At 48.0% G+C, this 288358-nt stretch overlaps 1 protein-coding gene and 1 long non-coding RNA gene across 2 annotated transcripts; one reads left to right on the top strand and one right to left on the bottom strand.

Annotated features, from left to right (window-relative positions):
- The first annotated feature begins 34030 nt into the window (after positions 1 to 34030).
- LOC136291866 (uncharacterized) lies at positions 34031 to 34965 on the top strand. Its single transcript, XR_010721789.1, has 3 exons — positions 34031 to 34116; positions 34343 to 34369; positions 34476 to 34965. It is a non-coding gene; the product is annotated as an uncharacterized lncRNA (long non-coding RNA).
- A 27504-nt stretch (positions 34966 to 62469) lies between these two features.
- On the bottom strand, positions 62470 to 280325 carry MDGA2 (MAM domain containing glycosylphosphatidylinositol anchor 2). Its single transcript, XM_066189190.1, has 17 exons — positions 280205 to 280325; positions 217518 to 217657; positions 198796 to 198970; positions 184277 to 184473; positions 179708 to 179840; positions 162299 to 162568; positions 147052 to 147381; positions 138830 to 139123; positions 117015 to 117284; positions 101892 to 102040; positions 89912 to 90089; positions 84630 to 84650; positions 78359 to 78514; positions 75918 to 76076; positions 71890 to 72020; positions 65139 to 65244; positions 62470 to 64667 (listed from the first exon to the last, which is right to left on the bottom strand). The coding sequence occupies exons 1-17, from the start codon at positions 280275 to 280277 to the stop codon at positions 64579 to 64581; spliced, it is 2871 nt and encodes a 956-aa protein (XP_066045287.1). The 5' UTR covers positions 280278 to 280325; the 3' UTR covers positions 62470 to 64578.
- Between the last annotated feature and the right edge of the window lie 8033 nt (positions 280326 to 288358).

The raw sequence follows: 288358 nt of genomic DNA, 5'->3' as shown, positions 1-288358 counted from the left end.
GGAAAAGGAATTCATATTTTCCACCTGTTTTTCCTGCCTTGGGAGGAAGAACCTGCAGCCAGTTTTTTTCCAGCAGAATCGTTTCCACACAATTAACTGGGAAGGTTCCCCTCTCAAAGAGCAGAGTTTTGTGTCAGTGTAATTTTTTTGGTCAATAATGAGTTGTTGGAAAGGTCAGGCTGTCCAACACCTGCAGTGCCACGGAATTTGAGGAGGGTTGCAAAGATTAAAAGCAAAATCCTTGGAAAAAGCAGTAGAAAAAAAATTCTTGTGGATGGGCGGCTTGGAGTCGAGGATGGGATCAAACATTTAGTTTTCCTTGGTTCTTCCAGCATTGCTTTGGAAGCTTTGTAGAATTTTTTGCGAAATCAGGATGAGTTTCCCACCAAGGATCAAGAATATAAAATATAATATGCAAAATACAAAATACAAAAAAAAAAAAAAGAAGAGTAAAATATAAAGTATAAAATATAAAATATAAAGCATAGAGTATAAAATAGAATATATATAAAATTTAAATAAAAATAAATAAAAAATATAAAATAATAAGATGAAGATGCTTCTGGCTGTCTCTTTGAGCAGTTTTACCCCCAGAGGTCTCTTCCAGCTGAAATGGTTCCATCATTTGGAGATCCCCACTTTCCAAGCACGGCAGGTTAAATATCCTCTTGGCAGGAAAAAGCTGCTGGAGGGTCATAAATGAATTTATGTCCTTGTCAGAGCTCGTATCAACAGAGTTGTTGTCATTTTTTATATGTTGAGTTATTTCACGTGTCTTGGAACAAGATATGGACATATCCAGGGAGAGGGAAACATTCCAGAGGCATATCGATGCATTCCTGTGCCGTGTGCTCTGAGATGGCCCAGATGGCCCAGAACCATCCCACTGCTCCCACATCCTTCTCCAGGTTGTTTCCCTCAGAGGGAGCATTATCCCGTTTTTTTCACCTCTGTGGGATAAAACTCCTCATGATCCGACCATCGGATGGTGAAATTTCCCTCGGTGCTTCCCTCGTGGTGATTACTGAGCTTGGATTTGTTCTCCTCTTCCCTTCTCCTTCCACGGGCTCCACCATATTCCCTGAAATCCTTTGGATCCCTGTAGCCCTGGTTCCATGCCTGAGGTGTTTCGGTTTTCTGAAATTCCTTTCCCAGGGAATTTTCTGTAAAGAGGAGAAATGTTTTTGTAGCTGTACCTTTGTTTTTCATTCCTTTTCCCCAGGAGGGATTTCTCCTTGCTGTCCCTCTGCTCTGACCAATGTGAGTGAAGAGGTTTGTCTGTGTGTCACCAATCGAATCGGTCTGTGTGAAATAGAATAAAAGGGAGACACATCCCAAAAATAGAGGAGTCATTTCCAGCCTTCTGGATCTCAGAGTCTGTGTCGTTGTGGTGTGAAACAGCGTCAGATCCCATCAGTGGTGGATTGTTTTTGGAAGCTCAGGAAATCAATCCTTCCGAAGCACGTGGATCAGAGGAAACAGCCTCAAGCTGCACCAGGGGAAGTTCAGGTTGGATATTAGGGAAAATTTTTCTCCGTGGAGAGGTTTCTCGAGCTGTGGAGTGGACTTCCCATGGAAGTGGTGGAGTTAAATCCCTGGAAGCGTTCAAAAACCGCGTGGATGTGGCACTTGGGGATATGGGCTGGTGGTCGGACCCGAGGGATTTGCAAATTTAAAGATTCCATAAATGTCATTTTCACCATGCAAATGTTAAACGAATTGTGAGTTCCTGCAGTTTGGGGTGTCACTCTGTGCGGGGAATGTTTGCGGCAGGGAAAAAGCGCAGGCTGAGCAACAATTCCCACAAGGAATTGGGACAGAAGAATTCCTTGGGAATTCCCAAGGAATTGGGGCGGAAGAGTCCTACTGTGGAGCCTGGGAGTGTAAATGTGCCCTGAGCAGGGAGAAGAGTTCAGGAGCTGTGGAGCACCAGGGGAAAAACAGAACAACGGATAAGAGAAGAGTGTAAATTCCCTGTTTTTACCTTCGGATAACTTTGTTTTACTTCCCAGAATAAATAACACGGAGCCTTTGCTGGAGGGGAGGGAGCCACGGGAGATATTGCAGATAAATCAACATTTGCTTCCTTGAGTTGCGGCGAGGATTTCGTGGCCCCGAGGCCCAGGGAACAAATAGATGGGAAGGAGCACCAAGGGGCTGGAGAGGGGTTTTAGAAACCTTTTAATGTCTCTGTTCCCCACTCCAGGAGGGAGGATTGGGATGTTCCACAAGGGGAATTTTCTCTGATTGTTCCTGGGTTTAATTCTCGGCGTGGGGAATAACCTCGGTTGTGGTTGAGGGAGGCTCGTGACAAATCAGATCCAGCGCTGGTGAATCCTTTCATGGATGTTTTTACGTCCAGATATTTCAGGATACTGAGTGAGGATGCAGGCTGGATAACCTGAAAGAGGAGAGATTTAGATGGGATGTTGGGAATTAGGAATTCCTGGCTGGGCTGGAATTCCTAGATTTGCTGTGGCTGCTCCTGGATCCCTGGAAGTGTCCAAGGCCAGGTTGGACACTGGGGCTTGGAACAGCCTGGGACAGTGGGAGGTGTCCCTGTCCACTGGATAATCCCTAAAATCCCTTCCAACCCAAACCACTCCATGATTCTTTGATAATTCTCTAATGGGTTTCCTTCGGAATTCAACTTATTTTATACAAACTGCATAACATAAAATGAAATTTAAATCATAGCCCTCCTCAACTTCTCTATACCTCAACGCCCAATGAATAATTAAATCAGTAAAACTAAATAAATGAAGAATTTCAAACCTTAAAAAAAAAAGAAATTAAGGACTGACACAGGACAAACTGGGACAGTGGAAGGTACCGCTGCTGTGGCAGGGGTGGAATGAGGTGAATTTTAAGATCCTTTCCCACCGAAAACATTCCATGATTCCATGATTAACCAACAGAACCAGTAAATAAATTCTGCTTGTAAATAAACTTGTAAAGACTGATCCTTTTGCCCAAAGGTCAATCCCACATTTTGTCAAAACCACAAAATTTTAGAGAATTCCAGTGTGGGAATCCAGGAACTTGTAGGATTTTGTGCAGGATTCTGTGTTCCAGAGCTTTGCCCAGAGGTTTCTTGTCAAAACCACAAAATTTTGGAGAATTCCAGTGTGAGAATCCAGCTACTTCCTTTGCAATGATTTTCAAAATACAGGAAGTGAAGTGCAATTTCTCTATTAAAGTTTTGTCCGTTCCAGAGAAGCATGACTCACATAATGGGAAATTAATGAGAGAGATGGATTAGGGCATTATTTTTCCCTTGACAAATTAATGGATAATACAATGGATTTCGAGCAGGCATCGTTAGCAAATGGAAAAAATTGCTCCAATTAAAAACGAACCCCGAGGCTCAGCCATCAAAACTCTATTGTCAAAGTGGAAATATTTCCCATGGAGTGTTTTAGAAAGAGGAGGAGGAGGAGAAGGATATTCCAGGCGATTGCAAAAATTCGGCACTGCAGTAGCAGAAGGATGAAAAATTCATCTAATTTCGGGCGTGACATCTGGGTGGTTCTGAGAGGGGACTGGGAAGAGACTTCCAAGGTCGACGAAACCAGACTTTGAGTGGAATAAAGAGAAGGAAGTTCCTGTTTTCCCACATCAGCATCAGCTCCAGAATCTGAGCCTGACCCTGCAGAATCCCAGATTTGTTTTTCCCGGGAATGATGCTCCTCTTGGCTCCTGCTTTATGCTCCTCCTCCAGCTGGAATGGCTGGATCCCAGCAGGAATTTTATGTTTTTCCACCCGATTTGGGGTGAGCTGGAGGAGCCTTGGCCTGGCAGCGTTTGACTGACCACGATCCCAGCCGGAATTGTGAGGGCTGTGGAGCAGGTTGGGATGCGTGAGGGGGTTTTCTGTCCAGTGGTGGTGTCCTCTGGAGAAAAAAAAGGCGGAATTATGGAATCCTCATGGAACCTAAATTATTTTGACTTTTAACCCAATAACCAACCACCCCTGGCCCGCAATGTGGGTTTTTCTACCCAATTACAAAACCCCACCCAGACCATGGGGAGGAAGGTGAAAAAGAAGGACTCGGCCAATGCCCTGAATCCTCCATCTTGCTTTACATATATTACTGTATTCTAAACCCTTAAACTCTGAGTTTTCCCCCCTGTGACACCACACCCTTCTATCCAAACCCCACACCCACAATCCCAGCGCTGTCACTCAATTTTGGGAGCCTTTTCCACGGCCTCAGGTCAATGCAGTGTTTGCCTGGGGGTCAGTGCCTGTCAGCACAGAGAGTCTGGAATTCTCAGTGGCCAGGGTTCCAGCAGTGTAGGACTTTCCTGCCCTCAGAATTCCACAGAAACACCCGGCAGCCCCGTGAGTGCAATCCCAGATTACTCCCTGAATTTTTGGCATTTGGAAGAGGCCTGAGAGGGATACTGCCACTCTGGAGCTCATTCCAGGCACTTCAGTCGGAGTTCCACACCTCCGCTCCTTAAATCCTGGTGCCATTCATTCATCAGGAAAAGCAGGAAAAGCAGGAAAAAGCAACCTTGCTTGAAACGTGTAAAAACCCTCGCGTGTGGCGCGGGAGCGCGAACATTCCGAATTCCGCCTTTTAAACCCTGCAGGTGAAATCCCGCTCTCATTGAAACCAACGCTCAAAGCTCCCGTGGACAAACACGGGGTGGGATTTCAAAGGAAGGATGGAAAAAAGTGTTGTTTTCCCTGTGGTGCTGGTGGCTGCTCCGAACTGCCAGGATTTCCTGAGGCGCTGCTCCCACGGTGTGCGATGGGGCTGACCCCGCACACCCCTGGCGCCCCTAAAGCTTCCCCAAAGCTGTCCCGAAGGAAAAGGAAGAACAAAAAGCTGGGAAAAGAGCAGGCAAAAAGCTGGGAAAAAAGCAGACAAAGCTGGAAAAAAAAGCAAACAAAACGGGAACACAAAAATCCCTGCAAAGACCCCGTTCCTTTTCATGAAGGCAGATGTTGGGTAACTGTGTTCCAGAAAGGAAAATAACAGGATTTCCCTGGAGGAAAATCAGTGTTGGAGCCTCCTGAAACAGCTCCTGTTTTTCCCAAAGCCTTGACTCGGGAATTCTGTGCCAGGTGGGGCCCTGTCAGCGTTGTCACCTTGTCCCCAGCCGCGTTTTCTGTCCCCTCTCCCCCTTCTCCTGCAGGGCTGGAGCTGAGGATGGAGGGGCTGCAGGAAATGCTCCCCCCTGCACATCCAAGGATGCTGAACATCCCTGGAGTGACCATGGCTTTTCCATGGATTTTCCAGGCCCCAGGCATCCATTTAGCTGGTATTTTAACCGGTATTTAACAATAACTGGTCTTTTAGGAATAAAAAGGGAATTGCCAAGGGCAGGAGGGGATTTGCTGTCCCTGGGCCGGGGGCAGAGGCCACACTTTGGCTTTCCCACTTTTTCAGTGGGTGTTCCTCTCCAATATCCCAGGATTCTGCCTCATGGAAGCACAGCTGTCGGCAGGGCTGGGTGTGGAGCTGGGAAAGGTTTGGGAAAGATGTGGGGCCAGAGAGGTGAGGGAGGGAGAGGGAAAGAACCGAAAGGGGCTCCAGGAGAGCTGGAGAGGAAATGGGGACAAGGGATGGAGGGACAGCACACAGGGAATGGCTTCAAATTGGGAAAGGGGAGATTTGGGTGGGAGATTGGGAATTGGGAATTCCTGGCTGGGCTGGAATTCCCAGAGCAGCTGTGGCTGCCCCTGGATCCCTGGCAGTGCCCAAGGCCAGGTTGGACATTGGGCTTGGAGCAGCCTGGGACAGTGGGAGGTGTCCCTGCCATGGCAGGGGTGGGAATGGGTGGGATTTGAGGTCCCCAGCCAAACCAGTCTGGAATTCCACCTGTGAAAATCAGGCGCTGAGGCTTTCCACCAGTCCAGGAGATTCCAGGACTCCTTCTCCAGAGCTCCTGTGGATGTTCTTGTGCTCAGGGAATGGAGGTGGTTTGCTGAGGATGGATTTGTGGGATCACAGAACAGCTGGGAAAGCCTAAATCAAACTGGAAGTCGTGAATTAATCCCAGTGTCAGGGCTATGGAGTTGGCTGGGTTAGGTCCTGGTTTCTCATGTATGGAATGGCTGGGGTTGGAAAGGCCCTGAGAGATCATCTAATTCCAGCCTCCCCTTCCAAGAACCCGAGTTTCAGGAAACCCCCTTCTCCTGCGTTTGAATTTAAAGAAATCTCCTTCTCCTGGGTTGCTGTTCAGCTTTTCCTCTTTTGACTGAAGATCCCAAAATTACAAAGGAAATGAAGGGATGGTCAAATCCTGGTGGATTTACAGGAAAAGGTGCAGAAACCATGGATGTGTGGGAATGCTGAAGTGCTGCTGGAGCTCCTTTTGTTCCGTAATGACAGAGGACTCTGCCAGGCTGGGCTCTGCTGCGAGCCTCGCTCAGTAATTAAAAATCAATTAGGATGTTTAGCAATTACCTAATTAACTTCCTGAAGCTATCGTGTCAGATTCGTATCCAAACATGCCTCAAAATCGTGTGTGCTCGCAATAATGCAAATTATTGGATTGAAGCATTTATTGCTCTCATGGAAGTTGGAATTAAGGGAAGTACGAGGCGTTTTTTGTTAATTCGGACCGTTCCTAATTAACTGGGCTTGGGATCTTCCAATAATTCCTAATTACCTGGGCTTGGGATCTTCCAGTAACCGAGTGGGAGCATCCAAACTTCTCGGGAACACCACGGTGGAAGTTCTCCATAGGTTGGACTTGCTCCCAGCAGCTCAGGAATGAGGAAGAGTGGGAAGTTGTCAGGAGATGGGAGCACTTGGAGACACCTTGAAATATGATTTATTTCCTCGGTCTCCAGAAGAGTGGGAATGTCTTCACTGCACCCACCAGGAGCTCGTGGTCAGCGGCCACAGGAGCACAGGTTACAGGGGTTTTAAAGGTTAATTAGCCAATAATCTGCTGCCACACTGATTGTTTTCACTTTCACGCCAATCCCTAATTAAACCGTATCACCCATCCTGTGCTCGGGGAATGGAGGTGGTTTCCAGAGGAGGGATGTGTGGGATCACAGGACAGCTGGGAAAAACTAAAAATCAAAGTGGAAATTGTGACTTAATCCCAGTGTCAGACCTGTGGAGTTGGGTGGGTTAGGTCCTGGATTTGCATTTATGGAATGGTTGGGTTTGGAAAGGCCCTGAAAGATCATCTAATTCCAACCTCCCCTTCCAAGAACCCGAGTTCAAGGATTCCAATCATGTAATGACCCACAAAACTTACTTGCTGCAGCTTAAAACCTTTTTCTATTTCTGTAACTACTCCTAGATCCAAACTCTAAAGCCTTAAAACTTTCCAGTACCTGGATTAATATGTTTTATCTAAACTACAAACCCACATCCTTGCTTATGGTCTCTAAATTTGGAAGCCTTTTCCAAGGTCTCAGGTGGAACGCTGAATTCATTTCTGTGTTTATGCCTGCATGAAAAAGATTTTGAGAATTTTCTGTGCCTGGAATTCCCACGGGAAGTGATCCCAAAATCAGCGTTGTTTCCTGGGAGAGCTCCATCAGTTTGGGTGGCTTTGGGGTGGTTTGGGGTGAGTTGGTGACACCAAGGACCCAACCCCAGCTTTGGCTTGGTGTAGCCACAACCCCCAGGCTTGGAGGGATCCGTCACTTCCCACTGCTGTCGCCAGGAGCTGGGACACATCCAGGCAAGGACATGGAGGGGCTGGAGTGTGTCCAGGGAAGGGAAGGGAGCTGGGAAGGGGCTGGAGAATTCCTGAGGGAGCTGGGCAAGGGGCTGAGCCTGGAGAAAAGGAGGCTCAGGGGGGACCTGGTGGCTCTGCACAAGTCCCTGCCAGGAGGGGACAGCCGGGGGGGTCGGGCTCTGCTCCCAGGGAACAGGGACAGGAGGAGAGGGAACGGCCTCGGGCTGGGCCAGGGGAGGCTCAGGGTTGATATTAGGAAAATTCCTTCATGGAAAGGAAGGAGTCCTCCTGATGGAGGACTGGACCCCATCCCATCCCTGGAGGGGATTTTTTTCTGTTTTGTTTCTGTTTCTGTTTTAGTTTTTCAAAAACAACAGAATTGTTTCCAATTTCCAACAGAATTCTGCTTTCTTGAGATGTTCATGAATCTTAATTTGAATGTATTTAATCTAAAAAAAAAAAATTTAAAAAAAAACAATTAAAAATTTGTTACAGCTGCCAGAAACAGGGATGGGAAAGGTTCTGGGAGTCACGGAATCCCAGACTGGTTTGGGTTGGAGGGAAAATAAAGCTCATCCCATTCCATGGGCAGAAACATCTCGCACTGTCCCAGGCTGCTCCAAGCCCAATGTCCAACCTGGCCTTGGGCACTGCCAGGGATCCAGGGGCAGCCACAGCAAATCTGGGAATTCCAGCTCAGCCAGGAATTCCTTCCCAATATTCCACCCAAATCACCCCTTTCCCAATTTGAAGCCATTCCCTGTGTCCTGTCCCTCCATCCCTTGTCCCCATTTCCTCTCCAGCTCTCCTGGAGCCCCTTTAGGTAACCTCACCTCTCCCTGGAGCTTCTCCTCTCCAGGTGAACATTCCCCGCTCTCCCAGCCTGGCTCCAGAGCAGGGGGGCTCCAGCCATAAATGGATTCCCATTAATGGAAATACCCATATCCCATTTTATGGAAAATTCATCCATTCTGGCACTGTAAAGCGACATCAAGGACTGTCCAAACAGGAATTCTTTTCACCACCAATTACAGGACCCCCAAATCATGAGCAAAGTCTTCCAATCAAACGGAGATTTCTGCATAATTCCACTTTATCCACAGTATCTCATCCTACAGATAATTATTCCATTCAGATCCCTGTATCTTAAGGGATATTTAACATTATAATTGAGATTTAGAGGGAACCCAGAGGTTTCTCCAATATTTCTGACCTCCTGCAGCGCTCCCAGCTTTGGGAGCCCACAGCAGCCACTGGAAAAGGGGGAATTTTTTTTTCCCTCCTCCACATCCTGCACACAAAATGCCCTTTTGTGCGTTTGGGGTTTGGTTGCTGCCCTAACTGATTTGTTAATTCACTTTACAGGGGGCACAAAAGTCTCTCAGGAGCAGGAGCTCCCTGATTGCCTTCCTGCTCTGCCACCGGAGTAGACAACGCACCAAGGGCTGGGGAAATTTTCCATTATTTTCTTTGGCGTTGTTATAAAACCAGCTGGAGCTGCGGAATTGGGTCAGAATTCTGGAATTTCGACGTTGTCTCCAAGAGGTGTACAGTTACCGAGTTTGTGTCTGCAGGGTTTGGAGAACAAAATTTTTAAAGTATAAAAATTTTTAAACTTTTGAAACACCTAAAAATATTCCTCAGTTTTTAGACCATGGCTACAGCAGGATTTCCCTTTTCCTCTTCCTCTAGACACTGTGTGGTCTCTTCCCTTTGGGAATATTGCGCCTGGGTGAATTTTTCCTCAGGTTTGATGGGAAATCCTGGTGTCTCCAGGAATTCCGTGACTCTTTGAGCACCTTGGTGGCGTTATTGGGGCACAATCCCTAAATAAGGTGTCCCCAGTGCTTCCCTGTGCTCCAGTTCTTGGAACTGTGGAATGGTTTGGGTTGGAAGGGACCTTAAATCCCGTCCAGTCCCATCCCATCCCATCCCATGGATCCCATGGATGCCATGTGTCTCATGGATCCCATCCCATCCCATGGATCCCATCCCGTCCCATCCCATTCCATGGATCCCATGGATCTCATGGATCCCATCCCATCCCATCCCATGGATCCCATGGATCCCATCCTATTTCATGGATCCCGTCCCATCCCATCCCATGGATCCCATCCCACCCCTGCCACGGCAGGGACACCTCCCACTGTCCCAGGCTGCTCCAAGTCCCAAAGTCCAACCTGGCTTTGGGCACTGCCAGGGATCCAGGGGCAGCCACAGCAAATCTGGGAATTCCAGCCCAGCCAGGAATTCCCAATTCGCAATCTCCCATCCAGCCCTGCAGTGAGTTTATATCCCACTATCCCAATATCCCAAATCCACTGTGCGGCAACAAATCCACGCTTTGGAATTCTCAGGCTTGCAGAGATCTGCACAGTCATTATCCCTTGCCGGGGGTAGCAAAAATGTGGGAATTTTCCATTTCTCTCCCCTCAGGGATGTGGAGGAGGGTGAGAATTCCTGGAGCTGCCTTTTCCCAGGCTCTGTGGCTCTGGTCAATACCTTGGCATTGGTTTTCTTACTGGAAACAAAAGAGCTGATCCCTAAATCCCTGATCCCATCTGGTGGTTTGCATCAAACTTGAAATCCCGTGGAAATTTCCAGTCCAGGGAATGGAGTGGAAAGGCTCTGGAGCCATCCAGGAAGAGGTGTCAGAGGTAATATTCAAAAATATTGGATTTTGGAGAAGAAAGAGGAGGTTCCCAGCTCGGATCCCGAGCCCCAGGATAAAGTGGCTGGGAAAAGGAAGGCAGAAGGTAAATTCCAAGCCTGACCATGGAATACAGAGGTCACAAGCTGGAGGAAGGTTGTGGAGGAATAAAAAGTGCAGAAAATGGAAAAAAAACCTCCCCCGAGAACAACCCTCAAAACCCAAGGGAATAACACAGCCATGACCTTCGGTAAGGCCAAATCCAATAAAGCCAGAACTGCGAGGGAAGATCCTTCGGGAAATGAGCCCAAATGAAAGAAAAGGAGTTCAGGGAAGTTGGCAGCTCCTTGAAAAAGCGCAGGAAAAAATCCATCCCCGTGCCGAGGAGCTGCGGGAAGGGTGGGGAGGGATCACAGCGGCTGAATCCAGGGCTCTTCATTGCCTCGGAGCAGAGGGAATTGCACGGGGAGCAAAAAGGGGCTCAGCTGGAGGTGAAACAGAGGCTGGGAGATGCTGAGGGACAGGGGGGAAAAGGAAAAGCAGGAAGGGAAAAGCAGGAAAGGAAAAGTGGGAAGGGAAAAGCAGGAACGGAAAAGCGGGAAGGGAAAAGCAGGAATGGAAAAGCAGGAAGGGAAAAGCAGAAAGGGAAAATTAGGAAGGGGAAATGAGGAAGGGAGAAGCAGGAAGAGAAAAGCTGGAAGGGAAAAGCAGGAAAGGAAAAGCAGGAAGGGAAAAGTAGGAAGGAAAAAAGAGAAAAGAAAAAGCAGAAGGGGAAAAGCAGGAAGGCAAAAGTTGGAAGGGAAAAGTGGAAAGGGAAAAGCAGGGAGGGAGAAGCAGGAAGGGAAAAGCAGACAGGAAAAAGCAGAAGGGGAAAAGCAGGAAGGCCCGAGGAAATTTCTGAGTCACCTCCGGGTGAGTGCAGAGGGGACTCCCCGCTGATCCTGCAGGGATCCTGCAGTGCTCCCCTTCCCGCTGGGAACAGCCACAGAAAGAGGGAAAAGGTCTGAACGGATTATCTCCCTAAGGTGTCTGTTGCTGGATCAGGGTGGTTTGATGGAATCACGGAAGCCTGGAGGCTGGAAAAGCCCTCTGAGGTCACTGAGTTGCCAAGCACTGCCAGGGCCACCACTGCCCCATGTCCCCAAAGTGCCACATCCACGGGGCTTTACATCCCCCCAGGAATGGGGATTCCAGCCCTGGCTGTTCCTGGCATTCCAGGGAGGGATGGAGCTGGGAGCAAACAGGGGCTGAGTCCTGCACTGAGCGTTGCTCTCCCTGTCCCTGGTGTCACAGAGCAGGGCACGTTCACTGGGGGATGGCTGGATCTCCTGGTTGCCAGCTCCAGGAGCAGCTCAGTCCAGAGCAGGAATTCATGTGCAGCACATTTCCATGGAATCATGGAATGTCCTGAGCAGGGAGGGACCCACAGGGATCATCCCAACCCCTGTCCCTGCCCAGAGCCCCAACAATCCCACCCTGGGCACCCCTGGCAGCGCTGTCCAAAGGCTCCTGGAGCTCTGGCAGCCTCGGGGCCGTGCCCATTCCCTGGGGAGCTTTTCCAGGGCTTATCCCACCCTCTGGGGGAAGAACCTTTCCCTGATATTTATTCCCTGCCTACAAATCTAAGATATTTGAGTAATGCCAGGGATGGTTCCAGTCCAGTTTTTCCATTGCATTGTTGATCCTGGGAAGGGAATTAGATCAAGAAGATCCTCTCTGGTTTAAGATCCCCTCCAACCCAAACCAGAGGAGTTTTTATAACTCAGAGTGAGGAGATGTTGGGGTTCAGATCCCCCTGGGCACCATTCACACAGGCCCAGGAGTGTCTAAAGTTCCCATTCCCTTTCCTTTTCGTGATCCCAGCACCACACCCACAGCTCCAGCGCCTTCCACCTGTGGCAGCAACACCTCCGAGCACTTTTCCCTCCAGAAATTCCTCCTCCTGTGTAGTTTTGGTTCCTGTTTGGGATGTTTTGGTTTTCTGAAATTCTTTTTTCAGGGAATTTTCTGCAAACAAGAAAAATGTTTTTTTAACTGTATTATGTTTACATTTTTTTTTTCCCTAGGAGGGGCTTTTCTTGATGTCCCTCTGCTCTGACCAATGTAATTTTAAAAAGTTTGCTTCACCAATTGAATTGGTCTGTGTAGAACAGTATAAAAGGGAGACACATCCCAAAAATAAAAGAATCATTTTCAACCTTCGGAAGTCGGAGTCTTATGTCGTCGTAGTGTACAGCATCATCACTTGTCGCAAGAGGACTCGAAAAGAACCACACTCACCCATCAGGATGGGAGATGAAAAGGAAAAGGGAAGTTTATTTAGGAATTTCAACTTACGCCGTTTTTGGGATCTGGTCGGGGATTTGGGGGGACGAGAGGAACACCCCTCTGACCCCAGTGGTCCACTCCGAAGTCCATCAATTCCTCCTTCCCCCTGGAAAGAATGCGTCGCTCACAAAAGATCAGTCTTTGTTTTCGCCACAAGCGTAGAGAAAGCTCCGGCAGAAGGAGAAACAATCAGAAGGGCGCCTGAAAAACCGGGGCGACAATCGCTCCTGCTGCCCCGAGAGCCCCAGGAAACGCCGAGGATGACGAGGGAACCCCCGTGACCCAGGCAGCGCCTCGCTTTTCCTCGGGAAGAACATCCCCGTGCCAACACCCCTGATTTTATTCCCCGCTGCCGCGGCGCCGTTACGAATAGGAAATTAAATCAGGGGCTGATGTAAACCTGCCGAGGAGAACGGGCAGCTGTTACGGTTCTTTATTGCTTTTTTCATCTGCTGTTGCGTTTTTGGTTTTGTTTTGCTTTTTTTTTTTCTTTTGCCGTCGTCTGGTGCTCAGCGAAGGGTGTGATTTATTCATAGCGGGCTCCGGCACGGCCGGGGGGTTGTACAATAAACCCCTGACAAGGCCCGTGCCAAAAGCCATTAGGAGGAGAGAACAATAATGGAGACACAAAGTGTTTACAGAGCGAGTTGGCTTTAATTTAAAATCCTTTACCGAGGCTTGATGATAATTACATCACGCCGCTGACAGGCCCCCCGCGCTTCGCACCGCGGCGCTAAAAAATGGGAGAGGATTGAAACCTCCCTGGGAAGCTGCAAGAAATTCCCGGGATTTTGAGGCCATTGAGGCACCTGGGAATTGCTGCCAAGAGCCAGGTTTTGCCTGAACCAGTGCCAGGCTGGCAGAGGGGCTGGAAGGACAGGGATGTGTTCGTTGGGATGGATCCTGATCCAGGGTTTTGCTTTCTCCTCTTCCTTCTCCTTGTCTCGGCCTCCCCATCCAGAGGTGTTTATACGTAGGTTTAAAATATCTGTGGTTTATATATAAAAGGGTTTTGCCTCCTCCTGAAGCCCCTGGCAGGGCCTGAAGGGGCTCCAGGAGAGCTGGAGAGGAAATGGGGACAAGGGATGGAGGGACAGGACACGGGGAATGGCTTCAAATTAACAGAAAGGAGGATTGAATCGGATACTGGGAAAGAATTCCTGACTGGGCTGGAATTCCCAGATTTGCTGTGACTGCCTCTGGATCCCTGGCAGTGCCCAAGGCCAGATTGGACATTGGGCTTGGAGCAACCTGGGATAATGGGAGGTGTCCCTGCCCGTGGAGGGGTGGGATGGGATTTAGGATCCCTTCCACCCCAAACCATCCTGGGATTCTGTGGGGATCAGAAGAGCAGCCGTGTCATCCCACAAGGCTGGAAATCGGCCATTCCATTTCTCCCTCCGCTTCCCAAAGCTGTGATTCCTCCCTTGACCTATCCTTGGGGGGGAAAAAGCCACCACTCACCGAGGCAGGAAAAGCAGATTTCCTTCCCACAAAACCCTGGCCTTACACAGGAGCAGCGCCTAAAGGGTTAAAGCCAGCAGATATCCCAAACCTGCTCCCTCCCAACATCCATTCCACGTGGTTTCCCAGCCCATTTTTTGGATGGGAATGGAGGGGAAATCCCAGGAATCCCCGAGGTGAATGCAGTTGCAAGGCTCCGACGAGGGAGAGCAGCAGATCCATGCTCAGCTCCCGGGAGCCTCCGTCCCCACAACTCCAGCTCCACTTCCCTGGAATCTCAGAGCTGTAAGGAATTGCTGAAGACTCCGGAAAACACGTTTGGCAGCGGGAGATGTTTGTAAATCCAGCAAAGGAAAAAAAAAAAAATAAAAGCCTTTAATTAGCAGCCAGCCTAATGAACGGAATCCTTCTGGAAGCAAAATCCATCTCCAGGCTTCCCAGCGGGGAATTTTGTGTTTATTGGCCCTCCTTGAAAGGCTTGAGGATCGTTTTGTGGGAAATCACAACTCTCATCTCCAAAGGGAAGCTCCTGGCCTTTACACGGGATTTGTGGTCGTATCCGGCGGATTTTTGTCTCGCTGCCTGCTCAGATCTCCAAGCTGGGAATGCTCCAGGAGAGGAATTCATCCTGGATGAACCTTTGGTCTGACCCAGTACTGTCATTTTTTTATGTTTTAATAGAAAATTTAATATTAAAATATTAATATTCGGTCAATATTTCCGATGGGTTTTCATCGGCTTCTCGTAATTTAATCCTTTTCATAGAACATTTCCTAGGATTTTCCAGCAGCTGACCTGGAGATGGAAACAGCTGGATAACCTTGCTCGGTCTCCCAGGATTGGAAAAGATGTTGAGGGTGGTTGTTTCATAATTAACAAATTAATTTGGATGCCAGGAATTCCCACTCTTCCCTGTCAAAGGGAAGATTAAAAAAAAAAAAAAAAAAGTGTGGTTGGGTGTTTAGGCACAAAAATTCCTGGAAATTCAGGAGGATGCTCCTGATCGGAGATCCAAAATCTTTTTTTGAGTAGAAAATCCATTTGGATCTTTTATTGAATGTCGGTTTTCTTAAAACAAAACAAACCAAACAAACAAACAAGAAAACCAAAGAGAAATCTCCAGCTCCTCATGAACTCTGAAATGGTGGAGGGGGGGAGAGGATTTTCCAGGAATTTACTCAGCCAGAGTTCTCCTGGTGCTCCCTTCTTAAATAAATCAGAGAATTCCAGGCTGGTTTGGCTTGGAGGAGACCAATCCCACCCTGTCCAAACGCTCCTGGAGACGTGGAAACCTCGGGAATTCCCTGGGGAGCCTGGTCAGCGCCCACCACCCTCGGGGGGAAGAACTTTTCCCTGAAATTCGACCCAAAAGCCTCGAAAATTCCCCACAGCTGACCTGGAATCGCACAAGGAGAGGGATGAAGCTTCCAAAAGAAAAGGACCATCGCCTAAATTCCATGAAAATCCCGAATTTTCCAACCCTGGACGCTGAAATCTCCCTCCATGCTGGAAACGTTTGGGATTTAATTCCTGGTGTGATGCTGGAAATGTTCGGGATTTCATTCCTTCCTTGCCGTAATGAACGGGAGAGGAGGAGGAAAAGTGGCTCTGAAAAAAGCGGGAGGGATTTTGGCAGGAAGGATAAAATTCCTGCCTGCTTTGGGAGTGCTGATGGGAGCAATTAGCACTTGGAAAAGGAGGTGGGGGACAAATAAAAGCCACTCCTGAGATGTCCTGAGCAAATCCCTCAGGGATGGAAACTTCTCCAAGGAACATCTTAGCAAAGAGTTTTTATAGGAACCATCTGAAGGATCGGGATAAAAAAACCCACCAAACTGAAACCCTGGGAGGGTTGAAATAACCCTCGGCCAATTTTTGTGGAAATCTCAATTATTTTTCCCTTTGTAGCTTAAAAACTCAGCCCGGGGGCTGCTCCGAGGCCTGGAAAAGGCGATGGGAGATTTTCCGGAGCTCTCCAGAGAGCTGGATCAGTGTTTGGGACTCGGCTGCAAAGCCTTGGCGCTTTGTTGGTTTTGAGATGTGCCCAAATAAGATTTCAGTATTGGGAAATTTGTACCTGGGAGTTAAAACTCGGGGCTCGTTTTGATAAGGTTTTGGTAAGATTTGGATAAGATTTTTTGGGCTGGTTTTGAGGAAACACCCAATCAAATCTAAACATATTTCAGTAATGCCGGGGAGGGTTTCGCTCCAGTTTTTTCCGTTGCGTTGTTGATGCTGGGAAGTGATTTAGGACAAAAAATTCCTCTCTGGAAGCGGGTTCTCCTGTGTTATTTAGTGACTGCCAATCCCAAATTCTGGGAATGAATTGTTGGATTTTTTTTTTTTTTTTCATCCAGAAGAGAGGGTGAGATCTGAGTTCTGTCTTTGTATTGAGGGATTGCAGGATATTTTCAGAGGGAATTTTTTATGGGAAAAAAAAAACCCCAAAAACGACAGGGGCTGCCCAGGGAGGTTTGGAGTGCCCATCCCTGGAGGTGTCCAAGGAATTCCTGGAGGTGGCACTCAGAGCTCTGGGCTGGGGACAGGGTGGGCACAGCTTGGACCCTGATCTTGGAGCATTTTCCAACCTCAGGTGTCCCGGGATTCTGGGATTTTCGCCTTTAATGAAGTTATTTGCTTTATTCATTCAATGATTGCCTTAGGGTGGAGTTTAGAGGGTTTTTATCCAGTTTAGGGCTTCGGGGGTGGTGGGAAACATCTGAACCCCCCGGGAGTCAGTCCCTGACCTAAGGAGGTGTGGGAGGAAGGACCCGGATTTTTGGGATCACTTGGATCAGCACAGATTTCACAGGGAATAAAGATACGGGGTTGCTTTTGCCAGCTTTGTACCAGGAGGTCCAAAAACTCTTTGTTTTTTTTTCTATAAAACCAGAGGATTTTATAGAATCCCAGAATCCCAGACTGATTTGGATTGGGAGGGACCTTAAATCCCATCCAGGACACCTCCCACTGTCCCAGGCTGCTCCAAACCCAATGTCCAACCTGGCCGTGGGCACTGCCAGGGATCCAGGGACAGCCACAGCTGCTCTGAGAATTCCAGCCCTGCCAGGAATTCCTAATTCCCAATATTCCATCCATCCCTGACCTGTGGCAGTGGAAGCCATTCCCTGTGTCCTGTCTTGGAGAGCTTTTCCAAGCTCGGTGATTCCGTGATTCTCTAATTCTGCTGGGAGCTTTGAGCTCAGAATTCCTTCCCCACCCTCCCAGCCAAGAATTCCCAATTCCCAATATCCCGCCCATCCCTGCTCTCCTTCAGCTTCAGGCCATTCCCTCTTGCTGTGCCCTTGTGAAAATGTGGGATTTTATGCCCTGCTCACGGATGGCTCCTCCTGGTCAGCCCTAAAACCGTTCCCATGCCTGGTTTTTCCTTTGCCTTCTCCATTTTTAAGTCATGCACTCCACTAAAAAAATCTGCAGGAACCAGGAGAAAAACAAACAGGGAAAACCCACCACGGCATTTAATGACTTGTTTGAAAAATAATATGAAGTGAACGATTTGAAAGGCTGAATATTTATACAATAAACAACAACTATTAATGCAGGGGGGAAAAAAAATCCATTAAAATGACATTTTCCCTGACATTTTTCCTATACCTGCCTGAAGAAAACTCTTGTTCCCAGAGGGAACAGCACTCCCATTGTTTGATTTCCACCTCAAAGGAATCTCTACATCAAAGGTCAAACTCGTCGATAGTTAAGCAAAGTAATTAATTAGCTCTTAGGATCACTGCTAGCGCACAATTTTAACATAATTTTTCTTTCATTCCCCTCGTGTCCAGCAGCTCGAGCAACTTTCTTTCTTTTTTTTTCTTTTTTTTTTTTTTTACAAGTTCTGTGTCCCAGAAATTTAATTGCACTTTTATTGTTGTGTTCGGAGTTAATTATACAGCAAAGCAGGTTTATCTCTTCGATATTAAATCAAGCAAGTGCTCTTGGAACAATCAATTGATATTTAATTACAACAGAGAAGCTGCCCTATTAAATCTAAATTAAATGCTCATTGAAGACTATTAAAGTGTTACCAGACCATCAAACAGCAAATGCAATCCAATGCGGCCCAAAGCCTTCTGTTCTTGGCTTTCTTTGGAATCCTGAGCGGGAAAACTGACCTCAGATGACATTTCTCTGAAATTTTCCGTGCATTCCGAAAGAAAATTTCCTTCTCCAAGTTTGTTTTACTGAATGGAAGGGAGCAATAATACTGAGGCTTGTTTTGTGGCTGTCAGGGTTGTTGTAAGAGTTTGGAGGGGAAGGATTTGGGAGAAGCTCAAAGTGGAGAATGGAAAAGGCAGGAGACGCCTCACCAGGGATAATCATGGAATGGTTTGGGTGGGAAGGACCTTAAATCCCACCCAGTGCCACCCCTGCCATGGCAGGGACACCTCCCACTGTCCCAGGCTGCTCCAACCCCAATGTCCAATGTGGCCTTGGGCACTTCCAGGGATCCAGGGGCAGCCACAGCAAATCTGGGAATTCCAGCCCAGACAGGAATTCCCAGTTCCCAAGATCCCACCCAAATCTCCCCTTTTCCAGTTTGAAGCCATTCCCTGTGTGCTGCCCCTCCATCCCTTGTCCCCAGTCCCTCTCCAGCTCTCCTGGAGCCCCTTCAGGCCCTGCCAGGGGCTCTGAGCTCTCCCTGGAGCCTCCTCCTCTCCAGGGGAACATTCCCAGCTCTTCCAGCCTGGCTCCAGAGTAAATCCTCCTGTTCTCTGGACTTGCTCCATCAGCTCCACATCCTTCTAGTTTGAATCCATTCTTGTCAATTTCAAATTCAATCGCTAATTGGGTTTTTACCACCCGTGTTAAACCAACACACCTGGGATCCAAGAGCAGGAGGCTTGATCCCATCATTCCTTCCTAATTTCTGGATCCACAAGATCCCAGAGCATCCAGCTCACCAGGGCAATGTGGAATGAACCTTCCAACATCCCAGCTCCCATGGCTGAGCCCATTCTCCATCTCCACCCCTGTGAGGGGATCCGGATTTATTTCCAACCTTTCTCCTGGTTAAGGGAATGGGATTCCTTCTCCCACCCTGGGGGAATTCCTGCTGAGCCCTGACAGAGCCATGACAGCACAGCCAAAGGTGATCCAAGGAAATTGAGGGTGCAGGGTTGATTTTGACTAACGGGGCACCACGTTTAAACCAGGAAGAGGAGATTTCTTTTTAATGTTTTTTTTTTTTTTAATCCTAAAGCAAACAGTGCTCAAGTTAAATTGCCCAGAGGTTTTCGTGCAGGGTGACGTGGAAGGCGTTTAAGTGACAAATGTTTCATCCGGAAAGAGAAACTCCATTAGTCAGTGTGAGCCATTACTTGTGATGAGTTACGGGTCATCCATCAGTCAATTCCATAATGGATCATCCATATTCATGCCCGGCCCTGCTTACAGCAGGGTTGTTAATTTTGCTTTCCTTGACTTGTTTTCAATCCTCATTTGCCTCAGCTCCTGATCTGGAGCGAGTGGAGATCCCTGTTTGATCATTTTTACAGGATCAATTCGGAGTGGATGGAGCCGCAAACCCTCGGGAATGTCTGGATGTCTCTGGGAAGATTTTTCCCTCTCAGCAAAGCTGGGATTGGGGTCGGGCAGTTCCCAAGAGCACTGATAGAGCCTATCCCAGAGATAAGAGATGGGAACTTCCAGTTTGAGGTGTATTTCCACTCAAAATGCTTCTGATTCCAGCAGGATCTTCTGCAGATCCGGCTGCAGGTGTAACATGGACGAGTTGTAGGAATATGAAAAGGAAATGAAGAGTTTCCAGATTTTCCCCTTTCGTTTCCTGCTCCGAGGTCAGGTTGTTGTTTCATCCCTCAAGCTGTGCCAGGGGAGGCTCAGGTTGGCCACCAGGAGCAATTCCTTCCTGGAAAGGGTGGTCGGGCCTTGGAAGGGGTCATCCATCAGTCAGTTCCCAAATGGATCATACACATTCATGCTCATCCCTTCTTACAGCTGGGATGTTAATTTTGGTTTTCCATCTTCATTTCCCTGAGCTCCCGATCCGAAGCGAGTGGAGATCCCTGTTTGCTCATTTTTATTTGGATCAATTCGGAGTGGGTGGAGCTGCAGACCCTCAGGAACATCCAGAGGGCTCTGGGAAGGTTTTCCCTTTTAGCAAAGCTGGGATTGGGATCAGGCCTATCCCAGAGACAAGAGATGGAAAAATACAGGGAATGAGCGGCTGAGCCCAACACTAAGACTCCTGTGCTAATCCCTCTCCTAAACCAAATCTGAAATGGCAGATCAGGGAGTTTGTTGAGTTCATTGCTTTGGCTTTCTAGAAAAAAATAAATTCTTACCTGAGGCTGTCCTTACCTGCCCCAACCCCTGCCCCTCCAGGCCTTTCCAGATCTCCCAGGAGAAAATTCCCAGCTCCTTGCAATTGTTATCTTGGAGGGATGGTGGTTTCTCCACTCAGGTGTGCAATAACCTCCAAGGTTTTTGTTTTTTTTTTTAATCAAAAATGGAACTTTTCCTTCTACCACCGTCATTTTTAAGTGCCCTGGAATTTGTTTAATGGAAACTGAGCGTGGTAATGAGGAGCTGAGTGGGAAATGAACCCACTTGGGTGAAACAGAAACGGTTTCAGTCTTGGGTTCTCCTTTAAGATCTTCTGAAATAAAAAGGGAAGGCAATTGACAGCAGCTTCTACCATGAGGAACAGGTGTTCATGTGTCCGCTAATAATTCATGGGATGGAAAATCAGGCACATCCATTGAAAGGGAGGGTGAAGGAACGGACTCCCGCTCACCCCAAGAGTTCACACCGTGCTGAACGCGTTTCCCTCCGAGCCTCTGTGTGTGCATAAACCTGATTTTTAAAACTGCAGTCACCCGAGGTTTGATGTCTCTGTGTCACATTCCCCTGTCCACAGCAGATGAGAATCTCCCCCCCAGCCGTTGCCACCAACTCAGCTCGTTAATATTCATCATCACCTTTTGCATTCTGCCTTGCAATTAATTTCCAGCCCGCATGAAAGCGCTTCTGTCTAAGCCCATTTAATTGGTTCTCAAGGTAGACATTCCCTGAGACATTTCTGCCACTTCCCTCCAAAAATAATTCAGATTCCTTGAGTTTGCCCTGATAAATCTATTGGAAGAACAATCAGGTTGGATAGCAAGGTATCCTTCGGATAAATTCTCCTGTCAATGCTTTGCTGAGCCGCTTAAGAATGAAAATAACTCAATTATTCTGGGCGTGGAAGGAAAAAAAAAACCTGGTTTGGTGGAAAAACGTCCTGGCTGCACTGTCACCCACAGCGCAAGAAGGTTAAATGTTGTCTGAGCCATGGATTTCCCATTAAAAATTCATCTTAGATCCCAATCTGTGTCTGGAAAGAGAGCAGGAGGAAGGGAAGGGTTTGGGAGAAGCTCAAAGCGGAGCATGGAAAAGGCAGGAGACGCCTCATCAGGGATAATCATGGAATCATGGAATAGTTTGGGCTGGAAGGGACCTGAAATCCCACCCAGTGCCACCCTTTCCATGGGCAGGGACACCTCCCACTGTCCCAGGCTGCTCCAAGCCCAATGTCCAACCTGGCCTTGGGCACTGCCAGGGATCCAGGGGCAGCCACAGCAAATCTGGGAATCCCAGCCCAGCCAGGAATTCCTTCCCAAATCCCAATCTAAACCTACTCTGTTATTGAAGCCATTCCCTGTATCCTGCCTGTCCATGCCTTGGAAATACTCCCTTCATCTCTCCTGCGGCTCCTTCAGGCCCTGCTAACACACTCTCTTCATCTCCCCGTTATTGGCTTCCAGAAGTGACAGGAAAGAGTGGAGACAAACACTGTGCCAGGAATCTGAAAGAATCCTGAAAGAAAAGAATCTGATCCAGGTGTCAGCTCCAGGGAGTTTGTCTGGAAAATTCGTCTTTCACATTCCCTCTCCAGACATTCCTTTGGGATGGCCCTCCCTGGAACAGGTCCTGTAATTCCCTCCCTGGTTTGTTTTTTATCGACACTTCATCCCTCCCTACAAATGTGAGGTTTCCCAGAGAAGCTGTGGCTGCCTCTGCATCCCTGGAATTGTCCGAGGCCAGGTTTGGAGCAACCTGGGATGGTGGAAGGTGTCCCTGCTTGAACTGGATGATCCTTAAAATCCCTTCCTGCCCGAATCATCCTGGAGTTCTGGGATCAGGCCTTTGCCATGCCAGGTGTGCGTGAGCAACCACAATGTGACAACCCCACAAAAATAGGAGTTTTTGGGGGCTTGAGGTGGCTCATAAAGTTTGGAGAGTAAACAAAATTGAAAATTTTTTACAGATTTCCTTTGTCCTTTTTTATTTCCTTTCCAAGGGTGGTTTATTCCAAGTTACGACTTCTTTACTGAGCCCAGTGTGAATAAACTTTACAACGAATTCAAAGCCTGTGCCCTTCCCCAGGGAGCCCAGCCTGGGCATTTGCTGAATTTTTGGGATTATTGGGAAAAATCTGATCCGGATTTGGCTGGAAACGCAGCAAAGGTTCCTGGAGCTCGCTGAGTGGTTGCTGCAAAAAAAATAATCCAGGTGGGGCATTCTGCTGAAGTGTTTGTTTGCTCCTAATTGTCCTGCCCTTCTTCAGCTGGGTTTGATGAGATTTCTCAGCATAATTAAAAAGCCCTCAAGGAGAAGGAAAATGAAATAGTCAGCAAATTAATCTGTAGGACAAGGAAACGCTGATCTTTCCTCGCACCTTAATTCGTTTAAAATTCACTTTTCTTTAAGGTTTTCCCTTCATCGCCGTGAGCTAATTAGAAACCTTTATTTAGTCTGGTCTTAATGCACACAGGCTTTTTAGCCCCACCCTGAATTTCTTTATGTTTTAAGGAAATCTCTGTTTTGCTCTGGTTTTGGGAGTGGAAAGTGTTTTATTTTCTCTGTGGGAAGCCTTGTAAGCCACTAAAGGTGCAAGAAATCCCTGGCACGCTGTTAATGGGTGGTCAGGGAATGAAAAAGCTGCTAAAAAATGGGAAGATCCAAGGGAAGAAATGACTCCTGTCAGGATTTGGGATCTGCTGAGGAGCACTGAGGTGAGCTCATCCCTCTGAACGAAGGCGAAGCGCTGGGCCCATCTCAAATCCGAAATGCTGCTAAAATCCGAGCCAGGCTTTCCTCTCTGGAAATCCCCATCCCACGAGCTCAAGAGTTCTCCAAACAAGCCCAGGATGTTTCCCAAGGCGTTAACGAGAGAATTAAAGGAGATGAACATTAAAAAGGGCAGCGACCAAGGGCCGAGCGCCCACAAAACCCAGAACAAGATTCGCATCTCCTCAGAGCTCTTCCCCGCCACGACCTCGACATTTGAGACGGGTCAATAGATGTAAAATCCCATCGATTTGCTCTTTTTCTTTTTTTTTTTTTAAGCAAACTTTGCAGCGTTTCGAAGGCAGAGGCGTCGTTAGAAAGGTTAATTGTTTGTTTCAAGGCTCTGGCTGGGATCGATAGGACCGGGGAGCTCCGAGGATTTTTTTGTGGAGAAGCAGCTGATGGCTGCAGCTCTCCCTCCCAGCTGGGGTTTTGTTCCTCAGGAAAACAAAGCAGGCGCTGTCCAGGGATTTGGAGCTTGGGAAGGCTGGATCAAGCTCCTTGGCACAGGCGTGGAAAACAAAGGTGATGTTAATTTTGCAAGAGCCAGAGGAGGTTGAAGGAGTCTCTGTTTACACGTGTAACACGCAGGGCTGCTGGAAAAGCTGCCGGTGGAGGTGACAGGGACAATCCCTCGGGAAACGAGGGGCAGATTAAGGGATTTCAGCTGCTCCTCCTGAGGGATGGGAACTGTGGCTCAGCAGGTGAGGTCACCGCACCTCCCTCCTCACTGAGGGCCCTGGGAGGGAACAGAAGCAGCAGAACTCACTCAGTGCAGAACCAGGGAATTGTTTGGGCTGGAAAAGCCCTCTGGATCATCAAATCCAACCATTCCCCAGCACGGCCAAGGCACCACTGCCCCATGTCCACAAGTGTCACATCCACAGGGATTTTAAATTCCCCCAGGGATGGGGGCTCTGCTCCTGCCCTGGGCAGCTGTGCCAGGGCTGGACAGCCCTTTCCAGGAAGGAATTCATTCTAACATCGAATTTAAATTTCCCCTGGCCCAGCCCGAGGCCGTTCCTTCTCCTCCTGTCCCTGTTCCCTGGGAGCAGAGCCCGACCCCCCCGGCTGTCCCCTCCTGGCAGGGACTTGTGCAGAGCCACCAGGTCCCCCCTGAGCCTCCTTTTCTCCAGGCTCAGCCCCTTGCCCAGCTCCCTCAGGAATTCTCCACACCCTTCCCAGCTCCCTTCCCTTCCCTGGACACGCTCCAGCCCCTCCGTGTCCTCCTTGTCATGGGGGGCAAAGACCCTCGATGTACCTCAGCCTTTTCCCCGCCCTTTGCCACATCCAACAGGGGCTGGAGATTCTCCTCATCCCTCCCTTTGTCGCTGGAATATTCACAGGGATATTTTTAAGGTCCTTTATGGCAGTATCCGGATTAAATTCCAGCTGGGCTTTGCCCTTCAGATTTCCCCCTGCTTCACCTCCGGACATCCTTGTCCTCCTGACTTACCTGCCCCTTCTTCCAGAGGTTAAAAAAACTCCGTATTTTGAATATTTTGTGCTGTTTACAGAGCCCATGGCCTCAGCGTTCATGAGAAATCCATCCTGGCTCTGGGTGGAAAACGGGACACAATTTCCTGGAGCTCAGAGGAGCGCTGGCTGCAGGATGAAAGTCACTCGTAAATGAGGAAACTCTGAAGGGACAAAAGCAACATTTTTTTCTCCACATTGCACATGAAGAGATGGAGACTCAAAGAGATCCCAGGAAACGCATTCCCTGATTTTGGGTGCGGTTTTCGGGATGCTCTGGATTAGTTTCCGTGCTCAGGGCTCAGCTCCTGCTGGTCCCTTCCTCTCCCTCAGTGCCAGCTCCAGGAGAAAAATGTGACGGCAGCTTTGGGAATTCTGAGATCTCAGAGCTAAACCACGACAGGAGTTCTGTTCAGAACACAAGTGCGACTCTCTGAAAAGATGAAAGTTAATTAATTACGAAATTAATGCCAGCAAAGCAGGAAGAGGAGATTCTGAGAGACCCCAAAGCAGCTTCATGGAACTGTTCCTTTGTCACCTTCCCACCACGGGGCCATCGTCTGAGTGATCCCAAAACTTTTCATCCCAGGAATTCCTCTCTGAGGACTCAGATCTCCCCCGTTCCCACACGGATCTCCTCGAGCCGGAATGATACAAAAGCTCCATTTGCCTGAGCTAATCTAAATAATCAGAATTATTTAACACCGTTTTTCTCTCTGGGCTGAGCACATCCAGCACATTTTTATCCCCAGGTATCTCCCAAGGACGCCCGATGAAAGCTCCTGGACGCCAGGCTGAATTCCAATCATTGCTAATGCCCACTGAAACCTCAAATAGGAGATTTAATTAGATATTGCTGATTAGAACCAGTCCTGGTGTCCCCGGCTTTATCCCTTTTCCCTTGGGATTTAACAGTAATTTGTATTTTAATAGCCCAATATTGTCCTGCTTTACAGCTCTACAAACTCTGCCCGGATTTTATCCGTCCCCCTTGGACGGCAGGAAAAATCCCCCAGGGTTGTCACCATTCAGATATTCCCTGGATTTCAGTAGTTTTCCAGGACCTCCAGCTGCCCCAGGAATGCTCTGGGTGAGGATGGAGCCTTCCCAGTAATCCCAGTTGTTCTCTGTAGGAGTGATCATGGAATCATGGAATTAGGGAATAATAGAACCATGGAATTGCGGAATCATGGAACCGTGGAACCATGAAATAATGGAATCATGGAATCATGGAATAATGGAACCATGGAATCATGGAATTATGGAACCATGGAATTGTGTAACCATGGAACCATGGAATCATAGAACCATGGAATCATGGAACCATGCAGTCATGGAATTATGGAACCATGGAATCATGGAATTATGGACTAATGGAATCATGGAACCATGGAACCATGGAAGCATGTAACCATAGAATTATGGAACCATGGAATCATGGAATCCCAGAATAATCTGGTTTGGAAGGTATTTTAAGGATCACCCAGTGCCACCCCTGCCATGGCAGGGACACCTCCCACTGTCCCAGGCTGCTCCAAGCCCAACGTCCAACCTGGCCTTGGGCACTGCCAGGGATCCAGGGGCAGCCACAGCAAATCTGGGAATTCCAGCCCAGCCAGGAATTCCTAATTCCCAATATCCCATCCATCCCTGCCCTCTGGCAGTGAGAAGCCATTCTCTCTTGATCCTTTGGGTTTTCCTCACTTCTCTCCTTTGTGTTGTCCCTATCTTTTTTTCTCTGGACAATTTCCACGGATAACTCCGGGTGCTGTCACTGCCAGAACAGACCTGCCCCATTCCTGGCTCTTTTCCCTCTCTCATTAGCTCCCATATTTCCCTTCCCTCTTCCTGGTCCCCTGGTTCATGCACCTCCGATGTGGACTGTTTTATTTTCTCTCTGTTTCCAGCTCTCTCCTGGTGCAGCCTCTCTCTGTTGGCTTCCAGCCCACTCTGCATTCCCCTCCTGCCTCCCAGGCAGGAACAGAAAGCTGGGAATTTGCTCTGGGAGTGTTTTAGGGGCTTCTCTGGGGCTAAAGCAAACACCTAAAGTGGGGACCAGCATCTTCCCACTGCCTCAGGCTGGTGTTGGGACAAACATATCCAGGAATAATCCAGTCCCCCAAGACTAGGATGCTGTCTTTGGGAATTCCCAGCTCCGGGATGGCCTGGAAACCTCATTTTTTGGGTGTCACCGTGCATGGAAGGTGAATTATTCCCTTCAGTGCACACCTGAGCCGAGCAGCAGCTCTGCAGGAGTTTGGGAGCGGGTGGGGGTGGGAGCAGCGGGATTTTTAGGAGCTGCCTCAGGCAATGTCACCGGGAAGTGACTGCGGCTGAAAGTGGAGCAGAAAACACGATGGGACTTGGCCACTGCACACGTCTGGGATCATCTTTTCTCCTGGCACTCGCAGCCTGCACCTTGTCCACGTTTTCCTTCCAGTTCATTAAAGGAACACCTGAGCTCTGTCCTTGTCCAAATCCGCGTTATCCATCCAAAAATCCACGGCTGCGCCAGAGGTGGGGGTTTCCCCTCCCTAATTCCAGTTTAATAAGCAACTTCCATTGAGTTCCTACTGCGATTCTATGGATTTAGACAATCTTAATTATGTTCAGGAAGGAAAAAAATCGCTAATTTGTGGTTTGGCCACAGCCTTTAATCAGTTTGTACCAATTAATTCCCAGTGTTACCACTATAATTACACATTTTTTAAAAAGCCAGGTAATTTTATGTTTGAATATATATTCCCAGACCTGCCATTCCTGGTAAAACAAAGGAATATATTTATATATTCCCCAGCCAGGCTGAGGTGTCTCCAAGTGAGGAATATGAGTTTATAACTGTCTGCAGTGAAATTCCTTTGGGAAATGGCTCGGAGAGAAGTGTGGAATCATCAGCTGCCTTCGAGGCTTGTAAATGTGTCACCTTGTTTTCCAAAGCTTGTCTTACTGATACAGGAACAAAGCAGCAGCTGGGAGAATGGAATATTTCACTCCCGCATGGATATTTCTTTGGAAAATTGGGATTTCACCAGTGATGCCGTGTTACCCAACATTTAGCACTGGTCAGGGTGGGATCGTTGCTGAAGGATTGGTTGAAAAAGTTACTTTTTGCTACCAATATTCAACGTGGCAAAGTAGGCACAAGAAGATTTCTTTTTTATTTTTTTGGCCAAAAAGCCTGGAAAAAAATGGATTTTTTCCATGATGAGCTGTCTCCAAAGTGATTCCCTGCTGGCTAATTCGTGGAGATTCCAGGTAAATTGGTGAGTGAGGAGGAAGGAGCTGCAAACTGAGAGTAGGGTTTGATTAAATGGGATATTGGGAATTCCTGGCTGGGAGGGTGGGGAGGTGCTGGGCTGGAATTCCCAGAGCAGCTGTGGCTGCCCATGGATCCCTGGAATGTCCAAGGTTGGACACTGGGGCTTGGAGCAGCCTGGGACAGTGGGAGGTGTCCCTGCCCATCCAGGAGTGGGATGGCATGATCCTTAAAATCCCTTCCAACCAAAATAATTTTGGGATTCCATGATTGCATGGTTCCATGATTCCATGGTTCCATAGTTCCATGATTCCGTAGTTCCATGGTTCCATGATTCCATAATTCCATGATTCCATGATTCCATGGTTCCATGGTTCCATGAGTCCATAATTCCATGGCAGGGGCAGCTCTGGGTGGGATTTAAGATCTCCTTAATCCAAACTATTCTCGGATTCTCTGCTGATCTCTGCTGTCGCCATGGCAGAGCTGCTCCTTTGGATTTATGTTGAGTCCATGGCACCTTCAGGTCTCCAGAAAATACCAGGGAAGAGACTCAAAACCAAGGAACCCCCCGATCGCAGGAACAATTTCTGGAGGACCACCCAGGTTTCCTTTGCTTCATTTATTTCCATTATTTCCTTTTTTTTATAATTTTTTTTTAGGTCACCTCTGCCTTCGCCTGGGTGTGGATGAGCCCAGCACAAAGCAAATGTGACCGAGGCCTGAAAGACTAAAATGCTACAAATTGTTAAAAATGGTACGAAAATGGTTTTTAAATTATTTTAAATGGTACAAATTATTAAAAAACAACCTTTTGTCCTGGTTTAGGGAAAACCCAGGGCACAACCTTTACAAAAACTACAACTTTTCCCCTCAGAGACAGCAAGTCTGTCATTTCTGTCCTTGTTTTTCTGCGTGTGCTTCAGGAATACTTTAAACCTTCCCTGAATTCCCTCTGATCCGGCGGTTTCTGCGGGAGGCAGGCTGTGGGTGCAGCACCTCAGCGATGAGAGATAAACGCTGCGTTTTGGGCTGAATTCCAGCAGGTTTGTCACGGCTTGATCCGAGCGGGAAACGCATCCAGAGCTGTGCTCGGGGGGATGTTTTATTCACGAGGCCTCTGCTGCTCCCAGGCACAGCAAAGGTCCCTCCGCACCACTGATAAACACATCCTGCCTCCTCTGAAAGCTTTGTTGGGAGCTCTGTTCTCTCCTTGTCTTCCCTAAAGGTCTCTCATCCGACCTCTTTCCCCGGGAGGTGCCCCAATCCCAGGTTTCAGCTGAGGCAGCAGAAAATTCCAGCTTTTCTCGCGGCATTTGCAGGACTCCAGGTCCGTTGCTGGAGGGGCCTGCAGGGGATTTCACCACGTTCTCCACCACAGTCTTCCCGCCTCATGGAAGACTGTTTGTTCAACATTCCACCGTCGCAGTAGGACACGAAACAAAGACGCTTGACTCCAGTCAGGAGGCAGTAGAAACCAGAAGGTTTTATTTACAATTTATTCAGCTAAAAAGTCACGTTATTGGTCCGTAGGGCTGACACCTCTCCCATTGGCTCAGTCACAGGAACAGCAAACAACTCCTGTTGTCATGGGAAAGGAATATTGTCTACACAAGGCTGCTTTGGGAAAAAGGAAAACTGTTGAAAAGTTTCCCTCGGGAAGAGCTCAGCAGTTCTCGGGCTCAGAAAATATCGGGCCCACGTTCCACTTCACCCAGAAGACGCCCCGTGATTTGCGTTTTCAATTCCAACTATCGACAGGAGCCGCCGAGGAGACACCACTGGGTTGTTTCACCCCAAGACATAAAAAACTCCCCAACCATCCGCCAATGGTTTGTGGCTCCAGCTCAACTGAAGCACCCACAAGCAAAGATTCTGAATTTTATTGACAATTTGATTATTGCAGCACACACTCAGAACGAAGCAAAAGTTCCTTCTTCACCACGTGCTTTGCTTCCAGCCTGGAATAGCGAGCGATTCCCGAGCTCTGGGGCTGGATCCTCTGCAATCAGCAGAGATAACAACAGGAACATGCATGAGAGGTTATAAACGAGAAAATGACCTGAGCTGGGAGAGCTGCCAGGAGTTTGCTGGGATCCAGGCTGGAATAAGTGGGATGAGCCCCACCATGAAGGCATTCAAAGGCAGCCGGAAACGTCCAGCTCCCAGAGGCCTCTGCAAGGCAGGAGCTCCAGGAGCGCTTTGGAGAGGAGAGGGGAAGGCGTTTGTGGAATCGTGGAATATCCTGAGTGGGAAGGGAGCACGAGGGTCATCCAGCCCAGCTCCTGGCCCTGCACAGACACCCCAACAATCCCGCCTGTTCCTGGAGTGTTCTCCAAACCTCCTGGAGCTCTGGCAGGTTCGTGGATTAAGCTCTTCCCCTTGTCTCCTCATTGATTTGGGTCCTTGTGGATTTCCCTGCGTCATCCTGCTCTCTCCTTCCTCATTCCCTCTCCTACCTGGTTCCTCCACCCTGACTTGGAGGAGCATCTCCTTTTGGAACCATCTGATGGGTCAGCAGCTGTTTTTTTTCCCTGTTCACAGAATCCCAGAATTATTTTGTTTGGAAACTCCCTCCCAGCCCATCCAGATGTGCCCGATCCCCACCTTGTCCCCAAGTGCCACCTCCAGGAATTCCTTGGACACCTCCAGGGATGGGCACTCCAAACCTCCCTGGCCACTTCCAAGGCCTCAGCACCCTTTCCATGGGGAAATTCCTGCTGCTGCCCACCCTGAGCCTCCCCTGGCCCAGCCTGAGGTTTAATGGATTGATGCCCAATTCTCTGGACTCACTAAAATCCCTTTGCCAGACAGAAGCATGACAGACGTTTTGTGGGATAAACCATATCCTTCCTCATCTGTGCCAGAGAAATGGGATCTGCACAAAGAGAATGGCAGGAAAAGTAGAAATAATAGGATTATTAAAATTCCAAGGTGAAAAATTGCATCTTTTTTTTTTCCCTGTTAAAAAAACAAAACAAAGCAAAACAAAAACATTGGGATATTGTGAGATCACAGAATTAATGGAGAAAATCCTTATTAAATGAAGGAATTTATGGAAGACCACAGCATTGAGCACAAATTAAAACACATCCCGAGCTAATCACGGAGCTGTGTGGAGGGCATGGAATTAATCGGGAGCTTGGACTGGGAAACGCCGCAAAGGGAAGCAAGGAAAAGGGAAATCCTGGCTGCTCCCTGGGCTGCCTGGAGCTGAAATGGTGCCCAGGGAGTCCTGGAACAGGAGTCAGCAGGAGGAGTGACCTTCATTAGCCCAGTGCTGACTGGGCATTCCCGGGGCTGCTCTCCAACGACTCGCGGAGAGAAATGTCAGGGAAAAGCTCTGCTTGGAATAAACAGCGATTCCCAGCCTGTGGGAATGGGCTGGGATCAGGGGAGGGTCCTGGCAGCCTCTAAATGACAGAATTTGCACTTTACTGCTGACTCCCTGACACGTTATTGACTCCATTTAACCCCCAGGCCTCAAAGGGGAAAATGGGTGGAATAATTCTCTTTTTATTCCCAGATTCTGTGCTGTCCATTGGGCTTGACAGGATTTCAGTGCAGCAACAAATGGTTTTTCCTTTTTTTTCCCTTGTACCGGAGAAATTCCTTGTCTCGGGTAATAAATAATGGTCAGGTTTGTTTTTTCCTTGCCTGGCCGTTGACGTGGGGTCATTTTAGGGTGACGGAAATGGCCCTGCACCACACAGAGCTCCCTGGGATGCAGAGGTTCTGTCGGGAATCTCTCTGGGATAAATCCCCTGGAATTAGACCATGGATCAACATGTTCGTTGAGGTGGCAATGCAATTATCGCTGATAGGGAAGGAAATTTGATTCAGGATTTATTCCAGCTGAGCTGCACAATCTAAGGAAAAGGGAAGGGGAGATGCTCGAGGAGAATTGCTGCAGGTGAGTCCCAAAAAATGGTATCAGGGCTCTCTGTCAGGATGAGGGAATGGAAGTGGAAACCTCCTGGAAGGGAGCTGCCTAAAGAAATGCTGGAATCTCCCAGGATATTGGGGGTTGTGTCCAGATCACTGCCTGGAAAAACGGGAATCACTCCACAGGTTTGTGTTGTCCATTTGATTCCTCACTTCCCGTGGAGACGAGGAGCACAAGGCCCTTTTTATGGAATTCTTTCACCCCTTGAAGGCTGCAAAGGCTTCTCTGACTTCCCTATTCCCAGTGAGGAGGTCACTGGTGGTGGCAAATCTTGGACAAATCAGGGAATCATGGAATGGTTTGGGATGGAAGGGACCTTAAATTTATCTCATCCCACCCTTTTCCATGGGCAGGGACACTTTCCTCAATCCCAGGTTGCTCCAAGCCCCATTTAGAGACAAGCAACGTTCCTAAACCCCTCCCCAAGTATAAACCCAAATCGCCGCTGAGTTTCAAAGCTTTTTTATCCAAAAATATGAATCAGTAATTTAAAGCTGTACCTTTGCTCCTTTTATTTCTTCCACAGAAAGTGGAATTTTAGGAACGACAGAAAAATGAAAGGTGAGGAAAGCAGAGCTCCGTGGATGATAAGTATCCCTGGATTTCCAGGAACTCTTCATTGGATTGGGTTTTCTGGCACTGGCTCCTCCCCAGGATGCACATTAGAGACAGAATGATGGGAGTATAAAGATGCGGGTGAATCATGGAATTATTAAGGTTGGAAAAGCCCCCCATGATCGAGTCCAACGCTTCCCCAGCACTGCCAAGGCCACCACTGACTGTGTCCCCAAAGTGCCGCATCCACAGGGATTTAAATCCCTCCAGGGATGAGCGCTCCACCCCTGTCCTGGGCAGCTGTGCCAGGGCTGGACAAAATTTTCCATGAAGAAATCCCTCATAACATCCAAATTAAACTGATGCCTTGGGCAGGCTGAGCTGGAACAGAGACTGGACAGAGCTGGAGAATAAAGGAGAGATTTATTAAAAGGCCTTTAAGGACACACCTTGGGCAGGACAAGAGCCTGGACAGGGCTGCACCCAAGGTGGACCCAAAATGGTCACAAAATGGTCACAAAATGGTCACAAAATGGACACAAAATGGTCACAAAATGGACACAAAATGGACACAAAATGGACACAAAATGGACACAAAATGGTCACAAAATGGACAAACGGTCACCAGGTCTCACACTTTTCCAAGTTCTGGTCCATTTGCACATTGGGGTTGAATTGTCCAGTCCCAGCTGCAGGTGATGCAGTCCCATCCTTCTTGTTCTCTCCCTCCAGCCCACCCTTGTTTGTGCCTTTGGGCCTGAACACTTGTCCCAGCTGTCCTTGGTGTGCAGCAGGAGAAGGATTTGTTTTGTGTCCCTGCTGTGTGCAGAGCTGAGTGACACTGACTGTGAGCTCAGAGCTGCGCCCCTGCGCACCGCAGAACATGAAATACACGGGAGATAAAACTTCACACATCAAAACTTCCCCTGGGCCAGCCTGAGGCCGTTCCCTCTCCTCCTGTCCCTGTTCCCTGGGAGCAGAGCCCAACCCCCCCAGCTGTCCCCTCCCGTCAGGGAATTGGAGCATTTCCTATTCCCATTTTTCCAACCTCCCTGTTTCTCGAGCAGATCCCATCTGATGATCTCCGAGACCTTCTAGAACCAACAGCTCTGTTCCCTGAACACTTTTAGCCTGATACAAGCACCGGGCTGCCTTTCATCATGGAAAATGTCTCATCTCTCCCTGCTGAGTGCCACTTTTATCTCCCTGAATGTTTTATTTTGCAGCCCGGGCTGCTGCATCCGATGGTGGAACAGCTGCTCAATTATTTCCCGCTGTCAGCAGCGAGATGAAGGGATTCAGGAACTGGACATAAAACAAAACCTGGACAATGCAGGACTTGGCTCGTCGGTGTGGAGCACGCTAAAAATGAGCCCCAGCTGCACTGAGTTGTTAATTTAAGTTATTTTAATGAGGACAGGGAGGAAAGGAGCTCAGGTGCAACATTAATGTGGGGAAAAAAAACCTCTTCCAGGTGATGCCAATGTTTGGTGGCCTCAGAACTTCCACCTGGAGCTTCCTGAGGCCTCAGATGGCTCTGATTTGGCAATTTTGTTTGGCTTTAGGCTTGTTCCTTTCCAAATCCCACAGAAATCCCTCTGAAACGGCCAAGCGGGACAGGTTGGGAATTGGGACAAGAGCTGGGTTGGCTGTGTTGGGATCAGGACCAGCTTTTTGTCACCTCTGCAATATCAGGTTTGCTCTGTTGGTGCTTCTGCACTTTTTTCCATGTTTTTTCCCAGTGTGTTCTCACCAGTCAGGAGCTAAAAAGCCTGTTAGGAATATTATGTTCCATAGTTTTCCTCACAGAAATTGTCAGGAGCTTGGGAAAAAAAAAAAAAAAAAAAAAAAAAAACCAACTCCTGAGCAAGGAAAATTTTTTAAAAAATAATGATTCTGATGTGCTGCTTGTGTTTTTCAGCTGCTCTGAACATAAAGATCCTCCCAGGTGGGTTTAAAAACGAAGCTGCCTAAAAATGCTGTTTAAAAAAAGAAAAAACCCCAACCATTAAATCAATTTTCATTTCTTTTTTTTTTTTTTTTTTTTTTTGCAGTTTCCATCCACAGAAGTTTAACTGCAGATCAATGGGGTTTAATTGGCTCCTGCTCACCTCGGAGCTTCCCTTCCAGGCAGGCAGAAGGATTTGAAAAAACTCCAGGAGGTTCTCCAAGGTGGAGCCTGTTCCTGATTCCTCTGGAGAGGCTGGTGGGTGGTGAGAGGTGAAAAAGGAGGAATTTGGTTGTGTTTCGATGCTGTGGCATCCATAAACCAGGAATTTTCGGGACAAACATCTGCCTTAATGCAGGACGTGCCCCAGATTCTTCTGCAGGAAAGCAGAGAGCACTGGCTGGACTAGGAGCAGGGATTTAAACATCAGAGGAGGAAGAAAGTTCTTTACTCAGAAGGTGGGGAGGGGCTGGGCTGGAATTCCAGGATTTGCTGTGGCTGCCCCTGGATCCCTGGCAGTGCCCAAGGCCAGGCTGGACATTGGGGCTTGGAGCAGCCTGGGACAGTGGGAGGTGTCCCTGCCATGGCAGGGGTGGCTCTGGGTGGGATTTCAAGTCCCTTCCCAACCCAAACCATTCTGGGATTCTGTGATACCAAATCCAGGATCAGCTCAGCAGCTCCTGATTATCTCTTTTGACCTGGAAATCCCATAATTTTTCCTTAATGGGAAGTGACGCCATTTATGGGGGGCCAGACTGTTACATGCCCCTCGCAGGTGCCCCAGATCCTGAGGGATGCCCTCAGCCTCAGCCATGTCTTAAAAAAAAGGGTGAGACGGCTGATTGGAGGTGTTTTGGAAAATCAAAAAGGTTTTAATTAAAGAAGAAAAGAACAAACTGTACAGAACAAAAAGAATAAAAGCCGTGCAAGGCGCAGGGAGGTGGCTGCACTTGCCAAGACACCCCGGAAATTCCCCCCAAAAAATCTCTGTGCCCTCCTTTAAGTATTCAATGATCCAGGAGGGATTTTTGGCTTGCTGCTCTGTAGAAACAGCTGCAGTTCTTGAGGAACAGCTCAAACCATCCCACAGGTGTCTTTGTGCTTGACCTTGGCCAATTATGGTGAGAAGAGCACGGAAGTTTCTGGTTCTTTGGCTTCTAAGTAAAACGAGGGGTGAAACTCAAACCGTTTCGTGATACGGCAGCACCCGATGAGGTTGGGGGGTGCACTGCTGCAGGGAGGATTTCAGGAATGATGGATTCCACCTTTTCTCCCCTGCTCCTTTTTAGGGATGGTTCCGTGCAGAGCTCGATAGTCCCTGAGGGTCTTTCCAACTCAGATTCTGGGATTTCGAACAGAAATCAGGGATTTTGGGAATGCAAGGAAGGCCGTGCAGGGGCAGAGGTGGGATTTGGGGCTTCCTCTCACGGCTTGGCCCCACCCCAGGAGCTGCTCAGGCTTAAATTCTGGGATTTAGTGGAATCTCAGAGCAGAAAACTATGAAAAAGTCTGGATTCCGAGTCCAAACCAGAATCCCAAAGATTTTCTTGGGGAGAAGCTGTTTTGGTTGCTCTAAATTTACCCTCAGTCCCCAGAGGCGCCCTGAATTTTAATTTTGCTCCCCAAAAAAACCCCCAAAGCTTCACCAGATGAAGATTTGTTGCTCTTGGCTCATGTTCCCGCCAAGAAATGCAGGATGGATGGGAATCTCTGCATCCCACAGCCCCTCAGGAACATTTTGTGCCCCAGGAATTTCCATGACACCCCTCATCTCTCTCCATGAAGAAAAAATATTTCCACCCTGGAACATTAAAAATTAAAATTCATTAGCTCAGGCACCCATTAAATTATCAATGTTTTCTCTGCCTGAATTACTGATCATTAGGATTTTTACGGGGAACCAGGAGCTTTTCAATTCCCCACTTCCCAGAATTCCCTGTCCATTCCGATCCGTTTTTTGTGCCCCATTTGTCACCATGGGAACAGCTCTGAGATCCCACACCTGGGCCGTGGCATTAATGAATAAATAAGGTGAAAAGAGCACTGATGACAAGAAAAAAAAAAAAAAAGCATTCAAAAGGCTCTGCAATCAGCAGAGATAACAACAGAAAAATGCATGACAGGTAATAATAAAAGAGAAAATTCTCCTCTGGAAAACTCCGCTCGGGTTCCTGCGCACGAATCCAAGAGGAATTTTCGTGAGGAGAAAAATAGCTGCTGATCAGATCTTCATTTAAAGGCCGAATCCTCATAACGTTTACCCGATATCAGCTTCCAGAATTTCCCAAAGGAAAACACAAACCTGGACATGGCCACCGACAGAAATATTTTCCTGTCCCCCGCTGCGCTTTCTCCAGACTCAGTTTTGGTTTTATTATGATCTGATGAGGTGAAAAGGAGCCAAGGAGGAGCCTCGGGCTAAAATGGTTCCTTACCTCAAAGAAGTTTTAATGGGATCAGATTTCTCCTGCTTGGGAATGTGCCCCTGATTATGGCAGGGGTGGGGAACTGGGTGGGCTTTAAGGCCCTTTCCAACCTATTTGGGATTTTTAGGATTTCCTGCTCTCCCTCCAGCCTAGACCTCTTCCTTCTGCCTGTTATTCCAAAGTCCAGCATCCAGACTGGGCACGTGTGGGGCTCACCACAGGGAATCAGCCGCTTTTCCCAGCTCTTTTTTAGGGATAAAGGCTTGAAATCAAAATTTGAACCCAGAATTTGGGCGGGGTAAACCATGAGCTGAAATATTTGGCTGTCGTGGCAAACTCCAAACGACGTCCCTTGAGATTTCAGGACCAGGGATTTCAGGAAAACACGGATGTCGGCAATTCTGAAACTCAGAGAGGCCAAAGAAGAGAACAGGAGAGCAAAAGCAGCTTTCAAGGTTCTGGAATAAGCAGGGAGAGCATGATGGAATTCTGTCTTCCCTGCGCTTCATTAACAGCTCATTAGCAGTTGGTGTTGATGAGAATCAGGTGTCCAGGAGCTCCTGCTCCCACTGAGCTCCAACCTGGCCTTGGGCACTGCCAGGGACCCAGGGGCAGCCACAGCAAATCTGGGAATTCCAGCCCAGCCAGGAATTCCCAATTCCCAATATCCCACCCAAATCTCCTCTTTTCCAGCTCAAAGCCATTCCCTGTGTGCTGTCCCTCCATCCCTTGTCCCCAGTCCCTCTCCAGCTCTCCTGGAGCCCCTTCAGGCCCTGCCAGGGGCTCTGAGCTCTCCCTGGATTTTCTCCTCTCCAACATCTGGAATATTTCTCCATCAATATTGCAGAGAAGCAGTGACCTCTCATGGATTTTTTAACTTTTCCATGCTTTTTTTTTTGAATGGAGAAAGGAACAGGAGTGACCTTCAGCTCTCGCAGGGAAAAGCTCTTCCCTCAAATATTGAAACGCCGAGCGGATGTTGAATTATCAGCGCTGGACAGAGGGAATTGTGCAATCCACAGGCAATTATATCAATCAAATATGCAAATATCCATATTTTATGCTTCCCTTTAAAGAATCCAGCCTTGGATCCTCCTGGGAATCCTATCACTGAGAGAAGAAATGGGACTTTGGTCCCTCTTACTTTACACTTGATTTCCTTTCAAAACCTCTGAGTTTTTCCTCCTGAGGGTTCATTGTTCTTGGATTTCTTGTGGATTTTTTTTTTCCCCAGCTTCCACTGAGACTCTGTTCTCTGCCAAAGCCTCATTCTGAGCTCCCCTGACAAGTGCCTTTGTATAAAGGAATTTGGGATTTTAACTGGAAAGGCAAATCAAAAATTCTTTTTTTTTTTTCTCTTCCTAACTCCTTCCTCACCCTTCAATTAATTAATTTCCCCCTACTTATCAAGAGGTCCCCCAGAAATCCAGGAATTTTTAATCGCTAGGATTTTAAAATGACTCCAATTTGGCATAAACATCTGTCGATGGTGTAAGTGAAGGTTTGGAATTTTCAGGGATTTGGGGTGAGAGGAGCATTCCCATCTCTCAAACATCCTGACGTAGATCTTGGAAAGGTTCCACTCCCAAAATTCCCTGGAAGGGACCAGCTGAGACCTTTTGTCCAGGAACTTCGAGGGCAGAACCTGGCTCATCCCAATTTTTTTTTTTCAGGAAAAACATGTCAATTTCATCCCTATTTTAATTTCATAGCGTATTTTTTTTTCAAGGAGTCATTTTTCCTTACACTTCTAAATTATCTTTTTGGCATTAATTTTTTGCAGCTCCAGTACATCAGGAATCAAAACTTTCCACTCTTCGCAACAGCAAATTCATGTATATTAAATTTATGTGAAGAAAAAAAAAAAAGAAATTATTCTGATGGAAATAATAGACTTTAAGTAGAAACCTTGATGCCAAAGATATTTTAGGTTGCAAAACGATTTCTTTTCATTATTTACAGCTGAGCCATGAGTTTGAGTTGCATAAATTTCCCCCAAATACGAGTTTATAGAACATCCATCACAGCAGAAAAGATAAAATCAACTCATTTGACCATTATTAAAATGTGAATTATAAGTAGTCCCCTCTCCCTTTTTATTGCGGTTCTTTTGTGTTTCTGAAGCCACACGGAATTTAATAAATCTCTGCAGGACTTAATAAAGAGCAGGAGATTTATGCAGGTGCTGAGATATTCATTGAGTCCTCACCGCCCCGTGGAATTGATTTCCATGGATTCCTCACCATTTTCTGTATTCATGGAATTCTCCCATTGCTTCCCAGAGCTTGTCCGGGGAATGTTCTGGTTGTGCTGGTGTGGCATCCATCGGGTAAATCATGGAATTATGGAATTGTTTGGGATGGAGGGACCTTAAATCCCAACCAGTCCCACCCCAGGTTGCTCCAAGCCCCAGTGTCCAACCTGGCCTTGGACGCTTCCAGGGATCCAGGGGCAGCCACATCAAATCTGGGAATTTCAGCCCAGCCAGGAATTCCTAATTCCCAATCTCCCATCCAGCCCTGCCCTCTGGCAGTCTGAAGCCATTTCCTGTGTCCTGTCCCTCCAGGCCTTGGAAATCCTCTCTCTCTGTCTTTCCTGTGATCCCTTGGACAGGCTGAGCTGGAACAGAGACTGGGCAGAGCTGGAGAATAAACCAGGTATTTATTAAAAGGCCTTTAAGGACACACCTTGGGCAGGACAAGAGCCTGGACAGGGCTACACACAAGGTGGACCCAAAATGGACACAAAACGGTCACAAAATGGTCACAAAATGGACACAAAATGGACACAAAATGGTCACAAAATGGACACAAAATGGTCACAAAATGGACAAACGGTCACCAGGTCTCACACTTTTCCAAGTTCTGGTCCATTTGCACATTGGGGTTGAATTGTCCAGTCCCAGCTGCAGGTGATGCAGTCCCATCCTTCTTGTTCTCTCCCTCCAGCCCACCCTTGTTTGTGCCTTTGGGCCTGAACACTTGTCCCAGCTGTCCTTGGTGTGCAGCAGGAGAAGGATTTGTTTTGTGTCCCTGCTGTGTGCAGAGCTGAGTGACACTGACTGTGAGCTCAGAGCTGCCCCCTGGGCACCGCAGAACCTCAAATACATGGGAGATAAAAATTAAGGCACCACCTGTGGCTCCTTCAGGTCCTGGAAGGCCACACTGAGCTCACCCCAAAGCTTTTCCTGTCCAGGCTGAACATTCCCAGCTCTCTGAGCCTTTCCTCCAAGCAGAGCTGCTCCATCCCTTGGATCATTCTGATGCCTCTGGATTCATTCCAGCAACTCCGGTTTCTTCCTGTGCTGGGATCCCAGGGCTGGACCCAAACCGGGCTCTCAGCTGAGACATTTGAGTTCCAGCAATTGAGGGGTTTGTGTTCCAGTCCCTGTTCTCCATTGTGAGCCAGTTCCTGGAATGTGTCTTTACTTCCCTTTTTTTTTTCTTTATTTTTCTTTCCAGGAGGAGCCTCATTATTTCCAAGAATAACCATGAATTTCCTAAACTGAAATTGCCGAAATTTCAGCGAGGTTCAAGAGTTGCTTTTATATAACAAAAGTGATTTGTGATGATTCACCCCCAGGTTGTCATCCCTCAATTCCTCTACTATTCCAATGGGAATGTTTGTCCCAAAAGGAAAGAGTTTCTGACTAAAACCACTTCCAGCAGTGCTGCTGGCTGGGGTGATCCCAACCCGCCCCATTCCTAGGACCTCTGGGAACTATCCAGGGAATTACCAGGAAGGAAATCCATGTTGCTGGTGGCTGGAAAAATCCGGTTTTATTTGTAGGAACTGCAGCTCCGTTGAACCCATGGAATTCCACACCTGTCCAAGCTTTCCTAAAGCAGTTCCCGCTCCTCAAAGGAGGATTGCAACTTCCCTCCCTTCCCTGAAATAAAACAAACACATCCCAGAGAATGGGATTAGAGTAGCCCAGATGGAGATTGTCAAAATAGAAATCTTTGGAAGGAACTGATCAAAGTTTCAGGAAAAAAAAAAAATAAAGGAGGAACAAGCGGCTCATGGAGGGCACTGCTAATGAATCCAAATTTTTCTGATGCTGGGAATGACCCGGGCATGGATACCTGGTGAAATTAAATTATAGGGAAGCAGAGCTGGAGCAGATGGGGCTTGTCAGGATTTTAACGTGTTGCAGAAATGGAAACAGGACCAATTGTTTTGTCAAGTTTAGGTTGGAACTCTGTTTGATACATCCCAGGATTCCAGGTTTTCCTTGCCACGCGCATCAGAGATCTCCCAGTCAGCTGGAGACTCCTTCCAATGGCATTTTTTTTATTTATTTTTCGGTTTCATGGAATGTTTTGGGGTGCAAGGGCCCTCGAATCCCATCTGGTTCCAACCCAACACCTTCCACTATCCCAGGCTGCTCCAAGACCCAGTGCCCAACCTGGCCTTGGACATTCCAGGGGTGAGGAATTCCCAACCTCTCTGCCAGAGCCTCCCCACCATCCCAGGCAGAAGATTGTTCATAAGTATATCCTGGACTAAAAATTTTATTCCAAGAAGCTGGACCAGCTTCCAGTGGAGAATTCCCTTGGGAATACACAAAATGATTCTGCTGGCAGCCAGGAGCTCAGAAGTGACACCACACTCGATCCAAGTGCCATTAACCAGTTTTAAAAGGAAATACCCCATTTTCTCCATCTTTTTTTCCAAGGAAATGCCAACAACACCCTCCAAGATCCCCTGTCCCTCGGGATCTGTGGTTTGCTGTCAATATTTTCCTGGGACTGGGTGTGAGTTCAAGGTAAGAACCTGTAAATGCCGTTTTTTGGGGATGCCAAAGTGTGGGATGGTGACTTCCCTTCAATAACCTGGAAAAGGGAAAAAATCCCAGCCAAAGGTGCAGAAGAGCAATTTTTTTGCTAGGGAAAAATCATCATTTTGGAATAATGTTTTTGGTAGATGCGTGTCCCTCCAGGATTCTTTTTGTCCTATTTTTATTGATGGTCTTGGAGTGCAGGAAAACAACCATTTAGAGGGGAAGGAATATCCAGAGGAATTGCTGAACTCGGGTTGTTTTTATGGATCCTCATCCATGGCCACATCTCTGCTTTATGAACCGTTCCATTTCAGCCTCTCCCCTCTCCACAGAGCCCAGAAAAATCATGGAAATTACTTTATTTATTATATTTTATTTTTATACATAATATTTTATGTATTTTATATATATATAACTTATCTCTTTCCCTTCCCCATCTCGTAATTAAATCCTGCTTTTCCATTAAAAAAAATCCAAGCCATAATCACCACAGCCTGCACCTCAATTATTACAGGACTCTTCCCTATTATTTCCATTCCCAGCTTTAAAGGTGAAAGGAAAAGTGGGATTGAGAAGAAGGATCCACAAGGTCATTTTTCACCTGGCCTAATTAGTTTGTTCTCCATCTTAACACCTGAAGAACCATTAAAAATAGTTTTGAAATCCGCTTTGTTAAGTAAAATATGAGCTGTAGGGGGGTAAAAGCCACCAAAGAGTGAGGAAAATTTCCCTTTTCATCCCTGCAGCCTTCTTCCTTTGAAAAGACTCGGGGGGAAAAAAATGCACAGGGAACTACAAAAAAATAGGAATTTTAAAATTAGGCTGACAGGAGAGCAGGCTGGGCATTTGATCCGCTCCTAAAATTCAGCTCCCTCCTGATTCCCTGCTTGTGGCAGCTACAAAGGATCAGCTTTTTTGAGGTAATGGAGTTATTCTATTTTTTTTTTTCCCAGGCATTTAATTCCAGCCGAATGAAAAATTGTTTCTCCAGCACTGAAATGATCTCTGGGAATTTCACCCTTCTCCAAATATCAAAGATGAGCTTATTGAGATATTTCCGTTCAGGTCACTGAGAGCTGAAGTGGAAGATTTTGGTTTTTATTTTTCAGCCCAGTCATGGGCTCTGCACCATTTCTGCTCCAGGTGACCCCCGAAGTCCCACCAAATTCCCAGGCACATTTTTTTCCCTGTTTTCCTTGCAGCAGAGCCCATTTTCTCACCAGTTCCCTGCCCTGCTGAGGGCAGCTGGGGAGGGATTTCTCTGTCTTGGGCTGCCATATGTAACCAAAATTGTATATTCTCTTTGCCCTCTGTTGAAACCAGTTGGGGAGGTTTTTTTTTTTTTTCCTTATTTCCTGTAGGACCCATTCCTCATAACTTCAGGGGGGGCGGGGTGGGTGCCTTCTGTTAATGGGCAGCTGTTAAACCAGGTGGTTTTAACACTGGTGGAATCCTAGAAACTTAGAGTTTGGGGGTTTAGTGTATAGTAATACGAATGGGTCAAGATGGAGGATTTTGGGTGTTGTCTTTGTCCTCCTTCTTCACCTTCTTCTCCGTGGGTTTGGGTGGTTTTCTGTAATTGGGTGAAAATGTCCACATTGCAGACCTTGGGTGGTCATTACTGGGTCAGAAATATCAATAACACAGGTGTCACCTCGTTATTGGGTAATTACCACTTAAATCACCTTGGAAAGAGTTAGAGGCTCTCCATTTTACCTCGTTTCCCTGGCTTGCTATGTAAGCTCACGGCTTGTGAGCCTGTAAATACTGTAAATAGATAAGAGAAAATAAACATTCCAAGTCCGGACTCGAGCTTGGCATTTCCCGAGTATTATTCATCCTGACTTTGCAGAGAAGAAAAGAAGCCAAAACCATCACAGTGTTCTTTATCCCTTCCAGGACCCATCCTCCCTCCAGGGGATATCTGCTGTCCATGGGCCATCCAGGCTCACTGCAGGGCTGATACAATCCCATCATCCCACGGGGAGAGGCTCCACCCAGGGGGAGGAGCCCAGCATTCCCGCCTGGATCAAAGCTGGCATTCAGAACAGCAGCACGGCCTGTGTGCACTGGATTCCCAGAGGGAGAGCGGACCCATGTCAGCACCACTGGAGCCTTCTCCAGGATCATCTCTGCTCCAGCAGAACCACATCTGTCACTGCAGGAGGACTGGACTGGGCTGACACCAACACCCTGACCAACAGGGGTCAGCTCCTGTCCTGACTTTGGCAGGGTTTGCTTTTTTGTTGTGTTGTTTTTTGCACTAATACATTTTTATTCTTTTAAAATTCCTAGTAAAGAACTGTTATCCCTGTTTCCATATCCTTGCCTGGAGCCCCTTAATTTCAAAATTATATTAATTGAGGGGGAGGGGGTTTCCATTCTCCATTCCAAGGGGAGTTCCAGCTTTCCCTGGCAGACACCTGTCTTTCCAAACCAAGACACCCGCCTACCTGGAATGCTGATCCCATCCTCATGGGGGTTGGTTCATATGTGAAAAACTATCTATTTCTGAAGTCAACTCCACCAAACCCCTCGCTCGGCGCCTGAGATGAGGGAGTAGAACGTGGGGCCGACTCCTGTCTTGACTGAGGTTCCTAAGAACTGGCAATTCCCACCAATTTTCCAAGCTCTTGATCTGATCCTTGGCCATGTGGAGGTTTAGGCTGGCCTGGATTCGCTGCTCAGCTTCCAGCACAGGCCAGGATGCCTTTAGGTGCTGGTGGTTGCTGAGTTCATCAGGAAAATGTGTTTTCATTAGAAATAAGTTGGGTTTAAATACCTGCTCATTCAAACCAAGAAAATAAAACCACCAGCACCACCAAAACGACTTGAAAACCTGTTGGTACCTAAATTATGAAAGTCGTTAATTAAAGTAATTTGGATTAGTTCGGAAAATAGAGTCCAATTAACTTGGTTTTCTTCTTTAATTAGCTTAATTCAATTATCTTCTACACAAAAAATTTTAAAAAGAGGTACAACAACAGAAAGAGTCTTTGCAAAGACCAGCAAAAAAATGGTACAAAGACGGAAATTATTAAAAATCATCATTTTCTCTGATTTAATTTTAGACTCGGTCTAAGGTTGAACAAGAAAGTTTAGTCCGCTGTATCCAGAATTACCAACTGGAGTTGGGCTGGGGTGTCCTTGTGGTTTAATTCCAATGAAACCTCTTCCCATTTTCCCAAGGTCTGTAGCTGTCCCAGCACAGCAGCACCGGAATAATTCCTCATTTTTCCCTAGCAGTGGGAATTACTCTGAAATCAAAATAATCTTCAGCTGGTTCCCATGCTCCTGCTGTTTCCAAGATGGAAACGCCCAGGGAAGCGATTTCCAGTGGCAGAACACTTTTTAATTAAAATAAAAATATTGGGTTTGGATGCCTGGGGCGTTCAGCTGAGTTTTGAAACTCGGAGAGGGAAATCTTGGGTTTGGGTTTAGTGGCATCTCCAGTGTGGCACAATACGGTGAAAATATCCCAGAGATCCACCAGGAATCAGGAATTCTCCACTCAATTAGAACCAGCTCATTCAAGGCAGAGCATAATCAGGCTTTTCAAACATATATTTCCACATTTTAGACTTTAAAAAAAAAATTTATATCAAAATTGTCAAACTTTCAAAGCTCCGTTTTCTTTACTTTTGGGATTTTCCCCCCCAGACTTCCTGAGATTTTTTTTTTTCCTGCAGCTACAGAAGTCTCAGTTCGGTCTTTTCCCAACATTTTGTAGCTTCTCAGATGTTGTCCCATCCCTGGCACTGTCCAAGGTCAGGTTGGACATTGGGCTTGGATCAGCCTGGGACAGTGGGAGGTGTCCCTGCCATGGCAGGGGTGGAATGGGATGAACTTCAAGGTTTTTCCAACCCAATCCAGTCTGGAATTCCGTGACATGCAGTTAAACAGGGAAATAAAGTAACTGAAGGAATTCAGTGTATTGAAATGTGATTTTTCTGTCTATTGGAACAGATTCATGATGGATTCTCTTTAACAGCTTTGCCTGGGGTTTATTCCAGACCAGGCAGTTTGTAAATTCCAGGATTTTCTTGGGAAGCACAGTTCCTACCCTGGGCTCCTTAGGCTGAGTCCAGCTGCTTTTCCAGGGCCTGCTTCCTTTCTAAATAAATACCATGACTACAAATAATAATAATAATAATAAAAAATTAAACCACATTTTTTTTACTGAAATGTTCCCAGCTTTAGCTTTGTGGAAAAATTCCGTGCTCAGGCTGGAAATTTGGATGTTGGGCCACTCCCAGGGATCTGAGGGAACACAATTAATCCAAGAGCTGAGGGGGAGTCCTGGCAGCTCCCAAGGATCGATAACTTTTATTTCCAAGCGTTTAGAGAACATCATTTGCATTTGGGGAGGTAATGAACAAACTATTGAATTTTAATTAGCATTTTTGGGCTCCTGGGGGGAGAAAATCCACGGATGCTTCCAGGGGATCTCAGGCAACATCGGAGGCAAAATTCTGACTCGTTTTTGATTTTTCTGCCATTCCTGAAACCACCTCCAAAGCAGAGATTTCCATAAACTTCCCACCGCCAGGAGTTGTTCCAGCAGCCCATTGTACTGGGAATTGTTTTGTCATTTTTCATTCCTGGGAACCGCTGGGAAGGAAAATGGAATAAATAAAAAGCCCAATTTTCTCGGATCAAGCCACAGCTTCAGCTGGGAAAATTAATATTTTTTTTTTTTTTCCTGCACATAATAATGTTTGGATAAACGGAGCAGCGTTTTCTCTGGAATAAATAATTGTGCTAAATGTAAATGTTTGAGGTGGGAAAATGCACCATGGGAGATAATAAATACTGGGAGTCAGAGTGCTCACAGAATGCGAGATTTCTGTTCATTCTCTGGAAACGACTTCTCAGGGAAAAAACCGAGGCAAAATAATTTATTTTATACGTAAATTATAAAAAATATACAACAAATATAATAAATATTTATATTTTTAAAATATAATAAAATAAAATCTATTTTACCACAAGTATAAACCCTCAGCCAGGTGTTTGTGTCGGCGGAAAATTGGAATGGCTCCATTCAATGGGATGATGGGAATGTTTATCCAGGGTTGAGACATCCAGGTTCCTTAACTGGGGCTTTCCCTCTTTTAATCCTGTTTTATCTTCGTTTCCTGGTTTTGGCCTCCTTGCCCTTGGAAATTGTCCCTTTCCATGTTTCCTGTAGTGTAGCCCTGGTCCTATGCCTGAGGTGTTTTGGTTTTCTGAAATTCTTTTTCCAGAGAATTTTCTGTAAACAGGAGAAATGTTTTTGTAACTGTAACTACGTTACCCATCCCTTGTCCCCAGTCCCTCTCCAGCTCTCCTGGAGCCCCTTTAGGCCCTGGAAGCAAACTGGAACTTTGGGAATCTCGCCCCTTTTATCCCTAATTTAGGACAGAAGTCACTCTAATTTTCCCAGGACAGAATCCACCAGGATATTTTTAATCTTAATTCCACTCCCTGAATTTTTTTATTTTTCCTCACTAAACCCCCATAGACTCAATTTTGAGCAGTGATGACATCACAGTGATGTCATAATCTCCATATTCATGAAACAATCCCTGTTGGATTCTGTAGGAGCCCTGGCCTCACACCCTGGGACCTGGAAAAGGCCATTCCCAGGATTTTTTTGTTAGGATTGACTTGGCTATTTCATGGTTCTGTTTTCTCTGTGCCACCGAGCAGAATCCCACCAGAAACCACTTTTCCAAGTTTGAAATAAATTCCTGAAAAGCCAGTATGGTTCCCATAGTTCCCTTTGGAATATTCTCCTCCGATTTTCTTACACAAATACCTTGGAATTTAGGATCCAAAATCTTGGAAAATTAAAATCTGAGATTTTTTTTTTCCTCTTGCCCATCATTTGTAATGTCAGAGATAGGAATTCGATCCTGGTCCCTACAATTCCTGACAGGAAGTTGGAGCCAGGTGGGAATTCTGTTCTCCCAGGACGAAGCCCCAGCCTTTAACCATCCAATTATCCCTTAAATCGTTTTCCTTGGATCTTTTAATTCCCTTGTCTGAGAAGCTTCGAACTCAGAGCTTGTCCCGGGCAGGGACAAAATCATTCCTTGGATGTTTTTATGCTGAGGGAGGGATTTAAATTCCACAGGAGGGCAGAAACGCTGGGAATTGTGTCATTCTGAGGGAATATTTGGTCCTTTATTTATGGGACAATTTATGGGATGCTGTGAAGTGGAGAAATACGTGTTGCTTCAGGCAGCACAGGAAATAGCAGGAATTGTCCATCATTTTCTATTTATTTCTTCCAAGTCCAATCTGGAGTGATAAGGAAAAAGCCAGGAATTCCGATCGCACCATCCTGGCTTTAGGAATCCTAAAAAAAACTCGAGGAATTTCACAAATACACGGAGGAAAAAGCTCATTTTATCTTCTTGTTTCTCATTTTAATTCCCCCTGCTGAAATCATCACCAGGCTGAATTAATGGATGCTTTTATCCCTCTCCTTTTGATTTAAAAACTGAATCCCTGGTAAGTGAAAAAAAAAAAAAAGGAAAAAAAAATTATCTATTTTTAAATAAAAACCCCATTTAGTCCTGTCTTATTGATGAGCCCTGCAATTCCTGCTGATCCATGGCGCTGTCTCCAGCCCCAGCCTCTTCAGCAGAAATAAAAGTGGGAATCCGTCATTAAAATGTTTTGCTGAGTCCCGCTGAAAGTTGGCTGGAAAATCTTTCCCCTCGCAGGGGATTTTCCTTCGGGAATCAGCAGCAGGCAAGGGAAATGCTGAAATGGCTGCTCCAAGCCCAATGTCCCACCTGGCCTTGGACACTGCCAGGGATCCAGGGGCAGCCACAGCAAATCTGGGAATTCCAGCCCAGCCACGAATTCCCAATTCGCAATCTCCCACCCAAATCTCCCTTTTTCCATCTAAAAGCCATTCCCTGTGTCCTGTCCCTCCATCCCTTGTCCCCAGTCCCTCTCCAGCTCTCCTGGAGCCCCTTCAGGCCCTGCCAGGGGCTCTGAGCTCTCCCTGGGAGCTTCTCCTCTCCAGGGGAACATTCCCAGCTCTCTCAACCTTTCCTCCCAGCAGAGCCATTCCCTCTTTTTCTGTAAAAAAAAAAAAATCCACCCAGAAAAGCCCTCCATAGTCAGGGCCTCATGTCAGAGGTTTATTATATCCTCATTCCCGTTGGGAATGCATTGCACGTTCCCTGACAAAATTCCCGCCTTTATCCACCACAAATAGAAATTCCCTGCCTGGTGCGTGAAAAATAAACTTCTGCTTGGAGGTGTCTGCTCTGAGGAGAAATCCCCATTAAGTGCAGATTAAACTCTCCGATCACCTGGATCATAACGGGAATGTCACAGCCCATTAAACCACACTGGAAATCCCGGTTTCCGCTCTCCTGGCGGGAAGGCCACGGAAATCTTTCATTCTTTGCTGGAGAGGCTGTTCCGTGCCACGGGAGACCAAGAGGCCGTGGCTGCCTGGGCAGGAGTCGAGGAGCTGCCCCGTTCCAGGCTGGCCCAGACAATCCCAGATTAGTTCCACCTGGCCAGGAATTCCTGCCTGACCTGCCAATCTGCCAAAGCACCCGGAAAATGGGAACAAGAAGGGCTGGCAGGAATCCCGGAGGAGCAGCAGCAAGGACAGCCTGCACAGCCTTCCCCATCCGGAAGGAAATTCCTGCTGCTTCAGCTTTTCCCAGGAAAACACAGGAGTTCAGGCAGCTGTGAATGGAGGGGAATTCCTTCCTGGCACCTGCAAGCAATTCCCTGGAGCCAGGAGCCAGGAGATTGGATCCTAATTGATGCTGTTTCACACTACAAGGACACAGACTCTGAGATTCAGGAAATGACTCCTCTATTTTTGGGATGTGTCTCCCTTTTATACTATTTCACACAGACCGATTCGATTGGTGACACACAGACAAACCTCTTCACTCACGTTGGTCAGAGCAGAGGGACAGCAAGGAGAAATCCCTCCTGGGGAAAGGAATGAATAACAAAGGTACAGTTACAAAAACATTTCTCCTGTTTACAGAAAATTCCCTGGGAAAAGAATTCCAGAAAACCAAAACACCTCAGGCACGGAACCAGGGCTGCATCCTAATCACAGATTCCACATGTTCAGGGAGTTTTAGGGCAAGGGAGGCTTTGATCTCCTGCCCTGACCGTGAAGAGTGGGTGGGAGGCCACAGAGAGGATAAATCCCAAGTCAAGGAGGATCATGGAATGGGATGGATTTCTACAGAATCACAGCAGGATCTGGGATGTGACACCTACACCGTGCACCTCAAGCATGTGGATGGATCATGGAATGGTTTGGATGGAATGGAGCTTAAAATTCCAGCCCTGCTATGGCAGGGACACCTCCCTGCTCCAAGCCCCAACGTCCAGCCTGGCCTTGGGCACTGCCAGGGATCCAGAGGCATCCACAGCTGCTCTGGGAATTCCAGCCCAGCCAGGAATTCCCAATTCCCAATATCCCATCCAACCCTGCCCCCTGCCCACATTCCCTGTGTCCTGTCCCTCCATCCCTTGGAAATCCTCTCTCTCCATCTTTCGTGTGGCTCCTTCAGGCACTGCAAGATTTGGGTGACCCCAAAGCTTCTCCTCTCCAGGTGACCATTCCCAGCTCTCCCAGCGGAGCTGCTCCATCCCTGGCATCATCCTGGGGCCTTCCCAGCAGCTCCAGGTCCTTCCTGTGCTGGGCCAGGATTCCAGGTGGGATCACCCCTCAGCAGGGGCACAGGGGCACAATCCCAATCCCCATCCAGCCCTCACCACCAGCACCCCCAAACCCTTTCCCAGGCCTGCTCCAGCTGCTCATCCCAGCCTGGGTTGATCCCAGGAATTGTCCCAGCCCAGGTTCAGCACCAGGACATGGATTGGGACATTCACTCTTAGGAACCCCCTCAGGAGCTCCCTCAGGCAGAGGAACTTGTGGTGACAACTGTGGGGTTGTACCTTGTTCCTCTGGATATTGTCAACATTCCTTCCCTTGGGAATTGCCACTGATGGTCTTTTGCACCTTCCCCTCATTTTCTCAGCCTTGGAGAGACCCTTCCAAGGGGCTGATAATGTCCCTTCCAAGGATTAAAAATGTCCCTCACAGGGATTAAAACGATCCTTCCAGGGGCTGATAATGTCCCTTCCAAGGGGTCAATAATGTCCCTTCCAAGGGGTTAAAAATGTCCTTTCAAGGGGTTTAAAATATCCTTCCAAGGGGTTAAAAATGTCCCTTCAAGTGATTACTGATATGCCTTCCATGGGTTAATAATGTCCCTTCCAAAGGGATCCACAATGTCCCTTCCAGGAATTAATAATGTCCCTTCCAGGGGACCAAAATTGTCCCTTCCAAGGGTTAAAAATGTCCCTTACGGGAGTTAAAAATGTCCCTTCCAAAGGTGAATTATATATCTTCCAGGAATTTATAATGTCCCTTCCAAGACTTAATAATGTGCCTTCCAGGGGACCAAAATTGTCACTTCCAAGAGTTAAAAATGTCCCTTCCAGGGGTTAATAATGTCCTTTCCAAGGGTGAATAATGCCCCTTCCAGGGGGGTTAAAAATGTCCCTTCAATTAATGAATAATGTGCCTTCCAAGGGTTAATAATGTCCCTTCCAAAGGGATCTACAATGTCCCTTCAAGTAATTAATAATATTCCTTCCAAGGGTCATTAATGTCCCTTCCAACAGGTTGATAATGTCCTTCCAAGGGGTGAATAATGTCCCTTCAAGTAATTAATAATGTGCCTTCCAAGGGTTAATGAAGTCCCTTCCAAAGGGATCCACATCGGAATTAAGGATGTCCCTTCCAGGGGTTAAAGATGTCCCCTCCAAGGGTTAATAATGTCCCCTCAGAGGGGTTAGAAATGTCCCTTTCAGGGGTCAATAATGTCCCTTTCAGGGGTTAGAAATGTCCCTTCCAAGGGGTAAAAAATATCCCTTCCAGGAATTAATAATGTCCTTCCAAGGGTCATTAATGTCCCTTCCAACAGGTTGATAATGTCCTTCCAAGGGGTGAATAATGTCCCTTCAAAGCGTTAAAAATGTCCTTTCAAGGGGCCAAAAATGTCCCTTCAAGTAATTAATAATGTGCCTTCCAAGGGTTAATGAAGTCCCTTCCAAAGGGATCCACAACGGAATTAAGAATGTCCCTTCCAGGGGTTCAAGATGTCCCTTCCAGGGGTTAAAGATGTCCCCTCTGAGGAGTTAGAAATGTCCCTTTCAGGGGTCAATAATGTCCCTTCCAGGGATCAATAATGTCCCTTCCAGGGGTCCATAATATCCCTTCCAAGGTGTCAACAACATCCTGAGCCTTCTTCCTCCTCCCAGAAAATGGGGAATGAAACAACCCCAAATCCCGTTTGGGTTTTTTTGGGGGGTTTTTTAGGGTTTTTTGGGGGTTTTTTTGGGTTTTTTTGTTTTTGTTTTGTTTTTTGTTGTTTGTTGTTTTTTTTTTTCCTTTGATGTGTTTTTTGTTGTTGTTGTTGGGTTTTTTTTTTGGTTTTGGTTTTAGTTTTTTTTGGTTTTTTTTTTTTTTTTGTTCAGTGGAGAAAATATTCCAAACCTACTCCTAAATCACCCTCCTTGCTAATGGGTGCTGAGGGCAGGCACGGAGAGAGCCCAGCCGAGGCCTAAAGAGCCTCCAAAGCTCTTCCTAATTGGAATTACGGCTCCTGCTGCTCAGCCAGCTGAGAGGCTTCTCCCTGCTGATCCCATTCCCTGCCGGCTGGGAACACACGGGAATACTGATGGAGAGCTAAAGCTGAGGGGATTGACCACTCCAGAGATAAGGAAGTCTTTGATTTGACTGAAAAAAAAAGGAAATCAAGAGCCGGTTTTAATTAAGGAGATTTATTTATCAGGACGCCTGATGGAAAGAGCAGCCTGGAATTTTTTTTTTTTTTTTTCAGTCCGGGGAACATCTGGGACGGCGCCGTGTGGGGGAACGTGGATCCCGGGGAGTCTCCTCAATGTTGGGAATAACGAGGCTGCCCGGGAGGAGTTTGGGATGCAAATTTGGGAACAACAGCGCTGTGGGAATGATGGTGAAGCTCAGCGGGACACTGGGGGAGGTGGCAGCTCCCGGCAGGATCTTCCGCTCTGGATAATGAAGCCTTTCAGAAATTAAAGAGAAGTGGGAGGGTTTTTGAGGGTTTTGCCTTTTTTCTGCACAGTGGGGCTGTCTCTGTGGGCTGGGGGTGGCTGCAGGACTCCGGGTGTCCCAAAGGCACGTGGGAGCAACATTCCCTGCAAAAAGGGCTTTGGATGCTCAAGGAGCTCCTGCAGGTGTTGACCTTGGAAGGGTTTGGCTGCATCACGGAGCTGAAAAATCCCATCTGGAGCAAGTCCAGAGGCACCGGGATGATCCAAGGGATGGAGCAGCTCTGCTGGGAGGAAAGGCTGGGAGAGCTGGGAATGTTCAGCCTGGAGAAGAGAAGATTTGGGGTGAGCTCATTGTGAACTGGAGGAGCTCCAGGAGAGCTGGAGAGGGATTTGGGACAAGGGATGGAGGGACAGGATGCAGGGAATGGCTTCAAGTTGGAAAAAGGAGAGATTTGGGTGGGATCTTGGGAAGGAATTCCTGGCTGGGCTGGAATTCCCAGATTTGCTGTGGCTGCCCCTGGATCCCTGGCAGTGCCCAAGGCCAGGCTGGACACTGGGGCTTGGAGAGTCCTGGGACACTGGAAGGTGTCCCTGCCATGGAACTGGATGGGATTTAAGGTCCCTTCCAGCCCAAACCATTCCATAATTCAATTCTATTCCAGTGCATTCCATATTTTATGCAAGAAGGTGTCTGCCGGTGGGGTTTTCTAGGAAATAAGTCAGGAAAAGCAGCCAGACAACACAGAAGTTTGGGGCTGTGGTTTGTGCTGCCCATTGAGGCAAACCTGGGAACAAAAGTTATTCTGCAGCTGAGGCATTCCTTCTGTATTGTGGGAAACATGGATAATCATTCCCACGCCTTTTCCAGCCCCTCCCAGGTTTCCCAGACCCCTCTCAGTTCCTTTTCTGCAGCCCTGAGTTTGTTCCTCCCTGTGCAAAATCTCTTCGGATCCTTCCCCCATCCCTTCCTGCCCTGTCTCCGTGCAGAGCCAAAGGCAGAAAATCTCTGGAGCAGGAGCCCAACCAGGATTCCAGAGCATAGAATGGCTTTGGAGTCATTAAGGTGCCTGATTAGCACCTCATTAGCGGTGTAATTAGCAGAGCCTGGCCCTCAGCTAATCCTCAGCTCCTGATGGATGCTGGCCGCTGCTTCAAGGAGGTTGGTGGCAAAAAATAAAAAATGGGGGAAGAAATAGTGATAATGATGATAATAAAATTCCAAGGGTTTCTCACCTTTCCATGTCCATTGTTCCTTAATATCCCTTAATTTAGGTATCGAAGGATTGGAGCGTTTGGAATTTTCAGGGCATTCCATAGAATTCCAGACTGGTTTGGGATCAAAGGGACCTTAAATCCCATCCCATCCCATCCCATCCCATCCCATCCCATCCCATCCCATCCCATCCCATCCCATCCCATCCCATCCCATCCCTCCCACTATCCCAAACCCTGGCCTTGGACACTTCAGAGAGATCCAGGGGCAAATCCTGAACCATGAGCTCCCTCTCCAACCATTTTTCCTGACTGGATTTTTGGTGACCACTAAAAATCCTCCCCACTCAGGAAATATTCCCTACAAACTCACATTCCCCAGGGAGCAGGGAAAAAAAAAAAAATCCCTTATCCAGTGCCTCATACCCAAAAAAAGACCCGCACCCCACCTCCAAATCGTTCTTGTGATCCCAACCGCCCTACGAGCCCCTTGGAAATGGGACATGCATTCCAAGATCGATTAAAATGAAAGGCCTGAGATCCTGCAAAAAATCGATTCCCAGGAGGTTGTGTAATCCTTGTTCCCCAAGGAATCAGGTTGGAAATGTCAAGGATTACTGAACACAGCGAAACGAGCGAGTTTTTTGCTGCGTCCCGAAGAAATTGGGATTTAGATCCCTCCTCGAAATGTCATTTTTACAGCTATTTTTTAAAATTAATTTTCACCGCATAATTAAGCAATGTGAGAGAGGCATTGTGTCCTGGCGGGATTAGTGGGAATAATGGGGATTAGGAAAGGCCTGGAGCCAATCCAGTAATACTTTAATCCTTGCAAATACACCCCTGGCCTCCTGGCAGAAAAAAAAAAAAAAAAAAAAAGGCAATGTGCCAAAAAATGGGAATAAAAAAATATTCCCTAGGGAGACAAATCTGACAGTCCTGGCAGTGTTACATGAAGAGAGCAGGAATATATTTTAACTCCACAAAAATAACCAATGGATTCGGAGCAGGAATTGATTTATCTGTGCTTTTTACAGGCCAGGCTCAACCCCGGCTCATTTTATCCCAAACTGGTCCTGTTTCCGCAGATAAAGATTCCAAAAATCTGTTAAAAACCAAAGACAGATTGGATAATTCTGGTTGGGCTTGGAATTTTTAAGGGAAGCAAGGCCAAAACCAAACTTTTTTTTTTTGCTGAGACGTTCGTGTGACCCAGCTTCCACAAATCTTTATGGAATTGGGTGGGATGGGGACAGAGAGGTTCAAAACTTGGAGGGTAAATCCAGTTTTTTTCTGTTGTTGTAATTCCAAGGGGAGCGTGGACAGGGCTTGGAGCAGCCTGGGATAGTGGAAGGGGTCACTGCCCATGGGCAAGCTGAGCGTTAAGGTCTTTTCCAAAACCCAAACCCTCGGGGATTCTGAGATTCCAGGAGAAATGTGGAGAACACAGGCTGTGTTCACATCCATGGGATGTGCCCTGGGGTCTCAATGTGGAACTAAAAATCCAATTTCCTTGAGAGAAGGTGGAGCAGATCAATGGGATGAAGGAAGTTCTCCAGCCCTGAATATCCCAGGGATGGGATGATGGCCTGTGGAATGACATCAGGTTGTGAGATCCAATGGGATCATGGGATATTTTAGGCTGAAGAACAGGAGATGGGAAAAGTTCCTCTTTTTTAAGGCGTGAATTCCGGTGTGTTGCTGTTTGTCACCACCTGCGGAGAGCACGACTCCTCTGGGAACTCCGAGTTTTCCCTCAGGAATCCACTGGGATAAGTGGTCACACTGACAGGTGTTTTCCTGTGTCTCCTGTTTTCCCTGTCCTTTTCCATCACGGAAACATCCCCCACGATTTCCCGCCATGGAAAATGCCACCATCATTTTGCTGATTGGATCAGTGACATCCTGTGGAAAATCACGGAAGCCATTTCCGTGATGGAAAAGAGCAGGGAAAGCAGGGAAACACCACAAGGAAACAGAGTGTGTTTTCATTTCCATGGTCTCGTTTCATCCATGGGAAGAGTCCTGAGGGGCTCCAGGAGGGTTTGTCCCCACACAGACCAACAGGGACAGCGGCACCCAGGCTGTGCCAGCGCTGGCGGGGCAGCAGGACTGGAATCCCCAGGTACAGGACAAGGAGGGGCTGGAGCATATCCAGGGATGGGAATGGAGCTGGGAAGGGGCTGGAGAATTCCTGAGGGAGCTGGGCAAGGGGCTGAGCCTGGAGAAAAGGAGGCTCAGGGGGGACCTGGTGGCTCTGCACAAGTCCCTGCCAGGAGGGGACAGCCGGGGGGGTCGGGCTCTGCTCCCAGGGAACAGGGACAGGAGGAGAGGGAACGGCCTCAGGCTGGGCCAGGGGAGGCTCAGGGTGGGCAGCAGCAGGAATTTCCCCATGGAAAGGGTGCTCAGGCCTTGGAAGTGGCCGGGGAGGTTTGGAGTGCCCATCCCTGGAGGTGTCCCAGGAATTCCTGGAGGTGGCACTCAGAGCTCTGGGCTGGGGACAGGGTGGGCATCGGGAACAGGTTGGTCTTGGTGACAATGGGAAAGTTTAATTTGGCTGTTATGGGAAATTTCTTCATGGAAAGGGTGCTCAGGCCCTGGAACTGCCCAGGGCAGTGCTGGAGTGCCCATCCCTGCAGGGATTTAAATCCCTGTGCATGTGGCACTTGGGGACACAGGGCAGTGGTGGCCTTGACAGTGCTGGGGAAGGGTTGGACTCCATGACCCTAGAGGGCTTTTCCAAAATCAACAATTCCATGATTCTGAGATTTAGTCCCAGCAGAAGAGCTGGATGAGAGCAGGAATACCCAGGCCACGCCTGCAGCAGAGAATGGATGTCAACCCTAAAAGTCCTGACGGACACCCTCCACCCTGGACCACGGGTCCAACAACCACGAGAAATTTGGGGATCTGGGGGCGCTGTGAGAGCTCCATGTGCCCATCCCTCTATTCCCACATGGCGCAGGAGGAGTTCTTGGGAACACCCATCCTCATTTTTTGTCTCTTCTCAGGGATTAAATGGGAATTATGGAAAGCCAAAGAAAGGGATTTTGACCCTCAACTGTCCATGAAGCCGGAAAAACTCTGCTGGGACCAGAGAAGGACTGGCCTCCCTAGGGAAGAGGGTGGCCCAGCCTCTTCGTGCTCTAATTAAGACCTTTCCATCCTTAACTGGAAGTGGAGTGATAGGGAAACACATTCCTAAATTTTCACCCCTCCCAGGAAGGCTGGGCCACATGGAACAGGGAACATCCCCCACCAAACCCCACCCCTCCCCTTCATCCCGGCGGATCCGGGGGCACAAAACGCTGGAGAAGACAGAAAATACTGCTGGCAATGGACAAGGTACCCAAAAATCCGGAGCGGTTTCTTTTTTTCTTTATAAAATGTACATAAAGAACATGAAACCCTTGAGGTAAAAGTGAGAGCGGTTTGGAACTCAACCAGATACAGACCCGGCAACGACCCGAAATCAATCTACAGCGGGGGGCGTAGGAAAAAATAAAAGAGCAGGTCGGGGTTCTGTACAACAGTGGGGATGGTTGAAACGTCCTCGTTGTCCCTATTTACATTAAATACATCCAATTACAGGTATTTATAGGGTATTTACAGACACAAACACCACCCCTGTCCCCTTTGCAGCAGGTCTGAGCGTTCCTGAGAAGGTGCTGAGGCTCTCCACTCTGAATCCCAAAAATCTGAGGTCTCTTCAACCTCTTTTTGTGGTCGTATCCATCCAAAATATTCCTCAGGCGTGGTTGTTGCAGTGATCCGGTTTTTCCTTCCCACCTGTGGAAGGTGAAAGTTGCCTGCAAAAGTCCTGGATCCCGAGGGATTGGCGGGAATATTTCCCCAGTTGCAGCCATGACCTTGGCGGTGAGCAAAGCTCGAGGTTCACTTGTCCAAGCACTCAACATTCCAGTCTCTTCCTCAATGGGAAAAGGAAAAAAAAAAAAAATCTCACGGAGGCTGGAAAAGGAAAGAATTGGGTTTGTGAATCACCTGTCACAGGTCCTGTAAGGTGACGTCCAATAGGATGCGGAACCACCAGGCAGGAGAGGCCACGTCAGGATGCACAGATCCATCCATCCCATGCATCCCATCCCATCCATCCCATCCATCCAGAGGGAACACAAATGATCCTATTTAAGTTTCAGTTTTTCATCAGGAATCTGAAGTGGATTTTTTTTTTATCATTGTCAGGTGTTGGAACAACTGCCCAGGACAGTGGGGAATTCCCATCCCTGGAGGGATTTCAGAGCCCTGTGGATGTGGCACTTGGGGACATGGATCTGTGGTGGCCTTGGCTGCGCTGGGGCGTGGTTGGAGTCAACCTAAATGATCCCATGATTATGGCGCTCCCAGTGGGAAATGACTGGTGGATCATGGCTGAACTGGGATGCTTTAGGGAATTTGAAGAGGGAAGAGGGAATTTCTCCTCACACCCGCGGGGTCCATCGTGTTGTCTGGTGACTCCCTCAGTCTGGTCTCACCTGGGTTTTAATGTCACACAAAATACCCAAGGCCACGTTGGATGGGCTTGGAGAAACTGGAACAGTGGAGGGATCCCAGCCCATGGAAAAGGTGGGACCGGATGGGATTTAAGGCCCCTTCCAACCCAAACCAGTCTGGGATTCTGGGATGTGTTGAATACAAGCTCCCCAGTCTGACAGATCCAAAAGAAAACTAAATAATATTTTAATAAGGGACAGCAGGATGAATCCCAAATTCCCTGTTTGGGCTAATGATCACTCCTATATTTTATCATACAGAGCACAATTCCCCACCAACACCAACAATCCCATAGGATCTGGGGGTGACACAGTCAGGGATTTTAGGACAGATGGCAGCAAACCTCTGAGCACTGTAAATCCCATGAATGTGGGATGGCGGGAGCTGCAGGTCCCTAAATTCCTTTGCACGAGGGATAATCCAATGGTTTCATTCCTTGTGTTCTGCTTGTCACAGAATCGTGGTGGAGCACATAAAAAGGGGGGAAACATTCCTGCAGTGCTGCTTGCTTTCCATTAAAAAAAAAAATTAAAAACAATTGGAAATGTAAAACCAACACTTTTTATGGGTTTTGATCGTTTTATGGGAAAATCCAAGAATTATTCCAGATGGCTCCCAATCTCTTTATTAGCGTGGAGAGGCAGGGAGTGCTTGTAACTCCAAACTGGAGTGGTTTTTTAATGGAAATGCTCCAAAAAAAAAATCCATATTCTTCATGTATCACACTCTTCTGGTGAAGGAAGAGTGTTTCAATTACCCTTCGATATATGAAAAAAAACATTCCCAGCAGGTAAAATCTCCCAAAATAAAACCGGGAAAGCCTCTTCCACTCAGCATGAAAAAAAAAAACAACAGATCCTTCTTCCTGAACTGCTCCCTGCAAAGGGAATTCACTGCCCTGACGAGGCAGGAAAAGAGAAAATGCACAAGAAGGTGATGATTGACTTCATTGTGAAGTTTGGGGGTCCCAATCACCCCAAAACTGATTATTCCATCCCCATGGTGGGTGCAGCGGGAATTCCATGTCAAGGAAAGCTCTGGGATCGGCGGAGGTTGGGACTTGCAGATATTTGGGGGCTGGAAGATGCAGCTCCATCACTTTTGGGGGAACCAGCAGTTCCTGTCCCAAATTAAAAGGAAATTTCACATTCCCAGGCATTTGTGGCCTTCAAATCCTAATACTGTGCATCCGTGATGTCATTGGGATGGGTTTACTCCCTTCTAATCCATGTTTTTTTGTCCCTCCTCGTGTCCCATCCAGGATCCAGGCCAGGCTGGAGAAGAGGTGGGTTGGTAGCATGGTGATATCCAAGTGTTCCATGATTTTATGGGGGATTCAAGTTGTCCAGAGAAGCTGTCCCTGGATCCCTGGCAGTGTCCAAGGCCAGGTTGGACACTGGGCTTGGAGCAGCCTGGGACAGTGGGAGGTGTCCCTGCGGTGGCAGGGGTGGCACTGGATGGGATTTAAGGTCCATTCCAACCCAAACTACTCCATAATTCTGTAATTCCATGATTTCCCTTTGTGAAAGAAAAAGGGAAGTTCTTCAAAGCCATCCTTATCCTCCCAGCCTGAGAAAGAACTGATGAAAAAACCTGGAAAACTTCTCCTGTGCTCCACCCTCCTCTGCTTTGGGAACACCCAGGCAATTCCTGCAGCCATCCCATCAAACCCAGACACTTTTCCCAACATCCTGGGACTTCAGTTGCTGCACAGTTCAGTATTTGATGTTCCATCAGGGACATTTCAAGCTCGGATACGCCAGAACTGAATCAGAGGGGCTTCAGATTCCAGGGAACTGCCTGGAAATTCAATTCAAATGCCTTCAAATTCCAGTTCCAGCTGCCTTTGATCACTGATCCAACTTTTTCACATCCATTTTCAGTCCAAAGTGTAAAATGAAATAAAAACCGCGAGTAGGAAATCTGTATCTCAATTTATTCTTCTTATTCATGGCCTGTAGTAAAATCCCATTTTCTTTTTCACTGCTGTATTTTGGGAATGTAAAAGAAGATAAAACTACTCCTACGGTCAACATCAGGAAGAGAAATCCTGTTTTTCTTAGCACCTCCTGCACACCAGAGTAAAACGGGAACGGGCATGGGAATACATTTCCTTTCCCACAAAAAACCTGGGATTTTCAGGACACACAGATTATTCTGCCGTGAAAAAAAAAAAAGACATCCGTGGTCTTTGCCCGTTGAAATTCTTTATGAAATATTTCATGGGAGTGAGGGAAAGGAAAATCCGAATGGAAAGAGGAAACACGGATTTCAGCCCGCAGTTTAACTTGGGATCTAAACCGTGGAGCAGGATCTCCTGTTCCTTATCATCCAACTCCTTTATCACAGGGAGGAATCACAGGGCACTTCCCAAATCCTGACTTCCCACAGGGTTCCCACCACACCATCACCACCAGCCCTGAGGCCAGAACTCTGCCCAGAGCCTGGAAAAATCACCTCCAATGGGCACCTAAGGTTCAGTTTGGATCTTCGAGGGAAATCCGAGGGAAAAAACAGGGAAGTTTTTTCCTCGAATGCTTCCTGTTTTCCTTCAGCCTGGTCTGTGGAGGGTGTCCCTGCCTGTGGGGTTGGAATAGGATGAGATTTAAAGTCTCTTCCAATCAAAACCTTCTGGGATTCTGTGGAAATGACTGATTGACAGAGATCCACTCTGGCTCCCAGCAGATCCAGCCCCTTCCAAGGAGAGTCCTGTCAAAACCACCCATGGAGAAGCCCCTTGGATCACCCCTCAGTTCTCTCAGGAGACATCCATGGGAAGATGCACGGCCAGGTTTGGATCCTGAGTTCTGAAACACACCAACCTGCACAGGAAAATCTGCCTCAGGGTCTCATCAGGCCTGTCACCTGACCTGCTCCTCCATCCATCCATCCATCCATCCATCCAACCATCCATCCATCCATCCATCCATCCACAGGTAAAATCCAGAGCTTCCCAGGAGAAACCTGGTGATTTGTGTCAAGGGTGTCAAACACCTCCGTCCATCTGCACTCAAGAGTTTCAGATCCCACAGGCCACCAGACTCAGAATTCCCACCATCTTCCAAATCCCATGGTCCATCCAGACTTGGAGTTCCCACCACTTTCCAGACCCCACAGTTCATCAGGCTCTGAGTTCCCATTGTCATCTAAGCCCCACAGACCATCCAGACTTGGAGCTCCCACTTTCTTCCAAACACCCCAGTCCATCAGGCTCAGAATTCCCACCGTCTTCCAAACCAGAGTCCATCCAGATTTGGAGCTTCCACCATCTTCCAAACCCCACAGGCCACCAGACTCAGAGTTGCCACCATCTTCCAAACTTCATTGTCCATCAGAGTAAGAGCCACCGTTTTCCAAACCCCACAGTCCATCCAGATTTGGAGCTTTCCACTTTGTTTCAAACCCTGTGGTCCATCCATGCTCAGAACTCCCATTGTTTTCCAAACCCCTTTTTCCATCCAGACTTTGAGCTCCCACTGTCCTCCAAACCCCGCAGTCCATCCAGACTTGGAGCTCCCACCATCTTCAAAACCTCACAGTCCATCCAGACTTGGAGCTCCCACCATCTTCAAAACCTCACAGTCCATCCAGACTTGGAGCTCCCACCATCTTCCAAACCTCACAGTCCATCCAGACTTGGAACTTCCATTGTCTTCCAAACCCAACGTTCCATCCAGATTTGGAGTTCCCACTTCCAAACAGAGCGAGGTCCTTATAACCCCAATGTTGTGGGGTCGATCCCCGTATGGACCATCATTCCAGATTTGGACTCGACGATCCTTTCAGGTCCCTTCCACCCCAGAATATTCCATGATTGCAGGGGTGAGTTTTAAGGTCCCTTCCACCCAAACCATCCTGGGATTCTCCTGGAAATGTCCTGACTTGGAGCTCCCGCCGTTTTCCGGGCACAGGAACTTAAAGACACCAAAACTGCCTAAAAAACCACAGGGAGCCAAGAGTATCCTGGGAATGCTCCAGCCCCCGAGCACCACCAGTATGGACCAGTACAGCTCCAGCTGGCACCAGTGGACCGAGGAAAACCCTGCCAGGGCCTCAACAAACACACGCACCACGGGGCTGCCTTACCTGGAAAGAGGCTTTATTGAACAGAGCTGGAAAATTATCTCTTCAGTGGAATTACTGAATTTGCACAAACATTTCTCTACAGAATAAAAAAAAAAAAATCAAGCCTTGTCATTGTTTTACTGCATCTCGTTGTGCTTTTTTTTTATACTCATATTTGCAATTGTTATACTCATCTTTTGTTTGTTTTCACGTTTTGTACTCCAATTATTTGCATATCAGGTGTTTTGTTTTTAATCCTAGGGTGTCGAGAGAACACAGAATAATAATAATAATTATAATAATTATAATAATAATACTCTTCTTTAGACAAAAGTCTTTTTTTTTTTTTAAATGAAGTTAAAAGCTGAGATAATTTAAGGAAAAAGGTCTTCAAATTTCATAACCAACTGGAAGGGAACTTTACAATGCAGTGGAAAACCGGCACGTGTTCGGGTAGCTCGAACCCATTTTTGTACAGCTTTAATTTTTTTTTTTCCTTGTAAAAGTGGATTATTTTTAAATTTTTTTAAATTTTTTTTTGTTTGTTTGTTTGTTTGTTTTGAATTTCGCTACAATAACAAAATAATCTTTCGCCCTCTGCACCGAGTCTGGCTCCGGGGCAGAGGCAGAACCCCCTCGGGGCGTCCGGAGCTCCGGATGTCGGGAGCCATCCCAACGGAGGGGGAGAGGAAGAAAATCCTCCCGTGTTTCACCACCTTCTGCACCAAGTGTGTGTCTGAACCACCTTTTTGTTCCTCTGGTTGACCCACTGGAGAACCTGAAACGACGACGACGATGACGGGAAGTGCTGCTCCCACCGGGCAGCACCCACAGGAGCTGTTCCCAATGGATAAGAAGCTGAAAGGCCATGGCTGTCTGGAAGGTCACACCACACGGATCTCATCCCAAAGGCTTTCCACAGCACCTTTAGGTCCATCCACCCTTCTCCAGAAGCGGCTCCGTCTCCTTGCCTGCGCACCCAGGCTCCAGAGTTTTTTTAGAAAAGAGTTTGCACAACCCACATTTTTGTTTTGTTTTGTTTTTTTTTTTAGCGGTGCAAAGCTTCCGTGTTGAAATCATCGTTATTACATTTATTATAATTCCTTTTTTTTTTAATATATATATATTTATATATATATATAGTTCTTTTTGTTTTTTGTTTTTTTTTTTTTTTTTTGTTTTTGTTTTTTTGTTTTTTTGAAATCAGGCTTGTTTCATTGAAGGCACTTGGTTTCCATGGCAATTTATAAAAGACGGTGGTTTGGTTTCTTCACTTCCGTAGAGCTGATGACTCCGGTGGGGAGGGGAGAGGGATCTTCCGGCGGCCGCGAGCAAACTCCCAGTGAAGCCTCGTGAAGACAAATGTGAGCCCAGGTGGCACGTCCTGGATCGGGAATGCATGCAAAAAGGAGACAGCACACAGTCACCAAGCAGAGCCGTGAGGAATGGGACGGGAATGTCTGCCAACAGCTCCCATCCCGGGGTTGTCCTCCGGGGGAGGTGACAGCCGGAGTGGAAAGGGCCGACATTTGTTTAACTCTACGCTAAAAAACCTTCGGGAAGGGAAAATGAACGCCAGCTCTTCACGTACCCTGTTTACAGTGAGGTGTTTCTCTCTCTCTCTCTGTGTTTGTATTTCTCTCTCTCTCTCTCTCTCTCCTTCCTCTTTTATTTTTTTTTTTTTGGCAGGCCATTCGGTTTCCATGGTAACAAGCAAACGATTCATTTGAAACAAAACCAGCCATGACTTTGTGCTTTGACAAGGGTTTCTAGAGCTCTTTGCCGAGAGTCCAACCAGGTGATGCTGAATTCATCAGTGACCACGAAAAGCACCTGAAAGTCTCTTCCTTACTTAGGCCAGGTCTCGGTCTCAAGCTTGGTTCTTAGTGAGTTCCACTCCCGTGATGCCTTTTCAAGTCCCCAGTGCTTTCTCAATCGGTTTCATTTTTTTTATTTTTTTTAAATTTTTTTTTATTTTTAATTATTTATTTACGTTATTTATTTAACTTTCGAGTCAGTCAGTGGAGGAATCTTTGGTAGTTTTGTTTGGAAATGTCCATTTTACAAAGACTCTTTCTTCATGCCAGTGCCTGGTGAATCTTTTTGTAGCCTCTGCCAGGATAAGGTCACCTCTGATGACTTAAGACAGACATGAGGATGAGGAGTGGGAGAAGTCGTATATGTGCTAATGGCCCAACAGCACCTGATCGTAGATCTACAGAAAGGGGAGAAAAATGGAATTAAAGAGGTGCCCGCTCCCCCTCGGCATTGCTGCCGCCTCCCACCACCAGGGGACAAGGACGACCCTCACCAATTGGACAGAGCAGGAACTGGGATGAAAATCCACCTGGCTGCGTAGTTTTAATGCACACACGGGGTGGAGGGAAAAGACAGAGCCCTCAGGGAATCCCAGCAGTGATTTTCCATGGATTTCACATTGTTTGGGGCCCCCTGGATATTGTCTTGATGTTGTTTTATCTGCCTGAGTATCTCAAATCCAGCCTGGCCTCGCCCTCCACTCTCACCTCCGCCTCACACCCATCCAGCACCTTCCCATCTCCCGAGGACAACATTCCACTTTCCACCTCCCAGCTGAACCAAAGCAGGGGTTGTTCCGCTGGAGAAGATCCATTTGGGAAGCAGAAGGACGAGGAAGAAACTGGTGGGGAAGGGAAGAGCCACTTACTGTTGGCCGGTTGGTCTGATTTCATACACTCTCCTTCCACAATGGACACGTCGTCGATAGCGATGTCCCCTTCGATTCCAGGGCCACGGATCCCTTCAAAGATGAGCTGGGAAAAAGAAGATCCAGAGGGTGATAAATATCAATTTATCAATTATCAAGGTGATAAATAAATAAATAAATAAACAAAAAACATCCAGCAAGAGCAGAGGGGGATAAATAAAAAATGTCTGGATGATCGGAGTGGGATAAATATAAGAAAAGTTCTGTTGTGTTTGGCTTGGCCGGAGGGATGGGCTTGGAATGTTCTACAGACACTTTTGGGGTGGGAAAAAGCAATTCAGTGGGATCGGAATGTCCTACAGGCACTTCCTGGGGTGGGAAAAGCAATTCAGTGGGTTTGGAATGCTCTACAGACACTTTTGGGGTGGAGAAACCAATTAAACGGGTTTGGAATGTTCTACAGACACTTTTTAAGTGGAGAAACCAATTAAACGGGTTTGGAATGTTCTACAGACACTTCCTGGGGTGGAAAAACCAATTAGGTGGGTTTGGAGTGTTCTACAGACACGTTTGGGGAGGGAAAATAATTTCAGCCATATTCTCATCAACGTGAGGGTGGATGAGGAGGGGGTGTGAGCTCTGAGGGCTTTTCCTGTTTGGAATGAGCTGGAAATCATCCTCAGTTGTCATCTGAGGTGTGTCCAGAGCAGCCCCACCACTGGGTGCTGTGGTTGTGTGAAGACAACATTCCTGGAGCGTGGTGCACGGATTCAATGGAATTAAAGCTTTAAGGAGATTGTTTTTCCCAGAAATCCCTGCCACCTGAAGAGGCACAAGCATGAGGAATGTGTTGAAGGACTGAGCATCCACTTAAATTCAGACTCCATGAAAACACACAAAGGAGCCAGAGAAATTCCATGGAAAACTGAGCTTGCTGGCAAAGAGCAGGATTCATCAGAATTAAAGCTTTAGGGAAATTGTTTTTCCTAGAAATTCCTGTCACCTGAAGAGGCAGAAGTGTGAGGAATGTGTTGAAGGATTGAGCATCCACTCAAATTCAGACTCCATTCAGACTCAGGAGCCAGAGAAATTCCAGGGAAGACTGAGATTTCTGGCAAAGTGCAGGATTCAGTGGAATTAAAGCTTTAAGGAGAATGTTTTTCCCAGAAATTCCTGCTGCCTGACGAGCACAACTTGAGGAATGTGTTGAAGGATTGAGTGTCCACTCAAATTCAGACTCCATTCAGACTCAGGAGTCAGAGAAATTCTATGGAAAAACTGAGGTTTCTGGCAAAGAGAAGGATTCAACAGAATTAAAGCTTTAAGGAGATTTTTCCTGGAAATTCCTGCCGCCTGAAGTGAATAGAAGATGCAGCTCCATCAGTTTTGGGGGAACCTGCAGTTCCTGTCCCAAGTTACAAGGAAATTTCACATTCCCAGGCATTTGTGGCCTTCAAATCCTAATTGTGCATCCATGATGTCGTTGGAATGGGTTTACTCCCTTCTAATCCATGTTTTCATCCCTCCTCATGTCCCATCCAGGATCGAAGCAGAGACACAGCTTGAGAAATGTGTCAGAGGACTGGAAGAATCCGCTCAAGTTCAGATTCCATGGAAACACAGAGGAGGCAGAGAAACTCCATGGAAAATGGAGATTTCTGGCAAAGAGCAAGATTCAAGGAAGTTAAAGAGATTTACAGATATTTTTCCTGGAAATTCCTGCCACCTGAAGAGCACAGCTTGAGGAATGTTTTGGAGGACTGAGCATCCACTCCAGTTCAGATTCCATGAAAACACACACAGGAGCCAGAGAAATTCCATGGAAAACCGGGATTTCTGGCTCTTGGAGGCGACCCAACCAGCTCCTTCCATCCCATGGCCTGCCCTGGAGAACCTCATCTGCACGTGGTGGACAGGACAGGATCTGTCCTCTGCATCCTCCTCCAATTCCAAAGCTTGGGAGAAACCTCCCAGGATCCAGGCTGGCGTCTCTGCACATCCATAACACAAAGTTATCTTTATCTCGAGGGCTCAGGGTGGGAATTCCTTTTGTTCCGATACCCCAGGGATCTCCTGGGTGGATTTTAACTTCCCACATCTCTGGCTGGGGCAGGAATTGGTGGCAGGGACAGCCCCACTTCCCTCCTGCCCTTTTTAAAACACAAACCAGCACAAAAAGAAAGGACTTTTCTTCGAATTAAGACACATGCAAGTACCTGATTTCAGACTGTGGAAGTAACTTCCACGCTAGGATCGATTTTTTTTCCAAAAATGTGGGTTCTCATAAGGTTTAGGAGCTTTGATTCCATCTAGGAATGGTTTTTTAGAGGAATTGGGATGGGTTTTATCACAGCGAGGGACACGGTAGAGATTTTATTCCAATTTAAGAGGAACTTTAACCTCTGCCGAGTGGATGACTGGGATTTTCAAGTCCTGTTGATAATTTTCTCTCCAACATTCCCCGCCCGAGACCAAACTGCTGGAAGAGGAAACCGCGCCTGGATCTCGAGAGGAAAACAATCTCCTCCCCCAAAATCCAGCCCCTGGATTTCTGCTGGATTTTGTTCCTCCTTGGCAGCAGGAACAACACCGATCAGCGGAGTTGAAAGTCCAATTTTTTCCCCGACAATGGAAAACAATTTCCAGCCTAAAGGGCCGTGTCCAAACACAACAGGCAGCGTTTAATTAAAAGCTGCATTTGGCAGCGGTTTCGGTGGCCCTCAGAGAGGGGCTGCTCCACACTCAGACACTCAGAACAAATCAGGGCACACAGGAGCTGGCAGGGCACGGAGCAAATCCCAGCCTGCAGCTCCCAGGGATGGCCAGGAGGAGCAGAATTCCCTATCAGTATCCCCAAAAAAAACCCCCAAAAACCTCATTACGGTTTTGGAAAGCTGTTGTTGAAAATACTGCATCAAGCTGGAGAATAGGGGGTACAGGAAAAGTCACTCTGCTCTCAATGGAATGATCTTAAAAGCCAGTCCTGAGTGTTTCGGGAGAGATTCAGCTTCTGCCTCATCCCTGGAAATGTCCAAGGCCAGGTTGGACAGAGCTTGGAGCAGCCTGGGATGTGGAAGGTGGCCCATGGCAGGGGTGGAGTGAGTTGATTTTTAATCCCTCCCATCCCAAACCAGTCTGGGATTCTCTGATTCTTCCACAAGATTTCGGGCAGATTTTTATCCTCCCCCGGGTGCCCCCCTCGCCCTGTCCCAGGACAATCCCACCAGGTGTGGGGTGCAGGAGGGGTTTCAGGGTGACATTAACATCCCCAAAAGTGAGGAGCTGAGAGGTTTCACTTTGCTGCACATCAACCTGAAAAAGGGGTTTAAAATGCTGCTGGAGACTGGGACAAACTGGGACAGACTGGGATAAACTGGGATAAACTGGTCTCCTGATGTCCCCCTGTCAGGGACACCTCCAGCCTGAAAATTGGGAATGTTCCTTCTTGGATGGGTGAGTGGAAGCACAAAGATCATCCAAACACGGAGATAAATCCCAAAGCAGCTTCACAATGATTTTGTGATTTGGGATTGGGAATCCTGCAGGGCCCAGGGCTGCAAACCCGGATGTTCCCAGCCCATCCTGCTGGCTTTGGAATTTTTTGGATGCGAAGTGACCAAATCTGGGTGTGCTGAGCCCCACCTGGAACTCAGAGAGCCAGGGGGTGGCACTGACCCAACAGGAGGGACCAGGACGTGCTGATCCCAATCCTTTGTGATAAATCCTGGCGTTTTTGTTTGGACACTGCAATATGTAGATCCTAAATTAGCAATAAATCCAATCCCAATCCTCCAGACCATCACCATGTCCCACTGCTCAAACCTGAACTAAAATTGACATTTCCCGGGTGACAGAACCAACGTGTCCCTCCCTTTTTTGGGGCTCTCCATTTTGGGGGTGTTCATTCTTTAAAAATACTAATTACCTGAATATCTGAGCTCGATTTATGCAATTGTTTGAGATTTAAAGCACTGCAGTCCTCCCAGTCCCCCGTGACAAAGGCTTTGTTCTATATCACAGCGACTGACAAGGTATAAAATCCTTTACCCCTGTAAATTACCCTATAAAAAAGTTTTAATTTCCGTGTCACTGCAGTGTTTTACTGCCAAGATTCACTTCCATTCCCTCTCCTTAAATTTAACTGGGGGCTTTATATTCCTTCCCACTTACACTCCTGGATGGAAAATAAAATTTGCTTCGATGCAAGAGATGCTAAAAAAATAAAAAATACTAATTTAAGGCTCCGGGAGCTCTGACATTGATTTGTTATATTTGGTCAGAGCTTTATGTTTGTTTTATGCTGGAACCTTTAAACACAACAATGTAAAAGGTGAAAAACAGCCAAGGAGAGGAGCTTCCCTTTGGAATCTCCCTCCTCCACCCCTCTGGATTGCTGCTGCCGAGTCCTTTGTGTTTCCCTGCCCCAGGGTCTGATTCTTCCCTGATTTTCCAAAGCCCTTCTCAGGTCTCCAAAATCCCCTCAGAACCCTGAAATCCATCTCTTCCTTCCCTTTCCCAGGGAATTTTTAATGTCCAGAAATTAAATCACTTCTCTCTTCTTCACTCTTCAGAATTCTTGGATTTATCCCGGCTTCGCCAATGGAAAACTCAACCACTCCGATCCTTCTGTGCCTGGTCTGGTCTCTGAGAGTTCCTGAATTCTGTCCTGAACTCTGCAATTCCTCTTTTTCCCATTCCTGATGCTTTGTTCCCATCAAGCATCCCAGAATCCCAGCCTGGAACACCTCCCGCCATCCCAGAATGCTCCAAGCCCAATGTCCAACCTGGCCTTGGACACTGCTAGGGATCCAGGGGCAGCCACAGCAAATCTGGGAATTCCAGCCCAGCCACGAATTCCCAATATCCCACCCAAATCTCCCCTTTTCCATCTTAAAGCCATTCCCTGTGTCCTGTCCCTCCATCCCTTGTCCCCAGTCCCTCTCCAGCTCTCCTGGAGCCCCTTCAGGCCCTGCCAGGGGCTCAGGGCTCTCCCTGGAGCTTCTCCTCTCCAGGGGAACATTCCCAGCTCACTCATGTCCCACTGTACCTCACATATCCCTATCCCTCAATTTTCCTCTAATTCCCATCCTTGGAATTGCTCTGCAATCCCATGGACCAAACCATTTCTCTCCTGTCAATGCCTCTCACGCATGGAAACAAAGAGTGAGGCCCAGGAATTCCCTGAAAAGAAAGGAAATGAAACCCAGTGTGGATTTTTAGAAGAGCAGTTTGGATTTGCACTGAAGGAATATTCCAAGGCCAGATTGGACATTGGAGCTTGGAGCAGTCTGGGATAGGGGGACGTGTCCCTGCCATGGCAGGGCTGGGAATGGGATGGGATTGAATGGGATGGTTATTCCTTAAATTTCATCTCCCATGTATTTGAGGTTCTGTGGTGCCCAGGGGCGCAGCTCTGAGCTCACAGTCAGTGTCACTCAGCTCTGCACACAGCAGGGACACAAAACAAATCCTTCTCCTGCTGCACACCAAGGACAGCTGGGACAAGTGTTCAGGCCCAAAGGCACAAACAAGGGTGGGCTGGAGGGAGAGAACAAGAAGGATGGGACGGCATCACCTGCAGCTGGGACTGGACAATTCAACCCCAGTGTGCAAATGGACCAGAACTTGGAAAAGTGTGAGACCTCCTGACCGTTTGTCCATTTTGTGACCATTTTGTGTCCATTTTGTGACCATTTTGTGACCATTTTGTGTCCATTTTGTGACCATTTTGTGTCCATTTTGTGTCCATTTTGTGACCATTTTGTGTCCATTTTGTGTCCATTTTGTGACCATTTTGTGACCATTTTGTGACCATTTTGTGACCATTTTGTGTCCATTTTGTGACCATTTTGTGACCATTTTGTGACCATTTTGTGACCATTTTGTGTCCATTTTGTGTCCACCTTGGGTGCAGCCCTGTCCAGGCTCTTGTCCTGCCCAAGGCGTGTCCTTAAAGGCCTTTTAATAAATCTCTCCTTTATTCTCTTATTTCTGCCCAGTCTCTGTTCCAGCTCAGCCTGCCCAAGGCACCAGTGGGATTGAATGTCATGGGATTGAATGGGATGGGATTGAATGGGATGGGATTGAATGGGATGGGATTCAAGGTCACTTCAAACCCAGACCAGTCCGTGGCTTTTTCCCGACAAATACATTTTCTCCCCTCAGAGCCCTGGAGGTGACCGAGAGGGCTCAGAGGAGAACCCTGCACTCAGGGCATGGCTTGTGACTCCCACGTTCCACGAGGACATTCCCAGCCTCCCCCACAGCAGGACCTGCTGCCAGCAGCGGCTTTTTTTGGGAATATTCCAGCTCCAAACAGCTCTCAGCGTGCCTGGGAACTGCCCCCAAAGCTCCATCAGCACCTCCCTGTCAACCCTAGCAGTAAACGTGTGAAAAAACCTGTCACAACCCCTCCTGTCTCCCGCTCCTGGTGAACACTCCCAGATCATTCCTTTTCCCGCAGAAAATCCACTTATTTCCAAAAAACCTTTTAACACTGGGGCCCTAAGTCATTTCTCCCAGCGAATAATTCAATATTCCACTTGCTAATCCGAAATCAAAACCCGCTGGAATCGCTCCCAGCATCTTTGGGAAGCTGGGAAGCGTTTTGAGCTCAAGCATTATTCGGCTCCGTGGTGCTCAAGGGGAAGCAATTATGTGCACCCTAGCTGGGAATTCCCAAAAAAAAAAAAGCTCGACGTTCCCAAATCAATCCCGAATTCCTGGCTCCTGGAGGAGGTGGCAGCCTTACCTGGAATGAGGTGGGGGGGTTGATGTTCACCCGGGCTTGGTTCCAGTGCTGCCCCTTGTTCCCGCTCGAGGACCACAGGGGGTTTTCTATGGCAGTCTGACCCTTGAGCCGCAGGTAAACGTTCAGACTTCCTGGAAAACAGCGGGACAACTGGAGTTTGGGACAGGCTCTGCCTGGAGCACGGGATGGCTGCAGCACACCCCCCTCAGCCCTTTTCCGTGGGTCTGAGGTGTGGGAGGTTTCTTGGCAGAAATTTAAATTTAAACCTTTCAACTCAGGAACGCTGGGAAGTGGCGATGGGAGCTCCCGGGAGAGCGGAACTGAGCACCCATCCTGCAGCTCAGGCATGGGGATTCCCGGGAAAACAGGCAAAAAAAAAGAGGAATTTTCTGTGGTTTAGAGTAAAAAATTGGCATTAAACCTCCTTATCCAGGGCATATTTGGTTGCTTTATGCTGAATTTTTGCTTTTTAAAACTGCCCAGTTTTCCTCTGCCCGTTGCTGAAATTCTGGAATTCCCCAGAGCCCGACAGATCCATCAGGGAGAGAGGTGATGCCTTTGGGAATATTTCTGTAGGACAACAACATCCTCTGACTTCCAATAACCTCCAAAATCCCTCCTTGTGCAGGAAAAACCCCCCGGAGCTGCACCTTTGCCCACCAGTAAGTCACAGATATTTTTGTGACACCCAGGGTCACCTGCAGGAACGAACAGAATACCAAAAAAACCATCCCAAATTTTATTTATCTGGGTTCCCTAATTCACAGGATTTGGGGGGTTTTTGGTCTTTTTTGCCACCGTGGCTGCCTGCAGGCGTTTGGGGCGGTGGGGCCGCTTAGTGTTCTGTAAATTCAGTGTATTTCTCTTAATCTGAGGCATCCACACAGCCAAATTCCAACAGCAGGAGCGTTTTTTGGGGTGCCCGGCACAGCAGATCCCAAACAAATTCCAAGGAAAGCTCCCAGATCTGAGGAAAATGCACCTGCTGAGTTCTTATTTCCAGCCAAAAGCCAAACTTGGAGCCTTGGGAAACGTCAGGCTGGAGATTTAATGGAGCAGGAAATATTCCCCCGATGGCCTTTTCAGCAGGGTGAGGGAATGGGGCTGGAATGGGATCATCCATCATCCCTGAAGGGGCTGGGAAGGGAGAATTGGGGCAGGAATTCAGGGAATGGGCACAAAGGAAACGGGATCTGGTGAGAAAAGTCCGGCTCTGCCTCGACAAAAAGCAGGGAAAAACCTAAACCTAAAGGATCTAAAAAGACCTAAAAATAAAGGATCACAATGATATCGAGCAAATTGGAATTTTGGGAACTCGTGCCCACTTTTCCAGGAATAAATCCAGTGGAATTGCGGTCAGGGATCATCACTGTCACCTGGGGTCGGATCCTTCCTTGCCAAAATTCAGGGATTTCCACAGTGAAGGGGGGATCCCAGAAAAAAACCCCAAAACCTAAGGACACACACTCGCTGAAGCGGAAATCCAGGGGAAAAAAAAAGGCCACATCCCACTGATTTTGGACAAACCTCAGTGCCTGTTTTCTTTACAGTATCCCAAATAACTCCACCCTCCAAATATCCACCAGGAATTCCAGGAACACTCTTGAACCCTTTTACATTTGCAATTTGTTCTTCACAAATAAACGACCAGAAAACGACCAGGGATTGCGAATTTTTTTATATTTTCCTCTCAGCACGGGGTGGCTGAATCCTTTCCTACCAATAAAAAAAACCAAAAAAAAACAAACAAAAAAAAACCCAAAAAAACCAGGACAGAGCCAGAAGAATTCCAAGCTGGAGCTGCATCCACCTTCCTGCAGCGCAGAGACAGCGGGGAAATAAAACCTGAGTGCACTTGTCTGCTCCGCTTAAAATCTGAGCTCTGCCTGGGGGCAGGGGGAGCTGGGACAACGCAAGGCCCAGAACTCTCTGGGAGGGTGACTTTGCCCTTGAAGAAGAGACAAAAATACATCCAACCAGGTCGCTTTGACACCGGAAAACCTCTTGGCACGCTGGGGGCACCGAGGGACCCGCAAAGGGCTTCCAGAAATTGGATTTCTGGTGGTTGGGCTTTTATGTTTTCCCAATTTTTGGTTGGTTTTTTTTGTTTGTTTGGTTTGGTTTGGGGTTTTGGGGGTTTTTTTGGGGGGTTTTTTTGTGGGGGTTTTTTTGTTTGTTTGTTTTTTGTTTTGTTTTTTTTTTTTTGTTTTTGTTTTTTGGGGTTTTTTTGTGTGGGTTTTTTTTTGTTTTTTGGGGATTTTTTGGTGTTCTCTTTTGTTTTGTTTCGTTTTTGGTTTTGTTTTTGTCTGTTTTTTTTTAATTTTTTTTGTTTTGGTTTTTTTTGGGTTTTTTGGGGGTTTTTTTGTTTGTTTGTTTTTTTTGTTGTTGTTTTGTTTTGTTTTGTTTTGTTTTTGGGTTTTATTTTTTTTATTTTTTTATTTTTTTATTTTTTTTTTTTTCCCTGAAAAAGAAATTAAAACCTGAGTGTTGAAAGAGCCGGGATTAAAAACAGACTGGCAGACACCCTTTGAAAATCCATATTCCTGCGTTGTGTGAGCAAATTCTCCATGACTTTTCCCACGAGAAATACATGAGGAATGCTGATGCTCCCTGCTTGATCCTGAATTTACTCAGGAGTATCTAAAACACTCACAGATATCCTTTGAAAATCCATATTCCTGCAATGTGTGAGCAAATTCTCCATGACTTTTCCCACAAGAAATACATGAGGAATGCAGCTGCTCCCTGACTAATCCTGAATCCAGTTAGGAATACTTAAAACACTCACAGATACTCCTTGAAAATCCACATTCCTTCAGCTTTTTAGCAAATTTTCTATGGCTTTTCCAAAGGAAACTTGTGAGGAATGCTGCTGCTCCCTGCCTGATCCTGAATTTAGTCAGGAATATCTACAACACTCACAGATATCCTTTGAAAATCCATATTCCTGCAGCTTTTGTGCAATTTTCCCATGACTTTTCTATAGGAAATACATGAGGAATGGTGTTCTGCACGGCCTGATCCTGGATCCATCAGGAATGCCTAAAACATTCACAGATAGTCCTTGAAAATCCATATTCCTGCAGTGTTTTAGCATTTTTCCCATGACTTTTCCATAGGAAATACCTAAGGAATGCTGCTGCTGCCTGCCTGATCCTGACTTTAGCCAGGAATGCCTAAAACACTCACAGGTAGCCTTTGAAAATCCATATTCCTGCAGCTTTTGAACAAACAGCAAAATTTCCAAGATTTTTCCAAAGGAAACACCTGAGGAATGCTGTTGTTCCCTGCCTGATCCTGAATTTACTCAGGAGTATCTAAAACACTCACAGATATCCTTCGAAAATCCGTATTCCTGCAGTGTGTGAGCAAATTCTCCATGACTTTTCCCACAAGAAATGGGTGAGGAATGCAGGTGCTCCCTGCCTGATCCTGAATCCAGTTAGGAATACTTAAAACATTCACAGATACTCCTTGAAAATCCACATTCCCTCAGCTTTTTAGCGAATTGTCCATGGCTTTTCCAAAGGAATTGCATGAGGAATGCTGCTGCTCCCTAAGCTGTCCTGAATTTACCAGGAATGCCTAAAACCCTCCAAGATGCGCTCTGAAAAATCCGTATTCCTGAAGTGTTTGAGCACTTTTTCCAAGACTTTACCACAAGAAACAGCTGAGGAATGCTGCTGCTCCCTGCCTGATCCTGATTCTACTCAGGAACGCCTAAAACACTGTGTTAGAATCAGGAAAAATCCTTGTTAAAATCATCCTTCCCCTTTCCAGGCCCTAAAATTCCCGTTCAAATCCATGGGATTCCCGTGCAATTCCCTGCCCAAAATCCCACTCATGCTGTAAAAAAGGGAAATTCCTCCTTCCTACAAATTCCCGATTAGCGGGAAAACAGAATGCTGCCACAATTTTGATGCTCTCCAGCATTTCCCTGGGTGCTGGCGCTCTTCCCGTGCCTTTCCTTGGAACAAGAGGGAGTTTTCCCAGCTATTTTTTTCCCAAAGGAATTGGCTTTCTCTCACCTATGTGCTGTCCATACATGTGATAGTAGAAGCTGAAGCAATAGGCCGTGTTGGTGGCTCCGTAGGGATTTTTGGGAGCGACGCTGAAAACGGGGCTGACGAGTCTGGCCTTCTCCCCCTCCAGCCGCGGCCGGGACGTCTCGATGTACATGTAAAAACCTGGAAAAATCCAAAGGGACACCTTTGGGATGAGGCCTTCAACACCTGAGGATGTGTAAAAACCTGGAAAAATCCAAAGGGACACCCTTTAGGATGAGGCCTTCAACACCTGACTACACAGGAAAACCTGGAAAAATCCAAAGGGAAATCATTGGGATGAGGCCTTCAACACCTGAGGTGTCTCAATGTACATGTGAAAACCTGGAAAAATCCAAAGGGAGATCATTGGGATGAGACCTTCAACACCTGAGTACAAGTTAAAACTTGGGAAAATGCAGAGGGAAATTGTTAGGATGAGGCCTTCAACACCTGAGTACATGTAAAAACCCGGAAAAATCCAAAGGGAAATCATTGGGATGAGGTTAACACCTGGGACATCACGATGTATGTGGAAAAACCTGGAAAAATCCAAAGGGAAATCCTTAGGATGAGGTCTTCAACACCCAGGACATCTCGATGTACCTGGAAAAACCTGGAAAAATCCAAAAAGAATTAATTGGGATGAGCCCTTCAGCACCCAGCACAGATGGAGATCCTTGGGATGAGGCCCTCAACACCTGGAATGTCTCAATGTATATGAGAAAACCTGGAAAAATCCAAGGGCAAATCCTTGGGATGAGTCCCTCAGCACCCAACCGGGACAAATGCAGGAACGCCTCGGAATTATCAAGCATCCTGATAAATTTTTTACTTCCATCTCCCACCGTATCATTTCTTGAACACATTTTTTCCTACATGAAGCCTCAGTGTTTCCAAAAGCTGCTCCAAAGCCATGCTTTCCATGAAAACTAAAATCCAGGAAGCAAGCCAGTGCTGGAAAACATCTCCAAACTGAAAAACCTTTGCACAAAATCTGAGGGGGTTCAGCCTTCAGCCCCGAGAGGGAGAATTAGTCCCAGGAAACGTGACTTGTAAAATAAAGGGAAAATATCACGATGAAACCTTTCAAGGAATATTTTCAACTTGCCACGCCGATCCCAAAGCAGACAACATCCATTTATTCCCTTCCCGGAAGCCCCAGCCACAGAGATGTCATGGAATTAACCCAACCGAATGAACGTGGTGCAGGATGAATTTTTTTTTTCCCCCTTTGGAAGGGCATACAATAAAATAGCAGGAATTGCTGCAGGTCCGGACGAATTCAGCACGGCGTGTCGGACTTTTCAAACAGAAATCCGCACTCTGCGGTCGGGAGAGCACGGTAACGGGGGCAGCAGGTTGAAAATTGCACGTTTGAACAATAGCCAGGGCAAAAAACGGGGCAAAACCCGCCTCGTTGAGACAGGCTGAGGGAGCCCGAGGGAGGATTTAAATGGCATCAAGCAGGAGGATATTTTAAGAAGAGGCAGATTACCCTGCTCGAGTTTAATGCGAAGGGAATTGCTTTGAAAATGGCACAATAAAAACGAGGCGAGGTGGGAACGGCACCATCAGGGGTTGTGCTGTGGGAACCTGTCACCCCTCAGTGCCAGTAATTCCTTCTGGAAGTCCTTGAAGGGTCTTGGTGAGAAGTTAGAGCCCCTGGCAGGGCCTGAAGGGGCTCCAGGAGAGCTGGAGAGGGACTGGGGACAAGGGATGGAAGGACAGGACACAGGGAATGGCTTCAGATTGGAAAAGGGGAGATTTGGGTGGGATATTGGGATTTAGGAATTCCTGGCTGGGCTGGAATTCCCAGATTTGCTGTGGCTGCCCCTGGATCCCTGGCAGTGCCCAAGGCCAGGTTGGACATTGGGGCTTGGAGCAGCCTGGGACAGTGGGAGGTGTCCCTGCCATGGCAGGGGTGGGAATGGGTGGGATTTAAGGTCCCTTCCAACCCAAACCAGTCTGGGATTCTGGGATCTTCTCCATTTAAACTCCAAGACCAGGATGAAAAGGAGCCTCAGGTGTCCCTGCCCTGTGTGACACAGGGGCAGCAGTGGGGCCTTCCTGGGGACAGGGACTTGATCCAGTGTTTCCCAGACCTCCCCACACATGAACTCCAGTTTTCTGGGAATGGCTTCCCACCGCCAGAAGGCTGAGGGATGAATGGGATTTTGGGAAGGAATTCCTGGCTGGGCTGGAATTCCCAGAGCAGCTGTGGCTGCCCCTGGATCCCTGGCAGTGCCCAAGGCCAGGTTGGACATTGGATCACACTGGGACAGCTGCAGATGTCCCTGCCATGACAGGGGTGGGACAAGATGAACTTCAATCCTTTCCTATTCCAATCGATCTGGAATTCCATGAGCAGGAAATGGCTGAACTCGCTGTCCTGGCCAGTTTCCTTGTCCCAAATTCCATCTTACCCTCCTTGGAGCCGGTGCGGTCGGCGTTGGGCCCCGTGTTGGGCGTGTATTTCGTGTCCCTCGTGGCAGTGCTCTGTTTCGTCCAGTCAAAGTTGTCGGTGTCGTCTTGAGTGAAAAGGCAAATATTCCCGTCCTCAAAGCCACAGTGGAACTCTCCTGCCAAAACAAACAACAAAAGGAATTGTGTGGCCAAGGTTTTCCGTCCAATCCCTAATTTTTGAATTCCTTCTCAATTATACACAGTTTTCCTTAGCTGCAAGCTCAACCAAAAAAAAAAAAAAAAAAAAATTAAATCGGTGTCACCAACTTGTGCTGGTGAAATTAAAATTTTATTTAAATCTTTTTTAGGGCTCTTCTTCAGATATTCAGATTTATACAGTGGTTTTTAGAGGTCTTGTCTCGTTTTACATTTCTAAAAAGCTGGGGACAACAGAAGCATTCCCATAAAACGTGAAATATGGGGGAAAAAATGTGGGAAGTGGATGACTGTGGTTTATGGAATAAGACACAGGAGGTCTTCAAATTGTAAATATTATCTCCAAGTGGCATCTCCTAAATTATCCCTCATTTCAATAGGGATGGGAAAGGAAGTGGTTCAAATAGGCCAAAGGAGATTTGGGATAAAAATCCTCTAAAAATCAGGATATTGCAGCACATGGAGTAATTTCAGGAAAAGAATTGGGTCCCCATCACTGGATTATCATAACAAATTCCTGGGAGGAATATCTGAACCCATGTGAGGAGGAGAGGTGACTTCATCACGTCCTCCTGGATTTTCACTGGGATTTCTGTGGGTGATTTTAAGAAAGTGGTGAACATGGAGGTCTAAAGAATAAAAATTGCCAAGAACCCCAAAGACATCTCGATGGACGTGGAAAAAAACCTGGAAAAATCCAAAGGGACACCTTTAGGATGAGGCCTTCAGCATCCCACAAAGATGGAAATCTTTGGGATGAGGCCTTCAACACCTGGGACATCTTGATGTACGTGGAAAAAAATGGAAAAATCCAAAGAGACACCCTTAGGATGAGGCCTTCAACATCCCACAAAGATGGAAATCTTTGGGATGAGGCCTTCAACACCTGGGACATCTCGATGTACGTGGAAAAAAATGGAAAAATCCAAAGGGAAATCCTTGGGATGGGGCCTTCAACACCCAACTCATCCCAAGGAACCCAAAGAGGATTCCTGGGATTATCTCCCGTATGGAATGCCCAGTGATCCCAGTGATCTGCTTTGCTGGGTTCTGACAGGATGAGAAATTCCTCCTGTAATTTCAGGACCAAAACAAATCCCGGCTTGGAGGTTCAGCTCTCACTCAGAGCACAACGAGGACTAAAATGTGCAGACGCTGAATTTCGCTGCGTGAACAATTCCCGCTGAGTTTACTCCTCCTGCAAAGTCCATTGATTTACCCGAGAAAAGAAGGAAAATCTCCTTTCTCCGGGGAGAAGGCGGCTGCCTGCACACGGTGTCAGCCTGGAGGGGTGCAATTTATATTCATCGGCAGGAGAAACTCCAGCCCTCGGTGTCGGAGGGGATTGTTCATCCCTGCTAAACTGAGGAGGTGGATAAATGTCTGCAGGTTTGGGGGTTTTGGGGAGCTCTAAATCCGCCTGAGCCACTGGAGCTTCCCTGTTAATCAGTGAGGAGAGAGGGACCCGGGGCTTAGTGCTGCAACACTCAGGTGATGCTGCAGGCTCAGGGATAAGCCGGGAAAATTCCCTTCAAATCACAGGATGCACTCGGAGTGATTTCCAGATGTTCCTGGTTCTCCTCCCGCCTTTCCAAAGAACAACACGAGGCCAAAAGGGGTCCAGGGGAGATCAGGGAGGATTTGGGGGAGGATCCTGCCCTCCTGCTCATCCCTGGGAGCATCTGGAGTGCTGAATCCAGCTCTGGGATCATCAGGGCAGGAGGGACCTGGAGCTTCTGGATCTGCTCCAGAGGAGGGATGTGAGGATGAGGAAGGGCTGGAGCATCCCAGGAAAGGCTGAGGGAGCTGGGGCTGCTCAGCCTGGAGAGGAGCCCCAGTGAGACGGGCCCTCAGTGTCCCTGTCTGTCCCTGGGTGTCCCTGTCTGTCCCTGGGTCAGGGGCTGATCCCAGGAATCCCCCGGCACAGGAGGCAGAACTTGTGCCCCGGGCAGTGCCCAGCCCTGAGCAGAGCCCCGAGAGGGGCTGGAGTCTCCTCCCTGGGGATATTCCAGAGGCACCTGGACACAGCCCTGTGCCCTGAGCTCTGGGGTGGCCCTGCTGGAGCCGGGAGTGGCACCAGGGACCCTCGGAGGTCCCTCCCAGCCTGACCCATCCCGGGATTCTGTGCCCCCCCAGAGCTGTCAGTGTAAAACACAATCCCATAAATCCAGGTTATCACTGGAATGCAGCTCCCAGGAACTTCCTTGGCTGTCGGCACCTCGAGCGGACTGATTTAAATCCATCAGCACCGTCAGATCCTGCAGGAGAATCCATTCCCTAAAGCTCAGCTCCTTCCCTGCCTCACATGGCCAAGGTGTGGGATTCTGCTTCTCCCAGGAAACCTCAGCGGGACGGGAGCTGGTTTGGGGCCCAGGGAAGGAATTCCTGGCTGGGATGGAATTCCCAGAGCAGCTGTGGCTGCCCCTGGATCCCTGGCAGTGCCCAAGGCCAGGTTGGACTTTGGGGCTTGGAGAATCCTGGGATACTGGGAAGTGTCCCTGCCCATGGAATGGGTGGGGTGGGATTCAGGTCCCACCCACCCAAACCAGTCCCTGACCCTTTGATGTTTCCATGACTGAACCCAAACCCTTCAGGAGAGAAGTTCAATCAACATCTCCGTCTTCATCCCAAGACTGGGAAGGGAATTCCAAGACCCTCCCAAAACTCTTGGAATATTCCAGGACTCAAACGAAGCTTCTGAACCAAGTGCCAGCTGTGCCTCTTGTCTCCAAGAATTCCTTTTAAAACCACCTGGGCTTCAAATTCTCTTGGTTTACCCCAAATTTTGTGGATTTTGCTTCCACCTCCACTTCTGCATCTTCCTGCAGAGCAGAAGTTGCTGCTTCTACACAAAGGGATGAAATTAAAAGGCGAAATTTAAATGGAGGAGAAAAGTTTTGATTTCCCAGATCAAGTCCTGGAGCAAAGTGAATGGAATAAAGGATTTTCAGCCACTCAGCACTTTCTGCACTGCCCCTCCAGCGCCTTAAAAACTGCATCAACTTCTTGTGCCCTCAGAGCTTCATTAAGAAATTCCACACAAGCAGAACAAAAGATTTTTTTCCTCAGGTGAAGAAGAAAAAAAAAAATAAAATAAGTATTCAAGCCAGATGGAGGAAAAAAAAAATCAAAGTTTGCCATTTATTTAATAGTCAAACATTGATTTCACGTGGAATACCTCGGAAAAGGTTAATGTTAAATGTTCTTGGCACTGAACACGCCTGAAAAAAATGACAGGAGGAGAAAAATGGGGAAAAGCTCCTCAGGCTTTGCTCCACACTTTTGCAGGAGCGTTTAAATCGGTCTGGATCCGTTAATTAACGAGCAGGAGGGCAGGAGGAGCAAGCAGCTCTTCCACAGGTGCTCCAGCCACGGCCCTAACGACGGTGCTAATTAACATTAATGAGAGCGGTGGTTTTTGTCAGGGCACATGGCAGCTCTGGAAGCCGATTCAGGTCGTTAATAATTTCCTGGCCAATTAGGGCAAAAGCTGGAGCTGCTCTGGAGGTGAAACCCTCCATTGTAATGCGGATTTGTGTCGTCCGTTCCCACAAAATCCAAGTTGGATTTGACTCCCGAACGTCTCCTCTCTTCCATTATGCAGGGGTGGCCTCTAAGTGTACAAATCGATCTAAAATCCTTCTGGTTTGCATCAAATGGTTTCTGTTCAGGTGGTAAAAAAACCAAGTGGAGACGTGAGGCTGCAGCTCAGAGCTGAAGTCTTTCGACGTTTCTTGCTCGGGTATGGCAGTGATTTCATCCAACGGCAGGATTTGGGGAATGGGATTATTCCAGAAGTGAAGCAGGAAGAGCATGACTGCAGCTTCCAGTCAGGAATCTCATCCCGGTTGGATGCAGCTCCTGTTCTTTGTTTACACAGCGTAAATAAACCCAGAAATCGGCCCAACAGCTTTAGGAACTACAGGGATTTTGTGGGAAGCACAGAAAAGGGAGCTGGGGAAGGGTGTGGAGAATTCCTGAGGGAGCTGGGCAAGGGGCTGAGCCTGGAGAAAAGGAGGCTCAGGGGGGACCTGGTGGCTCTGCACAAGTCCCTGCCAGGAGGGGACAGCCGGGGGGGTCGGGCTCTGCTCCCAGGGAACAGGGACAGGAGGAGAGGGAACGGCCTCGGGCTGGGCCAGGGGAGGCTCAGGGTGGGCAGCAGCAGGAATTTCCCCATGGAAAGGGTGCTCAGGCCTTGGGAGTGCCCGGGGAGGTTTGGAGTGCCCATCCCTGGAGGTGTCCAAGGAATTCCTGGATGTGGCACTCAGAGCTCTGGGCTGGGGACAGGGTGGGCATCGGGCACAGCTGGGACAAGGTGACCTTGGCGCTCTTTTCCAACCTCAGGGATTCCGTGAGGTTTAGATTGGATATTTGGGAAAGTTTCTTCATGAAAAGGGTGCTCAGGCCTTGGAACTGCTCAGGGAGGATTGGAGTCCCCATTCCTGAGGGATTTCAAGCCTTGTGGATGTGGCACTTGGGGCCATGGGGCAGTGGCAGCCTTGGGGAGTGGAGATGGGAATGCAGACCGGGATCTCTTTCCTACCAAGGGATTCCACTCCAAAAATCTTCAGGGAAAACAAGCAAAGCAGAATTCCACCATGGCTCTGGCCACCTGAAAGGAGTGACCCTGGGGACCCTGCAGTGGTGGAAAAACTTTCCCACCCCTCCCTTGAGCTGACACATTCCTTATTCCACCCACATTCCACCACGATCCTACAAGACTTTCAGAAAATTAGTTTGAGATCTTAAAATCCTAGAGGAGCGTGAAGCACTTGGGATTGTAATTTTTTCTCCCCATCGGAGCCTAGATTTAATATATTAATTAGCAAGGGTTCCATTCCCTGCTCGTTAGGCTCCGTGGGAGAGGCTCCTGCAGCTCCTGGGGGCTTTGAGCTAAGCCCCGCTTAATTATTGACGCGTTGGACGAGATCTTCTGCAAATAAGTTTAGAATTTGCACAAAGGCTTAAAGTTGAGTCTGAGGGATGGAGCAGAGCCTGCTCCTGCCCTGATGGCTCTGCCCTGCAGCAGGAAAAACGGGAGACTGGACCTCATTCCTTAGGCGGGAATCATTTTGGGATGTGTTGTTAAAAACAACATGTTGTGACAGGAGATTTGGATTTGTTGGGAGAACACGATGGAGCAGGGAGGTGTGGGACGGTGGGAACAGGGTGGTTCTACTGGAATGTGTCAAAGCCCCATACCAGTCTCCTGCCTGGAAGTTTGCAGGGATTTGGAGTCCATGGAAATGTGGAAGAACAAAGTTTCCAGCCTGGGACATCCCCGTGCCTGAAATGTCAGAGTTTGTATCTCCAGCCGTGCCTGAGGAGCTCTGTCCCCAGAATTTGGGGAGAACCAAGATCCACTTGGGGTCTTCTAATTTCTCTGCAATGAATCCCTGATCCCTGGATCTCTGTGGGGAAGAACTTCCTTCTTTTTGGTTCCCATCTGCCCTAAAAACCATGGAAATAACTCAAGAACCACAAGGAAGGCTCTGGGGAGAACCTTCCAGGGCCTGAAGGGGCTCCAGGAGAGCTGGAGAGGGACTGGGGACAAGGGATGGAGGGACAGGACACAGGGAATGGTTTTTAGCTGGAAAAGGGGAGATTTAGATGGGAGATTGGGAGTTGGGAATTGCTGGCTGGGCTGGAATTCCCGGATTCGCTGTGGCTGCCCCTGGATCCCTGTCAGTGCCCAAGGCCAGGTTGGACATTGGGCTTGGAGCAGCCTGGGACAGTGGGAGGTGTCCCTGCCCTTCCATGATTTCCCACGGCATCCCCAACACCTCCTGAGCTCCTCCACCACAGCTGGATCTTAATTTCAGCCCAGGAATATTTTCCTTTGGATGAACTCTCTGGGGAGGTGAGAAAGATGAGCTGGAGCTGTGGTTTTCCTTCCTTTATCCTCGCTGGAACAAAAGGAATCACAAATGACCCCTCCAGGTGGTTCCTGCCTCTCATGGGCTTCAACTGGAAGTGAAATATTTCAGATTTACTTTTGAACTGTGAGGGACAACCAAAGCAAGGACTGCTCTTCACAGCACGAAAGATAAAATAATAAATATTTTAAATACTTACGGAGATGTGGATTCACCGGAGCTGGAAAACAGAGGGAAAACAAAATTAACGCAAAGAGGAAAAAATTCCAATTCATCAATATTCAGATTATCCTAAATTTCCCCTTGCTGAATATTGAAATTCATCTACTTCACACCTTAAGGGAATGAAATCCAAACCTTCACAATGTGCACAATACCCTGAGCATGGGAATGGCTTCCCAGGTTAATCCTGAGGAATCTGTGCAACGCTAAAACCTGGGAATGGGATCGAGGGAGGGATTATCCTGTGGCTCTGTTTGCAGAAGGACAAATCTGAGGATGGACGGTTTAGGAAAAGGCCCTTCTGCCACAGCCCCACACGTGTGGGAAGCAGAAGGAGGCTGAGCTCAGGGCTGGAATTGAATTTTTTTATTCACGGAAAATCCAAAATTAAATTTCCTCTCCAATTAACGGGGACATCTGGCAAGGCCAGAGCACCACTCCAGGATTTCCTGCTGCCCTTCCTTGCTTTAATCCCGGCCTAAGGTTCAGCAAAACCCTAAATTCAATCCGGAGTTTCCAAACCGGCTCTGAACCAGCCCCAGTTCATCTGAAACACGAGCAGTGATTTGCTCCATTGCAATCTCCCCGAGAAACCCGAATTTTACACCTTTTACCGACAAATTACCTCTGATTCTCCCAAAAAACCCTCGATTTTACAGCATCCCTGAGTGCTTGAACCTGGAATCAGCTGCACTCGCTGGCAGCTGCCTTGGCTGAGCCCCGATTGGTAACTAAACGCAGCGGTTTGGATGGAAAATCTCATCGGGTGTCACCTCGAGTCACACGGTTTGGATTGTCCCCAGCGGAGCAAAACCAACGCTCTGTGTCACGCCGGGGCACAAAAGCAGACGAGAAAATGAAGGCGGTTAAGCTGAATTTATCCAGCATCATGAACTTGGGGAAAAAAAAAAAACAAACCAACTCCAAAAGAGCCAGGAAAAACCCCCAAAATCTCGCTTTTAGAGCAGCAAAGCCGCAGGACAAGGAGTGACGGTGAGGAGAGGCTGGTGTGTGCACACCACGAAGGAGGAATTAACCAGGAAGGGAATTTCGTGGATAATCCAGGCCCTAAATTCCCACAGCTGACTGAAATGCCTGGAAAATCCGTGCATCCTCTCAGGGTGGGGCTGGCCCTGCAGGGAGGGAATTTTTGCTGCTGGAAGAGCACGAAATGTTGGGAATGGTGGGGCTTGGTTAGAGCCAGGATAAATGTTCCTTAAATTTTCCTGCTGTTCCCTCGGCAAGGAGGATAAAACGTGCAGGAATTTCGGCTTAGTTTTGGGCAAGAAATCTTGGGTTGAATGGTTTCTCCCGATGTTTTTAGGTGTGACCACATGGATGTGGTGACAGTGACATTTCCCACAGATCCTGGCTGTGGGATTTAAAAAATCGGACGATTTGCTCCTTAAGGATAACAGAATATGTGGAAAAGGAATTCTTTATTCTACCCTGGGAGGGTGGAGAGGGGCTGGATTTTCCCAGAGAAGCTGTGGCTGCCCCTGGATCCCTGGAAGTGTCCAAGGCCAGGTTGGACAGAGACAAAATCCAACTTTCCTGGGATAGTGGAAGGTGTCCCTGCCCATGGATGGGGAGGAACTGGAAGGGATTTAAGGTTTTTCCAACCCAAACCATTCCAGGATGATTCCGTGGCCTCCTCCTGCTCCTCTGAAAAGAATATTCCGAAGTCATGGGATGAGGGAGAAGGGCTGGCACTGCTCCAAACTGAACACACGGAGCCACACCCACATCTCAAATCCCAGTAAACAGCTGGAAATGCAAATGCCTGAGGTCTCCCCAAATTAAAAAAAAAATATATTCTGAGAGAAAAATGTAAAAATTTCTTTCATTCTAAAATAAATTATATATTCTAATTATTTAAAAATAATAAAAAATTTAATTCTTTTAAAGAATGTAAAAAATTCTTTAATTCTAAAGTAAAATATATTTTAATTCTTTAAAAAAGTATTTTCCTGATGTCTTTTCTTTTCTGGGTATTGTAATTATTTCTTGTATCCCCACATCTCATTCACTGCTTTTCCAACACGATAACTTTTCCCTCTGATATCCGTATTTTACAGCTGATGCCTCGACATCCGTAAAAAACCCTGGTGAGGATTTGCTGACACCGTTCCCGGGATGAATGCCGGGATAAAAATGCCCATTTTAAGGACAAAAAGCCTCTGCAATTCTGGGATCTCTCTTCAAAGGCGGATCCATGAGCCAAATTTTAGGTTTAGCTCATGGATAAGGGTCTGGCTGGAGATTTTGGAGGCTTTGGATTTGCCAGCATCCAAAAATTGCTCCAAAATCTGCGGCTTCCTCTCTCCCGGAGGCTGGAATTGGCGTTGGCACGTTTGGAATGGGATGTTGCTCGCATCTGTGCTAAGGGCACATCCCAGCAGGAATATTTATGGGATAAATCCACTTTTCTGCTGCATGGGAATGTCCTCCCTGCCAGTCACGGGCTGGGAATGGAAATCCCATCAAGTGTCTGGAAAAGATGGAGCTCAGCACAGTCGGGAGTCGCGGCCGCGACCTCAGTCGACCTCCCGAGAGCTCCCGGAGTGAAAGCAGCACTGGAAAGGGCAGGAGTGACTGAAATGGTGGAGCTTTTCCTTCTGGGAATGCTGGTCAGTCCATCAACCACGGGATAAATTGGGAAGTCCATGGAGGAGGGCAGTGGCTGCCTGGGAGGATTTGTCTCCCCGTCACAGCCAGGTTGGGTTTACTGCCCAGAAATCTCAGATATTTAGATGAAGTTTCTCTTCCTGGATTTTTTTTTTTTTTTTGGAAGAATCCAGGTTTTTTCCACGTGTGTGTGCAGAGAGACTGGACTCCCACCAGTGCCAGGATCCGACCACCAGAATTGATATTTCAGGGACATTTCATGTCATTTTTTAAAATCAAAAATATTTTTTATTAAAAACAATTTGTTATTTTTATTAATAATAATTTAATTTTTAAAATTACATTAATTTAATTTCGATTTTTTTTTAAATAAAAAATAAACGAGGATGAGCTGGAGCAAGGCTGAGCTCAGCTCTGATCCCAAAGATTTGCACAAGATGCTCAAGACATTGAATTTCCCCAGATTTATAACTATCTTTTATTGTCCTTTGGATTTTTTTTTTTCCTGATGATTTTGGAAAGGAATTCTGGATCTCTGGGATGCTTTTGGACATTGTGCTGATTGGGATTTCCTGCTTGGACATTCCCCATGATCCCAGGGTGCTCCAAGCCCTTCCAGCCTGGCTTTGGACACTTCCAGGTATCCAGGGGCAGCCACAAATTCCCTGAACCTGTGCCAGAATTTTCCCTTCATCCTGAAATATTTCTTCCTTAGTCCAAATTTGAATCTGTTTAATTTAAAACCATCACCCCTCGCCCTGTTGCTCCAGCTCCTAATCCAAAATCTCTCCCTAAATGTGAAGCTTCCATAATTCCTAGTTTGCCACCATCTCCCCACCACAAAATTCCCACTAAAATGAGAAGAAAATTCCCCCCTAAACACATCCCGTTCCCACCCCAAACAGCCCCACGATCCTCCAGCCTCCTCTGCAGGGTCCCTCTTGCCATTTCATCACAATTTTTACAGCAGAAAAACAAAATAAATAAAGAAAAATCAATTATTCATGAAATAAACACCCAAAAATAGGTATTTGGAGGGATTTGACATTTGAATTCCTGCATGTATGGGAAAGAGGATGTATGGATGCTGCGGTTTCCTTGTTAAATTCAAGAGGATTAATCTTCGTCACGGTGACCTTTTAGGGGGAAATTTATAAAGCCCTTCCCTTATTTCTTATATGAATTTATAGATTATGTAATCTCGCAAAGGGCTACGAAGAGTCACTTTTGTTTTAAAGACAATAATTCACATTAAAATAAAAACTGCTCATTCTGGGGGGGGGAAAAAAACCCCAACTTTCTTTGCAGATTTTTCTTCATAACTCATCCTTCAAAACAAGGATCGACTTGAAATCTGGTTTATGAAGCTGGCATTCATTTATTCCAATTTTTCCCTATATCCCCCAAAAAATTGGGATTTTGGGGTTTGGCTGTTAAGAATTATTTGGGTGGAATGTTTTTGTTGTTAAGAGAGGCGATGATTTTCCTTCCTCCCCTGTTTCTCCCCTTCCGTTTGGGATGACCACGCTCACGACGTGGAAAATTTATAAAGCCCTTCCATTATTTCTTATATAAATTTATAGATTTTTAATCTATGAACAGATTTATCTAGATCTATCTATCTATAAATAGATATATCTGCATTTATTTTATTGCAAAGGACTACAAACGGTCGCTGTTTTTTCAAAGACAATAATTCACATTAAAATAAAAACTGCTCATTCAGGGAAAAAAAAAAAACAAACCCTTGTAGATTTTCTTCAAAACTCACCAACTTGAAATCTCCAATTTCATGGAGCTGACATTAATTTATTCCAACTTTTCCTTATTTCCCACAAAAAAAAAAAAAAAAAGAGGGATGGGATTTTGAGGTTTGGCTCTTCAGAATTTTATTGGTCGGGCATTTTTGTCATCACAGGTCCTCCAGGAGGTGTTGATTTCCCTCTCTCCCCATTTCTCCCCTGTTGGAATTCTGGGCACTGAGAATTCCAGGCTTTCTGTGCTGACAGGCACTGACCCCCAGGCAAACACTGCATTGACCTGAGGCCGTGGAAAAGGCTCCCAAAATTGAGTGACAGCACCGGGATTGTGGGTGTGGGGTTTGGATAAAAGGGTGTGGTGTCACAGGGGGGAAAACTCAGAGTTGAAGGGTTTAGAATACAGTAATATAGATATATAAAGCAAGATGGAGGGTTTAGGGCAGAGGCTGAGTCCTTTTTCACCTTCTTCTCCGTGGGTCTGGGTGGGATTTTGTAATTGGGTAGAAAAACCCACATTGCGGGCCAGGGGTGGCTGGTTATTGGGTTAAAAGTCAAAATAATTCAGGTGTCATCTCATTGTTGGATAATTTGTGCTTGAAAGACCTTGGAAAGAGTTAGAGAGGAATCCCCTTTCTACCTTTTTTAGCCAGAACTCACAACTTGTGAGACTGTAACATAGACGAGAATTAATAAACAAAGTCCGAACACAAACTGCGTCTCCCGAGCGTTTAATCCCGGCTCTGACAGAAGAAACGACGATAAAAAAACCAACACTCCCCTTCCCTTTGGGGAATGACCACGCCCATGACATTATTCCAGGAGCATTCCAGAACATTCCCAGCCCACTTTTCCACGGATTTCAGACCCTTACCGCTGTATTTGATGACGCGGATGGTGGAGTCGCCCTCCCCGAAGCGCGTGATGGGCGTCAGGCGCACCTCGTAGGCCTCGGGCTTGATCAGCTCCGTCAGGTTGTAGGTGATCAATTCCCCCTTCTGGATGTTCCCGTTCACCGTGATCTCCTGCTCCCACCAGCGCTGCTGGCCGGCCTGGAATTCAAAGGGTTCAAAGGTCAGGGATTTGGGGATTTGTCTCCGCATTAGAAAGCACAGCAGACCTGGGTAACCCTCGAAATTCCAAAAGAATCAACAAGGAATACAGCAAGGGATTCGACAATGAATGAGCTTCTTGAACTATCCCGCCATGGAATATTTCTGGGAATTTTTCCTACGCCAAAAATTGGGAAGATTTCTTCCGGAGATCCAATGGCCCTTGGATGTGTTGTGGAGTAGGAAAAGTGGGAAGTTCCCCCAGTTCCTGAGGAATTTGGATGCTCACCAGGCAGGGATTACAGCTGAGGACCAAGGGCCATTTTGTGGTGATCCAGAATCACCCAGCAGGTAGGTCCTGTGGAATTTTTTAAATTTAAAATTCACAATCTCTTTGAAAATCTGTCTTTTACACTTTAAACCAGCTTATAAGAATCTGGAAGATCTTTATTTTTCCTTTCAAAATTGTTGTCCATAATGGAATCCAAAGGGTTCAAAGATCAGAGGTTTTCAGATTCGTCTCCGCATTAGAAAGCACAGCAGACCTGGAAAACCCTCAGAATTCCAAAAGAATCAACAAAGAATACAACAAAGGATTCAACAAGGAATGAGCTTCTTGGAACTATCCCGCCATGGAATATTTCTGTAACAAACCACGCCAAAAATCGGGAACATTCCTTCCAGAGATCCAATGGCCCTTGGATGTGTTTTGGGGCAGGAAAAGTGGGAAGTTCCCCCAATTCCTGAGGATTTTGGATGCTCACCAGGCAGGGATTACAGCCAAGGACCAAGGGCCATTTTGTGCTGACCTAGAAACATCCAACAAGGTCCTGTGGCATTTTTTAAACTTAAAATTCACAATTTCTTTCAAAATCTGTTCTTTACACTTAAAACTGGCTTGTCAGAATCTGGAAAATCTTAATTTTTCCTTTCAAAATTGGAATCCAAAAGGATTCAAAGGTCAGAGATCTTGGGATTTGTCTCCACATTAGAAAGCAGAGCAGACCTGGGCAACCTTCAAAATTCCAAAAGAATTAGAGAAGCGACAAGGAATGAACCTCCTGGATTATCCCACTGCGGAGAATTTCTGTAACAAACCGCCCCAAAAATCAGGAACATTCCTTCCAGAGATCCAATGGCCCTTGGATGTGCTTTAGGGCAGGAAAAGTGGGTAACTCCCCCCATTCCTGAGGATTTTAGATGCTCACCAGGCAGGGACTACAGCCAAGGACCAAGGGCCAGTTTTATTAAAAAATAAATAGAATTAAGCTTTTAAAGGCACGTTTTATGTCATTATGTCAATGGTATCTGTGAACACTGTGGGACAAAAATTAAAAATATTCCCCATTCCACCTCATCTTTGGCTAAGGAACCGCAGAAACGGAGATTTCACAAAGAATTTCAATAACTGACCAGGAAAATTTGCAATTACCCAAACCAGACATGAATTTCTATCAAATTCAGCCTCTGCTTTGAATCCTTGCCCTTCTTTCCAGAAACAATAAAATCTTCACTATTTTCTTCTTTTTGGAAAGGAAAACAATTGGATTTTTCCTTTTGGGATTGCCCCTCCAAAGCCAGGGTTGGATATTGATATTTTTCCATAGGAAGCAACACGGATTTTGATTTTTTTTCCCCTCTCAATCAACACTAGCTCTGGTTTAATCCTTATTTTTCACCATGGAAACAAACAAACAAAAAAAAAAAATCCAAAACAACAGAAAATTGTTGCTGCGTCGGATGGAAAGCAACCCTGAATTTCCAGCTCTTCCATGGAATTAATAAGTAAATAAATAGAAAAATAAAAATATAAAATAATTATATAACGTAAATATAGAAATATAGAAATACTGACATATATACTTATAAATAAAAATTATACAAATATATTTAAATGAATATATTGATGCATCAATACATCAATATATCAACATATACAAATATATAAACAATAACTATCTAAATATATTGATATAAATAAAGAAATTCAGGATCTGCCACACCCAACTTCGGTTTTCCCACTTGGAAAACCAACCCAGCATTGGAAATGCAGCCATAATTCCAGGACCTGCTTCCCAAACTCGGGAAACACCAAAAACCTGGGCTGAAAAATATGGAAATAATTGTAAATAAATGGAGCCTAGGAAACCCCAAAATTAGGATTTAATTCCTACAATGCCTTGGGGTGCTGGAAACTCCGAGCACCAAATTGGAGATGCTCTGATTCCAAGCTGGAAACATCCAAGACTGTTTCCCTTGGAGATCTGGGAACCACTTTGGCTGCCCTGGATGGGAAAGAGCCAAATGCTTATCACCACTTCCCAAAATTCCCTGTGCAGCCCATCCCTAACATTGAGCCTGTGCTTTTTTTTTTTTCCATGGAAAAGCCAAGATTGAGGCTTCCAAGAGAAAATCAACAAGAAACAACCAAAAAACCACAACCCTGCACCTCAATTCCTGTGTCCAGAGCTGGAATATCCATGAGAACCAGGATTTGGTTGGAAAAGGAATTTCTGGAGGGGAAAAAAGTCTCATAATCAAAGCCCTTTTCCTCACAAAGATAAGGATGAAACTCAGGTGGGGAATTGACTTCGGCCAAGCTGGAATAACAATTTTCCAGTGGTTTGGGAATATTTATGAAGCTCCGAGGAAAAATGGGAGCAATTCCTGGAGTATTTATTTGCATTATCTTGTAATTAATTAAGCAGAGAATATCCATGCTCAAGCAATTTGGAGCACAGGAGGTTTCTCTGGGACAGGACTCCTTTTTTTCCTTGGAATATTTAGGAATCTTTGTTCCCAAAGGAGACAGAAAAGCAAAGGGGGGCTGTAAATGGGGCAGAATTTTATTCCAGGAGGTTGGAACCACCCTGGTGCTGCCAATAAAAGGAGGTTTATTCCACGTCTTTTGCTGGAAAATTCTATTCTCTTAAAGCCTTGGGATTCTGGATTTCCTGAGGAGTCGATCCTCTGGGATGATTAAAGATTGATTCCTTGTGTGCTCAGATGCGTTCATAAAAAATAAACAGTTCCTCACTCCTTTCTTCATGACCTATTGATTCCCAGCACAAATTCCTTCATTGACTCCTCTAGTCAAACAAGAACCTCTTTAATTAATAACAACGTTAATTGATGACCAAAAAAAAAATAATGACAAAGTTAATCCATTGGATATTCCATAAAAAAAGAAAACATGGCCATGTTTAAAGTAATTTCTTTGCTGTTCATAACCACACAGATTGATTTTCCTTAAAAAAATAAGGGATTTCTTGGGAAGTTTTATATCTAAAACTGGGCTGCTCAGCTCACGGACAAATATTCCATTTGCACATCACAGAGGGAAAGTTCCTAGGGAGCGTTGGTGTTATTCCTGCTTTTCTTTCAGAATACAGTCAGAACTATCCAGGTGAGAACATAAAATTGAGGAGTGGCTCGTGTGTCATCTTCATTCCCGAGGATGGATTTGGGATGACTCGGTGACAAATATCTGCGATTCGGGCAGGCTGTAAAGGATGGTCTGTTCTTGATGGCAAAGAATTATGGAATCGTGGAATATCCTGAGCGGGAAGGGATCCCAAGGATCATCCCTGCACAGACCCCCCAACAATCCCACCCTGGGCACCCCTGGCAGCGCTGTCCAAAGGCTCCTGGAGCTCTGGCAGCCTCGGGGCCGTGCCCATTCCCTGGGGAGCTTTTCCAGGGCTCATTCCACCCTTTGGGGGAGGAATCTTTCCTCACACGGAACACCATTTGTGACGGTTCTGGCTTCTTTTTCTCTCTCAAGGTCAGGATTATTACTGGGAATAGCTGATTTCATGTTTGGTCTTGGATGTTAATTTTTTCTTATCTGTATTGCAGTCTCATGAGCCATGAGGTCTAACTAGCAAGTTAGAAAACGGAGATAAAATGGAGAGCTTCTAACTCTTTCCAAGGTTATTTAAGCGCTAATTACCCAATAACGAGGTGACGCCTGTGTTATTGATATTTCTGACCCAATAATGACCACCCAAGGCTGCAATGGATCTTTTTCACCCAGTTACCGAAAACCACCCAAACCCATGGAGAACAAGGAAGAAGAAGGTGAAGAAGAAGGACCCAGACAATGCCCAAAGTGGGTCCATCTTGACCCACATATATTACTATATACCTAAATCTTAAAATCTAAGTTTCCAGAATTCCCTAAACATTCCCTGGCCGTTCCCGGGGGCCTGTGCCTGTCCCAGGGAACTGAAATCGGAGCTGCCCTCAAGAGGATGCTGAAGACCACGATGAGGTCTCCCCTCAGTCTCCTCCTCTCCGGCTGCACAATCCCAGTGCCCTCAGCTGCTCCTCGCACAATTCCCCTCATTTCCCCTCATTTCCCTCTTTAATTAATATTTTCACAATCAGCAGAAGCCCAAACCCTGATGTGTTTTTCCATGTGGATCTCAGTTCCTGAGGATCCATCTGGGACCAACAGCTCAAACCCAGCCCAGACTGGGCAGGCGAGGCTTGGCTTGAGCCAGGGACAAACTGACCCAAAGTGTCCCCAGTGGGAGCCAGGCTCTGCTCCCAGGGACCAGCAACAGGACAGGAGGAAATTCCGATGTGCCAGGGGAGGGTCGGGATGGATTTCAGGGAAAGGTCCTTCCCCCAGAGGGTGGGATAAGCCCTGGAAAAGCTCTCCAGGGAATGGGCACGGCCCCAGAGCTCCAGGAGCCTTTGGACAGCGCTGCCAGGGGTGCCCAGGGTGGGATTGTTGGGGGTCTGGGCAGGGACAGGGGTTTGTCGGGATGATCCTTGGGATCCCTCCAACTCAGGATATTCCACGATTCCCTGATTTGGCAGTTGCTCAATAAAACCCTTTCCCCTGCCTTTTCTGCTCCAAAGCCCATTTAACAATGGGCACAATCTTTCCCAATTAAACCATTCCTAATCCAGGAGAACAATCCTGGGCATGTAATCGACTTTCTTCTTGCAGGATTATACCAACAATCCTCCTGGACTTGCTCCTCCCGTTCAGTTTTATTATTTCATTATTTTAGAACGTTTATCATGTTGTTGTAATTGGCTTTCTGTGAAAGGTACAATAAAAAATTCTCTTTCCAGCCCCCCCTTTTTTTTTTTTAGAAACTAAAATTCCCAATTCTTTAAGAATAAAAAAATGTGGAATTGGGTGCAGAATGTTTTAGATGCAGCTTTTATGGGCTAGAAAAGGACAGCTGAGGAATTCAGGTGTCAGACACAGCAGGTCCTGAGCCACATTTATTGTCTGAGGTCTGCAGGTGAAAGAGACGGGAACACTTCAGGGAAAGTTGGGCTGAGGAAGCCACGGAGCCAACAATGAAATCCTCTGGAAATGTGGAAAACAGCTCCGGGTTGGAAGGAGGGGTGGGGAATGCTCACCAAGAGAAGGATCCTTTTATCAGAGTGAAATCCAACTCCAGCACCAAGAGCTGCTAAAAGCTGGAGAGCTGGGATAGGAACCACTCTTCCTCCTGGATTGCCATCCCAAGGGATGATCATAAATGATCTTGGAAGTTCTGGATTAGGACACTTCAGTCTGTTTGGTAAATAAACGGGAATTTGGGGGATTGCAGAGCTGGGAGGGGGATGTTGTTTCCTTGCTTTGAACAACTTTAAATCCAGGGACAGAGAGAGGGACTTTGGATAAAGGCCTGGAGTGCCAGGACGAGGGAAAATGGCTTCAAACTGTGAGAAAGTAGGGATGGATGGGATACTGGGAAGGAATTCCTGGCTGGGCTGGAATTCCCAGAGCAGCTGTGGCTGCCCCTGGATCCCTGGAATTATCCAAGGCCAGGTTGGACATGGGGCTTGGAGCAGCCTGGGACAGTGGGAGGTGTCCCTGCCATGGCCGGGGTGGGATGGGATTTGGGCTTCCAAGCCACAACACTTTGGGATTCTGTGATTCTTTAATCAGAAAGGCAATAAATCCTCACTCCCTTTATCCATAACAATTTATCCAGGACTATGGGATCTGTCCCGTGGTGCCAACAGAAAATTCCCTCTTCAGTTTTCCAGCCAGTGATCACTCAGCCTTCCCAGGAACCCTTTCCCAGGATATTTAAATCCACCTGCTCAGCGCTGAGTGACAGCAGAAGTTAAAAATCCACCCAGTCCAAAGGGTGACCAGGAGGAAACGCCACAGAAATATAAAAATATATATAAAATAAACATAAGTATGTATTATATCAATAATATTATTTAGTATTATATATATTGTTTAAGTTCTATATTAGTATTATATTAATATAATATTATATAAATATTTATTAATATAAATAAATACATCAGTATATCCATATACAAATATATCTATTTATATTTAATATAAATATATAAATAGTAAATATATTAATATATATTTATATATATAAATATATAAATATATAAATATATAAATATATAAATATATAAATATATAAATATATAAATAGTAAATAGTAAATAGTAAATATATTTTTATATAAATATATAAATATATTTTTATACAAATATATAAATATATAATAAATATATCAATATATTGATATATGAAGAGATTCAGGATCTGCCACACCCAACTTTGATTTTCCCATTTGGAAAACCAACCCAGAATTGGAAATGGAGCCGTAATTCCAGGTGATGCTTCCCAAACTTGGGAAACACCAGAAACCTGGGGTGAAAAACATGGAAATAACTGAAAAGCAATGGTGCTCAGGACACCCCAAAAAAATAGGACTTAATTCCTACAGTGCCTTGGGGTGCTGGAAACTCCGAGCACCAGACTGGAGATTATGGGATTTTCTGGGACCCTGCTTGGGGCTGTTTGAAGACATTCCCATTCCCAACCCACCGCAGGTTCCCGGGGCTGGGAATAAAGGAAATTTGGGAGCCTGAATCTTTAATGGAACAAGCTGGAACAAGCTGCTCTCTGGTTTACAGGGAGCAGCTGAATTTTGATGACTCCTCCCCGGCAGAGCCGTTCCTTTTCTAGGTCACGGCAGCTGCGGGGACGCGGCTGTCACCCGCTGTCACCCGCTGTCACCTGCTGGGAGCAGCCACCACGGAGATCAGAGCTGCATTCCCTTCCTGCCTGCTCTGGAAAAGTCTCCCTGGCTCGGTTTGCTTTCATCCCGCTGACAGGAAATATCAGAGAGCCGGAGGCGCCCGCCCGGCGCTCCTCGGATGACGGGAAGTCACTGAATGTTGTCATTTGTTGGGGAGAAAAATGGGAATCTGGCTTTGGGGACAGGGAAAGTGCGGGAAGGAAACATCTCCACGTGGGGCCAGAGGTGGTTGGAGAAGATGAACGAAGGGAGATGCTCCAGGATCTCCTGGAGAAGCACCAGGATATTCATGGCTGTTCCAAACTGAGCTCAGTGAGGCCGGAGCTGGAAGGGGAAATCCAAAAAAGTGGTTTTGTCTGGGTGGATAAACTTCCAGGAGCACGAAAACCCTCTGAGGGGAATTTGGTGCGGGAAACGGATTTGTGGGGAATTTTTAAAGTTTGGCAGAAGGCTCGCACGATACGTGAATTTTCTCTCTGCGTGTAAACTTTGAGATAAAATACGCTGACTTAGAAAAGCCATGGAATAGGACAGGCGTTGCTGAGAGAGAAATGGAACTAGAAATTCAAGTTTTAAATTACTATTTTACCAACAGACGAGATATTTTAGAGGAATAAAATTACGAAAACTGTATTGTGGTAAGACTTAACGAAGGGTATTTTTAGGTGATTGTCCTACAAGCATCAGTAGCGTGGCAAAAGTTAATAGACTAAAAAATGCTTGTAATGAATTGTAATTGAAAAAATAGTTTAGCTTCTGATTGTAATGAGGTGAATTATAACATCTGTACCATCCCGCCCTTCACATGGAACTGAAAACAGAATAAAAGTCTCTAAAAGGCCTCTGAAGAACCCCATCCCTAAGTCAGAAAAAGGAATAATCCAGCAATTTGGGACCATTTTCTACTTGGAAAACATTTTCTTGGAACAAGCTGCCCAGGGAAGCGCTGGAGTTGCCGTCCTGGAAGCGTGGATGTGGCACTTGGGGACGTGGATTTGTGGTGGCCTTGGCAGTGCTGAGGAATGGTTGGATTTGCTGGTCTGAGGGGGCTTTTCCAACCTAAATATTCCATGATTGGACACTTAATAAAATCAGCTCCTGGAGAGTGTTGGTGTCTCCAAAGGCTGGCCGAGGAATACACGCAGGGATGCTTGGAAAAAGGAAAAAAAATCTGGAAGAATCTGGGTCACAGATTCCGAAGCCAAATCCAAGAATGCTTCACCAAAATGCAAAAATGAAATGCAAGAACACCTCCATGAAATGCGTTACTGTTGGGATATCCTTCTGAGGGCTCTTCAGGAGATGGGAAAATGTCCCTTCTGTGCGGGAATGTCCCGGTGCAGACCTTGGCACATTCCCAAGGGAGCTGAGGGTGACCAAATCCCCCGACGGGACCCCAAGGTTGTCCCCATCCTTCAGCTCCAGGGAGCTCCAAATGAAGGAGCTCAGCAGAGCCCCTGAAGACTGGAATTTCCCTGTGCTCCACACTCCCTTTCCCATAGATGCTCCATGCAGGAGGATTTGGAACCTCCTGAGCTGCTCCAGGGTCCAGACCAGGTGTCCTGGCAGTGTCACATGTCCCAGTTTTATGGATGATTCCTTTGGCCACCAAATAAATCCCAAAAGCAAATCCCAGTATGCCACTGGCAGGTGGAGCAAGGTCCCACCAGGAAACCCACAGAGCCCAAAGGCTCTCGAAGACAAGTCCAGGAGCTGGGCTCGATGATCCTGGTGGATCCCTTCCAGCTCCTTTTTCCATAAAAACTCCACGCAGGAGGATTTGGAACCTCCTGAGCTGCTCTAGGATCCACACCAGGGGTTCTGATGGTGCCACATGTGAATTTTATGGCTGATTCCCCATGGATACTTGAGGAGACCTTAAATCCCATTCCATGGGCAGGGACACCTCCCACTGTCCCAGGCTGCTCCAACCCCAATGTCCAACCTGGCCTTGGACACTGCATTTCCCTGCCCAAGGGTCCGATTCCTCCCTGATTTTCTAAATCCCTTCCCAGGTCTCCAAAATCCCCTCAGAACCCTCAAATCCATCTCTTCCTTCCCTTCCCCAGGGCATTTATTATGTTCAGGTATTAAATCACTTCTCGCTCCTTCACTCTTCAGAATTCTTGGATTCATCCCGACTTCGCCAATGGAAAATTCAACCACTCTGATTTTTTTGTGCCTGGACTGGGCTCTGAGAGTTCCTGAACTTTGCATTTCCTCTTCTCCCCATTCCTGAAGTTTTGTTCCCATCAAACATCCCAGAATGCCAGCCTGGAACACCTCCCACTGTCCCAGGCTGCTCCAAGCCCAATGTCCAACCTGGCCTTGGGCACTGCCAGGGATCCAGGGGCAGCCACAGCAAATCTGGGAATTCCAGCCCAGCCAGGAATTCCCAGTTCCCAATATCCCACCCAAATCTCCCCTTTTCCAGCCTAAAGCCATTCCCTATGTGCTGTCCCTCCATCCCTTGTCCCCAGTCCCTCTCCAGCTCTCCTGGAGCCCCTTCAGGCCCTGCCAGGGGCTCGGAGCTCTCCCTGGAGCTTCTCCTCTCCAGGGGAACATTCCCAGCTCCCCAGCTCTCCTTTCCCCGCAAGAGTTCCAACTCCCAGCTGAGCTCCTAAAGACAAAATCAGCCGAAACTGAATTTCCAGCACGATCCATCAATATTTCCCTGATCCATCTGAAGCTTAGAACCAGTTTTAAGCCGCCACAGGAACAGGCCTGGCCCAAACCTCACCTTGCTGTCTGCAAATGCAGCCTCAGAGCTGTGAAGGAGCAGCACTGGAGGAATCAGCCCTGAAAAGTGGAAATTGGGAATCACAACCATTCCCGCTCGAATTTAATTTCCCAAAGCCGGGAACATCAATAAAAAAAAAGTGTCCTTGCATGTCACAATCTCTTTTTTTTTTTTTTAATTATTATTTTTGGTCAAACTCTCCCTCCCTCTTTCCACAAAAAAATAAAAAAAAAAATTAAAAATTTTAAAAAATCAAAGCAAAGCCTCTTCAGATTTCCAAAATCAACGCGTGCAGGGAAATCTTTGGCCCAGAAAATACTCCTTCGGAGGGGAAAGATTAAAATCCTTGATGGGAACAACATGAGGAATATTCCAGTAAAAATGTGGAGTTCCAACTCTGTCTCTTCCCTCACTGAATTAATTGCTACAAATACTATTTTTTGACTGGTTCTGAAGAAAATTTTTGATATTTTTCATGTCCCAAAGCAAATCCAATGGGTTTGCTGGGAATTCCCGGCTTGCAAACATCTTCCCCTCTGGAGCAGATGTGATCCCTGTGATCCTGAGAGAAGGAATCTGCAGAATTCACTCTCCTGAGGCAGGGTCTGAAATGTGCTCCAATAAATCAATTTCTCCTAGGGGGACTTCAGTTCCCACATTCCCATCTTTCCATTCTCCCTCCACGGGCAGAAAAGTGACAATTCCCTATTTCAGTGGCAATTCCCTGGTTTTGTGGCTCCTCTTCCCTCCCCTCCTGGCTTCCCTGATTTGTCGTTAAGCCAAGCCTAATTGTTTCATCAAATAATATTTATATAACATTATCTGTGATGGTTTTTTCTGGAATTCTCCTTAACCATGGAATGCCAGAGGTTTTCCCTGTGTCCTGCTTTCCCAGCACTGAAACCCTCAATGAGACAGGAATATTGGGAAGAAATTCCTGGCTGGGAGGGTGAGGGGAGGCTGGGATAGAATTCCCAAGGAAATGGGGCTTGGGAGAGGAAAAATGGGAATATTTGGATTAGGCTGGCTGTAATTAACTCCGTTAATTACATAAACAGATCATTAAAATGAAACTAAAATTAAATGGGGAAAAGCAGCTAAAATTCCTAACGCAATTAATTCCATTAGAAATTCCTTTCCTTCAGCGAGTTCTTTCCAGGATTTCCTGATTCTTTCCAAGGTCTTGGAATCCAGGACAGGAGAGGACAGGAGAGGACGGGACGAGACGGGACGGGACGGGATGGGACGGGACGGGAAGGGAAGGGAAGGGAAGAGAAGGGAAGGGAAGAAAAGAAAAGAGAAGAAAAGAGAAGAAAAGAGAAGAGAAGAGAAGAGAAGAGAAGAGAAGAGAAGAGAAGAGAAGAGAAGAGAAGAGAAGAAAAGAAAAGAAAAGAAAAGAAAAGAAAAGAAAAGAAAAGAAAAGAAAAGAAAAGAAAAGAAAAGAAAAGAAAAGAAAAGAAAAGAAAAGAAAAGAAAAGAAAAGAAAAGAAAAGAAAAGAAAAGAAAAGAAAAGAAAAGAAAAGAAAAGAAAAGAGAAAAGAAAAATGAAGTAAAATAAAAAAACATATAAATAAAGTAAAATGGAATAAAATAAAAAAATAGAAATGAAATTGAAAATAAAATAAAATAATGTAAAAAAGTTTTTTAAAGTAAAATGAAATGAAATGAAGCTAAAAGTGTAAAAACAACAAAATGAAAAGAAACTGAAGTAAAATAAGATAAAATCAAATAAAAATAAAGTGAAATGAAATGAAATGAAATGAAATAAAAGTAAATAATGTGGAATGGAATGGAATGGAATGGAATGGAATGGAATGGAATGGAATGGAATAGAAAATAGAATAGAATAGAATAGATAATAGAATCGAATCGAATCGAATCGAATCGAATCGAATCGAATCGAATAGAATAGAATAGAATAGAATAGAATAGAATAGAATAGAATAAACCAGAATTCCCTGATGGCCCAGGAGGCTCCAGAGGTGAATCCCGCCCGGCCGATCCCGTTCTCACCTGGCGGATCCCCAGGCGATAGGCCAGGATCCGATCCACGGCGTTGGGATTCATCTGCGTCCACTGCAGGCTGTAGGAGTAGACCCGCGGCCGGTTCTGCCACAGCGGGTTGTACGTGTCGTAGTAGAATTCCGGGGCGTAGGCTTTTCCTGCGGGAAAACGGTGGAATTAGGGAAAGTGGGAATCATGGAATGGCCGGGCAGCCAGGGGAGAACTCATTCGGCCAAGAGTTCACCCATCCAGCAGGAAAAGGAGGGAAAACACAGGGAAATAACTTCAGTTGGCCATTCCCAGATCCAAGGGTTCCAGCTGGAGCCATCCCTCATTCCCAGGATCCAAAGGTTGAGATCCAACTGCTGCCAGTTGCTCATTCCCAGGATCCAAGGGCTGAGATCCAACTTCACCCATCCTATCATTCCCAGGCCTTGAGATCCAACCCCTCATTCCCAGGATCCAAAAGCTGAGATCCAACTGGATCCATCTGCTCATTCCCAAAATCCAGGCATTGAGATCCAACTGCAGCCAGCCCACTTCCCAAAGTTTCTACTACCATCTGTACTTCTGCAGGGATTTGGCAGTGGGAAGAAATGGAAAAGGGCTGGAAAAACCTGGGAAAACACGACCTGCCTGTCACATGGAATGTGGGAGGGATGTGGATCCATCACCCCCTTCCCTTAATTGGGATTTGAGGAGTTTGTGACAAAACCAACACCGAATTTAGGGATTTTCTCCTCAGAGCTATCCCCGATCCAGGTGGAAACAGAGAGGGACGAGAGGCATTTCAAATTCCAAACTGGACAATTCCCATCAGCAGTAAAGCAGTGAGAAGAGGAGGGGAAAAAAAGGCCTTAAAAAAAAATAATCCCAAAATGCAAAGGAACAAAGGCAAAATCCCGGGAATAAACACCGAGGTGGCACTTATTGAACCAGCTTTTCTCTCCAACCACGCTTTTCTTTCCCGAGGATGAAAAAAGCCCTTTCAGCCAAGATATTCTTCCCAATTGCCCGGGCAAGGAGCACCTTCAATTAGCCCGGAGTGGAGGAACAAACAAAAATATTCCAAGGAGAGGGAGCAAAGTGAAACCGCCGCTGGTTTAAAAAACAGGAATAAAAAAATGGAGCAGCGGTCGAGACGATTTGTTTCCCTCGTTCCTGAGAAGTGGGAATAATGGGGAAAAGCTCATGCTGGATGCAAATTATCCTCTTCCCACTCCCACTGCTGGTGGATATTATGGGATCTCGGGGGGGGGGGGGGGAGGGACCGAGAGGAGCCGTAATGAGGCACTTGTCACAAGAGGGGCACTTGAACACCTCCAGCACCTTTGGGGGAATAATGAGGCGCCCTGAAGAGCTGCATTATCCCAAATCCCTGTGAAAACAACACCGGGAGCGGAGAGGCTGGAAATTCAACAGCTCGGCACGGAGAGTTTCTTTGAAAACTTCGGGAAGCGGGGCCGTGGTTTGGAGAGCAGGGAAAGCAGAGGTGGCTGCTGGAAGTGTGGGAGTTACGGGGAACTTGGAGATGTCCCTTGTCCCCAAAGCCCCTGGCTCTGGATCCTTGGGACACGAGGGACCTGGAGCTCCTGGATATCATCCAGTGGAGGGATGTGATGATATTTTTGTGTTGGTTTTCTCCGAGGTTTCCCAGAGCTTTTAATGGAAGGGGAAGTTGGGTTGTGTCACACAGGAAGTTCGGCTCGTGGTCGGGAGCCCGGAGGTTGGGAAGGTTTGGATTTTGGGGTGGGAGAACATTTTGAGCTGGGATGACAGGAACGTTTCCCAGGGAGGTTTCTGGGATCTCAGCTCCTAATGGGCTTCCCACCTCAAAGCCCACGTGGTCCAGAGTTTGTGGAGTTGTCATCCTTGGGGATCCAGCTCTGGGATCACCAGGACAGGAGGGACCTGGAGCTCCTGGATCTGCTCCAGAGGAGGGATGTGAGGATGAGGAAGGGCCGGAGCATCCCAGGAAAGGCTGAGGGAGCTGGGGCTGCTCAGCCTGGAGAGGAGCCCCAGTGAGAGGGGCCCTCAGTGTCCCTGTCTGTCCCTGGGTGTCCCTGTCTGTCCCTGTCTGTCCCTGTCTGTCCCTGGGTGTCCCTGTCTGTCCCTGTCTGTCCCTGGGTGTCCCTGTCTGTCCCTGGGTGTCCCTGTCTGTCCCTGTCTGTCCCTGTCTGTCCCTGGGTGTCCCTGTCTGTCCCTGGGTGTCCCTGTCTGTCCCTGTCTGTCCCTGGGTGTCCCTGTCTGTCCCTGTCTGTCCCTGGGTGTCCCTGGGTGTCCCTGTCTGTCCCTGTCTGTCCCTGGGTGTCCCTGGGTCAGGAGCTGATCCCAGGAATTCCCCCGGCACAGGAGGCAGAACTTGTGCCCCGGGCAGTGCCCAGCCCTGAGCAGAGCCCCGAGAGGGGCTGGAGTCTCCTCCCTGGGGATATTCCAGGGGCACCTGGACACAGCCCTGTGTCCCGAGCTCTGGGGTGGCCCTGCTGGAGCCGGGAGTGGCACCAGGGACCCTCGGAGGTCCCTCCCAGCCTGACCCATCCCGGGATTCTGGGATTTCAGACAAACCTCCCCAAATCGGCCACCACCCCACCAGATAAAAAAAAAGGAGAAATGGAGAGAAGATGAATCCCAGAATCTCAGAATGATTTGGATTGGAAGGGACCTCAAATCCCACCCAGAGCCACCCCTGCCATGGCAGGGACACCTCCCACTGTCCCAGGCTGCTCCAAGCCCAATGTCCAACCTGCCCTTGGGCACTGCCAGGGATCCAGGGGCAGCCACAGCAAATCTGGGAATTCCAGCCCAGCCAGGAATTCCCAGTTCCCAATATCCCACCCAAATCTTCCCTTTTCCAGCCTAAAGCCATTCCCTGTGTCCTGTCCCTCCATCCCTTGTCCCCAGTCCCTCTCCAGCTCTCCTGGAGCCCCTTCAGGCCCTGGAGGAGACTCTAAGCTCTCCCTGGAGCCTTTTCTTCTCCAGCTGAACTTTTTCAGTCATGAACATTTGCTGTGCAGCATTCAATCCCTCCAGGCAGCGCATCCAAACATCCAAACATTTCCCACCAGCCCTGTACCAGTGTAAGGTCAAAAAGGGGATGAAGTCACCGTGACACTGAATTAGGGAAACCAGGCAAATGGAAAAGTCACCACAGCTGTCCCATCCCAAGTTCCACTGGGATCTAAGAGCTGGAGAAATTTTCTGAATGGAAGTGGATCGAGGATTTTCCCTCGTCCTGGCACTCCAGGCCTTTATCCAAAGTCCCTCCCTCTGTCCCTGATTTTAAAGTTATTCAAAGCAAGGAAACAACATCCCCCTCCCAGCTCTGCAATCCCCCAAATTCCCGTTTGTTTACCAAACAGACTGAAGTGTCCTAATCCAGAACTTCCAAGATCATTTATGATCATCCCTTGGGATGGCAATCCAGGAGGAAGAGTGGTTCCTATCCCAGCTCTCCAGCTTTTAGCAGCTCTTGGTGCTGGAGTTGGATTTCACTCTGATAAAAGGATCCTTCTCTTGGTGAGCATTCCCCACCCCTCCTTCCAACCCGGAGCTGTTTTCCACATTTCCAGAGGATTTCATTGTTGGCTCCGTGGCTTCCTCAGCCCAACTTTCCCTGAAGTGTTCCCGTCTCTTTCACCTGCAGACCTCAGACAATAAATGTGGCTCAGGACCAGCTGTGTCTGACACCTGAATTCCTCAGCTGTCCTTTTCTAGCCCGTAAAAGCCGCATCTGTAAAAAATCTGCATCCTTGGATTCCACATTCTTTTATTCTTAAAGAATTGGGGGGTTTATTTTAGATTTCAAAATAAAAGAAAAAAACGTTCAGCTGGTCCCCTTTTAGAGAAAGCGATCAGCCAGGATTCCTCTTCCTGTGTTCTATTGGGATCACTCGGCCATTTATCCCTGAGGAAAACAATCCCATAAAGGAATTGTTGCTGGACTGAGCGCTGCAAATTCCAGCTGGGATGAGGGCAGAGCGGCACAGGGATCTCAGCAATTCCACAGCTGCCCCAAACCCTGTGTCCCTAAATGTCCCAGATCCCAGAGGGTGGGATTGGTGTTGGCTCCCAGCCACGTGTGGACACGGAGCACTCAAGGAATCATTTCCTTATCTCTTTCCTCCTTATCTTCCCACTAAACTCTGCCAGTTCCTTGGAGTTTGATGGGAATTGCAGCAGCTCAGTCCCGTGTTTGTGGCACTCCTGGCGAAAGGAGCTGGCAGTGGGGCCGAGCAGAGCAGCTCCCACTTCATCACATTTCGGGAGAGGAAATAAAATCAGGGATTTATAAATGCTCCCCCTTTTTGGCAACCTCGGCTCCAGCCCTTTCCGTCTTTAAACCGCTGGGAGAGCGTAAATCCTAAACAAAACGCTGCGTTTAACCATGGGATCACTGTGTTTTATTTGGGATTTATAAAACAGTGGGGGAGAGGGAGTTTGTGGGAAGTGCTGCCTCTTCCCGTGCTCTGCTTTATTCCAGGGTCTCCATTTTATGGAAGGGCTGCAGGAAGAGAGAGAAGATGTTTTGTTCTTTATTTGCATTTGGGAAAGGCCACGTCTGTCTCCTCCTGGATCTGCTCCTCATCCCAATCCTGCAGCTGGATCGTCCCAGTCACCTCCAGCGCCCCCATCACCACGGAAGCTGAAAATCAGGGAATTATTTGACTCAGAAGGGACCCTAAGGATGTTCATGGAGGTGTCACCTCCCCTTAATCCTCCAGGAGCAACTTCCAACGTCTGGAATTGTTTGGGCTGAGTAGCTGAAGACATTTCAGCGAACAGCAGGGTTAAAATTAATAAATTCTATTAATAATAAAATATTAATGGTAAATAATCCCCCCAATGGGAGGAGGAGGCAGCTGCTCCAAGGAAATTCCAAGGAGAGACAACTCCACACCTGCTGCTCCCACTGGGAACTTGGGGACGAGACTTTCCCATTCTTCCCAGAAAAACCTCTTCCCAAAATATTTGCAGAATTATTAATATATTGAAACTTTCAGGGAAGGGATGATTTGGGAATAAAATGAACTTTTTAATGCCTGATCGGGGCACATATTTCAATTTATCTGAAGTCTGTGGATTTAGAGGTTCGCATTCCAGGCACAGGAATCCAGCATCCCAAAGAAAGGTAAACGTGGAATGCTCCAGTGGCATCCATGAGATTCCTTCTCCAGGTGCCCTTCCCGGGTTCCTCCCTTTCCCTGGGGGTTTTTCCCGAGGATCCAACTCCTCCCCAGCGATACCCAAACGTGACATCTGCTGGCTGAGCCCTGCAAGAGCTCCCGTTCCCCTTTTCCTGCAGTTCCCAATCCCACCGATACCGCCCCGACCCCGGGAGCTCAACTCCAGGCGTTCCTCGGCTCCATCTCCAGCAAATTTGGAGCCGCTGCCTTGAGGGATAAATAAATAAATCCAGTTTTAGTAGGAGCTGGAGATTCCTGGGATAGGAACCTGGGATAGGGGAGATTTGGGAAGTTCCCATTCCCAGATATCCAAACCTTGCCGGCATTCCATGCCTTCATTTTTTTTATACACCCTACAGGTGTGGAAGCAATTCCTGAAGGAATGGCGTCCACAATTCCAAAGAAATCCCTGGCTCAAGGTGGAGGGGACAATTCATGTGTCACCAGTGGGAATCCCACAGAAATCCCATGGGAATCCTGCTGAAGTCCCACAAGAATCCTACAGAAATCCTGTGGGAATCCTGCAGAAATCCCATGGGAATGGCACGTGAGGAAGGGGGAAGGGGTGTTGCTCCTCAGGGAGCACCCAACACCTGATTCCTAAAGGAAGTGCAGGGAAAAGCCTGGAATTGTAAGTAATCAATGAAATAATCAATGAAATAATCAATGAAATAATCAATGAAATAATCAATAATAAAGGGTCACCACGGACCCAGGGAGGGAAATGCGGCCTCTGAGGACAGGATGGGGAAGCTCCTGGAAAAACTGGATCAGAGCACAGGGAAAGGCAGCCAGGACAGGGAGCAGCTCTGCGGAATCTTTGGAGCAACACAAGGAAAGGGAGCAGCCCCTGGATGGGTTCCAGCCCTTGGGAATCACAGAATTCCTGAGTATTCCCATAGGGAATGCCACACACCTGGAGTTGTCCATGCCCATCCAAGCTCCATCCATGGATCCCAGCTCCAACCAGGCCCCTCAAGGCTTCCCAAACTTCTCAGGGTTTTCCAGGAAGCTGCAGCTCTCCCCTCTTGGCGTTCAGCCTCCTCATCCCTGGCCCTTCCCAGCTGTGGGCTCCCCAAATTCCTGACAAATCCAACAGCTCTCGGCTGCTCCAGAGCCAGCCCACAATTCCCTCACATCCCACAGAGAATCATTTTAGAGGGAGAAACCAAAGAAAATTACAACCAGGGATGGACTGAAATGCAGATTTCCAAGGAATTCCCCATCCCTGTGGCTGCCCCTGGATCCCTGGCAGTGCCCAAGGCCAGGCTGGACATTGGGACAGTGGGAGGTGTCCCTGCCCATGGAAAAGGGTGGAAGAAAATGGGATTTAAGGTCTCTTCCCACCCAGACCTGTCTGGAATTCGGGATCACATCCAGCAATGGCTTTATGGGGTGAAATCCCTTTTTTTTTCCTTCTCCCCCGAGGGCAGACCTGCAGGAAGGATTCAGAAATCTGGAGCAGAGGGAAAACCTCAGCCACCCCGTCCCTTCATCCTGGAATTCAACCCTCCAGCCTCAGGATGGAATGAATTAACTTCATTTTCCTCTCCTCGCTGCTGACAGGAAAAGCGGGATTGAGACGCACCAATCCCAACTTGTCCCCTTCCCTAAAATTTGGCACTGCCTGCTCCTCTGAGGGAGTAAATATCCCAAATTTCTGGACTCTGGAATAATTTCCAAGCAGGTGTTGGCTGGCTCAGAGTTTTCTGCTTTTGCTGGGCTCTGGACCAGGAGATCCATGAAAAATTCTTGTTTCCCAGTGGGAATTGCCTGTCCCACTTTCCCACCCGTGGTTTAAGTTGCCCCGGTCAACTTTTTAGGGCAGGACAGAATCAGCTGCCAAGGGCTTGGCAAAGCCCCTGCTCATCCCAATCCTCCAAAACCAGCTGGGAATTCAGCAGGAAACAAAACAACTGCCATGGCTCTGCATGCCTTGGAAAGGATCTTTCCTGCTGGACATTTTTAGGAGATGCTCTGTTGGGATCTCCAAGGTTTTTAATTTAAAAAAACAAAAAAAAAACCCTTTTCCTGAATGGAAAAGGATTTTTTTTTTTTTGCACGGCTGCTGCTGCTCCAGTTGGGATTTTAAAACTCACACAAGTGGCAGCCACAGCTTCTCTGGGAATCCTGTTCAGGTGGGAATTTGGAAATGATTCCGGCTCCATGCTGAGGACTACGGTGCTACCAGGAACAGAACCAAGAGTGAGGCAGAAATTCCTGAACCAAGCAGCTGGAGAGGTGCCTGATCTTCCAGGGAATTGCTTAGCTGCGGCTTGGACAAGGCAGGAAAAGGGAATCTCCCAGGGAATCGGGAAAAATGAGAGGATCACCAGCACATCCCAGCCTTCATTCTTCGTAAATGTGGGAAAAACAGAGGAGGAATTCCTCAAGAGAGGACAAAACATTCCTAAATCTGCTAAATCTGAGTTCATGCTGACTTAGATCCACGGAGAGGGTTTGCCGAGGGGTGGGGTGGATATTCCACCCCTGGAATTGTCCAAGGCCAGATTGGATGGGGATTGGAGCAACCAGATTTCATTAAAAATGTCCCTTCCCGTGGCCTTTTCCAACCCAAACCATTCCATCATTCCAAGATCTTTCCTGGAGCTGGTCCATCCTTGCCCCATCCATCAGAAACGGGATGGGGGCAAGCCCAATCCAGGGTGTGCTGTGCTCCATTTTGCCACTTAAAATATCCAAAAATTAGGGAAAACCCGGAAAACCAAAACATTTCCACGTGTTCTCTTCATGGAAAAGTCCAAAAGATAGACCAGAGAGACCAGAAAAACCAAAGAAGGAAGAGGAATTTCCACATCCTGAAGTTTCTGCAGGGATTTGGCAGTGGGAAGAAATGGAAAAGGGCTGGAAAAACCTGGGAAAACACGACCTGCCTGTCACATGGAATGTGGGAGGGATGTGGATCCATTACCCCCTTCCCTTAATTGGGATTTGAGGAGCTTGTGACAAAACCAACACCGAATTTAGGGATTTTCTCCTCAGAGCTCTGCCTGATCCAGATGGAAACAGAGAGGGATGAGAGGCATTTCAAATTCCAAACTGGACAATTCCCATCAGCAGCAAAGCAGTGAGAAGAGAAGGAAAAAAAACGCCTTTAAAAAAACCCCACCCAAAATGCAAAGGAACAAAGGCAAAATCCCGGGAATAAAGACGGAGGTGGATCTTACTGATGCTTTTCATTAGAGAAAAAACGAGTTCCCAAAGAGCTCTTTGGATTCTGGGATCATCAGAAGGGATGATCCATCGTCCATCTCCTCAAATCCCAATTTTCTGGGAGAAGGGAAGGCAGGAGATGCGAGGTACCCGAGTGTCCCATGGATTAGAAGTGGAAGGTTGGAATGGATCATCTCCAAGATCTTTTCCAACCTCTATTATTCCTGAAGGCTGCCATGGATGGGGACAATCCCTTCCCGAGGTCTTGGCAAGGAAAAGGAATGTTTGGAATGTCAGGTTTTCTCCGCTCTCAACTCAGCTCCAAGGAGCTTCCAAGAGCTCCAAGGAAAGGGGGAAGCTCTGATCACGGCCTAAACAAATTAAACCCTCCCTAATTAGCCCTTGATTAGCTCGATGTTGCACTTGGCTGGGAGCGCTGACAGGGTGATGTAAGACAAAGTAAATAATTAAAGATGAGCCCATTAATTAACGCAATATCCCACGGCAGGAAAATTCCACAGGCCGGAACAAGGCGGAATTAATATTCCAAACTCGCTGGTGGGATCAGGAGTCGGTTGATAAAAGGAATTAAAAGTCCATGGAATGCCATTGGAGCTTGGCTCAGTCCTACCCAGGGCTGTGATGAATAATTGAAATGGTGAATTTTAATGTTAAATCTGTAGCCCTGCCAAGCCAGCCCCATCCGCTGTGGACAGAGACTCCTGGTGGAAATTAAGGAAGGGATCCCAAACGGATGTGATTAAAGAATTTAATGGATCAGGAATTAAATATTGTCTAAAAAAACCCTAAAAATCCCTCTTTGGACACAACTTCGGGGACAAATTCAGCCCAGGGCAGCCCCAGCAGAGAGAATTCCAGCTCAAGGAGGTCAAAATTCCCAAAATGAGGAGAAATTTTCAACCAGGACTTGTCAAGTAAACTCAGTTCTAGGTAACCTTAATCCTAAACAGCTCCTCAGGGGCACGGAGAATCCTGGAATTGTTCAGGAAAAGAGCTTTAGGACCAATCCACCCCCACAGTCACCACTGTCCCATGGCCTCCAGAGCCTCATCCGTGGTTTTTGGACAATCCCAGGGATTGTGGGATTGCCCCGGGTGGTGTTTGACAGTCCTTTCCATGAAGAATTTCCCCCAATATCCAACTTTAACCTTTCCTGGTGCAGCCTGAGGCTGTTCCCTCTTGTCCTGCCCCTGGTTAACGGCGCAGAATAATGATAATAATGAAACAGAGGAAGCGGAAAGAGGAGGAGGAAGAGCAGGAGGAGGAGGAAGAAGAGGAAAAAAGAGAAAGATGAGAAAGAAGACAGAGGAGGAAAGAAGAAGGAGAAGGAGAAGGAGGAGGAGGAGAAGGAGGAGGAGGAGGAGGAGGAGGAGGAGGAGGAGGAGGAGGAGGAGGAGGAGGAGGAGGAGGAGGAGGAGGAGGAAGAGGAGGAAGAGGAAGAGGAAGAGGAAGAGGAAGAGGAAGAGGAAGAGGAAGAGGAAGAGGAAGAGGAAGAGGAAGAGGAAGAGGAAGAGGAAGAGGAAGAGGAAGACAATCCCGCTTCATCGCTCCTTTACAAACTGGGAACGTGCAGAACACAGAGATCAGCCCACCCTGCCTGGAGAATCCCAAATCCAGGGTGAAAAAGCCGTTCCTGGGTGTCCCCACCGGCCAGGCCGTGGCCCAGCAGGGCTCAGGTGTGTCCTGGAGGAACCTCCGGCACCTCAGCAGCTGCTCCGGGGCGGGAGCAGCTCCCTGTGCTCATCCCCCTCCCTCCCCCGGGGAGGCTCCTGTGTTTGATTTATTTGCTCCCAGCCCTGGCAGGGTTTTCCGAAGCCACAGCCCCGGGATGGACTTTCTGTTGCTCCCTGGATATGATCTGGCCCCGAATAAAAATCTCAAGGTGATGAAGCTGCGAGGAGCGTGAACTCGGCTCTGCTTCCCCACAAACACAATTTGCCTTGTCACTTCTTATTTATTTCGAAGAGACTGGCAGGTTACATCTGCCTCGCCTCGGCCCAGATGCTGTAAATTAACCCCTTTTCCAAGTGTGATTTATTTGGCTTTCATCTCCTCCAATCTGGCTCCAAATACTCAGGGAAAAAGGAAAAAAAAAAAAAAAAGAAAAGGAGATTTTGCAGGCTCTGGGGGTCAGAATAAATCTTTCAAGCCAGGCTGGCTGAAATGCTGCTCTGAAAAGCTTTCTCTGAGCATACCAATGGTTTTCCGCACTTTCCTATTTTCCTGCGCGAGGAACCAGAAATAAACCAGCTATAAATGGGTTACAACAGCCCATTATTCCCCCCCGAAACAAAAAGCTCCACACAACTGTCACATTCCTGCCTCGCAGTTATTTATTGGGCTTTTTTTTTCCCCCCTTCCATCATGCCTAAGAAGTGCCCGATTTCTCGTCTCTATTCACATTCCCAGTGAAATCCCAGCCTCCTTTTTAACCGTTTCATCAGGTTTTTTTTCCAGCCTTTTTGGTTCCCCAGGGCTCTGACTCCATCCGTGCTGCTGAGATTCGGGAGCACAGCAGAGCCGCTGCTCTGAGAGCAAAGTGGCAAAGAATTTATTTCCTAAATAAACTCGGCTTTAACTTGAAAGAGACTTAAGGAAAGCCGAAGTGTTACTTCCAGCATCCTTAACCAACCGTAAATTAACAGGGTGGGACGAACCCTAAACGAGCGCAGGGAGGGATGGGAAACAGAAAACGTCATAAAATCATTTAAATTTTCTCATTTTAAATTTTGTGGTTTGCTAAGACCACTCCGACTGCCCAAGTCCTGGCAAAATAATTACCATGGAATAAATTTTCATGTCTGGGATCTAAATCCCAATTAATAAATTCGACCACATTTTCACGTCTGGGGTCCAAGTCCCAGATTAATAATTCTTAATATTGATTTAATTATTCATTATAATTTAATAAATAAATAATTAAATAAACATTAAATAAGTAATAAATATTTATGTGTTATTATTTATTAAATTAATAAAAATAATTTATTAATTCATAAATAGAACCAAATTTAGTTATTTGAGGCCAAACAATTTTTCTGGCTTCCTTCAGAGCCACCTTTGGGATTAAAATCCAAGGATTTGGAGAAGTTGGTGGCTGTGAAAACCCCTCCAGCAGGCTCTGAATGGGGTCAGCCAAAGGCTGGATCCCATTTGGAAGGAGCAGAACCATCCGGAATTGTGGGATTTGCTGCGTTCCCACCACGTTTGTGCCATGTGAAATTCCTGCCATTCCCATCATGGGATGTTTTGGGTTGGAAGGGACCCTAAAGTTCATCGAATCCCACTCCGTGCCACAGGCAGGGATAAATTCCACTATCCCAGGGTGCTCCAATCCCTGTCCAACATGGCCTTGGACAATTCCAAGGATTTAGATAAGTCCAAGATGGGGAATAAATCTCCACATGAAAGCAAACCCACTTTTTTTTGTACTAAACTGGACTTTACTGAGGGAAAAAACCCAACTGGGGATCTGGAAAAAATGGTTTCCTTTATTCCCAAGACAGATGGGTATGGAAAACGTCCCCTGAGAAGGGATCTGCAGCTCTGCCGTTAAATCCATCCCTTTTCTCCTGGTCCCAGTAACGTTTTCCTGAGCTGTGACAGCACCCGGGGAATCCCAGATGGAAAACCCCATGTCCAGGTGGTTGTGACTGGAGTCAAACTGGGATAAAACCCTAACAACGACGGGCATCTTTCCCTCTAGGAATTCCTGCTTCCAACATCCCGAATTTCTTCTTTATTGGTTTCTTTTCCCATCATTCATTTCCGAGCAGCTTTTGGGAGGATTTGGAGCTGAAATAGGGCTATGGCTCTGATAGAAATCCCAGACTCGTTTGGATCTTCAGGATCATCTCATTCCAACCCCTTCCATGGGCAGGGTCACCCCCCAGTATCCCAGGTGGCTCCAAACCCCTTCCAAGTGTGGGATTGGAGGCACCAGGACTCTTCAGGGAGGCTGAGGCTGCTCTTGTTGGCCTCCAAGAGTCCCTACTGAGCCCACACTGAGCTCGCTCCCAGAACTGGGAATTCTTCCCCCCCCACAGTCTGGAAAACCAGGCTAGTAGGGTGTGGAACCTCCACCTGATGGGATTCCAGGAATCAGGTCACCTTGGCTTGGACACAACAGCTGCAGGCACGAAGCCTTGCAAGATGAGGCAGCTGAACCTTCCAGTTCTAATTAATTTAATTAATTTCATTAGTTCCCAATAGAGTAAAAATCAAGACTTCCAAACCCTCAGTTTTTCAAGATCCAAGCTTTTCATCTCCAAGATCCCAAAGATAAAAGACGCACCAAGTTTGGCTCCATCACATTAATCACACCCCACGGGTGGATGCTGGGGGCTGCACAGCCTCCCCCAGCCTGGGATCTGCTGGTTTTGGGATAAAACCGAAAAACTTTGGGATCCGGGATCTTCCCAAAGTCCTTTGCTGCTGGAGGAAAGCAACAAATTCCAACTGTGTTCCCAAGGAAGTGGTTGGAGCCTGTGATGTGCCCACCCCGCTCTCCGAGCCGGAGAGAAGAGGAAATCCAACTTTAGTGCCAACTTCAAACGGTGGAATTTTGCTGCCTGATGACTCCCTCAGGTCTCCCTCAAAACCCCCTTGACGGGTGACCATGGAGAAGGAATATTCACATTTTCGGAGAAATCCTGATCTTCAAGCCAGCTAAACCTCTTTTTTTCCACCAACCACAATCCCAACAAGGCTCCTCAAGCTGATGCAACTTGGGAGGATGTTTTTGGCAACAAGAGCAAGTCTTGGGCCTCCAAAACTGCACTGCCACTGAAATTCAGGAATGAAAGAAACTCTGCAGCACCATCTTTTAAGTGTTGGAGAATCTGGAATTACTTTATTCCAGCCAGGAAGTGCCATGGGAATCAGTCCATCCAACATCCCACAGTGTGCAGTGGAAATCATTCCAACCACATAATTCTTGACCAGACTTTTCCCACATTTATACCTAAAAAATACCTAAAAGTTCTCATTTATTGGTCCCAATTTTTAGCATTGGATCTCCTCTTCGTTATCAATCCCTTCTGTGCTAATTCGGTTCCCATTTTTTGCTTCTTTTCTCAATCTTTTCCCATCCCAGCTGCTCCAGTCTCTGCCAGGATCTGACATTTGGTAATCTCCATTTCTATCCTTCCAGCTACTCCCAACCTAAAAATTCCAAAATCTCAAAATCGGGGAATCTCCCTTTTCTTGATTGAGGCCCATCAAACACTACCCAACAAAACCCAAACGCTCCACGAGCGGAGTTCTGAAGAGAAACTTCAACCCTCCAGGAAAGCCAAACAAACTGACCAAAATCCCTTCCAAAAAAACAGTAAAAAACGTTTAGAAGTTCAAAAAATTGTCATTCCTCATTTTCAGTGTTCGATCTCCTCTTGGTTATTGATCCCTTCGATGTCAATTTGGTTCCCATTTTTTGCTTCTCTTCTCAATCTTTTCTCACCCCAGCTTCTCCAATCTTTAATCCCTGCCAGCACCTGACATTTGGTAAAGTCCATTTGTCTCCTGCCAGCTACTCCCAACCCGGAGATTCAAAAATCTCAAAATCTGGGAATCTCCCCTTTCTGGGAATCATCAAGCCTTACCCAACAAAACCCAAACGCTTCATGCGCGGAGTTTTGAAGAGAAACTTGGAAAGTCAAACAAACTGACTAAAACTCCTTCCAAAAACAACATTAAAAAAAAACCATTTTAAAAGTTCAAAAATTCTCATTCCCCATTTTCAGTATTGGATCTTCTCTTGGTTATGGATCTCTTCGATGCTAATTCAGTTCCCATTTTTGGTTTCTCTTCTCAATCTTTTCCCACCCCAACCTCTCCAATCCTTGCGAGGAGCTACCATTTAGTAATGTCCGTTTATCTCCTTCTGACTACCCCCAACCCCGTGACTCCAAAATCTCAGAATCTGGGAATCTCCCTTTTCTTGATTGAGGCCCATCAAACATTACCCAACAAAACCCAAAAAACGCTCCACAAGCAGAGTTTTGAAGAGAAACTTCAACCCCCTGAAAAAGCCAAACAAACCGCCTAAAACTCTTTCCAAAAAACCATCAAAAAAACATTTTAAAAGTTAAAAAATTCTCATTCGCTGGTCCCAGATAAACCCATTTCCGGTGTTGGATCTCCTCTTGGTTATCGACCCCTTCAGTGTTACTTTGGTTCCCGTTTTTTGCTTCTCTTCTCAATCTTTTCCCACCCCAGCTGCTCCAATCCTCCAACCTCTAATCCCTGCCAGCAGCTGACGTTTGGTAATGTCCATTTGTATCCCTCCAGCCACTCCCAACCCTGAGATTCCAAAATCTCAAAATTTGGGCCTTTTCTTGATTGAGGCCCACCAAGCCTCACCTAACAAAACCCAGAAATGCTCCATGAGCAGAGTTTTGAAGTGAAACCTGGGAAAGTCAAACAAACCGACTAAAACTCCATCCAAAAAACCATTAAAAAACAATTTTAAAAGTTTAGAAATTCTCATTCACTGGTTCCAAATAACCCCGTTTTAAGTATTGGACCTGTTTTGGTTATCAGTCCCTTCGATTCTAATTCGGTTCCCATTTTTTGCTTCCCTTCTCAGTCTTTTCCCACACCCTTTCCTTGACTGAGGCCCTCCAAGCCTCACCCAACAAAACCCAAACGTTCCATGAGCATTTCCCCCCCGAGAAAGCCAAACGAACCGCCTAAAACTCCTTCCAAAAAACCACTTCAAAAATCCAAAAAGCTTTCCAATCTCATTCCTCCTTACCGGTGACGAGGAAGCTGCAGCGGCCGGCGCCCGCCTCGTTGATGATGTTGCAGTTGTAGACGCCGTAGGAGTCGCGGGAGAGGCTGCTGACGGTGAACTCGGTGGAGTCCTGCAGGTCGAACTGCCCCGTGCGCAGCACGCGCCCGCCCAGGCGCCACTCGTAGCTCAGCACCCGCGTGGGGTAAGCCCGCAGCACGCGGCAGCTCATGGTGACGCCCCGGCCCTGGCCCTGCCGCAGCTCCAGGAACGCCGGCTCCACCGCGGGAGGGTCTGCGGAGACACACCCAGGGAGGGAGGGGGTTAGAGCGGGGAAAGCCAGGCCTAGGGATAGGATTAACACAAATTCTTGCTTAGGAAATGCCGTAGAGACAGGACTAACCCATGTTCTTCTTTGAGATCCATCCTAAGAGACAGGACTAACACAGGTTCTTGTGTAGGGCCAGTTCTAGAGAGAGGACTAATGCAGGATCTTGTTTAGGAAATGTCCTTGAGACAGGATGAACCCAGCTTCCTGTTTAGGACCAGTTCTAGAGACACAGCTAACCCAGGTTCTTGTTTAGGACCTGTCCTAGAGACAGAACCAACCCATGTTCTTGTTTGAGATCCATCCTAAGAGAGAGGACAAACCCAGGTTCCTGTTTAGGACCAGTTCTAGAGACAGGACTAACGCAGGTTCTTGTTTAGAACCTGTCCTAGAGACACGACTAACCCAGGTTCCTGTTTAGGACCAGTTTTAAGAGACAAGACAAATCCAGGTTCTTCTTTAGGACCTCTCCTGGGGACAGGATTAAAACAGGTTCTGGTTTAGGAATTGTCCTAGAGAAACGACTAACCCAGTTCTAGTTCAGCACCAGGCTTGGAGACAAGACTAATCCAGGTTCTTATTTAGGACCTGTCCTAAGAGACAAGACCAATCCAAGTTCTTGTTTAGGAACTGTCCTAAGAGACAAGACCAATCCAGGTTCTTGTTTAGGAACTGTCCTAGAGACAGGACTAACCCAGGTTCTTGTTTGGGATCCATTCTAGGAATCAACACTAACCCAGGTTCTTATTTAGGACCAGTCTTAGGAGACAGGACTATCCCAGTCTCCTCCTGTTGCAGGAGGTTGGGTGGCTTCTTCTCTGCAGATCCTAAAAACTAAACATGTTAAACCCAGGTTCTTGTTCTGGACCCATCCCAGGAGAGTGGCTCAGCCCAGGTCAGTGTTTAGGGCCTGTCCTAGGAGACAAGACTATCCCAAATTCCTGCTATGGGAAATCGCTTGGAACGACACTGAATAAAACCAACAAACGCCTTGTCCTAACTCAGACAGCGCTTACAGCAACCTGGTCCATGGAAGGTGTCCCAGCCTGGAGCAGGGGTGGGATGAGGTGGTCTGGGAAGTCTCTTCCATCCCAAACTGCATCGGTTCTGGTTTCTTTTTCTGCCAAGGTCAGGATTAATAGCACAGGAGAGATGCAGTTTCGTGTTTGGACTTTGTTTATTAATCCTTACCTATGGCACAGTCTCACAAGTTGTGAGTTCCAGCTAACCAGGGAAAAAATGGCTCTCCCGAACTCTTCCCAAGGTCTTTTTAAGCATAAATTATCCAATAACGAGTTGATACCTGTATTACTTATACTCTTAACCCAATAACCAAAAATCAAAGTTTTTGCAGTGAGGACCTTTTCACCCAATAAGAAAAAAATCCCACCCAAAACCATGAAGAAGAAGGTGAAAATAGAACAACTAACCTCCACTCTAAAGTCTCCATCTTGCTTTATATATATTACTATATTCTAAATCCTTAAACTCTGAGTTTTCCAACCTGTGCTAACACACGCTTCTATCCAAACCCCACACCCACAATCCCAGTGCTGTTGCTCAATTTTGGGAGCCTTTTCCACGGCCTCAGGTCAATGCAGTGTTTGCCTGGGGGTCAGGGCCTGTCAGCACAGAAAGCCTGGAATTCTCAGTGCCCAGGGTTCCAACACCAAACCACTCCGGAATTCTGGGACTTGCTTTGGATAAAGTGCACAAGGCAGCAACACCCCAGGCACGGAGCTGAGCTGGTGACTCTGAGCTCAGTGGGGACCTCACTTGTGGGCACATTCCCGAGGCTGCCAGAGCTCTGGGAATGTTTGGACACCACTCCTGGGGCTGCACAGGCTGTGGTTGTTGGGGTGTCTGTGCAGGGCTGGATGATCCCTGTGGGATCCTTCCAGCTTGGGATTGATGCCTTGGGCAGGCTGAGCTGGAACAGAGACTGGACAGTGCTGGAGAATAAAGGAGAGATTTATTAAAAGGCCTTTAAGGACACACCTTGGGCAGGACAAGAGCCTGGACAGGGCTGCACACAAGGTGGACCCAAAATGGTCACAAAATGGTGACAAAATGACACAAAATGGTCACAAAATGGACACAAAATGGACACAAAATGGTCACAAAATGGACAAACGGTCAGGAGGTCTCACGCTTTTCCAAGTTCTGGTCCATTTGCACACTGGGGTTGAATTGTCCAATCCCAGCTGCAGGCGATGCAGTCCCATCCTTCTTGTTCTCTCCCTCCAGCCCACCCTTGTTTGTGCCTTTGGGCCTGAACACTTGTCCCAGCTGTCCTTGGTGTGCAGCAGGAGAAGGATTTGTTTTGTGTCCCTGCTGTGTGCAGAGCTGAGTGACACTGACTGTGAGCTCAGAGCTGCCCCCCTGCGCACCACGGAACATGAAATACATGGGAGATGGAACTTGAGGCATCAGGATATTCCACGATTCCATGAAGTCCCCACCCTGGGAGCTGCTGTCTGGCTTCACCAACAATCACCATCTCTGGATTTTTTATCTCCATTCCGGTGGAGGTTTTGTCTGCCAAGCCCAGGATGAACCAGCTCCCCACACCCAGAACAGCCTGTTCTGCCCTAACCCGAATAAAACTGATTTTAAATAATTCACGTTCACAGCTTCAAAACTCTGCCGGAATTTTGATTCCGGCAAAACACCAAATAAATAAAATATACCCGACATCCAGTGTGTGTGCACAGACCCAACTTCCCGCTGCCATTTGCCTTTGGAAAACTTCATCGTGGCTGGAAAATGAGGATTTAACCTGGCGGGAGCGATGGCTTGTGCTCAGCTCGTGTCAGCACAGCTCTTCAGAGGCAGGAAGATGATGGGAAAACGTGTTCCCAACGGGATGCAAACCAGGGAATGCCAGGACATGCTGCCTCTCTGAAGAACTCAGCTCCTTTTTTAACCCCTGGGAGGGAAGAATTCCTGAAATCCACCCGTTCCAGGGTGGCACAGGGAGGTTTTGTATCCTTCCAAGGTGTTTTACGTAAATTAAACATTAAAATGTTCCCGCTTCCCTAAGTTTCCCGAGGCTGCAGCTTTGCAGGGAACTGTTGAGTTAGAGACAGGAATTATTCCTGGGAAAGAAAATATTCCAGACCTCCACTGTTTTCTCAGGGAGATCTGTGCAGCTGCCTCTCCCAAATCTCCTGTCTTCCTCTCACCACCCTGACTCAAATAATTTGTACTTCCCAAAAACCCCCTGGATCTTCATATATCATGGATATCAGAGGAATTACTAATCAAATCTAGTGATATTTACTGTTTTCCAGGCAGTTTTCCGCCTTGAGATGCAAGTTCTCCAAGGGGAAAATTCTCCATGGAAAAGCTGGAAAATATTGGGAAAGGGCAGTGGAAATAAATAAAAATGTAATATTGGAAAAAACTGTATTTCCAATAAATTTTTGGAAAAGTGCCCACCCTTGGAGGGATTTAAAGCCCTGTGGAGGTGGCACTTGGGGACGTGGTCAGTGGTGACCTTGGCAGTGCTGGGGATGGTTGGATTTGATCTCAGAGGGCTTTTCCAACCTAAAGCATTCCAAGATTCCATGAACTCTCCATATTTTTTATGGATCACAGTCACAACAAGGCACCCACTGCTGTTCCTGGTATAATTTCTCTGATCTTTATACCAGACCCAATTTTATCTGAAATAAATGCTTGATTTTTAGAGTGGAAATTCTCCATTTTTTTCCCCCATTCCGGCCAGGATAATTCCATATCCATGACATCTCCAGCCCTTCCAGCCACACCAAAATACACCTTTAGATCCAGGGAAAATTCCCCCTAAACTTGGAACCAGGATCTCTAAAATAACAACAAAAAGATGCTCAAGCTGCATCTACTGAAGACCCTCACGATCCTAAATCCCCGAGGGAGAGCACAGGAATTTTTGGACAGGAATATTCCGGAAGTTTGAGGCATTAAAGAGCCTTTAATGGCTGATTCCTCTATCATTTTCTCCCCTTTTGCTCATAAATCCTTGGAATGCTTGAACGCCCGGAGCTCATCTCTGCTTTGGAATAGCGTCCCCTCCTGTGTTTTCCTTGCTGCTTCCATCGGATGGTCCGAATCCAGGGAATGATTCCACCTCCCCTCGGTGGCTCCGTTGAACGATTTTAACGGGAATTTGTATTCAGGCCCTTCTCCCTTCTCCCCCGTGCTTTATTTACTTATCAAGCTACTTTAGCCTTATAAACAGCTTTTAAATGAAACTTTAAGGTCAAAAAAGTCTTTAAAACCCCCACAATTCCCATTTATCCGGGGGCTGATGATCCCCGGTGACAGGAAGAGAAAATTAACTCGGGCTGCTCGTTCCCGAATCCCACTTTTGCAGGTAATAACTTTAATGGGAAAGGGAAGGGCTGATAAAAAAATACCCAAACCAGAGTTAACAGCTCATTTTTTTGTTTGTTTTTTTCCTTTGTTTTTATAGGATTCTGACTTCCCAGATGCACAGAAGAAAAAAACGGAGTTGTTTCGCGACTCCTCTCATTTGCATCGGCTCTTCCCCCCAAGGCTTTGGCAATTTGATTTAATTTACTTTTCCCCCCCTCCTCATTCCTTTCATAATTCCACTATTGGTTTTGGAAAAATCTCCAGCGAAGCTGCCAAGGGAGCAGGGTTCATTCTCTCCCACGATTATCTTCGGGAAGCAAGCGGGGCCGGAGTTAAATCAGGCGCTCCATTAATGTTTAATGAAGTTTTTTAGCCTAAGTGCGTTCATGTTTTAAGGATTAGGAAACGGAAAGAGGAAAAGTTCTGGAGCTATCCGCAGAGAAACGACGGCGAGATGTTTGTTTGGTTTGAGCCACACGGCTGCTCCTCACGGTGAGGATCAAATCCTGGTTTTTAGTGTGGGATTCAAGGAGAAAATTCCGGGAATTTATTTCCAACGTGTGGCCTCGAGCAGAGGCTTCACCTGCTGGTTTGGCCTCTCCAAGTTGCATTTCAACTAAACGAATAATGAGTTTTTTCTCCCCCAGCTCCAGCAATAAATAAAAAAAAATTAAAAATAAAATATAAATAATAAATAATAAATAATAAATAATAAATAATAAATAATAAATAATAATAATAATAATAGGAATAAAAATTAATTATGATATTAAAAGGTGGTGCCTCTGGTTGTTCTCCGTTGGGTTTGTGGCTGCTGTTAGATCCACACCACAGGAATATTATCCAACGCTTCTGAATCCATCTATTCCTGGATTTTTCACTGCAACCACATTTCCAGGTTTTTTTAGGGGGGTGTGGAAATGCTTGAATGGAGCCTGGGGACCAGGACACGGAGAAGCCCAGACAGAAGATGGGATTTAGGAGCTTTGGGAAGCTCCAGTGCGCAGGGATTGTGATCCCTGTGAAACGACAACAGCAATTTCCCAACCAAAGCTTGGAATAGGGATGTTACACCCTTGGATAATGGATTTATTCCAGTGAAATGAAACCATCGTGGCCAGAAATAGGAAAAAAAAAGGTCACTTGCACATGTGGGAGGAAATTAAAAATAGGTGTGCAAACCCATCCTGGAACCTTGCATTCCAAATTCTGACTTGCACAGATGTATCCATGGAACAGCGAGGAAAATCCCTGTTTCATGGAATCCAGGAATGTTTTGGGATGGAAGGGACCTTAAATCCCATTCCATGGGCAGGGACACCTCCCACTGTCCCAGGCTGTTCCAACCCCATCCAACCTGGCCTTGGGCGCTGCCAGGGATCCAGGGGCAGCCACAGCAAATCTGGGAATTCCAGCCCAGCCAGGAATTCCTTCCCAATATCCCACTCAAATCTCCCTTTTTCCAGCTTAAAGCCATTCCCTGTGTCCTGTCCCCCCCATCCCTTGTCAGAACTCTAAAGATTCTCGTACTGGGCTCTGAAGTTTTTCATCTTCTCCCTAGCCAGAAGATCCTAATTTTAATTTAGTGGGATTTTGATGTCAACTTTCAGTGTAAAATCGTTATTCATTTAATTTTCTGTTGCATTCTGTGTCCGTGCCTGCTTTGCAGGAGGATTTACAATGGAAAATCCCAGTCCCCGCTCTCAGGAATTCACTAACTCGGATTTTGCGCTTCAGGTTGTCTCCCCTGTCTGCAGAATTTGCTGGGATTTTCCAGGCTGGTGCCTCTCTCCTGGTTTGGCTGCTTGACAGGGCATGAAATTCTCTGGAAATCCTAATCCAGCAACTCCCAGGTTCTTGAGCTTCAATATTTGTGCTCCAGCACGTGCGACATTGGCGAGGGATAAATATTCATATGAGTTAAAAAAAAAAAAAACAACAACAACCAAACGGATTTAAAAACAAAATAACCTTGGGGCAAGGCTGCACCATTTATTTCTCTTTATATCTGCAAGTTGTGATTTGCTTGATTTGTCCAGCTGGGGCCAGGAGGGGCTGGATGAATAACGAGGAGCTTCCTGAAAAAGCCGTGAAATGGGAATAATCCGTGGGTTTTTAAAAGCGTCTGCTCTTCTGAGAGTCTTTGATGGGCTCTGCTGCTGCTGCTGCTGTTCCTTGGATTTTATGGAATGAAAAATTTGTCCAGGCTGGAATTTAAATCAATGAACAGCAGTGAACAACATTTTCATCCTACGGAGCTCCCGAGGGAGAGCCCTGGGTGGTTCCTCCTTCTCCATGGACAGGTCCTGGAGCCCAAATTTGTCTCTTCCATCTCCAGGATTAAGGAATGTCTCCGGAGGAGCAGGGGCTCATTGGTGACCTGGCAAAAAAAACCCCTCTGCACTCATTTTAAGGATTTTCCAGATTAAAAAAAAAATCATGGAACCAGGTTAGGAAGGCTGGGCGTGCTCACCTGGAGAAGGGAATGATCTAGGGAGATCCTGCCAGGACCTAAAGGGGCTCCAGGAGAGCTGGAGAGGGACTGGGGACAAGTGATGGAGGGACAGGACACAGGGAATGGCTTTAAGATGAAAAAGGGGAGATTTGGGTGGGATATTGGGAATTGGGAATTCCTGGCTGGGCTGGAATTCCCAGATTTGCTGTGGCTGCCCCTGGATCCCTGGCAGTGCCCAAGGCCAGGTTGGACATTGGGCTTGGAGCAGCCTGGGACAGTGGGAGGTGTCCCTGCCATGGCAGGGGTGGCACTGGGTGGGATTTAAGGTCCCTTCCAACCCAAACCATTCCATGATTCCATTTGGGATTTGAACCAAGTCTCCTCCCATAGGGATCCAGCCAGGGGTGCAACATCCTGGCTCGTTCCTGGAGCGACTCACACCAAGTCCTTTGGAATATTTAGCAGGAAAATATTTTTTTTTTCCCCTCATTCCTACAACAAACATTCCATCATTTGTGGGGCTGAACTCCGCTGAACACAAGCGGGGAAGGGAAGGGGATGGAGACTGGTTTGGGATGGAAAGGATATTTGGGATCATCCCCTTCCATCCCAACCATGGGCGGGGACACCTCCCACTGTCCCAGGCTGCTCCAAGTCCAATGTCCAACCTGGCCTTGGGCACTGCCAGGGATCCAGGGGCAGCCACAGCAAATCTGGGAATTCCAGCCCAGCCCCTCCCCACCCTCCCAGGATCCTTCAAGGACACTCCAATACCCGAGAAGGGAGGACAAAACAGGGAAGAAAGGTGAGAAAAGCGCAAGGGAAATCGGAGATAAGGCTCTTATCAGCTCAAGGGAAGTGCTGGATTCCGTTCCTGGTCCCCCTCAGGCTGTCACTGACAGGTGACACCGATCCCAGCGGTGACACCGGGTCACATCTCCTCATTAACAACCCAGTTAATGATTAATGGGGTGTTTTAAATTCTCCCCCCACTCCCAAAACCTTTCCCAGAGCTCCCTGCTCAGAGTTTTTTTTTACTTTTGAGGAGTAAAACAAGGGAGCTGCAGCCCTTGGAGCAGCCTCGTGACTCCAGAGAATATCCCGGAAAATTGAGGCAGGAAAACCCCTCAAAATCATGGAGCTGAACCATTCCCAGCACTGCCCAGGCCACCACTTATCCCAAATTTCCTCCAATAAATTCCCACTTCGCCCCTGTCCTGCAGCTCCGAGCTCTTCCCTTCTGACCCTGATTTTTTTTTTCTATTTCCTTTAAACCTGCCCAAAGCTTTTTTCTTTTTCTTTTGGAACCTGAAGACAATTTGCCCTCCAGCTCTGAGCTGAGTCCACCTCATTTTCCACTGATCCCAGGCTGAGCCATCTCCAGGGTTCCAATTCCTGACCCCAAATTTTCAAGCCCTGACCCCAAATTTTCAAGGGGCAGCTCAATGAATTCCGGTCTCTGAGGTTTGTTCTATGTCCCAGGCTCAGAGAATCCCAGAATAGTTCAGGCAGGAAAAACGCTCCAAGATCACGGAGTCCAACCATTCCCAGGCCACCACTGCCCCGTGTCCCCAAGTGTCACCTCCACAGGGCTTTAAATCCCTCCAGGGATGGGGATTCCACCACCTCCCAAGGCTGGACAACCTGTTCCATGGAAAAATTCCCCCTGACATCCAGCCTGAACTTCTCCAGGTGCGACTTGAGCCTGTTCCCTCTTGTCCAGCCCCTGGTTTCCTGGGAAAAGAGCCCGATCCCACCTGGCTGCACCCTCCTGTAGATGCCACCAGGGCCACCCACCTCGGGGACACTCAGCCAGCCCAGGTGACCTTCACCTCCAGAGTTGGGGTCACCTCGTTGAGGTCATCACATCCCAACCACACTCCCCAAAAAAATGGTGGAATGGGACGTTGCAGCCTCCAGTGCCAAATAAATCAGGGTTAAACACGGACAAACCAGCAGGGAGAGGAGCAGAGCCCACCTGGGAGAGATCTCAGCAGGATGGCTTGAAATAAAAAAGCGTTTTTTACTCGGACAGGGGAGGTCGTGAGGAGAGCAGGAATGTGCACATAAAACAAACGAATGGACTTCAAACAGCCCCAGAATCCCTTTTTTTTTACTGCTCCTCTGGACAGTGTTTGCAACAAACTTTATTCGCCTTGAAACAGAGATCAGCTCTCACCTTTCGTTTTTATTTTTATTTCATTTCTCCTGTGGACAAGGTCGCTTTAGGACCAAACGGGGTTTGCTTCTGTTGATCAGAGCAGAGAATTTCCAATAAACCCCCCAAATTCTCTTTCTCACTCCGTCCTTGGGAGATTTGGGGCCTGTTTTATGTGCAGCAGTCGTGGCTTTAAGTTAAATTATGCATTTACCTTTGGGCCAGGCGAGGCTTTCATCTCCCTTAGAACCTGGGACTTTCAGAACAAACCTCAGAGACTGGAATTCATTGAGCTGCCCCTATTTTTTAAGCAGCTGAGGTCAGGGCTCGAAAATTTGGGGTCAGGAATTGGAACCCTGGAGATGGCTCAGCCTGGGATCAGTGGAAAATGAGGTGGACTCGGCTCAGAGCTGGAGGGCAAATTGTCTTCAGGTTCCAAATGAAAAAGCTTTGGGCAGGTTTAAAGGAAATAGGAAAAAAAAAAAATCAGGGTCAGAAGGGAAGAGCTCGGAGCTGCAGGACAGGGGAAAAATGGGGATTTATTGGAGAAAATTGTCAGCCCAGAATTTCTTCCTGATCATTCCTGGTGTCTCCTGAGAAGGAAAAGCAGGACAAGGAGCCCTTGATGGTTGGATGGTTTGGGTTTGGGAAAGGACCTTAAATCCCACCCAGTGCCACTCCTGCCCTGGCAGGGACACCTCCCACTGTCCCAGGCTGCTCCAAGCCCAATGTCCAGCCTGGCCTTGGGCACTGCCAGGGATCCAGGGGCAGCCACAGCAAATCTGGACCATCCAAGATTTGCATTATCCATGAAAAACTCATCCCTACCAAGAGCAAAATAAGGGAGACCTGACTGGAACCTATAATAACAGATCCACACAAAAAAATAAAACAAACCCAAAAACCCAGGAGGAGGGTTCAGGTCATTTTTGCTGAATTTAATGCACGAAGAAAGATGAGACTCCGGGAAATGCAGGAATACAAACCCTGCTTCCTTCTCTTCATCACTCCTGGGATTCAAAAGGGATGAAATTATTTTAAAGGAAGGAACATTGAACCTGAGCATTGATGGAGGCACCAAATGACACTGAAGCAGCCACGGGATAAAACCTTTCCTATGGAGCCAGGCTGGGAGAGCTGGGAATGTTCCCCTGGAGGGGAGAAGCTCCAGGGAGAGCTCAGAGCCCCTGGCAGGGCCTGAAGGGGCTCCAGGAGAGCTGGAGAGGGACTGGGGACAAGGGATGGAGGGACAGGACACAGGGAATGGCTTCAGATTGGGAAAGGGGAGATTTGGGTGCGATATTGGGAATTAGGAATTCGTGGTTGGACTGGAATTCCCAGATTTGCTGTGGCTGCCCCTGGATCCCTGGCAGTGCCCAAGGCCAGGTTGGACATTGGGCTTGGAGCAGCCTGGGACAGTGGGAGGTGTCCCTGCCCGTGAAATGGGATTTAATATCACTCCAACCAACCCCAAAGTCCCCCAAAGTCCATTCCTGTGTGTGGCCACAGGGAAAAGAGGAATTACAGCTCCTAAAATAAATCCACCCCACGATATTGCCCATTTCAGATGTGGCCCAAAGTCCAGCATTAAAGCAGAGCCTTGCTCTGAAATAAAACTGCCCTGAGTAGATCTGACATTAAAAGAAAAAAACCTCAGACAAACAGAGCTTGAGTCCATTTGGATTTTCCTGGTCCTGAATGCTGGGAGCAATTTAATCCCATTTGGAAGATTCCAAGGAATCAGGCCCTGCTCACCGTCTTTGAGCCCGGACTTGCATTTAGGTTCTGCTCCAACTATATAAAAAAACCCCTCACAACTAAATAAATAAGTGCATAAATACGGGATTTCACCTCTGTTCGTGGGGCTGCTCTTAGGGCAGATGGATTTGTCTTCTGTGTCCAGCAATTTCACGCTGAAGGGAATAAACTCCAGCGTTCCCTTGTTTTCCTCCTCCCACAGGAGTCCATAAAATCCCGTATTATTGCTCCGAAGTCTGCTTTTTCCCCCCGCAATGTTTTACACGGAATTGCCTTTTTTGTTTCCAGTAAATCCAGATATTGCTCCTCTCCTTCTTCCAGCTGTTTCCTCTCCTGCTGGAGCTCATCATTCCCACTCAGCCGATTTCATCAAGCCCTGTTTTATCTCCAAAATTGAATTTTCAAGGTTATTGCAGGAATATGTTTTTTCTCTCTTGCCATTTCCTCCCCCCAAACCTCCATCAGGGCTCACCTTGGATATATTTGGGAGCTCTGCCAAGTCAGTGGGATTGCGGTGAAAAATATCCTGGAACACCCGGAATTCCCTGTTTTCCTTCCTTTCCCACCATTTTTAATCCTCCTGGAGCAGCCTGGGACAGTGGAAGGTGTCCCTGCCCTGACAGGGCTGGAATTGGGTGGGTTTAAGGTCCCTTCCAACCAAACCAATCTGGGATTCTGGGGTTCTTTTCCACATCAGCTGAAGCCCAAGTCCACGAGGCAAAAAATCAACTATGATCCATGATTTATTCCTGGAGCAGGGATCCAGGTAGCTCCGAGCCTGTCCTGGAAGTGAATCCATGAAATTTGGAGAACCCTCAAGGGTTGACAACAACTGTGCCCACGTCAGGGATGGAGTTGGAGGAGCTTCAAGGTCCCTTCCGACCCAAACAATCCTGGGATTTTATCATTCTCCTGTTCCAACGGAGATGTGGAAGCCTCGGCAGTGCAGGATATCCCGCTGGACTCCATGATCTTTCCAACCTCAGCCATTCCAAGGGTTTGCATTTGGTCTTCCAGGTTCCAAGTCACGGATTTCCGCTTGCAAAGGATAACGAGGCCCAGCAGGAACAGGATCCTCAGGGAATGGGCACATTCCCAAGGCTGCCAGAGCTCCAGGAGCTCTCGGGCAAGGTGGGATTCTTGGGGTGTCTGGGCAGGGCTAGGAGCTGGGCTGGATGATCCTTGGGATCCCTTCCAGCTCAGGATATCCCAAGTTTATTTCAACAGAGGGGATGTAGAGATGTCGCTGTTTCCCCTTCGTAGCTCCCAATGTCTTGAGGGTACCAAATCCAACATCCAATAATCCATAATTTCTGGCAATCCAGAAATCACCAGGCTCCGTGAAACTCCTTGGAATGATTTTACATTGCCCAGACACATCACAATTACCCTGATAAAACAAATCCCAGCACAATGTGAACCTGCGGCCACGCCGCTGCCAGCCAGGACCTTCCTGAAAGGAAAAAATCACCGTCCTGTGTCGGAAAAAAACAGTCCCAAGTCCTGTCATCCTAACCAGGAATGGGAATTCTTTGTGTCCCTGTCGCTCTCTGCAATCCAGCCCTGCCACAGATTGGAAGATGAGGATAGGATCCGCCTGTTCCTTGACGAAGAATAAAATGTGCCAATAATCCATCGGAACGATCGAATAAATCTGAATAAACTGCCCCGTCTGGAGGGGAACAGTCAATGAGAGCAGGGAGGAAAGTGGCTTTGTGATAAAAATGTCTATTAATGGGCACTGGAACAGGAACGGAGCCTGGAAAATGAGGGATTTGTGTCAGTTGGGAGGGATTTGGACCAGTTGTGAGGGATTTGGATCAATTGTGAGAAATATGGATCAATTGTGAGGGATATGGATCAATTGTGAGGGATATGGATCAATTGTGAGGGATATGGATAAATTGTGAGGGATATGGATCAATTGTGAGAGATTTGTGTCAATTGTGAGGGATATGGATAAATTGTGAAGAATATGGATCAGTTGTGAGGGATTTGGATCAGTTGTGAGGAATGCGACTCAATTTTGAGGAATATGGATCAATTGTGAGTGATATGATTCATTTGTGAGAAATATGGACCATTTGTGAGGGATATGCACCAATTTTAAATGGTTCGAATTTACAGTCAAGGGTCTGAACTACCTGGGAATAACAACTCCACTAAGGAAAATTGGAATGTCCCTGCTTCGGTTTGCCAAACCAATGATAAATGGAAGGTGTGAAATTTCCCTTTATCCAGCGAGGAGCTTCCGAATGTGAGGAAAGTGTGCGAAATCCTGTGACAAGGAATTTTCTGTCAGGAATTTCCAGCGGGGAAGCTGCTCATGGAGTCACCAGCCCGTGGAGACCCTTCCCAGGAGATGAGTGTGGTCTCCACAGCGAGGAGTTGTGGTGACACCAGCAGTGCCATGGAGCATGGACAGTGACTGGAGTGATTCCCAAGGGAATGCTGGCCCATGGAAGCGCCCCCAGGCAGGAGGAGGAGCTGGACAACATCCAGGGTGAGATCCATGTCCCACCAAGCCAAGGACACAAAACCTTCACCTGCTTCATTCCCCCTGTGCTGGGGCACCTCCAGCCCTGGGGGAAATTCTGGGAAGAGCTGGAGGAGCTGGAGCATGTCCAGGGATGGGAATGGAGCTGGGAGGGGTCTGGAGAATTCCTGAGGGAGCTGGGCAAGGGGCTGAGCCTGGAGCAAAGGAGGCTCAGCGGGGACCTGGTGGCTCTGCACAAGTCCCTGCCAGGAGGGGACAGCCGGGGGGGTCGGGCTCTGCTCCAGGGAACAGGGACAGGAGGAGAGGGAACGGCCTCGGGCTGGGCCAGGGGAGGCTCAGGGTGGGCAGCAGCAGGAATTTCCCCATGGAAAGGGTGCTCAGGCCTTGGGAGTGGCCAGGGAGAGTTGGAGGGATTTCCAAGTCCTGTGGCACCTGGGGACAGGGGTCAGTGGTGGCCTTGGAAGTGGTGAGGTTCTGGGGATGCCTTAATTTTTATCTCCCCTGTATTTCATGTTCTGTGGTGCCCAGGGGCGCAGCTCTGAGCTCACAGTCAGTGTCACTCAGCTCTGCACACAGCAGGGACACAAAACAAATCCTTCTCCTGCTGCACACCAAGGACAGCTGGGACAAGTGTTCAGGCCCAAAGGCACAAACAAGGGTGGGCTGGAGGGAGAGAACAAGAAGGATGGGACTGCATCACCTGCAGCTGGGATTGGACAATTCAACCCCAATGTGCAAATGGACCAGAACTTGGAAAAGTGTGAGACCTCCTGACCGTTTGTCCATTTTGTGTCTATTTTGTGACCATTTTGTGTCCATTTTGTGACCATTCTGTGACCATTTTGTGTCCATTTTGTGTCCATTTTGTGTCCATTTTGTGTCCATTTTGTGTCCATTTTGTGTCCATTTTGGGACCATTTTGTGACCATTTTGGGTCCACCTTGGGTGCAGCCCTGGCCAGGCTCTTGTCCTGCCCAAGGTGTGTCCTTAAAGGCCTTTCAATAAATCTCTCCTTTATTCTCCAGCTCTGTCCAGTCTCTGTTCCAGCTCAGCCTTCCCAAGGCATCACTGAGAACAGTTGGATTTGTTGATCTCAAAGGGATTTTCCAACCTCAATAATTCCACCCAAGACACCCCTTCAGTTATTTCACTCCTGATGTGATTCCTCAAAGCCTGATGGAACCCAAAGAAAATATCACCAAAAAAAAACCAATCATCATTCCCACAGACCCTCACAGCATTCTGTGCATCCAGGACCTCCAATCTCGAATCCATCATCCTCTGGCCCATCTCCACTGAAAACCTGATTTGGTGGGACACAAAGAGCTCTGCTGCAAGGAATCTTCCTGCTGACTCTGCTCCCAGCTCCACCGGCAAAACGATTTGCAAACCTCCCTCTTAACAGCGGCGGGCAGGTCTGAATAATAACGCTGGAACTGGGAATAAAATCCAAAGGATTTGGGAGGCAGCAGCTTGTCTTTAAATCTGTGGATTGCCTTCCCAACTCGGCTTTATGAGGCAATTACAGGCACAAAGTTGAATATTGGAAAGTGAGACAGCAGGAGAGGGATTTATGGAGCTAAAAAAAAAAACCAGCTGGGACAAGTTCCAGCAGCGTTCACGGACAGAATTATTTGTGTCCCGTGTCAATCCAAATAATCTTAATTTTTAATGCCGCACTTTGCAACCGGAGTTCTGTTGGAATCCATATTTTGCGTAATTACGGGAATTAATCTCCTAAGTATTGCAGGACAACAAAGGAATTATATTTACTCAGCATCTTCTGCTGTTAAAAATTAACTACGTGGACAAGTTAATTATTCCAATTTACCTTTCCCTGGTTGCTGTTGAGTTGTCCTTGGGTTTTTGTGACTCCTTTATATTCCAGCCACAACATTCCCTCTCATCCTGCTGTTCACCTTCTTCCCGTGATAACTGTGGGGATGGATATCCCTGAATTCCACAGGATTTAGAGAAGAATCCCATGGATCTTCCTCAACCCTTTTGGGCTGGAATTCCCATTTTCCCTCAAAATCCAACCTCTTGACCCGTTATTAATTGGGAATAGAAGAAGAAGCTGTGGCTGCTCCATCCCTGGAAGTGTCCGAGGTTGGATGGGGTTTGGAGCAACCAAAGCTCTGATCCTTCGTATTTTAAATAGGGATATGGAATATTTACATCTCTTCCCACTCGTTTTTTCTTCTTCCAAAACCATTTTTTTTTGTTTGGAAGACTCTTTGCTCCTGCCCTCAGACAGTGCAGGATTGTCCTCTCCAATTCCCAAAAGAACCCCAATATAAATAATTCAATTCTTTTTCCCCAAATAACAGCTCTGTTTATTCAGGTTCTGCAGTGCTCTGGGGTTTTTTTGGAATTTCTGACAGGAAGGCCTGTCCGTGATAATAATTTTAATATAAAATATGGAAAAAAAAGTTCAAATTATCTGGTTCTCATTTAAATTTTCCACGGCACCAGGTCTTGCATATTCATCACCTCCCTGGGTCACCAAAATCATGCTGCCCTTGACCTTGCTAAATGTCAAAAAGCTCCTGGGATTTCTCTTTCCCCATCCAGCCATCCGTGATTTCCATTTTTTTTTCCCTGCCTTGTTCCATGTGGATGAATCACTCCCAAAGCCATCATTGCCTCTGGATTATTCTGGAATCAGCCTCGATTGGAGGAAGATCTCAGAGAATGGATTTTGTTGTTTTACAGTTTTCTGGGAAGTTCCTGAAGCAGGAATTAAGGAGCAGGGAATGATCCGTAGGTTAAAAACCACAATGTGGGAATGATCCGTCTGGAGCACCTAAATCTCTCTGTGTTTATATATAAAATAAATACAGCAATAAATATCCCCATAGAAATATTTATAAATATAATATATAAATATAAATATAAAATAAATTATACGTATATCTCATTATATAAAAATAAATATAATATATATTTATTATATAAAATATATCATATATATAATAAATATGGCAATATATATATGTAAAATAAATAAATAAATAAATAAATAAATAAATAAATATATATATTTATATATAAAATAAATATGGCGATAAATATCCCCACAGGAATATTTATATAAATATTTATAATATTTATCGAGATATCTATATATCTATATATCTATATCTATATCTATATATATACATACTATACATAACTAAATTACATATATATCATTATATATAAATATTATATATAAAAGATATATATATTATATATATAGAATAAACATGGCAATATTATATATATAAAATAGATATATAAATAAATTAAATTAAATTAAAAAAATATGGCAATAAATATCCCCACAGGAATATTTATATAAATATTTTATATATATATCTCATTGTATATAAATAAATATTATATTATATATAAATAATCATGAAAATATTATATATATAAATTAGATATATAAATAAATAAATTATATATATACATATAATTATATTTATATCTATATCTATTTCTATATCTATATGTTTATCTATTTATATAAAAAATAAATATGACATTAAACATCCCCACATGAAGGCCAGAGCTTTAAGCTCGGTTTAGCAGCATCAACCTCTGGGAAAATCCTTGGAAAAACCTTTTGGCAGGAATGTGGAATTCCTCGGATACAACCACCAGGGTGGAAAAAAACCAAAAAACAAAAAAAAACCACTTTGGAAAGCAAATCAAAATTATAAAAGCAATGGGAGCAACGTGATTTTGACGTTTTCAAGTTGTTAAGGTCATTCCTTCATTGGAAGAGAAGGGGAAAAAATGTCTCAGAATTAAAAAAAGTTTTGACCCAGTTCTAAACTTGGTTTTAGGCTGTCCTTTCTCCCAACCAAAAGTAGCCCAAATTAAACCCAACTTTTATCTCTGGAGAAAGAATTCATTCAGAAAGTGATAAATGCACCAGCCTGGGAATGGAGTGGGTTATGTAATATTTGTCCTGAATATTAATCAGCTTTTCCCGCTCAAATCTTCAATCATAAGGAGGGGAAAAAAAATGTAAATAATATTAATATTAAATGCAAATCCTGCTTTCCTTCATCATTCCGGCCTGCCTAAGCATAGAGTTATAACAGATTTGTTTAAAAATCCAGATATTTGCCCCCTTTGATTTCTCGGATTCCTTGGTTATCCCTTTTTAATGAGTTTTCATAATTAAAATTTAATCATCTGGAAGATCACACCCTTTGGGAGTTTCACCACGCTCCCGATCCCCATTCACAAGACAATTCCATGGAGTTGGTAAATTCCCACAGGGATTGGCCACCCTACCTGTTCCAACAGTTTTCCCCTAATGACTTTCCTAAAATTCCAAGAGTTTTAAGCTCCGTCATCCCAGTCCCATCTGGGATGGGGAACGCTTCCTTCTCTCACAACAATCTTTTATTTCATTATTAATACAATATTCGCGGATAAATATTTCATTGGGCAGATATTTCAAGAGCGGACCCGGCACATTCCTGAGCTGCCAAATAGCCTTTCCAAGGCAGAGAAATTCCTTTTCCCATTCCCAGCTGCGAAGAAATCGAAAATCAAGGAGAGAGCACTCAGGGCTGGATTCTCCAGCTGTTGAAAAACGGGAATAACTCATTTATGCTGCTCCACTCAGCATCACTCAGCCTCATCTTTCTCCTTAATTATCTCTGTCCCATTCCCAATCTAATTCCTGCAGGATGAGCCCCTTTCCCAGAGTTATTTGGAACTCATCATCAAGGAAGGACGACACCAACGGAACGGGAAATTCTGTGTGGTCACCAAAAAATGTGGCCACCAAAGGTCTGCCAGCCAGGCTTCCATGAAATATCTGGGATGTTTGGAGGAGTTTTTCCAAAGGGTTTGGAGATGGATGAGTTTGGGAAGGGGTTTGTGCTGTGAATAGGATTTTATGGACCGCAGAGGGAAAAGGGAGCCGGGGAAAACGATCCCGTCCTCACTGCTCCCATCACTGGAGAAGGTTCACAGGAGAGGGAACGGCCTCAGGCTGGGCCAGGGGAGGCTCAGGGTGGACAGCAGCAGGAATTTCCTCATGGAAAGGGCGCTCAGGCCTTGGAAGTGCCCAGAGAGGTTTGGAGAGGTTTCCAAGCCCTGTGGTACAATGGAAACGCTGCCTGGTGGCACTTTTATGTCCCCGCCCTCTCCTGCAGCTGGAAAAGTGGAGCTGGTAAATTGTCCCTGGATTGGGCCCTGCCTCCCACCAGCAGGGTTTGGTTTATTCCTTAAAAGTTTATTTATCCACAATCGCAGCTGGAAAACTGGAAGATAGAATCATGGAGTGGTTTGGGTGGGAAGGGACATTGAAGATCACCCAGTGCCACCCTTGCCATGGGCAGGGACACCTTCCACTGTCCCAGGAAAGTTGGATTTTGTCTCTGTCCGACCTGGCCTCGGACACTTCCAGAGATCCAGGGGCAGCCACAGCTTCTCTGGGAATTCCATCCCATCCTCCCAGCCAAGAATTCCTTCCCAATATCCCATCCCAACTCATGATGGGAAACCAAACACAGAGGACGACTCAGGGATAGCCGGAGGTGTTCCTGCCCATGGAGGCGGTTGGAACGGGATGGGTTTGAAATTCCCTCTCACCCAAACCATTCTGCCGCTCCAGGATTTCTATTTTCCTAGAGAAGTTTTAGGGTTTAAGGTAAACACGCCAAAAAAAAAAAAAATTCTTAAACCACAGCTCAAGGACAAAGTGTGACCAAGACCCAAAATCCAAATCCACGATTTTCCTGGAGAACTCCCAGGCTGGGATCTGGACATCACTGAGATGGGATAAAGGGATGGCAGTGGAAAAGTGAGAGGAGGAAAACAAAAAGTTCGTTATATGAGGGTGTCAAATTAAAAAAAAAAATCCTTTCTATTTCAATTTACTTCCTGTTTTTCTTTAGCTTGACCCAACAGTTCTGAGCTGGAGCAGTAATTCCAAGGAAGGATTCACCCTGGAACAGCTTCCCAGGCAATGAGCACATTCCCAAGGCTGCACAGGGTGGGATTGCCTGTGCAGGGTCAGAGGTTGGATTTGCGATCCTTGTTGGGCCCTTCCCACTCAGGATAATCCATAATTCCTTGAAAACAGATTAATTAACACCTTTTAATGAGACAAAGTCCTGCTGTCACAAGGAGAACCTTCCAAATAATGGGAATATCCTCACTCAGCACAGTGAAATCCACGAGTTATTCTCTGAATGAAAGCGTTCCATTAAATGTCTTTCCCTGCTCATCACTGCTGGAAGCATCCAGGATAAATATTCCCAAACTCTGAAAAGAACTGGTTTTTATGACAATTGGTTAAATGCCACCCTCGGTACAGAAACGCTGCTCAAGTCGCTGGGAACAAAAAAAAAACTTCACTCCCACAGGAAAAATAATCAAAGCTTTCCATAATTTTTCTCCATTCATCTCCAATTTGTCACTTGCCAGGATGAGAATAAAGGGAGCGGAATTCTAAACACGGAGAGATGAAAGGAAAAGCGCCTGGAAATACCTGTTGAGCTCCCACTTCTTGGAAGCGTTTTCAGGTTGTGCCTCTGCTCTCAGAATTAGGGAAATTCCGCGTCTCGAGCAGAACAAAAATGCATCGGAAAGAGGGGGTTTGGCGACAGGAATAGGTGGGAAAACCACAGCGACCCAGGCAAGGTGGAGTCAGCAGAGTCATCCCATGGGATCCACCAGGATCCGCCTCAGGTCCCGAGGAAGTGGGAAGCTGCTGGAGTTCCTCAGCCGCAAAATATTTTCGACTTTTCACGGCAAATTCATGCCAGAAGAAGGGGGAAAGAAGCGACTTCCCCCCTCTTCATTTAGAAGGATCAACACTCTGCTGTTTCTGTGGTGGTTCACATCCCCAGATTCACAGAATCCCAGGATCCCTGAGGTTTGAAAAGAGCTCCAAGGTCACCGAGTCCCAGCTGTGCCCGATGCCCACCCTGTCCCCAGCCCAGAGCTCTGAGTGCCACCTCCAGGTGACACCTCCAGGGATGGGCACTCCAAACCTCCCTGGGCACTTCCAAGGCCTGAGCGCCCTTTCCATGGGGAAATTCCTGCTGCTGTCCACCCTGAGCCTCCCCTGGCCCAGCCTGAGGCCGTTCCCTCTCCTCCTGTCCCTGTTCCCTGGGAGCAGAGCCCGACCCCCCCGGCTGTCCCCTCCTGGCAGGGACTTGTGCAGAGCCACCGGGTCCCCCCTGAGCCTCTTTTTTTCCCGGGAAAAAAAAAGACTGAGCCAAGGAGAGGAGGCACAGACCCCTCATTCTCAAGTCCCGGTGGGATGAACCCGCTCCTAACAACCCCACAACTCAGAGAAACCCACAAGGGAGGAGATTCCATCCTCCTCCCTTTCAGCCTTGACTTTGGGGTTTAAAGCTGGAGCAGCAGGAGAAATCTGGGATGGAAGTCCTGCAAATCCCGACCACGCGATCAGTGCATCCATGATTTGTTACAAGGCAGAGCCAGGAAAAACAAATCAGCTGCTGAGGACGTGTGAGGAGCAGCTGCTCCCTGGGAACCCCAAAAGAAGTCACTTGTGCTGAGCACGGAGCTGCTAAAAAGCCAAGTGACGGAAGAGCGGGGAGTGTGAAAGCGGAATAAACGAGGGCTCTGCACTTCATAAAACACCCAAATTAAACCCTGACAGAGCAGCAGACCCGGGGAAGTCACTCAGCACCAAGAATGGCTCGTTATCCCCCGTTACTCCCCAGAAACCACCTCAAACCGGGCTCCCCGTGCTCCCACAACAAACACCACACATTGCCAAAATAAAAAAAAATATCTGATCCCCTCCCACCCACCCCGATTTTCCCTCGCCTTTCCCGAGGCTGGATCTGGATGCGGATCAGCTCCCAGGGAACAGCCTTCACCCTCCTTCTTTTTTTTTTTCCCCTCCTTGTTTCACACAGCGGCAACAAATGAGCTCAGCATCGGCTCGGCATTTAGAGAAATACGTTCTCCCATCTCATCTGCTTGTTCCCGTGTCAAGGAATTCAAAGCTGTGGGGGAAAATAATGACTGCCTGCCTCACGCCTGGGTTTTTTCGTTTGTTTGTTAGTTTGGGGGGTTTTTTTTTAAACCAGAAATGAGACTCCTATGTCATTTTTACTTCCATATTTACGGGGAATTCGCGGATCCGGGGAAGCACAGAGACAAACAACCCCGCATCAAATATGTAACAGCCGTAAGATTTTTTGCCGCTCTCCGTTTAGGGGAGGGATAAATCAGCTTTTTCCCAGCACAACACAAAGGAAATCGAGTGGGAAAATCAGGCTTTACTCACACTGCACAATGAGCTGCACCAAGGCCTCTCTGGGCTTGACGTTGAACCCGTTGTACTGGCTGGTCTGGCACCTGTAGGTGCCGGTCATTTCCCGGGAGACGTTGACGATCCGCAGGATCCCGTCGTAGCTCTCGGTCTGCAGGGCCCCGTCGGGCATGGCCACCTCCTTGTCCGCCCGGGACCACAGGATGATGGGTTTGGGTTTCCCGGTCACCTGGCACTGCAGCTCGATGGTGTCCCCTTCCCGCGTCACCAGCGGGGACTTCTCCTGAGGGACCGTCAGGTTGGGGGGCACTGGGAAAAACGGGAAGGGAGAGGGGGTCAAAAATCAGCCACCGTGGATGGATTTCCCTGGTTTTTGTTGTTTCTCGTGTGTGTTTGTTAGTTTGTGGGGTTTCTTCTAAGGAACAAGTAAAATTAATCAACAGACGACGCTCAGATTATTTTTATATATAACCCCATGATCTAACACCCTTGGTTTGCAATGCCTCTTCTAACTAATTCGAAGAAACTACCCAAAACCGAGAAGAACAAGGAAGAAGAAGGGAGAAGAAGGATCCTGTGATCCTGAGATCCCTGATACCCTTAGATCCCCGGTATCCTGAGATCCATCCTGAGATCCATCCTGAGATCCCTGATATCCTGAGATCACTGATTTCCTGAGATCCCAGATATCCTGAGATCCCTGAGATCCTCAGATCCATTGTGAGATCCCTGACACCCTGAGTGAGATCCCTGAGATCCCGGGATCCCTGAGATCCCGAGATCCCGTATACCCTGAGATCCCTGAGATCGCTAAGATTCTGAGATCCCTGGTCCCCTGAGATTTCTGCTATCCTGAGATCCTGAGATCCCTGTGATCCCGATATCCCGAGGGAAAATCCCTGTGCCAGCCCCCACAGCTCTGCTGCAGCCTCAGATGGGGCCAGGGTGGGACTTTTCCCTCTGGAAATTGTCCACATGGATCTATCCTTGGTGCTGGCAGCCTCTTCCAGATCCCAGCATTTCTGAGTTATCCAATCCCAGCCTGCCTCAGGAATTCCAGCTGGGACAAGGCAGGGAAACTTGGGAAAAACACAGGAAACTCGTCCATATTCGGAGGGGGGAAAACAAGCAGATCCACGACAAAAATCCCCCGTGCCAGTGCCGCGATTCCCCCTCTTTTCCCGTCGGTTTTCCCCGAAAAAAGCCGAGATAGCAGCGCAGCAGGAAGCTGCACCTCGCTGAGATAAGGAGCAGCACCACGGGGGTGGTGACAGCTGATAAGAGAGGCTCTGTCAGCGTCCCAGATGGAAAGATCCCCTCAAATCCCCGACTCCCCAGCTCCCGTGGCGTCCTGCAGTGCCTGTTACTGCGAGGCTTTTCATGGTTCAGGGATTTCTTTGTGTTGTTCCTGGAAACAGCAGAGGGGACAGGAGGGACAAGGCTGTCCATTAAAATGAAGAATTCCAGGGGCAAGGCCATCAATCCAAAGCCTGGCTGCACCTCTGGGTCACATTTGAGGAACAGTGACCAAAACAATGAGGTCCCACCACGAATTTCTCTGTCTCCACCCCATTCATGGCTCCAGATCTCCGCAAATTTAGATCCTGATTCTCCACCCTCTAAAAGCCCCAAATCTTTGCTCAGGGATGAAGAATTCCAGGGGCAAGGCCATCAATCCCAAGCCTGGCTGCACCTCCGGGTCACATTTGAGGAACAGTGACCAAAATATGAAGTCCCACCAAAAATTTCTCCCTCCCCACCCCATTTATGGCTCCAGATCTCCCCAAATTTAGATCTTCATTCTCCAATCTCTAATTAGGGAAAAAAAACCAAACAAACCCAGACTTTGCTCAGGGAGAGTTTTTGGCAGGGTTTCCCCATTTCAGGCCAGCTCTTTACTGTCACAACCTCACAGGTATTTAATTATCTCTGAGCTGGCAAACGTAACTGGAATTAGCACCAGGCTGAACAAATAAATCCCAGGTTTTTGGGGAACGGTGACACAGCAGGCACTGGCAGCCTGGGCACGTGGGATTTGTCTCCATGGGCAATCCAGCTCAAAAGGATTGAGGAGAAGATTAAAAAAAAATTGATGGTTTTCTTCCCAAAGAAGAGACTCCAGGAACATGGAATGGTGAGTCTGGGTGTACAAGGTTAGAAACAGGGAATTGTGGAATTGTTCAGGTTGGAAAGCCCTCTGAGATCATGGAGTCCACCACTGCCACATCCACAGGGATTTTAAATCCCTCCAGGGGATGGGGACTCCACCCCTGTCCTGAGCTGGACAACCCTTTCCAGGCAGGAATTCTCCCTGAGATCCAACCAAACCCTTTCCTGGCACAAGTCGACGCCGTTTCTTTCCAAAGATGAGGGGGCAAAGGGAGCTCCGGAGGTTCAAATCCATGAGGAGAGGAGCAGGGACGAACCGAGGGTGCGCCAGGCAGGGTGTCACCAGCTGTGCCAGCTGCTGTCCCCCAGCAGGTGCTGCTGTGGCACCAGGAGAGCCCTGGAGGGCTCAGCCTCTTCCCAAGGCTTCGCACAATGAAAAAAATTAAATCCTAGATGGAATGTTCCCTTATTCCAGAAGTCCCAGCCAGGAGCCGATCCACTGCCCAGGTTTGCAAAGGACAAATCCAGGATTTTTCCTGACCCTAACTAGAAACAAAAAATTATTCTTTTTATTCCTGTGTTGAGTGGCTTTAAAATAAGTTCACGCTCTCAGCAGTTTCCTGAAGTGGAGGGTGACACGTGGAGAACAAAAGGCTTTGGTGACACTTGGAAAAGTGACACCTGGAAAACAAAAGGCTTTGGTGACACTTGGAAAAGTGACACTTGGAGAACAAAAGGCTTTGGTGACACTTGGAGAACAAAAATCTTTGGTGACACTTGGAAAAGTGACACTTGGAGAACAAAAGAGTTTGGTGACAATCAGAAGACAAAAAGCTTTGGTGACTGAGGACAAAAAGCTTTGGTGACACTCAGAGGACAAAAAGCTTTGGAGACACTTGGAGAACAAAAGGCTTTGGTGACACTTGGAGAACAAAAAACATTGGTGACACTCAGAGGACAAAAAGCTTTGGAGACACTTTGAAAAGTGACACCTGGAGAACAAAAAGCTTTGGTGACAGTCAGAAGACAAAAAACTTCTGCGACACTCCGAGGACAAAAATCTCTGGTGACACCTGGAGAACAAGACGCCTCGGTGACACTCCAGTGGCACCGGTTTAAAGCCACATTGTCACCCCGTGAGCGGGCAGTGGCCCGTGGTGAGCAGGTTCTGCTGATCCCTGTCCAACCCTGGCTTTAAATAAAACATCTGAGACAAGTCGGCCTCCCCGGGCTGCTGACCCAGCACGAGGTGAGGTGGCAGGAGGTCACTGCTCTCCTCTCCTCTGGACTTTCTTTTGTTCTGCTCTCTAGACAGACATTCCTGTTGCTGGAGAGAATAAAAATCAGCCAGGAATTCTTCCAGCTGCTCTCCTGTGGCAGCTCCACTGTAATTCCAGAGGATCCGTGATCCAGCATGGTCTAGAGGACAAAGGGGACAGGACAAGACAGCTCATTCTGAGGAAAAAACCCCAAAATTCCTGAGTCTAATGTGTTTATTCCTCGTGTATTCCCGGTGTTTTTAGATCTACTTGAGCTTCCTGAAGTCCTGATGGATCAAATTCCGGCTTAATTAACGGATCAGACAGATTAATTAAATGCCAGAGAGCCGCTGGCAGAGGCAGGGAGCTGCAGACAGAGAAATCCTTCAGAGGCGCTCTGATCCCGTTAAAACCTGCCTGCCCATGGAGCATTCAAAGCCCCTGCCCATCCCTTCCCAAAATATTCCATGATTCCAGGACAACCACAGGTGGACAAGGAGCCTCTGCAAGTGGTGGCCTCACAACTGCTGAGCTCCTCCCTGGGAATTTTGGGGGCTGCTGTCACTCTTTGGAGCCATCAGGAAACCATTTCCTTGGAGTGGCAGGGAAAAATCCTGGGATAACGCGGCCAGGCTGCTCCACATGGATTCATCCTGATAATTCGGATCAGGCACAGCAAAGGAGCGTTTGAGCAGCACATCGAGAAATCCTCCAAACTGGAGATCATCACCCAGAGGGAATCTCCGCAGGGAGCTGCTGGAATTCACGTTCTCCCAGGAATTCAAACCCGGGAACGTTGAGGGATCCACGCCGCGCCGGCCGGAAGGGAGGATGAAGTTATTTGTGCGCCCTACTTCTGCAATATTTATGGATTTGCCGGGCTGAGTGGCCGGGATTAATCATCCTCTGCCTGAGAGCTGCATCTTGAGCCCAGCTCATGATTCACGGCCGGAGTTGAGACAGGCCTGAGCCAAGATTTGAGCGAGATCATTCCGCCCGGGAAGGGCGGCGAGGGATAATTATCCCTGAGGGTTAATTGCGCTGCTTCTGTCTGTAAACAGAGGCTGGAACTGCTCAGCCGCTCTGGGGTTGTTATTTTTTTGGGGGGGAGAAATGTTGGGGAACACCGAGGAGCTGCTGCTGCTGGAAGGGACCCAGAGGTGAGGGCAGAACCCGGGGGGAGATTTGCTGATCCAGGAAAATGATTGGAAAAGCAGCTGGAGCCAAGAAAATTTAGGAAGGTTTCCTTTACCCTTTCCATCCCCATGGAAGAGGGTCCATCAAGTCACTGGTGTGGAAGGGAAATGGAAGGCATTCCTGGTTGGATTTCACGGGTGCTTCCCCATCATTCCTGTTCCTGTGTCCCACCCCCCAAGGCAAGGTCCCAATTCCAAAGGGGAAATTCCACATTTTCTGGGGCACAAAGCACTCGTAACTGCACGTGAGGACACAATGGATTTTATGGAATCACAGAATCCCTTAAATTGGAAAAGCCCTCCGAGATCACCAAGCCCAACCAGCACCGCGGTCACCACCAGCCTGTGGCCCCAAGTGCCACATCCAAACATTTTCTGAACATTCCCAGGGAAGAGGATTCCCCTGGACAGCCTTTCCCATCCTTTCTGAGAAGGAATTTTCCCAAAGATCCAATTTAAAACCACATCTGAGGCCTGAAGTGATGGCGAGGCCTTGGACAAAGGGCCCAGTCCTGAGGGTTGGGATGATCCTGATTTTTTTGGACAAAAAAAAATCTGCTCAGGCAGGGAAATAATTCCAGGATCGGTGCTTGGAACACAGCACCAAAGCCCTAAACCGTCACCTTGCCAGAAGAGAAAGAGGAACATTTAAAACCCGGAACATGCAGAGCCAGCAGCAAATTAGGGAAATTAATTCCAGCGCTTTCGCAGGAGCCGTGCTGAGGAGCGTCCACGGATGAGGAGAACCACGGGGCGAGGGGGTTCTGGAGAAGAACAAAGAGACTCTGCCACACAGAGGGTGCCAGCTCCCAGAAATCCGGCTGGAATATATCCATGGAAGGTGGATTTATCCCAGAGAAATCAGATCTCCCAAGGGAATGGGCCGTAGGGCAGGGGAGGAAGGAGCTCTCAAGGATGGAGTTAGCAAGAAAAACTCTGCACAACAAGCACGAAAACAGAACTATAAAAGACAAAGATTTGTAACAAAATACGGCGTTTTTCTGTCCTTTCCGCTCCCTGCCCCTTCCCAAGATAAATCCCAAGGATAAGGGCTCACCAAACCCATCCCTTTGCTGCAACAACCAAAGGCCTGTTTCCTACGATCGCTCTGGACGGCGCTTAAGGTTTACAAACATGTTAATTAGCCACTAATTGCCTCCCAAACCCCACATCCTCGTTATACAACGGCTGTGATTCCAATAAACATTCCGGGCTGGAATCAAGGCCTCTTTTTATGTCTCATCAAAGCAGGAACAGGATGACCAGAGGACTCCTGTGGCATGACTGGATCAAGGCTGCAGGTCCCTGGAACAGCAGCCTGGAGCCTTAATTAATTCATTATTTAACGGAGAGCTGATTAGCTTGGCAGGGAAGTCCTTTTCCTATCGCAGAGCCTCACACGGAGCTGCTCTCCAAGAATTTCTCTGCCTGGATTGCAGCAGAATTTGTGGAGAGGCAAATTTATCCCTGGAAGTGTTTGGAGCAACCTGGGATAGCGGGAGGTGGCGCTTCCAACTCAAAGGTCCCTTCCAAGACAAACAGCTGCATGATTCCATGATTGATTCCATGATTGATTCCATGATTGATTCCATGATTGATTCCATAATTGATTCCATGATTGATTCTATGATTCCATGATTGATTCCATAATTGATTCCATGATTGATTCCATGATTCCATGATTCATTCCATGATTGATTCCATGAGATCTGGAGGCCTCCAGGCTGCCCTGTGCTCATCCAAAATCCATGTCCTGCTCCGGGATGTTCCCCAACCTGAGGTGGCACAAGCTCAGCACGTCCTCAGGCTCATCCCGAGGGCAGGAATTTGTTTGGTGGTTTTCCATGTGGGACATTTCTCTGGCTGCGCCCACACAGGGTGGGAATGGGCCAAAGGAAGGACTCCCTTGGGAAAAGAGGGATCAGCACTTCCTCCAGACCTTCCCACGGCAATTCAGAGCAGCAAAACCAGAAAATAAAGGAAAATGCCCCAAAATAACAAATCTCTTCCCTGCTCAGTGATGTCTCCAGGGAAAAGGCGGAAAGGGAATGAGCCAGAAGGGGGAAACGCTGCTTTTTGGGAACAAAAACAGTGCCCTGAAGGGAGCAAACCATCCCAATCCCTGATTCTTCCTGCCTGAATCCAATATTTGAGGCAGAGAAAAAAATCCCTTGCTCAGGCGGACACCCTCCAATCCCCCTCTTTCTTCTCGCTTACCACAGACCCACTTTAATGAGGTTTTTCCTGCTTTTTTAACGTCTTCCTGCTTTTTTAGCATCTTCTGCCTCCAGGTTTCCACGACACGATCCCCACATCTCCCGAAAAACCCAGGCTGGCTCTCAGTCCCATTTGCCCAGGGTGGGTTTTATGGATGACAGGGCTTTTCTAGAGCAGATATTCCACGTTTGAGTCCCGACTCCCTCTCTCCGCTGACCTATTTTATTGAGATATGGGGGGAGCAGCAGCCAGGGGATTACTTCAGGTCCATTTATATAAGTTACTCAGGACATAAATCCGTGGGGTTTTCGTGTTGCTTTTTTTTTTCTTTTTTCCCGCTGAAAATGTCAAGGGAAACGAAATATTCCTGCTTAAACGCGGGCAATTCCAGAGCCACGCGTCCCTTCCCGACCTCATGGAGGATTCATGGATTTCCTCCTTCCTTGGGATTTGACACATTCCCTCCTGCCCCACTCGGTGACTCCAGGAGGAGCCGCACAAACATCGGGAAGAGGAAATTCCACCCCCCATCCCAGACATCCAGAGGGATGTTAATAAATGCCTGCAAGTCCTGGCATTTGGGAAATGTGTTTGTGCCGGGGCCTTCTGTTCCTAATTAGCAGAGCAGTAATGAATCTTGATGAATCAGTAATGACCTTCAAAGCACGGCAACTATTTCAGCTTCCACTTGGCTGGGTAATGAAGTCATTCCAAGAGCAGAATTCCTTTTAGGATGCTGAAAAAGGCTGAGGTCGAATTCCACACTTTCTTCCCCCTTTTCCCGATTTTCTGGAGTGTTCCGGGAGAGGAAATTCAAAGGGGTGACAGATTTCCTTATTTCCTGCAGGGATTGTGGTGAGCTGATAGGAATGGCAAACTAATGGATGCTTCCAGGAAATCCCCATCAGTTTTCCCAAGGATTCCCAAGGAATTCCAGGGAGCTCAGTAGTTACTGGATGCACGACTGCACACACAGCACTGTTTGCTCCGCCTGGGCAGGCAGGTGACAAAGTTTGCATGGAATGCTCATCTATCATTCCAAAGACGGCTTTACTCCTCTAAGAATCCGCCCAGTTCTTCTCCTGATAGCAAAATCATGGAATCATGGAATGGTTTGGAATGTAAGAGACATTAAATCCCATCCAGTGCCATCCCTTTTCCATGGCAGGGACACCTCCCACTGTCCCAGGCTGCTCCAAGCCCAGTGTCCAACCCGGCCTTGGGCACTGCCAGGGATCCAGGGGCAGCCACAGCTGCTCTGGGAATTCCAGCCCAGCCAGGAATTCCTTCCCAATATCCCACCCAAATCTCCCCTTTCCCAATCTGAGGCCATTCCCTTTGTCCCATCATCCAACATTTCCTCTCCATCTCCCCTGGAATGTTCTAGGAGGTCCCCACATGACCTCCTCCACCACTCTGGGCTGCCTCCATCCCCCTAAATCCCACGGGATCTCACCGGTGCTGCTGGAGATGTTGACGTCGATGCTGATGTCCGAGATGCCGCCTCCCTTGAGGGACGCCACGCAGGTGTAGGTCCCGAAATCCGTGAACTTGAGGTCGATGATGTCCAGGTTGGTGGTGCCGGGGGACACGTCGGGGTCGGTCTGGGTGATCACCATCCTCTCCGAGCTGCGCAGGGGCCGCCCGTTCTTGAACCAGCTGAAGGCCAGCTCCTCCGAAGGGATGGCCTCCACCTGGCACGAGATCTTCACCTCCCGCCCGATCTGGATGTTGTCGTCCTTGTGGTACGGGTCCGGGGTGATCCAGAAACGTCCCTTTTTTAAGGCTGGAACGCGGGGAAAAAACAGAAATTTTTTTGTTGTAACGTAGAACAAATGTTTTTATCGTAACTTAAAAAAAAACACCGACACCTCCCACTGTCCCAGGCTGCTCCAACCTCAATGTCCAACCTGGCCTTGGATACTTCCAGGGATCCAGGGGCAGCCACAGCAAAACTGGGAATTCCAGCCCAGCCAGGAATTGCTAAATCCCAATCTCCCACCCAAATCTCCCCTTTCCCAATCTGAAGCCATTCCCTGTGTCCTGTCCCTCCATCCCTGGTCCCCAGTCCCTCTCCAGCTCTCCTGGAACCCCTTTGGGCCCTGGAAGGTTCTGGAGTTTCCAAACTTTGGACGTACTAAAACATTTCAGTTTGCTCCATCCATGAGTGGTGAAAATGTGAATTCAGACTCGATTTTGTTTATTCTGACTCAATTTTTTAAATTAAAAAACCCTCAATTTTGCTATTTCCAACTCAGTTCTGCTAATTCACACACAATTTTGCCAATCCAAACTCAGTTTTGTTAATTCAGGCTCAATTTTGCTAATTCAGACTCAGTTTTGGTAATTCAAACTCGATTTTGGTAATTCAGTAGCTCCTTGAACAGCGCAACACTTTGGGACTCGAAAATTCCACGCTGAACCAGCACTCCCACCGCCTGGAAAAGAGTGAACACTTCCAAAACTTCTAAAAGATTTCCCATTTATTGACTGGTTTATTTATTAGGCTGTCTTTTCAAAGTGGGGGAAAAAAGCCTAAATTTGAGCTGAGTCCCACAGGGTAGAAGGGGTTTATTCCATTGAGGGCGGCAAAATTTTTATGGAGAAAATGGAAAATTTGGTGTTTTTCCTAGGAAAAGCATCATTTCTGATGCTGCTCCTTAGTCCTAACCACATCTTGAAGTATCCAAGCGGTTGCTTCTATTTATTCATTTATTATTTAATTTATTTACATTATTCATTTACTTTTATTTACTTATGGAAGCTTCATGGCTTTAATCAAGATGGAAATTTTTTTTTTTTTAACTCCTCTTTATGGAGCCTCTCTCCTTCCCTTGGGAAAGGCTCAGCCAATTCCCAGGAATCAGCACACTACCAAGCTGGAATCACGAGGATGAACCAGTTGGAAACTGCCACAGATTTCAACTCTTCTTTTTTTTTGTGTGGAAATAAGAGCACAAACAATGCTTACACACACAAAAAAAACACCCTCAATAGTTTATGCAGCTCCTTTTCAGGCAGGGGAAAACCAAAAAAGAACTCGATGGGCACGACCGGAGCGACGTTTCAGCCCAAATTAGTTGCTCCTAACCTCAATAAACTATTTTTATTTTCTGAATTTTCAGCAGTTTTCTCCCGCCTAGGACTGAACAAAGTCTAGCAAGGGGAGTCGGGGTAACTTTCCTTTGTGGAAAAAGCAACAATTCCAAGGTAGGGAAAAAGGGCAGAACCTCAAATTTTGGGTCAAAGCTTCTTGCAAGCAGAAGGGAACTGGATGGTCTTTAAGGATCTTCCAACCCAAACCATTCCATGACTCTGGATGAGGTCCCCAAAATCCCTTCAAACCTTCCTGGTTTCCAGAACGTTGGGAACACCTGAGTTGAGTTTGATAGAAACCCGCCAGGTAAAGGAAAACGGGGTTTCCTCTAATTTTTCATTTTCCATCACTTCCTCCATCCATCAATCCATAAAACACTTCTTTGGATTTTCCTCATCTGTAGATTCCTGGACCTCCATTTCCAGGAGGAGATTTCCAGGAGGGCATCCCAAAATGCCAAGGAAATTGAGCCACGCCGTGGATTTTGTTGCTGTGCTATCAGTCACGTTTTTAGGCATCGCTGAGAAGTTTTCAATGGGGTGAGACACGGAAATAAAAGAGAAATTAAAGGCTAAGGGGGTTTCTCCACAGGCAGAGACAAGGAGGAATGGTTATAAACTAAATGGGATTTAATGGGATATTGGGAAGGAATTCCTGGCTGGGCTGGAATTCCCAGAGCAGCTGTGGCTGCCCCTGGATCCTTGGGAAGTGCCCAAGGCCACGTTGGACATTGGGTTTGGAGCAGCCTGGGACAGTGGGAGGTGTCCCTGGGACAGTGGGAGGTGTCCCTGCCATGGAAGGGGTGGAATTGGGATGGGATTTAATCCCAAACCACTCTGGGATTCCCTGACCCTCCATCAGGGGCTGAGCTGCTTTGATCAAACAACAGAAACCTGAGGAAGTTCCCTGTTGGATCATTTTTGGTCATGGAGGTGCTCTGGGGCTGGAGCTGCTCTGGAGCCAGGCTGGGAGAGCTGGGAATGTGCCCCTGGAGAGGAGAAGCTCCAGGGAGAGCTCAAAGCCCCTGGCAGGGCCTGAAGGGGCTCCAGGAGAGCTGGAGCGGGACTGGGGACAAGGGATGGAGGAACGGGACACTGGGAATGGCTTTAGGCTGGAAAAGGGGAGATTTGGGTGGGAGATTGGGAACTGGGAATTCCTGGCTGGGCTGGAATTCCCAGATTTGCTGTGGCTGCCCCTGGATCCCTGGCAGTGCCCAAGGCCAGGTTGGACATTGGGCTTGGAGCAACCTGGGACAGTGGGAGGTGTCCCTGCCACAGCAAGGGTGGGATGGAATGACCTCTGAAGTCACTTGCCACCCAAACCATTCCAGGATTCCATGATTAACCAGCTGCTGCAGACCCTTCCCAGCAGATTTTTTGGGAGCGTCACCAGCACACGGAGCTCCGAAGGAGCAGCAAACGCACAAACAAATCTGTAACTGTTCCCTGAGACTCAGCAAAGTGCCAGCCCCGCTCCAAAGAGGCCCCAAAAAACGGGGATGTGATCAAACGGGCCCGAGATGAAACAACTTCTCGTCCTCAAACTCCTCACAAGCAGTCCTTGCCCTCGCTCATTAATTATATTTTCAAAGTAATAAAATGCAGTTCAGGATCTCAAGCAAGGATCTATTTGCATTCAGGAGGTTCAGTTGTTTTGTTGGGTTTTTTTTTTTCTCACCCCCTCCCTGATCGAACCCAAATTTTCCTTTAGTGCCTCAGAACATTCCTGCCTCCCCATTTTCCAACGGCTCAAACACCACCACTAAATGCTAAAAGTTCTGCACCACTTTCGGCACTGTTTTTAGGCTTCGGCATAAGAATTATGACAAATTATGGACCCCTGGCTGCTTCCTGAGTGGATGGAGGACACGCTCGGATCCGTGGCTGCTGATGGCTCTGTCCCGGGTTAACCCGTGACAACAGGGCAGCAAAACTCCAAATTTCTGGTTTTAACCTTCACTGAGCAGCCAGAGGCCTCCCAGGGCACCTTCTGTGCTCTCCCCTGAGGAGGTTTGGGGTCATTTCGGTCGTTCCCCTTTCACTTTTTGTCAGTGATTTTGTTTTGACAGTGACAAGGAGGAGAACTTCACCCAAACAGGTTTTGGAGGTTTGGAGAGCTCCAAATCCAGCCTGGCCCTTGTTCCTGAGCACCCAGAACAGGAAATTTCCTGTTTTCCAATACTTCCATGCCCAGCCCCACCTCACTTCCAGGATCCTCCAAAATCCCTGGGAATTCTGTGATCTCCTGGATCTCACTGTGAGCTGGGTCAGAGAAATCAGGAAAGCATTTCCTGGTGTCCAGGTGTTCCTGATCCTTTCCTGTTTCCTCCCCACGTGTGGGAAAATGAGTTTGTGATCCTGGGAAAGATTCTCCACTTCATTTTTTAGGGATGATGCACTACAGAGACACAGCGAGGAAATGGCCAAAGATCCCAGAATTCCCAGGATTGATTGGATTGGAAAGGACCTTAAGGATCATCCAGTCCCAACCCATGAACAGGGACATCTCCCACTACCCCAGGTTGCTCCAAGGTCCATCCAACCTGGCCAAACCACCCTGGAATGATGGGAAAATGGATGAAACAACAAAATCTGCTCCAGGGCCCCTCGTGGGAAGAGCCCCGCAGTCCATATTTATTTTTGTCTGGAATTCCAGCCCAAATGGATCCATTTACTGCCCCAAACCATCACTCCAACTGAATAAAAACCCACAGAAATCCTTCCCTGCTGTAATTTGTCCGCTGCTATCAAATCAAGAGAAGGAAAATCCAAATTTTTATCCCAAACTCCGAAGAGACACCAAATTTTTGGTAATTTTGGCTGTGGGCAGCAAAGTTGGGTCTGTCCTGTCCTCAACATTCTCCAAGATTCCCCTAAACTCCGTTATCCAAACAATCCAACAGCTGTCCAAAAGACCTTTATCAATGGTGATTATGCCAGTGAGGTCAATAAACTTCATTCTTGACATGAAAATACATTTTGACATGGTTCCGTGGATAAAGAGCGGGGGAAAAACTCGGATTTGTTGTTGCCAAAAATTCCCATTTGCTGTCACGGACCAGGAAAATAATGGAGAGGGAAATAATGGAGAGGAAATTACAGATTTCTGGCTAAATTGTGAAACTTAATTATGAATAGACGAGCAAAACCACACCCCAAATTATAGAGTGTGTGGATATCAGCTCCGCATAATCAAAGTGTAGCACAGAATTCCGGAATGATTTAGGTTGGAAGAGACCATAAATCCCATCCCAATCCATCCCTGCCATGGCAGGGACACCTCCCACCGTTCCAGGATCCTCCAGCCTCAATGTCCAGCCTGGCCTTGGGCACTGCCAGGGATCCAGGGGCAGCCACAGCAAATCTGGGAATTCCTGCCCAGCCAGGAATTCCCAATTCCCAATATCCCACCCAAATCTCTCCTTTTCCAGCTCAAAGCCATTCCCTGTGTCCTGTCCCTCCATCCCTTGTCCCCAGTCCCTCTCCAGCTCTCCTGGAGCCCCTTTAAGCCCTGCCAGGGGCTCTGAGCTCTCCCTGGAGCCTTCTCCTCCCCAGGTGAACATTCCCAGCTCTTGGAGCAGCTCCAGCCCTTGGAGCAGCTCCATGGCATCCTCCAACACATCCCCACCTTCCTTGTTCTGAGAAGCCCAGACCTGGATGCAATTCCAGTCATAAGGATCAGTCCAGGTTGGAAGGAAATCTAAAATAATTCAAAAACTGTTAAAAAATAGAGCAATGAAATAAAAAGGCCGAGTTTTTAGGGATAACACTCCAACTCGGACCACTCTCAAAATCCAAATCCTCTAAATTGGGCGTTTAGAATCATGGAATTGTTCGGGTCGGAAAAGTCCTCTGAGATCACCAAGTCCAACCCCTGAGGTCACCACTAAACCCTGCCCTCATCCACACATTTTGGGCACAATTCCAGGGATTGTGACCCCATCCCACCCCTGAGCAGCCTCTTCCAAAACTTCCCAATCCATGAGGAGAAGACTCTTGAGATAACTGAGAAAATTCGGCTTCCCGAGACAGGCTTGAAGCAAATTCCTGCTAAAAAAAGCCCCACGCTCCCAACATTTCAGCACGAGCTCGTTCTGCTCCTGTCAACACGGTCTGAGATGGAAGCTGTTGAAATCCCGAACTTCCAGCAGCTCCCCGAACAATTAAGATGTCAAACGTCTTCTCCTCGAGCATCTCCCAACTTTTAAATATCAAGCAAATTATTTGGCACTTCCAAGGCCAGATGCGTTCCCACTTCCAATTTAAATGCAAATCCCACGGAGAGACTTCAGGTTTTTTTTTTTGTCTCCGCTTTTAGAAACCGCTGCTAATTTTGCAAAGAAAAGGAATTTTTTTTTTTAATTTTATTCCCCTTTTTTTTTTTTTTTCCGTGCGCTTGGGCTTAATTAGCTCCCGGCTCCTTCGGAGCTGCTGTTTTGAAGGAGGGGGAGGTTTGGATCCCTTTGAATGATGAAAAATTTCAGTTTACAACTCGCTCCAAATCTGATCCGTTCAGGAGATGAAGGCGAGATCAAAGGGGGAGAAACTCAGCGTGGTTCCTCTTTTAACGGCTTTTAGGAGGAAAAGGCTCCACGGAAATTGGGGGTTGGGAATTGATGGTCTCTCTAAGATCTCCTCCAGCACAAACCATTCCGTAATTCCGAGAAATATCCAGGTGCGATTGAGCCCAGGAGGTTCCTTCTCCCATCTCCAGACGGGTTTTCCAAGGCCTGGAGACCTCCAGGGATGGAAATTCCACCACCTCCCACCCCTCAGCTCGCAGGAAAACCCAGGAGCTGCCCCAGTGGTGGATTTGGAGACAGAAATTGCTGTGTCCTCCCAGTTTTCCTGATGGAAAGATGCTTCCTCCCTGATTTTAATGGGATACAGATGAAGGATCGTGGATGAGATCCCAAAAACTGCAGGAGTTTGACCAAGAAGAAACGAGGGACAACTTAGCAGCTGGAATTTTGTCACTTTTAAAACCCCCAAGCAGAAGGAAAAAAGGGGGGAAAAGCCAAAATATTTCCTGAGCTCCAAAATCCCAGCTTGCCAAGACGTGGATGCGTGCCTGGAGCAGCGGATTGGGGCTGCCCCATCCCCAAGATGGGAAATTCTTGGGAATTTCCCGAGAAAATGGGAGTTCAGGAGTCTGGTCACAAGCCAGACAAGGACTGGGACATAAATGAAACTGCCACAACCCCCAGTGGGGCTCTGCACTTGCCAAACAAATCTGAAATCCTCGGAATGTTGCAGCTGGATATTTTCCACGGCGTTTACAAAGTTTAAATATTGTGCCAAAGTTGTCCCCCCCCCCCAAAAAAAAAAAAAAAGCGCCTTGCTGAGTTTTCCTGCCCCAAAGTGATCCATTGGAATTCTTGCCGCTTTTCTTTCTACGTGAAACTCACCCATTCCTCCAATTCCAGAGAAAATTCCCATTCCCAAAGTTTCCACTCTGGATTATCCCTGTTCCTGCTTTTGGGGCGGCTCAGAAGCTTTGTTGGAGTATAGGATTTCCTTAGGTTGGATTTCCTTCCTGGATTTCTTCCATGGGAATAATTTCCCTTCAACATGGGATGCATTTCTCTCCAACACTTTTTCTCCCGCTCCTAAACACCTCAAAACTACATCACAATCCTATAAAAATTCCCAAAATTATTTGTCAGCCTGGGCAGAGACCTAAAAATCCCAGTCCCAGTTGCTTGATGCAGCAGGAAAAGTGTCTTAAACATGTTTCAAGGGCACCAAAGCGCCTTGGGAACATCAGAAGAAACCACTGTGAACTCATCCTTCTCCTCTTGGTTTCCTCCCTCTCCAAGAGGAGAAAAAAAAACTTGGAAAAATTCAACCTTTTCTCTGCCAGAAAGAAAATGTTGGTAAAAGTGCCCAGACCTTGTCGTGTGTTATCAGCCAGGATCTAAACCAATATTAAAGCACAGCCCAAACCCTGCCAAAACAATTATCAGCTTTAGTAATTAATAACTTCTGCCGATCAAGGGTAAGAATAACCTTTATCCTTGTCTCCAGGGGAATCCCAGGATCACTGAGATTGGACAAGAGCTCCAAGGTCACCAAGTCCAAGCTGTGCCTGGTGTCCACCTCGTCCCCAGCCCAGAGCTCTGAGTGCCACCTCCAGGAATTCCTTGGACACCTCCAGGGATGGGCACTCCAAACCAGAGGACAGATATTCATGCGATCAAGGAATCATTAAGGTTGGAAAACATCTCTAAGTTCATCTGACCATTCCCAGCACTGCCGAGGCCACCACTGCCCCGTGTCCCCAAGGGCCACATCCACAGGGATTCAAATCCCTCCGGGCATGGGGACTTCACCCCCTACCTGTGCCAGGGCTGGACAACAAATTTAGGGGAAGAAATTTTCCCAAATATCCAATCTAAACCTCATGGAATCCCTGAGGTTGGAAAAGAGCTCCAAGGACACCGAGTCCCAGCTGTGCCCGATGCCCACCCTGTCCCCAGCCCAGAGCTCTGAGTGCCACCTCCAGGAATTCCCTGGACACCTCCAGGGATGGGCACTCCAAACCTCCCCGGGCACTTCCAAGGCCTGAGCGCCCTTTCCATGGGGAAATTCCTGCTGCTGCCCACCCTGAGCCTCCCCTGGCCCAGCCCGAGGCCGTTCCCTCTCCTCCTGTCCCTGTTCCCTGGGAGCAGAGCCCGACCCCCCCGGCTGTCCCCTCCTGGCAGGGACTTGTGCAGAGCCACCAGGTCCCCCCTGAGCCTCCTTTTCTCCAGGCTCAGCCCCTTGCCCAGCTCCCTCAGGAATTCTCCACACCCTTCCCAGCTCCATTCCCATCCCTGGACATGTTCCAGGCCCTCCATGTCCTTCCTGAGCTGAGTAGTCCAGAACCGGGCACAGCCCTCGAGGTGCTTCAGCAGTTCCAGCGCAGGGGACAATGAGGGCAATCCCATTCCTGTTCCTACTGCCACACAATTCCCAATCCAATCCTGGTGCTTTTGGCCTCTTCCACCTGGCCACACCTGTCCCCACTGTCCCGAGCAACCCCAGGGCAAAATGAGGAAAAAAAAGTTTTCCACCTGAACACAAGGAGAGGGATCCGATGAATCCCATCTCCTGAAATCCCTTCTGGTGAATCCCTCCAGACGCACGTGGTGCCCGACAGGCTCCTCGTGATGTCCTCCAGAGCAGCAAACTCCCCTCAAAATCAAATTCCTGCTCACAAAAAAATTCTGGGAAGTCCTAATGAAAGGGCAGAAGGATCAATAAACCATCTCCGTTTTTATAGGAGAGCCTTTTATGAACTCATCCGTGACCCTCCAGCCTGGGAAGAGCTCGCAGGCCTGAACCTGTGGCAGATCATAAAAATGAATGGATTTATTCAACTCCAAAGCTCCGCTTTCCCCCACATTCATTCCCAGAGCTGTAAACTTTTAGGGAGCACACTGGGAGTTTATGGCTGTAGGAATGCTCTGGATGAGCAGGACAGGTTTGCTTGGTTAAAACCTTTGGAAATCCCATCCCAGAGGGCGTTTCTCCATGGAGGAGATGCCTGTGGATATTCGCCAAGGCCTTTGGGATTCTCCAGCCAGGAAATAAGATGGAAAAATCAGAATTATTCAGGCTGGAAAAATCCTTGGAGATCATCAAGGCAAGGCGTTATCCCTTGCACTGCCAAGGCCTCCATGGACCCCCATCCCAAAATTTATTCCATTCTCCCATTGCTGGGAGCTTTTCCCAGGATACAGAGAGGAAAAAATGGATTGAAGAAACACCTCCTCCTCCAATTTCATGGAAAATCCAACATTTTAGGATTTTAGAATTCCCAACCAACCCCAGATGATTCCACAAGTGCCAGACCCCCATCTCTAAAATTTATTCCATTCTCCCACTTGCTGGGAGCTCTTCCCAGAATACAAAGGATGGGGAAAAAAAGCTGCTTCTTCCAGTTCCATGGAAAACCCAACATTTTAGGATTTTAACATTCCCAACCAGTCCCAGATGATTCCAGGCAGTGACCACACGTGCCAGACCCACATCCCAAAATTCATTCAATTCTGCTTCCTGGGAGCCCTTCCCAGGATACAGAGAGGGGAAAACGAACGGAAAAAAAGCTCCTTGTGCCAGTTGCATGGAAAATCCAACATTTTGGGATTTTAGAATTCCCAATCAATCCCAGAAGATTCCAAGTAGTGACCACAAATCCAGATGTGCTGTCACCCACCCTCCTGCCGGGAGTGACTGACCTGCTGGGTGACAATTATCACCGCGGCCACCAAACCCCAATTCCAGCCCTGGGATAAAATTCCAGAGCCTTTCCCATGCTCCGGTGCTCCGCAGCTCGTGGGGGCCCTGATGGAATTTGGGGACATTCCTGATGTCCAACCAGCCTTAATTTTATCCTTTGCTCCTCTAAACCCCAAGGGAAATTCCTAAAAGCAGCTTTGGGATAAAGAACAGGAAAGCAGAAGGAAGGCAGGTGGAGAGAACAAAAATCCTAGGATTTCCATTTAATTAAAAAAAGCAACCAAAAGTTCATTAATTTCCCAATCTGAGCTCCCTCCTTCTCTTTTTACTCCTTAATTTTATTTATTTTTTTATTTTTCACCAGCCACTCCTCCAGCTCACACACAGTTTTTAAAAAGGATAATCCAGAGGTACTTCCAGCGATCCTGGCCTTAAAAAGGGATTTCCCTGGAGTGCTTTTTGTTCGGGAAGAGCTTTTGTGCCGCTGCTGAGCACGGTCATTATTTTCTATTTCGGCTGACAGGGAATCCCACCCCTCGGAAAAAATTAACTCCGAGGATGAGGTTTCCACTTCCAGAAGGTGAAAGTCACACAGGCAGAGCCAAATGGAACTAAAAATGTGCTGCTGTTACAGCGGGAAAGAAAGAGGGATCCGATAAAAGGTGGGAATGGGAGAAGTTGCTCAGGAGGGAACAAATCGAATGGGATGTCCAGGAGTAGGCAGGAGACCCCATTCCTGCACGGATTTAAAGCCCTGTGGAGGTGGCACTTGGGGACATGGGGCAGTGGTGGCCTTGGCAGTGCTGGGGGACGGTTGGACTCAATCACGGAGGGCTTTTCCAACCTCAGGAATTCTGTGGTTCCACGATTTTCACACAGCTGGACACTCTTCCCAACTCTGTCAATGCTCTTGATTTTAAGCCCTGGAAAATGTTTCTCTGGTTCTCCCTGTGCCCCAATCTGATGCGTCCTTAAAGGACGTTATCCAGCATTTTCCTCTTTTACGGGATGGAGGAGCCACCTCGGAATCAGAGAATCCGGGAATGGTTGGGATGGAAGGGACCTTAAACCCCATCCCATTCCCACCCCAGCCACGGGTAGGGACACCTCCCACTGTCCCAGGGTTCTCCAAGCCCAATGTCCAACCCGGCCTTGGGCACTGCCAGGGATCCAGGGGCAGCCACAGCAAATCTGGGAATTCCAGCCCAGCCACGAATTCCTTCCCAACATCCCATTTAATCTACTCCTTTCCACTGAAAATCATTCCCCCTCCTCTTGTTCACTCCAGCCAAGAATTACTTCCCAATCTCCCATCCATCCCTGCCCTCTGGCAGTGGGAAGCCATTCCCTGTGTGCTGTCCCTCCATCCCTTGTCCCCAGTCCCTCTCCAGCTCTCCTGGAGCCCCTTCAGGCCCTGCCAGGGGCTCTGAGCTCTCCCTGGAGCTTCTCCTCTCCAGGGGAACATTCCCAGCTCTCCCAGCCTGGCGCCAGAGGTTTCAGCCCTTGGAGCAGCTCTGTGTCCTCCTCCAGCACATCCACACCTTCCTTGCCCCAAGTCCCTCTCCACTTTTAAGTCAGGTGTGGGTCGCCAGCTGCCACAAAAGTAGGAAAAGATCCAGAAAAAACTCATGGAGATGCTTCAATCGTGGAATGAAGGACAGACAACAAAGGGACACTCGGGTAAAGGCACTGAAATTTAGGGAAATTCCAAGGGCAAACATTTCCTCGGAGCCCCGCTGGTGCTTTGAGGGAACCAAACATTTATTTCTGGGTCAGATTGGGGGATTTCTGTTGAATCCTGGGATTCGGGGTGCGCTTGACACAAGATGGGAACTCCATTTACCGAACGCTTCTCCTGCCTGGCTTGGAAGTTTCTATTTCCAGCAAATCCTCTTCTCTCCTCAGCTGCTGTGTGAAAAACCTGACCCACAACAGCAAAATGAGCCGACGTGAGAGAGAAATGAGTCAAAATGCTGAGAAATAAACACACAAAGTCAACCCAAACCCTGCTTTCCTCTCGTATTTCACTCCTCAACTCAGCATCACTTCCAGCAAAAAATAAATCCCAGACTGGAATGGAGGGGGGTTTTTTCCTACTGAAGGAGAGGTTTTCCCATATAACAGAGATAATAAGGGGGAAATAATAAAACTGGGGCTGGGATAGGAGCTGAGGTTCATTTATTTGACGGGTTCTTCTCGTTGTGGTCGCTTCTCAGCATTAACAGGGGCACAGAGCAGGGAGGGAAAAGGAAAAAAAAAAACAACAGTGTTTTAATGAGACTTTGTTCAACAGCCTGCAGCTCCCAGGCATCATCTTCTATAAATAAAAACGTGAGGGGATATGATTTTTTTTATTATTATTATGATGCCATGACTCATGGAATCTGTGTCTGCAGGGATTTAGGGATGTGACTTTTCCTCAGGGCTGGCTGGTGCTGTCTGCTGGGTCAATTAAAACGTTGAGGTTTCTTTTCGCACCAAGTTCTTCCTCTCCTTTTCCTTATCCCGAGATGGTTTTTGCTCCCAGTTCCCCGATTCCACCTCATCCCCACGTAAATCCCAGAAAATTCATGTTCCCGAGCCAAGGAATGACAACAAAACCTCAGAGCCAAATGTCAGAAATTCAAATTCAAACACAATATTCCAAATAAATCCGTGCCCATCTCCTGATCCAAGCCAGGCTGATCCAATGCTCCCTCCCTGACCCCCAGGACAGAAATAGCTCCTAATTCCTCATCCTGCTGGACAGCAGGAGATGTTGGGGAAGAAGAACTGAGCAGGGGTTGTGGCTCCCATGAAATATTCCCACACTGGCTCTTTATCCATCAGTTTTTTCCCGAGTCTGAACAATGCCAGGTTATCCTTTCAAGTTCCTACAGCTTGGAGTTTATGTTTCACCACCATTCCCAGATTAAATTGTGGAAAACGAGGTTCAGACGAAGTGTTTGGCTCAGAGAGGTGAATCCTCTCTGATGATGCCAATCAGCCAATCCAGCTCTGTATCCAAACCTGTGTTCCAGGGATTTTCCAGAAGGGAATAAAGGAACAGGGAAATATTCCCTCCAGCTGGGAGCAGCTGTTGTGCAAGACCATTTTCAGACGCTTTTCCTGATATTATCCTGGAATTAAAGTGCAGGGATCAACCTAAAGCTACCCACCAGGGAGGACATTCCCAACCTTAATTTTAGTAAAGGTAAGGAAGAAGAAAGAGGTGAAGCAGGCAATGGGAACTCCAGGAGCTCAGGATGCATCCAAAGCCTTTGGCGATCATTTCATAGGATCATGGAATATCCTGAATTGGAAAGGATCTCAAGGATCATCCAGTCCAGCTCCTGGCCCCGTGGAGACCCCCCAACAATCCTCCCTGGGCATCCCTGGCAGCGCTGTCCAAAGGCTCCTGGAGCTCTGGCAGCCTCGGGGCCGTGCCCATTCCCTGGGGAGCTTTTCCAGGGCTTATCCCACCCTCTGGGGGAAGGACCTTTCCATGATCTCCAGCCTGACCCTGCCCTGGCTCCTGTCCCTGGTCACAGGGACCATGAATCAGAGCTGCTCCTCAGGAGGATGTTGGAGACCACAGCAAGGTCTCCCCTCAGTCCTCTCCAGGCTGAACAAACCAAATTCTCTCCACTTCGCACGGAAAAGCTGCTGCACCTCCCCAGCACAAAAAGGCACCAAACCACCCTTGTTCCACCTCGGGGCTTTGATCCCAGCACAAGAACTCTGGAAGTCCTGGAAACCAACACTAATTCATCCCATAACTGATTGGAAATGACCAGAAATCCCAGAATGAGAGAATCATCAGGGTTGGAAAAGACCTTCAGGATTTAGTCCGACCAGGACCATTTGGAAACAGAGGACATTCCCTTTTGTTGAGTGTTGAACATCGATTGTTAATCATTGAACATTGAATCTTAAAGGCTGAATGTTGAACATTGAACATTGAACCTTAAAGGCTGAATGTTGAACACTGAATGTTGAACAGCGAAAGCTGAACAATGAAAGTTGAACATTAAACATTGAATGCCGAATGTTGAACGTCGAACATTAAATGTTGAACATTGAATGTCGAATGTTGAAAAATGAACGTCGAATGTTGGACAGTGAATGTCGAATGTTGAACGTTGAACCTTGAACATAGGACATTGAAAGTTGAGCACTGAACAATGAATGTTGAATGTTGAACACTGAAAGTTGAACGTTGAACACTGAATGTTGAACAACGAATGTTGAACGCGAAATGTTGAATGTTGAACACTGAATGTTGAACAATGAATGTTGAACGTTGAACATTGAACATTAAACGTTGAACAATGAATGTTGAATGTTGAACACTGAATGTTGAACGTTGAACACTGAATGTTGAATGTTGAACACTGAAAGTAGAACATTGAACACTGCTGAACAATGAATGTTGAACGTTGAACATTGAACATTAAACGTTGAACAATGAATGTTGAACGCTGAATGTTGAATGTTGAACACTGAATGTTGAACGTTGAACACTGAACATTAAACGTTGAACAATGAACGTTGAACACTGAATGTTGAATGTTGAACACTGAAAGTAGGACATTGAACACTGCTGAGCAATGAATGTTGAATGTTGAACATTGAACATTAAACGTTGAACAATGAACGTTGAACGCTGAATGTTGAATGTTGAACACTGAATGTTGAACAATGAATGTTGAACATTGAACATTAAACGTTGAACAATGAATGTTGAACGCTAAATGTTGAATGTTGAACACTGAAAGTAGGACATTGAACACTGCTGAACAATGAATGTTGAACGTTGAACATTGAACATTAAACGTTGAACAATGAACGTTGAACGCTGAATGTTGAATGTTGAACACTGAATGTTGAACGTTGAACATTGAACATTAAACGTTGAACAATGAACGTTGAACGCTGAATGTTGAATGTTGAACACTGAATGTTGAACGTTGAACATTGAACATTAAACGTTGAACAATGAATGTCGAACGCTGAACGTTGAATGTTGAACACTGAATGTTGAATGTTGAACACTGAATGTTGAACGTTGAACATTGAACATTAAACGTTGAACAATGAACGTTGAACGCTGAATGTTGAATGTTGAACACTGAATGTTGAACGTTGAACATTGAACATTAAACGCTGAACGTTGAACATTGAACATTAAACGTTGGACAATGAACGTTGAACGCTGAATGTTGAATGTTGAACACTGAATGTTGAACGTTGAACACTGAACATCAAACATTGAACAATGAACGTTGAACGCTGAATGCTGAATGTTGAACATCAAAATTAAACCTTGAATGTTGCTGTCCCACTGGATTGGGACCGGAATAAACTTCCAGGAGAAAAGTCCACGTCTTTCCAACTGAACTCACCTCTTACGATGATGTTGGTGGACTTTTTCGCGGGATTGCCGACGTTGTTGTTGGCGATGCAACTGTAGGTGCCGGAATCCTCGGAGGTGATGGCGGGGATGGTCAGAGTGCCCCCGTTCAGGACAGTCTTGTTGGGCAGGACCCCCGCAGACCTCACCCACGTCAGGCTGGGCGCCGGCTCCCCTCCCGTGGTCACACACACCAAGGTGATGGCTTCTCCAGGGTTCACCACGATGGGGTCGTCCACGAGGAGCTTGATGGAAGGGGATGCTGCAAAACAACGGGAATCGGAGAATCAGGAAGTGGTTGGGATGGAAGGGATCTTAATGATCATCCAATTCCACCCCTGTCATGGGCAGGGACATCTTCCACTGTCCCAGGCTGTTCCAAACCCCATCCAGCCTGGCCTTGGACGCTGCCAGGGATCCAGGGGCAGCCACAGCTCCTCTGGGAATTGCAGACCAGCCCCTCCCCACTCCCCCCCAGCCAGGAATTCAATTCCCAATTCCCAATCTCCCATCTATCCCTGCCCTCTGGCAGTGGGAAGCCATTCCCTGTGTCCTGGCACTCACTGGTTTCTTTTTCCAGCTCTGACTGGTTGTTCCACTAAGGAAAGGAAAAGAGATAAAGAAAAGCAGGGAGAGCCATAGCCATGGAATCACAAAATCATGGAATGCTTTGGGTTGGGAAGGACCTTAAATCCCACTCAGTGCCACCCCGTTCCATGGCAGGGACACCTCCCACTGTCCCAGGCTGCTCCAAGCCCAGTGTCCAGCCTGGCCTTGGATACTACCAGGGATCCAGGGGCAGCCACAGCTGCTCTGGGCATGCAGAGGCAGGTCAGGATTGATGGATTGATAGGAGCAGGGATGGATGGATAGACGGATGGATGGATGGATGGATAGACGGATAGATGGAGGGATGGATGGAGGGATGGACAGTCCTGCAGCCACATTTGGGATGGAACATCTGTGGGACAGGTGTCAGAACACTGGATTGGAAACCTTGGAGAAAGGAATTAGTAAAGAACATCTCTGGCATGGGACACCTGTTCTCCTCAAATCAGATCCTGCCACTCATCCATCCCTCTTCATCCACCTTCTCCCCAGTGAACTCCTGGGAACTTGACTGCCAGCTGGGATGAATCCCTGGAGTTTGCATCCAGAGAGAACATTTCCCTTGGGCCATCATCTCTCTGCACATGGAGAGACTGAACAATCCTGGACAGAGGCGTTTTTTCCTCTCTGGGATGTACAACCTGCCCCTCACACTTAATTCCCATAATTCCCATAAAATCCCCATCAAATCCCATGACCAGGTGCAGTGGGAGCAGCCAGCACAGGTTGATGCTCGGAAAAAAGTGATTAAATTTAATTCTCTTTTCTTGTCTCTCCTTTTCCATGGATTATTTCCATGCGATAGAAGAGGAGCAAACACTCAATAATGAGGGACAGGGCAGCAATTCATTGGAGAATAGAGACATAAATAAAATAGGAAGAATATTAATATTAATAATATAAATATTAACAATATTAACATATAAATACTAAAATAAAAATAAAAACATTAAAATTTAAAAATTTAATTAATATAAATATATAAGCATAAACACAAATATAACTGTACCAAAATAAAGATAAAGATAAAGATAAAGATAAAGATAAATATAAATATAAATATAAATATAAATATAAATATAAATATAAATATAAATATAAATATAAATATAAATATAAATATAAATATAAATATAAATATAAATATAAATATAAATATAAATATAAATATAAATATAAATATAAATATAAAATCACACTCTGAGCTGTGACATCCTCAGTCCCCTGTGGTGAGGGATCCACCCTTGCTGGATCCAGGCTTTGCTCCAAGGCATCCCTTAAGCTGCACAGATGATGAACCAATGCAGAAATATCCGTTGCTAGGCCAGTAAAAGCAGCAATTCCGAAAAAAAAAAATCCAGGAATGAAGGTGAAGGATTGACATTCTGGGCCAAGAATGCCAGCGAACGTAGTAATAAAAAGGGAGAGGCAATAAAAATGTTACATTCTAAAATCACATCCCCATCCTTGTTATTAGACCGAGATATTCCCGGGCGTTCTGCTTTAGATGGGAATCTTATTTCAATATTAAAGGAATACAAACCGAGCACTAGAGGCAAATACAAGAATCAGCCATAAAATCAGAGTTTGCTTTTTTTGGGCTTCGCCCAGGAGGAATTTGCTTTGCCTGCATTTGGAAACGGGAACAAAATAAATGGGAAGAGCTTCCTTTGTACCCGTCCTGGCACTGGGAGAACGGGGAACATGATATTTATGGAATATCCCAAGTGTGAAGGGAGCCACAGGGATCATTGATCCAGCTCCAGACCCCCCAAATCCCACTCTGGGCATCCCTGGCAGTGATGGCCAAACACTCCCGGAGCTCTGGCAGCCTCAGGAATGTCACCATTCCCTGGGGAGTCTGGGCATTGCCCAGCACCCTCTGGAATAGTGGAAATTTTCCCTGATATCCAACCTATCCCTCCTTCACAGCTCCAACTACTCCCTCAGTCCAGTCCTTGGTCACCAGGAGGAAACTCCTTGGGAGGGCAGAGATTCACAATTCTTTCTCCCAGTTCCTCCCAGTTTTGGACTCCTCGAATCCTTCCCAGCATGAATTCCTGGTTGAGGGAATTTAAAACCAAAGGAATATGGCTCGTGGCTAAAAATCCGGACCCCAAAGCCGTCAGCTCTGCCAGCTGTGCCAGGGTCCCTTTGCTCACATCCTCTGAGCTCTCCTTCCATCAGCTGATGCCTCCAGAATCCCTGATTTGGGATTCCAGCTGGGAAACTGGGAATCGTGCCATGTTTTCTGCTTAAGGAGGGTTTTTTTGGGGGGGAGGAGAAGGTGACAAAAACAGGGATCCAGGTCCAACCAGAACCTGTGGGGTCAACACCCAGCTGGCCCCTATTTCCCTCTCCCTTCCTCTCTCCCGGGTTTTATCATTTTTCCTGAACAATTCCAGCAGGGAGCTGCTCTTTGCTCTCACTTCCCGTCAAACCTCGAGACAGGGGAACAAGGGAACCACGGGTAACCCTTCAAAACTTGAAGCAGAAGATAAAAGTGCCGACGCCAACCCGAGCCGGTGGGGCCATTTCCATAATCCTGGGGATGAAAGGGAGCCCTTTGCCATCCTTCAGGAACAAAGTGGGGTGGGATGAAAAGGCTGGGACACGTCCCTTTCATCCCGGGCGCTCCAAACACAAAGTACATGGAAATGTACTTTCCCTTTATTTACACCACAAGTTTCGCTTTCAGCTCCAATCCCCAAAAAAAGGCCAAGAGAAATCCCTGGATTTCTGCTGCCACAGACATGGTAAACTGGATTTAATCCGAAGAATATTAGGAAATTCAGGGAAGCTGTTGAGGTTTTCAGCAAATAGGACTCAGTGGAGCAGCTAAAGGGTCAAACTCCTCCTATGAAGGGAATAGTCACAATATTCCAAATAGAATATCCTCAATATTCCAAATATTCACAAATGAGCCTCTACACTGACATTTCTCTGCTAAAGGAGAAAAGAATGGGGAGCTATAGCCAGGGAATCCTGGAATCCTGGAATGGTTTGGATTGGATCTTAAATCCCACCCATTCCCACCCCTGCCATGGCAGGGACACCTCCCACTGTCCCAGGCTGCTCCAAGCCCAATGTCCAACCTGGCCTTGGGCACTGCCAGGGATCCAGGGGCAGCCACAGCAAATCTGGGAATTCCAGCCCAGCCAGGAATTCCCAATTCCCAATATCCCACCCAAATCTCCCCTTCCCCAGCCTAAAGCCATTCCCTGTGTCCTGTCCCTCCATCCCTTGTCCCCAGTCCCTCTCCAGCTCTCCTGGAGCCCCTTCAGGCCCTGCCAGGGGCTCTGAGCTCTCCCTGGAGCCTCCTCCTCTCCAGGAGAACATTCCCAGCTCTCCCAGCCTGGCTCCAGCCCTTGGATTCCTCTGGAGTCACTCCAACAGCTCCAGGGATCCCAGAGGGGGGCCTGGCCCTGCAGGTGGGGCAGCACAGAAGAGACAGAATTCCACACAGAAAAGAATTCCATACAGAAGACAATTCCACCCAGGAATTCTTTCCTTCCCAAACCACAGGAACACCTCTAAGTGCTCCCAGGAAGTCGCTCCAGTGCAGCTGCAAAGTCTCCCGTCAGTCCAGGGGCACCAACAAGGGCACGATGGCGAATTCCCGGGAGTAACAGGGACAGATCATCCCGGGCTGGGCTGCTCTGGGATGCTGCAGAATCTTTCTCTCCGATATTTTCCAAAAATAGCCATTAGACAAAAATTTTGGATGGTCTGCGTCAAGGAATGGAGCTCAGTTTCCTGTCAGAGTTGATCTCTGCCAGGGCTGATCTGAACCCCTTCATCCCCCAGCCTGGATTGATCCCAGTGGAATCAACCAGCGGAATTAAGGGGTCATGGATTTTGTTAAGTTAGTCCTAGGTTCAGTCCTAGGACTAACTTACTACAATTTAATTCCCTAGTTTGGGAATTTAGGCCTCAGAACCAGCACAATCCCCCCAACACCAAAACTCACAGAGACACGGGAAAGGCTCAGGTATGAAATCCCACAAATTCCCAGAATTCCAAAGACAACCAACCCTGCTCAGTAACCAAGGCAGCTCCTCTCCTCTGCCTCCGGGTCTCTCCTCACACGGATCCTCCCTCGTGTTTTCCATCCCTCTGGCAGCTCCAGGGATAACTTTAATCCAGCCAGGTAAGGTTTGGCTGGCAGGAGATGGGTGACACCAATCGGGATGAGCCTGGAGATGGGAATGGGCACCCAAGTGCCATTTTTAACAATCCACCTGTGCCAACCTCCCACTGATCCCGTTGTTCTGCAAATCCTCTCAGATCCCTGTGCTTGGAGAAATCCGAAACTTGGGCCTAATCCCCTGCCTAAAATGGATTTCTTCTCTATTATTTAGTTTCTTCTCTATTTTATTTAGTTATTTGTCAGCTTTTGGGTTGCGGCACAGCTCTGAACCCTGTAATTCATCACCACAGAGGTCTTAAAAAAATTTAAAAATGGAGTGGGCATTTATAAAGCTGACAGGACGATCCGGAGCAATTCTCACAGTTGATGATTATCCCAAAATATTGTTGGAGGATTATTAAATCTCCTGCTCCAGGGCAGAAATTGGATCTTTTTCTGGCTATCACAGATCTGCCTCTGCGGTCTCGTTCTGCATCCTGCTGGAATGGCTCCTGCTGGCTCCCGGTAGGGATGGGCAAGAGATGGGATCCCAAAGGACAATCCACGTGTTCATCCATCATTTGCATTTCTAGACCACGGAGCAGAACTGAAATCCAACCAGGACACCCAGCATGTGATCTCAGGAAATTCTGGAATGGTTTGAGTTAGAAGGGAGCTTAAAAATCACCCAGTGCCACCCCTGCCATGGCAGGGACACCTCCCACTGTCCCAGGCTGCTCCAAGCCCAATGTCCAACCTGGCCTTGGGCACTGCCAGGGATCCAGGGGCAGCCACAGCTGCTCTGGGAATTCCAGCCCAGCCACGAATTCCCAATATCCCACCCAAATCTCCCCTTTCCCAGCCTAAAGCCATTCCCTGTGTGCTGTCCCTCCATCCCTTGTCCCCAGTCCCTCTCCAGCTCTCCTGGAGCCCCTTCAGGCCCTGCCAGGGGCTCTGAGCTCTCCCTGGAGCTTCTCCTCTCCAGGGGAACATTCCCAGCTCTCCCAGCCTGGCTCCAGAGGGGCTCCAGCCCTTGGAGCTGCTCCATGGATTCCGCTGGATCACTCCAGCAGCTCCATGTCCTGTTCCCCAGGGCTGGAGCAGCTCTGCAGGTGAGGTCTCACCTGAGCAGGGCAGATCAGAATTCCCACCTTTCCTGCTGCCCACACTGAGGGATCAGCCCAGGGCTCTGTGGGACTCTGGGGTGGCCAAGTCCAGCTCTCCTTCACCAACATTCCCAAGTTTTTCTTCCAGGGCTTATCTCAATCTCTTCATCCCCCAGCCTGGATTGTTCCCAGTGGAATTAACGAATGGAAATAAGGAGTGATGAATTTTATTAAGGCAGTCCTAGGTTTTGCCCTAGTTTGGGAATTTAAGCCTCAGAGCCAGCACAATCCCCCAACACCAAAACTCACGGAGACACGGGAGAGGCTCAGGTATGAAATTCCACAAATTCCCAGAATTCCAACGCAACCAAACCATCCCTGCTGGAAGGAGCCAGGACTAAACGGGATCTGTTACCACTCTCAAAGCCACTCCCCAAGCCAAGGTCTGTCCTAAATGACTTCCAGGATTAACGAGGGAAACACTGGGCCAGGGAGCTTTGGGCAGCAAAGCTTCCCTCAACCCCAACCTCCAGCCGACATTCCAGGTGGAAACCTTCCTTCAACTCCCTTAGGAATAACAAAAACCATTATCAAACAACAGCAAGCTTTGGGAAACATTCCAAAACTTTGCCTGGAGCACGCTTTCCACGTCGAGAGATCCCAGTGGAAGTTGCACGCCACTTGAAAAGAGAAGAAAATTTTCCAGATTAACAGTTCCAGTGTTCTAGAACTGTTCGAATTATAAAAATTTTGGGGTTAGGCAAATAATTAAAAAAAAAATCATCCCATTGTTCCCTTTGACTTACTCCCTCTTTCCCCCCACCTCCTTTTCACCGCATTTAAATTTGCACCCCACAAGAACGACTCCGTGCCCCGAGGGCTCTGCATCCCCCCTGCCCTTTGGACGTCGGGTTTTCCGAGCCCCGATCCCACATTTGGGAGTCAGGCTGGGCTTGGCAGGGCACCAGGAGAGCGGCAGAGCCCCCGGGAGCTCCTCCCCTGGCAGAACAAGGCCCTACTGATCCCAGGGGACCCGCCCCGCTCCCATTCACGCCGCAGCTGCAGCCTTGGGAAAGGGGCTCCCATTCACCGGCTTCCGTGTGGGAGCGGGGCCGGGATTCCATCCCGAGCATCCCGGGATTGCGGAGCTGCCTGGGAAGCACAAAAGTGCTCTTGGAATTACGGCGGGTCACTTCTCCCCCGGGCACTGCCGGGGATTCAAACTGGGAATTTAAATTGGGAATTGCATCCTTTTTTGGCGGTCTCGCGTTAAAGGGGAGTCCGGTACCGGTGGCAGACGGATGGAGATTGATTAGGGAATTAATAATTAATGGATCTGACATAGCCCAGTCCTCACGAGGTGCTAAACCAGCAGGAAACGCACCCTGGTTGTGATTAATGGCTGGGGCAAGGCTTCCTCAGACTCAGCACAAACCAAGCACTCCTTAAGTCATTGTTAACACCCTCAATTAGACCAGGCTCATTAAGGCCAAGCACTTGGACCAGAGGAGCTGTGGCTGCTCCAGCCTTGGAATGTTCCAGGCTGGATGGGGTTTGGAGCAACCTGATCCAGTGGAATGGGGGATAATCCTAAACCAGCAGAAAACACACCCTGGTCTTGATCAATGACTGGGGCAAGACTTTCTCAGACTCAGTGCAAACCTAATTAGATCAGGCTTAATTAGACCAGGCTGCCAAGAACTTTGGACCACAGAAGCTGTGGCTGCTCCATCCTTGGAATGCTCCAGGCTGGATGGGATTTGGAGCAACCTGATCCAGTGGAATGGGATAATCCTAAACCAGCAGGAGACACACCCTGGTCATGATTAATGGCTGGGGCAAGACTTTCTCAGACTCAGCACAAACCAAGAACTCCTTTAAGTCATTGTTAACACTCTTAATTAGACAAGGCTAATTAAAGTTTGGAGCAACCTGATCCAGTGGGATGGGATTATCCTAAACCAGCAGGAAACACACCCTTGTCTGGATCAATGATTGGGGCAAGACTTCCTCAGACTCAGCACAAACCAAATTACACCAGGCTTAATTAGACCAGGCTAATTATGGCCAAGCACTTGGACCTGAGGAGCTGTGGCTGCTCCATCCTTGGAATGTTCCATGTTGGATGGGGATTGGAGCAACCTGATCCAGTGGGATGGGATAATCCTAAACCAGCAGGAAACACACCCTGGTCTTGATCAATGACTGGGGCAAGACTTTCTCAGACTCAGCGCAAACCAAATCAGACCAGGCTTAATTAGACCAGGCTGCCAAGCACTTGGATCAGAGAAGTTTTGGCTGTTCCATCCTTGGAACGTTCCAGGCTGGATGGGGTTTGGAGCAACCTGGGAGAGTGGAAGTTGCTCCTGCCCTGCAGGGAGTGGAATGGGATAATCCTTAAGCTCCCATCCCACCCAAACCATTCTGGGGCTTCATTCAAGGATCTGATGAAGATGTTGAGGGAATTTGAAAGGGGTGGAATCTCTGCTGCTGCCTGGGGTGGGAAGCTGAGGCTGGAACGGCGCCAGGAAGAAAATCCATCCGTCATTCCCGGAGCAGCCGGAAAAAAATCCGCCGCCAACGTGTCATAATTACGGGTGAGACAAATCGGGGCGTTTAGGCGGGATGTATGGAATTGAGGAAATGTCACAACTGGCTTTAGGGATTACTGGAAACGCCGAAGAAAACCCAATAATTTAATAGCAATATCAAAGCGCAGGCAGCAAGTCATGTCCTTGACAAGGCTCTCGGCTGTGATGAATAGAAATGAAAGGACATTATTTCCTCCGGTTCGGGGGCATTATTTGAAAGGCAGAACCGAAGAAATAGAACGTAATTGAATTATATATATATTTTTTTAATATATCCATTGCTGTGTGTGCATCCATTTCATTTACGGCCAGCGTTGCTCGCAGGAACACAAAGCCAATATTCCTAACGAGACACACGGTGCACGGTCCCTTTTCCGGGCAGGGAGAAAGGGTTTGAGCTCCCTGCCAGTATTCCTGTAAATATTTACCCAGGAAAGTTCAAACAAGAGAGGATCGGAATTCCCAGATTTGGAGTCGGAATCAGAAAATCCAGGAACGGGATTGGGAAGGAGATTAAATCCCATTCAGTGTCATCACGGCAGGGACACCTCCCACTGTCCCAGGCTGCTCCAGCCTGGCCTTGGACACTTCCAGGGAGGCAGGGGCAGCCACAGCTGCTCTGGGAATTCCAGTCCAGCCAGGAATTCCTTCCATAAATCCAACCTAAATCTCCCCTCCTTCAGTTCCCTTCCCCATAATTTTTAAATTTTTTTTTTTACTGTTATTTTACAGGGCAAAAATAAACTTTTTATTGCCCACCCTGCAATAGGGCAGCTCCTTTCTCGTCATCGCCAGGCCTTCAAAAAACCCCAATTACCCCTAAAAAAAAAAATAAACCCAGAGAAAAATAAAGGAGAAGAATCCTAAAACTGAACAAGAAATGAAAATCTCTTTCATTTTTTTTTATGTTTATCCTCTGCAGATAAACATAAACAGCGAGATCCCAGTGGAAGTTGAACAGAGGAGAAAATTCTCCAGATAAACAGTTCTAGAGTCCTAGAACAGTTTTAGTTCTAAAAAAATTTGGGTTTAGGTAAATAAAACATATTTATCTTACATCTCATTAGGTTGTTTTTTTTTTTTTTTTAAGCTTACTCTCTCTTTTCTCCCAACTCCTTTTCGCTGCCTTTAAATTCCCAGCACTTCCAGGTCAAGAAGAAATAAAGAGAAGCTTCTCAAATCCCAAATCTTCCAGGTTTGTGTCTTTTTTTTTTTTTTTTCTTGACTTGATGCATGGAATAACTGAGGTAAAATATTCCCAGAGCAGCTTTGGGCATTGCAAGCGCTTTAGGATCGTCCTGGAATGGTTCCTTGTGGAATGCTTTGGGTTGGAAGAGACCTCAGAGAAGATTAAATCCCAACCTCTCCTGTCACAGGCGGGATTTAGGGCTTTCCCCGGCACAGCAGCAATTTCCAGCTGGTAAAATTTGTTTTGGGACAAAGGAGTGGCTCCCTCCACCCAGGGCAGGTGACCCTTGATGGCCAGAGCCACCCTTGTCTGTGTCCCCAAACCTCCCACTGGGGTCCCTGAGCAGCCACTGCTCCTGTCAGGGATAAAAAATAAAAACAAAATCCTATTTTTCAGTCTGCCCCGAGCCTGTCCCTGAAATAAAGAGGCTTAAAGTCGAGGCAAGAGCAAGATCATTTTTTGTCTGGGCTTGGGAAATTCTACTTTTCCATTTGAAAACAGAAAATTCTGAGGTTCAGGGGGCAGAGAGGGGAGTTGCAGGATGGAAACAGAGGGTGGAATTGTCAGAGAATTGTAAATTGGAATCTCCGGAGTGGGAAAGATCCACGAGGATCATCCCAACCCCTGTCCCCGCCCAGACCCTCCAGCAATCCCACCCTGGGCATTCCTGTGGGTGTCCAAAGGCTCCTGGAGCTCTGGCAGCCTCGGGGCCGTGCCCATTCCCTGGGGAGTTTTCCAGGGCTTATTCCACCCTCTGGGGGAAGAACCTTTCCCTAAAATCCCAAACTACAAATAAATATGACTATTGATCACATTGATGAAGGTTTTTCAGCTGAGCTCAGTGTTTTGATATTCCCATATATCCACACAAGCCAAGCCAGGTATCCTTATCCCATTCCCTCCTCTCCTTTCCATCCCCAACACCATTTTTACCCCAACTCCTCCAACTTTTCCACAATCCCTCTGCTTTTCGAGCCGCGGGGCTCTGATGACTCCCATCCTTATTCCTCCTTTTTCCCTGGGTGCTTTTCCCCTCCCTTTTCCAGCACTTTGATGCCCCCGTGGGCTCGTGCTGCTGTTCACGCACAGAAGTGCCATTGAGGATTCCAGAGGGAGGGAGGGAGGCGGATCTCGGCTTTTCAAGGCACTTCCTCGCTGCTCCCGGCTCCCCACACTGGAGGGATTCATCCCATGGCGATTTCATCCAGCGGCTCTGAGGGCAACGGGATCCTCCCTTCGGCACCTTAAACCCATCCTGGGATTGTCCCTTCCCTGCTAAATTTAGATCCACACAGTGATGCCTTAATTTTTAGGCTCTGTATTTTCATGTTCTGTGGTGCCCAGGGGCGCAGCTCTGAGCTCACAGTCAGTGTCACTCAGCTCTGCACACAGCAGGGACACAAAACAAATCCTTCTCCTGCTGCACACCAAGGACAGCTGGGACAAGTGTTCAGGCCCAAAGGCACAAACAAGGGTGGGCTGGAGGGAGAGAACAAGAAGGATGGGACTGCATCACCTGCAGCTGGGATTGGACAATTCAACCCCAATGTGCAAATGGACCAGAACTTGGAAAAGTGTGAGACCTGGTGACTGTTTGTCCATTTTGTGACCATTTTGTGTCCATTTTGTGTCCATTTTGTGTCCATTTTGTGACCATTTTGTGTCCATTTTGTGACCATTTTGTGTCCATTTTGTGTCCATTTTGTGTCCATTTTGGGTCCATTTTGTGACCATTTTGTGTCTATTTTGTGACCATTTTGTGACCATTTTGTGTCCATTTTGTGTCCATTTTGTGTCCATTTTGTGTCCATTTTGTGTCCATTTTGTGACCATTTTGTGACCATTTTGTGTCCATTTTGTGTCCACCTTGGGTGTATCCCTGTCCAGGCTCTTGTCCTGCCCAAGGTGTGTCCTTAAAGGCCTTTCAATAAATCTCTCCTTTATTCTCCAGCTCTGTCCAGTCTCTGTTCCAGCTCAGCCTTCCCAAGGCATCAGTGGGATCAAACCCAAAGCCAGGCCTACCAAAGCTGAGGTCGTGGATCCCAGAGCCCCCAGGGCACAATTCCCACTTGCCAAAAATAGAAGGGATGAGCTGTTCCTCAATTCCCCGAGTGCCTAAACAGCTCCAGACACCTCAGCCCGGCCCTGCTGCAACAACAACAACGGCCGAATTAGCAGATTAGGGATGACTGGCTAATGAGGAGCTGCCAGGGAGGGACCCTCAGGCTCCTGGAGGACACGGTCTGGGCAGGAACAAACATCAGCAATGTGCTCAGGAAAAGGGAGCTGGGATCCAGGGATGAATAAAAAAAAAAAGGAATTTGTTGGGGATGCAGGGAAGCCGCTGTGGTCATACTTGGTGTTTGTGGGGCTGGGAATGTGGAGGGATCTTCATCCCCTCAGGACTGAGCTTCTCCAGGGAGATCAGCAGGAGCTGGGGACGCTGGGGATGATGTGACCACCTCCAGGGAATAAAGGAAATGTTCTTTATGCAGTCATGGAATTGTTAGGATTGGAAAACACCCCTGAGACATCGAGTCCAACCATTCCCAGCCCCGCCAAGGCCACTCTGACCGTGTCCCCAAAGTGTCACATCCACAGGGATTTAAATCCCTCCAGGAATGGGCGCTCCACCCCTGCCCTGGGCTGTTGTGCCAGGGCTGGACAACCCTTTCCATGAAGGAATTTTTCCAGTATCCAACCTGAGGCTCCACGGGTGACACTTGAGGCCATTTCCTCTGATCCTGGAGGTTTTTACATGGAAAATGGGAGCCCGACCCCCCCGGCTGTCCCCTCCTGGCAGGGACTTGTGCAGAGCCACCAGGTCCCCCCTGAGCCTCCTTTGCTCCAGGCTCAGCCCCTTGCCCAGCTCCCTCAGGAATTCTCCAGCCCCTTCCCAGCTCCCTCAGCCTCTCCTGAGACAAGACACCCACTTTCCAACATGGAAAATCCTGCTGCAAAGGGCAAGAGGAGAATTCCTCATTCCATGCCAGGACCAGATGCCCTGTCAGACTTGCAGGGAGTCAAAACCAGCCAGGAAAACGGGATTACGGGGGCAAGGTTCAGACTTACAACAGGACTGGGGGATCCCTTGGGATCCCCTGAGATTTCTATTCATCCCAAGGGATTAAATTTAATCTTAATTTTCTATTATTCCTTTTTGCTAAAGAATTATCCTGGAAAAGCTGTGGCTGCTCCTGTATCCCCGGCAGTGACCAAGGCCAGGTTGGACATTGGGGTTGGAGAATCCTGGGACAGTGGGAGGTGTCCCTGCCATGGCAGGGGTGGGATGGGATGGGATTTAAGGTCCTTCCATCCCAAACCATTCTGGGATTCCATAAAATCCTCCTGCAGTCAGCTCAGAGCACGCTCAGCATTTCCCGTCCCTTTCGTGCACATCCCAATCTTCTCCTCCCCCCCCCCCCCCCCCCCCCCAGGAATGCCAGGAAATGTAAGGAGAAATATTTTTTTCCACCTTCCACAATTCCCTTTGTCTGACTGACGGGAAACAAAGCGAGTTTATCATGACAGACCTCGGCTCAGTCGAGGGATTAAAAGTGAATTAAGCCTTTTTTAATTTGTCTCCCAGCACATGCCCCAGACAGAGCAGCAGCCTCAGCTGTGATCTCAATGAGCTGTGGCAGGCAGCTGAAAAAATCACGGATTGAAAGACTCATCCTGCACGGGAGAGAAAAAAAAAAAAAAAGTTCCTGGGCTGGTTTATTTCGCCCCCGGGAGCTGCGAAAACTCAGTCCTAATTTATGGATTAAGGATCACCTGCACTAAACTGGCGGCTAATGGACGGGGCAATATGATCTCCAGATGAATCAATGCCACCCGAGCTGCTTTGTGGGGCGAGATAAAAGCCCGATTTGCTCTCCCTCAATCACATTGCAAGGACTGTTCCAAGGAGCCCAGAATTCCAGTGGTTTTCTGGGTAAATATCCCGCTTTTTGCTTTTTTTTTTTTTTTTTTTTTCCCCCTCCTCTGGCATTTTGAAACAATGAGCTTCTCTTGAAAGGCTCCATTCAGGTTATTCTTAGCCCGGAGCGTTCCATTCAGCGGGAGCCGGGGCTGAAAAATTCCCATTTTTTAGTGCCTCCCGTGGAAACTGGCGACACCATCAGCTGTCAGTAACTCCTCTGTGACACTCAGCAGAGCCGGGCTTGGAGCAGCACGTCCAGGGATTTCCACACCAGGAGGGAATTTTGTTGCTGCTCAGAGAAAACCTCAGCCAAGGTAAAGGCGGGGAGAGAATCAGGGAATCGTGGAATGGTTTGGGATGGACGGGGCCTTAAATCCCATCCCATCCCAGCCCTGCCATGGGGCTGCTTCCCTTCATATTTTTTATCTACTGAGGTGAGAAATTCGGAGATTATTTGGTGCCCTCAGACACAGAATCAATCCCAACCAGCGCCTCTGCCTTCTGCTTTTAATGTTTGGTTTTAAATATTGTCCACAATTCCTCTGACACTCAGCAGAGCCGGGCTTGGAGCAGCAGATCCAGGGATTTCCACACCAGGAGGGATTTTGTTGCTGCTCAGTGAAACCTCATCAAGGCACCGTCCAGGTAAAGGTGGAAATAGAATCAGGGAATCGTGGAATGGTTTGGGAAGGATGGGGCGTAAAATCCCATCCCATTCCAGCCCTTCCATGGAGTTGTTTCCCCTCACATTTCTGATCTACTGGGATGAGAAATTCGGAGATTATTTGGTGCCCTCAGACACAGAATCAATCCCCACCAGCGCCTCTGCCTTCTGCTTTAAATGATTGGTTTTAATTATTGTCACCTTGGGCTTTGGTGGCACCTCTGGGACGGCCTCAGCTGCTCCATTCCCAGGTTTTGGGGCGGGTTTTGTGTTTTAAACCAGCCTGTGCTGGGACAAAGGAACTTTTTTGCCTGGAAAATGAGGGCACGGCTTTGGATGAGGAGGATGAGGATCCAGGGGAGCACGGAGCAGGTGGAGGGAGGGGATTGTCCCCCTCTGCTCTGTCCTTGGGAGACTCCACCTGGGAAATTCCAGCTCTGGAATTCTCAGGACAAGAAAGCTGTGGAGCTGCTGGAGTGATCCAGAGGAATCCAGGGAGCTGCTCCAAAGGCTGGGAGAGCTGGGAATGTTCCCCTGGAGAGGAGAAGCTCCAGGGAGAGCTCCGAGCCCCTGGCAGGGCCTGAAGGGGCTCCAGGAGAGCTGGAGAGGGACTGGGAACAAGGGATGGAGGGACAGGACACAGGGAATGGCTTTGAGCTGGAAAGGGGAGATTTGGGTGGGATATTGGGAATTGGGAATTCCTGGCTGGGCAGGAATTCCCAGATTTGCTGTGGCTGCCCCTGGATCTCAGGCAGTGTCCAAGGCCAGGTTGGACATTGGGCTTGGAGCAGCCTGGGACAGTGGGAGGTGTCCCTGCCATGAGAGAGGTGGCACTGGGTGGGATTTAAGATCCAATCCAAACCATTCCAGGATTCCATCAAATGCAGAACAGCCAAATTCCCACATTCTGATCCCACAGAGTGGGAATTAAACGCACTCAGAACCACAACATATACAATAAATCCAGGATAACTTCCCAACTCTCAGACATTTCTGGCTCTCCATCCCATCCCATCCCATCCCATCCCATCCCATCCCATCCCATCCCATCCCATCCCATCCCATCCCATCCCATCCCATCCCATCCCATCCCTCCAGCTTCCGATTAAAACCCGTGGACAGGACAGGGCTGAAACAGCCTCAGCTCCAGGCTCTGATTTTCATTACTTTGGATTTATCCTGGATTCCTCCGGATTTACAGTTCCTCTTATTTCTCCGGAGTTGCACCGAGTGAAGTTCAACCTTCTGTGAGGTGAAGTTTTATTAAATGAGCCAAGTTTGGGTTTAGAGTCACGCCCCCACCTCACTCCCTGTCCTTAATGAGCTCCTGCATTAATCCCTTTTCACGCCTAACCCTGCCCTTGTTTCCTCGCGGAAAAGTGGGAATCCTTGTGATTTTCCAGCCTTGTTTACTTGGGAGATTACCCCGGAAAAGACAATTTTCTCCCCAAACAACCACGGCATGCGTAAGGTGGGAATAACTCCTTCTTTTGGCACAGCTGCCCCAGGATTGCCCGTCCTGGGCTCAGGAGGTGAGAGTTTGATGTTCCCCGAGTGCTGGAAACATCAATTTGTTTGAAGACGAGGCTCAACACGAGCTGAGACTGGGCTGGCTCCAACAGGAAAGTAATTCCAAGTTAAAAACTGGGAGAGGGATCAATTCCCACCCTCTGTGGTTGTGGATGAGGGTCAGGAGCTGCTCCCAAATCCCAAGGACGCCTCCCACGGAAAAGCTTCTCCCGCCATGAAACCAGAGCTGCTCATGAGGGACAAACCTCACTCCAGGATGTTTGTTTGGTTTTTTTTCCCCCTGGAAAAATTGATGGGAGTGAAAATTAAGGCCTTCCGAGTCATTTTCCCAGATATTTTCAGAGCAGATCTTAATTCCTGCTTTTAAGGGTTGCGGACAGCACGGCTCTGCGTCCAATCAGCAATTCCAAAACAAAAAAGCTGGAGGCAAATCCTTGGGATAAAGCCCTGAATGATGGGAAATATGGAAGTGCAAATAAAACTCCTCGCTGCTCCCAGCCACGCTCCGCATTTTAATTTTGTCTTCATTTCCTCCCTGATTTCAGGGCCTCAGACACAAATTGTCAAGGCCTCACCTGCCCTAATCTAACCTGAGGTCTCCAAATGTTCCAACACTTCCTGTGGAATTGTTTCCCAAGGCACATTCCCCTGAAGTTCCTGATTAGTCGGAAATCCAAGCTCAGATCTTCGCCCTCTGGCTCAGAAAGGATTCCAGACACGTCCTGTGCTTATCCTGGACACGGGAGAGGTAAAATCTGGGATTTCCATCCTCCCCCAGAATTCCTGAGTGCGTTTCTTGGGATTGACTCCTGGTGTTACACAACTGATCCAAAATGGATGAGCCCCCCCCCAAAAAACAGAACAAATTCCTGAGAAATTCCACAAAACAGAAGCAACTTTTCCAGGGATTCTGCCCGAGGGCTCAGAGATCTTCCCGCAAAAAGGGATTTCAACACAACCCCTTGGATATTTCCATTTGGAACCATTAAATCCGAAAGGAAACGTTTAGGTCAGGATCAATGAGGGAATTGATGTTTGGATCGATGCAAGGAGAGGTCAAATCAATCCCTGAGATCAATGCCAGAGGAGGAGAAGGTTGGGTTTTTCCCATGAAATATTTTGTGGAAAAAAAAAAATTCTTACGTTTCGAACAGCACGGGGAAGACAAGGAACTACTGGAGGGATTCCAGAGGTCATGGAGCTGCTCCATGGAGCCCCTCTGCCCTGGAGCCAGGCTGGGAGAGCTGGGAATGTTCCCCTGGAGAGGAGAAGGCTCCAGGGAGAGCTCAGAGCCACTGGCAGGGCCTGAAGGGGCTCCAGGAGAGCAGGAGAGGGACTGGGGACAAGGAATGGAGGGACAGGACACTGGGAATGGCTTCCCACTGCCAGAGGGCAGGGATGGATGGGGGATTGGGAATTGGGAATTCCTGGCTGGGCTGGAATTCCCAGATTTGCTGTGGCTGCCCCTGGATCCCTGGCAGTGCCCAAGGCCAGGTTGGACACTGGCGCTTGGATCACCCTGAGATAACGGAATTTGTCCCTGCCCATGGCTGGAATGAGATGGACTTCCAGGTTCTTCCCAACCCAAACCATTCCAAGATTCCCTGAAGGAGCCCCAAACAGCGGAGCTGAGGGCGAGAGGTGCAGCTGGAGCTGACCTGTTTTGTTGGAGAGGCGGAAGGACACCATTTTATCCGGGATGCTGCAGACATTCCGCACCGAGGCGATGCAGCTGTAGTTGGCGTAGTCCTGAGGTCGCAGGTTCTTCAGCTTCAGGATCTTTGTTTCTCCCTGGAAAAAGGAGGAGGGAAAACGTTAGGAAGGGACAGAGGCAGAGGGAAAAATGGAATTTGAGGTTTGGATCTGGGATTTCCATCCTCCTCCAGCATTCCCAAGTGGGTTTCTTGGGATCAACCCCCTGACGTGATATCCACAAGACGCAACCGACTGATCCAGAAGGGATGAGCCCAAAAGGGATCCAGAAAGCTGATCCCCAAAAATAAAAAAATATTAAATCCACAAGAATTTCCACAAAATGGAAAAAACTTTCCCAGGGATTCTATGTAAACTCTTCATGATCTTCCCGCAAAGGATTTCCAACGGGAATATCAACACTGGAAAGCCAGAGGGAAAATTGGTTTGGTGGAGTCCTTCAAGTTGCAAATTCTTTAGGATAATCTATTTGAGGTGCAATTTCCATGAAGAAAAAAATCCCAAGGTACAAAATTCCTCTTGTTTTCCATTAAAAACAAGCAGCTACTGGATTCTATTTTTAGCCAGGGAACAGGGAGATGAACAGGACATGGAATGTGGAATTCCTTCAAGTGTGGGCAGCAGAAAACTGGGAAATGGGAAATGTGGGATTCCCCCTGCAAAGTTCCAAAAGAAAAACGTGGAAAATGTTCATTTTCCGGTGTCCCAATAAATCCAAACAGTTTTAATATTGGCACAGCCTTAGGAAAACATGGATTTTTTTTTTTTTTAACAATATCACGTGGATAAACTGCCCAGGAATATCTAGGAAAAATATGGAAGTTGGAGAAAACGAATGTGCAAAACTGGGAGAAACATAAATCCAGATAGAAAAATACAGCTGAGCAGGGAAGAAAAGAAACAGTCCTTGAAATCTTGGAGAGACTTTGGGAATATTGGGATTTAAATGGCTTGTATGGACAGCTAACCCCATGGAAATTATGGGATTAAAATGGAGTCCATTGCAAGGCCAAGCCTTGGAAAAACTGCCCCTAAAAAACAAATTCCTGCAATTCCCTCTGGAATAGGGAAGGGTCTGGGAAAGGCACAGCCTTAGGGACACATGGACGTGGATAAACTGCCCAGGAATGTCTAGGAAAAATATGGAAATTCGAGAAAAGGAATGCACAGAACTGGGGAAAAAAAAATAAATCCATCAAAAAGATACAGCTGAAGAAAAGAAACAGCCCTTGAAATCTTGGAGAGATTTTGGGAATATTGGGATTTTAATGGTTTCTATGGACAACCAGTCCCATGGAAATGATGGGATTAAAGTTAAGCTTTGGAAAAGCTGCTCCTAAGAATCAAATCCCTGCTTTAGGAGGTTTTTCTGGAATAGGGAAGGGCCCCAATCCAGGCTGCCCAAGGCACTGAGTTCTGGAAGCACGGAGCAGCTTCATCCCAGTAATTCCCTCCTTAGCTCCAGGCTGAACTTGGGCTGAACTCCCAATGGAATTCTGGATCCTGTCCCCAGCTCGCCGAGATTTATAAAAATGTATATATTTTCCTCGTCGGTTGGGATAATTAGTCTAATTATGTCTAATTGCATAATTATCGTAAATACAGCAAATTTAATCTCGTGCTCAGGCTGAGCAATTCCAATGAGTGACGAGGAGGATGAGAACTCTCAGGGGGAAAAAAAAGAATCTCCATCGAGATTTGGGATTTGGGAAGTTCATTTTCCCAATATTTTTGTGGATGAGGATGGGCGGGTTTGCTCCGTTTCTCTCCCCGCGGAATGTGGAATAAGTGGTTGATGTTTCCTGACTGACTGGAAAAATCTGATCGTATTCGAGGAATTTGTCTGGATTTGCCCAGTTTTCCAAGTGTCTTCTGTGATTTGATTGCTGGTTGGATTTTGGGATCATCCCAAAATATGGGCTAAAAGGGGAAATAGGGGGAATTCTGCTCCTCTGCCCTGCTCAGGTGAGGCCCCACCTGCAGAGCTGCTCCAGCCCTGGGGACAGAGCATGGTCTGGAGCTGCTGGAGTGATCCAGGGGAATCCATGGGGCTGCTCCAAGGGCTGGAAGAGCTGGGAATGTTCTTCTGGAGAAGCAAAAGAGCCAGGGAGAGCTCAGAGCCCCTGGCAGGGCCTAAAGGGGCTCCAGGAGAGCTGGAGAGGGACTGGGGACAAGGGATGGAGGGACAGGACGGGAGATTGGGAATTGGGAATTCCTGGCTGGGCTGGAATTCCCAGATTTGCTGTGGCTGCCCCTGGATCCCTGGCAGTGCCCAAGGCCAGGTTGGATTGAGGTTGGATCAGCCTGGGACAGTGGGAGTTGTCCCTGAGTTGGAATGGGATGAGCATTCCAGGATTTTGTGATCACCAGAACAATAAAACCATCAGAAATAACAATCGACCTCTTTTTATGGGTAAAAAAAACCCCAAACAAACCAAAACTGAGAAACTTTGTTTCCCTTTCCATTCCATTTCACTTCCAGATTAAAATCCACCTTCAGAGCCCTCAACCAAAAAACAATTCTCTCTCGAAATCCCCAAGCCTTGATCCTCTGAAGCCAAATCCCCTCCGTCCCTCTTCCCATCAGCTCTCCCTCTTTGCATCCCTGCCATCAAACAAACTAATTAAGCAGAAGATGTTGATGGCTCTTGAACCTTTAATTACATCTTTTCCTCTCATAAACACAGAGCAGATCTTGCCTGCACGGATCCAGGCCACGCTAATTCCAGCTGCCCTCCAATAACCGGAGAAAGGTTATGGATAAGAATGGAATATCACCAGGACGATCTGATTTATTCATTAATTAAACCCACGCCGAGATTTTAGGAAGGGTGATCTTAATAACCTAAGAAAAACCCACCCCAAACTAATTTCGTGCGACACACTTTAGTAGATGAATCCTTAGATTTTTAGGGAAGGCAATCCTCAGCATTTCCATAGTGAAATATAAAGCAAAAAAAAAAAAAAATCCACTTTCCCTTTTTAATTAAAACATTTCCAGACTCCAGTTTACGCTCGAGTCCGAGCAAAGCCCCAGATTTGCTAAACTGGGTCCGTTCATGTTAAATTAAAAATAATCTCATTACACTCAGGACACCAATAACTCGGCTCTGTGATTTAATTCCCGTCTCCGCGACGTTACGGGCTCCACATTTCTCCAGGAAACACAGAGCTGTTGGAGCAATATAAAGCTGTCAAGTACAATAAAAAAGCCACAAATGAAGGTGGCCTCAAATCATTAAGCGAAAATTATTTATGAAAGTCGCAGTTGCTTTCTGCTCCCAACACCGAATTACCAGGCAGTTTTCACCTCTGCCTTTCCTTTTCATTCCTTGGGTTTTTCCAAACCAACTTTCTCCTTTTTTTTTTCCCCCCCTTCCTTTTTATTTTTTTGTTTCCCAAACACCATCCCACACTTTTGGCCACAGACAATGGGATTTGCCACCTATTTTTATCATCTCTCGGTGCAAAGGTGCACATGATAAATTAATCTCAGCTTATCCAGCAGAGCCTGGATTCCTTCGGGGCTGGGAATGGGAGCAGGAAGACTTCAGAAAAGGTTTTATTTCCTTTTATGCCACCTCATTTTGAAGTGGAGGAATTGTGAAAGGAAACCTTTTATTTAAAGATAAAAGAGGCAGGAAAAAGAAAAAAACAAACTGTAAAAACCAAGATGGGGAGTTCCCAAAGAATCTGGAATCATGGAATTTTTAAGGTTGGAAAAGCCCTCCGAGATCATCGACTCCAACCCATCAACCACCACCATGTTCTCCATTAATCCGTGTCCTCATGGTTCTTGAACACTTCCAGGGATGGAGACTCCACCCCTCTCCTGGGCAGCCTGTACCTCTTCCATAAAGAAATTTTTCCGAAAAATTTAATCTACATGAAGAGATTTTAAGGCTGCAATTTAGGCTGAGTGCGGAATCACCGAGTCGGATCGGGAAGGATGCAGAAACAGGAATCAAATCAGAAGTTTGGGGCTTGCGGAATCCAATAAAAATCACTTTTAGGGGCCTCTTGTAGATATCACTCCCTCATAATTTATTAATTCATATTTTAACAGAAATTTAAATACATTTTATGTCAGGAAACCTAATAAACAACACCCAGAGCCTGGACCTCTTCCCTAAAGAAACTTTTCCTAAAAATTTAAACTACATGAAGAGATTTGAGGCTGTAATCTGGGCTGAGTGCGGAGTTGCTGAGCCGGATCGGGAAGGATGATGAAACGAGAATCGAATCAGAAGTTGGGGCTTGCAGGATCCAATAAAAATCCATTTAAAGGGCCTCCTGCAGATATCACTCCCTCATCATTTATTCATTTCTATTTTTACAAAAAATTCAAATACATTTTCTGTCAGAAAACCCATTAAACAACACCCAGCAGCGTTCGGGCGGGGCTCACCACCTGGAGGCCGCCCCTAAAACCCATCCCCGCAAACCCAGCGGGGCAGATCCCGTTACAAAGCCTGGAGATGGGGAAAAAAAAATTCCCGACTTTCAGGCCTCACCTGGGTAAAGAAGGGCTCGTAGATCTCCACGCCCTTGTCGGAGCCCTGCAGCAGCACCTCCTGGCCGCGGCGCCAGCTGTAGCGCACGGGCGGGTTGGAGTTGGCCACGCACCTGAGGAACACGGTCTTCTCATAATAAAACTGCTCCTTGGCTTCCCCGATGCTCTGGTGGACCGTGACTATGGGATCGTCCAAATCTGGGAAAAAAACAAGCAGGAAAAACCGAGTTTAAGCCAGGTTTTAGTCAACCCAGAGACGGCGCGGCGCTGGGAGTTTCCTGCAGCGCCTCGTAACTAGCCAAGGGTAAAACAGAGACAAAACGGCTCACAAAAGCCTCAAATTTTAGGAATTTTGCCGCAAAAGTCAGGTTTAGGATTTATTTCCTTCTCCCCCAACTGAGCCTCCTTCAAAACTCACGTTTTTAGGTGGAACAACACAGGCAATCTCCCGCTAATGTCAATCATATTTCTATTATAGTGCGATGATTACCGCGGTTTTGTCTGGTTCGCAGCTTTACTCCTTGTTTCTTCTAACTCTTTCCCACAAAATTATAAAGCTTTGGCAATAAATAGACAGCCTGATTTGCATCCAAATGGCAGGATCCAGGAGTCCGTGGATCATGTGCGCGCAGCTGTTTGCTTTTAAAGCTGCAATTTAAGGCAGCAATTTAATGCAGATTCCCTGCTTTTAGTTACAGGCATTTAACTTCCAGCAGGTAAATTCATCCCGGGCTTTGGAACACATTTCTCTTGATTAAAATACAGATATGGGATAATTATTCCCACTGCAGCGGCTCCGAGAAAATGAGATGCCCACAACGAGGAATTGGCTTCCACAAGGAATAAAAATGCAATAGCCCTTGGAATGTGAGGATACCAAAGTGATTAATTTGGGCTTGATCCCAGCAGGAGAAAGGAGATTCCTGGTCTGGGGGCTTTTCTGAGATTTGTCTGGAGGGACAATTTGATTGAGGAGGGAAAGAAATGGAACAAGGAGAAACCAGGAAAGCAAAGGATGTTTTTCCTAAGTACTGGTTAAAACCACACAACTCCCAAATGACCACAGCCAGGAATTCCTTCCCAGTTTCCCATCAATCCTGGTTCTCTGGCAGTGGGAGATTATTCCCCTTTCTCCTGTCCCTCCATCCCTGGAAACCAAAGGTTTTGGTGGAAAGAATCTGGAAGTCCATCCCATTCCACTCCTGCCATGGCAGGGACACCTCCCACTGTCCCAGGCTGCTCCAAGCCCCAATGTCCAACCTGGCCTTGGGCACTGCCAGGGATCCAGGGGCAGCCACAGCTGCTCTGGGAATTCCAGCCCAGCCAGGAATTCCCAATTCCCAGTCTCCCATCCATCCCTGGCCTCAGGCAGTGGGAAGCCATTCCCTGTGTGCTGTCCCTCCATCCCTTGTCCCCAGTCCCTCTCCAGCTCTCCTGAAGCCCCTTTAGGTACCCTCAGCTCTCTCTGGATCTTTCTCTTCTCCAGGTGAGCTCCAGAGCAGCTCCATGATCTCCTCTCCAACAATTCCATGCTTTTCTTTTGCCGGAATCCTGGACTCAGCATTCCAGCTGCGCCCTCCAAGCACACAGGAGCACAACATTCCATGTGAAACTCAGCCTTGGCTGCAACCATTCCAGAACCTTCTCAGCACTTGCTTGTTCCTTAAAACCCTTTGGATAGGGGTTAATTATTCCCTTATCCCCAAATTTAACCCTATTTTCACAAAGTCTTTGATATAAGTGAGTAATTATCAAAACGTTGGCTCGTCGGGTTTATTTGAGGCCAAATTTCGGCAAAATGGAGAACGAGGTTCTCAAATCTCCACGTGACCAAAGGGAACCAGTCAAAGGCACCCTCAAATCCCTCTGCAAAAGGTGGAGAATCCCGGAATTGTTGATGTTGGGAAAGCCCCCTGAGATCACCAAATCCGACCATTGACCACCACCAGGTTCACCACAAAACCATGGCCCCAAGAGCCACATCCACAACCGGCTGAACTTTTCCAGCAGTGCTGACTCCACCCCTTCCCTGGGCAGCCTCTTCCAGAGCTTGACAATCCGTGGAATTCTTAAGGGAGAGCTTCATTAATAAAATAAATACATTAGAACATTTGGAAATTCCATGTTGAAAAGCAATTTCCAGAAGAAAAAGAAAAAAAAAAAAAAAAAAGACTAAATCCAAAGACTGAAAATTCATCTAAAGATCAAAAATTCCTCTTTAGCCACTCCAGCTCTATTTGCATAAGAAGAGTGAAGCTGGAGAGTCTCTTGATTAATTAGAAACAAAACCTGTTCCAAAACTCCCAACAATCCCAGCAATAACACCTCATAATGGGGCTCGGGTTTTAAATAAATGTTACCTTCACCCTCCCCTCCGAAACATTTAATTTGCGATCGCAGAAGCAAATTATGGATCTGCTCCTCCAAATTAGGATGGCATTTCCTAATGAGATTTCAGTTTTGTTCGAAAGGTTACTTGAAATCACAGCAGCGCTTGAAAAGGGTTGAGAGTGCTCAGAAATTCTGCCTCCTCCTCGTGAAGGTGGAAGTAAAAAAAGGAGAAAATTAACTCGCTGCGATTTTTAGGGTCAAACAAACACCTGCTCCCGGAGTTTTGATGGAGAGCGGAGCCTTTCCCACATCGATTCCCGGGTTATCCCTGTGAAAGAACATCCCTGGATGGCAAACAAGGAGCCGTGAGCTCCGTCACCGAGTCCAGGGATGCTCTTCCAATCTCTGACCCTCGGATGAAGGGGAATCCTTGGATAAAAGACCCAAGAGGTCCAAATCTGGGCTCAGTTTAATTTTAATGAAGTTGCTCAAGACAAGGCACAGAAAATCCCTTAAAACCTGGAACAGGACTGAAACCACCTCCTTCCCTGGCTGCAAGAGCAGGAGAGCTGTTTCCAGGGAAAAATTCCTTCTCTTCCAACCCATATCCCTGTGAGATAAATTTCGGAGCGCCTTGTCCAGCTCCGGACATGGATAAATTGGGACAATGCAGGGGAGGCCACCGAGGTGCCTGGACGCCACCCAGATCCTGAGGGAGCTGGGTTGGGCCAATCTGGAGATGGTTGGATGAAGGGAAAATTCAGTTTCTGCCTTCAAACGCCAACCAGGGACTCCTGGTGAAGAAGACTAAGGAGAAGCTGGGAGGAAGAGCAGATGGAATTTCTGCCTTCAGCTTCCTACCAGGAAGATCTGGAGAAGATGGAAATCTCTTCATGGAGGTGCAGAGGAAAGGACCATGAGGTCCACGCTGCACTAAGAGAAATTTCTCCTGGATATAAGGAAAACAAATTCCCTGTGTGATCGGACAAGTGTCCAGAGGGGCCGTGGGACATCCAAAGACATCCAAAGCTTGACTGGACACATTCCTGAGGAATCTGACCTTGAAGGTGGCCATGGTTTGACCAGGGGGTTGGACAAGAGGTCATTTTAGATGACTGATTCCAAATTATTCCATGATTTTCTGATGTCATCACCTGCTTGTCCAATTTGCTCTCTTGGAACAGGCCCGTGCTAGATCATGGAAACATGGAATGTTTTGGGATGGAAGGGATCTTAAATCCCATCCCACCCCTGCCATGGCAGGGACACCTCCTACTGTCCCAGGCTGCTCCAACCCCAATATCCAACCTGGCCTTGGACACTGCCGGGGATCCAGGGGCAGCCACAGCAAATCTGGGAATTCCAGCCCAGACAGGAATTCCCAATTCCCAATATCCCACCCAAATCTCCCCTTTTCCAATTTGAAGCCATTCCCTGTGTCCTGTCCCTCCATCCCTTGTCCCCAGTCCCTCTCCATCTCATCCCTTCCACGCAATCACTGAACCATGGCAAGGGATGGATTTTGATAGGAACATTGGGAAAGCTCGCAGGAATCCAAGTTGGGAATGGAACTGCAGCAAAGCCTCTGCCAAAGCGTTTCATAATGGTCAATTAATGGAAAATTCCCACTGCAGAACCTGATGGATTTTTTTTTTTTTCCAACAGCAGTGCTGGAAAGATCCCGACAGCTGCAGCAAAGCGGAAAGCAGGAGCACCACCAGGAGAGGAAAGAACGCTCCCAATTCTTGGGAGATTCCCCTGAACATTCCTGATGTTTGGCACAAATGTGTGACCGGGTGGTTACATAAGGCTGGGCTTTGCTTGGGCTGTGTGAGAGCTGGAAAAGAGAAAAAGCAGGAAAAAATAACAAGGGATTCTGCAGGGAAACTCCAAAATTCCCCGCCTTTAGCCAGGTTGTGTAAAGCCACCTGATCCCAGTGCTCATGGAAGTTCTCCAGGATTCTGGCTTCAGTTCTGATTGAATTGGCATTAATTGATATTCTATTGCCTAAACAGATTTTAAAAACCTCCAAAGTTTCCAGAGAAGCCTCTGGATCCCTGGCAGTGCCCAAGGCCAGGTTGGACATTGGGCTTGGAGCAGCCTGGGACAGTGGGAGGTGTCCCTGCCATGGCAGGAGTGGGATGGGGTGGGATTTAAGGTCCCTTTCCATCCCAAACCATTCCAGTTCAATAATTTCAAACACCACACACACACACACAAAAAAAAAAAAAAAAAAAAAGAAAAGAAAAACAAAAACAAAACAAAACAAACGAACAAACAAAAACCTATAAAGATTTAACATTGGGAAGCTCAACAAGATGAATCTCTTCACTGTTTTACAGGAAAGGGAAAAAAAATCCCAAAATTTTCTTTTTGGGGTTGATGAAATTATGAAGAGCCAGCAGATTAATCACTCTTTAAATCACACTGAAGTCATGGGTGCCGCTGAGTGGGTAAAGTCGCTTAATCAACCCGGAAATAATTATGGGAAATTGTTTCCCACAGAGGTTTGTGCCACCATCAGGTTCAATTTCTCACTCTTTAATCTCTGAATTGAACCAAACACTCCCTAAATCCCAGGTGGGCCGGGCATGGTAAACACCGGATTGGAAGAATTCCCCTCACACATCCCTAAGCTCTCAAACAAACGGAAAAGCTCAGCCTAAGCTGATCAGAACGGGCCTAATCCAAATTCCCTGGGAACTGGTGGTGGAGTGGAGGTGCACCGAGTGTCAAAATCCTCCCTGTGCAGAATTCCAAAGGCTTGGAGCTGTCTGGAAGTGGGGAACACGGATCATCATCTGTGGGAAATGGGTTTGTAGGGAATTCCCAAAGCCGGGCAGAAGGCTCACACAGGCTGGTGTGAGACGAGAAATGCCGACTGAGAAATGCCACGGGATGGGACAGACGTTGCCGAGAGAGAAATGGAACTGGGAACAGGTTTGAAAGGATGGCTTTGCAAATGAGACTGGACACTTTGGAGAAAGAGAACCGTGAAAGGGGCACTGTACCCACCAGGGGTGATTCCAGATGATTGGCTCTGGGGCATTAACAGCACGGTGTGGCAAAAGCTGATGGGCCAAGAAATGCTCCTAATGGATTGTACATAGGAAATGGATTGGGTTCTGGCACCTGCACTGTCTCACCCTCCACATGAGGCTGAACATGGAATGAAAGTTTTTAAAACACCTCTCAGTTGCCCCATCTCTGGGTCAAAAGAAGTCTAATCCGACAATCATCCCCCCACAGCCCCGACCTGAGCGCCGGGAGAGTCACACCAATGCCAACAGCTCGGCACGAGCCGGGCTGGATTTGCTGGATCATCTCCTCCCAGCTGCTGGGCCTGCACAGTTTGCTGATTTCATTTGTTAATTAGCTGCCTTTGTCTTCAGACGCTGGGAGCAGGCGGGACAGGAATAAAACACATCTGGGAAAGGGACGGGAACGGCTCCATCCCGGCGGGCGGAGCGGAGACGGCGGTGACGCATCGCTGAGCTGGAGCTGCTCGGCTCCTGAGCTATCCTGAAATGTGAAACTCCCGAGTTTTCCAAGCTGCTTTCCCTCCTTGACCCAAGGTTTTAAAAATGGAACCCTTGAGGCTGGAAAAGAATTCGGGATTGTCGAGTCCCAGCTGTGTCTGATCCCCAGCCCAGAGTGCTGAGTACCAAGGCCACCACTGCAGTGTGTCCCCAAGGGTCACATCCACAGGGATTTAAATCCCTCCAGGCATGGGGACTCCACCCCCTACCTGTGCCAGGCCTGGACAGGCCTTTTAGGGGGAGAAATTTTCCCAAATATCCAATCTAAACCTCACAGAATCCCTGAGGTTGGACAAGAGCTCCAAGGTCACCGAGTCCCAGCTGTGCCCGATGCCCACCCTGTCCCCAGCCCAGAGCTCTGAGTGCCACCTCCAGGAATTCCTTGGACACCTCCAGGGATGGGCACTCCAAACCTCCCCGGGCACTTCCAAGGCCTCAGCGCCCTTTCCATGGGGAAATTCCTGCTGCTGCCCACCCTGAGCCTCCCCTGGCCCAGCCCGAGGCCGTTCCCTCTCCTCCTGTCCCTGTTCCCTGGGAGCAGAGCCCGACCCCCCGGCTGTCCCCTCCTGGCAGGGACTTGTGCAGAGCCACCAGGTCCCCCCTGAGCCTCCTTTTTTCCAGGCTCAGCCCCTTGCCCAGCCCCCTCAGGAATTCTCCAGCCCCTTCCCAGCTCCTTCAGCCTCTCCTCATCAGATTTATTCTCAACAATTCACAGAATTCCGGGATGGTTTGGGTTAGAAGGAAGGACCTTCAATCCCATCCAGTCCCACCCCTGCCATGGGCAGGGACCCCTCTCACTATCCCAGGGTGCTCCAAACTCCATCCAACCCAGCCTGGAACACTTCCAGGGATGAAGCCGCCACAGCTTCTCTATCAGGGCAGCTTTGAAACGCTTTGTGTGGGACATAAACCTCAAAAATTCAATCAATTCCTCCATTTCTTGCATGCTGTGGAAAGGAAAACGAGCTCTCCCTCCCTCCGCCCCTTCACGTGTCCGGTGTGGACCCACAACAGCTGGAAAGACGGGAATCAAGTTATTCCCGGCTCCGTGTGAGCTATTTTCCCCTCTCCAAGCCCTTTCAAAGAGATTTATTCTGCATCTGCAGCGCTGCCTGTGCAGAACAGCCCCGGCGCTGAGAACAAGCGGCGTTTCCAGCTGCTGGAAGGAAGCAAATGTTCCCTCCCTTGTTCCCACGGCGGGAGGGCGTGACCCCGGGAGCCCCCTGAGGAGGTGCCATCGATTTCCGATGGAATTTCGGGAGGATCAGAGCCCTGCCGGGAGGCTGTTAACACACTCCAGACACAAAAGGACGAAGCAAACGACCTCACTATCAACAATCCCCCCAGCGCGCAGCTCCAGCCTGTGATGTTTTCCTGAGCGCTCAGGCCGCAACAGAATTCCAAAAATAAAAACGTAATGAGCTCTCGGTGATGGGATTTTAGGGAGGGTTTCCCCCCCCTCTTTTAACGAGGCTGTAAATACACCTGGTTGGAACTCAGGGCCAGGGGATGGCACAGGGGGTGTGGAGCCCTGGTTCCGTGCCTGAGGTGGTTTGGTTTTCTGAAATTCCTTTTCCAGGGAATTTTCTGTAAACAGGAGAAATGTTTTTGTAGCTGTCCCTTTGTTATTCATTCCTTTCCCTAGGAGGGATTTCTCCTTGCTGTCCCTCTGCTCTGACCAATGTGAGTGAAGAGGTTTGTCTGTGTGTCACCAATCGAATCGGTCTGTGTGAAATAGAATAAAAGGGAGACACATCCCAAAACTAGAGGAGTCATTTCCAGCCTTCTGAATGTCGGAGTCTTTGTTGTTGTGGTGTCAGGAGTGCAGCCCTACAGGAGGGTTTTCCTTCTCCAAGGACACCAAATGGAGCCAATTCCCATAATTCCTGAGGCTGGATTAGGAATCCCCCGGGAGCAGCCAGGTTTTCAGGGCTAGCAGAACAAACAACATCCACAATAATGCTGGACTTCCACAGGGATGGGAGCAGCACTGAGGAGAAGGATTGGGAGTGTTGGTGGATCAGAGGCTGGAATTGTGCCCTGGGCTGATCCCTCAGTTTGAGATTGTGCCCCTCTGCTCAGGTGAGACCCCACCTGTGGAGCTGCTCCAGCTCTGGATCCAACAGCAGGAGCTGCTGGAGAGATCCAGAGGATTCCATGGAGCTGCTCCCAGGGCTGGAGCCAGGCTGGTAGAGCTGGGAATTTCAGTGCCTTTACCCAAGTGTCCCTTTGTTGTCTGTGCTTCATTCCACGATTGAAGCATCTCCATGAGTTTTTTCTGGATCTTTTCCTACTTTTGTGGCAGCTGGCGACCCACACCTGACTTAAAGGTGGAGAGGGACTTGGGACAAGGAAGGCGTGGATGTGCTGGAGGAGGACACAGAGCTGCTCCAAGGGCTGAAACCTCTGGAGCCAGGCTGGGAGAGTTGGGAATGTTCCCCTGGAGAGGAGAAGCTCCAGGGAGAGGTGAGGGTACCTAAAGGGGCTCCAGGAGAGCTGGAGAGGGACTGGGGACAAGGGATGGAGGGACAGGACACAGGGAATGGCTTTGAGCTGGAAAGGGGAGATTTGGGTGGGATATTGGGAAGGAATTCGTGGCTGGGCTGGAATTCCCAGATTTGCTGTGGCTGCCCCTGGATCCCTGGCAGTGCCCAAGGCCAGGTTGGACATTGGGCTTGGAGCAGCCTGGGACAGTGGGAGGTGTCCCTGCCATGGCACGGGTGGCACTGGATGAGTTTCAAGTCTCATTCCAACCCAAACCATTCCACGATTCTTTGGGCATATGCACAGATGGAAAAGGATCAGTGGATTTTCCTGATGAACGGATTTTCCCAATCACCAGGACTCAGAAGCTCACACAGAACGAGGCACATCCAGGAATTCCCAGCACCAAACTGCCCCAGGCATGGCCTGAAACCCTGGAAAAATCCTGGAATAACGGGAATTCCTGGGATCCCTGTGCAGGAAGGATTTAAGTTACTACCACACTCGCAACCAGTGACCAGAGTAGAGGATCCCAACCTGGTCTCGTGTTTTTAAGCAACATTAAATAATTAAAGGGCAATGAAAAAGGAATAATTAAAGGGCAGCAAATTAATTGCCCTTTACTTATTCTTTATTCTTTATTCTTTATTCTTTATTCTTTATTCTTTATTCTTTATTCTTTATTCTTTATTCTTTATTCTTTATTCTTTATTCTTTATTCTTTATTCTTTATTCTTTATTTCTATTTATTTTTATTTAGTTTGCTCTTTAATTTAACTAATTAAATTAATAAACAATTAAAGGGCAAAGAAAAGTCCAACAGGAAACGCTTCCACACTCAGGGAAAAACAATTCAGGGTCAGAGTGTGCTGGACAAGACGCAACGAGCACGAAACATTGAATTTCTCCCGAAAGAAGGGCGAATAATTTCAATTGTATTTATATTTTATAAATTATTGTTGGCTGTAAGCACCTCATGGGGGAAATCAGTAGAGAAGAGCTCTTTTGGCTCCAGGGAATATAAATACCAGGACTAAGAATAGCTGGAAATGGAAGGAAACCCAAGTCAATTTGGGGGAGAACCAGGCTGGGGTTTTTTTATGGAAAACGAAGCAGCTGAACAGAAAAACTTGGGCAGAGAGAGGATTCCTCAAAGCTCCACCATCAGATGATTTTTAGGGAAAAAAGAAAAAAAAAAAGTCATTAAATTGATTTTTAGTGGAGCAGCAAAGGAAAAAAAAAAATCAACCCTAAGAAGGAGACGGAGCCATGAGATAAAGGAGGTCAAACTAAACCGGCGGCGTGGTCAATCCAAAAATGAAATTCCACGGGAAAAATGCGATCAGGGTTGATTAAAAAATTCCAGATCACTGTCATTAAATCAAGGGCACTCGAGTCAAGGCGTGGAGTCACTGAAATGCGTTTTTAATCCCGCTTCCCTCACGCTCTTCCCGGGTTTACTTTGGAACCCCACCCTGCTGGAAAACCCCGACGGACCAGCAGCACCCACCAAAAAAAGAACCGTGGAATAAAAAGAGATTTAAACCCACTCTGACACCACAGGGACTGAGATTTTTTAACAGTCATTTTGGGTTTATTAATTCCCTCCGTACTTGCATCATTTTTCCATTAAAACAAAAAAACAATAAAACAACAAAAAAACAGGAAAAAATGGATTATGGATTTCCCAAGGCAGGAAAAACAGGCGCTGATGTCAAAGGCCACCTGACGTGGAATAATTGTTACAAATTGGGAGTATTAACATCTTAAGTCAGTAATTATTGGTTTCATAATCCCAAACCTAATTAATGCTTGTTTCCTCCACTTCTTAAAGGACAGAAACTTAATTTTGTGGAATTAATGAACAACAAACAGGGTTAGGAAAGGCTGGTTTTAGAGCACATCCATCTCCGCTCAGCGAAAGTTTTTTTTCCACAGGCTCCTTAAAAGGTTTAAATAAATCCCCGTTAAAAGTGAAATTCGGAATTAACTGAGTGTAAATAACGAGGAGGGGCTCCTGGTAAGACCCCACTGCTCCCTCCCTGCCTTATTTTGGATTTCAAATGGTCTAAAAGGAGAATAAAAAAATATTTGAATGGAGAAAAAAAAAAAAAAAAAAAGAAAATGTTGATTATTGTTTCCTAATTTATAATAAACAAGGGAGTGCAGAGTGGGTGGTGGAGATGAGTTGAGGGTTGGAGAACTTTTCCTGCGAGGAAAGCTTGGGAGAATTGGGATTGTTCACATGGAGAAGGCTCCAGGGAGAGCTCCGAGCCCCTGGCAGGGCCTGAAGGGGCTCCAGGAGAGCTGGAGAGGGGCTGGGGACAAGGGATGGAGGGACAGGACACTGGGAATGGCTTCAGATTGGAAAAGGGGAGATTTGGGTGGGATATTGGGAATTAGGAATTCGTGGCTGGGCTGGAATTCCCAGATTTGCTGTGGCTGCCCCTGGATCCCTGGCAGTGCCCAAGGCCAGGTTGGCTCACGCTGGGACAGTGGGAAATGTCCCTGCCGTTAGAGCCAGTTTAGCTTTAGGAAAGGAACGGCATAAAAGGCATCCAAACAAACTCATGGAACTTTTTCCTGGAGTTTTTTCCAGGAGGAAAAGGAAATCTGCATCCACATCCAGGTAACACTATGGAATTAAGGCTCTTTAATTAATTGTGAGTTTTATTCCTGAGGTTAAAAATTCCTGATATCAGGAGGATCCTGAGGAGCAAATTCTGCCAGGAAGTTCCCCAGCAGCTCTTCAGGGTGAATTAAACATCGCCCACATCGGCTCAACGTGGGAACTGGAATAATTCCTAATGGGAATTCTGCATTGCCGTTTCTCCAGGCGTCGTCAATTTTTCCTTGGGGTTTGCCCCAGCAGGGTTGGGATTAATCAGGATGGATTAATCAGGGTGGATTCATCATTAATTTTAGTGGATGACTCAAAGGGGTTTGGGTTTGGACACCCAGAACCAGCAAGGTGTGGGTGAGCAGTCACCCAATTCCTGCTGCCCTTTGCCATTCCCATTATTCCCAGTTTTCTGCTTCTATCACTCTCATTCCTGCTACCCCTCAGCATTCCCATTATTCCCAGTTTTCTGTCTGCTTCCATCGCTCTCATTCCTGCTGACCAGAACCATTCCCACTATTCCCAGATTTCTCTGCTTCCATCATCCTCATCCCTGCTGCCCTTCCCCATTCTCATTATTCCCAGATTTCTTTCTCTCATTCCTGCTGACAAGCAGCATTCCCTGATTCCATTCCAGCTCCTTACCTCCCTCCCAGAATTCCAGGGAGAGCCTCTGGAATCAGAGCTGCCAGCAGGGATTTCAGTGGATCCATGGGCACAAGGAATTGTTTTTCCTGAACCTCAGCTCAACCTCTTCCTCCTGGAATTCCAAATTTTCCCATCCCTCACAACGGATGTGTCCCTTCCACCAGGAGTTATTTCCTAAACCTCTCCCTGCACTAAATGTCTCGGGTAAAACTTTCTTCCACCCTGACTCCCACATTATTCTCAGGAATCTTTAAACCTTCACCCGACCTTTTGCTCCACCTTTTTTCCAGGCTGGTATCCATAAAAATCTGGGAACCTAGAGGAATACAAATACACGTTTTCCGTGAAGGCATCAGGAATATTTCTTCACTAAAAACTGGGATATTCGAGAAATTCGTCCTTTGAGAAAGAGCAGCAAAGCTTTCTTGTCAGAACTCTCCACCTTAAAATGAAAATATTTCATTAATTCCATCTTGCCCTTCCCCGAAAAAAGGAGGAAGTGTTCTCCAAGTAAAATTTTTCTGGGAGTTGAAGTATGAAAGCTTTTCCTTCAAAGCCAAAGATGAGATGGACTTTAAAGAGCGAGGGAAAAGGAGCAGAGTTCAAGTCTGGTGTGAACTGAGCTCGGATTTCTGAGGCAGTTTCTTCTCCTGGAGGCTCCAGAAGAATGGAGCTCTCCCTCCTGGGAATTCTTTTCCAAGGGAATCGAGGACGGTTGGTGGAATTCGGGGTGAGAAATGGGAATTTTCAGCCGGAGCTGGGAGGGAAAAAACCCGTTTGCTTTAACAGGAAATAAGGACAGAAAATCTTCTCCTAAAGAAATCATCCCTGGCGGGTTTGGAACAGATCATTCCTTCCCCCTTGGAATGGAAAAGGGCTTTCCAAAAGGAATTATCCAAGGAAATCAAGGAGATGAGGGGGAAAGTTATGAGGGTAGAGAGAGAAAAGGGGGAATGGATTTAAGGGAGATTTGGGTGGGATACTGGGAAGGAATTCCTGCCTGGGCTGGAATTCCCAGAGTGGCTGTGGTTGCCCCTGGATCCATGGAAGTGTCCAAGGCCAGGTTGGACATCGGGGTTGGAGCAGCCTGGGACAGTGGGAGATGTCCCTGCCCATGGAAAGGTCTGGAATGGGATGGGATTTAAGATCCCTTCCATCCCAAACCTTTCCAGGATTCTGGGAGTGCACACAAAGCAAATTTTGCACTCCAGAGTCCAGAGGAGGTTCCAGGATGATCCAAGGGATGGAGCAGCTCTGCTGGGAAAGCTGGGAATGTTCACCCGAAGAAGAGAAGGATCCAGGGGCTAAAGCAATCCCAATCCTTCGTATTTCTCAGTGCAATCCCAACCTTTCCTATTTTCCCCCGCAATTCCAATCCACATTTTCACTCACATCCCAATTTTTCACATTCTTCACCCCAAACCCAACCCATACTTTTCACTCCAATCCCAAACCTTCACGTTTTCCTTGAAATCCCAATCCATCACCTTCTTCACCACAATCAAAATCCTCCACATTTTTTGCCACAATCCCAAACCTTCAAATTTTCACCCCAAATCCAAACCTTCACATTTTTCACCCCAATCCCAATCCTTCACATTTTCTTTGCAATCCCAATCCACATTTTCACTCACATCCCAATTTTTCACATTCTTCACCCCAATCTCAATCCATATTTTTCACACTCCAATCCCAAGCCTTCACATTTTTCATCACAATCCCAACCCTTCCCATTTTTCACTCCAATCCAAATCCTTCACATTTTCTCTCAACCCAATCCATCACATTTTTCACCACGATTAAAATCCTTCACATTTTCACCCCAATCCCAATCCTCCGCATTTTTCACTCCAATCCCAATCTTTGCATTTTCTTTGCAATCCCAACCCTTCACATTTTCTCTCAATCCCAATCCATCACATTCTTCACCATGATCCAAACCCGTCACATTTTTCCCCACAATCCCAATCCTTCACGTTTTTCCCTGCAATCCCAATCCATATTTTCACTTTTACTTTCACATCCCAATTTTTCACATTCTTCACCCCAATCCCAATCCATATTTTTTACTCCGATCCAAATCCTTCATAATTTTTCAGTCCAATCCCAACCTTTACATTTTTCACCCCAATCCCAATCCTTCACGTTTTCCTCACAATCCCAATCTTCACATTCTTTACCGCAATCAAAATCCTTCACATTTTTCACCACGGTCCCAAACATTCACATTTTCACCCCAATCCAAATCGTTCACATTTTCCCCTGCAATCCCAATCCATATTTTCACTCACATCCCAATTTTTCACATTCTTCACCCCAATCCGTATTTTTCACTCCAATCTCAATCCATCACATTTTTTCACCACGATCAAAATCCTTCACATTTTCACTCCAATCCCAATCCTTCACATTTTCACTCCAATCCCAAACCTTCACATTTTCCTTGCAATCCCAATCTTCACATTCTTCACCACAATAAAAATCCTTCACATTTTTTGCCACAATCCCAAACATTCACGTTTTCACTCCAATCCCAAACCCTCACGTTTTCCACCCCAATCCCAACTCTTCACATTTTCCTCTTAATCCCGTTCCGCCACATTTTTCCCCACAGTCCCAAACTGCACATTTTCCCCTGCGATCCCAATCCATCACATTCTTCAGCACCATCCAACTCCTTCACATTTTTCCTCACAATCCCAAACCTTCACGTTTCCACTCCAATCCTCCACATTTTCCCCTGCAACCCCAACCCTTCACATCCTTCCAACCGTTCCACCATTAAACCTCCACCATTAAAAGGGGGATTCATGAGGAGCTGAACATTTCCTGGGAACAAGACACGTTTTAAGTCGTTCCTAGAGGAGCAAAGGGCAGAATTCCAAGGATTTACTCACAGTACACGTCCACTCGGATGGATTTGATGGCCGGGGAGCCCAGGCCGTTCTCAGCCTTGCAGTAGTAGCGGCCTCCCTGGTGTCTCTGGATGTTGGAAATCCTCAGGGTTTCGTTGAAGACACTGGAATCTTGGAATCTGTCAGAGGCACTTCCTGCTGTTTTGGTCCACCTGATCTGAGCAAGCACCAAGAAACAGGGTCACTTTAGGTCTGGAAAGTGGGAGCAAGTCTAAAACTCGGAGCAAAACCACAGGATTACTTTAGGTCTAGAAAATGGGCAGAGTCTAAATCTCAGCACCAAAATCCAGGATAATTTTAGGTCTGGAAAATGGGCGGAGTCTAAATCTCAGCACCAAAATCCTGAATAATTTTAAGTCTGGAAAGCGGGCACAAGTCTAAAACTCGGCAGAAAAACCCAGGATTGCTTTAGGTCTGGAAAATGGGCACAGTCTAAAACTTGGCGTCAAAATCCTGGATAATTTTAGGTCTGGAAAATGGGCAGAGTCTAAATCTCAGCACCAAAATCCAGGATAATTTTAGGTCTGGAAAATGGGCGGAGTCTAAATCTCAGCACCAAAATCTAGGATAATTTTAGGTCTGGAAAATGGGCTGAGTCTAAAACTTGGCACAAAATCCCAGGATTGCTTTATTTCTGGAAAATGGGAACAGTCTAAAACTCAGCGCCAAAAACCAGGATAATTTTAGGTCTGAAAAAAGGGCACAGTCTAAAACTTGGAATAAAATCCCAGGATTATTTTAGGTCTGGAAAATGGGCTCAGTCTAAAACTCAGAGCAAAACCACAGGATTACTTTAGGTCTAGAAAATGGGCGGAGTCTAAATCTCAGCACCAAAATCCTGAATAATTTTAAGTCTGGAAAGCGGGCACAAGTCTAAAACTCGGCAGAAAATCCCAGGATTGCTTTAGGTCTGGAAAATGGGCAGAGTCTAAATCTCAGCACCAAAATCCAGGATAATTTTAGGTCTGGAAAATGGGCAGAGTCTAAATCTCAGCACCAAAATCCAGGATAATTTTAGGCCTGGAAAATGGGAACAGTCTAAAACTTGGCACAAAATCCCAGGATTGCTTTATTTCTGGAAAATGGGAACAGTCTAAAACTCAGCGCCAAAAACCAGGATAATTTTAGGTCTGAAAAAAGGGCACAGTCTAAAACTTGGAATAAAATCCCAGGATTATTTTAGGTCTGGAAAATGGGCTCAGTCTAAAACTCAGCACTAAAATCCAGGATAACTTTAGGTCTGGAAAATGGGCACCATCTAAATCTCAGCACCAAATTTTAGGTCTGGGAAATGGGCACAGTCTAAAACTCGGAGCAAAACCACAGGATTGCTTTAGGTCTAGAAAATGGGCGGAGTCTAAATCTCAGCACCAAAATCCCGAATAATTTTTAGTCTTGAAAATGGGCACAAGTCTAAAACTCGGCAGAAAAACCCAGGATTGCTTTAGGTCTGGAAAATGGGCACAGTCTAAAACTTGGCGTCAAAATCCAGGATAATTTTAGGTTTGAAAAATGGGCAGAGTCTAAAACTTGGCACAAAACCACAGGATTGATTTAGGTCTGGAAAATGGGCAGAGTCTAAATCTCAGCACCAAAATCCAGGATAACTTTAGGTCTGGAAAATGTGCAGAGTCTAAATCTCGGCACCAAAATCCAGGATAATTTTAGGCCTGGAAAATGGGCACAGTCTAAAACTCAAAACAAAACCCTGGGATTATTTTAGGTTTGGAAAATGGGCACAGTCAAAAACTCGGCACCAAGATTCAGGATTACTTTAGGTCTGGAAAATGGGCTGAGTCTAAAACTTGGCATAAAACCCCAGGATTGCTTTAGGTCTGGAAAATGGGCACAGTCTAAAACCCAGCACCAAACCACGGGATTTGTGTGTGGCACCGGGATTTCACCTTGGATGACTCAGGGAAATTCCCAAGAAACTCAACAGCTCACAGGAACAAACACTTCATCCGAGTGTCCCTGAGGAGCTGCGTTCCATGGAATCGTGGAATGGTTTGGATTGGGAGGAGTTTAAAGATCCCATTCCAGCCCCTGCCATGGGCAGGGACATCTCCCACTATCCCAGATTGCTCCAAGCTGTGAACATTCCCAGGGATTTCTGATCTGTGGGATTTGGGGCTGCCTGTGAGGATCTGAAGGAGAACTTAATTCATATTCATGAATCCTCCATCCAAAGCTCCTACAATTCCCTCGGATAAAAATCCAAGGAAAGGGTCCCTCCCTGAGGGCTGTAACCTCGGGAAGATGTGGAATATCAAACAAAGGTCTGGAAAAAACCACAGAACTCATTAAAATCACAAAAATTTCCTCAGGAAAGCAAGGGATAAGCTCCGCAATGGGGCAGTATCCAAGGAAAAATCAGGGAATAATCATCAACACCTTTGAAACACCCAGGAGGGAGCGGAAATCGATCATGGATCAATTCCCAACGTAAAAGGCAAAGTTAAGGAAGTGACAGAATGGATCAGGAATCATTTCCCGTTTGCTTAGCCCCAAATGTTTATGCAAAACATCTTCAGCCCATGATTCTCCATTAAATCTGAGTCAGCACTTCCAAAGGATTGTCCTGGGAATGCTGGAAGTTTCAGGATGGAGCCAGGGATGGGAAATCTCCTCCTCACCACCACGATCAGCTCCATTAAACCATCCCAAAGTTCAGGATTTCCACCGCCCAACTGCCACCACTGCACCACCCTCACTGCCCAAAGGTGTAAATCCCAATTTTTTTTCCATTAAAATCGTGTATTATTCCAAGTTTTCCCAAGAATTTGCCTCCCTGGACAACCGCTGAGATCCCAGTTTATCCCAAGAGGTGATGCCTTCACCCACTTTGGGAATGGGATGTTTGAAGGATGGGAGATCTTTGGAGCTGCTCCATCCCATCCCAGGCAGGACTGGAAAACCAGGAGCCAGCATCTCCCCGTTCCCGGAATGATTTGTTTCCCTCATGAGCACAAAGGCATCAAAATGTGTTTCTGTCGTTAAATCCAAGCACTGGAGTCTAAACAGAGAGGGAAAAATGCCTTCAAACGGGATTTTTTTCCCCACTTTAAATTCGCTCCTCGGAGCAGAATCGTGGTTCAAAGTGACAAAGCCGTGCTGAGAGCCAGGCAGTTCAAATTGAGACTTTTTCTTTTTTTTAACCTCTTAAAACAACAATTTCAGGTGTTGTTTCTGCTTTCCCTTCTCCTCGTCTCCACTCATTTTACTCCCCAGGAAAACCCTTGGGAAAAACAGGGAAGCAGCTTCACGGAGCGTTCCCAAAGCGCTGTCAGAGATGACAACGACTCAACTGAGCTCCACACGACGAAACGTTTCTCCTCTAATCTTTCAGCAATAAAAATCTTGACTCCACTACCCGTCACAGTCATTAGGGGAGGGATTTTGGGGCTGACAGGAATATTTGGGGCTGGGGAAGAGTCATAAATAAAAGAAGGCAAATAAAAACCCCAAACAAACAAAAAGATGAAACAAAACCAACCGAGCCCTGCTTCAAAAACTCCAGTTTGATGTTCAGGGCATTTCAGTCCCTCATAATTTCACTGGATCGTGAAGGCTGGAAAAGTCCTCCAAGGTCATGAAGTCCAACACGGCACTGCCGAGGCCACCACTGCCCCGTGTCCCCAAGTGCCACATCCACAGGGATTCAAACCCCTCCGGGCATGGGGACTCCACCCCCTACCTGTGCCAGGCCTGGACAGGCCTTTTAGGGGGGGAAATTTCCCCAAATATCCAATCTAAACCTCACGGAATCCCTGAGGCTGGAAAAGAGCTCCAAGGTCACCGAGTCCCAGCTGTGCCCAATGCCCACCCTGTCCCCAGCCCAGAGCTCTGGGTGCCACCTCCAGGAATTCCCTGGACACCTCCAGGGATGCGCACTCCAAACCTCCCTGGCCACTTCCAAGGCCTCAGCACCCTTTCCATGGGGAAATTCCTGCTGCTGCCCACCCTGAGCCTCCCCTGGCCCAGCCCGAGGCCGTTCCCTCTCCTCCTGTCCCTGTTCCCTGGGAGCAGAGCCCGACCCCCCCGGCTGTCCCCTCCTGGCAGGGACTTGTGCAGAGCCACCAGGTCCCCCCTGAGCCTCCTTTGCTCCAGGCTCAGCCCCTTGCCCAGCTCCCTCAGGAATTCTCCACACCCTTCCCAGCTCCGTTCCCTTCCCTGGACACGCTCCAGCCCCTCCATTGTTCTTCTTGTCATGAATGACCCCAATTGACCCCAAGATCCCAGGTGGGGCCTCACCATTTCCAAGCAGAGTCTCCAAAGTTTCACCCATCCCTAATTTTTTTGCTCCATCAGGCCCACAGCACATCCCCACTCTCCTCCCAGGCAGATCCCACAGGAACCCAGGCTGGTTTTTGGGAAACCTCTTCTAGACCAGACTAAATCCAGTCCAGTGGAGCTCCCACAAGGCCGGGTTTAGGGGGCCCAGTTCCCACCATGTCGTGCTCTGGAATGTCACCGAGGTTTTTGATTCCCTGCAGATAAATATCAGCCTGTCTGATTAAACCTGTTCCCATCTTTAAAACTCCATAAAATTAATCTGGAAAAATTCTGCTGTCCTTCAGGCAGTGCCAACAGCAGAGGAAGAAACTCCGAGAAAATTCCCTAAATATTGGGAGTTGATGAATCCCGGTTTATGTTCGTATCAGAGCTTGTTGGTATTTCCAGAATATCCCTGCGAGACTGGAAATTAACCCCACCCTCAATTCCAGGAAATTTTCGGAACTAAATCCCAAATCTCAAAGATCCAAATGCTAAATTTGCCAGTAATACAAACCCTAAATATCAATGAACCAAACCTTAAATCCCCCAGTGATCCAAATCGTAAATTTTCCAGTGATCCAAACCCTGAATCTCCCAGAGATCCAAACCGTAAATCTCCCAGCGATCCAGACACTAAAGCTCAATGATCCAAACCCTAAGTCTCCCGGTGATCCAAACCCTAAATCTCCCCATGATTCAAATCCCAAATCTAAGTGGTCCAAACCCTAAATCTCAATGGTCCAAACCCTAAATCTCCCAGTGATCTAACACCGAAATTGCAAAGATCCAAAACTTATATCTCCGTGTGATCCAAACCCCAAATCTTCCAGTGATCCAAACCCTAAATCTCCCTGAGACCCAAACCCTAAATCTCAGTGATCCAAACCCCAAATCTCCCAGTGACCCAAACCCCGAATCTCGCTGTGATCCCAATCAGCTGTGCCGGATTTTCCTCCCATGGGATCCCAATCCCTCCCAATGCTGTCGCTGATCCCAAAATAGGAGCGAGAGTCTGAGCTGCCACCGGGTTCAGCTGTGGTGGCAAAGAAAGGAGCTGACGTTTGATTCTGCAGGAAAAGTGAGAGAACTGGGAAGGAGGAGCAGGGAAAATATGGGAAAAGGGTGGGAATGTCGATAAGAGGGATTTGGCAGCCCAGCTTGGAAGGAAAGGCATCGACAGCAAAGGTCAGGCAGGGGCAGCAGCTGCTGAGATCCTGCAAAAACTCCCTGATCCCTTAAAAAATCAGATATTCCATATAAAATATTCCTTAGAAAACCAGGAATCAGAGTAACTGGCTGAGCAAGGGTTATTTGTGTGGGATTTTTCCTAAAAAAAAATTCCTTTTTTCTTTTAAAATGACCTGATGGTCGCAAAGCACTAAAAAATGCCATGGCACGGAATTCCAGGATCTAAACACATTCCAAAATTGAGATTATTCCCTGGTGGGAATTTAATCCATCCATGCCTTCTTATCCAGGATATTGGGTGCAACTTTTCCATCAGGCAATTCCAAAATATCGGCCTGAGCACATCCTGCGTGCACGCTCCAGGTGTTGGAGACAGGACAAGGAACGTGTGGGATCAGTCAGGTTGGAGATTCCAAACATTTTGACTCAATGTTTCCATGGTTTTTTTTGCTCTGTGAGCACTGATTTTCCCTTTCTTCCACAGCATAACTTGGCAAAGTCTCCTCCAGGCAGGAAAACACCTCAAACAACGTTAAAAAACACTGGAAAAGGCTCAAAATCCCTCCTTCCCCAAACCTGGCATGGCTTAAAAAGAGTCTGGAAATTCCTTTGTTCCGGGAAAAGGAATTGGAAAGGTGTTGGCATCCCACTGGCTGAGATTCCAGCTCATTTCCAATTCCAGCAGAAGAAAAAGGCAGCAAACTCCAGCGATCCCAAATAGCATCATTCATGTCTTGTGGAGCGCTACTGGCACACCTTCCAACGACTCCCACGAGTGCCAAGGAACGGAATCTGGGAACGCTTCCCACATTTCAGGAGAGTTGCAAGGAGATGAAAAGGAAAAAATTGTAAAAAAAAAGCCTGGATAGGCTTGTAGCTAGGAATAAAACCAGGACTAAGGGCTGGGATTAAGGGTTTGGAAAGGCGGGGTTAAGGGAATGGGAAGCAACGACGGGAATTTCCAAAGGGAAGGGAAGAGAGCTAAAAATCAGGGAATGTTTTAAACTGAAAAAAAAACAGCACAGGGAAAAAGGGAAAGCCACTAACTGGTAACTGCCTGAGGGACAGGATGCAGGGAATGGCTTCCCACTGCCAGAGGGCAGGGCTGGGTGGGAGATTGGGAATTGGGAATTGGGAATTCCTGGCTGGGAGGGGTTGGGCTGGAATTCCCAGATTTGCAGTGGCTGCCCCTGGATCCCTGGCAGTGTCCCAGGCCAGGCTGGACATTGGAGCAGCCTGGGACAGTGGGAGGTGTCCCTGCCCATCCAGGGGTGGAAGGGGATTTAATGGGTGGCAATGGGATTTAAGGTTCTCCCAGCCCAAACCGTTCCATGATTCCACAACAGCTGAAGGCTCTTCCCAACAACACCCTTCCAACCCAAGCCATTCCAAGATTCCATAGTACTTGAAGGGTCTTCCCAACAGCACCATTCCAACCCATATCATCCCAAAATTCCATAGCACTCTAAGGTTTTTCCCTTCCCCTTGTTGTTGGGAAGAGCCTTTAAGTACTATGGAATCTTGGAATGGTTCGGGTTGGGTTCCCAACACCACCATTCCAACCTGAACCATTCCAAGATTCCATAGCACCTAAAGACTTTTCCCAACTACACCATTCCAACCCAAACCATCCATGGAATGGTGTTGTTGGCAACCCAACCCATCTATTCCATGATTCCATAGAACTCTAAGGCTCTTCCCAACTACACCATTCCAACACAAAACATTCCAAGATTCCATAACAGTTGAAGGCTTTCCCAGCTGCACCATTCCATGATTCCTCAACAGCTGAAGGCTTTTCCCAACACCATCATTCCAACCCAAACCATTCCATGATTCTGCAGCAGTTGAAGGCTCTTCCCAACAACCCCATTCCTACCCAACACATTCCAAGATCCCATAGCACCTAAAGGGTTTTCCCAACTACACCATTCCAACCCATCCATTCATGGAATGGTGTTGTTGGGCACCCAACCCATCCATTCCATGATTCCATAGCACTTAAAGGCTCTTCCCAACTACACCATTCCAACCCAAACCATTCATGGAATGTTGGGAACCCAACCCAAACTATTCCAAGATTCCATGCACTTAAAGGCTCCAATCCATATCATCCCAAAATTCCATAGCACTCTAAGGCTCTTCCCAACAACACCATTCCACGACAAAGCATTCCATGGTTCCACAGGAGTTGAAGGCTCTTCCCAAAAAACACCATCCCAAGATTCCACAAGAGCTGAAGGCTTTTCCCAACACCACCATTCCAACCCAAACCATTCCAACATTCCATAGCACTTAATGGTTCTTCCCAACACCATTCCATGATTCCACGAGAGCTGAAGGCTTTTTCCAACGCCACCATTCCAACCCAAACCTCTCCAACTCCACACGTGTTGGAATGTCTCCTGGATTTCCCAAACTTGCAGGATTATCCCTCTTTCGTTGTAATTCCACTTTCTTTGGCTCTGGTGCAAACTCCCCGGATTTTGCCGGCGCTTTCTCCTTAACGATGTATTTACCTAATTAGCATAATTGTCTGCAATTATGTAATTAGCGTTCATATGTGTAATCATTGGAACATGTAATTAGCCCTAATTACACCATTAAAGCCTGCGAGTCAGAAATATCTTCATCATTTTGATTGACAGACATATGGGCAGGGAGGGGGAAAGAAAAAAAAAAAAACAACAAACCCCACTCGTTATTTTTATCTCCTTGGATCACGAAATCCGCAGGAGGATCCAGGATTCAGCCCGGAACGGAGCTGGAATTATTTTAAAAATTGATATTATTGATCGAAACCATAACGAGGTTATTCCGTTGGAAGAGAAGGAGGGGAAACAGCTCGAAAATAAGGAAAAATTGGCAAGATTTTTCTGGAAAAAGAAATTGAGAATCATCTGGAAACGTTTAAATTTTAATTCTAATATTCACTTGATTTGAGGTAAAATTTAAGAATTATCTTGAAATATTTAATTTTCCATGTCTAATATTCCAAGATGAAAACTAAGGAAAAAAGCCCCCAAAATGTAGCAAGATTTTTCTAGAAAAAAGAAAGTGAAAATTATCTTGAAGCATTTCATTTTTAATTCTAATAATCACTTGATTCCTGGATGAAAAATAATAAAGAAAAAGAGAAAACGGAGAGCAGCAGTGAGATTTTTTCTGTAAAAAATTAAGAATTTTCTGGAAATATTTATTTTTTCGTGTCTAATATTCCAATGCGAAAAACAAGGAAAGAGTCATAAAATGCAGCAAGTTTCTTGGGGAAAAAAGAAATTAGGAATTATCAAAAATAAGGAGAAAAATTCAGGAAAGAGGCACCAAATGCAGCAAGATTTTTTTCTGGAAAAAGAAATAACTGTCTTGAAATATTTAATTTTTGATTCTAATATTCACTTGACTTGAGGACAAAAAAAAATACGGAATAAAAAAACAAACCAGAGCAGCAGTGAGATTTTTCTGTAAAGAAATTCAGAATTATCTGGAAATATTTAAAATTTTACGTCTAATATTCTAATGTGAAAATTAAAGAAAGAGTCCTCAAACACAGCAAGATTTTTTTGGAGAAAAAGGAATTATGAATCCTTTTGAAACGTTGAATTTTTCATGTCTAATATTCTGATATGAAAATTAAGGAAAGAGTCTCCAAATGCAGCGAGATTTTTTTTTCTGGAAAAAGAAATTGGGAATTGTTTGGAAATATTTAATTTTTAATTCTAATATTCACTGGATTTTAGGAAGAAAAATAATAGAGAAAATGAGAAAAAACCCCACAGAAATGGTTGTAGGGAGATGCTGTCGCATCCTAAGAAAGGGGTTTAAAATTCCTTGGATTTTTCGCCCCCTCTGAAATAAACCAGATTTATCCGAATAGTCAATATTTGGTTTTATTTTGTTTTATTTTAACATCTGTGCTGTAGGGCCTGCAGGACAGTGCCAGAACAAACACCTGGCATGAAATAATTTCATTGGGACAGCAAAAACTGGGAATTTAAAAAAAAAAATATATTTTTTAAATATTTTCCCTTTACTTTTAAATATTACTTTTAAATGTTACTTTTAATTATTACTTTTAAATATTACCTTTAAACATTAATTATTACTTTTAAACATTACCTTTAAACATTAATTTAAAATATTGCTTTTAAATATTGACCCTGATTAAATATTTGAATTGATTTCAAGTTCAACTTCTCCTCTTCAGGTTCAGGGTTCTTGGGTTTTTTTAATAAGTTTATTTTTTAAAAGTCAAAAAAACTAAAACAAATTAAAAATCAAGTGGCTGAGCTGCCAAAAAATTTGGGAGGACCAGAGGGGAAGCCTAAAAAAAGCAACATTTAGGAATAAATCTTAATTGGGAAGATAAATATTCCCTGGATAAAGATTTTCCAGCCTGATAAACTCCATTGGAGCATCCAACGGTTCAGGTGAGAGGCAGCAAAACCAACCTGGAGCTTCACCCAGATCATTCCCAGCTGCCAGAGGAGGGAGGAGAGCTCAATCCATGAAATCCATGGAAATGTCAGCATGGAAATGAAATTATCCAGAAGGATCCTGAGGGGTCGTTATCCCATCCCAGCAGGAAAGTCCCAATTTGTTCCAGTTCTCCCCATCAGACTCCTCAGCTGGGAGAGGTTTTGGGAGAGGAATTTCTTCGCTTAAAATTGAAAAGCAACAAACTCCAGAGCTTTAGGAGTTCATGGGATCACAAAATCCCGAAATGGGTTGGGTTGGGTTGGGAGAGATTTAAAGGATCATCCCATCCCACCCCTGCCATGGGCAGGGACACCTCCCGCTGTCCCAGGCTGCTCCAAGCCCAATGTCCAACCTGGCCTTGGGCACTGCCAGGGATCCAGGGGCAGCCACAGCAAATCTGGGAATTCCAGCCCAGCCAGGAATTCCCAATTCCCAATATCCCACCCAAATCTCCCCTTTCCCAGCCTAAAGCCATTCCCTGTGTCCTGTCCCTCCATCCCTTGTCCCCAGTCCCTCTCCAGCTCTCCTGGAGCCCCTTCAGGCCCTGCCAGGGGCTCTGAGCTCTCCCTGGAGCTTCTCCTCTCCAGGGGAACATTCCCAGCTCTCCCAGCCCCAGAGGGGCTCCAGAGCTTGGAGCAGCTCCATGGATTCCTCTGGATCACTCCAGCAGCTCCACATCCCAGAGGTGGAGGCAGCTCTGCAGGTGGGATTTCATGGACAACATCCCTTCCAACAGCAACGGGAACAATTCCTGATTATCCTGCAGGAAAACCTCCCAAGCATTTCCTTGAGGAGATCTCATTCCAAAGCCACCAGCACTTCTCCATCAGCCCCGGCTGATCTGCATCAGCTGCTGGTTTCCCTGGTTACCAAATTATCCGAGTACTCATCAAATCCACTCCTCTCCAGCCAGACCTCGCAGCTCCAGCCTTTATTCCAGAACCACCCGCAGCCCTGTGCCGGGAGACTGGAGTGTTCCTCATCCATGGAAAAACAGCTCCTGGTGCTTTATCCCAGAGCCTTTCCTGGGCCCATCAGAAACAGGGAAATAAAAGCTGACGGCAGAAAGGGGAAAACAAAACACGGCAGAGCTTTGGGAGGGGAGAAAACAGATGGAAAATATTCAGAGGACAAGTGTCCGTGTTTCAGGAAAATTGGGAACTTTTTTTCCCCCCTGTTTTCCTTAAAATGAGAGTCCAGCTGTGTGGGCGCTGGGAATTTTCTGTCAGGGATTTCCAGCAGGTTTAAGGTGCCCAAATGTCAAAATGCAACTGGTCTGGTGCCACTCCCCAGCCTGGTTGTCATTCCCAGCTCCATGAGACTCCCTCCAGGCTCATCCCAATGATTGCTGAGGCTGTAACAAGTCCAGGCTCGATATTCCCAGCTGATGAGTGGGATTGAAACTCAAATTTCCCTTCCCTGATGCTGCTTTTTTTCTGGATTGAACCTCTTTTTATCCGGATCTGACCTCTTTCCCTCAGAGCTTCCAAGCCCTTTGTCAGGAACCTGCAAACACATTCCCTGTGGAGAGACAGCGGCCACCTGGAACCAGGAAAACTGGCCGGAACTGCGCCGATTATTCAGGATAAAAACATCTTTTTTTTTTTTATAAAGGCGTTTAATTCCTTTTATCAGCTTGCAAGCCATCGGAATCATGGAATGGTTTGGGATGGAAGGGACATTAAAATTTCTCCAGGATTAGAGCTCAGAGGCAGCTGCGGCTCATTCCCAAAGATCCTGGTGCAGCTCCAGGAGCCCCTTAACCCCACGCCGTGGATGCTGTGATTCCTGTCCCGGATTTTTTTTTGGAGCGTTTCCCACTCCTCCCTCCCGGCAGGCAGAGCAGGGCAGGCTCGGAGCCCTGCAGAGCTCTGCAGAGGTGCGAATTCAGGTGCTGCTCCCGGGCGAGAAAACATCAAATAAACTCCTCTGAGCGGCACCGGCGTCATGTAAAGCTTAATCACAGATTTCTTTTCATGCCGGAGCAGGGTGGAAACATCTTCCCTCACTAAACGGGAGCTTTATCCAGTCAAACATTTAGGAAAGGGTTGTTGGTTTTGTTGGTTTTTTTTTCCTTTCCCAGCATAAAATCCAGGCTAATTTAGTCATGAGTCAGGCTTGGGTTTTGTCAGGTGCTCAGTGAACATTTGTAAAAGTCTTCCCGCGAACTGAGGAGTGTCAGATGGAATCAGCGTCAATTTTCCTAACAAGGCTCCAATTACCGCTCCGAGGAGCCGCGGAGTGGGGTGGGAAAACAGCTGCTCCCGTGCGAGGGACCCCCCCGCCCCCCTTCCCTCGCCTGCATCAGCACTTGATAAGGATTCTTATCAATTAAAATCAAGAACGTGGCGCCCACTTTGCCTCAAAGGAGCCTTTTATGTCTCACTCGCTGCTGATCAAAGAGAAGGGAATGTGGGGCTTTTGTCCTGGGTTTTTTGGGAATGCTGATTTTTCTTCTTTTTCCTTTTTTTTTTTTTTTTTTATGGATGGGGTGCCAGAGAATGGGAATTTTCCCTTTCCAGGCATTAATGAGGAGAAGGCAGGATCCTGTTTTGCAGTGTTGGAGGAGGCTCCACTAATCACAGGGAGTAATTAGGGGGATGCATTTGAAATAATTAATATTTACAGCGTGTCAGAGTTACCTGGGTCTGTTCACAGGGAGAGCTCGGTGCTTTCCAAGGAGTTTATGAGTGACAGGAAAATGGGGAATGGCTTTAAACTGACAGGGAATAAGTCTAGCTGGGATTTTGGGAAGGAATTCCTGGCTGGGAGGATGGGATGGGCCTGGGCTGGGATTCCCAGAGCAGCTGTGGCTGCCCCTGGATTCCTGGAAGTGTCCAGACTGGAGCAACTTGGGATAGTGAGATGTGTTCCTATGCATGGCAGGGGGTAGCACTGGATGGGCTTGAAGTTCCTTCCCATCCAAACCATTCCATGATTCCATGAATTCCATATTTATATATTAATATGGGCATCAAGTCCCCTTCCAACCCCACCCATTCCCTGCTCTGGGTCACTTGGGTCACCCCCTTTGGCCACCCCAATTCCCAGCAGGCTGGATGTGTTTTTTCCAACCTCACACCTCCCCTGGAGCAGCATTTCCCTGGCTCTGCTCCGGGCTCAAAATCCCAGGATTTCCTGGCAGCTCCAAGGGGAGCCGCTCCTGCTGCCTCAGTGCCACCAGCACAGCACCCAGCTCCCACGAGTGGGAAGAAAACACAACCAAACAGAGGCAGGGAGAAATTCCAGGGCTCCTCAAAGCACATCCTCCCCCTGCTTTGCTTCCCGGGAAATCCGCGGATCCGCCACGCTCTTCACACCCCACCGGCCCCGAGAGCGCTCCTGGATTTTTCCGGGGGAAAGGGATGCGCTCCCATGGGAAAAAGGGTGGCAGGAGGATGTGAGGAGGAGGTGGGATCTTGTTAAGATGTGCTGCAACCTCAAAAATAGGGAAAAAAAAAAAAAAAAGAAAATCCTGGAGCGTGCGGCTTCCAGATGGTTGGAATGACGCCGTGGCACCGGCAGCTGCTCCTTCGGAGCCTCGGGAATGACGAGAGTGGGGAGGCAGCACCTGGAAGAGGGAGGGACACGATGGGAGGGCCAGAGGTCACCCTGCAGCACGGGGAGGGACTGGCGGAGTGTAACAACGTGTCTTTTCATCTGTCTATAAATTTAATAAATGTTTCATCTGCCCCTTGACGAGTATCAGAAAAACTGTGTAGTGGGGTGGGCCCGTCGGGTGTTTGGAAAAACGCACTTTGGGCAGTGTCGCAGACGCGGAGAATAAATTCGTGTGTAAAATATTGTGCGTCACAAATCCGAAATCGTCACCGTGAGTTTGGATTCCAAAAGCAGCACAAGGCGTCTCCAAAATTCCAAGGGGCGCTGTGCAACTGTGAAATAGCAGAATTTGCAACAGAAATGGCAAGGCTGAGCGGGAGACCCATCAAGGGTGGACCTCCGCCTCACGGCTGATCAACATCTGATATCAATCTTGGTGGAGGATCTGGGAGGATGATCAAATCAGCGCCCCAAAGGAGGATTCTCGGAACGCCTTTCATACTGTCAGGAAACTCTTTCCAAACCTCCCTCGGAAAGAAAGGAATGCGTGAATATTCGGACTTTCAATGGACGTTGCCTCCGGGCAGAAAAACCGTATAAAAACCCGCGCGCACGGAGACCCAGCATTTGTGACCAAGGTTGGACAGCACCGTTGCTGCTGCTCCTCTGTCCACCCAACACTCGGTCGATGCTGTCCAATTTTATTGTGGCTTTCTCAAGCTGATTTCGGAAATGGCTAAATAAATTCTTTCATATTGGATTGGCTATTGATCGTTTATAACGGGCAGTGTTGCTAATGCCATCGGACACAGCTTTGGGGAAATCTTGTGCCTGCTCATCGGGTTTATCAAATTGTCCCTCTCCACTGAGACGCTCCACTGTGAAGTGAGCTCGGCCAGGTTCACCTTTGCAATTAATTAATTAGTTGCTTTTTCTAAATTGATTCTCAGAGAAGAAGCTCTGTAGGTGTTAAAAGGAGGGACGTGACACGCCTGATACCACGGAGGACTAGCACGTGCGTTGAAAAGGTTACCTTTAGGGGATTTTTAAAATATGGTGAATTTCCCCCACGTTATTTTGAGACTTTACATAATTCTTTGAGCGCTGCGGTCCCATTTCGGGTTTTTTTCCCCTTTTATATATCACTGGAGCAGCTAATATTTGTCATTTTTCAGCAAGGTCCCAATTTCCATCCAAAGGGGAGGACTGGGACACTGTCCCCTCCCAACTCCGCGCGTTTTGCTGCTGGGAATGTGCCATTCCCACTGGGATAACGTCACCCAAGGTGGGGCAGAGCTTGGAGGTGAACCACTGGGAAAATCACAGCCAGAGGAAGGCAAAGCCCAAGGAAGGGGAGGTGGGCCCGACAAACAAGATCTTTATAAACTCCTGGAATCACTGAGATTGGAAAAGCCATCCAAGAACTGAGTCCAGCCATTTCCAGCATTCCCAAGGCCACCACTGATCCATGTCCCCAGGTGCCACATCCACATGGATTTTAAATCCCTTCAGGGCTGGGGAAACTCCTGGAATCACTGAGATTGGAAAAGCCATCCAAGAACTGAGTTCAACCATTCCCAGCATTCCCAAGGCCACCGCTGATCCATGTCCCCAGGTGCCACATCCACATGGATTTTAAATCCCTTCAGGGCTGGGAAAACTCCTGGAATCACTGAGATTGGAAAAGCCATCCAAGAACTGAGTTCAACCATTCCCAGCATTCCCAAGGCCACCGCTGATCCATGTCCCCAGGTGCCACATCCGCGTAGATTTTAAATCCCTCCAGGGACGGGGACCACCGCCCCAGGGAAACCTTTTCCATCAAATTTTTCCTTAGCTCCAATGTAAACCCCTCCTGGAACAACTTGAGGCCATTTCCTGTTGTTACTTGGGGGGGCTGGGAGGGAAAAGCCTGGATACGCCCTCCTGTAGGAATTTCCCATTCATCCTTCAGTGGAAAACCGGGAATAAAACAATCCCAGCCAATCCCTGCTCATCAGGTTCTTCCTCCTCTGCTCCCCATGATCCAAATGTCATTCCTCACTTTGGAAAGTCAGTTTTCGTTTCTGACCTGCCAGCACAGGGGAGAATTCCCAAGAAAAATCAGGAAGAAACACGTTCCTCAAGGCTGGGCAGGAGATTGTCACCGGTGGGGATTAAATGTCACCTCTTGGCTACTCAATCCAGGAAATGCCTCATTTGTGTCCAGGGATAAGTGGCCTTTGGATATCCTGGCACATCCCTTTAGAGCTGGAGAGCAGGGCCGGCCCAGCCCCTGGATCCTGGATAAAATCTGGGAAAAGGACAAGTCCCCCGGGGTGATCCTGCTCCAAACTTTGCAGGATTTTACCTAAAAATCGAACCAACCTCTCCTGACGGCCACAATTTATGGAAAAATTTTATTGTACTTAAAAAAATAAATATTTTAAAAATAAATATAATTTATAAATAGAAATAAAATAATTTTATTTGTTTATAAAATCAATAAAAATTTACTTTCTTTATAAATTCACCTCACCTGGCGGGGGATAAAGTGTTTTAAAAATTCCAGCCAGGAAAATTATTTCTATGGTGACTAAGGGTACGTTCCAAAGCTGGGTGTGACAAGGTGGGAAATGGGGATAACAAATAATAATCCCATGGAACATCCCAAAATCGCTCCATGGATAACAAGCGGACACTCAAGGATGTGTTGGGGTCTTATATTTAATTAGGGATGAGGTGAAGGTTTGGGATCAACGGAGCAATTATTTTTAATAATTCCCACGTCCTTGTATTATTCCTCCCAAAAAACCTCATTGATGCTGAGAAGACTCCATGAAAATTCAGAGGAGGAATTCCCAAAAAATTTCCAGCAATTGGAAAATGCAACCACTGCTCTGAACACAGGAATTTCAGGGGAAAGACAGCAAGGAGAGCTGAAAAAACGGGAAGATTTGATAAATCTGAAGATTTCTGTTCAAAGGGAGGGCCCCCCGGAGTGGAGTCACTTGGAGCAGATCAGAGACATCCCCGAGCCAGCAGATCCCAAAGAAGGGCGTCCATTGATCCCAAAGTTAAAAGAACAAACGTTGGATAGACAAAAGAGGGATAAACGTGTGCTTTGGTAAAGCAGGAATGAGGAGTGACAGGAGGGAAGGGGGGGAAAAAAATGGAATTTTTTCTCATTCATTCATTTCTCCTCCCAGACCCGTCACGGGCAGCCTCAAATCCTACAGGTGAGAAATCCCTGGGAATGTTCAAGGCTTGGGGTGGAAAATATCCCTGCCCATGGCAGGAGTTGGCACCAGTTGATTTTTAATCTCCTTTCCAACCCAAACCATTCCACGATTTTGTGATTTTACAGATTCCCAATCCAGGGCTGTTTAATTCTTCCAGTGTATAAAACCAAAAGGAGTTTCTGCGCCAAGAATGATTGGGAAGTTTGAGAAATGTGGAAGTGTGAAATCACTCTGGGAATGCACAATTCCATATTTTATAACCTCATTCCCCAGCATCTGATCAAACAGCAGCTGGAAAACAATTCCCGTGCAATTTGCAACCCAAATCTGAGAGCATCCTGTGGAAAAATCCGGAAAAAATTGGAATACTGGAAACACCAGCACAGAATAAACTTCCGTTACTTCGGTTTTAAATCTTTTCCTTAAATCGGGAACAATCATGGAATAAACAGCGGAGAAACAGCAAACCCCTCCTTCCTGGAGGAGCTCACACTGAAGGTCTCCTGGAGAATTCCCTGCTCACAGTTCCTGCCTGTCCCTTGCGATTCCAAGAGTGAAGGATTTAATTCATCAGCTTGGAAAGAAAATCCCTGGTGATTATTAAAAATTACTAATTAAAAATAACCGATTAACGAGGTGCCCTGGCCCAAGGGGGTCACGCCAGGGAGGTGCAGCACGAGTTGCCACCACTCTTGAGCTTGATAAAATCCAGGTTAGACCTGGAAAAAGCTGTTTTATTCCCAGTTCATTCCGATTTATCCAGCTGCAGCACTGGTGATTCCATGACATCTCAGATCCAGGTGAACAGGGAGACTTTCCCAAGCTCTTGGGTGTCGCTGCTCCAGCTCTTCTCTCATCCGAAGTTCACTGGATTCACACTGGGAAAAACTATTGGAGGCTTGAGGATGATTTGGTGATCCCTGAGCTGTGCCCGTGGATTGGGAATGGTTGGGAATTTCCTCTGCTCCAGGTTCTCGTGTTGATTTTTTTTTTTAATGGAAAATGATATCAGGATCCTTTGGGAAAAGTGGGAAGGAGGTGGTGGTTTTGGATTGGGAATGTGGGAAAGGTTGAGAGGACTTTTGGATTAACTTCAGCTGGGATGGGAAGAGGAGTTGGGAGATGGAGATTTGTGGAGTTGGGAATGGGGATCATTCCAAGATCCCAAATAACAGGGCAACTTCAGGGATTTTTATCCAACAATTTCCATCCTTATAATTGTCTCCCTTCTCCTTTACGAACCACCATGAGAATCAACCGCACCAGGATTTTAAAGCACAACATTACTGATATTAACACCAGATTTTCCAAAAAAAACCTCGTCAACATTCCTGCCCTTGATGTTCCTCCGGAACACCCAACATCCACCCAACAGCCGAGGGAAACGCTTTTACTTTTTCCCAGTGGGATCCACTTTTTTCCAATGGGATCCGCTTTTTTTCCCACGGTATCCAATGTTTGGAATCCAGTGGGATTCCAGATTTTTTTCCAATGGGTTCCACACCTGGATCCCAGGAAAGCGTGGGTGGGCACAGGTGTGGTGGGGACAGATGTGAATGTTCTGGCTTCTTTTCTTTTCCTTGCCAAGATCAGGATGAATAACACGGGAAATGTAGTTGGATATTTATTATTCCTTATCTTTTCACAGACTCACGAGCCGTGAGCTCTAACTAGCAAATTAGAGAAACGAGGTAAAATGGAGAGCTTCTAATTCTTTCCAAGGTGATTTAAGTGGGAATTACCCAATAAGGAGGTGACACCTGTATTATTGATATTTCTGACCCAATAATGACCACCCAAGGCTGCAATGTGGACCTTTTCCACCCAAGTACAGAAAACCACCCAAACCCACGGAGAAGAAGGTGAAGAAGAAGGACTTAGACAATGCCCCAAATCCTCCATCTTTACTCCCATGTATTACTATTTACTAAAATCCCAAATTCTCATTTTCCAGCATTCCAACAGGCAGGGACTCACCTGTGGCCGGGGGTGGCCGGTGACCAGGCAGGTGAGCTCCAGGGTCTCTCCCTCGCGGATGGTGTAGACCCTCTCGGAGTAGCGCTCCTCCTCGATGTTACAGGCCAGGCCCGAGTGCACGATCCGCACCGTGGGGGGGGCTGCAAGGCCAGCAGAGAAACGGGATCAGAACCACACGGATCACCGAATTATGGGATGTTTCAGGTTGGGAGAATCCCACTAGAATCAAATTCAGCTCTTAAGGGAATCAAATGTGACCTTGGAATTTTCAGCTCCGTGATCCAACCAACTGAGCCCATCCCAAACAATCCGACCCCTAGGGTTGGCCATGAGCTGGGGGGGCTCCAAGGCCAGCAGAGAAACGGGATAAGAATCACATGGATCATGGGATAATTAGACATTCCAAGTTGGAAGAATCCCATAAGGATCAAGTCCTGCTCTTAAGGGAATCAAACGTGACCTCGGCATTCTCAGCTCCATGATCCAACCAACCGAGCCCATCCCAAACAACCCCACTCCTGAGGCTGGCCCTGAGTGGGGGGGCTGCAAGGCCAGCAGAGAAACGGGATGAGAATCACGTGGATTGTGGGATTATTGGACATTTTGGGTTGCAAAAAATCCATGAGGATCAAGTCCAGCTCTTAAGGGAATCAAACACGACCTTGGCATTCTCAGCTCCACGATCCAACCAGCCGAGCCCATCCCAGGCCACCCCATCCCTGGAGCCAGCGCTGAGTATCTCCCCCACACAGATACTCCTTGTTTACTCAGCGCCACAAGAGATTTCCATGGTTTTTATTAATCCCTGGCAATCCCCTGAACGGAACCTCCAGCAACCCCCGCCCGCATTCCAATTTTTTTTTTGTTTCCATTTCCAAAATGAACTCGGAGTTATTGTTTTTTTATTCTATATCTTCCTAAATGCATTATCACACTCGTTATGCAAATGAAAAGACTTAATTAAAACAGGAAAATTAAGCAGGAGGAACAGTGGCACTGATGCTGCTGCCTCCTTTCCAAAAATCCTGTTGCTGTCAGCGGGATCGGGATTTGGAGCAGGAGTTAAGTGCAGGCGGAACCTTACTTTAATTTCCTTGTTGGTACAACCTGTAGTACAGGAATTACTCAGCTTTACACGTTGTAAGTGTAAGGAAACCACGATATTCCTGTTATTACACCTGCTTAAATCCCAGCTCCGCTTCCACAGGTCTCCAAAGCACGTTCCCGGCTCCACGATTTCGGTTCTGAACCGTGAAATTCACAGCTATGACAATTTCCAGGGAGCTGATCGATCAGGGAAGAAAACTGATTTACAGAACCCTAATAAAATCACAGAAACGAAGGAGCACAAAGGATAAAATGGAATTCCATGAGATTTAAACACCTGGAATTCCAACCTTCCTGTTCACCCACGTGACGCCATTGAGCTCCCAGCCCCATTCCCCATGGAAGAGCCTCCAAACTTCTGCCCAAGCCCCTCGCACCAGCTGGATCCCCTTCCCAGGGCTGCATTGCCAGGTCTCTGTCCTGCACATCCCACCAATCCTGCTCCTCTGATCATTCTGCAATTCCTCTGCTAAGATCCACAGGGAATTCTTGGGATTCAGGGCTCTGGCATCCCTTCAGACCCCTCCCCCTCACCGCGGCTTTCCTGGTCCAGCCCACACACGGCTCCCCATGGACACAGCCCACTGTGGGATCCTGATCCCAAGGCAGGGGATTGATCCAAACCTGCCAAGAATTCCCCGTTTCTGAGCCCGGCTCTCCACAGCCTGAGGAAAATGAGGCTGGAGCCAAGGAGGCAGAGGAGGAGCAGGGAATGGAGGTTTCCTCCATAGAAACACGGAATGGTTTGGCTTGGAAGGACTTTAAATCCCATCTCATTCCAACCCAGCACATTCCACTCTCCCAGGTTGCTCCAAGTCCCATCCAAACCTGGCCATGGACACTTCTGGAGATCCAGGGACAGCCACAGCTTCTCTGGGAATCCCATTCCAGGGTCTCCCCACCCTCGCAGCCAGGAATTCCTTCCCAATCTCTCATCCATCCCCACACTCAGTTTGAAGCCATCATTCCAGTCAAAGCCTCCAGCCAGTTCTGCCCTTCCAGCCACCACATCCCGAGTTCCAAGAACTTTCCCTCTCCACTTTCCCAGAAGGTTTAACGAAGACCAACACCCCCTCTGCTCCAGGTAGTTTTATGAGCCAGAAGTGCTCCCAATTATTCCAAGTCCAACGCAATGATGGGATAAAGTTACTTGGAAAAACGATAGTGGAAGGTGTCCCAGCCCATGGCAGGGGTGGAACTGAGTTTGAGATCCAATCCAAACCCTTCTGGGATTCCATGATTCCCTTGTCCCAGAGATGCAGGTGGCTCTTCCCACGAAACTCCTGGAAGGACAGGAATGTCCTTGGTTAGGAATCAAGGCCACATGTCACACTCTGGCCTGGAAAGAATCCCTGATTATGAAAATTTTTCCGAGTAGAACAGCAGCACTAACACTCAGTGTGCTGATCTTTTCCCTGGAATTCCTGGGAATGCTGATTCCCCCCTCCACATTCCTCAGGAATTCAACATCCCAAGGACGTGGAATGCGCTCTTCGTTCTGCCCTTTCCAGGGCTCTGAGTCACCTCTGGGGCTTCCATCCTCTCCTGCACCACAAATTCCAAAACACGGAGGGAGCAGAAAGGTAAAGGAGGGTTCAGCACTGGCTCATCAAACTTGGGACCAAATTAGAGCAGTCAGCAACATTATTCCAACATCCTTTAAAACCCGCCTTCCATTAATATTCCATTCTTATTCATGTTATATTCATCTGACTCCAAATCACAGCTGAAGTGTCCTTCATTTCAGTGGCCGTGCCGCTCTCCTGGATCCGTTAAATTCAGGAAGGAGCGGGAAAGGAAAAAAAACCCCGCCCCCCGGGGTATTATTATCTCCAAGGAAAACGCTGCTTTAAGATGAGATCAAACCAATCAAGGGAAATAACAAATATTCCCCTTTCCTTTAAGTGAAAAATCTCACGGTTCAGGAGACATCCCATAATTACGAAATGTCACCTCCCTCTTTCCTGCAAGGAATATTCATTCCAGCTCCTCCTGAGAGCTGCCTCCGGGGATTTCATCCGTTAGAATAATATCAACTTAGCATTGATTTTGTTTGTGACATTTGAGGAGGATTCGGTTGGTGATTGCACGCGGAAAACGCTGCGTGGATCCTTCCCGGCAAGGCCCAACCCGGAGCAAGGAAAGGTTGTCCAAGGAAAAGGTAAAACAACAAATCCGAGCACAGCCCCCTCGTCCTGCTCTAGGAGTTTTGCGACCGCACAACATTCCCTCTTTCCATGAAAAACCGGAAGTTTTTTCTTTCCCTGTCTCCTTCTCAGCCGCTCTTTTCCACGAGTTCCAAGTTTAGATGGGAAACTGGGAAGTAATTCCTGGCTGGGACAGTGGGGAGGCCCTGGAATGGATTCCCCAGAAAAACTGTGATCCCAAGTCCTGATCCGAAGGAATTCCAATGGAATTTGGATGTTTTCTCAGCCTGGAGAGTTCTCACTGGGAAAATATTGGAGGCTTGAGGATGATTTGGTGATCCCTGAGCTGTGCCCATGGATTGGGAATGGTTGGGAATTTCCTCTGCTCCAGGCCCTCACTTTTATCTTTTTTTATGGAAAATGATATCAGGATCCTTTGGGAAAAGTGGGAATGAGGTGGTGGTTTTGGATTGGGAATGTGGGAATGTTTGGGAGCACTTTGGGATTCATTTCAGCTGGAATGGGATAGGGAGTTGGGAGATGGAGATTTGTGGAGCTGGGAATGGGGATCATTCTGTGGGATGGAGGGACAGGACACAGGGAATGTGTCAGAGGGACAGGGATGGATGGGGGATTGGGAAGGAATTCCTGGCTGGGAGGGTGGGGAGGAGCTGGGCTGGAATTCCTGGATTTGCTGTGGCTGCCCCTGGATCCCTGGCAGTGCCCAAGGCCAGGTTGGAGCAACCTGGGATAATGGAAGGTGTGGATTCCAGGGGCGGAACTGGATGGGGTTTAAGGCTCCTTCCATCCCAAAACATTCCGAGATTCAGTTCCAGGATCCCTTGGCACAGCTCTTTCCTGGCTAAAAGTTTCCCCCAGACAGAGATTGGGTCAAATCCTTGTTGGAAAACAGGGAATTGAACTCTGATCAACATCAGAACTCTGATCCTGGAATGAATTCCCTAAATCTGAGCGGTTCCAGGATCTTCTTGATTTGTGGAATGTAGGATTCCTTAAAACCAAATTAAAACGAGATTTTTGGGGGGGAAACAGGAGATCCATGATGGACCTGCTAAAAATTGCAGGATGGATTTGCCACAAATCAAATCCTTCTCCCTTCCTTCAGCCGTGAGTTTTCCCCCTGATCCATATTCTGCATCAGGAGCTTTTCCATGGAAAATTAATTAGCAGGAGCAAAGCCCCCAGTGAATTTAGTGCAGTTCCGCAGCAGAAAAGGAAAAAATAACGGGGTTTTCTGAAGAAAGAGGAGATTTAAAGTAATTGCAGGCACTTACCACTCTCAGAATTCACTTTTCCCATCTTATCCCAGCTCTTAATTCTCCTAAAGTGCAAATGGAATGACCAGGAATCTCCGAGGTACTGCCGTGGGAATGCACTGCCCTCATCAATGCAGAATGTGGAGCTTTTTGCTGCAGCTAATTTGGGATTTGGGGCTATTTTTTCCAGCTGGAGGTGAGGCTCTGTCCACAAATAAATGGATTATTGAAACAGCTCTTTTTTTATTTCTTCTCTAAGTGGGTTTTTCTTTGGGGAAAATCAAATGCTTCACCAGCACCTTCTATTAAACAAACATTCAGTTTGTGGAGAGATCCTTCATTTTGGGCCCAAGCTGGGCCGAATTCCAGGTGCCTGAGAGAGGAAACTTTCAGGTGCGATGCTGACCTGATTTCAAACCACTTCTGCCATTCCTGGATCACTCTGGGATGACAATTCCTAATTTTTTCCCCACCTAATTTCACCTGATTCCCACAGGAATATTTCTTTTTCAATATTTACCTTCCTCGGAGCTGATCCCGAGCCGAACTTCCCCACCAAACAGGACAAAATCACCTTTGAACCCCTCTGGGGCTGATTTTCCCACCTTGCTCAGTATTCCCGCCTCTCCTGGTGTTTGTGGAGCTCCGTGATTGATGGCTCTGCCATCCCAAGGCTGCCAGATAATCAAATCCCGCTGCTGCTTCCCAGCGCCGCTGACGCCAAATTAGGCCTGACCTAATTTTGACACTACCAATCTTAGCAGTGCTGGGTGCATCGAGTTCGGGCTGTCCTAACTCTGTTTTTCCAGGAACAAATGGATTTATGGCTCTTTTCCCACCCTTTACAACTCCTCACGCTGCTGGTTGTTGTTCCTGCTGCTGGGCAGGTGTTAAAAACCGCTGGAGTTCAGAGAGGGATGGGGAAAAGGCCGGGAGAGCTCCTCAGACATGGATTTGGGCTGAGAATATAAAATCATGGAATGGTCCTGGAAGGAAACTTGAAGTTCACCCCATTCCACCCCATTCCGTGGGCAGGGACACCTCCCACTGTCCCAGGCTGCTCCAACCCCAATGTTCAACCTGGCCTTGGGAACTGCCAGGGATCCAGGGGCAGCCACAGCAAATCTGGGAATTCCAGCCCAGCCCCTCACAGGGAAGAATTCCTTCCCAATATCCCATCTATCCCTGTCCTCCAGTGGGAAGCCATTCCCTGTGTCCTGTCCCTCCATCCCTTGTCCCCAGTCCCTCTCCAGCTCATTTCCTTCGGGAGCACTGAATTCCTTTGGGAATTGAGTTGGGATACTGAGGTCCTCCATGCCTGGCAAGTCAAGTGTCTCCCACTCCAAGGGGAGCTGTCTCACCCTCAGTTCCCTGCAGGAGAACAAATACAGAATATCCTCTGAAGAAAAAACTCATTTAAATTTTTGGGGGGGAAAGTCAGAGAAGGAAATACTTCCTAAAAAACCACAGGAATTTGGTTTCTGGTTTGCTGTAATGATTCAACACCTCCCTGCTCACTTTTCGTCAGCTTCAATTCATCCTTAATAATTTATCCTGCAGCCCAAAGCAACCCTGCTGACATTCCAGTCTCCTTGTATCCTGGAATTGTCCAGGTTGGAAAATACCCCCGAGTCCATCAAATCCAACCATTCCCAGCCCTGCCAAGACCACCATTGCCCCATGTCCTCAAAATGTCACATCCACAGGGATTTTAAATCCCTCCAGGAATGGGGACTCCACCCCTGCTCTGGGCAGCTGTGCCAGGGCTGGACAACCCTTTCCATGAAGAAATTCCTGCAAATATCCAAATGAAACCTCCCAGCTTGAGGTCATTTCCTCTTGTCCTATCACTTGGAAGAAGCCGCCAATCCCCACTGGAATGAATTCCCATTTTAGGGACTTGTGGGAGCAGATGAAATATTGGGAACCCCTTTTCCCGCTCCACACTCATTCCCTGTGGGAATGCTGCCTCTTTTTCCCTCATCTGAGCCCCGGACACGTCCGTGCAAGGCCAATTCCTGCCATTTCCACGGGAGCAAAGGTCTCCCAAAGATCCGGCGCCGCCGGGTCACGCCCATGTGTCCCTGCCTGGGAAAACAATTAGGGATAATTCCCTCGGTGCTCCTGCAGGAATTTATTTCCTCGTTCAACTCCTGCTCTTTCTTTCTTTCATCCAGAGTTCAGATGCTTCAGCTCCAGGAGAGGAGCTGCTCTTCCCCATGCCTGGATTTATGGATTTTGGCTGCCATGTTTTTCTCCCAAAAGAAATCCAGGGATGACGTGGGTACCCTCACTTCCACCATGTGTGGGACACTCTGGGCAAAAAACCTTGGAATTAAAAATTGAATTGGCTGGAGCATCAGCGCTGAGAAAATATCCCTCTGGTCTGGGAATTCCAGAGGAATTTTAGGGGTTTTCATGCTGGTTTTAAGCCAGGTTTTGGTTTTAAGAGAGAATAAAGTCACTGCGAGACGCTGCCTTGCAATTCTTATTTCTGCTCGAAAGCCTGAAAGTGAGATTTTATTTTTTTTCCACCTTTTTGTTCTTAAATGACAACCTGAGAAACTGGCGTTTCCGAATTTCCCAGGTTGTTACTCCAGCATTCCCATGGTTAATTCACACCATTCCAGGCTGATCTATCCCTAACTCCCAACAAAAAGGACAATTTCCATTTTTTTTTTCCCCTCCCCGCTGATCCGGTGGGAATTGCAGAGATGAGCACGGAGGGGAACCCTTCCCACTCTCCACTCCCTCCCTGAAGTGCTCCTGGAGCCGCTTTCCATCCCACAGACTGCCGGCAGTGGGATCAAGGAATCTGCTAAAATAAGGGAATCGTCGACAGGGGAGGCCCTAATTGAAGCAACACTTTGTTGTTCCTGGCATCACAAAACAGACGACGGTGCCAGACCCTTTTCAGCACCATCGCAGGCTGGCAGCAAACACATCTCACTTATCTGGGAGCGCAGGAAAAAAAATGTGGAATTTCCCCCCCCCCCCCCCCCCGCCGCTGGAAAAGACAGAGAGAGGGGTGAAAATCAAGCGCGTTAAAAATCGCCTCGTCAAAACGATTCCGGAATTCTAAATGGTTTACACAGGTCGGTGAAATTTATTTTAGAAATGTGTTTTTAACTCATTAATATATTTTTAAATTTTGATTTAATTTTTAACAAGTTTATTTTTTTTTTTTTCCTTAGGAGGAAGTGCTGGTAGGGCAGTTCCTGACAGGCAGCAGCGAGGACATGGATTTATCCTGAAGGGAAAAAGCACCTACATGCAATGAGGATGAGAGGAAACGCTCTCAAGATGTGCCAGAGGAGATTGAGATGGGATATTGGGAAGGAATTCCTGGCTGGGAGGGTGGGAAGGGGCTGGGCTGGAATTCCCAGAGCAGCTGTGGCTGCCCCTGGATCCCTGGAAGTGTCCAAGGCCAGGCTGGACAATGGGGTTGGAGCAGCCTGGAAGAGCAGAAGCTTGGAAAGTTCTCTGGGATTATCCTCTAAGTCCAACTGTTTCCCCACTCATCATGAGTCCAAGACAGATATTCATGGAATTATGGAAGCATTAGGGTTAGAATAGTTCATCCAATTGTTCCCTAGCACTGCCAAAGCCACCACTGCCCCATGTCCCCAAGTGCCACATCCACAGGGATTTAAATCCCTCCAGGCATGGGGACACCAACCTGCCAACTCCACCCAATTTAGGGAAGAAATTTTCCCAAATATCCAATCTAAACCTCACAGAATCCCTGAGGTTGGAGAGGAACTCCAGGGTCACCGAGTCCCAGCTGTGCCCGATGCCCACCCTGTCCCCAGCCCAGAGCTCTGAGTGCCACCTCCAGGAATTCCTGGGACACCTCCAGGGATGGGCACTCCAAACCTCCCCGGGCACTCCCAAGGCCTGAGCGCCCTTTCCATGGGGAAATTCCTGCGGCTGCCCACCCTGAGCCTCCCCTGGCCCAGCCCGAGGCCGTTCCCTCTCCTCCTGTCCCTGTTCCCTGGGAGCAGAGCCCGACCCCCCCGGCTGTCCCCTCCTGGCAGGGACTTGTGCAGAGCCACCAGGTCCCCCCTGAGCCTCCTTTTCTCCAGGCTCAGCCCCTTGCCCAGCTCCCTCAGGAATTCTCCACACCCTTTCCCAACTCCCTCAGCCTCTCCTCCCATGTTTCACCCTCAGCAGCCCAGGAAAAGCCCTAAAAACACAATTTCCGAGGGCGTCCCAAAGTGCTGTTGGAGCCACAAAACCCCAATGCAAATTCCAGCAGCAGAGAATTCCATAATCCTGAGAAAAACCTGTCCTTGTTCGGCTCGGGAACAAAAATTCCACCAGCTATGGAATGTGTCTCAGCTCAGTTTGATGCCAGAAAAAAAGAGCACAGTTTAATATTAAAGAGCAAATTTAAAATACGGAACCTTCCACGAATGCAAACGAGGAAGGAAACGCCACTTTGGAATGTTAAGCAAGAAAATAAACAGCTTTTTAAACGATTTGCAGGGTTTTTTCCAGAGCTAGCACAGATCTGTCCCGACAAAAAAAAACAAAACAAAAACAAGGAGAACAAATCTCTTTTCAGGGAATAAAATGATTTCTTGAATTAAATCCGTGTTTCCCCTGCTTCAGTGTCTCTCACACTTCATTCTCACGTCTTGGTTGTCAAACAACGGGAGGAGAAGGAGCAGCTGAATGAGCTGGAATGTGTTCCCTTTTAAAAACTGGGAATTTATTACGCGGATTTTACGTTTTTCAGGCTCCATTAATCAAAGTTTTTTTTTTGGGAATGAATCTTTTGGAATCGTGGAACGGTTTGGGTGGGAATGGAGCTTAAAGCTCATCCCATTCCGCATGCAAGGACACTTCCCATTATCCCAGGGTGCTCCAAGCCTCTCCAGCCTGGCCTTGGACACTTCCAGGGATCCAAGGGCAGCCACAGCTTCTCTGGGAATTCCATCCCAGGGTTTTGCCACCCTCCCAGGCAGGAATTCCTTCCCAAAATCCTGTCTAACCCTTCCTTCCACCTCTCCAACTGCTTCAGCTCCAAACGTGCTTCCTCAGGGCAACCACAAAGTGCTTTAAGTGGCACATCGGGAACTTAAAACATCATTCCAAGATATTCCAGCCACTGGAAAACCTGATTTGCCTTTAAAAATCCAATTTCCTTCAGGCCCTGGCATTGGGAACGGAACTGGGGGCTCTGTCAGCCCTAAACCTTTTCCTCCTGTGGAGAAATTCTGGAGAACCAAGCTTGGAATGCTTGAGAGCTTTTTTCAGGATAATTCCACATTTTCGCTGCACAAATCATCCCATTCCCAAATTTTGGCCAGCTGAGGGGGGATAAGCGGAAGTTTTCCTTCATTTTTAGTAAATCCCAGGGTGTGCCGGGCCAGGAGAGATCTGTAGAGGAGCTGAGGGGACAGAGATCCTGAGGGATTCTCGCTGCTTCCGTGATTCCTGCGCCAACTTCCCACACAACCAACAGCGGATTGTTGGCTGGAAGAATTCCACCAGGAATTACAGAGAGGTTCAGCCGAGTTTCCAGGGAGATGCCGTGGATGATCCAAGCTCTCCTGGCACTGGGAATTCAGAACACCCCTCAGTCCATCTCTTTCCCAGCTCTTTGATGAATTCCAGCTCCCAAGGCAATATTTCTCCTGGATGCGCCATTAGGACGCTCCTTTGTGTCCAGCCATTGGACATGGAAACAATTCCATGAGATTTGTGAGACTGAGGAATGATTGAGGCTCCTCCATCACTGGAGAATATCAATATTAATTAGGGATTGGATTGACACAGAGTCCAGCAGAGGCAGAAATCACCTCCCTATGGATCTGATTCCTTGGGAATCCAAACTAACAACTCCAGAGGGGAGTTACCCCGCAGCATTCCATGATTTATTTGGACAGGCATCAGTGAGCCATCAGCAAATCAATAAAAATCAATGAGGAGGATTAATAACCGCCCACCTGGGCACTCAGACACGGCCAGGTCAGGTGTTATTGTTTATGTGATTTTCCAGCCCTTTTCCAAAGGCTGAGGAAAGCTCCAATCCCATTAACAGAGGGTAATCAGTCATTAACTTCCATCAGGGAGTCGCTCCTTCCGTTCAAAAATTTGTGGGATTGGGAAAAGGATCTCACTTTTACCAGCCAAAATTCGCCACCCAACTCTGCAGAACCTCCAAGCCCAGCACCGGCAAATTCCACATCTGATCCCTGTCCACCAGCAGAGGCTTCCCAAGGGTTGGGATTGGTGGAGAGAAGCTGCCGGCTCCTCATGGATACACTCATGGATGCAACAGAGGTGTTATCCGTAATATCTCACATTTTCCAGGGAAAATCTCTGCTCTGCTGGGATCACCACAAGCTCAGCACGTTCATAAAGCATCAGAGCCAAGATTTGGGAATACAAAGACGGAGATAAGGGGGGAAAAGGAGTGTGTTCCTTCCATCTTTCCCTATTAGCATTAAAACCCTCTGGCGTTGGGAATCCACGGATTTGCTGGATGGGATTTTCTAATCCTTAGTTTTCAATAAGGAACTCCACATCCTCCATTCCCAAAAAGGAACTCTGCATCCTCCATTCCCAATGGAGAATTCCACATCCTCCATTCCCAACATTAACTCCACACTCTCCATTCCCAACAGGGAATTCCACATCCTCCATTCCCGACAGACAACTCCACATCCTCCATTCCCAACAAGGAACTCTGCATCCTCCATTCCCAATGGAGAATTCCACATCCTCCATTCCCAACAAGGAACTCTGCATCCTCCATTCCCAATGGAGAATTCCACATCCTCCATTCCCAACATTAACTCCACACTCTCCATTCCCAACAGGGAATTCCACATCCTCCATTCCTGACAGAGAATTCCACATCCTCCATTCCCAACAGACAACTCCACATCCTCCATTCCCAACAAGGAACTCCGCATCCTCCATTCCTAATGGAGAACTCCACCTCATCAGTTTCCATTAAGGAAATCCTCTATTCCTAACATATCAGTGGATGAAGGCACAAAAGAGAATTCCCTTTCCTCTCTGGCTGACCTCCCAGCAGCTCAGCTCTTCTCCAGGGCTTCTGTCATTTGGTCACTTCAGATCCCAAACTTCCCTTGTCCTTCCATGTGGGAGAAAATCCATTCAAAAACAGCAGGGAAAAAAAAAAAAGGCAGAAGGAAGAAAAAACTCAAAAAACAGTGTTCTAAAATTTTCCTTTTCATAATAAAATCACAGAACGACCAAAGCAGGAAGAGGCCAGAAGAGTCCATCAGTGCAGCACCACCCCTGTGGTCACCACCCATCCATGTTCTCCACTGCCACATCCACAGGTTTTCTGAACCATTCCAGGGATGGGCACTCCAAACCTCCCTGGCCACTTCCAAGGCCTGAGCGCCCTTTCCATGGGGAAATTCCTGCTGCTGTCCACCCTGAGCCTCCCCTGGCCCAGCCCGAGGCCGTTCCCTCTCCTCCTGTCCCTGTTCCCTGGGAGCAGAGCCCGACCCCCCCGGCTGTCCCCTCCTGGCAGGGACTTGTGCAGAGCCACCAGGTCCCCCCTGAGCCTCCTTTTCTCCAGGCTCAGCCCCTTGCCCAGCTCCCTCAGGAATTCTTCAGCCCCTTCCCAGCTCTAGAAACCAAAAGTTCTGAACTTAATTTCAAATCCCAAACGCGGTGATTGACCTTCGGATTTGTCAGATCGCTGATTTGTTTTAGATCAGCTTTGGGAACGATCTGAAAATGTTTTTTTCATTTTTTAATTGGAATTGAAAGCACTTCCAGCAGATGAGTAATGAGGAAGTGGCATCTGCCTCGCCTGGAATTTTCAGTGAGGAACAGGGATAACAGCAAGTCCCCTCGGAGGAGAGCAGAATTACATTCCAGCCCTTTCCAGATCTCCATCCTGAATTAGATTCCAAAACTTTCCAGATCTCCATCCCTAATTGGATTCCAGCCCTTTCCAGGTCTCCATGCAGACCACTGATTTTTCCACCAAAATATTAAAGAAATCCCTTTGTGCTTTCCTATCAACACAGGTATCACCACCCGGAAATAATCTGTGGAGTCATTTCCACGTAGAGCAGATTCTGGTGGCACTCAGGGCATTCCCAATCCCATTTCCTTATTTAAGTCCATCCCAAAATGTTCTTCCACGTGCACAAGGCCACGATTTGATGAGTTTAATGGGGGGGGTTTTTTTGGCATTTTTCCCCAGGCAAAGCAACAAATTCCTGGTACAGATCCAACTTCAAGGCCCAGGCGAGGGAAGAACTTCACACAAGAAAGATGAAGCCACAGAGGATGAAACGTTTAAGGCTGAGCTTTGGGACAGGATCCTCAGCTGGAGGGATCCAGCAGCATCCAAGAACTTTTTTTTTTTTCCCCAGGAGCTTCCAATCCTTCTACTGATCTCAGCAAAGAAAATACTTGAGGAAATCCAGATAAAAACGGGAATGCTGGAAAGAAGGAGCCTTCAAAACGCACAGATTATGGCTTTAAACACATTCCTAATTAATGGATCATGAGCTGTCCTTAATACATCCCTCAGCACAGCAAACTCTGTCAGATTCCATGGACTCCCGGAATTGGAAATTAATTGGAAGGGCTAAAGATAGCACCGAAGAATGAGAAATACTCACAGATGCTTTCAAACGCCCTTAATCAAAATAATGATTGCATAAATCCTTCGTGCAAGCTCAGGGAAAAAAAATAAAATATTGCTACCTAATATCCTCCTCATTATCTGGGCCCCAAAGTGTTTGATAGTTTTAAATTAGAGCCGATTTCAGAAGTGCCTGTTAAATATTAAAAACAAGATCCGAAAGGTTTAACATCTCTCCACACATCCAGGGGAGAATCCATTCACTCCGAGCGGGATGTGGGCGAAAAAATCAAGGCTTAAGCTCTCGCTCAAAGCTTTGATCAAACCACATTAAACTGCAGGCAAAAAAGCTCAGACATCAAAGGCAGCTTTAATTCCCCTCTGTGCCAGTGGTGGCACTTGGGGACATCCCAGGACCCCCCAGCTTGGGCCAAGGTTGGACATCGGAGCTTGGAGCACTCTGGGATGGTGGGAGTGTCCCTGCCTGTTGGAGCCCTGGGCGCTGAGAATTCCAGACTCTCTGTGCTGACAGGCACTGACCCCCAGGCAAACACTGCATTGACCTGAGGCCGTGGAAAAGGCTCCCAAAATTGAGTGACAGCTCTGGGATTGTGGGTGTGGGGTTTGGATAGAAGCGTGTGATGTCACAGGGGGGAAAACTCAGAGTTGAAGGGTTTAGAACATAGAAATATTTATGTTGCCACGAAGAGCCCCACTCACACTGTCAGGCTGCGTGAGCAAAAAAGGAGGACATTTTTTTGGGATCAGGGTTTACATAGTTTTTGGAGTTTGATCAGCGATTGGGCCATGAGGTTGACACCTCTTTGACCCCACTGGTCAACCTGGAAGTCCATCAATTTGTCCTTCCCCCAGGAAGGAAGGCGTAGTTTACAAAACATCACCCTTTATGTTGCAATGCCTGAGAACTCCAGTACAAAAATGTAAAACGTCAGAGGGCGGAAAAATCAGGACGACGTATATGTAAAGCAAGATGGAGGATTTAGGGCAGAGGCTGAGTCCATTTTCACCTTCTTCATCATGGGTCTGGGTGGGGTTTTGTAATTGGGTAGAAAAATCCGCACTGCGGGCCAGGGGCGGGTGGTTATTGGGTTAAAAGTCAAAATGATTTAGGTGTCAGTTCATGACTGGACAGTTTATGCTTAAAGGACCTTGGAAGGAGTTAGAGATGGGGCCGTTTTTTACTTCGTTAGCCAGAACCCACAGCTTGTGAGGCTGTGACAGAGAGAATTAATAAACATCTGAGTCTGAACACAAAACAACTCCTCTCGAGCGTTTAATCCTGGTTCTAACAGAAGAACAGAAGATAAAAATACCCACACCTGCCCGTGGAAGGCGAGTGGCACTGGATTTAAGGTCCCTTCCCACCTGAACTGAACTCTGGGATTCTCCAAAGGTTGGAACCTGCCCAAGGACTCCAGGCTTGCAGCAGCCATGGCCTGGGTTGCTCCTTGCATGGGAGAAGTCACCCAGTGAGGAGAAACAGCAACATGGCAGGGTTTGTTCCAGGTTTTGTTCCCTCTGGAGTGAAATTCCAAGAATTCCTCTGAGGATGAATGAGCCAGGATGGCTTATGGATGCAAAATATGGGAATGGGATGCATTGAAAATCGAATCATGGAATGGTTTGGGTTGGAAGGGACGTGAAATCCAGTGCCGTGGAAGGGACACCTCCCGCTGGCCCAGGCTGCTCCAAGCCCAATGTCCAACCTGGCATTGGACACTGCCAGGGATCCAGGGGCAGCCACAGCAAACCTGGGCACCCTGTGCCAGGGCCTGTCCACCCTTCCAGAAATTCCTGGGAAGCTCAGAGGATGAAACCACCCCCACCCAAGGGGTGGCTGGGTTTGTAACTTCACAGGATCCATGAGTCCAACCTGGGCCAGTCCAAGTCCTTTCCATGCTGGCCAGGAGAATGGACGTGACAGAGTGCCACCTCCAGGAATTCCTGGGACACCTCCAGGGATGGGCACTCCAAACCTCCCTGGCCACTCCCAAGGCCTGAGCGCCCTTTCCATGGGGAAATTCCTGCTGCTGCCCACCCTGAGCCTCCCCTGGCCCAGCCTGAGGCCGTTCCCTCTCCTCCCGTCCCTGTTCCCTGGGAGCAGAGCCCGACCCCCCCGGCTGTCCCCTCCTGGCAGGGACTTGTGCAGAGCCACCAGGTCCCCCCTGAGCCTCCTTTGCTCCTGTCACATTTGACATCCAGGGTTTGTTCCATCCAGCATCCATCCCTCCAAAGGAATGCTCTTTCCATGGATTTTCACCTGAGGCTTCTTGTCCTGGGTTTTGGGTGTTTGAGGACAGCACTGATTTTCCAGACAAGGCTGAACAGGTTCGGATGATGAAGAAATGCGATCCCAACATGTGTTTGCCTGGAATTCTTCCCAGAAGGAAAAGCTGCCCAGCATTTGCAATAGAGATGCAGATCGGGAGGCTCTCAGAGAAGAGATCCATGAAGGACAAAGCTGAGTCAGGAGGGTCAGGTTGGATTTCAGGGAAAGTTTCCACTATTCCAGAGGGTGCTGGGCACTGCCCAGCCTCCCCAGGGAATGGTGACATTCCTGAGGCTCCCAGAGCTCCAGAAGCCTTTGGACAGCGCTGCCAGGGATGCCCAGGGTGGGATTTTGAGGGGTCTGGGCAGGGACAGGGGTTGGGATGATCCCTGTGGGTCCTTCCCAGATCAGGATATCCTGAATTCCACGATTCTATTACTGGAAAGATAAGGGGACGCAGGAATGATATCCCAAGACAGGAAATTTTCCCATCCCTGCTGCTGGCAGGGACAGATGCCCACATCCCATGGGCATCCATCCACACATCCAGGACAGGATCTTCCCAAAGGATGTTCCACCCTCTGCTCCCCATGCTCCCTCAGGGAGAAGGATTTGGGACAACACTCAGCACAGAGGTAGAAGGTTCCTTTAAATCTCTCCAAGAGTGGGACCAAAGCTTTCCAGAAGAACCTAGATCTCCATGGGTTTCCTGGGAGGCTGAGGGTTATTTTCCACCATCACAGCACGTTCAGGGCTGGATCCTGCTTTTCTGGGAATGTGCCTCATGATTGCAGCCACAGCCAGACCCAGATTTCCACGGCACGGTTTAGTTCCCACAGAATGTGCAAACACGGTGTCAAACCTCCAGCCTGGGATGTTCTCCCACTCCTGATTTTCCTGTCCCTGGATGTATCGATCCCAAAGAATCATGGAATCATTTAATCTGGAAAACCCTCTGAGACCATCGAGGGACCATCTGAGACCATCCCCCAGGACTGCCAAGGCCACCACTGCCCCACGTCCCCAAGGGCCACATCCATGGATTTCAAACGTCTCCAGCAACGGGAAATCCAATGGAAAACCAACAGAAACCAAATTCCATGTGCAATACACAAGACCCATGCCAAGATCCATTCAGGATTAGAATCACAAACACCAGGAGTCGGTAAAGAAAATCCTTGGAATGCTCAGATCCAGTGTGTCCATGTCTATTACTGCCAACAGAATTCCAGACTCTCTCTTTCCTTAAAAAAAACCAACCCCGGGATGTTTTACATCCTCTCATCCCTCACCCTGCTTGGGGAGCCTGTTTTCCAACAATTCCACTCCACATTCATCCAGCTCCAAACTTTCCTGCTCCCCAAGAGAACTTCACTCACTGGAACTGTCCAACCGAATGTTGAATATCGGAATTTCTCTTCCATCTTAACAAGGGAAGAGCTGTTCCTGATCCAGTTGTCCTGGAACCTTCTTCTTTGTCCAGAGCAGCTGTGGCTGCCCCTGGATCCCTGGAAATGCCCAAGGGCAGGTTGGATGGGATTTGCAGAAACCTGGGACAGTGGGAGGTGTCCCCACCCATGGCACTGGATGAGATTTAAGGTCCCTTCCAAATCCAAACCATTCTGGAATTCTCTTCCAGCTCAGACACCCGAACGTTCACCCTCCCATTGAAATCCACTCAACTTATCCCCCTGAAAAACACAGATCCAAAAAATCTGAGTGCTGAAAGTGCCAGCAAATCCATATTTTATCAGAGGATGCATTAGGATATCCATGGTTATGGATGTAAGATCACTCCAGAAGGATTTCTGCCCGGATCCTTTGGTGTGGGCTGGAGCCAAATGGCACAAAAACCCTTTTGGAGCTGTTTCGATGTTTTTGGGAATGACTTCAGCAAATTTTTTTCAAGGGAACAACTTTCTGCACCTGCCAAGTGGTTGTTACCTCCACCAGCTTGGCTCAGCGGCAGAACTTCCCTGACAAAGCCACCAATCAATCCCGGAATGGCTGGGAATGGCTTGGAAAGGACATTTTAGGATCATCTCACTCCAACAACTCCCCGGGCAGGGACACCTTGAACTCGAGCAGATGGATCTCAAAATAATACAGAAATAAACGATGCAAGGCTGCAGATCAATAAATGTTTGAATTATTTAGACAGGGAAAAGGGAAGCCTGGAACTCGAGTACTGCTCCAAGCTCACATTCCAAAGCCTGGGAGCTTCCCGCTCCATGCTGCTCTGCTCATGGGAGTGAGTTTTGCAGGAGGTAATTATTAATCAATGATAACGTCACAGTTCGTTAGGAATATAAACCCTAATGAGTGCTAATTAACCAAGCAGCCACAACACAACAATTACTGACACACAGGGCAGGGCTGAGAGCTGCCCACACTCAGCACAGCAGGGGCACAGATCCCTGGGAACTTGTCCCTGGACTCATGGAAAAGCAGGATAAGTGGATAAATGAATGAGAGAGAGCTCCCAGCTCGGTTTTGTCAGGATCCAGGAACGGAGCGTGAATGGGAGTGGTTGGAACCATCTCCTCCACATGCTCAAGGAGAAATGAATCACCAAAATGAATCTTTAAATAAATCCCAATAAACAAACTCTGCGCTGACCCCAAGCTGTTTACACACAATTAATGAGCAATCAGGGGAAAAAAGCAAACTAAAAGCAAGCAGAACATCTCTCATTAACTTCAGCAGGCTCTAGACTGGAAAAGCAGTTGGATATTCCAAAGCTGACTGAATTCCAGGAACCTTTAATATGGAAAAGAGCTCCAGGATCAACCTGTGCCCAATCCCCACCTTATCCCCAGCCCAGAGCTCTGAGTGCCACCTCCAGGAATTCCTGGGACACCTCCAGGGACGAGCACTCCAAACCTCCCCGGGCTCCCAAATAAAAACCCCAAACAAACAAAAAGACGAAACAAAACCGACCAAGCCCTGCTTCAAGAACCCCAGTTTGGTGTTCAGGACATTCCTGTCCCGCATAATTTCACAGGATCGTGAAGGCTGGAAAAGTCCTCCAAGGCCATGAAGTCCAACATGGCACTGCCAAGGCCACCACTGCCACGTGTCCCCAAGTGCCACATCCACAGGGATTTAAATCCCTCCAGGCATGGGGACTCCACCCCCTACCTGTGCCACACTTGGACAGTCCATTTACAGAAGAAATTTTCCCGAATATCCAATCTAAACCTCACGGAATCCCTGAGACTGGACAAGAGCTCCAAGGTCACCGAGTCCCAGCTGTGCCCAATGCCCACCCTGTCCCCAGCCCAGAGCTCTGAGTGCCACCTCCAGGAATTCCCTGGACACCTCCAGGGATGGGCACTCCAAACCTCCCTGGCCACTTCCAAGGCCTGAGCGCCCTTTCCATGGGGAAATTCCTGCTGCTGCCCACCCTGAGCCTCCCCTGGGCCAGCCTGAGGCCGTTCCCTCTCCTCCTGTCCCTGTTCCCTGGGAGCAGAGCCCGACCCCCCCGGCTGTCCCCTCCTGGCAGGGACTTGTGCAGAGCCACCAGGTCCCCCCTGGGGCTCCTTTGCTCCAGGCTCTGCCCCTTGCCCAGCTCCCTCAGGAATTCTCCAGCCCCTTCCCAGCTCCGTCTTTTCCCTGGACACACTGCAGCCCCTCCACGTCCTCTTATCTTGATCTGGACACAGCCCTCGATGTGTGACCTCACCAGGACAAAAGTGGATTCCTCATCCAGTTGTATCCAGGCTTTTGGCCACCCCCTGATAATCCTCTCTCAGAAGCTCACCACCAAAAATCTTGAAAAATTCATTTCGGACAAACCCGTCACTCCCAACATGAAGATGAAGATTGGGATCTTTTTCTTCCACAAAAGAAAAGTGACATAACAAATTACACACAATTTAATGGTTTTTTAAAATTAGGAAATTTCTTTTTAAGCAGCTAGAGAACACCTCGACTCAAAATTTAATTTTTTCCCCAAAACCAGGAACTTTCTGTTTGCTGCTTTGCACAGGGCAAACTCTTCCTAACAAAATTTAAAAGTCAAAGAATATTAATATTAATTCCCAAAAACGCTCCACGTTGGTTGAGCCCCCAAAGCTCAACCAGGAATAGGATTTCTGCCTCCAATCCAAGTGGGAGATGAATCCCAAAAGGAATTCCCTTTGCTTTATCACAGCTATAACCAACTGGTTGGACACAGGGAAGGGCTAGATGGGATACTGGGAATTGGGAATTCCTGGCTGGGAGGGTGGGAAAGGGCTGGGCTGGAATTCCCAGAGCAGCTGTGGCTGCCCCTGGATCCCTGGCAGTGTCCAAGGCCAGGTTGGACGTTGGGCTTGGAGCAGCCTGGGACAGTGGGAGGTGTCCCTGCCATGGCAGGGGTGGCACTGGATAGGATTTAAGATCCAATCCAACCCAAACCATTCCGTGAAATTCCCTGAAATTCCATCAAATTCCATGAAATTGAGGATAAAAGTGCTAATGTTTCTACTCATCATCCTGAAATGCCGTGGCAATGATGGGAACGGTCACGAGAGAGAAGGAAAAGCAACCTCCAGGCTGGGATTTAATCAATTAATAAAATCAATTACCCGAGACAGCTGCAATAAAAACATCAGGATTCAGCACCGCCACTTCCGTCCCGTTTCTCCCAATTTCTCCTCAATTCCTCCATCACTGGAATGCTGCAAGGAGCTTCCCAGGCTGCTCCCTGTGCAGACACTCAGGGCCTGCCAGTTTTCCTGAAGGATTTATCTCCGACCTGGCACCGCCGGCGGCGCTTGGCCGGCGCCTCTTGGAGCCCGTCCCACTGTGCCTCCAGGTGACCCTAAATCACCTCTCCTCCCGTGGCTCCCCTGCTCTCCTTATCCATCACGGTGTCTGTCGCCCTTCCAAAGGTAATTGTTATTCCGCGGGAAAATTTACATCCCTCTAAAGTCGAAAAATAATGGGAAAGCGTCTCTGATCGCGGTCAGTTGGCGGGAGAGGAGGAAAACATCTCCTGACTTCTATAAACTGACATTCCCGATTTTTTTTTTCTTTTCCCCCCATCAAAATTCCATTTCCAAAGTGCAACTTCCACCCCGATCCCAAATCCCAGCCCTGTTGTGCAGGAGTTTAATCCCGCTTCCACACGATCCCAACAAAACACATCCCGAAGCCCTGGAGATGATTTATCCCGGTGCCGCAAGGACAGCAGAAACCTTCCCATCGTTTCACCGAATCATAAATCCCAATTAATCACCGAGATGTTTGTTTGGGATGCTTGGGAATATCACACACGATTAATTTATCCATGGGAATTACTGAGCCGGGGCGCTCCCGGCATAAAACAGGAATAATTCCAGTGGTGTGACAAATGATTTCCCTTTTACCACACGGGGACAGGATAAAGACTTATAATCTCAATTTTTAATGTATTGTTTGCTCTTCCCAGGGCAACAAGTTGTGCTCCTGGAATTGCGTTGGGTTGGAGGACCTGGAGGATGGATTGGGAAGCAACAATTCCTGCTTACAACGGATAAAATACCAATAAATGCAACGACGCAATTCCCAAGATCCAGACAAGCTGGACAAAGGGCTCAGCACCAGCTGATTTGTTTTCGGGATATTTGATGATGTCATTAATGATGTCATTAACGATATAATTAATAATATTTGTTTAAAAGAAATGGCTTTGGAGAGAAGGGATGGGATCAAACTGTTCCTGGCTGCTGATCCCAAAATCTGCCCCTTCTCCTGCTCAGGGATGACCACGGCCAAGGAAGCCGGGGTGGAATCTCCCTAGAAAACATCCCGGGATAACAACCACTCCCAGTTTTCCTTCCAAAGCAAGGTGGGAGTTGACAATTCCCAAGTTTTCAGGGATGATCAAGTGGCCCATGAGGACAAGGGTGGGGAGGTCCTCACAGGACACCTCCCACTGTCCCAGGCTGCTCCAAGCCCAATGTCCAACCTGGCCTTGGGCACTGCCAGGGATCCAGGGGCAGCCACAGCAAATCTGGGAATTCCAGCCCAGCCAGGAATTCCCAGTTCCCAATATCCCACCCAAATCTCCCCTTTTCCAGCCTAAAGCCATTCCCTGTGTGCTGTCCCTCCATCCCTTGTCCCCAGTCCCTCTCCAGCTCTCCTGGAGCCCCTTCAGGCCCTGCCAGGGGCTCGGAGCTCTCCCTGGAGCTTCTCCTCTCCAGGGGAACATTCCCAGCTCTCCCAGCCTGGCTCCAGAGGGGCTCTATGGATTCTTCTGGATCACTCCAGCAGCTCCACATGCTCCCGGGTGTTGGATCCAGAGCTGGAGGGGTCACTTCCCTTCCAGCCGCGACTTCCAGGCAGGAAACCCAGGAGAGGAGGTCCCTCCCTGAGGAATTAAAGCTGATCCCTATTTTCCACCAGCACTTTGAGCAGCAGGTTTGACCTTGGATGGCTTGGAAGCAACTCCATTCCCACTGAAAATCTCTTCCAAACCTTCTCCACCCTCTTTGGAGAGTGGAAAAAAAAACCCTCAGAGGTTCAAACCCAGAAATATTCCTGTATTTGTGCACAGATCCGAGCTCAGGCTTTTTTTTTTTCATGGATAAATAATCCCTGGGTATTTATAGAATCCCTCACAGCCAAGAAACAGTTCTGCACCATCAGGAAATGGGATTTCAAACCCACCCCATTCCCACTGAACGCTCTGAGCCACTTTAGACTTAACAAAACCTAAATAAGAAAGAATAATTTGGGATTCACACCTTAAAAATCTGGCCCTGACACGAAATTTCATGTCCCCGTTTTCTGAAACTCCTCATTTCCTTAAAAAAAAAAATAAAATAATTATTTCAATCATTTATCCCAAGGGGAAAAAAACAAACCTGTGGGCGCCTTGCTGTTTTTATTTAAATTACTTTAATATCAAATACGTGTTTAATTTTCCTAAAGTTGAACTCTGCAGACAAAAACACCCTGGAGTTTCCAAGGGGGAAAAATAAAAATGGCTTCATCAGGATTTCTAAGATTATCACTTGTCTGTTGTTCCTACCAGCTCTGTTCCGTGTTATTCCTGATTTTTCCCTTGAGGGCTGGATGACATTCCGTGGTGGCTCCAAGGTACTTGGAAAGATAACACGGGAACAGGACATTTGGGCTCCAAAAGTTGTAATTCCCCAGGAAGAAAAAAATCCATTCAGTTCACTTTAATAGTTTTGGGTTTTGTTTTTCATTGGGTTTTTTGGGGGGTTGGTTGTTTTTTTGTTGGGTGTTTGTTCGTTTGTTTGGGGGGGGTTTTTTTGAGGGGTTTTTTTGCCTTTTTTTCCTTATTTTTGATAAATCTCTGGATTCTCCGGCAAAAAACAACACAGGAGGAAAATCCGGCTGATTTTGTCATTCCTGCTGCTCCTTCGAGGCGTTTTCTCCTTAAAAACCAAGTCAGGCTCTGCTCTAATTCCTCCACGAGATCCGTGATCCATTTTAGAACTGGGTAGAATCCCCCATTCCTGGTGGGATTTTAAATCCCTGTGGAGGTGGCACTTGGGGACACGGAGCAGGGGTGGCCTTGGCAGTGCTGGGGTCGGTTTGACGTGATGATGTCAGAGGGTTTTTTCCAACCTCAACAATTCCATGATTCCCTTGGCATTTTCCATAATTCGCCAACTGTGTAAAGTCCATGTTGGCCGTGACGGAAGATTCCACGATCCTGGGGCCAGACCTGGGAACTTCCTCTCCTCGTGTCCCTTAATGAGGGAATTCCAGGATTATTGAGGTTGGAAAAGCCCGCCAAGACCATCAAGTCCAAGTTACGCCCCATCCCCAACCACATCCAATCATTCCTTGGACATCTCCAAGGATGGAGATCCACCCTTTCCAATCCCTAAAAAAATCCATTCAAAAAATTCCTCTGAGAAGAACAAACTCGGCTCAGCAGCTCCCAAAAACCAGCTGGTGGCTTTTTTTTTTTTTCTTGTTCCCATCCCTGCATTTTTCCCATAATTACACAAAATCCTCCCAGGATTTGGAGCCTGGGACAATGGAGAGAGGACTTTGGATTGGGAAAATTATTACACCACTATTTCACCTGAGATTTAATAATGACCCCACCAGAACTGGGTGGAATTTAGGCTCTGGATTAAATGATCAGCGCTCCAAAAGGAATTTTTTCCCAATAAATCCTAAAAAAAAATCATATTTTCCAATCAGCGTTTACGAGGGAGTCAATGGGAAACACAACATTGGGAGATTGGAGCTATTCATGGTCTTTCCCAGGAGATTTGGAGTCGTGGAAAATTAGCAGCTGGTATTTGGGATGATCCCAAAGACTCGGAGAGGGAAAAGACGGGTTTTTTTCACAGCTTGGTAAATATTGAGGTTCAGCCAACTGCACAGGAAAACCCCACGATCCTGCTGGAATTCATCACCTTTCCCAAACAAATCTGGGATGTCTCTGTTCCCTAAATCCGCTGAGCCCGCCGGACCAACAGGATGAGCGCCACTGAGCACACAATGAATCCACGAATTACGGAATTCCGTGCTAATTAAACACCCCACGTCCCTCAGTAATTAATTGCCAGAGGTTTCTCCTGATCCATCATCACTCTAATGGAGGAAGGCATCCCTGGAGCATCCCTCACCCGGCGTTCTACAGAATTCCAGAGATTTTCCTGATATTTAGGAGATGATGAGCAACCTGAGAGAATTCCCAGATTTTGGGGTGGTGCTCCTGAGCCAGCCTTGGGAGCCACAACATTCCCAGGTTTCCCTGCCCCTGATTAATCCTGTTAATTAGGATTTATCTTAACCTGTGGATTATCTTCATATGTTTTATATTTCTCTTCTCTTGGACAGGGTCAAGAAATGCTCTTGGAAAATCCCCTGGCTAAAAAGAAAGGATGAGGGAATCCTTCCTCCCTCTAAATCCCACAAAACAATCCCCAGACCAACATTCCCATCCACAGGAACTCCATAAATCCGCTCCTAACAAGAGGAAAATCCAGGAAACAAAGCCAAGGGTCACTTTTACCCGGGAATTCAGCAAGTGGGAAAGAGCATGGAGGGACAGAGACTGGATACATTCACAGAAAATTTATATAAATATGGATAAAAGTGGCTGCCCCATCCCTTGAAGTGTCCATGGACAGGGTTTGGAGCAACCTGGGATAGTGGAAGGTTTTCCTGGTGGAATGAGATGGGATTTAAGATCCCTCCCCACCCAACCCATTCCAGAATTCCATGATCTGCTCATCATTTCTTCCTGCAGCTCCTCCTCCTAACCCTGAATAAAATCCCAACAATTTTGATTTTCTTGTTCTTTCCCCAACATTCCTGAATTTCCCCTTCACCCCGTATTTCTCCAAACATGAAAACTTCCCTTCCACGTCCGTGATTTTCCTTTCCAGCTTTCCCTAAACGCAAGCAGAGCTGCTCAGCCCTGGATAAAAAAACAATAAAAAAACATCCCAGGGAGGAGGAAAATTCCCAGCCTGTTTTCCAGCCTCGTCTCCCAGCCCCGGAGGCAGCACACGACGTTCCCTATTTTTAGCTCAACACCGCAGGTACGGATTATTCCAGGGACACTTATGAACCCTGACATCCCAAAGGAGCTGCAGGGCTCTGAGCTCAGATGTTGTTATTTCTCTTGGGATGAGGAGAATTCCAGAGGAAAAACAGGTCCTTTCCTGGCTCTGAGAATTCCAGAAGGAAACAGGTCCTTTCCTGGCTTTGAGAGGAGAAGAATTCCAGAGGAAAGTGGGTCCTTTCCCAGCTCTGAGAGGAGAATTCCAGAAAAAAACCAGGTCCTTTCCTGGCTCCAAACTGAGCTCAGAATTCCAGAGGAAAACAGGTCCTTTCCTGGCTCTGAGCTCAGAATTCCAGAGAAAAATGAGTCCTTTTCTGGCTCTGAGAATTCCAGAGAAAAACGGGTCCTTTTCTGGCTCTGAGAGGAGAAAAACTCTGGAGGAAAACAGGTCCCTTCCCAGCTCTGAACTGAGAATTCCAGAGAAAAATGGGTCCTTTTCTGGCTCTGAGAATTCCAGAAGGAAACAGGTCCTTTCCTGGCTTTGAGAGGAGAAGAATTCCAGAGGAAAATGGGTCCTTTCCCGGGTCTGAAAGGAGAATTCCAGAAAAAAAACAGGTCCTTTCCCAGCTCCGAACTGAGGAGAATTCCAGAGAAAAATGGGTCCTTTTCTGGCTCTGAATTGAAAATTCCAGAGGAAAACAGGTCCTTTCCCAGCTCTGAGAATTCCAGAGAAAAACAGATCCTTTTCTGGCTTCAGACTAGGGAGAATTCCAGAGGAAAATGAGTCCTTTCCTGACTATTCTCTGGGCACCTTCTCTGGGAATCCCATTCCAGGGTCTCCCCACCCTCCCAGCCAGGAGTTCCTTCCCAAAATCCCATCCGTCCCCTGCCCTCTGGCAGTGGGAATCCTTTTCCTATCACTCCATGTCCCTGGAAAAAGCCAATCCCGTTTTTGAAGCCCCTTTAAATACTGAAATCCACATAAAACCCACCAAAAAATTCAGGAATTTTAATTTATTTCTCACCTCTCCCAAGAGAATTCCTGAGGGTCACAAACCCCCCCCCCCCCCCCAAAAAAAAAAAAAAAAAAACAGGATAAGATTTCCTAGGAATAAAATTTTCCTCATGATCCTGAGAAGAACCACTAAGGAAGATGGAAAACGGATTGAGCTGGATCTCCAAAGGCTTTTCCAGTTTTTTCTCAATCCCAGGCCGCAATATTCCTTGTGGAAAGCTCCAGGACTGGATACTGATCCATCACATCCACATCTTTAGGTCATAAATCCATGGAATTTCCTGAGTTTAATCGGGGTGGCTCATTAGCAGCCTGCTCTGAGGCAATCCCGAGCACAAAGGCTCCTTAAAAACCAAAACAAATCCAGACTTTCCAACAAAACCAGGAATTTTTCATGGACAAATTAAGGAACAAACCAGAGATTTGCTGGCAGCTGCCAAGAAGCACAAGATCCCACGGAGCTCTCCCCCATTCCAGGAATTACTCTGGATTACTTAAGCCGGGCCTAATTTTATTTCCCACCTTCCTTCCACCGTTTGAGCCGTTGGGAATTTTTTTTTAAAGGAAGTTTAGGCCTGACTTAAATTCCCAGGGACGTCTCCAAAGCCCGGCAGCACCACAGATGCGCCAGAGCAGCTGCTGAGAGGAGCCAAAAGGTGAATGGAGACGGGAACGTCATCCCGACCTTACATAACATCTATTTATAGCCCGAATTCCCAAAACGTTCCTGATTTTCCTGCCTGGAAAGGGGTGAAATCGCTGGGGCGCAGGGTTTGCCTGCTCTGAGGGAGTTTTCACACGATTCCCAAGGAAGTTTTCCATGTGGGTTCGGTTGGAAGTTGATTTATTTTCGGGATATTTGATGACGCAATTAGTGATGTAATTAACGATACAATTAATGATATTTGTTTAAAAGAAATGGCTTTGGAGAGAAGGGATGGGATCAAACTGTTCCTGGCTGCTGATCCCAAAATCTGCCCCTTCTCCTGCTCAGGGGTGACCACGGCCAAGGGAGCCGGGGTGGAATCTCCCTAGAAAACATCCCGGGATAACAACCACTCCCAGTTCTCCTTCCAAAGCCAGGTGGGAGTTGACAATTCCCAAGTTTTCAGGGACAACCAAGTGGCCCAAAACGACAAGGGAGGTGAGATCCTCCAGGCTGCTCCAAGCCCCAATGTCCATCCTGGCCTGGGACATTTCCAGGGATCCAGGGGCAGCCACGGCAAATCTGGGAATTCCATTCCAGGGCATCCCCACCCTCCCAGCCAGGAATTCCTTCCCAATATCCGACCTAAATCTCCTTTCTGTCAGTTTGAAGCCATTCCCTGTGTCCTGTCCCTCCATCCCTTGTCCAAAGTCTTTCTCCACCTTTCCCGCAGCTCCTCCAGGTCCTGGAAGGTCACAACGAGGTCACCTCAAAGCTTCTCCAGGCTGAACATTCCCAATTAATTTCTCACACCCAGAGTCAGCTCTTAGCATCACTTCCAAACTTCCATAACCCCAAAGAAGAGCCGGCTTTGCCAAAAAAGGAAAATTCCAAGCTCACATCTGAGCTCAAACCAGAAACCACCACGGAGAAAAATTCCCTGCAATCCAAGACCTGTTTGGGCTGTTTTGGTGAGGAAAGGAGAGGGAAAAGGGAGGGGAATGGGAGGCAAGGAAGGGAAACAAGGAAAAGGAGCACCAAAAGGAGATGGAACTGCAGGAAAATCGAGGACAGTGTTCTCCGTTTCTTCTCCCAGATCCAAGCCTGGATCATTGGACATTCCCAGGGGTGGAGCAGCCACAGCTCCTCTGGGAATCTGGGCCAGAGCCTCACTAAAAATCACAGAAAATCAAAATTTTAAAGCAAATTTGAGACTTTTAAGCCCATTTTTGTCCCATCCTCCAGCACCGTGGCTCCAATTCCTAAAACAATTCCCAGGAAACTCCTTTTTCCCCCCACCTCATCCTGGTCCAAAGGGATAAATCCATATCTTCCAATGGCAACACAACATTCCAGGCTTTCCATCCAATTCCTGCTCAGCTCCTCCAGCGCTTTTCCAATCCACCCAGCACAGACCTGGTTAATCCTGCACAAAATCACGGAGTGGGTCGGGTTGGAAGGGACCTTAAATCCCATCCCATTCCACTCTCCCAGGTTGCACCAAGCCCCATCCAACCTTGGACACTTGCAAGGATGGGACATCCATTGTTTTTCCTTGTAAGCATCCCAGTGCCTTTAAAATGGGGATAAAATACAAAAGCCGCAGCTCTAACTCCGTTTTTTCGCAACAAATCGAACGATCGGTTGCCCAAAACCCAAGAGCTTCACACTCTCCAAGGGGCTGGAACCCACACAACGGCTTTTTTTCAAAATATTTTGTTCTTTTCCTGGCACGCAAAACCCGTGTTTCCATCCCCTATTAGCTGCTCCTTTCCGCCTCCTGATTTAATTTGCGCCGCGATCCAAGATTTTGATTTTTTTTTCCTTTATTTTTTATTATTTTCACGTTTTGTGTTCCGGCAGCTCTGGCACAGCTTTTGGGCTTTGTTTTCTTTTTTTTATTATTATTATTCTGCTGAGATCTTGGTGGCAGCGATTCCAACAGAGCCTCACCGTGGGACGCTTTCCAAAATCCCATCCAAGTGTTTTTCCCAGTCTGGGGGGCAGGATGGGGGGTAGGGTGGAAGAAGGCCAAAAAGGAGGATGGAAATATGAGGGACTTCCCACTCGAGCGTGGAATAATCCCTCCATCCATGGAATGGTTGAGGTTGGACGAGATCACCTGGATGGAGATCCTGCTCCAAGCAGAGTCAGATTTTAAATAAAAGGAATTCTTGGGGATGAGAGGCACAGCTGGCACTTGGTTCAGGAACCTTTGTTTGACTCCTGGAATATTCCAAGAGTTTCGGGAGGGTCTTGGAATTCCCTTCCCAGTCTTGGGATGAAGACGGAGATGTTGATTGAACTTCTCTCCTGAAGGGTTTGGGTTCAGTCATGGAAACATCAAAGGGTCAGGAATGGTTTGGGTTGGTGGGACCTGAATCCCATCCCACCCATTCCATGGGCAGGGACACTTCCCAGTATCCCAGGATTCTCCAAGCCCCAATGTCCAACCTGGCCTTGGGCACTGCCAGGGATCCAGGGGCAGCCACAGCTGCTCTGGGAATTCCATCCCAGCCAGGAATTCCTTCCCTGGGCCCCAAACCAGCTCCCGTCCCGCTGAGGTTTCCTGGGAGAAGCAGAATCCCACACCTTGGCCATGTGCGGCAGGGAAGGAGCTGAGCTTTAGGGAATGGATTCTCCTGCAGGATCTGACGGTGCTGATGGATTTAAATCAGTCCGCTCGAGGTGTCGACAGCCAAGGAAGTTCCTGGGAACTGCATTCCAGTGATAACCTGGATTTATGGGATTGTGTTTTACACTGACAGCTCGGGGGGGGCACAGAATCCCGGGATGGGTCAGGCTGGGAGGGACCTCCGAGGGTCCCTGGTGCCACTCCCGGCTCCAGCAGATCCACCCCAGAGCTCAGGGCACAGGGCTGTGTCCAGGTGCCTCTGGAATATCCCCAGGGAGGAGACTCCAGCCCCTCTCGGGGCTCTGCTCAGGGCTGGGCACAAGTTCTGCCTCCTGTGCCGGGGGATTCCTGGGATCAGCTCCTGACCCAGGGACAGACAGGGACACCCAGGGACAGACAGGGACACCCAGGGACAGACAGGGACACTGAGGGCCCCTCTCACTGGGGCTCCTCTCCAGGCTGAGCAGCCCCAGCTCCCTCAGCCTTTCCTGGGATGCTCCAGCCCTTCCTCATCCTCACATCCCTCCTCTGGAGCAGATCCAGGAGCTCCAGGTCCCTCCTGTCCTGGTGATCCCAGAGCTGGATCCTCAAGGATGACGACTCCACAAACTCTGGACCACGTGGGCTTTGAGGTGGGAAGCCCATTAGGAGCTGAGATCCCAGAAACCTCCCTGGGAAACATTCCTGTCATCCCAGGTCAAAATGTTCTCCCACCCCAAAATCCAAATCTTCCCAACCTCCGGGCTCCCGACCACGAGCCGAACTCCCTGTGTGACACAACCCAACTTCCCCTTCCATTAAAAGCTCTGGGAAGCCTCAGAGAAAACCAACAAACCAACATTTCCAGCCGCTTTTTTTCCTTGACTTTCACAGGAATGTCTTGGGGGTTGTTTTTTTCTTTTTTTTTTTTTTCTTTTCCCCCGCAGCAGGACAACACAATCATCTCTATTTTTACGATGACCTTTCTGTCACAGTCTGTCGCCCAAACAGCTCTCACCGAGGTCACTTTTGTCGCACAGGTGGCTCCCGCAGCCGAGTTCAGACTCAATTTTCACCTTCTGCTGAGCAGCAGCAGCAGCCAGGTGTGGCTGAGGGGTTTGGGCTCTTCTTTATTCCCTTCCTACCTTAAAACCCTCTCAGGAGCGGCAAAACAGCCTCAAAGCCAGAAAATGACAATTTGGAGCCTTTTTGATGCCCTCAAAGAGAAATCAGCTCCAAAAACGAGGCCTCTTGGTCTAAGAAGTTCTGGAATGGGGGAGGAATGGGGAGAATTCACCACTGGGATCATCACCTGCAGCAGCGGGGGGTTTTCCAGGCAGGTTAAATATGAAAATCTGTGGTTCTCGTTCGGCATTTGCAGCTCAGGTCTGGAATTTTGGACGGCGGTGACGTCCCACAGAAGCTGCATGAGGAATAAAGGACAGCTCCCAGGGTGATATTATTCCAGGTTCACACAAGCATGGGAAAAAACTGGGAAAAGTGGAGCTGAGATGGAGAAAAGCTCCTGCTCTTCCATGAGCCCTTCACAGGACCAGCTGCTGGCTACAGCAGGGTCTAAGCCCATCCAGGAATCTCCAGAAGAAATGGGAATGCTTATTCCAGGCTTTTCCTGCAATCCTACAGGCAGATCGGAGCTCACCCCAGAATGCCTAAACCTCATTTAAAATTCCAATCAGGGAGAGGCAGGATGAGGAGCCAGATGATTGGAGGCGCAGAATCCGTGGAAGTTGCTCCCACTGCCTCCCATCAGGGCTTCTCTGGGAAGCGATTTCCCTCATTTTCACCCTCCTCAGGAGGATGAGCCAGGCTTGGCGGGGGCGGTGGGAGGGCCGCACATGTCCCGTGCACGAGACAAAAGTCAAACTGTGCCCCCCCCCAAAAAAAAATCCCGTTTTCAGCTCCTGCCGTGACCTCAGGACCTCCAGAGACATCCCAGAGGCTGCGAACAGCATTCCGTGCTCCCTCAGCCAGCCCCAGCTCCTCCAAAATTTCTTTGGGAAAGGAGATCCACAAGACCTCATGAGCCCAGGTGGCCAAGAAGGCCAAAGGCACGTGGGATGGATCGGGAATTGTGTGAGAGCGGGGATGGGATGGTCCTGATTGTCCCCAGGGCTGGGCACTCTGAGGGACCACGAGAGCTGTGTCCAGTTGTGGACACCTCATGAGAAAAATCACCGGGAGGGGCTGGAGAGTGTCCAGGGAAGGGAAGGGAGCTGGGAAGGGGCTGGAGAATTCCTGAGGGAGCTGGGCAAGGGGCTGAGCCTGGAGAAAAGGAGCCCCAGGGGGGACCTGGTGGCTCTGCACAAGTCCCTGCCAGGAGGGGACAGCCGGGGGGGTCGGGCTCTGCTCCCAGGGAACAGGGACAGGAGGAGAGGGAACGGCCTCGGGCTGGGCCAGGGGAGGCTCAGGGTGGACAGCAGCAGGAATTTCCCCATGGAAAGGGTGCTGAGGCCTTGGAAGTGCCCGGGGAGGTTTGGAGTGCCCATCCCTGGAGGTGTCCAGGGAATTCCTGGAGGTGGCACTCAGAGCTCTGGGCTGGGGACAGGGTGGGCATCAGCCACAGTTTGGATTCTGATCTTGGAGCTCTTTTCCAACATCCGCAATTCCACACAAACCTCTCCAAAATCCACAAAACCTTTGGCTCTCCTCATGTCGTGCCCAGCCGGCCAAGACAAGCCCTGCCACGGTGAAATTCCTCCTCTCCTCCCTCTCCCAAAGCCCCGTCCTTTCCCTAATCACATTTTCCCTTTTCTTTTCCTAACAACCCTCCCGGCGTTTTCCCAAAGCAATAAATTAGAGCCCACAGCCTTTCCCACGGGACACAGCTCTCTCCAGGCAGGAGTGGGAATGAGAAGGTCGCCGCTGACCTTTTCCACTCGTTTTGATCTCCGTGGGCACCGCAGAGATCCCAAATCCCTTTAAACACAGCTCCAAGAAGGAAAACGAGATGGAAAAAACGAGACCACCTCCCCGGAGGCTTTATTAGAGCTCCTCCAAAAGCTCCAGGAGACTCAGGCTGGAGTCACCCTTCCCTGCAAATAAAGCAGGAGCCTTGGGAGAGCTTGGAATGGTGTCCAAGAGAAGCAGCAGCCTGGAAAGTGCTGGAAGCGCAGGGAAAATGACAAATAGGAAAAATAATTTTGGGGGAAAAAAAATCCCACAGGAAAAAGGTGTCCTTGCCCATGGCATGGTGCTTGGAATGAGATGACTTCAAGGCCCTTCTCAATCCAAATAATTCTGGATTCCCTGAATTAAACTCCTCCCGCCTCCTCCTGACGTTAATATCTGATTTTACTAATTTAGGGATTAATTCCAGGCAGGGATGGAGGCGGAAAAGCTACAAACAGCAGTAAATCCACCCTGCAGCAGAAATCCAAGCTCATTCCAGGGGATGGGTTTTGAACCTCGTGGATTCTGAGCTCCAGGTAACTGGGAAGCACAGGTGGATCTCTGGGAGGTCAGAATTCCATGAGCTGTGCGTGGGAGACTCCAGAAACTCTGCCTTGTTTCCCTAAGGAATTGTTCCCACCCAAGAATAAGCCAGTTCCCATTTAGAATTAACATCCACAGCCTCTTTCCCTGCTCTATTCCCTTCGTTCCAGTGGAATGTGAGAGTACCCCAGAGAAAGTTTGGAATATCAAAACCTGGTCACACATTGAGAAATAAATGGGAGCGCAGACAAAACCCAAACCGAGGGAATGTGACATGAACAGGATTGTTATTTACATCCAGATATCCAAATAATCCCAGAGCAGCCCCTTCCTGGGAAAACAAATCCTGACCAATCATTTGGATTTAAAATGTCTCACGTGGAGGATTCCCTGGAAGTGCCCAAGGCCAGGCTGGATGGGGCTTGGAGCATCCTGGGATAGTGAAATATGTTGGGCTGGAATGGGATGAGCTTTGAGATCCCTTCCAAACCCAAACCCATCCCATGATTCTGTGATTAACCCGAGCTTTTTTTTTTTTTTTTTCTTTCTTCCTTCCCCACAACCAATTTAGAAAGGAAAAAAATTCCAGCAGAACTCTTGGGGAGAAAAAATGGAAGGCTGGAATGACTTTTCCACCAGATTAAAATAGTCATGGAACACTGGGAAGCCGTGGGGCTCCTGGTGATCCAGGTTGCCCGGATTTGGGATCCAGGTCGGAATCCACCACATCAGGAGCTGCCGCTTCACCTTGACCCCCATCCCCATTTCTCCATCCCAACAAAGGGCTCCAACCCCGATCTCCCAGCGGGAATGCTGCCAGCAGATCCGTGATAAAAGGAACCCGTGCTGGTCCCACACCAAACTTCGATAACAACAAACTTTTCCCGGAGCGAGTCCTTTTCCTTACTCCTGGGAGCGCCAGCAAATTCCAACATTGCACCTCTCCGCGGCAAGACAACAATCCCAGAAATTCCCGACTTTTCCATGAAAAACCAACAGATGCTTTCCCTGTTTGCAGTGCAAAGCTCCATCTTCGTCACTTTTCCAAGGACAAGGAAGTGACAGCGTCACCTCCACTCCCACCTTGGAGTTCCCCATCTTCCCTCAACTTTCGCTTCCCACATGTCCCAAAAGCCACATCCAGGCAGAATTCCTTCGTTTTCACGTGAAACGAGAAGATAAAAGCACTTTTTATGGGAAAACGACGCTCTGAGATGGAGGTTTCTCTCTCAGAAAATTCCGGCAAGGAAAGGGAATAACACCAACATTTTCCATCACTCCACAGCTTTTTTCCAGAGCTGGATCTAATTTAAAGGTGGAAAAAGCAAAGGCAGAAGTGTTTTCCCAGAGGAAACCCCAAATCCCGGGATTTTGCAGCTGTCTGGGCTGCTCTTATGTAAACCCAGAGCTTCCCAATCCCATCCAAAGGCTGGGAAACGTCGGGATGGGTTCCCACCACCTCACGGGATCAATCCGTTGCTTGCAGTAGGATGGTGGCTGCTCCCCTCACTCCTAACTGGTGTTACTGGGAGCCTTCCCTGAATTCCCCCTTTTGGGAATCCACTGAAATCCACGATTTTTGTGGGATTCCATATCCCCTCCCAGCTCAGGATATTCTGGGATTCTCCAGACAAGCACGGAACCTTCCACTCCCCTCAGCCACCCTCCCCTGTGGGCGCCCTGTCTGCCTTTCCTGATTTAAATAGAAACCTGGAGCGCGGAGATTCCCAATTTTAGCTGCTCGCTAAATCCCCGGAGTGCGAAGCCTCTTCTGCTAACCCAGCCTCATTTAGGCCAAGCTTTAATTGTCTCTCGCATCACCGCGATGAGTGACAGATAACAGCGATGGCGTTTTCGGGATAGCAGATCCACAAACCATCCCACACAAATGATGGATAGCCTCGGCCAGCCCTCCACTTTTTGGGATGGAATTCCCCTTCCAGCTGCCTCAAAACGCCTGGATATTTGGCTTGGAATGGACCTTCAAAGTCCACCTTGTCCAAGCCCTCCGTGGGACCGGGTTGGTCTTGATGTAGCTCCTGAAAAAAATCCAGAAGGATTTAAGAATTCCCTCCTCCACATTTTTTCCTTATTTTGGGATAATTCTTCTCCCAAACTTCCCTTCACCTCCTCTTCTTCCTCTCCAGAGCTCCACCCACCCCATGATCCAAACTTTGATCAGAGATCCCAACTTTGGACACCCTGGGATGAGCTTTTCCCACCAATCCCTTTCCTTCCCATCCTCTGGAACGACTTTGGAAGCGACAACAAAAAAAAATCTCGGATGCAGGTTGCTGTCAGCTTGGATGACCTGAGCCAAAGTCTGGATCTCTGGGAAGTCCTGGAGGATTTGGGAATACTCAGATCTGCTCAGCAGGTTCGGATGTGGACACTGAGCACGCAGTGACTGAGCTGAAGGACGGGAGCATTCCAAGGTCAACTCAGGAACGGGAATTTCCGTCTTGGATTTAGCAGAGACAGACAGAAATCCTGGAGGCAGACAGAGGACCTGGACATCTGACAGCTCCTATTTTCCAGAGGCTCAGACAAATTGCTGGATTTAAAACCTGACCTACTTCAGCGCCTGCCTTATACTGGATTTTTTTCCCCCCTTCAGGATTCCAGCTTTTCTTCTGGGATTTTTTTTTTTCCCTCTCCACCCTCAGAAAAGCGTCTTTCGTACCTTAAAATAAATGTAAATACAAGAAACCAGCCGTGCCACTCTAATTAGGGAGTTTTCCAGGTTAAAATAAAGTTCTCGATCTTTTTTTTTTTTCCCCCATGAAAAGTAAGGCAGAGGTATTCCTGACAAAATCTACACAAATGATTTCCGTGGTCAAGTTGTTTCACACGTAAAAATTAATAAATTAAATAAGGAGGAACCTTGAAAAACAAAATATTCCCGAGTCTTTACAACAGCCTGGCAATCACAGGCTACTTAAATGTGGAAATAATCCTGGAAATAATCCCGGAAATAAATTTTGCTTCATCAGAGCACCAGGAAACGAGACTGGGACCATTCCCTCAAGGATCATCCCATTAACCAGAGTGTGACGGGAAGGAATTTATTCCTCTCTATTAATGCCACTGGATAAGGAAAACCCAAGCCACTGGCAGCAGTGGTTTTGTCCATAGGAATTCCAGTAAAACAGGAATTATCCACATTTTCTTACTGGAAATAAATAAAAAAGAAACAAATTTCAATTATCTTCAATTAAAATCTAATTTTGTTAAAATGGCCTCCACAGGTTTTGCTAAAAAAAAAAACAACAGGAAAATGGAAAAATTCCTGCAAATATTTCTCCCTTTCTGTGCTGAAGACAAAAGATCCCAGCAGATTCCCATGGAGATGATTCCATGGATCCAGAGGATTCCATGTGCGCTGGGAATTATTCGAGTCCAACTCACTTTTCCAGCTTTGGCCCAAAGACCAATCCTGGAATTCCAGAATAGTTTTGGGTGGGAAGAGACCTTAAATCCCATCCCTTTCCCATGGGCAGGAACAACTTGAACAACTTCCACAACTTCCCAGGTTGCTCCAAGCCCCAATGTCCAACCTGGCCCGTGACAATTCCAGGCATCCAGGGGCAGCCACAGCTTCTCTGGGAATTCCATCCCAGCCAGGAATTTCTCCCTCATATCCAACTTAAACCGAATTTCTGGCGGTTTGAAGCCATTCCCCCTAATCCTATCAATCCATGCCCTTCCCAGAAATGCTTCCAAGAGTGTCAAGGGTGTTGTTTCCATAGATTTTTCTGGAAGGGGAAGGATTCGGGATGAATCCCTGCCTGCAACAGGCGGCAAAACCCTTCCGTGTGCTCTCCTGAAGGAAAATGCGGATAATTAGAGCTGAAAGGAGATCAATGGCATTGATATTTTGGGAAGTGGTTCCTGTCGAGAGATGATCGCACCTTCCCATGAACTTGGACACCTTCCTTCAAATGATTCCAAACCGGAATCTGCACACCTGGATCGAGCGGTTTTCCTAAAAAAAAAAAAAAAACGCAGCAGCCAGGCTGGGAAAGAGCAGGAGTGACCCAGGGAATGCAGGGGGGAGGAATCTGCGAGAGGAAAATCTCCTGGACCGTTATAAACGCAGAGATCCAGGGAAAGCACCAAATCCTGCAGGAAGAGAGGAAGGAATGAAACCAGCAGGGTTGGATTTTGAGGGATTGGTTTTGGATTTTCCCCGTTCTCATCCGCTGAAGGTGGAGGAGCCCCATCAGTGCCTGGCTGGCTCCGCATTCCCCGTCCTGCTTTTCCAGATTTTTCCATCAATTCCTCGCTTCCCAAGGAAAAACCTCGCAACAAGAGCGACAGGGAGAGGAGGAACAAATGGATTTGGAATTTTGGTCTTCCCCAGCCCTGAATTAAAGCCTGGATGCTCCAGCAGGGGGATTCATTAAGGTAATTAATGATTCTGTACTCTTGAAGCCTTGGTGGAAACAGTAATTAAAGGAGGAAAGGAGCTGGAATGAGGGAATTAGGGAAAAGTGGGGATTGGAGCAGAGGGGGATAGAGGAAGGTTTTTGTCCATGGCTCGCGGTGGGATGGGATCCCAGGTCCCTCCAACCCAAACCATTCCATGGTTCTATGGATTATGGGGAGTAAAGCCTACGAGGAGCAGCTGGGGTGTCCCTGAGGTAGGAAGGATGTGGAGATGAGACCAGAGGAATCCGTGGAGCTGCTCCAAGGGCTCTGGAGCCAGGCTGGGAGAGCTGGGAATGTTCCCCTGGAGAGGAGAAGCTCCAGGGAGAGCTCCGAGCCCCTGGCAGGGCCTGAAGGGGCTCCAGGAGAGCTGGAGAGGGACTGGGGACAAGGGATGGAGGGACAGCACACAGGGAATGGCTTTAGGCTGGAAAAGGGGAGATTTGGGTGGGATATTGGGAAGGAATTCCTGGCTGGAGTGAACAGGACAAGGGGAAATGGCCTCAAGCTGGAAAAGGGTGGATTAAATGGGGTATTGGGAAGGAATTCCTGGCTGGGCTGGAATTCCCAGAGAAGCTGTGGCTGCCTAACACCTGGAATTATCCAAGACCAGGTTGGAGTGACCTGGAATCGTGCTGGTTTTCCTGGAAAACAGAATTTCACCACTGGAACCGTCGCTCGGCGCAAAAGGGACGCAACAAGAAGGAGCAGAGAGGAAAAGAGGGCACAGCTCAGGCCTGGAATTAGTTAAGAGGGAATAAAACTTGGAGCTTTGGGAATTCCAGGTGCCCTTCCCCCTGTGTCACCTGGTTTTTCCCTTGTGTCCCAGGAAATTCCTGATCCGAGCCGACAGGAATAAATTACGGTGGGATTTTGGGAGGTTTCTTCAGGAGAACATTTCCAAAAACCCTCCCAGCTCTGATCCTGCACTTTGACACTTCCCACTGTCCCAGGACGCTCCAAGCCCTGTCCAGCCTGGCCTTGGACATTCCCAGGGGTGGAGCAGCCACAGCTCCTCTGGGAATCTGAGCCAGAGCCTCACTTAAAATCACAGAAAATTAAAATTTTTAAAGCGGATTTAAGACATTTAAGCTCATTTTTGTCCCATCCTCCAGCCCAGTGGCTCCAATTCCTAAAAACAATTCCCAGGAAACTCCTTTTTTCCTGGTCCAAAGGGATAAATCCAGAGGTTTTAAGATAATTATTCCAGGCTTTCCATCCCATTCCTGCCCAGCTCCCGCAGCGTTTTTCCCATCAATCCCATTTTTTTAGGGGTTTGGAGAGGCCATGTGTTTGGCTAAAGCCAGCAATTATTTCATATTAATTAATTTAATTAACATTACTTGAAAATGCATTATTAGTTATACTATCAATCCTATGGAACCTATACATTATATTGATAATTTGATATCAATTAAATATTACTTTAATATTTGTTATTCAAGAGAATACTGGTTCTGTAGCATCTATAAATCCTATTATTAATGTTATATTAATTAAATTAATACTAGTACAATATTCACTATTAAATATAATATTAAATCTATAAACCAGTAAATTATATGATTGATTAAAATAATATTACTTTAATAGCCATTAATAAATATAATATTAGGTCTATAGGACCTATAAATTATATTATTGATTAAATTAATATTACTTTAATTGTCACTATTAAATATAACATTAGGTCTATAGAACCTATAAATTATATTGATAATAATTTGATCTTGATTAAATAAAAGTTGCTTTAATATTTATTATTCAATAGAATACTAATTTTATAGAATCTATTAATCATATTATTAACATCATATGAGTTTAACTAATATCACTTTAATATTCATTATTAAATATAATAAGTCTACAGAATCTATAAATTATATTCTTGATTAAATCAATATGACTTTAAAATGTATTATTAGCTATAATATCAATTCTATAGAACCTATAAATTATATTATTGATTAAATAAATATTACTTAAATCTTTATTGTTAAATATAATATTGATTCTATGGCACCTATAAATTATATTATTGATTAAATTAATATTACTTTAATCATTTTTAAAATATACCATTAATTCTCTATCACCTGTAAATTATATTATTTATTAAATTAATATTACTTGAATCTGCATCATTGAATATGAAATTAATTCCTTTAATCTGTATTATTAATATATTATTAATTCTGTAGAACCGATGAACAACAGCAATAATTTCATATTGATTGAATTCCTATTATTTTATTTATTAAATCTCTATTATTAAATATAGAATTAATTCTACAGAACCTATGAGCTCCAGCAAGAACTTCATATCGATTAAATTACCCTTATTCCAATATTCCTTATTAGAAATCCTATAGAAACCATCAACTCCATCAGCAACTGGACAACAATTAATTAAATTAATTAACGTTAGAGGTCGTCATTAACTCCCGACCTTGGCGGCCCCCGGCTGGTGTCAGCGCCGGCGCCTCTGGACGGGAACGGTGTGAAAATAGAAACTGTGTCAGGCCCAGATTAACGGGAAAAGCTCCGACGGGCTAAAAATACCCGACTCGTCTCCGTTTTCCCCACGCAGAAATCCGGGATGGGCCTTTTAATCCCTTTTTTCGGGATCCGGGGAGGAGGAAGTCGGAGCCTCAGTTTTTGGGATTGGGTTTCATTTTCTGGCGTTTTTTGGGACTGGAACGGCAGATTTCCCTTCTGCCCGCGCATCCCAGAGATACACATCAGAAATGTCCCGAAAGGGTCTCAAAAATCCCTTTGAAAAATCTCCTTTGAAAACCCTTTTTAAAAGTCTTTTTAAAAACTTAAAAATCCCTTTTTAAAATCTCCTTTAAAAATCCTTTTAAAAACCCTTTTCAAAAACCTCCTTTTAAAAGCCTTTTAAAAATCCCTTTTAAAAAACCCTTAAAAAAATCTCCTTTAAAAACCTTTTTCAAAATCTCTTTTAAAAATCTCCTTTAGAAAATCTCCTTTAGAAACCCTTTTTAAAAACCCTTTTTAAAAAACCCTTTTAAAAATCTCCTTTAAAAATCTCTTTTAAAAATCCTTTTAAAAATCTCCTTTAAAAACCCTTTTAAAAACCCTTTTAAAAATCTCCTTTAAAAACCCTTCTAAAAAACCCTTTTAAAAATCTCCTTTAAAACCCTTTTAAAAACCCTTTTAAAAAACCCTTTTCGGAAATCTCCTTTTAAAACCCTTTTTAAAAACCCTTTTAAAAATCCCTTTTAAAAATCTCCTTTAAAAATCCCTTTTAAAAGTCCCACACCCAGCCCCGTGAGTTTGCACTTAAGCCCAGGCCTAAAACCAAATAATCCAAGCTCAAGGAGGCAGAACCGGGCTGGAGACGGCGCCAGGCCCCGAGGGAAGGGGACAGAGAAACGACAAATGAGCCCGGAGGGTCACCCAGGCCCTGGGAAAAGTTGGACCTCCAAGTGGGACATTCCCGAAGGAATTATTCCAGAAACAGCTTGGTTTATAGGATTTATTTTGGGGGGATTTATGGCCTCAGGTAATTCCAGTTCTCCTGCCACAAAACCCCCGGGGTGACAACGAGGAGGAGACACTTGAGGACCTCAGAGCTTGGGTGGAGAAGTTCTACCAAACATCATCTTTTCCTGGAGAATTCCCTGTGCTTCCTGAAGAATTCCCTGCATTGCCAGAGGTCCCAAACCCAGAGGGATGAGCTGAGGAACATCAGGAGAACTTCCCAGCAGTTCCTGAAGAATTCCCTGCGTTCCCAGAGGTCCCAAACCCAGAGGGATGAGCTGAGGAACATCAGGAGAACTTCCCAGCAGTTCCAGCTAGAAAAGCTGTGGCTGCTCCATCCCTGGAAGTGTCCGAGGCCAGGTTGGAGCATTCTGGGATGGTGGAAGGTGGGGATGGAATTTGGCTCCATGGGATTTGAGGTCCCTTCCTACCCAAAGCATTCCAGGATTTGAACCTTCTCCTGTTCCCACCTCCAGGAATGTGCCTGGACCAGGATGAAGCAGCCCAGGAGTTGGACTGGATGATCCTTGGAGGTCTCTTCCTACTCAGGATATTCCATGATTCCATTAATTTCCCACAGCAAATCCCTCAGCCCTTCCTCTGCAGCTGCTTCTCCTGAACCAGGGAAAAACCATTCCACGGATTTTTGGGATTCTGGGAATGCTGCAGAAAGAAAGAACCACCCGTGGCTTCCATGCCTCGAGCAGCTCCCAATTAGAAGGTCCCCAAATTATCAGAGGAGACCTTGTGGATCCCAGGGAGAAATCAGGATCTGCTCCCAGGGAACAGGGACAGGAGGAGAAGAAGTTTAGATGGGATTTTAGGGAATATTCCTTCCTGGAAAGGTTCGTCCAGCCCTGGCACAGCTGCCCAGGGGAGAGGTGGAATCCCCATTCCTGGAGGGATTTAAATCCCTGTGGATGTGACACTTTGGGGACACGGGGGCCTCATCTGCGCTGGGAACGGTTGGAACTTGATCTTGGAGGAGTTTTCCAACCTAAAGGATTCCTGACAATCCTGAGGAAGAGGAGAATCCTACAGGGAGTCTCTGCAGAGATCCCTCAAGGCACTGCCCAAAGATCTCTTGGTCTTCCACCGGCTTCTAGGCCAAATCCCTGGAAAAATATTCCCTGTGGAGCTGGAGGAGCCTCAAACTGCTGCAGGATCCCCTCCAGCTCCTCATCCTGCACTTCCCTGCGGAGCCAATTCCAGGAGGGACAATATGGAAAGGGCTGGACCCGCCCAAAATGCCCCAGTGGCCAAAAACCTTTGCTCCCAAAGGAATTTCTGATGGGATGGGTTGGATACAAATCCTCCCCCTGCAGGGATGGTTCAAAGACAGGGAGTGGATTATTCCCGTGAGCAGGAAAATCCCGCAGAATCCATCTGGGGCTGGGATTGCTTCTCCTCCTGTTCCCACCATCACATACCTCAGGAAAACGGATAAATCCGGACTCCAGGAAGAGTTTGGGATGGAAGGGACCTTAAAAATCATCTCAGCCCACCCTTTTCCATGGGCAGGGACACCTCCCACTGTCCCAGGCTGCTCCAAGCCCCAATGTCCAACCTGCCCTTGGGCAATTCCAGGGATCCAGGGGCAGCCACAGCAAATCTGGGAATTCCAGCCCAGCCAGGAATTCCTTCCCAAGATCCAACCTAAATTTCCTCTCTATCCATGTGAAGCCATTCCCTGTGTGCTGTCCCTCCATCCCTTGTCCCAATTCCCTCTCCAGCTCTCCCAGAGCCCCTTTAGGCTCCAAAGTCTCCCTGGATCCTTCTCTTCTCCAGGTGAACATTCCCAGCTCTCCCAGCCCGGCTCCATTTCCAAATCCTGAAGTTTATTCCGCTTTTCCATGATATCCAGGTGTCAGGGATCGCTGCACCGACTCAGGGTCAAAGCCGACTTCATCAACATTCCCAGGATTATTCACTCACTCACACCGGGTCGCCTTCCAAGGGCACAAATCCTCGGGATCAGGATTGATTTATCACTCCACCAAATTAAATCCACAACAAAAAAAAAAAAATCAGGACCTGGATCCTGAGCTCCTTTTGCCACCGGAATAAATCAAGCTGGGCTCCATTCCCGGCTGCTTTGGCCAAGAAAAATCGGGATTTCAGATGGAACAGCCCCACACGCTCAGAGCACTCCCTCATCCACCTGCAGCTAAAATCTCCAGTCACAGTTTGAATTCCCAAAATTCCTTAAGCATCTTCCACAGGACTTTGCTCCTCAACAATCCGAATTCGCATTTTTTCAAACTCCCAGGCCTCTCTTCCCTCTGCCAAGGAGGAGCAGTTTGGCTGCCAGGGAAGTCCCAGCTCCAGCAAAAAAAAAAAAATTGGGAATTCAGCACCAAATGGGCCACTGGAATTTGGGCCAGGAAATTCCCAGCTCCAGTAAAGCTTTCTGGGAATGTAGCACCTGAAGGGCCACTGGAATTTGGGCCAGGGAAATTGGAGCTCCAGCAAAACTTTTTGGGAATGCAGCACCAAATGAGCCACTGGAATTTGGGCCAGGGAACTCGGAGCTCCAGCAAAACTTTTTGGGAATGCAGCACCAAATGGGCCACTGGAATTCAGGCTAGGAAACCCAGAATTCCAGCAGAAAATTTTGGGAATTCAGCACCAAATGTGTCACTCTGGAATTTGGGCCAGGGAACTTGGAGCTCCAGCAATACTTTTTGGGAATTCAGGACCAAATGGGTCACTGGAATTTGGGCTACAGGACTCAGATCTCCAGCATAACTTTGGGAATTCAGCACCTCAAGGGCCACTCTGGAATTCTGGCCAGGGAACTCAGAGCTCCAGCAAAATTTTGGGAATGCAGCACCAAATGGGTCTCTGGAATTTGGGCCAGGAAACTAAAAGCTCCAGCAAAATTTTGGGAATTCAGCACCAAATGTCACTCTGGAATTCAGGCCAGGAAACTTAGAGCTCCAGCAAAATTTTTTGGGAATTCAGGACCAAATGGGTGACTGGAATTTGGGCTACAGGACTCAGAGCTCCAGCAGAAAATTTTGGGCATGCAGCACCTCAAGGGCCACTCTGGAATTTTAGCCAAGGATCTCGGAGCTCCCGCAAAATTTTGGGAATTCAGCACCAAAATTACCCCGCTGGAATTTGGGCCAGGGAAATTGGAGCTCCAGCAGAAAACTTTGGGATTGCAGCACCAAATGAGCCACTGGAATTTGGGCCAGGAAAGTCGGAGCTCCAGCAAAATTTTAGGAATGCAGTACCAAACGTGTCACTCTGGAATTTGTGCCAGGAAACTCAGAGCTCCAGCAAAATTTGGGGAATTCAGCGCCAAAAGAGAAACTGGAATTTGGGCCAGATAACTGCAAGTAACCCAGCGCATTTCCAACCTGCCATCGCTGGGAACAGCACACGGATCATCCAGGCCGCGGGGAAATCTGGGAATGCGGCCGGCACTTCAGGAGCAATTAAACTTCCCGTGGTTAATGAAGCTTTTCTGCACCATCAGCACCCCTGGCCCCGCCGGTGGCCGTCGGGAGAGGGAAAAGTGCCTCTTAGTGGGCTCTCCAGGGGAAAATTCCATTAAAATTCCGGATCAGAGCCGTTCCATGCCGGCATTAGAGGGATGGGAAGAGGTTGGGCGGTCGCTTGGGGTCCAACCTCATTTTCTCAGCTCCTTCTCTCGGAGCATCTCGGAGCTTGGAGCGAGTTTTGTGGGTGGAAATTGGGGAATGAACAAGGGGGGGGGATGGTTCTGTTTGCACCTCCTGGATTTCCTGCTTGGATGGTCCGTAAAAAAAAGGCTGGATGGACAAATCCATGGAAAAAAAAAATAATCTAGGAAAGATCTTGGGAGAGTGCAGGGCATGGGGTGAAGGAGAAATCCCAAATGTGATGGGAAGAATAAAATTAAATGTTCCCGGGTAACAGAAATCCTGGAGAATTCATGGATTTAGGACAGGTTGGATGGGGCTTGGAGCAACCTGGGATGGTGGAAGTTGTCCCTGCCCGTGGAATTTCCATGGCAATTCCAACCCAAATAATTCCATGAATTAAACTCTGCCTGGACATCAATCCCAATTCACGGGCACCAATCCCAATTTTCTGCACAGACGATGCAGATAATTAAAACCAATTAAAATAACATAAATAATAATTAATTCCAGCAAAGCTTACAAAGCCAACCCACCGTGATTTGGGGTGACCAGAGCTTCCCACCCCTCCAGCAATCCCAAAAAAACAGCACAGCTCCAAGAGAAATTCCGGGAAAGCTTTTCCAGCAGCACGGAGCAGCGAAATCCTGGTGGAGTCAGCAATGCCCACGGGGCTGAGCCCAGCACAAAAAGTGCTGAGAGGGACGGAAAAAAAATGAAACGTTTTGGCTCATTCCAACGTCAGCTGCTGCATATTCCCGGGTTTTTTTATTCCAGTCGGGAAGAGCCCTCTGGGTCTGGATCTGCCGCTTTTGGAGGGGCTGAGGAGCAGCTTTGGGCGAAAACTGGATTGTGGGTTTGCCTGTGGGAAAAATTCCTGAGGATTGGGATCGGGATGAGGCCAAAGGGAAGGGCCTGGGAAAGAGGAATTCCAAGCACAAACTGGTTGGGTGGAGAATGGATGGAAAACAGCCCTGGAAAAAATGGATTTGGGGATGTTGGGAGAAACCTGAGGTCAAGGGAAGGGATTCGGCCCCTGCTGCGTCCTCCTGAATTCCCACCTGGAATTCTGCATCCGCCTCTGGGCCCTCGGCACAACAAAGATGTGGGGCTGTGGGAATGGATCTGCAGGAAGCCACAGAGTTGATCCCAGGGCTCTGGAGCCGGGCTGGGAGAGCTGGGAATGTTCCCCTGGAGAGGAGAAGCTCCAGGGAGAGCTCAGAGCCCCTGGCAGGGCCTGAAGGGGCTCCAGGAGAGCTGGAGAGGGACTGGGGACAAGGGATGGAGGGACAGGACACAGGGAACGGCTTCAGATTGGGAAAAGGGGAGATTTGGGTGGGAGATTGGGAATTGGGAATTCCTGGCTGGGCTGGGATTCCCAGATTTGCTGTGGCTGCCCCTGGATCCCTGGCAGCGCCCAAGGCCAGGTTGGACGTTGGGTCTTGGATCCACTTGGGATAGTGAGAGTTGTCCCTGCCCATGGGAATGAGCTGGAATTTATCCCTTCCCACCAACCCGTTCCACGATCCCATGCTCAATTCCCTCCTCCTGCTCCATGGCACGATTATTTTTCCCAGCCCTTCCTTCCCCAGAATCATTAGGATGCAAACGAGTTTTCCAACTTCCAGCCCCCAGTGGGAACAGGGATTTTGGGATGCTGCAGCTCCACTCACTCTGAGCTTCCCCAGACCTTTTCCTACCACAGAAATGGGGAAAAATTCCCTCTCCAGGAACCTCCTGCTGGTTTTCCTACCTGGATAAGCCAAGGCCAGGAGAGATCGAAGCCATCCCAACAAGGATCCTCTCCCATCCATCCCCAATCATCCCAAATCCACCTGGATGAGGAGAGGCTGGGAACGGGAGCCCCGGGATGAGCAAGAATTCCTTGGATTTGGTGCTGATGGAGAAGAGTCCAGGCAGCCTCCCATGGGCACATCCCACAGGGAGACCAGCATTCCAAAGGGAGCAAATCTCCAGGAGCATTCCTGACTGCCAGCAGCCGGGATTTTTTTGGGAAGAGACTGCCCGGAGCTCCTTCACATTCCAGAATAAACCCTTCCCATTCCAAAATAAACCCAATGCCAGAATAAAATATCATGGAAGAAGCAACCAAAACATGGAGAAAACTTCCTTTGGACAGGGATCTTCTCCTCACGGACACGTCGGAGCCAGGAATTCATGGAATGATCAATTCCCCATGGATGGCTGAGCTGGCTCAACCATCCATGGCTTCCACTGGAGCTGATCCATCCATTCTCCTGTCGGATTCCGCTTCCGTTCTCCATAAATTTCCAGAGAGGGAACCTCAGGAGAGCAACCTCGGCATTCCAGCATTTTCCCTGCGCATCAGCAACGGGAAAAACGGATTCAAGAGCAGATTCCTTGTTTTTCCAAATATCGGGATTTTGAGGTGGATTATTCCCTGTGAAATATTATCCCTACAAATCCCAAATTTGGGATTAAATCCTTCAGGATTTTCAGCTAGCCTCGAACACTTGGATGATCCTGAGTGGAAATCATTCCACGATTCCCGTTTTTCTGTGGTGGGAAACGTCCTGAGGATATTGGGGATGGCGGGAGAAGGGACTTGGGAGAATCCAAGGGAACAGGGAAGAATCCAACGCCTTTGGAAGCAGCTCCCAGCTACTGCAGAGTTCAAGACCTGCTGCCGCAGCTGCGATTTGCAATTTAAATCCCCGGGAAAAATCCATATGGAAAAGAGGGAAGGGATAAACAGAGAGGGGAATCTCTCCCGGAGGAGCATGGGTCGGATTTGGAGGTCCGTGGAAAGCCGGGAAGGAAAATCGTGGGGATTTTGTTTCCCAAAATCCTGTTTGCGCCTCCAGTTCCTCCCCTGTTTTCCTGCTTGGGATGCTCCATAAAAAAACCCGAAAAGGCCGGATGGACAAATCCACGCCAAGCAGTTTCTATCAGATAAAAGCAGTTAATTCACAACAACCCCTTGGAAAAATCCAGGATTTCCGTGCCGTGCATCCGTCGGCGTTTTTATCCAGTCTGTCCTAGCCCGGATTCAATTCCGTTTTCCAGAGGTTGCAATAACAACATTCCAGTTTCCAAGAATATTTTTCCCAGCTGTCATAATTCCTTAAAAAAAATCAGGGCGATGAGGGGCTGGGATGGAATTCCCAGAGAAGCTGTGGCTGCCCCTGGATCCCTGGAATTGTCCGAGTCCAGGTTGGAGCACACTGGGATAGTGGGAGTGTCCCTGCCCGTGGAAAAGGGGTGGAAGTGGATGGGATTTAAGATCCCTCCCATCCCAAACCATCCTATAATTCCACGATCCAAGGGAGCTGGAATTCCTTCCCAAACTTTCACCTCTGCGTTGGAGCAGCTCCTGGCACTGCCAGGAGGATTCCCACGAATCCATCCCCTCACAATTCCACGCTGCAGAGGGAAAATTGGGAATAAAACAGGAGCACGGAAGAGCAATTCCACCTCCCAGCACATTCCCGGCTCATCCCACCCCTCTGGCACCAATCCCAAAGTGGGGCTGATCCCACAGAAAGGGCCCTCAGCAGCTCCAGCCTTAATTATTCCCAAAAAAACCCACAGCATTCCCTCTGCTCCCAGATTCCAGCACCGGAGCAGAGCCAAGCTATTCCCAAATATTTACATTCCCAGCTCCGTTGAAAGGGGAGGAACTGTTTTATATCCATATTTTTCCAGGCATGGGGAAAAATTGTTTTATATCCATTTTTTTTTCCAGGCATGGAAATCCTTGGCTGCAAAGGGGAACGACACAGGCACGGAAAAGGGGATTTTTTTTCCCCACTTTTTAAAGAGTTATCCTGATCCATAATCCCTGCAGAAGATAATTTGGAATGCAACCACACACACACTCCTGATCCAAGAGGAATTCGCAATTCCCAGCAACCCCCACAATCCATGGAAAAATTGCCGTTCGTGGAGAGGAGGGCACGTTCCTAAGCAAAGATAAGGATCAATGCTGGATTCAGCATTCCAGTCAGGATCTGAGATCCTCCAAACGTTCCTGGGCTCATCCCCAAAATAACTGGGATTGGTTCTGCTGTTCAAGAGCTCAGCAGTGCCAAGGAAAAATTCTCCTCTGGAAAAAAAAAAAATAACAACAAAAAAAAACGGGAATGCAGCAAGCCGAAGAGACACGGATCCATCACTTCACCCACAAAAGTTGGGATTTGATTGGATTTTCCTCTCGCCACAAATCAGCCGGAACCCATTGGATGCAAAATAAACCCATAAACATCCCGGGGAAAGGGATGAGGATTTTTCCTTCAGGAAAAAAATTTCCTTTCCTTGTTTAGAAATCCTCCGCATGGAAGTTGTTCACCCCAAGAAAAGCTCCCGACAGCTCCACTTGTATTCCAACTCCTCTGGGAAAGCTTGGAGCTGATCAATGCTGGGATGTGGCCAAACCTTCCCTCCCCGCATGGAAAAATCCAGGTTTTCATCCAAGATGGCGCTTCCAGCCCGAAGCAGAACATTCCCTAAAATTGGGACGAGCCGGAAAACGGCTCAGGGATGAGGAGAAGGATTGGAGGTGCCTCAGAATGGAATCCTCCGTTCCTTGGGATGATCCCCCAGCGTGGGAAGAGGGAAAGGAGGAATTCTGCCCCTCTCAACATGGAGCTGCTGGAGTGATCCAGAGGAATCCATGGAGCTGTGCTGGAGGCGGGCTGGGAGAGCTGGGAATGTTCCCCTGGAGAGGAGAAGCTCCAGGGAGAGGTGAGGGTACCTAAAGGGGCTCCAGGAGAGCTGGAGAGGGACTGGGGACAAGGGATGGAGGGGCAGGACACAGGGAATGGCTTTTAGATGGAAAAAGGGGGAGATTTAGGTGGGATATTGGGAATTAGGAATTCCTGGCTGGGCTGGAATTCCCAGATTTGCTGTGGCTGCCCCTGGAAATGTCCAATGCCAGGTTGGAGAGACTTGGATCCACTTGGGACAAGTGGAAGTTGTCCCTGCTCGGTCCCTGGATGACCTTCCCAAGTCTCTTCCCAACCCGCACCATCCCGTGGTTTTATGGAATGAGATCCTGGAGCAGCACCACGTTCCTCCAGCTGAACCCCAGCAGCTCTGGGACTGCTCCTTGTGCCACGCTTCATCCAGCCTCAATTCTTAATCCCAAAATCCCTGAGCTTGGAAAAGCCCTCCAGGGTCACCGAGTCCCAGCTGTGCCCGGTGCCCACCCTGTCCCCAGCCCAGAGCTCTGGGTGCCACCCCCGGGAATTCCCTGGACACCTCCAGGGATGGGCACTCCAAACCTCCCTGGCCACTTCCCGCCTGTCCAGGAAGAAATTCCTGCTGTAAATTCCCACAAATCTCCCCCTTTCCCTCTCCCGGCTCCACAGAACAGGGAATTAAACCATCGGGAGTCCCGCACGAGGAGGACGCTCAGCTCTTCCTGCTGCCGCTGGATGGCCCAGAAATAATTTAATTTAATCTCTTTTTGACCCAGTTCTGGGCAAACACTGATTTATTTTATTTTATTTCATTTTTTTTTTTATATCGTTGTTCGCCTGCCAAAACGAAACGGGGAGAAAAAAAAAAAATGGTTTAAGCCAAGCCGAAGCAAAACGGTTTTGTTTTCACTGCTGGGTTTTTCGGATTTTGTTGGAATAGCAACGGGGTGTTTCCGGGTGGTCCTTGCTCAACCCGAAAACATTTATCTGGCTGTGCTTTGCTTCAATGGCTTCGTTAAATACGCAAAAACCCCGAACGAAAATGTGGAGACGACCACAACGTTTTAATGAGGAAAAATCTCACACTTCTCCAAGTTTCCGTGGGTTTCTTTTCCCCCCTTTTCCTCGGATGTGGTTTGATCCACAGGGATGAATTCTTCAGGATCAATTTAATAAAATAAAATAAAGCCAGAGCTGAACTCGGCCCTCACGGCCAGATCCAAAGGAGAGGGGGAAAAAAAACATTGGACAAACCTTCTCCTGTTTATTTTGGTCCGCCGCCCTTGGATATGGGAATGATGCGTTTTGAATGGATAAACTCTCTTATAGAATATTTTTTAATATTAATAAAAACTAAATAAGGATTTTTTGGTGAGTAAAAAAGATTTTTTTATTTTTTAAGCTGCTGGAGCGAGTCCAGAGGAGACCACGGAGCTGCTCCAAGAGCTGGAAATGTTCACCTGGAGAAGGGAAAAATCCAGGGAGAGCTCAGAGCCCCCGGCAGGGCCTGAAGGGGCTCCAGGAGAGCTGGAGAGGGACTGGGGACAAGGGATGGAGGGACAGGACACAGGGAATGGCTTTGAGCTGGAAAAGGGGAGATTTGGGTGGGATATTGGGAATTGGGAATTCCTGGCTGGGCTGGAATTCCCAGATTTGCTGTGGCTGCCCCTGGATCCCTGGCAGTGCCCAAGGCCGGGTTGGACATTGGGCTTGGAGCAGCCTGGGACAGTGGAAGTGCCGGAGCTGGAATGGGACATCGTGGATTTTCCTGCAGGAATTTTGGTCGCTGCTCCTAAACTTTTTAAAACACCTCCAGCATTCCCAAACAGATCCAATCCCTGGAATCTCTCAGATCCTGTCGGAAAAAAAGTTTCTCTTTGGAGTTAATTCGAGATCAGCTCTTGCAAGTTTGTATTGAGCTGGGATTTTGGGATCTTTTCCCAGGGAACAGGGACAGGAGGAGAGGGAACGGCCTCAGGCTGGGCCAGGGGAGGCTCAGGGTGGGCAGCAGCAGGAATTTCCCCATGGAAAGGGCGCTCAGGCCTTGGAAGTGCCCAGGGAGGTTTGGAGTGCCCATCGCTGGTGGGATTTAAAATCCACGTGGGTGTGGCATTGGCAGTGCTGGGAATGGTTGGACTTGACCTTGGAGGGCTTTTCCCACCTTAAGGATTCCAAAATCCCACATGGAATCGAGATCCTCTCAGGGCTGATTTCTCTCCAGCAGCTCCCTGAGAGCGGGAATGGCATGTTCCCTCACCAGAAAATTCCATCTTTAATTAACTCCTCATTGGGAGGTTGTTATTCCACATCCAAACGTTCCTAAAATTCCCTGACAAACCGCACCGCCCAGGGATTTTCATGGATCGGCTGGAATAAAGGATTTTTATGCCTGGACCTGGGTTTTCTGGATGCTCCAGAGGTTGGCTGACCTTGGGCCTTCACATCCAGGGAAACTCAGAATTCCCGGAGCTTTAAAACCCTCAAATTGTGGGAAGAGAAGGGCGATTCCCTCATTTCAGAGGAGGATGCGACGGGAATATTTATATTGGGATTGGAATGGGAGAAACTGGGAATTCCAAGGATTAAAGGCCTTTAGCAGGGAGTGAAAATTAAAGCTGTTTTCCCTTTTTTTTGGTTTGTTTTCCTTTTCCCTTGGATCCAGATTTCCTCGGCCTCCAAAGCCCTTTAGGGTGGGTTTGCGCATCACCTGGCCCAGTGGGATCTCAGCTCCTGGCACAGATTCCAAGGATTTCTGCCCATGGAAAACAATGAATAACCATCACGGTAATTAGCACGTCCTGAGGAAACATCCGTGGTTGGATTGAGTTTAAGAGGGGGGGAAAAAAAAATCCCAACAAAAGGAGAGGGATGATTAATTACTGTAAGAAGCATTAAAGGATCATTTGGATTTCATGGAAAATTCAGGGGGCTCGTTTTAATGGGAATTCCATCGGCTCTGAGCTGCCCAACTCCAGGGGAATTTCCAGGAGGTGCTGGGAAACGATTCCCGCTTTTATTTTGAGGAAAAATGCCGAGAAATTGGGAATTTAAAGAAAATGTGGATTTGTCAGCTCGGTGCCTTGTTATGGGGAGGGGAAAATGAGGATTACGGAGGAATGAAGTGGGAATCAAAGGATGGTGGTGCCGGGATTTTCCTTGGAATTCTCCTCAAAACATCAAAGAAATCCTTTGAAACTCGAGCAGAGGGAGAGGTGGGAATTTGGGATAGAATGTGGGAAACAGATTTGGGTCCTGGGTGGTTGGTGCTGGGGATATTCCCAAATAATTTTATGGAAAAATGTCTACTTTTTTTTTTTTTTTGAATCCCAGGATTCTGGAATGGTTTGGATTGGAAGGGATCTCAAGCTTCATCCCTGCCCTGCCCAGGGGCACTTGCGCTATTCCAGGTTGTTCCAATCCTATCCAACACTTCTCTTTCCGGGGGAAAAAAAAAACAAATCTACTTTTTTCCATGTGCTGATGTTGGAATTTGACAGAATCCTGGGCCTGCGGAAAAAAAACTTTCCTGAATTTTCCCTCCTCTGGGCACCTCCGTGGGGTTTTGGGAGTGACTGGAAGAGTTTGGGGCTTTAGAGATGTCCAAAAAAAGCCCAAAATCGGGGCAGGGATAAGGAAAACATCCCAGGGACATCCACACCTGATCCTGCAGGAATGTCAGGGGCTCTAAAAGGATGAAAGACAAAAAAAAAAACTCTAAAACAACTTGGATTTTTTGGGATCTCTTCCCTGATCCCTGCGAGCTAAAACCACTCTGGGAGATGTCGGGAAATAATTCCCTTTGGGATTTGCTTTTGGGGTTTCAATTTAGGATCCACCTGGAATTTCCTCTCCTTTCCTGCATCTCAGAGCGGGGCTTTGCTCCCCTCTGAGGGTTTTTAGGGATATTTTTGAGGAATTTCGCTCTGCAGCCTGGCCCAGATTTAAATTTGGGTCCCATCCTCAGCCAAACCCAGACCCCTCATCCCTGTGGGAAGCAGCTCCGCCTCAGCAAAAAATGACCGGAAAACTCTTGGAAATCTGAATTCCAGGGATTTTTTTACTGGATTTTTTTGGGGGGAAATGATGCAGGACCTGCAAAAAGGGGGGATGGGGAATTGGGAAGGGAGAGGGAAAGGACAGAGCAGCTGGAAATGGGGGAGGATTTGGATTTGGAGCAGCTCAGGCAGAACGGGAATCTTTGGCTCCAATCGCCACGGATGAGGATTTTGGAAGGTTCCGAAATCCAAGAGCTTTGCTCTCTTCTCCCAACCCTGCAGATCAATTAATCCCCAGGACAATTAACGAGGACATTAAACAACCACGGCCAGGATTTCTGTTTTCCCACCCACCAGCTCCTCCTCTCCCAAAAATCCCGGCCCAGCGGGAGCTCCGACGCCATTTTCCAGCATTCGGCCTTCCCTGGTTTTTGACTCATTCCCAAAAATCTGAGAGGGGCAGTTCCTTCTCCCCCAGCACACGGAATAACTGGAGATGTTTGGATAATCCTGAGGGGGGGAGGGGGGTGATTTCCTTGGAAGTTGGAAGGGATTCTAAATCCCGCCCTGGATGGGCAGGGACATCACCCATTATCCCAGGTGTCCAGCCCGGCCTTGGGCACTGCCGGGGATCCAGGGGCAGCCACAGCAAATCTGGGAATTCCAGCCCAGCCAGGAATTCCCAATTCCCAATATCCCATCCAAATCTCCCTTTTCCCAGTTTGAAGCCATTTTCTGTGTCCTGTCCCTCCATCCTTTGTCCCCAGTCCCTCCCCAAGGAATGATCCCCATTCCCAGCTCCACAAATCTCCATCTCCCAACTCCCCTTCCCATTCCAGCTGAAATGAATCCCAAAGTGCTCCCAAACATTCCCACATTCCCAATCCGAACCCACCACCTCCTTCCCACTTTTCCCAAAGGATCCTGATATCATTTTTCATTAAAAAAAAAAGATCAATACGCGGACCTGGAGCAGAGGAAATTCCCAACCATTCCCCATCCATGGCCACAGCTCAGGGATCACCAAATCATCCTCAAGCCTCCAATATTTTCCCAGTGAGGACTCTCCAGGCGGAGAAAACCTCCAAATTCCATTGGAATTCCTTCGGATCAGGACTTTGAGGACATCCAATGCGGCTGGAAAGGCTCATCTCATTCCAATCCAGAGACATTTCCCACTATCCCAGGATTCTCTAAATCCCAATGTCCAACCTGGCCCTGGAGATTTCCAGGGATCCAGGGGCAGCCACAGCAAATTTGGGAATTCCAGCCCAGCCAGGAATTCCTTCCCAATATCCAACCTAAACCTCCTCCTTTCCAGCCTAAAGCCATTCCCTGTGTCCTGTCCCTTCCAGGCCTTCTCCAGACACGGATTCTCCCACCCATCCAATTTTTCCTGACCCAAACATCCAACTGCAGAGTGTGGATAAAGAAAACATTCCTTGGTTTATCCAGGATTCACCAGTTCATCCCATCCACAAATCCCCCAACGCCCCAACCCTCCATTCCTCCCAAAAAAACCCCCACCCAGGAGTGAAGAATTCCTGAGCTTTCCCAGCAAATCCAGAAAAGGAGGATCCCGTTTATTCCTTGAACACCCTCCTTTAATTCCTGCCTTCATTCCTACAAACTTCCCAGAATCCCTACAAATTTATTCAGGGGTTCCATTCCCTCGGCACACGCAGGGAAGGGCTCTTAGGGGAGGTGGGAAAACCCAGAGGAGAAATCCCATTGGAATTTCTCCAGATGGGAGTTTTGCTTCCAGGCTATTGACACTGCACTTCTAAAAAAAAAAAAAATAAATAAAACCCAGAATTTTGAATTTTGAGCGATTTTTTTTTTTTTTTTTTTGTGGAACACGGAGTAGCTGTGGGCAAAAAATGTTCGTTTTCTCGGGATCGAGATCCCAGCAGGAAAATTCCGGGGGTTTTGGAGCCTGAGGTAAAGCTAAGCTTTGCTATAAGGTAAAAAAAAAAATAGTTTAATTAAACTAACGAGCTCCAATTAGCACCCACGGAGCTTGGAGCAAGCTGGGATAGGGAAAAGTTGTGGGAATGGGATGGGATTTAAAATCCCTTCCCAACCCAAACCATTCCAGGGGGGGATTTTTTTTTTCCTTCATGTTTTTATTTTTTAAAATATTTTAATTCTTTTTCCTTCGTATTTTTTATTTTTTTTAAATATTTTGGGGGTTTTTCCGTCTTTTTTTTTGTTGTTGTTCTTCAGCCTGGCTGGGATGTGCTGGCGTGTGGAATTCTGCACCTGGAAAAGAGCTGGCACTGCCTGGAGGTTCCCACTGGAATCCACGGATACCAACCCGGGATAAATCCCACCCCCATAAGTTTGGAAAACACTTTGGAATTCCTCATTTCAGTCCCGTGTGCTGCTGGCACAAACCACTCATGGAATCAGGGAATATCCTGAGTTGCAAAGAACCCACAAGGATCAAACCCCACTCCTGGAAATCCCAAAGATTCCAGCTCCGGCAGCACCCACAGCCAACTGAAATTAATTACCTGATAATCAATTAATCGGTGTCGCAATGAAACAAATTTAGGCTTGATAGAGTCCACCTAAGATCATGAACCTCTGGTCAAAAATCCCACAAGGATCAAATCCAGCACCTGGCCCTGCGCAGGAAAATCTCCAAAATTCCAACTCCAGCTGCACCTACAGCCACATGACATTAATTAACGGATAATTAATTGATTGGCGCCAAAATAAAACAAATTTGGAGTTGATAGAGCCCGGCTGAGATCATGAAGCCCTGGTCAAAGATCCCACAAGGATCAAATCCAGCACCTGGCTCTGCACAGGAAAATCCCAAAAATTCCAGCTCTGGCAGCACCCACAGCCAGGTGACATTAATTACCTGATAATTAATTAATTAATTGGTGTCCAAATACAATAAATTTATTTTAATAGAGCCCAGCCTGGATCAGGAACCAGGCCAAGGAGCAAACCCAGCCTTCCTCATCCCAAATAAACCCAAATTCCCAAAAATCTCCATCTCCCTTCCTGCCCCACGCCAGGTGCAGAGCCTGGTTAAAAAAAATATAAAAAAATCCAGGAATTCCTGGAAAATTCCTGGAATTTTCCTTTTCTTTTCATGGAAAATTCCCCAGGATTTCTCCTGTTGGATTGGGGAGCAGCTCGTTCCTCACCCACCCGAGACGCGGCTCCATCCTTCCCTCTCCTCCCACCAAACTTTTGTTGCAGCAAGAAAAAAAGGAAAAGGACAAATTCCAACGGCTGACGTATTCCGTGAATTCCCGATTTTTCTGAGGAACTGGAGAACAGCTCGGTGTTGTGACAGTTTTGGAAGTGAAGCTCCTCGGGTTTGAAAGTTCTCTGCTGCTTTACAACGTGCGGGAAAAATAAAAACACCGAATTCCCAGAGAAGAATCATTCCCGGCACGTTCCCGTTTTTTCCAAAGCTCTCTCGTCCACTTGGGATAATTCCTGGAAATCGCAATTTATCCCAAATCCTACGTTTTCCCCTCAGGTAATCCTAAATCAGCCTCATCCCGGAGACTCCAAATTCCTTAAAAATCCCCCTTTTTTCTCCCAGATTCCCTGGAATTCCATCAATCCATCCAAAGGAGCAGAACTTCCCTCCAGCCCCACAAAATCTCCTCCAGGACCATCACTCAAATCCCGCAGAAAAAAACCTGGAGCACAACAAAGAAATTCTCTCCCTATTTTTTTATTTATTTATTTATTTCATATCCAATATTTCATATTCCACGATTTGGGAATTTCCTCAGGTTGGATCATCCTTCCCAAAAGGTTGGAATGGATCATCCAAACCATCCCAATTCCCTGCAGCTCCCACTCCCAACCAGGCACATTCCAGCTCCCTTCACTTCCCAGCTGAAAATCCTTGGGAAAAATCCTTCCCAAGGGCCCTCAAGATCTCCCTGGTGCCAGGAATTGGGAGTGTTTTCCAAATATTCCCGGAATTCTGGCAGCCTCAGGAATGTGACCATTCCCTATTCAGTGCCCTGCGCCCTCTGGGAGAAGAAATTTTCCCTGATATCCCAAAAAAAAAACCACCCAAAAAAACCAGGAACCTGTGAGGAATTTCAAGCCTTGATCCTTCAAGATTCCACGGAAGGAGGAATCTCATGGACAACCTGGATCCCACATCTTGGAAAATAAAACCCAAATTCCTCATCCCAGAGGAGCCCGAAAATTCCAAATCCGTCTGAGGAGAGCCAAGCGAGTGCCCTCCATTCCCAGCTGTTTTTGGAGAGGAGATTATTCCTGGAAAAGGCGGGAAACAATTCCTCTGGATGCAGACGGGGCTCGGAATTGGGAAGAGGGGCTATAAAAACATCAAGGAGCTGATGAGGGGATGGGATTTGACTCGGGATTTGAGGGAAGGGTGATGGAGCAGCAGCATCCCAAACATCCAGCCTGTGACCAGGCTCCCAAAATCCCCCTTTTTCCCCCCCAAAAAATTCCCTCCCGTGGAATCAAAGGCAGCGTTCTGCAGTCTGTGGGAGGAAACTCCCGGAATTCCAGGAGGATCCTTGGAGCTCTCCACACATCCTGGGATGCACCAAACCTCAGGGAAGTTTAGGCTCAGCTTAAATCCCGCAGATTTACCGAGCTTAAATCAGATTGAAACCTCGACGTGAACCCCAAATCCTCACCTGGGGATCAACCAAGCCCTGAACCCGCAGCGTTCCCTAATCCCTGGAATTCTGGAATTCCCAGTTCCTCGCAACCCAATCCATGGGAGCTGAGTCCATCCCAATCCCTTGGCTATCCATGGATTCTCCCCCACTCCACACGGAGCTGAAGCTCATCCCAGAAATCCCTGGATGAGGGAGGAGGAGGAGATCCTTGTCCAGGGCTCAGGGAAGAGTTAGAATTCCCAAGGATCCCGCAGAACTCCTGGAGCAGGAGCTGGAGGAGGTGGCGGCGCATAATTCCCACCCTGTTCCCAGGAAAGCCTCCCTGGAACAAAATCGGGAATTGTGTGGGGTTAAAGGGCCACAGACAACGCTGGAATTCACCCACGGAAATATCCCCCAGGAAATATTCCCCATGGAAATATCCTCCCTCTGGGACCGCTGATCCAGAGTTTTCCGTGGCTGCTGATCCAGAGTTTTCCCAACACGGACCCAGCCCTTCTAACGACCCAACCCCGTCCCTCCGAGTGATTTGATTTTCCCATCCCTCCTCTCTTCCTTCCAATCCGCCCGCTCCATCCATAAAAATGTTGGGAAAGAGGTCAGAGGCCACTCCCAGCTCCAAAGGCAGCTCTCCTTAATCCCTCTGGGATCTGAGCTCCGGGGAACCATCCTTTCCCCTTTTCCCAAATCTTTCCCAGATCTTTCCCAACACCTCCTGTTCCAACCTCCCCTTGGATCCAAGGAGCTCCCAGTCCAGCTGGCTCCCGGGAAAAAGGGGCAGCTCCAAGCTTTGGGATGCCAAATTCCAGCTTGATTCTTTGGAAAACCTGCAGCTGCGACGAGGGTTTGAGGCCGTGGGATGACGTTTGGGGCTTGGATCAACCAGGACGATTTCCCTGGGATTTAACACCCTTAAATACCTTCAGTTCCTGGCATTTGGAAGCAGCAATGGGAAAACATCTGGAATTCTCATTGTTCCCAGTGGGAAAATGCCTGGAATTCTCATTGTTCCCAATGGGAAAATGCCTGGAAGTCTCGTTGCTCCCAATAGGAAAACACTTGGAAGTCTCGTTTTTCCCAATGGGAAAACGCCTGGAAGTTTTGTTGTTCCCAATGGGAGAACACTTGGAATTCTCATTATTCCCAATGGGAAAATGCCTGGAAGTCTCGTTGTTCCCAATAGGAAAACACTTGGAAGTTTCACTTTTCCCAATGGGAAAACTCCTGGAAGTCTCCTTGTTTCCAATGTGAAAGTGCCTGGAAGTCTTTGTTCCCAGTGGGAAAACACCTGGAAGTCTTTGTTCCCAGTGGGAAAACGCCTGGAAGTCTTTGTTCCCAGTGGGAAAACGCCTGGAAGTCTCATTGTTCCCAATGGGAAAACACTTGGAATTCTCATTGTTCCCAATGGGAAAACACCTGGAAGTCTCGTTGTTCCCAAGGCTGTGGGTGCTCCTCCCAAAATTTTGCACATCCGGATTTGGTGCAGAGCCTCAGGAAGGCTCTGATATCCCTGCGAACGGTCAACGCTCATTCCAGGATTTGTGATTCCAGGAGGAATTCCGAGCCGTCCTGACGTTATCCACTGCTGCAGGAGGTGGGTTAAAGCAGGAAATGTCACTGTCACCCTCCCTCTGTCACCCCTGGTGTTCCCAGGGGGCTCTGCTCTGCTTAATTCCAGATGAAATCATGGAAAAAAATTTCCTAAAATAAAATAAACCACTCACAAAGCTGGAAAAACCCCAGCCCAGTGACCCAGGATCTCCAACCCCTGTGGGAGCTCCAGTGGATCCCACAATGGGATCCCACCCAGCGGATCCCACAGCTGCTCCCAGATTCCTGTGACCGCTTGGAATCCGCTTCCCTGCCTCAGGAAGCGTTGGCTTTGCCACTGATACTCCCGAGAATATTCCTGTCCAGCACGGCCGGGATTGTCACCCCACCCGAGCCTCACTCCAGCCACGTCCCCCCCTCCATTCCCAGGATTTTTTCCCCTGGAAGCACTCAGGCACTCCAGGTTCCCATCCCAGGAATTCTCTTGGCTCTTCCTCACTCCACACGCCACCAAACAGAATCCCAAGTCCCTGCTGAGCCCCTCAGCCAAGGAACAAACCCCCAAAATCCCTTCTCCACTCTCCCAAAATTCCCATTTTTTTTTTCCCCTCTGCAGCCTCTGAGGCGCTCGGAGCTCTCCGTGCCCACGTCGGCCTCGTCACTGAGCCAGTTTTTTCCCTCTGGAAATTGGGAGTTGGGTGAAAGGAAAACCACCGAGTCCCGAATTCCCCACGTTTTCTGCTTTATTAACAGCGCGAGCCGTGCACTGCTGAAAGGGCAGGAAACGCGCGGCCACGCAGATCTCGGGTCGTTCCCCCGGAAAACCGGGAGAGATGAGGAATCGCAGGAATTCCCAAGGATTTCTGCTCTCCCCCATCCCCCTGAGGAAGCACAACGTGGCACGGGGGCAGGGCTGGGCCTGCCCTGCTCCCAGTTCTCCTGGTTTCCCGGTTTTCCATCCCAGTTTTCTCATTCCGATGGAGCAGAGGGAAGTTAGGGAGGTGCTGCCCAGCCAGAGAGCACGGCACATCCATCTGGAGCTCTGGATGAACTGGGAATCGGCAAACGGGGGGATTTATTCCGCATCCCAAGGCGGCGGAGCAGCTCTTTGGGTGGGCGCGGGGCGGTGCCGGAGCCGCGGGAGCATCCAGGGCTGGAAAACCAGCCCGGGAGAGCCGTGCCAAGGCCAGGTGGGATGAGCCAGGGAGGAGAAGCCGGAGCCCGAGGGATGGGTCTGAGCCACCTGCGGGGCTGGGAATATCAACAGGGAGCGCGGGGATGGATTCCAGGCTGCTCCTTTCCCCCTCGCCACCTTCCTCACGGGAGAGGCTCTGGAGCCGTGCCCGCTCCCGGAGGAGCGCAGGAACAAGGAACAAGTGTTAACACGGCGAGACACCTCCCCGGCAGCACCACGCTCCCGAGCAGAGCCGAGAGGCTCTGGAATTCTCCAATAAAAACCCCAAAAAAACTTGTTAAAATCCCACAAAGCGATTTTTTTTTTTTTCCACCAAAGCAAGCAGATCCAAGCGGGTTCCCCCTCTCTCTCTCTCTCTGTCTCCAAAGCTGGGGCTCACTTTGGATAATCTACCGGCAATCCTCCTTTCCCAAAATGGCCCTGCTGCACCCAGCAGGCTCCTCGGGGGCTGCGGGCACACCCCGGGGCTTGGAAAATTTTTTGTTTTTATCTTTATTTTCAGTCCACGTTCTCGAGCCGACCTTCAGTAGTCAGCGAAGACGCCCAAATTCCCGGGGCGACTCTCTTGGAACGCAAACCGGCCGCACGCGGCTTTGAGCTCCCAGCGCTCCCCCCCCCCCCTCTCACCAACCTTAACCTAAATCAGGAGGAGAAAGCAGCAGCGGCGGCGGCAGCGCCAAAACTCCAAAACCACGGCCCGGAGCTGAGCCCGCATCTCCTCCCTCCAACCCCCACCGCTCTCTCCTTGCCGAACAAGCCCTCTCCTATTCGCGGCGGCCGCTGCTATTCCAGAGCATCCAACAATATGTGCCTGTGTGCCGGGGGGAGGCGCGGAGCCAGCGCCGAGCTCCGCACCAGCCCCCCGCCAGGAGCGCGGCCCCTCGGTCACGTCCCCATTTTGTAAAAATTAAGGAGGGGGAAAAAAATAATTTTTCATAAATAAATAAAATAAATAAATAAAAGGGGGGGTGAGCGTCTAAGCGAGGCTCCGTTCCCGGCGTGGGAAGTGTGGGAGCAGCGGACGGGCTCGGAGGAGCGGATGCCACGCCGAGCGTTTGCCGGGAGGTTCGGAGAGCTCCTGGCTCAGCCCCGGGTGCCGGAGCTGCCGGCGGCCCCGCACCGCCGCCGAGCCCCGCCGCGCCGCTTACATAACCCCCCGCGCCCCGCACGGCGGCACCGGGAACCGGGAACGGGCAGCACCGGGAACGGGGCAGAGCCGGGAATGGGGCAGCAACGGGAACGGGCAGCGCCGGGAACGGGGCAGTGCAGCGGGGGAGGCGTCACGGCCGGGGCAGCACCGGGAACGGGGTATGACCGGGAAAGGGGAATGGTCACAGCGGAGGCATCACCGGGAACGGGGCATTGCCAGAACCGGGGCATCACCGGAACCGGGGCATCACCGGGAACGGGGCATCACCGGGAACGGGGCAGCGCGGCGGGGGCAGCGCCACAGCCGGGGCAGCACCGGGAACGAGGTATCACCGGGAATGGGGCATCACCGGGAATGGGGCATCACCGGGAATGGGGCATCACCGGGAACCAGGCATCACCGGAACCGGGGCATCACCGGGAACGGGGCGCTGCCAGAACCGGGGCATCACCGAGACATCGGCACAACCGGGGCATCACCAGGGACGCAGCACTGTCAGAACGGGGGCATCTCCAGAACCGGGGCATCACCGGGGCCAGGGCATCGCCACAACCGGGGCATCACCGGGGCTGGGACATCACCGGAACCGAGGCATCACTGGTACCGAAGCATTACCACGGCCCGGCCATCACCGGGACCGGCCACACCGCGGCCGGAGCAGGGACAGAACCGGAGCATCGCCGGCACCGGGGCACACCGGGCAGCATCCCGGCTCCGCCGCTGCGCTCCGGGCACGGCCCAACCGGGGCCGCCTCGAGGGCGCGGGGCCGAAGGGGAAGCAACAACAAGAGCGCGGAGAAGGGGCAGCGGAGCGGGCGATGTGCAAGTCACGGGCGGGGGGCAGCGGGGCCGGGGTGGGGGGGGGAGCGGAGCCGCCCGCCCGCGGGGTCCGCGCGCCCCCGGCGGAGCCCCGGGAAGTTCGCGGCTCCTTCGCCCCCGCCCCTGGCTCCGCGGCCGCGCTTCGGCAGCGCCGCCGGTAACAAGTGCGGCGGCCGCGGAGCCCCCGCGGAGGCGGCGCCCACCCGCTCCAGCGCGGCCCGGGACCGGCCGCGGCCCCCCACCCCCGAATGCCGCCGCCCCCCCCCCCCCCCCCGCCCCCCGGCCCGGTTTTCGCCGTGAAATGTCAGCGTCTCATGGCAACGGCGCTGCCTCCGCTCTGCCTCCGCCGGCTCCCGCGGCGCGCAGCGGGGCCACGCCGCTCGCCCCCAGCCCCCACCTTCCCCCCCCCGCCTAGCCCCCCCCCCCCCGCCCTTCCGCCCCGGCGACAGTCGCGACAAGGTCACGCGGCGCCCCGGGACTCACCGTAGACCCCTTGGCCGGAGCTGCCCTCCAGCAGAACCGTGAGCAGCCCCAGCAGCCCGATGGCCACATCCATCTTCACGTGAGCATCCACATATCCAGCCCGGCGGGGCGGGGGGGGGCCGCGCAGCGCCCGCCGGAGCCCCGCGCTCCGCTGCGGCCGAGCCGCGCACGCCCGCGCAGGCAGGGCGGCGGGGGCAGGCGGCGGGCACCGCGCCGGTCCTCCTCCTCCTCCTCCTCCTCCTCCTTCTTCTTCTTCCTCCGCCTCCTCCTCCTCCTCCTCCTCCTCCTCCTCCTCCCGCTGCGCAGCGGGCGGCGCGGGGCGAGCCCCGCTCAGAGCGAGCCCCCGGCAGCGGCAGCCCCCGCAGCCCGCTCCGGGCCCCGCGGCCCCCTCAGGGCTCCGGCCGCCGCCGCCGCCGCCTCCCGGGGCCGCCGAGCGCCGCGCGGGGCCGCCGCAGCCGCCTGCGCCCCGCGGCCATCAGAGGCCACCGCGGCGCCGCGGCCCCCGCATGGTGCGCGGGGCTGTCCGCGCTGCGCGGAGCGGAGCCGAGCCAAGAGGGATGGGGCGGGCGGGCGGGAGGGAAGGGGGGGAAAGGCGGGCGAGGGGCGGCGGGGAGGCTCCGGTTGTGGGGGCCCCCTCCTCTCAGCGCGGCTGCGGGGCCGGGCCCATGGCGGGGGCGGCGCGGGGGCTCCCGCGGCCGCGCTGGGTGCGGGATGGCCGCGGTGCGAGCGCGGGGGAAGCGGGCGCGAGTGGCGGCGGCGGGGCCGTCACGTTGTGCTATACGTGCGGGGCCGGCAGCCGCAGCCCGGCGACGTCAAAGCTGCGTGGCTGCTGCTGCTGCTGCGCGCCTTCCTCCGCCTCCTCCTCCTCCTCCTCCTCCGCCGCCGCCGCCCCCCGTGGCCCCGCGGCTCCGCCACCGCCGCCGGCCGCTGCCAAGGGCGGGATGCGCGCTGCGATCCGGGATGCGCGGAGCGCTGGGAACGGCACGGAGCCGGTGGATGTGGGGTCTGACCCGCTCTGGCCCGGGATACGCGGAGCGCTGGGAGCCGGGATGCGCGGAGCGGGGCGGCTCGCACGGAGCCGCGTTACGAGGGTCTCTCCGCTGTGCCCCGGGATGCGCGGTCCCGCTGTGCCCCGAGATGCGCGGTCCCGCTGTGCCCCGAGATGCGCGACCCCACTGTGTCCCGGGATGCGCGGCCCCGCTGTGTCCCGGGATGCGCGGCCCCGCTGTGCCCCGAGATGCGCGACCCCGCTGTGTCCCGGGATGCGCGGTCCCGCTGTGCCCCGGGATGCGCGGCCCCGCTGTGCCCCGAGATGCGCGACCCCGCTGTGTCCCGGGATGCGCGGTCCCGCTGTGTCCCGGGATGCGCGGTCCCGCTGTGCCCCGGGATGCGCGGCCCCGCTGTGCCCCGAGATGCGCGGTCCCGCTGTGCCCCGAGATGCGCGACCCCGCTGTGTCCCGGGATGCGCGGCCCCGCTGTGCCCCGAGATGCGCGGTCCCGCTGTGTCCCGGGATGCGCGGCCCCGCTGTGTCCCGAGATGCGCGACCCCGCTGTGTCCCGGGATGCGCGGCCCCGCTGTGTCCCGGGATGCGCGGCCCCGCTGTGTCCCGGGATGCGCGGCCCCGCGGCGCGGTGCGGACGGTGAGGGGCGCCCTGAGCCCGCGCTGCGCTCCCGGCCCGCGGGGTCCGTCCCGCCCGTCCTGGGCTGCCCTGCCCCGCTCGGTCCCTGCCCGGTTCCGGGGCTCGGAGCCCGCCGCTTCCCCGGCCCCCACGGGATAGAAACCCTGCGGATCCTCCGGGCTGTGCCCCAGGACACCGGGCTAAGGGCGGCCACCGCTCCGGGGTGACACAGGGGCACGGGGAGGTGACAAACCTCTGTGCCTGATCCAGCTGTGGCACCTCAGCTGCCGGGTTTTTTCAGGTTTTTCCCCCTTTGGTAACCTCAAATACTGGAAACCCCTGACTGGCTCCCTGCACCTTCCCAGCCCGCCTGAGATCCCAACGTGCTCTCCTGACACGGGCTGAGCTTTCCCATCATGCCCATGAGATGATCCAGTGCCTTGCTCCGCCCTGCTGCACCCCCAAGGGGCTCGGAGCCTCCAACCCAACACCTGGAATTCCAGCAGGGAGCTGAATTCCGTGCCAGACGGGTTGTTCCCTATTCCCATTCCTGGTGGGAAGTGGGAGAAGGGAGGGGTGCAGCCATTCCCATTCCCTGGGCCGTTCCCTGTGCCATCCCCAATCCCTGTGCCATTCCCATTCCCTGTGCCATTCCCGTTCCCAGTGCCATTCCCATTCCCTGGGCCATTCCCATTCCCTGTGCCATTCCCATTCCCATTCCCTGTGCCATTCCCATTCCCTGTGCCATTCCCATTCCCATTCCCTGTTCCATTCCCATTCCCTGTGCCATTCCCGTTCCCAGTGCCATTCCCGTTCCCAGTGCCATTCCCATTCCCAGTGCCATTCCCATTCCCTGGGCCATTCCCATTCCTTGGGCTATTCCCTGGGCCACTCCCATTCCCTGTGCCGTTCTCTGTGCCATCCCCATTCCCAGTGCCATTCCCATTCCCTGGGCCATTCCCATTCCCAGTGCCATTCCCATTCCAATTCCCTGTGCCATTCCCGTTCCCTGGGCCATTCCCGTTCCCTGGGCCATTCCCATTCCCTGTGCCATTCCCATTCCCATTCCCTGTGCCATTCCCGTTCCCTGGGCCATTCCCATTCCCTGTGCCATTCCCATTCCCTGTGCCATTCCCGTTCCCAGTGCCATTCCCATTCCCTGGGCCATTCTCATTCCCATGCCCCCAGAGCCCAGGTTTAGGAGGAAAAGCCGGAATTCTTCCCATGGGAATGTTGGGAAAGCGCCTCATTCCCTTCTGGCTGCTCTGTAGGTTGAACACCAAGAACCCGTCAAGGGCTGGGCCCTTCCCTCCCTATTTCCAGCCTTCCCATGGTTAATTCCGAGATCCTTTCCATACTTTTTAGAGCTGGGAAGGATTTTTTTGGGGAAAAAGGGGGATTTTGGGAGCCTGGTCACGCATTGGATGTTTGGGATGAAACAGGAAGGATTAAAGTTCAGTTCTGTCTTCCACATTCCTCAAAAATTTCTTGGGATTTCCTCCAGTGAAGGGATGATCGATCCCTGTCAGTCCATATATGGATTATATGGGAATATTATGTGGATTATTTACAGGAATATTCTTGTAGGGAACGGGCTGTCCGGCATTAAATCCTCTTCCTCCAGCGGGAAAATCCCTTTGGGATGGGACATCTGGGCTCTGCCCATCCCAACCCAAGCTCTTTCTTGACCTCTTTGAGTGTTTTCCTCACCTGTAAATCCCCATCCAGGGCAGGGTTGGGAGGAAAAACTGAAATTCTTCCTGTGGGAATGGTGGGAAAAGTGCCACGTTCCCTTCTGGCTGCTCAGTAGGTTGAACATCAAGAACCCGTAATTCCCCTCCCTATTTCCAGCCTTCCCATGGTTAATTCCGAGATCCTCCCGGCACAGCCAGATGTTCTGGAATCCTGAATCATCATCTGGCTGGAGCAGCCCTTAGGAGGGATGTTGTTAGCGGGTCGGCAGCACACCACTGACAGCATTCCTTGGAAGTTCCGCCTTCGGCACTGCAGAGGGGAAAACCAGGAATAAACCCCACCACAAAAAAAAAATAAAAAAAAAAAAATAAAAAAAAAAAATCACCTGGATTTGTGGAGAATAATTCCCAGTCTGACAGAATTCCTTGGAAGTTCAGCCTTCGACACTGCAGAGGGAGGAAACCTCACCACAAAAAAAAGAAAAAAAAAATCACCTGGATTTGTGGAGAATAATTCCCAGTCTGACAGAATTCCTTGGAAGTTCAGCCTTCGACACTGCAGAGGGAGGAAACCTCACCACAAAAAAAAGAAAAAAAAAATCACCTGGATTTGTGGAGAATAATTCCCAGACTGAATTTAAGCAGGTGCACAAATCTCCGTGGGGTGAGAGCCCAAATTATTTTCGTCTGAGGTGTTTTGTTTGTTGGGTTGGTTTTTGGGTTTTATCTTTATTTAAAGTATTTGTTCTTGAAAGTTTAAATATTGCAGCTCCTGCTGAGATTTGCTGGAGGATGTTCAGCTGTGATCCCAAATCCAGGAATGTCTCCAGACAGGGGAGGAGAAAGGAGGAATTAAAATAACTCAGCGAGTCAGAGCTGATTCTCCTGCCCGTCCCAAATCGCTTTCTGGGACGTTAAAAATGGAGCTGCTCCCTGCTGGAACAATTCACCTGGGAATTGTGAAATCCAGCTGGTTGGATGTTCCCAGGAGCAGGAATGGGATCTGTGCTCAGGCTCCAGCATCTCCAGAACTTGTGGGAAAACTTTTCCCAAAGAACGGGAAATTCCGAGCCTACAAACCTTCCTGGGAAGGTTCACGAGGCTCATCCGGGAATTTTTAACCCCAAAACCAATCCCTGCTTTTGTCCCTGCTCCCAAATCCATGAGATTTCTCCTCTTATTCAGCCAAGGCTGGCAAAGAGTATCCAAAAACCCCCCAGACTTTAAATGGGATCCATGGGGAAAAGAGCTGGGACAGCAGCGGGGAGGATTCCCGAATTTGGGATTGGGAATTGCCTGGAGGGAATTGGGAGATTTGGGATTCATCCATGCCTGGCAGAGATGCAGCCATGGACTCCTTGGGGTGTCTTGGTCACGGGCAGAGCCCTCCAAAGTCACAATAAAAGTTGATTTTCACGGAAATTTTTTGGAAGATCTTGGAATTTTTTGCCATTCCCCCCCCTCCCGCATGAGATAAAATGGCGGCGCTCCGATGGGATTTCCTTTTATTCGGGGAAATAAACTGGCTTGGATTGCATGATTCCAAGGAATTCCCAAAGTTCATTCCCATCCTGCAACAGGGGCAGATTACAGCAGCCCTGCTGTGGGTTGATCATTCCCTTCACCTTCCCAAGAATTCCCTTTTTCCCTGATTTTCCTGCCGGTCGTGCGCAAGACACCGGTTATTTTGGGAATGTCAGCCATCCTGGAGTTCTCCTTCCTCACTCCTCCTTTGTCCAACAGCCAATCTTTGGGAAGGAAAACATTTTTAATGTGGATTTTGGTGCTTTCCAGGATGGAAAATTCAAATTTCGTTGCCACCACTGTGGCCACCCAACGGATGGAGCAGCCTCGTTTGTTAATTAAGCTAAATGTGACCCATTTCTTTCCCATCCTCTCCAGGGATTCGCCGTTCCCGTGCCAGGGAATGTTGGCACAGCAGGGCATGGGATCATTTTCATGGTTTGACACCACAGGGCCGAGTTTTGCGGCCAGAGCTGGGGGTGAGAACAAAAAAACCGGGAGCGGGAACATCCACACCCCGCTGAGGAACAGCAGCACTGAGCTCGGGAGCCAAATCCTGAACAATTCCATCATTCCGTGGCAGGGTTTGGGATGAGATGGGCTCGGAGCTCCCATCCAAGGCAAACCAGGCTGGGATTCTGGGATTCTGGGATTCCACGATCCAGCTGCAGACAGGATGTGTCAGGTGGTGAAAGCAACTCTGAAGCCTTTCAGGAGTTATAAAAACGATGGAGAGGGAATTTTCCACGGGCATGGAGGGATGGGAAAAGGGGGCATGGTTTGAACTAAAGGAGAGTGGGTCAGGTGGGATATTGGGAAGGGATATCAGGATCCTCTGAGAAAAGTGGGAATGAGGTGGTGTTATTGGATTGGGAATGTGGGAGAGTTTGAGCAGACTTTGGGATTCATTTCAGCTGGGATGGGAAGAGGAGTTGGGAGATGGAGATTTGTGGAGCTGGGAATGATGATTATTCCATGGAGAGGGCCTGGGGACAGGGGATGGAGGGACAGGACACAGGGAATGGCTTCAAATTGGGAAAGGAGAGATTTGGGTGGGATATTGGGAAGAAATTCCTGGCTGGGCTGGAATTCCCAGATTTGCTGTGGCTGCCCCTGGATCCCTGGCAGTGCCCAAGGCCAGGTTGGACACTGGGGACAGCGGGAGGTGTCCCTGTCCATGGCAGGGGTTTGATTCAATGATCTCCAAGTCCCCTTTCCATCCCAAACCATTCCACGATTCCGTGGAACATCAATGCCCCTTGTGGTCACCCCAGGCCCAGCCCCACAGGAACTCTCGGATCTGCTGCTCTGCAATCAGCAAGAACCTTTCCACCCTTTCCATGGGGAAATTCCTGCTGCTGCCCACCCTGAGCCTCCCCTGGGCCAGCCTGAGGCCGTTCCCTCTCCTCCTGTCCCTGTTCCCTGGGAGCAGAGCCCGACCCCCCCGGCTGTCCCCTCCTGGCAGGGACTTGTGCAGAGCCACCAGGTTCCCTCTTCCCCTCTCATGTGGATCTCACTGGATGGAATTCCAGGCCCCTTCCAACCCCCAGCATTCCAGGATTTTCCTGGGCACTCCCAGGGGTTGGGCTCGGAGTCTCTTTTCTCAGCCATTCCCGAAAAACCTGACTCCTGAATTCCTGCATCCACAGCAACAACCCAAACAACAAATTCCAGCCACGAATCACCCCACAGACCATGCCCTGACATTATCCTGGGATGTTTTGATCCAGAAAAAAGGGAAACCCCACGGGGAGAGCCAGCCTAAGGCACAGCCTAACATTAAACTTGGCCTTAGACTTGCCTTTAATCCCACCAGCAGCACGAATTGTGTCATCCACGTAAACACTCGGACACACCGGGAAGATTCCTCTTCATCCCAAGTGTTCCTGGGGAGCAGAGCTGGGCCGAAAGGAGGTTTGATGTGATTTATAATAATTTTATAATTACGGTAATTCTGAGGTTGGAGCTGTGCCACTGAAGATAACAGGTGACGCTAACGGGGCTGCCACGCTCCGTTATTTATCCCGAAACTCCATCCCTCTGAGGCTTGGCCCTAAAAATGGTTCCGAGTTCCAGGATGAACTCCAGCTGGTCAGAAAAGTGGGAAAAGCACCAGGCAGATGCTGCTGGAACTTTTGGGGGGAGCTGGGGGACACTTAAAGTGGGGATTTGAAATTCCAGCATCTGCTCCAAAAAGGGAAAACCTCTCCATGATGGACTGAAATCCAGGGGCTGGGAATAAAGTTGGGAAGAGGCTGTGCTGGCCTGAAGGAGAGGATTTAGTGTTTGGGCTCCTGATTTGTTCCTCTGCTGGTTTGAAGGGGAAGAAATCCGTGGGAAAAAGAAAAATTCCATAAAACATTTCAGGTCGTGGAATTCTGGAATGGTTTGGGCTGGAAGGGACCTTAAAGCTCATCTTATTCCACCCTCTGGGAAACCTTTCACTGTCCCAGAGCGCTCCAGGACACTTCCAGGAATGGGGAATTCACAATTTCCCCTCTTCCAGTGCTTCCCCACCTCATTCCGGGGTGATCTGTTAATTATCCATAACCTGTTCCCACTCTGAACACACCCCAAATCCAGCAGAATGACGAGACCGAGTGAAATTACTGAGTTTTTCCCTCTGCTTTTATTGGAAGCTGGAAAAAGGAAGGAATCCAGCATCACAGGACTCACCCACACCACGGAATTCCTCGGGATTTTAATGGTCTCCTTCGGTCAAACCTCAGTTACTTGTGGACTCGCTTCCAAAAGGGAGAGAGGAAATAATTTGCTGCTGTTTGGTTGCTGGATAAAATGGAAAAGCTGTTCCGAGAGCTCCTGGAAATAAATGGAATGTGGGAAGCGTTAAAACCCCGGAATTTTTTGTTTTTTGGGAAGACTAATTCAGACTGGTTTGATTTATTTGCTCTTAAGTCTGAAGTCGGTTTCATTGACCTGCAGATTTTTCCCTCCTGCTGGAATTTGTTCCCTCTGCACAATCCTCTGGATCTGAGAATTCCAACGGCTCCTCGTTCCTGAGGTGGATTCCTCACTGCATCCCACGGGGAAGTGCTGAGGGTGAATTCCTTGGGATCCGAGGAATTTTTGCAACCAGCCCTGATCTTCTGACGGACCAAACCAGCCCAGCTGTGACCGCAAGCCTTGGAATGTGAGGGGTGGCTAAAACGAAGCGGTTAAAACCAAATCCCGGCGCCCGCCACCAAATATTTTCATTTTTTCCCCTTCTATAAATTAAAATGTTATAAATTAAAATCTTATAAATTAAAACTTTATTCATCATGCAACCTGATGCTCGCCGAAATGAGTCACATTC

This window comes from Chamaea fasciata, unplaced genomic scaffold, assembly GCF_029207755.1.
Source record: "Chamaea fasciata isolate MVZ Bird 193981 ecotype frontalis unplaced genomic scaffold, bChaFas1.0.hap1 SCAF_7, whole genome shotgun sequence".
Lineage (NCBI taxonomy): Eukaryota > Metazoa > Chordata > Aves > Passeriformes > Sylviidae > Chamaea > Chamaea fasciata.
The sequence above is the reverse complement of the archived record's forward strand: the minus strand, read 5'-3'. Positions and strand labels throughout refer to the sequence as shown.

Coding starts and splice junctions, on each gene's coding strand:
- MDGA2 (XM_066189190.1), bottom strand. CDS start 280,277: ATGGATGTGGCCATCGGGCTGCTGGGGCTGCTCACGGTTCTGCTGGAG. Junction 184,474..198,795: donor CATCCGAGTGGACGTGTACT/GTGAGTAAATCC, acceptor TTTTTTTCCCAG/ATTTGGACGATCCCATAGTC. Junction 179,841..184,276: donor ACGAGCCCTTCTTTACCCAG/GTGAGGCCTGAA, acceptor TCCTTTTTCCAG/GGAGAAACAAAGATCCTGAA.